This window comes from Diadema antillarum, unplaced genomic scaffold (genome assembly GCF_040938485.1).
Source record: "Diadema antillarum isolate AM-2024a unplaced genomic scaffold, OU_Dant_1.0 seq00000898_RagTag, whole genome shotgun sequence".
Lineage (NCBI taxonomy): Eukaryota > Metazoa > Echinodermata > Echinoidea > Diadematoida > Diadematidae > Diadema > Diadema antillarum.
Genome location: NW_027271759.1, coordinates 42,501 through 257,840, shown reverse-complemented (window position 1 = coordinate 257,840; position 215,340 = coordinate 42,501). Strand labels below are relative to the sequence as shown.

General features: G+C 38.5%; 5 protein-coding genes and 1 non-coding gene across 7 annotated transcripts; 4 read left to right on the top strand and 2 right to left on the bottom strand.

The window, feature by feature from the left end:
* Nucleotides 1-10,495: 10,495 nt before the first annotated feature.
* Nucleotides 10,496-154,922, bottom strand: LOC139741027 (alpha-catulin-like). Of its 2 annotated transcripts, XM_071651616.1 has the most exons (17): nt 154,639-154,922; nt 83,894-84,083; nt 63,266-63,441; nt 59,414-59,533; nt 56,479-56,568; nt 47,383-47,577; nt 46,575-46,778; nt 33,939-34,025; nt 31,199-31,357; nt 30,154-30,246; nt 29,092-29,242; nt 25,120-25,157; nt 17,859-17,909; nt 14,797-15,000; nt 13,972-14,151; nt 13,357-13,440; nt 10,496-11,225 (listed from the first exon to the last, which is right to left on the bottom strand). In XM_071651616.1, exons 1-17 carry the CDS (start codon nt 154,762-154,764, stop codon nt 11,028-11,030), a joined length of 2,346 nt encoding a protein of 781 aa, XP_071507717.1. In that variant the 5' UTR covers nt 154,765-154,922; the 3' UTR covers nt 10,496-11,027. The 2 variants fall into 2 exon arrangements, with proteins under 2 accessions (XP_071507717.1, XP_071507718.1); XM_071651617.1 differs by lacking the exon at nt 17,859-17,909.
* A 4,462-nt stretch (nt 154,923-159,384) lies between these two features.
* On the top strand, nt 159,385-176,700 carry LOC139741036 (nucleolar protein 58-like). Its single transcript, XM_071651626.1, has 14 exons — nt 159,385-159,500; nt 162,768-162,844; nt 163,674-163,726; nt 163,981-164,105; nt 164,575-164,711; nt 165,406-165,470; nt 166,057-166,191; nt 167,362-167,507; nt 168,914-169,040; nt 172,018-172,181; nt 173,111-173,245; nt 174,212-174,485; nt 175,779-175,885; nt 176,641-176,700. The coding sequence occupies exons 1-14, from the start codon at nt 159,456-159,458 to the stop codon at nt 176,698-176,700; spliced, it is 1,650 nt and encodes a 549-aa protein (XP_071507727.1). The 5' UTR covers nt 159,385-159,455.
* Nucleotides 173,912-174,002, top strand: LOC139741043 (small nucleolar RNA SNORD70). The gene has a single exon (XR_011711603.1). It is a non-coding gene; the product is annotated as a small nucleolar RNA SNORD70 (small nucleolar RNA).
* A 4,618-nt stretch (nt 176,701-181,318) lies between the features above and the next one.
* LOC139741035 (uncharacterized) lies at nt 181,319-191,085 on the bottom strand. The gene is made up of 8 exons (XM_071651625.1): nt 190,824-191,085; nt 188,104-188,235; nt 186,252-186,405; nt 185,230-185,367; nt 184,563-184,764; nt 183,324-184,223; nt 181,913-182,233; nt 181,319-181,882 (listed from the first exon to the last, which is right to left on the bottom strand). Exons 1-8 carry the CDS (start codon nt 191,083-191,085, stop codon nt 181,319-181,321), a joined length of 2,673 nt encoding a protein of 890 aa, XP_071507726.1.
* A 6,069-nt stretch (nt 191,086-197,154) lies between these two features.
* LOC139741034 (peptidoglycan-recognition protein SC2-like) lies at nt 197,155-204,226 on the top strand. The gene is made up of 7 exons (XM_071651624.1): nt 197,155-197,160; nt 198,903-198,948; nt 199,451-199,614; nt 200,904-201,039; nt 202,039-202,129; nt 203,461-203,566; nt 204,170-204,226. The coding sequence occupies exons 1-7, from the start codon at nt 197,155-197,157 to the stop codon at nt 204,224-204,226; spliced, it is 606 nt and encodes a 201-aa protein (XP_071507725.1).
* Nucleotides 204,227-207,958: 3,732 nt separating this feature from the next.
* On the top strand, nt 207,959-214,626 carry LOC139741033 (peptidoglycan-recognition protein SC2-like). The gene is made up of 7 exons (XM_071651623.1): nt 207,959-207,973; nt 208,357-208,390; nt 211,153-211,313; nt 211,654-211,789; nt 212,673-212,763; nt 213,675-213,780; nt 214,563-214,626. The coding sequence occupies exons 1-7, from the start codon at nt 207,959-207,961 to the stop codon at nt 214,611-214,613; spliced, it is 594 nt and encodes a 197-aa protein (XP_071507724.1). The 3' UTR covers nt 214,614-214,626.
* The last annotated feature ends 714 nt before the right edge of the window (nt 214,627-215,340 follow it).

The window sequence follows — 215,340 nt, the reverse complement described above, 5'->3', positions numbered from 1 at the left end:
TAAATTCATTTTGGGGGCTTCATAACAGGCTGTTTAGCCATTGCTGCCAGGGGCACTATAGTGATGATGATGCCATGATGGACATTTCTGGTTGTCAGTGTACCATTTTCTATAAAGATACATGTATGTACATGTATAGATACAGCGTACATGTCTCTCTCTGATAGAACTACAATATTAGGAGAGCTCAGGTTTTGAAAATGCATTGTGAACTAGACTAACAAATTAGTTTTCATGGGGAGAATAATGTTCATGTGATGGACATTGGTGCTTGCGTTTTAGAGTGTAGGAAGGTACATGTATGACATCAATGCATTGGCCAATCATTGAATGTCTTTTCTAGAGCGCCCTCTTGTGGTGAAAGTAATCTGCATTCCTCAGATTTATGCATAAAGTGTGATGTCCACCATCCCTGACAGCGGAGACACATTGTACACTCAGATTTTTGAAATTCCACAATTACCTCAAGAGGATGTTTCCTAGTATATTTATGCTCTGTGAACATTGTTTTTATGCTAGATGAATGGGCAGAAATAGATGGAAAATTTTGTCGCAGATTTGAATCTCAGTTTACATGTTGCCTATACATGTACAAGAATAGCCATATTTTGTCAGCAGCCTGAAAATTGATGTGCTGATATATCATTCTTATGACATTTAATTGTAATTATCTGTGTTTGTTCATCAGATGTTGTGGTCTCCAGTTCTACTGGACCATGCATTATAATGGTTGCATTTTATTGTTTGAAATTTACAGGCTGAAAGAGGTAATTTGTAAGTAAGACAGAGATTCTTTACGATGCTGCCAAAAGAATGTGATGACATTTTGTTCATCTTTGCATTCTTTCATTCAGATGGAACTCAGCTTTATCTGTATGTGTACAAGATTTGTGTGTGGTTGAACTGTGCCTCATTATCTTCATTATTCGAAATCTTTGGAACATTTACTTTTTAGATGGAAGATTTGTTTAAAGGTGATATTGTGCTAACTTCAGCTGTTTCAGGGCAATATTATGTAAAGGAAAAGTAAATATTGGTAGAACTGTATATGTATTGATGTGATTTTTTTTTTATGTGAATTTTTTTGTCAAGATATAATTTTTTTTTCCATTTTTGTTTTTGTCTTTGTTTTGTTTTTTAACTGATGGGCTGATTTAAGCCATTACAGATTCTGAATGTGAGGGGACACCAATAAAACAGAATGACATTTAGATACAGTATCTGGTGTGATAACATGCATATTAATCAAGAATTGAAATGAACCACTTGAGATGTAACAACTCGCAAACTGTAATCTGCTGGCCTAAGGAATCCGATGTATTCAGTGTACGAGATGAGACATGCCCAATATGTCAACATTACTGTCACAATGATGCAAATCAAAGAGGTACTGCTCCTTTTTGTAGCTTCTGTTATGAGAGTATTAAAAAAACAGTATGGTGTCAGCTTACAAAGTATTTTCACAATCAAAATTATGCAAGGTAAGATCCAGCAGAATCAAGAATGTATCAAAATTATCTTTTCAAGTTGATCCACAGATGAAGATGAGTTGCAAGAAATATAACAGAAAAATCATGCCTGAAATATGCTTAAGTTGGGGAAAATGGGAAAAAGTAGGTCAAATTTTTATGAATCTAATAAGACCACTGATTGTTTATAACCTTTTAAGTTCTGTGGGAATTTTGCCACAGATATTATCATCTTGTAATCATCAAATTGAACTGAACATCAAACTCAAACTCATCAAATTTTACTGCACATCTATAATATATTGGAGAGAGAATGGATGGAACCAGCTAAATGTGTACATCCAAGCAAAATCAGAAAGAGATATGGGAAATCAATGGCAATCTTTAGTGAGGAACTTGAATCTTTATGACCTTGTCTCCATCACTAACTTTAAGAAATTTGAGTCTACAATTTGAAATTTTATCTGCTTTTGCATCAAGAACTACCTTCCTTTTGTATTTGATTTGTCCCTTTCTTGCTCCTTGTGTTTTGATATAATTTCCATAATCAACATGTTTGACTTTTGTGTTTTCCACCATGGGAGTTGTTTTCTCTGAAACAACCAGCATTGATGTGCATACATCCAAAGAATATTTTTGCAGGCAATGTTTGTGCAAGTGAAAGGAGCTTACACAATCCTGTCTTTGTGTGGCAAAATCGTTTGATATATAATAAATTCGATCAGACTTTCTATGCTTGGCTAGAATGCCAGTCTTGAACCAGAAACACATCCTGTCGAGTGATTTTTTTTTTTTTTTTGTCAAAACGTTTACTTCGTTTATGATTGAGACGCATATACCGGTAGATCATTCGTGACAAAGACTTAGTATCACATGTTTCCTTTTGTCAAATAAAGACAGAAATGTGTCACGTATGGATGAATTATTCAAGTCCTTTTTTTTTTCTGGTAATACTAACAAATTTTGCGTACAATGCTTTAGTACATTACCAAATTTCTTTTGAATATGTAGATATTAGCATGAAATTGTTTATTATTTTGGCTGGCCCAATTACATCCACTATTGAATATGTAAACCATGTACTTGTGTGTAGTTTTAATGTCTTCAAGAGTTATGGATTTTTTATCTTTTACAAGATGATATATCGATATATATTTCTTCTCTTTATACAACTTGCAGAGAGCAGAGGTTTATATTTGTACTGTCATACATGGTACTGTTAATGTCATCTTATCTTGTGCTACCTGTTCATGTTTTATGGAATGGTTCTTGAGAGGAAAATATAACAGATTATGTATATTGCAAATAAATGACATTTTCTTTAACTGGTATTCTTGAAAAAAAAAGTGCTTATCAAAGAGAGTTGCAGAATAGTTACAAGTGTGTGATATTGGGTGCAAAGAAGAGGCTACTACCTGCATTATGTTTTGAAACAGGAAGGTCCCAAGGATTGGCAGGAGGAAGTGGTAGTGGTGGCAGATGCTGTTGAGATGGAGGTGGTGGTGGTGGCAGTGTTAGTAGTGGTGATCGTCGTTGACGTGGTGATGGAAGTGGTAGCACTGATGTTAGTAGTGGTTGTGTCTTTTGCTTTGCTGCTGTGGTGATGGAGGCGGTTGTAGTGGTTGTTGCTGTGGTGATGGAAGTGGTAGCACTGATGTTAGTAGTGGTTGTGTCTTTTGCTTTGCTGCTGTGGTGATGGAGGCGGTTGTAGTGGTTGTTGCTGTGGTGATGGAAGTGGTAGCACTGATGTTAGTAGTGGTTGTGTCTTTTGCTTTGCTGCTGTGGTGATGGAGGCGGTTGTAGTGGTTGTTGCTGTGGTGATGGAAGTGGTAGCACTGATGTTAGTAGTGGTTGTGTCTTTTGCTTTGCTGCTGTGGTGATGGAGGCGGTTGTAGTGGTTGTTACTGTGGTGATGGAAGTGATGACACAATTGTACAGTATGTTTGTAGTGGGTGTGTCGATGATAGTGGTGGTGTTTCTATTCCTTTATTTCTCGTGAGTAAAGACAAAAAGTATCCATAATTATGCTTATCTGTATGCATGTTTAGAAAAAAAAACTGGTCCTAATTTCAGTGATTAACTAGTGAAGAATAGTGATTATGGAACAAATTTGTCACGGAAACTATGTCATGGCAGGTGGAACAGTGACCAAAAAAACAGAATTGCAACAACAGTTCTTCTCTCATTTACATTTTTTTATTACAAAATGGTACATTGATTTGGAAAGGACACATACATGTGTGAGTTCATTTTCATTTCATTTGTCAGGCGTCAACATATCACATATCAGTATAGGTTGTTTAGATAAATCATTACATATTTTGTTATCCATCGAAAAAACAAGACATTCCAACTGAGCCATACAGAGCATCAAGAGTTCAGAACACCTTATCTTTATACACTGTATGTGACACTGAAATTGGGGAAGTGAAACACATTCACACACATAAACCTGTCTATGAGAATTTGCTTTAGTGTACAGGTCAACTTTAAACCTTTTATACACAAACACTGAAGGCGTAACACTAATGGTGGAAGGGTGTAACACCACCAGGTTTGATCGGCACTCCCATCTCCACACTGCAACAAAAAACAGTTGTCTCCCACGCACACCTCATCTCGTATATGTACCGACTTGAAAGTTTTACATTTGCGACATTACGTATTCCAATTTTGTTTCTTGTTTTTGGTATAAAAGTGCTCACATTGGGTACAACATTTCTTCGCTGATTACAAAGAGAATGAGACATTATCCAAACTGTGTAATATACACTGAACATGTGCACATGAATGTTGTCATTTCGAAACCTGTGCAAGTGTCTTACGATTCACTACTGGACTGAGAGAACAACCAACACGTACTTCTGTTAAAATTTTGAAAGCTTTCTTTGCACATTTTCCTTTAAATACAGGGTTGGCAACCAGCATCATTCCCTTCATCAGTTTCGTCACTTTTTCAAATGAGTCGTAGACCACGAAACATGTACCCGGTATCGTTCATGTACCAATTACAACCATGTACATTAAGAAAAAGCTCCTCAATGCTCTTACACAGGTCTGCACATTAACCCATTTCTTCTACTGGTCTGACCTGTCGGTTGGTCCAGTAGGTACAAAGTTTTTCCATTTTTCACTGGTGAATTCCTGAAAAAGTTACTGGTCCGACAGTGATTTTTACTGGTCAGGAACCGTCTGACCAGTGCCAGCATGCAGCCTTGTCTTTAATATATATCTTCAATTCTTGGAAATAGAGATGGTGCACACACAATGTATAAAGGACGAGGGCTATACAGCAATACAGTGGCACAAGCTTCTATGAAAATTTTACATTGAAACTCTTCTTGTTCGTATAAAACGTCTTCAGGTTTCCTCTTCACTGTCAATCACCAAAGAAAATGTACATGAAATTTGTAACTGCTAATCTTCACTCTTTGATAGCATTATAAAAATGTTATGTATAAAATAAGGAAGATTCAGAACTTCTCCATGCATAAACATTCATTTGTCAATTTTCTGAACTTCAGATGTCTTTTTGCTTATTTTCCATTGATTTTGTACCATGGCTGAGTTTGCGTCTGCACAGGTCAATATGCAATGTTATGTTTAAACTATAAAGCACATATTAAAGCCTTCATGCATTCTATGGCTTGAGTTTAACCTTTGGCATCTCTCCCCCCCCCCCCCCCCCCCCCCAATCCCCCAATCTGTGAGAATACTTCTTGCTTTTGATACAATGAAAAACACCTTCTTTGTACCAATGTTCTTGTTTTTTGGGGCTCCTCAATGCCAAATATTCCAAGAAAATTACTGTAAAACGAAGGAATGTTCGTGTGCATTTTAATTTCGTGAATTTCGCAAGCGGCAAATGCATGCGAAAGTTCTTGCCTACACAATATGTATTGGATGCCAGTGGCAAGTCGCGAAAATTTCATGCTGCGAGAAAGCCAGTCGGCTCCTATTCGCAAAATTTTCATGCCACGAATATATCGTGTTTTGTCTTTGTCTGAGGATAGGTAGCTTTTTCCTCTTTGGTCTACACCCCCCAGAATGTGGTTATGCTTCAATATTTAGCAGTTAATTATCACCAAAAAAGAAGAAAGAAAAAATCAGATACCACTTTTTGAGCAGATGAAGAGTGGATTACAATGTACAGGGGTACAATGAAGGTGGAACAGATTCATGAATTTACGTACAACAATGCTGCAAATGATGCAAAGAAGAATGCATATCGTCGCTGGGGCGAAAAGACCTCATATCTACAAAATGTCAAATGTTCAGGAGAGCCAAAAAACATGGTGGCCAAAGCACTATAGTGAATGGGATAGCCTTTCCTTTGATATGCCGTGGTGGCTTCATTTTTGGAGTAAGACAGTTGGGATTTGGACAGGATATTACTTAACCCATTATTTGACTATTAATCCAAAAAAGTCATTTTCACCGAAATTGCAGATATGAGGTCTTGTCACCCCAGCGACGATATGCCAATTCTACATTCAACTACACTGTACTACAATCACACAGTTACACCATGTAACTTCCCACACAAATCAAACGTACAACTAAAAAGTTTGTTTCTCAAAGTAGTAAACACTTATATAGCGAGATGACAGCTGCAATTTCCACTTCTGAGACATATGACGACGTAAAATGATATGACACAAATTGCAGAACGTCTTCACCACTGCGAAAATGAAGTGATGAAAAAAAAATTGAAATGATACACGGCAGAAACAAAATATTTTCATTTTATGCAAATAATAGACAGTAGCTAAATGCATTTGAGCATAAATTCTGCCCTGCCACCACCCCCCCCCCCCACACACACACACACCCTGCACAATAATGAAAGGAGAAATGCTGTGAGCATAAGTGTGCATGAAAATTTACAGTCTGTTTGGATGTATAGTAAGTAGACGTGGCTGGGGAAAGAGTGCACACTTATCCAGAACTAAGAAAGAAAATGATTATGATATCAAACCCAGACACCATGACATTTGTATGAAGCTTAATCACAACTTTTCATAAATAAATTCAAGCAAAATGTCTTCAGTTGTACATAAAATTGGTGCTATCATCTAATATTAAGTTCATTTCCATGTTTTTAACTCTTTCCCTTTTTTTCTACGGGTTGTTTGAAAAAAACAAACAAACAAACTTTTACTTGATTTGTGTTGTAAAAATCTTCAGTCAAATTTGCTAGCTTTATCATTTACACAAAATTGAAGGAAACACGAATCTCTCCATTTTGAGCTGCAAAAAAAAAAAGGAAAACCAATGAGCAGTGTAATCTAGGGATGGATTAGTTTTGTATGTGGGGTTTCCTTTTTTTTTTCCTTTTTTTTTGCCAGATGATACTCAATTTGTATTTGCCTAAAAGTTGAAATTGGGTGAAAATTAGGAAGGCTTACAAAATATAAAAGCATTGTACTATTTTATGAAATGTTAGTGTACATGTACACTGTACACTGTATGTGGACATAATTGTCAGCAGTGTCAAACAGAGGTCTTAATGGCTGAATCTTGCAAATCATGGATATACATGTAACTCTTACTGCCATGCAAAAGAATATGAAATTCAAACAATATGTACACGAAAAAGAATACAAAAATAATTCCTCTATTCAGGTGCGGTATATACTTCTCTATTGATGTAAATGTAGCATAACTGGGATTTCTAATGCATGATTCATGATATACCTAATGCCAAGATTTACTGACCCTTACAGCAAAATGCATTAACTTGCAGACTTTTTTTTTTGTATCTATCTACAGATATAAGTGTATGCAAAGTAAATATCTTTATATGTGATTAAAACTGAAATGAAAATATATTGTACAATATGCCATGCATGTAGTGTAATCTATCATATGAAAACTAATTCTAGATATTATGAGTTGGCCGTTAGCAAAAAAAAAAAAAAGACAAAAAAAGACAAAAGACTAACCGCATGAGAATACAGTTAATTGATATTGCCATGGTAACAGGAAGAAATCCTATACAATGATTGACCTTGCATTGTTTCTTCTTGGCATACCACTGTCACCTCAAGTCTTTTATGCGACAAACCTACAATTTTTCAGGGGGCAATTGGCATGTTCTTGAACAGGCAAAATTTGGCAGGAATTTCAGATCCATCTTCACTCTTAGTGCAAGGAATAATGTAAGATCTGCATTTTCCAGCTACTGACCAAAGACCTACTACATGGACTTAATATGCCTTCATGCACACAATCTATGTGGACTTCAAAATCTGGTATTAAGTGTTAATTTACCATGTACAAGCATGCAGCATTGATTACAGCGGTCATGACTCCGAGAAGTCTAGACCAAATCAACAGCAATGTGACATGCTTCCTTCTACCAATAAAACTGTTTCTCCCCTATGCAAACATGCAGTGTTTCAGATTTCATGGTTTACAGAATTTCCTCAAACCTTCAAGCAACATAGAGTTTTCTCAGTAGAATGCTTCTATGATTAACACCTCACAGAGCAAGTAGAGCTACTGTACATGCACACAGCATGCATGTAAATATCATCACTGTCTGAACTTGGTAGGTGAGATATGAACAGAAAAAAAAAAGAGAAGAAAATATTTGCGACAAAAGCAAACTTATAACCAACACTTGCAATGATTTCATACGTGAATACTTGTATCTACAGCTCTACAAAGAAAATGTGTTACACATTTCAACTGTACACCAGGCGACACGTGAGATGGCATTACTGTACACTTGCTTGAACACATCATGCCAACAATTTCACTCCCTCAATATTTTGTGGAAATTACCAGCTACTGTTTCCATTTTCCATCTTCTTTGGTTGTAGCAGAACATGCAATTCCAAAGCTTGATTTGTAGTTTTGGTATGGACAAGTACAATGTACATTTTTGATGGGAAATACATAAAACTTGTTTCAACCGTCTGATAATGCAGCACTCCGACCTGAAAAACTATCATCTCTATCTCAAATGTTACAGAATGAACAGGACCCACAATGAAAATGCAATACTATACTGAAAGAAGAAAATATTATATATTCAAATGAAAGTAAACTTAATGATTTTGTTGAAGACTGAGTGTGTGTTTCACTGGCTGCTCACATGGATATGGACACAGGAGATCATAGATTTTTTAGTTCATGTATTTTTCTTCATTTGTAGACAATCATTAGATTGCATATCTTTATCAATATTTCACACTCTGACTTTTGAATTCTTATAGTTCTAGAATAATAAACTTTAATTTGTATTATAATGTGCTTTACAAATAATATTTAAATAAACAAGAGGAAGTCTCACATCATGGAAAAGGAGATCATCAAATCATAATCATAACGTTGGACTCCAAATCTCAAAGTGTAACAAATCATGCTGGCAAAAATGAGTACGCACATTATTAACACTCCTTTGACCTTTGACCTCATGACACTGATAAAAATCTCTATAATGTGGTCATCTTGAGAAGAAAACTGTTTTAGATTTATGATACAATATAGTACTGAACTTTTATTTAACACCTCATATCATGGATATGATGTGCTGTGTTATTTTCAAGTGAATTAATGCAATATTTACTTTTTATTGAAAATAACACACAGAAAAATGATGTGATCAATCACTGTTTGTTCATAGTTTGATAAATTATGTTCCGTCACTCTACTCACACACTGTATGACCTTTGACCTTGACAATATCTTGCTTTGCAGCACACTTGGTGTCCTAGTACCTTTCTCTGCACTCAGCAGACACACACACACCAACCTATTTCATAAGCAGAGAATCACACTCTTTAGAGGGTCATTTTTATCCAATCACCATCACAAAATCATGTACACAGCACTGTTTCACTTTGGGGAGTCATTTCTTATGTCATGATAAAGAGGGGAAAAAAATGTCAGCTGAAATAACAACTTATTTAGAGAAAAACGACCTGCTTTCTGAAATGGTCTGTCTACGACACATATTTTGTACCTGAATTATGCTAAAACTAGTGATTAAATATTATACATGTACTGTAAAAGTGGAAATTTTCGCGCGTTTTGCGCCACCAGAAATCAGCTCAAAAATAAAAGCAAGCAAATATTTTTGCATGCCGCATGTTTCACTAGTAAATGTCTTGATTCCACAAAATTCATCTCATCCAGCCAAGCATGAAAAATTACTCGCATGAAAATAGCCACTTTTACAGTCTACAGTCAACCTCACCTACATTGTACATTACACACTGTTATTAAATCAAATTCTAAGGGCGCGGAGAAAATCCTTTGACTGGTGTGACTTTTGGCTGTACAATACAAGGGCTCAACATTAACAGTGGCCCAGTGGCCCAGTGGCCCAGGGCCACTAGAAATTGGGGTCAGGCCACCAATTTTCCAAAGGGTTATATGTTGATGGCCTGATGAGGCATTTCCTACAGATAGAATTTAATACAATTCTATGTTTCCTTATATTTTGAGCCATTAAATCAAATTCAGAGATTTTGGTGGCCCAAACGGGCCCCCCAGAGAAAAATGTTAGTGGAAAGCCCTGATATGCAATAAAACTAAACACATGTTGATATCTATCCAGGGTAGAATTTTTCTTCCAATTAGTCATTTGTTGTTGTTGTTGTTGTTTACTTGTTTGAGGTCAACTTGGGTGAGGTTGACTGTAAATAAAACATGGATCTTTTCCACTGTGAGGGCAAACTGCTCATCAGGTTCTTTCAAAGACTCAAGTGAACAAACATAAAGTGTTTCTAGCAAAGGGTACGCTTGTAATATATAATCTCGGGATAGGCATATCATCATAAGAGTATGATTGAATTTCAAAATAGTGGTTTAACATTCTAACCCAATGTCTGAACAAAATTTAAACAAATTATAGAGAAGTCCACCTTGAAAATTAGTTTTTGTGAAGAGAAACAGAACAGAATAGGGGGAGGAGGAGGGGTGAAGGGGAAAGGGGTTGGGGCCTTAGCTTAAAGTTTGGTTTAAACATCTATACATGGATTTAAATTATAATTCATTTAATATCAATGCTATTTCTCACATGACTTTAGAGTCAACACCACATGGATCAGCCTAACAGTAATTTCACTCAAGCCTTGTTTCATGTAGATGCTTGCAACTGTAAATTGTGATGATTCCAGTTGCTTCAGCAAAGAAAACACCAATAGCTCATTGGCTGTTCTCTAATCACAATTAATGCATATCAAAATTTGCATCAAGTCCCATGCTCCCACGTTCTTCTATTTCCATGAAAGTGTACCTTGTGATAGACAGCTAAACAGAAGACGTACAGGCAAAACTTGATGTCTCGGGATCAAACGCCAACTCTCACCAGGAGACAAGCATTAAAAATGTACAGAGATTAAAGCTGTTGCATCATGGGAGACTGAAGTAGCACTGTTCTCAAAACTGTCCTCCTTGTTGCCATCATCACCATCAATTTCCATGGCAACAGGGATGAGCATACATCGCAAACATTCAGTCATAGATATGTGGTTTATCACTTTATAAATTTCATGAGCGGTTAAAAAAAGAAGAAAAGACTTTAAAAAACAACTTCAGTCTGTGTTAGAGTCTGTCGAACGAATTCATTCTGTGGAGAGATTTCTGCGGTAGAGTGTTGCTGCGCATGACGGACCCGTCGCTAAGGAAACCACTGCTCTGGCTCATGGGCGAGTCCATGTCCGAGCTGTTGCTATGGAGATCCATCATGGGTGGCGGTCTCCTCCATCTTGCGATGGGGGAGTTGGGCGTGGTCACATTGTACTGTGAAACAAAGAAAGGCAAACAAAACATAATATACATGTACATGTAGTATGCAAAATCATGCAGCACACACACAAAACAGGACAGTGCACGTTTTTGCGTGCTCAGAAAATGCTTCCAAGTACTAAACCGTACATGCACCAAGTATCATTTCACTCCTTTCCAGATGTGCCTTTTTCTTTTAATTTTCATATTTGTTGACAAATAAAAGTAAAATAGAATATTGACAAATAAGTATGATTTGAATCTTTCCAATACCTGTTTAAATCGAACTACGAAAGATAATTCTTGTTTGTGAAAATTTGTAAATTGCCCTTTTACCAAGAATGATGCCGCAGAAACATGATAGACTTTAAAAAAGAAAAAATGTTCACTAAACTTGAACAGCAAACATTTATCTGAAGTCAGCTCTCCTTTTGAAAATATGTGACCCTCATCACAAAACCAACAAAAAGTCGCCAGACATGGATTTTTTAGTTGAGGGCAGATTCTGAAAAAGCAGACTCTAAGCTTTAAAATGATGTATAACTCATTTCAAATGGATTCTCCTAACATACCTATTGAATATTGGAAATAATGTGACACTGTACAATCTGGAAAAGTGTGAACTGAGAAAAGAGGCTATGAAGTATAGGGTCCATTCAAGAAGCCGTACTAGCTGTGTGATGAATAGGACAAAAAGCAGGATGCAAACCACTGGAGCAACGACAATAAAAGGATTATCAGATTAAGCTGAAATTGAGCATGCTCTATTAACACATTCTGCCCATGATTAATGCAAACTTTCAAAGCAGTAAGGTTATCCATTCAAAAGTTCTTCAAGTTGAAAGTGAAGAGTGTGCAAAGGATTTTCAAGAAAGGAAAAGGGGGCTCTTGAAAGACATACATGTACCTGATCTCACTACTTTACAAAAAAGGGGTTGTATAAAAACTGCTTAAAACACACTTTCCAATTCATATTGTGATCCCAAACTTAAGCATAATGTAGAAGAACAGTTCTTTCAGAAAATAGGAAAAACTCAAGATTGACTTGGTTGATCCACTTCACCTTTCTTGAGTCCTCACGTAAAAGCAAGGGATGCAATTTTTTGTTGGTTTTGTGATACATGGTCACATATACCCTGCTTAAGTCCTTAACCCACTGAGGACGAGTCCCGAGTATACTCGGGCAAGTGTCTATGGGAAATGCGTGTTGTAGCAAAATCAAACCGTCCTCAACGGGTTAAGAGCTTAATTTGTATAATAGGGGAGAGAGATTTATTTGTTGTTTGTTTTTCATTTATTTATTCCTTTCCATCATAGTTTGAGAGAGTTAAGTTCAGCTCACCTTGGATGAGAGAGTGAAGCACATGTGACCATGCATTCCAAAACAAACAAAAAGGACTAAAAATAGGTGAAATGGGTCAACCCAGCCAATCTTGAGTTTTTCATATTTTCTTAAAGAACAAGTCTTCCTCTACATTATTCTACAGTTTGGGATCATAGAACGAACAGGAAATTGTGTGTTTTTAGCAGTTTTTCTCAAACACTTTTTGGTAGAATAGTGTGATTACGCGTGTCTGTAAGTCCCCTTTTCATTTCTTAAAGACCCTGTCCATATTCTTCATTTTCAACTCTAATAACTTTAGAAAGGATGATGCTACTGCTTTGAAAGTTGGCATTAATCATCTATAGAATGTGTTACTAAATCATGCTCAATTTCAGTTTAATCTGATAATCCCTTCATTGTTGTTGCTCCACTGGTATACATCCTGGTTTGTTTTGTTGTTGTTGTTTTTTGTCCCATTCATTGCACAGTTAGCATGGCTTGGTAAAGATTAATCGCTTGAATAGACACTGTACTTAAGAGCCTCTTTTCTCAGTTCACACTTTTCCTGAGTGTGTGCTTTCTTTCCAATATTAGGATAGGTTAGGAGAGTCCATTTGAATTGAGTTATACATCATGTTAAAGCTTTAAGTCTGCTCTTTCAGAATCTGCTCTTAAATAAAAATCTATGTCTGGTTAACTTTTTGTTGGTTTTGTGATGCAGGGTCACATATAGGAACCAGTCAGTTGTGTGTATTTGTTTGTTTCTTGTCTTTGAATTGATTTTTTTTCCACCAGATTTTGTGAGAGTCAAGTTTTACTTACCTTGGATGAGAGAGAGTAGCATATAGGAACCAGTCTGACAATACAGAGAAGAAGATTTTTGGTTTCCTGAATTGTGCTGTCCACCTGCAGAAAGTGACCAAAGCATCACAACCACTGGTCAGCGGAAACCAGACACTACTCCTGCTCATCAACTATGACTGTTTTCATTCTTGCCTTCCGTTGAGATTTCCCACTCACAAGAATATGATCTGCTGTCAAATGTAATTCTCTATTTACCATGGACAACTATTCTTTACATGCAATGTAGCACTGCTGTAGGCCCTAATGGACAACAATTACTCACAGCAGGATAGTATTTACACAACAATGTATTGAAAAATTAAGTCGCACCAACACAACTGCTACATACATTTTTGGGGTGTCTTTGTTTTTGTTTTTGTTTTTTCTACCTGGACTTTGCAATAGACATGACAGAATCTTGATCAAAATAATGTTTATAAATTTTTCTTAACAGATAATGTGCCTGCTTGAGATGGTATCATGATCGTTTATGAATAAATTTGCGTACCGGTGGAGGGGGAATGATTAGGATTAAGAAAAAAAAAGTGGATATTTTCTAAAAAATGCAGAAAACTGAGGACGGGAATGATGTACCTTGTTGAAGGTGCTGGCCTTGCCGGCACAGGGAGTCTTGGTGATAAAGTTGAGCTGCTGACAGGAAGATGGAATCTGCTCCAGGTACGCCAAGAGGTCATTCCTTGGGGGACAGTCTGGGACCTGGACTGTGAACTCCTTCACAGATCGGAAGAGCTTGTTGCCCTCCTCAGCAAAGTACTGCAAGACAGAGATGGACAGAACATAGGAAAGAGGGATCATGGTAAATGGCAAGATACACAGACAGAGATGGAGGAAGAGAGAGATTGAGAAAAAAATATATATATATAACTTCTTCAAATTGGACCATCCTAACCCATTTAAAAAGTGATTGAAATATAAGAAAGAGTTTAATAGGAGGTGCTGTTTCATAGAAAAGACATAAATTAAGAGGATTTACAGATTAAGGTAACTCAGGCATGCTGTGCAGAAGTACACCCTGTATCAGTGGAAACATGTACTATTCACAGGGAAAGCAGAGTCTGTCAAAGAAAAAAATAAAGTCCAGAAAAACTACTTATGATATCTTACTTTTGGTTCTGTTTTCAGCTTCCAAATTTAAACAGTAGGTAAAAAAGATGATTCTCCCAGATAGGACAAACTTTAAAACTTTGAGTCAGTCAACCCAAAGAACATATTTTGTCCATTAAAGAGAATACAAATCTGTGAGTTGGGCGCTCATGTTAAAATAGTTTTTTTGTTCTTTTTTTTTTTTAATGCAGCAAACAATGCACAGGAATACAGTGTTGCTGAAATATCTACACAGTAACGGATATAAACTGACTTTATATTTCACAGAAAAGGTTGAAACCATACAAGTTGTACCTCTGCTTGTTTGAAGAGGTCCAGCGTGGTCTTTAGCGACCCCTCCCCTCTGGTGAACATGTACATGGCGTAGGCCATGCTGGACATGTTCTTGGTCCGCTTCACGATTTCATTGTTCTGGTCCTCCCACTTTTCCGTCTCCGCGTCGACTTCCGAGGTCAGCAGTTTGACCTCCAGACCCACCTTGGCAATCTTGGCTTGTTCCTACACAGATTCGACCAAGAATTTGAACATTAAATATCTCATACCAGGTAAACATTTTTTTTTGCCACCTGTCTTTCTGTCAGACCTCCTACCAAGTACATTCACTCATTCACTACTCCCTGCAACATGAACTAATATCTACAAATCTAAATTCAGTTCCAATTAAGTCACTTTTGATGGTGGTAACTAAAAGATGAACCTGCAATGTAGAGCACAGTTTCATGGACATTCTTGACACCTACACCTGTTAGAACTAGCACATTTGACCAATGATTTAATCCTTTTCCCAATGACTCAATTATTTTCCCAAGCTGACTACAGAGGAATTATCTAACCATTCCTGGCTATTCCAAACCGGGCAGTTGTATAATTTATCAAAACAAAGAGTTGGAAGGACATGGAATAAAAACTTTGAAGGACTCCCTCAGCTTTGTATCTTAACCACGTCTTGTCAAACTGATTTAAATGACAACATACATATACCTCCGGTAACCAAAATAAGAAAACTCCAAAAAAATTAAATAAAACCAAAAATTAAAACGTTCACTTGTGGCACATGTACAAAACACTATGACAGCAAATTGAACCAAACGTGAACAGCTGCAGATGTCTGAAAATTGGCTTTCACAGCGACAGTCGGACAAGAAAGTTTTGATGGCAAACATTCTTCATGCCAGCTTAGAAAAAGAAAGAAAAAAAATCAAAAATCCATGAAAAAGACTGAAAGAAAGATGTAAAGACAAACATACAGACAGACAGAGCAGCATGAACAGACACTTTTCAAAATAGTACATCTCTGAAATGGAAGCAACACATACTTATCTGTACAGATATAAGGTACAGTCAATCATTTTCAGAATCTGAGAATTCAAGGTTCTCTGTAATGCAATTGTTGTAGCAAGGCCTTAAAGCCCGTAACATATCACTTATCCATAATTTTTCATCAAATATTAACTCCAGTAATCAGAAAATCCCAATTGCTACACATATATGTAGACTGTTTCTCGCACCTGGGCCCCAGCACTGACATTATACACATACAATGTATGTATAGTGTCAATCAACCCTGTGATGTCTAGTAATACGCATATCATCTGAGGAAAGACATTCCCCTCCCCCCCCCCCCCCCCCCCCACCACCATGGCATGACCTTCTTCGCATATTCAACCAAGCTCATTGGCAGGCATTCCCAATTCATTCATCTTAATTCCAATCATTCCTTGGGGCTTCATTTATTACAGAACTAGGGCGATGTCTATCAATTATCCATAAATGATTTAACAACTTTAACAACTACTAATAATACTTGCATTACAGAGACCCTTTAAGTAACACTGACTGGCGTACTCATGTTACTATAATGGAGATTTGTAATATATCAATGAAGTTTTCACTTCAAATTGTTTCAAAACTGAGCATAAAACCTAAAGAAACATGGCAATGCCTGTACAAAGTCTAGGAAATCTAAGAGTCTCACAGGAAATAGGCTAATTGTAACGTTACAACTTTGAATTTTATGTCTCCAACACATCCCGTTCGGATCACATATGGATGACTGCATATTTTTGTGATGATCAGTGATTCATTTTTCACACTAGCAGGGAGAATTGTCAGTTTAGGTACAGTGTAGGTACCGGTACCCTACTAAACATCACATGTAGGGGGCTACTGTTATTCACAACTCCACTGTTTTCAGTTTCATTTGTTCATTTACCAATTGTAATGTGTGTCTCACACATCAGGCATTCTATCAAAGAAAACCACTGGCAACAACAACAACAACAACAAATGGCTCCATTAATGCACAATATGAAGCTCCATGTCAATTTAGCCCCCCTCCCCCATTTTTTTCCCATGGCTGTTGTTTTTATTCTTTGCTTGATATTGTGTTTGAACAATGGTACGGTATTCAAGGAATGATCTCAATGAATGGCGAAAAATTGTGAGGCAAAAATGCCTCACAATTCCATTCATCTAAAACATTTCCATGGTACGGCCTACTATCCGAGAAAACCTAGTCTTCTGGCAATGAATAAGCAAATGAGGCAAAGAGACTGGGCTGCAAGACTACATGGTGATGACATGCTGTGATGCATACAATGTAGCTGTAGCATGCTGTAGATAGTAGCATCATGCAGTGAATGAAGACATGCACCTGCCAGCATCACCTGACCACATGAGTCTGATCACATGATGTGGGTCAGGTGACAAAAATGATCACATAGTTTCATGGTAATCAGCAAGATGTGATCGGCAAAATATCAGTAAAAAAAAAAAAAAAAAACAGAGCCATTCCAGGTACTACATAATCATACAATGTAGTTTTTTTGTTGTTGTTGATGATTTGTTTAGTTTTTTTGTTTGCTTGTTTTTTGGTGTTTTTTCAGGACAGTCCCACATATATGAAATAGACACTCCTTTCAATATATTAAACATGACTAAATATGGAGTGACTATCATTTGGCATGATAAACCTGTGCATTATGACATATTGCATCAGGGGGGCGAAAAAAAGAGCAAAAAAATAAAGAAAGTCAACTGAGAAATATTAACTTTGTCCTTTATACAGGTAGAAATTTTACTTTTTAGTATAACCCTACAATAGAAGTAAAACCAAAAATTAAGATTTGATACTGTTAAGACTGAAGAATAGTTTGTTGCTTGACCATACATACACTGTACATGTATTCTTTATAGTGTGTACAATGCACTTTAAAAGAATGATTGTAAGATGTTGATTTGAACAGGCAAATAAACCTGGAAAGCCTCTGGCGTGTTAATAACAAAAAAAAGGAAAAAAAAAAGAAAAGAAAAGTGTGATGTGCACTCATTCACACACAGACAGACACAGATGTTACCTGGGCATCTAACTTGACCGGTTTAGCCGCCTTGGCTGTGGTACCATGTTTCTGTATGAGTGGTGGAGATTAAAATGACACGCAAAAAAACAAACACAGGCATGGTTATGGTGCAGGTTAGTGGACTGAAGGTGGATTGAAAAACCATTGTGCACATGTGAGGCAGAATGATTAATGGTTTTCGTTGGTTAAAAAATAAATAAGGGTGATCTGGTCCTGCAAACTTGCAGAGAATGAATCCGACCTGTGCATGACCTGTGCATGTAATGCTGCATTTACACCATGTTCCTGGCAGCCACAGTACATTTGTATGTCACTTTTCAGGCCACCATGGACAAAACGGGACGTGCAAACGTGACAGGCCATGATTGCCATGGATGCGGTGTCTGATTTTTAAACTGTCAAAAAATTGGCCACGGCAGTCCTGGTGCTAATGAGGAACCCTGTGTGCCGTAATAAAACAGGGTGAATGCAACAAAACGTGATGGCACGTACACATACAGTAGCATAACAAAATTTGGAGGTGGTCCTGCAGCAGGGAGCACTGGTAAATATTGATAGTCTGGCCTGACCAGATGCCGTGAGAACAGCGTCTGATAGCTACGGTATGTGTTCAACGGGGCGAGGACTGGAATGAACACGACTAAAAAAAGGAACTGGGGAAAACAGGAGAATGTCTTATTTTACCCACGGCGCACTATGTTTTGGGCAAACGGGGAACATGGTGTAAACGCAGCATATAAATGAAATCAAGTGAGATGCTAGAAATGTTATATCGGCATTACATGCTAAAAAAGTAACATGATATAGGAAGGGATAAATAGATCAAACTTGACCCATCACCACGTTACCCTGGTAACGCTGCAAGACATCAAAGATGAAAAGATCGCAAAAAAGAAGTGAAATTATTTGGCTGAGAGGTAGGATACACAATGTCTGTTTAAACCCTGAATTTGTAGCTCAACTACTTTGAATTCGGTCCCGATTTCAAAGACAAAGAAAGTTTTGAAGCACAGTTATTTTCTGTTCACTATTTTCAGCAGCATCTTTTCTTTCATAGGAAGCAATCTGGATGATTAGAAACTTTTATGAGGAGATGGTTTATGGTTGGTTTTGCTTTTGTGATCTGATAATTAATTGAGTGATTTTATGATCCATTTATGGTGACAGGTTTCAAACATGTTTGATTAATGATGGGAAGGTTTAGGCTCCCAGTGGGGAAACGGCTGGGCTGACTCAGATATATTCAAGAATCCCTGCAACGAATTGCGTACAGCTTTAGCAATGATCTGAATGTAAGTACACATACAGCCGAAAAATCTCAACAGGAATCAACCATTCCTGATGAGCATATATGCTTCAATGTACGTATTGGTATTCGCTGACGAGTAATATTCCTGGTTTTTTAATGTACCCCAGTGGGCAACGAATGAAGATCAATTCATCTGGACCATCCATGCCTCACCACGTTACCGGGTCTTTAAATAACATCACATGAAATAAATCAGATCGGTAAATACATTGTGAGTTCATAAAGAGTTACCGTGACTGCAGTTAACTCCCATATACATTGTATGATGATGTCAGAAGATAGTAAGAATTCAGAAGAGTAACAGAAACTCAGCTACAAAATGCAGTGTGTACCAAAATGACAATTAGTTGCTACAATACAGTAATCATGAGATGATGATGCATGTACAAATGACATCATACAGGCATTTGTATAAAACTATAAAAAGAAAAGAAAAATGACATAATGTACTGTATCTACACACATGCCATAAATCATGGACTGCCCAATTCCACGAGAACATGCATGACTACAGTGCAAGTTTATACTGTCATTCACTAGTTTCACCATACAACGATACATCGTAATAGATGCAAGAAAAAACACAAAAGTTTTTAATGCCCAAGTTCTTTTCCCTAGTGGCAAATTTGATAGAGCCAGTCACACTCTGAACAGAATGATCTTTGATTATCATACATAAATAGAGAACTCAAAGACTGTAACCAAGAATATGAAATTACTGATACATTTAATTCCCACTCAGAGGATGACACTAACTGATATTAAAACTAGGCAATATTTCATCTTGAAATAAGTCCAAGCAAAAAGTGATAAGATTTATGAGGTAAGTGATTGTTCTTTCTACCATTAAGGTACCATAGTACATCCTTCAAGAAAAAGGGATGCGTGAAGCTTGTAATGGATAACTACATGTACATGTAGTCATTAAAGTGTTGGATAATGCACCTACACGTGTAGACTTTTGTACAAAAAGAGTTCCAGTTTATATTAACACTAGGTACACTGTACATTTTTACACCGAAGAGCTACATGTAGAATGTCACACATCCTTCAAGAATGCAATGTGATCTTCCAATTGTAGGCATGATTCATTTACACCACAGGAAAAGTGGCATAAATTCTTTAAATCACAACTATAAACATGAAACAGTCAATATGAGAGGATATACAGTAACCTGTACAGACCAAATAAGAAATATTCATCAATGTACCAGCAATGGAACCCCTTTGGTTGTTTATTTACTGCATGATAATGATATCCTTAATGACCAAATGTGACTGATTTTAGATTTTCACCAGACATTTACAACTAAAAATTGATACATATTAACTTTGTCTTTATTACCCATCATACGTAGTGCGAAACATGAATCACACAAAAATTTTCACTTTTTCAGGGAGGCAGCAAAATTTAATTCATTGATTAATAAATTATTTCGTTCTATCAAACACAATGATAATCCAGCTAGTACATATAAAATGCAGACTCAAGTGATTTGGAATATCCAAGAATGGAGACCGCCATATATGGCCATTTCAAACAATTTTGAAATCTACAAAAGCTGCAATGAGAATTTGAATGTTCATTCTACAAGAACTTTCCTGTCATACAATGTACGCTTTGCAATAGTTTCACCGAGCTGCTTGAAGGCTTTGTAACTTTTCATATTCTACAAAGGAAATGACACAATTGTACAGTATTCACAAATGATAAAACAGTGATAGAAAGTCTGAGCAGGCCACTTTATAGAAAGTATACGATACATATACAATTTGTATGTGAATATATTATACAGAGCAGAGAGAGAAAATATTATGATTTTTTTTCGGTGGTTGAGGAAGAATAAATGGAGTGGTCCAAGGGGAAGAAAGGAAAGAGAGTTGGGGAAAGCCTTTAACTCATTGAATACCTAGCTCACTTCTTCCACAGGGCATTTAAAAGAACCCATATCTTTATAACCAGTGCATTGTACAGTATGTATACCTTCTTCGCGAGTACAAAAGAATGAAGGCTGCTCCATGATTTGCCAGAGAGTTGCTGCGCAGCAATTTGGAATATCATTATTAATTATGCCAATCTTCCACCTGCAAGTTTATCATCCCATAGGCAGAGTTACAATGATGACAGAGTCAAGAGCGAGGTCAAGAGTTGAAGAATGAAAGCCACCATAGATAACTCCAGACACTGACTCTTTCCCCAATGTCCCATATTAAATACTGCACAATAATCACATGAAGATACGTAAACTGGAGAGATACATTGTACATTGGAATGCAGGCAAAGAGAATGAATGCATACTGGAGAGATGAAGCAAACGATGTAGAGATACTGCTACACCATATACAAGAAGGGTGTTTCAAATAGAAAAATGAAAAGCTGCAGAAAAAACTTCTATACATTTATTTGAATCAAACTAATTCCCATGGTTTAATATACATGTATTTGATAAGAAATGCCAACTAGCTTCCCTGATGCTGAAAAGATTCCCCCCCCCAAAAAAAAAAAAAAAAAAAAAAATCAGATAATTCTTCATGTGGTGATGACAAAATATGTACAGCTTTCCTGACATTGGAATTATTCTTCACCTACTGAGATTTGTACAAATAATACAAGTTTCTTCCTAAAAAAAAAAATCTTTCAAGCCTCCCTGCCCTGGCAGCCTTGGTGCTGATATCAATTTAATGAGTATAGAAAGCCGGAGACGAAATCACAAGGAAAACCAGACTCTCCAGGTTTTGTTTTGTTTTGTTTTGTTTTGTTTTGTTTTTTCTCACCTAACATAGTCATGATAAGTATGTTCTATTCTTCTACTCCGATAAAGGAATGAAATGCTATCCTTCCACTTCATTATAACAAAAACTGATTAGATAACAATAATGATTATAATGCGAAGAGCTAAGGACCAAAGAAAAAAAAGCAAATTTCTTGAATAAGACACTTTGGATACAGGGGAAAATCTTTGTTTTCTTGTTTCTTAAAGTTTTCCTTATGGTAACTTTTTGACTAAAGCATGACTGTACTTGGTACAGGATGTGGATACAAGAAACAAATTAAATGCACTACAGTATGAAATTTCATACGATGGATAAATCTTGCAGCCTAGAAATGACAGCATGTAATGTGATTATATAGAATAGAATATGATGCATGACAGGTAGTGTATGTTTATGCTCTTTTGAATTTCTTTACACATCTGACAGTCTGGACAACATGATAGCAATGCATATGATATGTATCCGTTTGATAGGCGACTATGACATATTTCACAACAAGGAACATGAAACTGCATTGTTCATGAAAGGTCAAAATCAACAAATTTAGGTTTCAAGTGGAAATGCATCAAAAGGACAAATGGATTCGGTTGGAATTTTCTCCCCTCATTCCCACAGATGCAGATGGATATGTATACTGAAATTTTAGCATGTTAAAGGCTTGACCAAGTCCAGTTCATAACTTTCTCCACAAACTTATTTTCTGATGTACCCTTGTCCATCATAAATTTTATTATTCACAACAGCTAGAAATGTTTTCATTTTTGCAAGTTCACTTTCTAGACTCTTCTGTTTTAGTATTTATAGCAAGTTTGGGGGTGTCTCAACAATGTCAATTTTCCTGAAATGTGTGTGTGTGTGTGTGGGGGGGGGGGGGGGATGTGCAAAACCCCAACACAAGTGTATGACTGCAACAAAAACATCAACAAACTTTATAGTATCAAATTCCCCAGAGAACCATTATCAATACCATTAGCAAAATGGATGAAGTGAAATGTAATTTTCTTAAGGATGCCTGTTAAAAAAATGGCCACTTAACCTCAGCAAACATCAGTAACACCTTGCCCAGTCTTATGATACATTTGTGCTGTTCCAATTTCCCATATTTGTTGAGAGTGAAGGCAGATCACATGATTTACCACATGACTGATCACATGATCAACGGAGAAAAGAGAGAGTACATGATAGCAAGATGATTGTGCAGTGGTACAGCCAAACCAAAGAGTGCAGCATGGAATACTTACAATTTCAGGCTAGAAAGAGTGCAAAAAAAAATACAAAAGAATCCAATACTTCAAACTTAGAATTGGGCCAGCAAAATAAACTCATATCATAAAGCTAAAGCAAACTTATCGCCTCCTGTCATTTTTTTTTTTCAAGCAACTGTACATAATGTACTTCAGAAATCAAAAGCAGAGATACAATCTGTAAGTCAGTGATGGTATAAAGTAGAATGATATTAGCCTTCTACAGCAGTACAATTTTCTGTATCACTTCACAATGGAAGAATGACTTGGACCAGACAACCGTCAGATAATTGGCTACGTCAATGAAAGCAAAAAGTCAAAATTTACAATTTCATAGTCTTACATGTGTTATTCCTCTGTACAAGCAGAAGGCGGATATCGACCTTATTTGATATATTTTTTCTCAGTTTTAATATGGCCAAAACCTCATTGTAATAGTGGAGGGGGGCATTGCAGGTAGGGTACAATTCCAAGGTGGTGCACATGCAGTTAGCTGATTTTAGATCAGTGGGCAGGCAAGTCAGTTTTGATATTTATGTAGGGATGCCGTCAGAACAAGGGACTCACTGGCCCTTCTCAATGTTATGCTGCAGAGTATAAAACTCATGTCATCCAGGTACTGACCAACAATAATCAAATGACTTTTAGTGTTTGCATTTCATTTTCCAGTTACCATGAATTGCATCTACTACACTAAAACCTCATTAGAAAGAGGTCAAAAGCTTTGTTATTAACAAGGTGATTTTTTTTTTTTTGTCCCAAACCTTTATATTTCTTTGTTCTTGTACCCTAATATAGTGAGAAACCTGATGTATATTGTACCAAGGTAATTGCCATGGTTTGTATTTCTTGTTAAAACAAGGTTTCCCTTTTCAATAAATACATACGATGTATCTTGGAAGACCATGTTCGTTACGTACAATGAAACACTGTCGATGGGAAGGCATAATTTTGCATTTTAAACTCATCAGGTATCAAATCCTGTATGTCAAGGGATGCCCTGGTATGTGATGGATTCACAACTCAATTCCAATGCCAACTTAAAAGCACAAATCTACATCAACCAAGTACAATGTAGCATCAAATACACCTACATGTACATGGAGCTCTATCATGTATCACACAATTTGAAGCCATAAAGAATATATATCATGACTACACCATGGGAGTCTACAGTTAGACACATTCAACTCCCATCTAGGGATCTGCATCTTACAACTTACAATGTAATAGTATGATTGACCCTCATTACACCTTACTATGCAATAACTTCTCTGCACCAAACACAGATTATTTGCTTACAAAAATCACTGTAGTGTGATTGTATCTGGAACAATAGCAGGAAGTAACCTATAACCATTCTGTAGACCTGTCACTAACAAGGAACCAAAAAAAAAAAAAAAAATGCATCCTTTCTACAAAAACTGGATCAAACAGAATCCATCAGAGGTTATTAATCACGCCAGCATCCACAGCATCTCGGGATAGAAAATTAAGCTTTCTGAGCTCGTTGTCCGTGTGTATGAAGAGATGTGTATCCATCAAAAAGTGATGGGTGTTATTTCACACTGAATAAATTTAGATTTTAATTTCGTATGTGAATAAACAGGAAAGAAGATTATGTGGATATCAGCATCACAGTCAGAACCAACGTTTCAAGAGACCTTGATGCTAATTGCATAAAAAGAGGAAAACATTCTTTCCTAAACAAATGGCTGTATCAAGATTGATCTTGACAGAAAACTGCCTGCATGTCACTCAATATGGAAAACCAAACGTTAGGAAAACCATCATACAGATTAAAGAGGAGTATAAAGAGTTCACACTTAATGTGGAATTAAAACAGGGTCAATTCTAAGTGTGAAAGAGGCTCATCTACATGAAAGTGTGAAAGAGACTCAGAACAAACATTGCGATGTCCACAACTTACCCCAGGTCTTGGAAGAGAGAGATATACTTGTTTGTTGTCTAGGGAAAAGAGAACCAAGAAATAATAAAGGAAGATTGGTACAGAATGAAGATTAATAAGCGATGGAGAGTGGTGGGGTGAAGATAAGAAATCAATTAATTGTTAAAGAGTATGCACACAAATATGTATGCATGTACAATGTGTGTGCGTCGATTGTATATCAGTATATTAACATGAATTGATAGAGATAAAGGGAGGGGGGAAGAACTGTGGTAAAAGTAAAATGAGTTTGTGGGATTTTCAGGGGGAAAAAAAGATTATAGATATTGTTAAGAATGGTCATGACCTATAATGTAAACACATTATAAAGAATTTAAAGAAGAAATGTACATGTTGCCACATCATCCATCAAATTTTAGGATATTTTATGGAATATTTCTTCATCAGATCACGGAATTGACAGTTACCTGGTAATCCTTTAACCTACTGAGGATGATTCCCGAGTATACTAGGGCAGGTGTCTATGGGAAATGCGTGTTGTAGAGAAATCAGTCCGTCCTTAATGGGTTAATAGCATCGGTATGACTGACCCAGTTCTTACGTGGAGATGTGGTATTTGCGATACAAGGCATGTAGTACCAGTAACAGGCTGATGCCACGAAAATCTAATCAGGACAATACCATGTAGGCACTACACTGACTGACATTTAAAAACAGAGATCAGCAGGATATGCCTTGACATTTAATGACAGCAAAATTCTTGTTTTCAACAAATTAATGTTAATGCCATGTTAGTCTTCACATTGCAATGTATTGTACTTTCTCTTTCTTTCTGCTAAATCTCAGTCAGCATGGCATTGATTTTCATTCAGACGTATTCTGTAACTTCATTGTCTGTTCTAAAAGTCAAAGTTCATTTTGGGGAACATTTGCCATTTTGTTGAGAATGTGCATTGGAATGTACAAAGAAAGAAAGGCCTTCACAGGGAATTGCTGGTGAAGGAAAACATATTGCACGAAAGTACTGCGTGTAAACCTGTACACACACTGACTTTTGTACAATCACTAGCTTGCCACATGCTTTATCATTAAAGTGCTCAAACTCCCCCCCCCCCCCCAAAAAAAAAAAAAATAAAATAAAATAAATAAATAAATAAATAAAATAAAATAAATTAAGAAAATGAATGCTGTATCAGTGAAAAAAAAGACCTGGACATCAGCCCGTTAACGACAAGTTCATTTTGCTATAGCACATATTTCCCACAGAACCTGCCCAAGCATACTCGGCACTAGTCTTCAATGGGTTAAGATGCCCCACTCTGCCCCACCCAAACTCACTCTGCCCCACCCTTACTCACTCTGCCCCACCCTAACTCACTCTGCTCCACCCTAACTCACTCTGCCCCACCCTGACTCACTCTACCCCACCCTGACTCACTCTGCTCCACTCTAACTCACTCTGCTCCACCCTTACTCAGTCTGCCCCACCCTAAACTCATTCTGCCAACACCCAAACTTCCTCTGCCCCATCCAAACTCGCTCTGCCCCACCCTAACTTGCTCTGCCCCACCCTAACTCGCTCTGCCCCACCCTAACTCGCTCTGCCCCACCCAAACTCCCTCTGCCCCACCCTAACTCCTCTGCCCCACCTAACTCCCTCTGCCCCACCCTAACTCGCTCTGCCCCACCCTAACTCGCTCTGCCCCACCCTAACTCGCTCTGCTCACCCTAACTCCCTCTGCCCCACCCTAACTCCCTCTGCCCCACCTTAACTCCCTCTGCCCCACCCTTACTCCCTCTGCCCCACCCTAACTCGCTCTGCCCCACCCTAACTCGCTCTGCCCCACCCTAACTCCCTCTGCCCCACCCAAACTCGCCTCTGCCCCACCCTAACTCCCTCTGCCCCACCCTAACTCCCTCTGCCCCACCCTAACTCCCTCTGCCCCACCCTAACTCGCTCTGCCCTTCCCTAACTCGCTCTGCCCCACCCTAACTCGCTCTGCCCCACCCTAACTCGCTCTGCCCCACCCTAACTCGCTCTGCTCACCCTAACTCCCTCTGCCCCACCCTAACTCCCTCTGCCCCACCTTAACTCCCTCTGCCCCACCCTTACTCCCTCTGCCCCACCCTAACTCGCTCTGCCCCACCCTAACTCCCTCTGCCCCACCCTAACTCCCTCTGCCCCACCCTAACTCGCTCTGCCCCACCCTAACTCGCTCTGCCCCACTCTAACTCGCTCTGCCCCACCCAAACTCGCTCTGCCCCACCCAAACTCGCTCTGCCCCACCCTAACTCGCTCTGCCCCACCCTAACTCACTCTGCCCCACCCTAACTCACTCTGCCTCACCCTAACTCACTCTGCCCAACCCTTACTCACTCTGCCCCACCCTAACTCACTCTGCCCAACCCTAACTCACTCCGCCCCACCCTAACTCACTCCGCCCCACCCTAACTCACTCTGCCCAACCCTAACTCACTCTGCCCAACCCTAACTCACTCTGCCCCATCCTAACTCACTCTGTCCCACCCTAACTCACTCTGCCCCACCCTACAGATTGTAACTCCCCCTCCCCCACTCTAAACTCACTCTGACCCACCTGATCTCACCCTGCTCCACCCTACCTCAACCTGTCCCACCCTTACTCAACCTACTCCAACCTTACTCACCCTGCCCCCCTCTACAGTTTGTAACTCACTCTGCCCAACCCTAACTCACTCTGCCCAACCCTAACTCACTCTGCCCCATCCTAACTCATTCTGCAACACCCAAACTTCCTCTGCCCCATCCAAACTCGCTCTGCCCCACCCTAACTTGCTCTGCCCCACCCTAACTCGCTCTGCCCCACCCTAACTCGCTCTGCCCCACCCAAACTCCCTCTGCCCCACCCTAACTCCCTCTGCCCTTCCCTAACTCGCTCTGCCCCACCCTAACTCGCTCTGCCCCACCCTAACTCGCTCTGCCCCACCCTAACTCGCTCTGCTCACCCTAACTCCCTCTGCCCCACCCTAACTCCCTCTGCCCCACCTTAACTCCCTCTGCCCCACCCTTACTCCCTCTGCCCCACCCTAACTCGCTCTGCCCCACCCTAACTCGCTCTGCCCCACCCTAACTCCCTCTGCCCCACCCAAACTCGCTCTGCCCCACCCTAACTCCCTCTGCCCCACCCTAACTCCCTCTGCCCCACCCTAACTCCCTCTGCCCCACCCTAACTCGCTCTGCCCTTCCCTAACTCGCTCTGCCCCACCCTAACTCGCTCTGCCCCACCCTAACTCGCTCTGCCCCACCCTAACTCGCTCTGCTCACCCTAACTCCCTCTGCCCCACCCTAACTCCCTCTGCCCCACCTTAACTCCCTCTGCCCCACCCTTACTCCCTCTGCCCCACCCTAACTCGCTCTGCCCCACCCTAACTCCCTCTGCCCCACCCTAACTCCCTCTGCCCCACCCTAACTCGCTCTGCCCCACCCTAACTCGCTCTGCCCCACTCTAACTCGCTCTGCCCCACCCAAACTCGCTCTGCCCCACCCAAACTCGCTCTGCCCCACCCTAACTCGCTCTGCCCCACCCTAACTCACTCTGCCCCACCCTAACTCACTCTGCCTCACCCTAACTCACTCTGCCCAACCCTTACTCACTCTGCCCCACCCTAACTCACTCTGCCCAACCCTAACTCACTCCGCCCCACCCTAACTCACTCCGCCCCACCCTAACTCACTCTGCCCAACCCTAACTCACTCTGCCCAACCCTAACTCACTCTGCCCCATCCTAACTCACTCTGTCCCACCCTAACTCACTCTGCCCCACCCTACAGATTGTAACTCCCCCTCCCCCACTCTAAACTCACTCTGACCCACCTGATCTCACCCTGCTCCACCCTACCTCAACCTGTCCCACCCTTACTCAACCTACTCCAACCTTACTCACCCTGCCCCCCTCTACAGTTTGTAACTCACTCTGCCCCACCCTAACTCATTCTACCCCACCCTGACTCACTTCCTCTGCCCAGACAGCAGTCATTGACCTCCTTGACTAGCAGACTGAGGTCGTTGACCTGGCACTCCCAGGCGTCGATGAAGACGTCCAGGTTCTCCTTGGCTATCTTGCTGTTGTGGTTCATGGCCAGAGTGATGGCTGCTCCAGTCAGCTGGACATAGGATGACAAGACACAGGTTCCTTCAGCTCTACTAAACTTGAGAGGCTTACACTGACAATTGGATGAAAATCTTGTGCATTTTACTTTTATACATATGCTTATACACCAGTTATACTTTCAAATCTTACAAACAATCTTCGACACTACTTCAAGCACACTATTCTTTACCCTACCTGGCTTTAACCCATTCAGCCCTAGAAATCATATTTTTTGTGGTGTGGCACTGCATTTTTTCATCAACATTTTTGATATCAATAGCTAGTGTTTCATGTGATAAAGTAACAAATTTCTTTTCTTGTTGTTCATAACTAATTCTTGGTTTCCGTTGCCAAATTCATGACAGATTCCCAGACAGGCAACAAATACCAAAAGATTGAAGTTCCTTTTTCTCTCTCTCTTACTGGCAAAGTTTTGGAAATTTTTTGATTTGATTTTGTGCAGATTGCATGAACTTAACCAGATCCATCTGATTTTTTGCAATTATGAAATATCTAAAGCCATTCAGAGAAATTGGTTGATGACAAGATGATAATTTTGGCTGGGAGTACAATATTTTGTGCATTCAGACTTGTAAGTAGGTGTGCAAGTGGGTGTGAATTCTTGATCGAAAAGTGAATGATAACAAGAAGATAATTTCTGCAGTGAGTACAACATTTCACGAATTGGGACTTCTAAAAAACAATTTTGTAAGTGGCTGAACTCTGATCAAGAAACACTGGCAGAATAACCAAAAATACTGATTTCCAATCTCTGAGACTAGACAATAAACTTTTGTGTCCTGGAAGACAATATTTTTCAGAGTTTATGATACATGCAATTATATCCAGTCCAAACAATTTGCAAAATGAAGGAAATTGTAGAGTGGGAGAGACAGGCACCGAAGAAGGACCAGGAGAACCAACCTGTGAGTCCAGCATACTGATGTTACTCTCTGCATGGTCAGACGTGATGGTCAGCGGGGCTAGAGTGGACACGTGACCCAGTAACCTACACACCTGGAACCACGGACAAAATTTGTATGTAGTTGATTGCATATCATAATTGGTTAACAGTGAACAATGAAGTTCGACAATCACTGTAAATGCATTGTAGAAATTTTGTCAACTGTACACATGTGCTAAAAAGTAATAACAACTCCACAAATGCACATTCAGATGGTGACATTCCTGGAAAGACATTGTAAAACTGACAGCTATAAAGCTGCACAGATGAAACAGTGACCATTGTATAAATGAACATTGTACAAACTGCAACAATTGCACAAGATTGTGATAAATATGGTCTTGATTTACTTATTTGGTACAACATGTATTGTATTAATCATCAACATTGATAAATACATTGTTCTTCTACCTTTTGTCCCAAACCATTTTCACCAGTCCTGTAAAATGTGATGGTTTCAATAGCCTAAGAAGGTGCTTTATTTATAGAGAATTGTTGAGAATTGTTGAGAATGTATCCTATGCACACCCAGAATGAATACTGCTCCTGACCAGCAGCGTTACTTTTACATGAATGTGCCTAAAAATCCTAGACATTATCTGACCATTGCCCAAACACTGCAGGGGAGGTGGTCAAACTGACTTTTTTTCTGGAATTACAGCGGATCTAGGGCAATTACCCCCTGGGCAATTACCCCGCACCCTTTCCCTGGCCCTAATCCTAATCCTAATCCTAATCCTGAACCTAACCCTAACCCTATTCCAAGCTCCTAACCCTAAACCTAACCCTAACCCTAATCTTTACTCTAACCTTACCACTAACCAGTATTTGGCCGGGGGGTAATTGCCCTCTGGGGGTAATTGCCCGGATACGATTACAGCAGGTGTCTAAAATCTTTGCCCTCCTCTCTTTCTCCTCCTCCTCTTTCCTCTCTCTAACAATCATCCCTAGAAATGTTTTTTTTTTTTCCATCCCTCAGTCCGTGGGGCAGCCGGTCAGTCTTACCTCTCTGATCTGGTCAGCGTAGTCGTGGAACCGGACGGTCAGCTGCTGTACCACGTCCACCTGCCCCGAGTTGGCCGCATCCTTCAGCTTGTGTAGTGTGGTGTGGTCCTCCCCCACCTTGAAGACCTCTGAGGCGTGGTCCAGCGCCGTGTGCTGGAGCTGCACATACCATGTGATCACAACGAGATAACAAGTATTAAGTAATACAGTTCTGAGGATCCTATGATGGTGATGTCAATCATCCCACCTCTTTGTGTGCCAGATTTGCACACATGACTATTAGTAGTCGGCGTTCCATGTTCACATATTTTGCTCAAACACACAACTGCCTACAAAACAACTGATAAATCACAATGCTCCTAAGCATATTGAAAGCATTACAGACATACCTTTCTCATAAAATTCATATATTATCATAGCAAAGCTTTCTCTATAACTTTGCTGTACTGCATTTCCACCATACATGCCTCTCTTAAGAAGTTACAATGCTCTGAAAAAAAAACAAAAAAACAGAATATTTTCCAATAACCTAAAAATGCATTGTAGTTTCATAATAATGTGTCACACAGGTGGTTTGCACAGTGGCAGATAAGAAGATAAGGTTGTTTTGGCTGCCCAAATGGCTGCACAAGTTCATCTGTACTACGAATGGTGAAAAGGATGATGATTAAAGCATTCAATTTTTCTTTTCTGTCAGCGACACATTTCTGCGCCATATACACCACAAGAATGGCCATGTGAATGGCCATTTTCAAAATAAAATGAGGTTTGAATAGAAATTAAAAAACAAATAATTGGGAAAATAAGGAAGCAGAGAAAAATATCAACACAAAAGTAATTCAAGAAACATGGTACAATGCTTACTGGAGTATTCTGCACATTTTTTCTCCTTGTGTGTGTGTGTGGGGGGGGGGGGGAGGGGGAGATTGAGGTGATAATAGATTACAGCAACCTTGGCCTCATACATACTAAATATTCCGCTGAGGGGGGATAGAATCTGGGATCAGAATGGAAACAATTTACAAATCCTGTAATCATGCCAAAAAAAAAAAAAAAAAAAAAAAAATATATATATATATATATATATATATATATATATATATATATATACATATATATATATATATATATATATATATATATATATATATATCATGAAAACAGCACAGTGAGTTGAAGGGTTAAGACATACTGTATCCAACTAATCCTAACATGTTGCACTGCAAATACATAAAGTAAAGACTTTTAAAGAGGTTACAATTGAATAAATTTTCCTATAATCAATTCACAATTTCTAAACGCTCTCATGTCTGTCACAGCTCAAGTATGGTCAATAAAGAGACTCCCATCAGGCAATGAACAGGACAGAAAGACAAAGTGAAAAACATCAAAGTGTATCATGCATTTAAATAGAGATGTCCTATCAATTTAATGTTCAGGAGGGATTAGTTAGTAAAATCCAGAGATGGAAACCACCTTTCCTTTCTGGTTTCTGAAATATATTTAGAAAAAGAAGAAATTGTTATCAACCAGGCGGCCAATGCACTCATCTCACTTCAATGTGATTGCATCCTCCACCTACGTCTACAGTTTCCATAGCAACCAAGCCATAAATGCCCACTTTTGAAGGATGTACAAAAGGTGCAAGTACTGGAGTGTACTTGTGAGTGGTCGCCTCCGCCTTCGAGACTGAAAATTGTCAGAGCAACAGAATCGCCGATGGCCAATCATGAACTCTCATTGAATAACACAAGATGATTTTTCCACACACACACACACAGAAAAACAAACATATTAAGTTTTACCGTGAGAGATTATGATAGGTCTTATGCGATATTCCAGCTATATCCCAGGGGTTGTCTCAAGCGGAAAAGACGTCAGTGCGGTTTGGAATGGCCATTCACGTGGATAAAAATATCAGGCAGTGTTAAAATGGGAGGTAAAATTGAAGTATTCCGTACTAATCTACTCTCTGTGAAAAATCCATTGTTTGCTTTTCTCCACAGCACTGATTTAAAGGTTCAAACAATCTCCTGAAAGCCAACAGAGGTGTAGTTTTCCCCCCAGAGAAGTCATCATTCTACTAGGGTACAAATTGTAAACCTCTTCTAAACTTTTTGGGACAGGGGTGGGCTGTTTAAGGATATATATATATATATACAATTTTTTTTTTTTTTTTTTTTTTTTTTTGCGGGGTGGGAGTAGGTCTATCTGTGCTTGTTTTTCATCTTATTTTAATGCAGTTTTGTTTTACACCACCTTGGGTTTTCCTTAATAACACATTTGTTCTGATCTACAAAATCAGGGAAAGGGTTTAAAAAGTGACTGCAGAGAAATGATTTGAATAAACTATCTAATATTCCTTTGATGATTCAACACTAGAATGCTACACGTCCTATAATGTGTTCTTTCAATAAACCAAATTTTGAAGAAACAGCACAGATGGAAAGCACACACAGAGTCAAACATTTGGCATTTTGCAGGCAAGAAATATGCCCCACAGAGCAGGACAAATCGTTGTGCGCATGGCAGAATGTTGTTAACGTGCTTCCTTGCACATGGCAGAATGTTGTTAACCCTATACGCACTACACGGCAAAACTACACTGTGGCTGACTGGGCCTACAAGTAGCCCAGCGACAATCTGCCATGCAGACGACCAAATACATGTAATACTTTTTTTTTTAAGTGATCCATCTAAATATTTGTAGCAGAAAGCTTGAATGGTATAGCATTTTTACCTGTTTCCTGAGGTCAGATATTGACTTGATCATCTTGACGACAAGAACCTCGAGTTCATCTTCCTGCCTGTCTGACGGTCTCTTGTCCTGTGAGGAGGGGGAGGAAGTGGAGATGGTACACATGAGACAAAGCCCTTCAGATAAAACTGCCACTGCATATGACATACTTATCACTGTTTTTGAGGAATGTAATGACATTAGAGCACAAGAAGTGATATGAGTATGTCATATTGAGTGAAGTATAAACTCAACTCACTTCTCAATCTCTCCACAAGATGGTGTATCCTTTGCCAAGACTTCTTCCTAATCTTTAACATCTTGATAACGGACAAGCCACAAGCACTGTATTTCATGAATTGAGATGAACATGATGATAATGATGATGATGATGTTGATGATGATAATGATGATCCACAGCATTTGTATGTTGTCATATAATTCGCCGGGTGAGAATGATAAGGGAGTTAAGTTGCCACTACAGCCATAGTGTTCTAGGAACCTTAACGCCCTTATCATTCTCCAGCGACAATATCTGTTTTATAAACTTTCAGAGAAGCAAACTGCTCCAAGAGAGTTATGTAAGACAATTTTGCAAGGAGATAAATTATGGTATATGAAATCTATCACTACAGCAACAGAATAAGAAATAGATATTCAATCTGTCTCTCTTCAAAAAGCAAAGTGGCAATTTCAAGACAACAGTTGGGTGTGTTAGTTACAAATTTCATGAATATTGGCCCACAAAATTCACATCATTAACAAAACTACTGTGAGATATGGCACATATGGTACACAATGCACAATTTTTCATGGTGAAGTAACGATAGAAAATGAAGTGTCATTTCAGAGCTTTATAACTTGCTATATACAAGGGTATGTTTTAGTTCCATCACTTCATTCAGTGACTTGCTTGTTTACAATTTTGCATGTCATTTATTGATGGTGACTCTGAAAGGGTTAAAGGATGATGATACATCAATAAATCAACACCCATGCATCTATTCAATACTTCATCACTCAAAAATGAAAAAAGAAAAAAAAATGACAAGTGCAAATTGCAGGAAGGCAATCACCAACCCCCCCCCCCCCTTGCCCCTAGACAAGAAAGATGCTAGTTCCACTGACAGAGATGGGCCAGCTATCGACCTAATCAAACGCAAGGCTATTCCCCCACGGGGACAGATCATTCATTAACTATCGCAGGCTGCTACGCAGTGGCGTATTCTCAGCGCGACGGAAATATTGAAAATCGAGAGCTACCACTGTCAGCTGTTTTCTGCTTGGTTATGAGCAGTTTCCTCCCTGTCCCTGTAGCATTTACATTCTCATTACCAGGGTGAGTTATTTTCTTCCAGTGCTGTTAAAATGAAAAGTTTGAAATTAGAATTTTCCATTAAAACATACTCTGGTTTTATGAGATACAGTTCTAAGACAACATTTGGACTTATTGTTGGTTACATAACATACATTGTGAATTACAATTTCTAAAAAAAAAAAAGATGTTTAGGTACAACATTAAATTACACAGGTTGCTTCGTATATGGCAGAACTACACTACATACAAAAAAAATAAATAAAACAATACGGTCTATACAAGAAAGATTATGGTTCACTCTAAAGCATGATCATATTCCTTTGATTTGTCCCAGTGCAAGTTTTGATATGAAAGAAGGGAAAAGTAAAAATTGATTGCGCCAGTACTTTGATATCAACGATCTGCATCACTTCTATATAGCTTTGTGTGTAAACGTGATTTTTAAACAAACAAACATACTAACGAATAAAATGCACATATTCAATTTGAATACATACCCATCTCACTCTCTCTCTCTCAATATTTCTCTATGATCTGTATAAGTCTATATGGAAATACACACACACACAAACACACACACACACACACACACATACACACTTGTCTATACGTCTGCATCACTTCAGCTTTGTGTGTAAATGTGATTTTAAAACAGACATACTAACCGATATAATGCACCTATTCAATTTGAGCTGACATATCCCTCTCACGGCTCTCTCTCTCAATATTTCTCTATGATCTGTATATAGAAATGCACACACAAACACACACACATACACCTTTGTATGTACTATGTATGTACGTATGTACAGTACATATAGTAAACAAAACGAGATCCAGATACAAAACAGATCAAAACAAGCAAACAGACAACCTCGATTATGGGTTGATGTGTCCCTTTAACTTTCATCCACAACAAACAGACACAGCCTGCCTCCTTTAACCCATTGAAGACGGACTGATTTTGCTGTAACACGCATTTCCCATAGACCCCTGCCCGAGTACACGTGTATCTACTCTGGACCCGTCCTCGTTGGGTTAAAGTACCAGACACAAATGATGCCTGCCTGCAGCAGCTCCTCATCAGAGGAAGTTGGAAGATGGAGGTTGAATTGGGAGAGGAAATAGTGAGAAACAAGGTGCGGTGGGGAGGAAATAGACGCATGACATGAAAGGAAATGGCACAGGTGTCTGAGGCAGCACATCTTTGTGGCAGTCACCGCCTCTACAGGCAAGCCGGAGAGAGGGTAGAGGGGGGGGGGGGGGGGAGTCAGTCCCGAGTCCCTGAAAGACTATATAGTAGTCTTACAGCAAGCTGTTGGTCTGAATCTTGCTGAAAGGTCCCAAGGATGACCCACAATTATCTTGTATACTTCTTCAGTGGGTTCTACACTTTGTGGCAAAGAAATATTTCTGTGTTTATGCTATAGACTCTTGGCATGCCAGCCTACATGTGTGTATTACAGACATACAGCATTAAATGTTTGAACAAACAGCATGATAACCTTTGATTACTGATCAAGGCATATTATCAGACTTGATAGCATATCATGCTGGATAGTATTACTGCTACCCCCTCCCATTCCCCCTCCCCCTCCCCCTCCTCCCCCTCCCCCTCCCCCTCCTGACTGTTTGTTAGTCTTATGTTGGCATGAGAAAAAGAGTAACAGGTATACAGTACACTGTACATGTATACAAATTGCAAAGTAATATAAGTCCAGGTTTTCTTCTTCAATAGACTAGCTAATGCCAATAGTAAGCTCTCTCAACTGGCTGCCAGGCAGATGAAACAGACAAGTGTGATGGGAATGACTGCTTGGAAAATATTCAGGAGAACTGGAGACAAGCTGGCATGTGAATCACCATGTTCAGTTTGCCACATGGGCTGCTAACACAGCAGTGTAGTGTTTCTTAACCCATTGAGGACGGACTGGTTTTGCTACAACACCCATTTCCCACAGACACCTGCCCGAGTGTACTCGGGACTCGCCTTCAATGGGTTAAACATGGCCCGATGCTAATGTCTCCCAGCCAATGTCACAGTGGATTTTTTTTTACTTTCTCCCCCATTCGAACTCATATGTAAGCCTGCATTAAAAAACAAACAAACACACAAACATGCACGCACACAAAGGATACATTGTGCCACTGACTTTCAAATCGACCCGAAAATATGCACTTTTGATTAACTTGGCTGATTTCAGATATTTTTCTGACAGAGATCTTCTTTTCTATCCAATACTTATATGTAGAACAAATTACCTTACAATTACAACTACGTTACCATTACTTTACAATGGTAATAGAATGTTTAATATACTGATGGAAAAGAGCTATACTCAATTCAATCAGTATCATTTAGTAGATTAAATCTACGGAGAAGCGGAGCTTGCAAAGAATAGATCACTTGAAAAACAAAATGCCAAAATCATAAATCCACGTTTACCTATATGTATTAATAGTCAGAGCATTTTGCAAGAAATATTTGTATCGATATCATGTTAAGAATATCATACGACAAAAAGTCAGACTTTCTTTTTTTTTATACAATTTTGTTGTCAAAGATTCATACAAGATTGATTTTCTCTTTCTCAATCTTTTGTTTTAATAAACAAAAACAATTATACTAAACAATTTCGATTCTATCAGGTTTCCATGAAAGTCAACAATTAGGAGTAAAAGGGCTTTATATATAATTGCCTTCCAAGCTTGCAATCTTGAGGCTAAATACACTGTATTTTCTGCATATTTCTGCTACATCAAATCATCCCACCATACAGTGGTCTGCCCAAAGGCCGGCTCAATCTTCTCTCAAAGCATTTCAGTCGAATAATCTTTGCCACTCATCCGTCACGCTCTCATCAAGAACCAGAAAACTCCCAGAGGAAAAAGACTTCATTGACTCGCACCGTTTCCCGTGACAATTATCTCTCAGTGAAAATTGTTCTCCATCGGTTTGGGGCCCCGTGTGTTCAGGCTGAAGGGCATTCACAGAACTCACACCATGATTCCACTTTTGGTCAGGAAATATTTGAAAGAAATGTACTCTGAAGCAATATCTTAACATTCATCCTCTTTTCATAATGTAGAACATGTTCTAAGACACAAATGTAGATTATATAAGTGCTACAGTCAGTAAGAAGAGGCTTCAGTCGAAATCAAGTCACTACTACCCATTGGTTTTGTGAAAGAGTAATGAGAACTTAATTCAGGTATTGCAATTTTCTCCCTATGTAATGATCAAGAAAACTGCCAACACTGGTCATTCATTTTTTTTAAATCTATTTTTATCATGGGGTTGAACGTGAGTGACCAAGAATTCATCAATACTGCTACTTTTTTTTTTCATAATGAATTCCAGGACCATACTTATATCAGTTTTTTTGTTTTTGTTTTTTGGGGGGTTTTGGGGTGGTTTTTTTTTTTTATTGTTATCCCTTCATATACAAATTGTACCATTACCAGCTGTTATCATGAGATGTGGATTCCTGAGGGAAATGCACCTTAGTTTGTCCTTTAATCGATATGTGGGAATAATCTTTGGGAAGCAATGGCTTTGCCTCAGCTGTTCAGCATGCTGCCGGGAACATTTCTGCCTGAATAATGCATATCAGCAGCTGATGGGTCACGCATTCAAGGGATACATTGACAAGTCTTTCATCTTAACCGTCAAATATCTTTCACACTCCTTAACAGAAGGCATCCATCCAAGGAAGAATCCCATCAAAGACGAAATAAAACAAAAACACCAAAAACACAGAGCGCAGAGTAAGGAGAGAGAGAGAGCACGCACGATGTCGGCTCCCCTTTAAGGATGAAAGCAATGTGGAGGGAATGAGTGTGGATGCTTCATTAACCATCACCATCAGCGCCATCAATCGCCCACTGCTGCACTGGCGTGGAGAAGCAACTCTGGTCCGATTACGACAAAAATCCCCCCGACCCGCATCAACAGCACTCGAAACCGGTCCTCAATAAAGTCCTGCACTAAACTGCACCTCTCATTCAAACCCTGCTTTCAAGTGCAGCTCTCGCACGACAAAAAAGGGAGTTATCCGAGAGAAAAATCGCGGGGACCTGCGTCAACAAAACTTGAATGAGGTCCTCAGCATGTAGTGCTGGAATGCGCCACATCACCTTACCAGCATGGAGTACTGATCTGGTCCAATTACACCCGTTATCCTAAAGAAATTCCTCGGCCGCGTATCATAAGAACTTAAAAATGGGCCCTCCACCCGCTACACTAAAATGATCTTTGTTCTGCTGTTCCTTACAGAGCAAAAACGACAACAAAAGTTAAAGAAGAAAGTGTCACAAATGTAATGATGCACATAGAAACAAACTTCAGGCCAATGTTCAAACCATGACACTACAAACTAATTTCTCCAGTTTTTGACTCATTGTTAGTCAATCTTTGAAATCATCATATGTGACCCTGCACCTCAAAACAAACAAAAAGTCGCCAAACATGAATTTTTAGTTAAGACCATATTCTGAAAGAGCAGCCTTTAAGCTTTGAAATGATGTATAACTCAAATCAAATTGACTCTCCTAACCTATCTAAATATTGGAAAGAAAGCTCAAACTCAGGAAAAGCGTGAACTGAAAAAAGAGGCTCTGAAGTACAGTGTCTATTCAAGCGCTTAATCTTTACCAAACCGTGCTGGCTGTGCGATGAATGGGACAAAAAACAGGAAGTAGACCGCCAAAGTAACAACAATGAAGGGATTATCAGATTACACTGAAATTAAGCATGCCTCATTAACACGTTCTGTCCATAATTAATGCCAACTTTCAAAGCAGTAGCACTATCTTTTCAAAAGTTATTAGAGTTGAAAGTGAAGAGTGTGGACAAGGTTTTTCAGAAATGAAAAAGGGATTCTAAAGACACACCTAATCACACTATTCTACCAAAAATGTTAGAGATAAACTGCTAAAAAACACACACTTTCCTGCCCGTTTTATGATGCCAAATTTTAGCATAGTGTAAAAGAAGATCCGCTCTTTCAGAAAATATGAAAAAGTCAAGTTCGGCTAGGTTGACCCATTTCACTTATTTTCAGTCCTCACGCAAAATCAGTGTGTGCGACTTTATGTTTGTTTTGAGGTGCACGGTCACATATCTAAAGACACAGACACCCATACATACATAAATAGGAATGCACATACATGTATGTAAACTGAGATAGATAAATAGATGGGAAGATGGATAGATATACAGAAAGATAGATACATATAAAGTACATAGATAGATAGACAGATAGATAGATAGATAGATAGATAGATACCATAGATACAGCTGTAGAAGAAAGAATATGATACAGAAACTGAGATAGATAGATAGATAGATAGATATAAGAAAGAATATGATACAGAAACTGAGATAGACAGACAGATAGACAGATAGATAGATAGATAGATAGATAGATAGATGGAGATTCAGATAGAGAGATTTATAGATATTGAATTCATAGCTAAATAGACTGGAACACTTGTCTAGCAGAATCTTTCTTTCTGTGCATCCATCTATGTACTATTTCCATCTATTCATCTCTCTAACAAACGCTTTCTATTTTTCTCTCCATATTCTCTCCCACTCGCTCTCTCTGATCACAGCTTTAGATCTCTAAACACCACTCTTCGGGGAGATCAACAGCATTTCTGGGTCAACAGGAGGAAATGAGCCAAAATAATCCTCTGGATTCCACAAACAAATTTTCCCTTCTCTATTTCCCCCCCCCCTTTTTTTTTCTTTAATCAGTCGATGAATCAAGAATGTGGAAACCTCCAGAGGTAGGAAGATTGAAATTCAAAAGGGAGGCTCTTAAAAGGAGCAGGGATTCCATCCACTCACAGAGAGTGTCTGACTCCAACACTGATGCAAAATAACCCCAGCATCCTGTGGTTACCTACAGTGTATCTTAATATGGGCTTCAGGATTCCCCTAGGGGGGAGCACATGCTAAACTAGCAATTAAGTGCGGTCTCTACCAAGTCTCTAGGAAAGTTCCCCTTCCTTAGAATTTTAACAATTGATGTCATAATGCAGCTTAAAACACAAAGAATGACGAATGTGCAATTCTTCACTTCTTGTTTTATTGAAATAAATGAAACAGATATATTGATTCAAAATCATTCATTCTGAGTAAATCGCACTTAACAAAACAACAACAATTGAAAAGCTTAATAACCATGTAGAGTACTTGCATGTATGTGAACAAGGTAAAGCATTACACACATCAAATACATGTGTTACTATGTCCATTTAACACCTTTACTTCAAACTAAAAGAATTTCCTTGCGTGACAATCTGCATAAATGTTCTTTCCTCTCCTCTCCTGAGTGCATAAAATAAGGAAAAGTGGAGCTGTTTTCTTCATTTGAGGGAAACATGGACAACATTGGAGTCTAAAGTATTTAAAAGACCAGCGGATACAAAGAAGAAAAAAAAAGATTTCTACTGCTACATAAGTACTCTCTCTGTCTGAGACCGATCCTGTTGGACAGACCAAATCGGCAACACTTGCATCAATGACTAAAACTTAACCTGTTGAAGATGAGTCCCAAAGTATACTCGGGCATGTGTCTATGGGAAATGCGTGTTGTAGCAAAACCAGTCCGTCCTCAACGGGTTAAGGGAAAGTTCATCCTGATACCATGTTGCTTTGTATGAAAAACAGAAAAATCAGGGAAATACTTCAATAAATTTTTGGGAAAAGAAAAAGAAAAAGACACAAACAGAGACACACACAAAAAGTTAGGAACTGTTGAAAATTAGAGACTGATACAAATCGGCAACTCAGTGTGACATACATTACTGTAAATTTGTAGGTGTTGAGCAGCCCTCCTTTCAATTTGTACATGAAAAGTATTAGAGCTATTCTTGATTTTTCCTCTGAAAAGTTTCTTCAGACTTGTTCCTAAAAATAAAATAAAAGAAATATGTTTGTGCATGTCCTCTCAGCGGTTACGTTCTGTCATGTCCAAATATTTGAGGAAAATGGGATTTGCTGACTTGGTGTGTACAAAAGAAATGAAGAGTTGCTAAACATCTATGTCATATACAGTTACCAATTTGTTTTACATTCTATACTCAACAGGTTCTTTTTTCTTTGCACTATGTTTCTCTAAAATTTTCAATGATCTACTTTTCTCATTTTTCTGTTTTCAAGCAAAGTAACATACTATCAGGACAAAATTTCTCTTTAAGGGATATGTGTCCCAGTACACAAACTTGCATGCACTGTACAAAATTCTATGTGAGACGGCACAGAGACAGGCTAACATTCAACTTGACAACATTTGGCCGCCATTTCCGCAGAAGGCCCCCAAATCTAGGACCGCTATCTCCACTGCTGGAATTACACCCCAAGGCCCCCTTTTCATGAGCGATTTGCATCAATGCCGACACTCAACATTTGCAAAGGCATCCTGATGTCTTGATTGCGGGGTGCGGGGTGCCTTTAGCCATCATAACAGCATTTGAAATGCATCTGACATACAGCCAAAGAAAAACAGAAACACACACAAATAAACAAACAGAAATGTACCCTGGCAAAAGATGCACCTCACAGAACGTTCTCTTTTATTTCACATTTGCTAGCCTACCTTTTTTGATTTTGAGAAGTCTCAGATGTTAAGCCACAGACATTAGGATTTAATGTTTGTTTTACTTGCAATGTACCCAGAAAATTTTGGATATGTATTAAAAAACAAAGGACCACAAATGACCAAATATGATAATTGTTAAAAATTGCCATGAAACCATCTGAAGTCTTTAGTTTTGACAATAAAACAAGATACAGAGAGAGAAAAAAAATAGGTACATATAGATAGATATATAGACAGACAGATACAATGTAGATAGATATAGATAGATAGATAGATAGATAGATAGATAGATAGATAGATAGATAGACAGACAGACAGACAGACAGACAGAAAGATAGATAGATAGATAGATAGATAGATAGATAGATAAAGAGAGAGAGATGGATAGATAGAGAGGGGTGAGGGAGAGAGATAGACAGAAATAAGATAAGAACTAGAGAGATAGATAGATAGTGTAGATAGATAGATAGATAGATAGATAGACAGATAGATAGATAGATAGATAGATAGATAGGGAGGGAGAGGAGTGAGAGAGAGAGAGAGAGAGAGAAGAAAGTAAAAAGTCATGCATTCACGGCAGACTCTGTGGTACCATAGTAAAGCCAAGTTTTCAGGGCATCTTCTGACAAGAATTGTCAAAGAAAGCAGAGCTCACAGTTTAAATGTGCCATGCCATGAGAATATGACAAGCTACAACAAGCGCTCCACAGAATGAGAACCAAAGATTGTGCCTTAACCCATTGAGGACAGGCTGATTTTGCTACAAATGTACATGTATTTCAAAATGACACCTGCCCAAGTACACTCAGGACTAGTCTTCAATGGGTTAAACAAAAAGAAAATCTTGAGCATTAAGTTTGGGATGAGATCCTACATGTACATGTAGGTGTCAGTAGTCTCATATGTGTAGCTGCAGATTCCTCTACATCATAACTCTATGAACACTCCAAGAAAAAACCTACAATTGATGCAGCATGAAGCCTGTCCAATAGAGTAAGAGGTACATTGTACACAATAAAGTTGTAGCTAGAACCGAGCTTATTTTACCTCTTAAAGAACACATTTTTTCTTGGCACATTAAAGGGATGAGACAGATATGTGCACTGTAGTATACTTAAGACATCATTAAGGTATTCATCATGATGATATTTGATATGTGTATCTTAACAACAAACACAAATTAAAAAAAAAAATAGAACAAAAGTGCAAGCAAGTAGCAATAGAAACAATTGCCTTTCTGTTGAAACAACCAACGGGTGATTAAAAGATTGCCAGAAAAGGACTATGCCATCATCAATTAGAATGACTACCATCCAGACTCAGAATGAAACATATTGCCAGTAGCAACATTTGTTTTTACTAATAGACAAATAACTGAGCTCAAAATCAGTGTATTCTCAATTGAAGTTTGACAGGACCAGTGAAGAATCATTTAAGAATGCAAATGTGACAGCAGGCACTGGAGCCTGGAGTGGAGACTACTCCTGAAACGGCTAGCGAAAGCCATGTTGGTTCATTACCCGCCATTATAAGCATCAATGCTGGGGACTGGGCCATGCTCGAGTTACGGAGCATCACAAATGAGACTCCTGCTGGATACCCTAGGGGGCGTCAGAGATGTTATCCCTCCGTTCCTCGCCCAAATTTCCGCGGCGCAAGGCCACGCACGGCAAGCAGACTGCATCTTAAGGAGGTCCATCGCCTTTTTTGCGCAACACTCGAAATTTCCTGTTTAATTCATCCATTCCGCCAACTGGTGTTCCTTACATGAATGTTGACATTTTTTTTGTTGTCTGTTACGAATTGACTACAGGGTGTGACAACAAAAATGCTCATAATTATCACTTTAATTTCCCTCACAATAACAGCCATAATTTTTGTATATGTTACGCAGTGAATTTTCAAGCAATTCCACATTTGAAATGACAACGTCAAAAGAATTCAAGCAGGTAAATTATGCATCTGTTGACATACACAATAAGACATCTACTGTAGGCATATACAAAATATGTATTCTCAGCATACACATACCATGTACATTGTACGCTTACATTGCACATGGGGTGAAAACCTTTTATTTGAAACTATACCGCAATTTTCCTGTTCTTAATTTTCTTTTTTAATTTATTGGAACCACAAAGGTACTTTCAGGGTGTATCATTTGGGTTTAATCTGACCACCACATCACAAATTACCCCTTGACAAGGGAGAACAAGGCCACAGTTTGCGCTGTGTATTGTGTATACTGAAAAAACAATTTCCTGTGTACTGGAATATCTAACCCCATGCAAGAAAATGTAGCTACTCAAACTCTGAGCCATCAAGAATATAAACATGAAATGATGATAGAATATTGACAACATGCAGGCAAACATGAAAACACTAACACAGACTCCCACAAATACACACAAACACATACACAAACACACACTCACCCACACACACACATTGAATGAATAAAAAAATCCTGAACAGATTTATAAATCACTGATTTTTTCCACTCCTGTACAAATTATCAGGAATACTACGTAAGAATGACATCTCACGAAAATACTTGTTATATACTTCATCACTAACACGCAAATGTCAAGCATCTAAATTCAGGTCACTACAGCATGAGAGCATTTGGTATCTCAGGAGATAGAGACTCAATTAGATCGATTTATTAATAGATTAAATTCTAATCGATCTCATCAAAATTATAAATGCTGCTCATTGCACTGTATGACTACCAAATGGAGGTCTCAACAGGAGAGAGTCTTGCCTAAATCTGTAATACTAGGCTAAAAAAATGTCATCTCTGATCATATCAGATGTCTGACAGATATAATCTCGTGATATTTCCATGTGGATAGACGGCTGTCTACAAAAATAGGTTAAATGTGATGGGAATGCTGATATGAAGAGATGAGGAGAAAACGATCTGATGATGAAAAATATTTTGAGGGTTTGGTGGGGGGTTTTTTTTTCAATGTTAGGGGCATTCACATTGGAATAATCATGGTTATAGCTCCTTCAGTAATTCGTCATTACCATTCTCATTCATGAAATACTATGGTAATAGATACCATGGTATTTCAGGTGGAACTGTTCTAATTCACAAAATAGTGTTGGTACACAATTCTGGCAAGAATGCACACCTCTCAGAGGTAAATTCAATGCATCCAGTTACACATCTACTAGGAGAAAACAGACAGTGCGTCAGGTAATGTGAGAAATACAAAATGTACATCGCTGTACAAATAGTGATATTTTTGTGAGGGGATTCACACTCAAATGTCGCATGTGTAATTCATACAAACTTTGAATTACCACCCTAGAGACCAACGTAGTTCACGGGGTCAAGGGCAATTATCCCCTAAACAATTACGCCAGACCCTTCCCCTGACCCCAACCCTAATCCTAATCCTGAATCTTATCCTAACCCTAACCCAAACTCTAACCCTAAACCTACGGCCTTAACCCTAATTCTATTACTAACCTTATCACTAACCAGTATTTAGCAAACGGGTAATTGTCCTATGGGGAAATTGCCCTGATAGGAGCTCACAAGGTATTTGCATTCACATTACGAAATACCGGGCGAAATACTTTGGTATTTTGCCATATGTGTGAATAGCCCTACATTTGTAGCAATGCTCTGTGACATGCACAGCTGTATGTAAGCAAACAACTGACGAAGAGGGTATGAGTAGAGAAGGCTGTACTCACCATCGTCCTGCCGTGCTCTGCTAGGGCTATGAGGTTTGTCTTGGCCCGCTCGCAAAGGGTCAGGATGCGCTCTCGGTGTTCGTGGGAGGTGTAGGCGGAGTCGGTGAAGTCCTGCGTGGTGTCCGTCAAGAGGTCCATGGCGAGGCGCATCTTGGCCCTCGTGGGCTCGTCGGCCAACGTCACCTTTGATGTCTCGACGAGATCCTGCGCATTTGACGGGAAATGGGTGGAAAAAGTTGTCATTTAGAAAACAATTTCTCCATTATGGAATGCCCCATAGCATTACTCAGTCTCGATTTCCCGGATATGGGAATGAAGGAAAGTAGAGACCTTGCATTGGTACCCATCTTCCATTAATATAAAAATGGATCAGTGTATGAATAATGACTGGCAGCGGAAGGAACATTCATAATGTTCCATAATATGGGTTTCAAATGCTGCAGATGGAGATCATCATACGCCCTGACACAAAGTATAGTACATTTAACCTTCCCAAAGTAACATTTCAAAAACTGGGGCATTAACAATACATGAATTCCGAGCAACAAACATCATTATCTATTTCATCATAGTGCAAGTCAAAGTCCTTTTGCAATGTTTGCCTTCAACTTGAATTTTTTGTGGTATCCATTTTTGCAGCATCACTATGAAAAAGAATATAGGATTCATTGTCACAACCAATATCAGTCACTTGCTTTTCTTTGATGCATGCAATTTTTTTGCTCACTTTTCCAATGAGGAAACTACATTGCAATTGATCGAAGCATGCCGAGGGGTTGCCATGGGAACAGAAGAAAGCCGTACTCACGTGCAACTCTTGCATAATGCTGTGCATGTTGGGCCACGACGTGATACCATTTGGCGACGAGTGCGAGGATAACCGCTTGTTGTCGTATCTGTCGCTGATGATGTCGTCCACGCTGGCCAGGGCTTTCCTCATGTTGGTGAAGACCGAGTCTCGTGTCTTCTTCGCTGGCTCACACTCTGGATGTCTAAGGCACGTCTGGTAGAAGCATCGAAAAGAAAGGGAAAAAAAGCATTCAAGGTAAAAGTCAATTGGTCACTAAAGGCCTGGTCACACTGGCATTTAGGAAGATTTGCGTATGAATTGCGCACAAAATTGGTTTATATTCGCTAAATATCCACAACCAAAATTTTGCGCAGCTCAAAAATCCTGGCAATGGAAAAACGTGCCTCTGCAGATAATTGCAGACGTGTACGGATGTCGGCCGACTCATACAAGCATGTTTCACAAATATTGTGGATGTTCAGCGCATATAAACCAATTTTGTGCACGATTCATGTGCAAATCTTCCTAAACGCCAGTGGGACCAGGCCTTAAGTAGGTGTCAACATGATATATACCCATTTTAGAGGTCTGATGTAAACACTCATGTTTCCCTGCAGAGTGGCTCTATGGATCATTCGAGAGCACAATCATAAAGACACAAATTCCAAGCCACATGCCTTGAGACTCAAAATGGTGGTAAGAACAAAATAATGTCTATGCTGCAGCTAGAGTACACGTACATAGCAATTGCACACCTACAAACTGTATTCCATAAATCTCTCATGTGATACAATGCTGGCATTTTCATTTCTCATGCAGTTGAGGATATTACGCAAAGACACTAGGCAATAGCAGAATTCAAAACAACCAAATACATAGATGTTTAGTTTAAATAGTTTAGTTTAGTTTAGTTTAGTTTAGTTTAGTTTAGTTTAGTTTAGTTTAGTTTAGTTTAGTTTAGTTTAGTTTAGTTTAGTTTAGTTTAGTTTAGTTTAGTTTAGTTTAGTTTAGTTTAGTTTTGTAGTTTAAATGAAAGTCTGCTATCATAGGATGATATTGATGAATGGGCAGAGAGAAGAAAAGTATTGTATAAAATGGAAAGAGGTGAAGATTGGAATGAACTTCTTGACATTCTAACACTGATAAGTAAATAATATTCACAACAGAAATGTAAAGCCTTCAGTATTATACCAAGGAGGTACAAGAGAATGGCGTCACAACTGTCATATTTCCTTTGAAGTCACGTTCGATGCCGCCACTCAAAAGTATTTGAAGCATGTGGCAAACTGGATCTGCCGCGCAGATAGGAAGACAATTGACTCACGTCTCAAATGCGCGAATAGAAATTGCGCAAAAAAATGATAAAATGAAAATGAAAATTACTCGACTGGCCGTGCCCGGCCACTAATCTGATATATCTATTAATATAGAATTATATTCGAAGATTATTCCATATCAGTTTTATTTGGAGGAATTAAGTTGAAAAGTGATAAAACCGGCTTTCCAGTAGGATACAGTTTTTGACACTTTCACATGATACAGCTCTGATTTACACTTTTGCACATATTTCTTGAAGGGATTGACCTATGTTTAATGAGCTTTATCATTAAGTGAGATTTCGTTTCATTTAATAGATAAACAAGCAAGATATAGCCAACATTAAGTTAACGTTCAAAATGAATCTTCAGATTGCTCAGCAAGACGGCGGCATCAAACCCCGTCACCAAAGGCACAGATGCACCTGTGGAATTCTTTTGTACATCAATAGAAAAGTGACAACTGTTTGAATAATTACAGCCAGTTGGAACTCCATCTCTTAAACCTCCTTGATTATACTACATGATTTAATGTCATTTTTTACACTATATTCACATCTGAAGTAGATAGTAACATCAATTGATTCAAACAAAGTATGACCATTTCCTTATGACTAGGAAGGTGAATTCTTTAACCCATTGAGGACGGGCTGATTTTGCTACCAGATGAATTTCCCATAGACACTTGCCCGAGTATACTCGAGATGCGTCATCAATGGGTTAAGGGTAGCACCTCTCTCTAGCGAGAGTTCTCATCTCCAAAAAATTTGATTGAAACATTACACATTGATTTTAACCCCTGCACCCGTACATGTAGTTCACCGACTGGCACGCATGCTGGAGTGCTTTCTACGCCAATTGGCACAGATGTCTGGAAACTGATACACTGTTTCTATGATTTATTACAATTTATGGATGTTTCTTTTTTGCAACAGCCTAGTATTAAAACAAAACATTTCATTCACCTGCTCCCTCCCATTAAGTTCCACAGACCAGAAATTTGCTAAGTTGTTTCTAGGTGGGGCAAGCCTCCGGCAATCTTTGTGGTTGGTAAGGGCAACTTTTGTGAACAAAGCATGCATAAAATCTTAATACATTACGGAACCGATCTCCTGTCAATGAATAAAGATTACCACATCCCTTAAATCCCAATGGTGTCCTTGGCCTTCCTGTTGGACAGAGCCACATCTCTACAAGTGCATGGGCTTGCTACAAGTACTGTAACTTTTAACAGGTATGTCAAGTGTGGGGGATAACTGAATAGTGATGAAATGAAATGAAATGAAATGAAATGAAATGAAATGAAATTTATTCATATTCCACATGGTGGACATTATATGATAGAATATACAGGGTATAACACATAGTGGACATTATATCAAAACTATACACAGTATGTTACATGTATATACAAGATATAGTGATATTCTGAGATAGAATAACACCATATACAAATGTGGAGGGGACTACTTAGAAGCACTGCTTGTTAAATGTAGTCCCCCTACAGATTATAGACAAAATGATATCAAAGATAAGGCTGAGTGAAATATAACAAAAACACCATAATTATATACACTATTTACAAGGGCACATGAACCGTACTATGGATATACAAACAAGTCATGTATATGTTACAAAGCATAAGTTTATGTATAAAGTGTTTACAGTGTACATTATATACAGTGTACCATTAGAATAATGAATGAAACAGAAGATGACCTTCCGAGTATACTTAATGAAGTACTTCTAGAAAACATTGATTTAAATATACATACGTTTAATTACCATAAAACTGTTTATTAATACTTATCAAGAAACACATTTTTGAGCTTATACTTAAAGCTATTCAAGCTCTGAGCTTGTTTTAGTGAACGATCAAAGGAATTCCAAAGCTTAGGACCAGTAAACATAAAATTTCTGTTAGCAAAACTGGTTCTATTTTTAGGAAGATGATAATCATTCGCATACCTTGTTGAGTAATTATGTATAACATTATTTTTTCGAAACATTTCCTTAAATACAGCAGGAGTAGCGTTAATTTCTACATTGTACATAAAACAACCCAGCTGAAGACGATATAAATCAGTAATCTTAAGAATACGGTTTTCTTTAAACAAAACATCAGTGTGTGATCTATAAGCGGTATTGCATATCAAACGCATCGCTCTTTTCTGCAAGAGGAGCACCCTGTCCATTTTAGTTTGTATTGCATTTCCCCATGCCATTACGCCATAATTAAGGTAAGGAAGAATAAGAGTTGAATATAACATAAGAAGCACTGACTTGGGGAGAATCCGTTTAACGTGATTAATGATACCAATATTTCTTGAAACTATCTTACAAATATTATCAATATGACAATTCCAAGTTAGCTTATTGTCAATTGTAATACCGAGAAATTTTGTAGTCTTGACTTCTTTAATAACAGAATTATCAAATATCACTTGGTCAGGAAGTTGTTTAACAGAGTTACTGAATAACATGTAATTGGTTTTTTGTTTATTTAAAGATAATTTATTTGCTTTTATCCAATTTGTTACATGTGCAAGTTCTACATTTAAAACTTCTACTAACTTATTAGGATCACTGTGAGTATAGAATACGTTTGAATCATCAGCAAAAAGGATAAAAGAGAGAACACTCGAAGAACATCGAATATCATTTACATAAATAGAGAATAGCAGTGGACCAAGAAGGCTTCCTTGGGGAACTCCACACGTGATTGGTACCGTAGACGAATTATATCCATCAATGGTAACAAATTGCTTTCTTCCAGAAAGATAACTTTCGAACCATTCCAGAGCCTTACCTCTAATACCATAGTGCGCAAGTTTGTATAACAGAATGTCGTGATTTATAGTATCGAATGCTTTAGAAAAATCTAAGAACAAACCGATAGTATGACAGGATTTTTCGATTGAAGCTGATATGGTATTTATTAAACTTAGAATGGCATGAGTTGTGTTATGTTTTTCTCTAAAGCCAAATTGGGAGTCAGATATGATGTTGTGAGATTCAAGGAAGGTAGTTGTCCTTGAATGAACAATTTTCTCTAAGATTTTTGATAACGAAGTTAACAAAGATATTGGGCGATAGTTGCTGATACATAATTTGTCTCCTTTCTTAAATATTGGAGTCACCTTTGCGAGTTTCATTTTAGATGGTACTTGACCAGATTGTAATGAAAGGTTATATAAAAACAATAAAGGATCTGCTATACAATGTATAATGTGTTTGATAAGGACATTGCCAATGTCATCATAGCCAGGGGCTTTGTTTGCTTTGAGCTGAAGTACAATTTTGATTAATTCTTGCCTGTCAATTGGTTTGAAAAAAATTGAGTGGTCGTTTGGTGAGGAAAGAAATTCGTAAAATGATTTATCACTTGGAGTAATAGTTTGTGCTAAGTTTGAACCTATCTTTGAAAAGTATGAGTTAAAAATCTCGGCAATTTCAGACTTGTCCTCAATGATAGTATTATCAACTTGAACTTTAGAAATGGGATTTACAGCCTTCCCTCTATTCAAAACGGTATTTATTACTTTCCAAGTGTGCTTGATATCACATATGAATTGACTCAATTGGTCCGCAAAATATTGTTTTTTAGCTAATCTGAGTGTATTGGTAAGAATATTTTTGTACGAAATATATTTCATTCGAGAGGTTTCGTCACGGTTTTTGATAAAATTAACATATAAAGTACTCTTGCGATTTATTGAGCGTAAGAGTGTTTTGGAAACCCATGGTTGCTTGGGGATTCGTTTGTAATCCTGTGTACGACATTTCCTTAAGGGAATGCATGCATCTAGGCAATTATTCAAAAGATAAAGAAAGTTATCATATGCTTGGTCAATATTTTCATTTGCGTCATACACAATTGACCAGTCCACAGATTGAAGTTTTTCTTGAACGAGAGCGATATTTTCAGGGGTGAATTTACGACGAAATACATGCCTTCGAATTGTATTATGACTCCTTGGTCCAATATCAAGGTGACAAAATATCATAAAATGGTCTGATATATCGCTCACCACTATGCCAGATTTTGGAAAAGGTTTTAGGTTCGCAAAAATGTTATCAATAAGAGTAGCAGAATGACCAGTAATTCTTGTTGGTTTAGAAATAAGAGGCAGAAATGAGGCTTGTAAAATGTTATCAAGGAAGTTATCACAGGCAGCATTACTGCTTGACAAAAGATTTATATTGAAATCACCCATGATGATGCAATCCTTATTGTGGAATGCACCGTTTTGACAAATATCGTTCATAATATTCATAAAATCATCATAATTAGATTGAGGAGGTCTGTATATAACTCCAAGCAGAATGTTTTTGCCCTTACAGACAGAAATTTCAATAAATAATGATTCTATTACATCATTCATATATTTCAGTTCTTCCTTTATAGCGTAATTATATATTCGGGGAACATATATAGCTACTCCACCACCTGGTCTATTTGATCTGTTGTTAATGACAATATCATAACCAGCAAGAACATTAATTGGACCTGACGCTGGAGTTTCAGCAGACCACGTTTCAGAGAGGCCTATGATAGGCAACATGGGCAAATCAATATTATCAAGAAATAAGCGAAGCTTTTCAAAGTTTCGATTAGCACTTCTTATATTCAAATGGAAACAAAATAATTCAGCTCGTTCTAGCGTTCGTAAATATTCTCTAAGGGTAGCTTCTGTAAAGTATGGCGATTGAGCAAGTTGACACGCTTCATCGTGGCTGTTAAACTCAATGTTAAGTTCATCTAGATTGTCAGCTAAGATTCTAGTTGCAGTCCTATCAAACTTGGTGTTTCTAGCAGGTACATTTTGGTCTTTTTGAAATAAAGTAACAAAGTCATCATCTGTTAGGAGATTAAAAGGAAAAATATTGTTATCCAGCATTTAGAGGAAGGATCATAGTGGTAGACAACAAACAAAGGTAATACGTATATTTACTGTAGCTTTGACAAGTCCTCTTTCCTGTTGATGACACTGATGGCGCCTCCGTCGTTTTTCTTCACGTAGATTCGCCCGTTGTGGGTCCACAGGTATTTGTATCCGGCCAGCCTCCTTGCTCTGTTTGTTTCCTTCAGCAGCTCCCTGGTGGACGCAACAAGGTTTTCGTTGACATAGATCCTTCCGTTGCCCTTAGAGTTGCTGCGGAGCCCGAGATCTTTCGTGGTGAAGTGCTGTAGCTTTCTTCGGCCGTCGTAGATCATGTTTCGCGAGCGTCGGTTGGTGAATCTCACGATAATCGGCCGTGGCCCCCGCTGATCATCCTCTTTTCCTATTCGATGAGCAATGTCGATGTCGCCAGCGCTCACATCTTCGGTGATCTTCTGAGCGATCTTTAAGACGATCTTTTCAGGGTTTTCACCCTTTTCTTCTGGCACGCCGGCAATTTCAAGGTTGACCCGACGGTGGTACTGGTCGAGGTCTTTAATTTGGTGTGTCAGATCGTCCACTCTTTTCTCCAGCTGCTGATTTTTTTGTTTGAGCTCGTGATTTTCTCCCTCCAGTCGCTCGGTGATCTTTTTCATCTCCTCGAATTTGGCATCGAGAAAAGTGATAGAGTTCAAAATGCCCTGCTGGCCCTCCTTCACATCCGAGACCGCTTTCTCCAGTTGAGAAAATTTGCCGTTAAGAATACGTGAGAGATTTGCTACTTCATCCCTCAACGCGCTGAGATCCACTTCCTCAGCAGATTTCTTCTTCGGAGGCATCTTTTGATGATGTCACAAAAGCTCCTAACACTAAGCGCGAAATAAAGGGATGGTTGCTATGCGCGATGAGGTAGTGATGGAAGAGTACGCAGGAAGGATGCGTGGCATACGCACCAGGTAAGTTTTGTTTGAAAAGTCTCAAGCAAAATATCTTCCCAAAACAGCGAAAATGAGTGAAATAACCGTACGATACGCGAAGTAGAAGCACTTAATGCAGATGTCAATCAGATAACTAGATTCTCAGTCAAAAACGCCGTCATTTGATGTAAAAAACTCACAACAGGCAAAACTGAATCTGCATATACCGAGTGTCACTTGGGAGCTCCTCAAAAACACGTCTTCCTATGTTGAATCCTCAATCCTCAATCCAAAACAATCCTCAATCCAAAACAATCCACCTTAAACAAGCTTGGCCATTTTAACTACAAGAGTTTGGGCACATAAAAACCCGAAGTCATGAAGATGGTTAGGAATTCAGACCATGGTCAAGAATAAGCAATGAAATACACTTAGGCATACACATGTACCTTTGACATGCGTGTGTCAATGCGTGTTTGTTACTGTACACATTGTACGTCTGCTGGCGGACGCAATCTGCCAATCGTATTTACAGTGTACACAGAAGAAATTTTCATAAACCATGGTTTAGACTTAAACCACCTTGGTGAATTCAGGCCAAAGGGTCAAACTGGCAGTAAAATACTAAATCTGAGCTCATCACGACTAAAAAATAAAAAAAAATACAAGTATTGCTTCAGGCACCAATTACTAAAGAAGAGTAAGACCCCGTTTACAGTGCGAGGCTCGGCCGCGGCCGAGCCCGGCCTTTTCTTGGTGTAAACGCAAACTGGGCCAAATGCGCGGCCAATTGCGCGGCCAATTTTAGTCTGGCTTCCAAACCCTTTGCCTGTATCTTTCGCTGTTCAGGATATTAACCCCCTCAACGTCGAAAACTAGTATACAAGTAGTTTAAGGTGGTTTTGTCCTGCAAAATTCTTTCCTTCGGCAAAGGCCTTTGCCCGAACGGCGACTTCGTCGCCACGGAATTCATTTTGGCAAAGGGTATGAAAACCAGACAATACCAAATTGCATTTGTTTACAAGCAGAGCGCCATTACGACAAAATATTGAAAGGTTTGAATCAAAAGCACTGCCGAGCCCAGCAGTGTAAACGGAAAAAATTGCGGGGCTCGGCCGCGCAATTGAGGCCGGGCTCGGCCACGGCCGAGCCGCGGCCGAGCCCGGCCCCGCACTGTAAACGGGGTCTAAGAGCATTTAATGGAGCATTCATACAACGTGTACAGGAATGTACATTTGCAAGTCTCCAAATAAGTGGGTAAACATTGGTACATTATGTGTGTTTACCCATGTCAATGTGAGTGGCTTTGTAGAGCTGATTAGTCACAGGCAAAGAGTAGAACCAATACCTTAATGACTGATCAATAATGGGTCAGCCATAATACACTTAAAAATATCCGTCAAAGGTACATTGTAGCTCACTGGGTGAGTGCATTTTAGAGCGTTGCAATCATTATTTTTGTACCATTAGCATGAATTAAAATTTCACAGGAATATCGAGGTACAAACAAAACATGGAACGAGTTGTAACTCACTACATCACAAGATCACTGTAATATCACAAAGCCAAGTTGCTGTCAAATATCAGGTGTTATCATACAAGTGAATGTGTGTGTGTCTGCTCATTTACTTTACAGTACAGAATATAAATGTACATTGTACATAGGCCTACATTTTTGCCCTTGGGGTGACAAGACCTCATATCTCAAATTGCATAAATCTAAAAAACTTCCCCACTCAAGGTTTAATATCAAAAACACTGATTTGAGTTTAAAAATAGAGCATATTGAAATCCAAAATAATGTTTCTACATTTTTTTTCATGTCAACAATGATGTCATTTTGTGAAAATATTGAGAAAATTACGAAGATTTTTTGCTCTCCTAAATATTTGTGATTTTGAGACATGAGGTCTTGTCACCTCAAGGACAGTATCCACATGCAAAATATGAATGAAGTAACAGATAATAGCTGAAGATGACAGTGACCTTTGACCTCACCTTGCATGATGTCAGCAGCATGGTGGTAGATTTCTCCAGGACTGACCGGGCGGCCGCCATCTTGGATTTCGCCCTCTCGTCTTTGAGGTCCTGGTGGAGAGAATAGGTTTAAGGATGAGACCAAACAGACAACAAAAAGTCTTTTACCAACACATGGTAGCCTAACGTGGGGGCACTGTGGTATTGGGGCTAATTCAGACTCTTGATTTTGAAATGAAGGTCCTGAGTTTTGAGTCCTACCAAATGCTTACTTTCTCGGACAAGATTTTTTTTTCCTCCCTAATGTCCCTCTCAACCCATTGGCATATAGAAGTATCTACCTGGCAATGTTGCAGTAATATGGCAGGGCCCCAAAACAGAACAGTGCTAACACTGAACAGGTAACCATGGGTAAATAAGACCAATAAGACCATATATTGCCCCTGCTTATCATCAAACCATTAAAAATCATGAAAGATATGTTTTCCAGAAATAAAGATGACCAAAAGAGATGCAACATTAATTCAAGAGGTAAAGCATGAAGCATGGTAAGCCTTGCCAAACTGGAATTGCAGCATTAATTTGCTTCATGGGTATGGAACTACATGTGCTTTAATTGACTTTACATTAGCAAGAAATGATGATTTGTTTAGAACCTGAACAGCTACATGACAATAGTCCTCAAATGAATAAACCTAGGAAAGGTAGAAAGGGGTAAACACGAAGGGGGGGGGGGGGGGGGGGGGGGGGGGGGGATACAATCACAAATCAGTCAATCATGGCCTGTACACACTCGGCTAACTAATCACACAATATCGATATTGGGATCAAAATATGAGAACACTTCTCATGCACATCACCACAGTATCAAAAGGTCATGTAAAAAACAGTTTTTTTTAGTGTATGAGCACTTGCTACAATCCCCTCTCCCCCCCACCCCCCCAAAAAAGATGAGCAAATACCACAGCTTTAAAAAAAATAATAAACATAAGACACAATGCTCTGATAACCCATTACCATCTTTATTCTCAATATGTAGTTAAGACATTCATAGCTCTACAAAAAAATAAAAAATAAATAAAAAAAAGATAACCCGAGTCCGTGTGGCACTTTTAAATGTCACGCTCCCTCTCTTTCGAAATGTCAACTGCTGGTGATGATGAAACACATAATAATCAGTTGAATGCATTTCCATTAACCTGCAAAAGACATAGGATATCTGAAACATGTGGCAAGTTGCAGACAGGGGGAAAAAAATGATCCTAGACATTTGCGACACTATCACCTCCACATGTCATTGTCAATGAATTGCTTGAATTCCACCTGTTTGTTCGCTGAGCAACTTAATACTTGGTTCAAAGAAAATTGTTAAAACTTGCCTTTTCTAAAAAGTTTAAGGGATGGTTTAGTATATATGTGGAGATGGAGATTGAGCTTTTAACTTTTTGGAAGATGCTACGAAACCACTGATAAACTGTTACAGAGCATTCTAAGAGGAATTCAAAGTTTGTTTGATGAAAAATCCATTTTGAAATGGCCTACATATCCAGAAACGAAGAAAAACAAAGCGATCCTAATAAAACGTGGGTGCCACCCTTTGTCAGTATTGCTTTGTTTTGAATATCTCAGCTATCGCAAGACAAATTTTCATCAAGTATATGTTGAATCAGTCTTGGAATTACATGCTCTTTCATATTTCATGTCTCTTATTATCTTATGAAAAAAAGTTAGAAGTCTGAAGCCAGGTCTCAACCAAAACTATACAATTCCTTTGATAGTGAATGTGTTCAGTGACACGATAACATTCATAATTATGGTAACTTTAGTAACGTTTTTGTCCTCAGAGCACACCCTGTTTCTTTCGGACTAATCCTTCCCTTTAATCGGAAGACTGAGGTGATGGATTAAAGTAACACACCTGCCTGCAGTGTATTTCACATCATGGATATCATCGATCCATCTCTTGATTTTCCACCGGCTAGGCCGCCCTCGCTTGCCGTCATTCAGCGGATAGACAGGAGGGAGGGGCAGTGAGCAAAAATAATGCATACCCTCCATCCATCTCCCTCTCTCTTTCTCTCTCAGTATGAAACACCCCCTAAAGGCTCCAAAATCCTTTCACATCCACACCACTAGCCTTCACTCAAGGCTGTTAAAATTTGTATCAGCACGCCTCATACCTAATGCATGCATGTGGCACACAATACCATTGGACCCAAGCTCACTAAAAATCTCTCGCGTGCATCTGATTGTACACTAGATCCAGAGCTCAACAAATACCAATGACATCAGGATGGTCATTCTGGTTTTGAAAGCTAAATACTAATGACGCAATAAATAAGCATTATCTGCCTCAGGTGCGATAAACTATTCCTTTCAGAATTTGCCATCAAGCCGCAGTACAGTTGGACAATGACAACCATAAATATTTTTTAACCTTTTATTGCCATTCTCTCAGGCATCTTTGATTCCTATCTTACAAAGGAGTGTTTCCTAGTTTATGTAGACAATACATCTCCTATGATTAAGAGGACAATTCTATCTACAGTTGTAGGTCTACAGATATATTGTAATCAGCACAGGTTTGAAGATCATATCTTTTCCAAAATCTGAGCACGTAAAATGATGACACTTTCTCTACAAACTAGAGCTTACAAGACTTGAACTTGTCATTGAGACGAGTTAGGTGATACGCAAGAGCCAAAGGATATCAAGTGTTGATGATTGTCATCTTTTAAACATGGGATCACTAATCAAAACAGTACATTTAAAACAGCATGCTGTTATGGGGGGGATGGAATTGCACCCTTTTATACATCAATTTTGACAGTCATTTCCATGACCACATTCAACATGTGGACTTGAACTTACTAGGTGATACGCTGTACTTGCGTAGTAGATACTAACATATCGCCTTGTGATGAAACCATTGTTTCACAGCGAGTCCATCACTCACGTTTTGTCTGTCTCCTGTCTGATGAGCCAACTCCACCATCTCCTTGCCAAACTGACTGAAGCACTGGACAAACTCTGTGAAGCTCCTTGTCTTCTCGATCCGGTCCAGGCTCTCCGTCACCTGTTGGCAGGAACAGACAACTTAGATTAACCCATCAACTGCCAAGGCACTACTGACAATCAAGCATTGCCTTGAAGGAAATGAGATTTTGGGGGAAAGTTGATTGAGAGGAAGAGGGCTTTCAAGTTTGGGGTCTCTTTAACCCGTTGAAGACAAGTCCCGAGAATACTCGCCGGGCAGGTGTCTGTGGGAAGTGCATGTTACTGCAAAATCAGTCTGTCCTCAATGGGTTAGATGCATCCTTATTGTGCATGGGACAAAATGGGATTTAAACCTATTGCACTTGTTTTAAAGGAAGTATCAGATTATCAAGAACCTTGGCAATCCCATTATGAAGATTCAATTAATGACTATTTCAAATTGTCAAGGCCACTTAACTTTACACGCACTCTTATACATCATGTGGGTTTAAAATTTAGAAAAAAAAATAAAACAAATTCAAATTATATGGTTTCCCGAGAACTGTAAAAATTGCTGCAAATAATCAGATGTTATAAATACTAGCTTTTGCCTCTGTGGCTCCAAAACTACGGAACAAGCTTCCTCCTCATTTGAAATCTTCACCCACTGGTGATTTGAAACCCCACTGTCTTTGTTGAACTTGCACTGCCACTGTCTGGTAGTCTGTACATATTTTGACTCTGATGCTAACTTTTATCGTAAAAGAAGGGACTACAATTTTGCGCAGGCTAGCATAGATTACACCACCGTTGCGGGGTACGCTACCTGCCTAGCTGCCAGTGCCAGTACACGATTATCTGGCCATGTCGGGACCGGCGCTCATCCGGATAAGCGAATTGGCCGGATATGGGAGACACAATGTTAATGTATCGATAGCTGCCGTCCAAGCTGCCGTCCCAGTGCACTGGCAGCTAGGCAGGTAGCGTACCCCGCAACGGTGGTGTAATCTATGCTAGACTGCGCAAAATTGTAGTCCCTTCTTTTACGATGATAATGTGGTGTGAATTTATGTTAGTTCTGTCGGGAATATTGTAGGTAAATCGTGTGAGTTTTGTAGAAATTTTAATTGAGTTTAAAGTCACTCACTGTCTGTTTTTTCTCAATTTTTGGATGAAAAAAAAAGTCCTTCACTGCATGAACGCATCTGGATAATAGAGATTTCTGGATAAAAGGAGGCCGGATAATCGAGGTCGAACTGTCGAACAGCTACTGTCGAACAGCTATTACCATTTAGCCCCAGATATCCATTGTATAAAGGTCATCTTTTTTCAGAAAATCCCAATAAACTGAACATGGACTATATCCACCATACACATAGAATACAGCCTCGTGGAAAATCGACCTGTATTAATTTTTTGTGGGTTTTGTGATCTTTAATGCAGGGTCTATAATAACCTACCTTTCCCTCATCAAAGTAGGAAATGGGGCTTTCAAATGATCCAAGGTTTCATCATAAAATGATACGACATGACAACATTAGGGCTGACAAGCCAACAAAGCCTCCCCTGAGTCTTATCACACACATGCAGCGTGCTGATGTTCTTTAAATTTCGCCCAAAATAGCCTTGGCTATGATGGCCACCATTGACGACATACGGTAAATTGGGCCAGGGCAACATACAATCAAAACATATGCTACTGGGAGTTCCCCAGCTTGTATCAACATCGGTAAATCTGGGGCAAATTCATCAACATCATCAGAGCTGCTCTTCCCCTACCCCTCCCTTACCCCTCCCATACCCCCTCCTTGCCAATCTAACAGGCTGGAATCCAGAACATGCAAAATCCCGTTCACATCTAGTCGAAACTTGGCACAACCTCCAGAGACTACATAAGAGAGTACCTTCCTCAATTGTGAATGGAAAATTAATGTAGATGTAACGAGGGTTATGTTGTCCTACGTGTAGATTATCCAGGACTTCTTTTGGAGTATTATTCATAGCTTAGGCCATTTTACTGAAACCTTGTCCAATGCTGATACACCTTTTTGTAGTACAGCAGACAGGAAAAACTTCACAAGAGAACGAATGTCACAGAATTGGTGCAAGTGTGCTGGACAGGGGTTAATAAAATTCATGAGAGCAACTTTCGGAAGGCCTTCTTACAATGTATGTTGCAACAGGCCTCTTGATGGATGAGTATTATCTGATTCTGGCCTAACAACAAGCTTTTGAGTTTACTACATGTAGTTACCTGCCTACTACATTCCGAAACACTGAGGCCTGATTGAATGCAATATTTGTTGCTATGTAGGACACTCAGGCTTTAGACTAGCATTATGGATAACAGCCTTCCCTGTACAGAAGTGACATAATGTAAAATTCTATGATTGGGGGCAGGTTCAACGTAGGTAGGAAACTGATTTCATACTGTATCACTCAGTTTAATCACTTAGCATTACTACTAGATGTTCCTCATGTATTTCTTGTGTTGTTATCAGTATTTTTGGAATTCATATCAAACATTTAATCCTGTATTTTTAACAAAAGCAGCTGAAGACTTTAATTATGGATTCACTTTGACTTGGCATTCAACACTGAAAGGGACATCGGCAAAAGGGAAAAAGCCACACTAATAGCCAAAAAGAGCAGTATGTTGCCTGGTATGCAGTTACCATGGAAACACATGCAAAGATCAAACCAAAAGTGTGTCTTGACGTAAAATGGTACCCACGTCTCTGGCCATGTTTTGACAAAGACACCAGAGGAATATTCCTTTGCCGGTTCCTCCCAGACGGTCATTGGGGATATTGTCCATCTTCGATGACGTCCGGCAGACAGACGGTATGCAAACAGGGTTCTCGATGCAAGGTCTGCGTTATATGTCGCACCTAGAATCTGATGCAATTATGGCGCAAACACGACCGACATGTTTCCATGGATATACCGCAATGTTGTGGCTACAGAGGAAGGGGCGTATGTGCTTTGCGTCTTCCGTGCACCACATTCTTTATACGAGCGGGATGTATAATTGACATAACCTAATATTCTATTCAAATTTTCAGCATACTTCCTTCCCGCTAGTCAGTCGAGATATCCCCCAAGTTTGCTCTCAAAGTATCCCATGAAAGTAGTAAAATCATGCAACAATACCTAGTCTGTGCAGCAAGAAAACAAATTCATTAACATGGAATTTCTCATAACTGCTTGGTCGGTAAGTTTTTCATAATATCAGGTCTTGAGAAACAAAGTTCACCACTCGTATCACTTGGAGTTAAAATGAAAAGCATACTCTGATGCCAGGAACCGTAAAGCTAGCCAAATACTTATTAAGATACCAAATGTAATAATCAAATTCTATGCATTCCCCAGGAGAAGAGTAGCATTAGGTTGGCTGCCTTTCCTATAACATAGCCACAAACTCTGTAATAATCAATAAATTCAATTTTCACAACTCCCTTTTATTTTAAAACTCCCAATTTCAAAGACAACAGAGAAGCTGAATTAGCTTGACTTCAGAATGAAAGAAAAAGAAGAATATAGGCACTTCTTCATACAGGCCCCACACTTTCATTCCTGTGTGTCATCATTGATTATACTGGACTACTGATCACTGACCATCACTAAAAGTGACTTGCAGAGATTTTTTGGATCCTATCGGTCTAATCAAGGGTGTCATTCCTGGGGGCTCTCATGCTTCTCAACCGCGCATGAGCTGTCGGACGTCAACTCCAAACAAAGCTGACAAGAATAACTCTCCGCTTTCCTGCACTGCCACACGCCATTTGGTGATGAACCTCTTTAATCTTGGTTGCGGGGATTTTGTACTTGCCCTGTTCCTGGCCTGCGATATCTGCTTTATGACGATCTTGTCCGCCAGTAGAAGCACCCTGGTGATGGCTGACAGAAGACCCCGGGCCGCCCGAACCATGTTACTCTTGTCTGCCGGCGAGGTCATCTGCCCGGAAGCATCGTACGTCACATCGGTCAACTTTGCTATATTACTTCCTGAGTGGACGAAGAACAAAGATATAGACAGAAGAAATAAAGTGTAAGGGCATTGTCTAGACTACATTTATATAAGTAGTAGAGGTCACAATATCTCAACAAAAATGAAAGGTTAAGTCACTAAACATTGTGCCGTTACACCCTAAAAAGTCGTACAGCAGGAAAATGTCAAAGATTAGTACATGCTATTTGTGAAATATTGCACAAGTACAACCAAGGATTTTTCATCTTTAAAAGATTTTATATTTCTATACAAGAAAGTTTCACTTTAAATTAGTCCATTCACAATTATTTGTTCTTGATTATCATTTTCCTACAGTATATACTTTTATGCATACAGATTCTGTTTTCTGAAGTGGTCTTTTCGAAATACCACCTTGAATTAAGTATTAATATCCTCCAGAGGAATTAAAAACCATCACACGATGCCTATTTTGTCATGATTCTGTTCACGTGTTGTAACACAGGAGACAGTAATTCGGTACTGCAAAATCTTTCATGTATTTAAGAATGTACACTGTATGTCTGAACTCCCCAGTTTCATTGCTCACACTTGGAGTTTTCCCCTTAATTAAACAAACATCAACCGAGGGAGATTTCTCTTTAAACTGACATCAACTAGGACCCAATGCCAAATGACAAAGCAACCATCCCTCCCACTGGAGACCTTACACCTCCTGTGGTCCTTTGCTCATCCCATCACTGTTGCCTAGCAACTGATCTGTCTCCAGAGTCATTAGCAGGTGAGATGAGGTGGATTGGAAGGTCAGAAATAGCTTGGTAATTACTACTTTTGACGCTGCTCCTGCTCTGTCCCCCCTTGATTTCAGGATGGAGCAAATCCAAGAATTTAATCAATCACACTCAAATTAACTTCCTCTTTCTGCGAACACAAGAGGTTAGTTACTCCGTCAGCTGTGAGCGCAATCATTACAGGTCCTATTTTGGTCTGATATATACACAAACATTCCACAAAAATAAACACTCAGGGCATGTTCAACATTTTTGGGTTGTAAAGCTCAACATTAAACCGGCAAAATCAGGAGAGTAAACCTGCATTTATAGATCTTCTTCAGTAATGAATTTCATCCTGATGTGACATTTTCATGCATGATAAAGGTGACCTCAAGTACATGTATTGGTGAGGGGTTCCACTCTTTTCTCATCTTTTCTTTTATGCAGGTAACCTCTTTTTTACAAAATAATCTTCACATGTCCTCTAAACTTGCTAACTCTTACATTTTGATTTCGAGGTGTGATAGGCATAATGTTGTCATGACAACAGGATGCAAATAGAGCATTGAGGAAGATCCTTCACAATGAGAGTGATGCAAATTTCTCCCCCACTCACAAATTCTGCAGAACATTACAAACAAATTAAGCCTCTCCAAACTGTTGACACTAGAGTAACACTTTAATACTGGGAAAAAACAAACAAACAAACAAACATCTATTTGATCGCATCACAACCTGGGCAGTGCATCTGAGGAGCAATTAGACTGAGTAGCTGCCACTGTCACAGTTTCCAGTCCGTAATTTGTCACAAAGCGGGTGGGAAAATTTGGACATGATTCCAGTTTGCCACCCATCTGCTTCAGTAATCTACTCAATTAATGCAATCTATTACCATGATGGAACATCACTTGGCTCTCACCTATACATCTTAATGTCGACAAGCAGACAGCAACAATAACAACAACAAAGCATACAGCTGTATAAACACATACAGGAGTGAAATAAACAGCGGGACAAACACTAACACAATATATCAGAATGCTAAATATGTTTAATAGACATATACACAGAAATGTTTGAAAAGATACCAGGGAAATACCCCATGACTTCTTTGTTAAAGCCTGAAGCCAGGTCGATAGGAACGAAAGATAAACATGACAGAAAATGTAGATTTACAAACTAGAAAACAGCTGATCTCAGTAGCACAATTACAACAGACTGGCTTTTGTTTGTTCAATTGTTCTTGTATTACTGTATACACCATATATTTCGCGAGTCTAAATTTTCACGAATTAGGAATTCCCAACGATTTCGCGAGTGGTTAAATTCGCGATCGTGGAATCCTGTACTGAACAGAAAAATGTACATGCATACGTCACATCCACATCGGGATCAGAGTCAATATTTTCGTGTGTCTTTATTTTCGCGAATAGCACCTGACTTCCGAAATTCGCGAAAATAAAAAACCTCGCGAAATATTCGGCGTATACAGTACTTGCATTTACGTAGGCCTACAACAATCTTTAGCTCAGCTAAGGGTAGACTTGTTTGTAATCTGGGTCTTGAATCCATCATACAGCTGTCTGGCTGTCATGTTGTTTGTTTGTTTGTTTGTTTTTCTTCTTTTTTCTTGTTCCTAGAGTTGTTGTTTTTTTAAGCATTTGTCCTCTGAGAGTACCTCTCTCCCTTTAAAAACAGAAATACATCTAGAAATGCACATATAGTAGTTATGCCTATTTTTAGACATATTCTATTTCAGCACTTTCTTACAATCATGGACAAGACCCACTGTAGAATGTTTTCCATTGTACACTCTCTTTTCAAGTGCAATGAATACACAGGATCCAAAAAAAAAAATGTTAAGGAATGCCAAGTATGGAAGTTGAACATACTTGAAGCAGACAAAAATGTGATGAATGCACAGCTGTCACCTGTTTCTCAGCATCCAACATACATAAGCCTTCAAAAGTGCCACACTAAGTAACCCCTAGCATTAAAAAACGACAACAAAAAGACCCCTTTCACATTTGAGACACGGGGCCTGCCAATGCTGGATTATCCAGAACATATGGTTTGGCATATAAGTGTAAAAGCAGATACCACATTCAGATTAATAAAAATAAATAAGGGTTACTCAAGCAAGATAAACCTTATTCAGAGCACTTACCCACAAGTGCATCAATAAGAAGCCATCAACCTTTGTACCTTCAGGGCTTTTTAGATATCATATTTTCTGTATCATTCCTAACTAAATGGGTGCTAGTGAACTAAAAAAAAAATAATAAGCTGTAAAGTAATCTTATTAGTGTGAGATTCTTTTTTTCTTCTTCTTCATTAGAACTGGTGGAACACTGACAGAATCAAACATAATGATCAATCTGACACAACCAGAATTAACCTGCCCACATAAGATTCTAAAATACCTGTATATTCTTAATAGAATCCACCACACTCCTTTACAAAATGAGTTCACAAGAAGAAATTATCTTGATCAATCGACAGTTGATTTAAAGATTTGTGTACAAAATAGATTTTATCTAGTAAATGATCTAATAATGTGTATCAATTGGTGAATATAATAATGAAGAGTAAGTTTAACAGTCAGACTAGTATTCTATTACTCATGAGGTGTACTACCACCCTTCACAGAGGGACATCCCAGTAGGCTTATGCCTCATGAAGTGTTCAAGGAGTGTGCCACGAATCCCCGTTCACATTTGCAACATAAGAACATCCTAGTGGGGTAATGTCATACAGAAGCAGTCCACTGTGAGTGCAGAACAAAATGCCCTCTTCATATTTGCAACTTGAGCTGCTCTTAGCTAGCAGGATCAGACTGAAAAGGAACACACTGCTTTTCATTATGTGTGTAGGATTGGAAACCCCTTTCACATTTGAATCTTATCATTATCATACTATGAAACTTCTGTGTGGTTGATCATGAAGGTGAAAGTGACCACCTGGGCATATCATGCATAGCTATGTTGCACATCTTACGGGATCATTTAAGAATTTTTTTTTTTCTTCTTTTTCGTTGGGGAAACAAAATTAAAGAGGGTGGTGGGAATGCGGCTCATGTTAATTTTGCACAACATGTCGTGCAGGAGAGATCAGGTGGCTTTAGTGGCCACGATACCGATATCCCTGAGAGCTTAAGGGATCACAGAGAGAGCTTTGGTGTCGGATTCTTTGCTTCTCGGTCACACAACATACGTGAATGATGGCGGTTAAGACCCCTCGCAAAGAGAACATTCATGTTCCCCATCCCACCCCGAAAAACAACAAACACGCTATTTTAAAGGCCTAGTACTATTTTTGCAAATGAATTTACTCTGTATTACAATATCTATGTAAGAGAGGTGTATCAAGCTCCAATGTTCTATGGGATATGATTGGCACCTAGATAAAAAGATAAAAATGACACTGGATTTGAAAAATTACAGATTCTTCTATCAATATCTTTTCTTTCTTTTTTTCTTTCTGTATCAAAACTGTGTGTGTTTTTGTCTAATTTATTTATTTTTTCAAATGTACAGTAGTGCGCTTGTTTCGCTATAAAACTTGTATGAAGATGTACATAGCCATCAAGGCTGAACTCACTAAATTTTTACTTTCACTGACCCCATCCAGGTGCCCTTATAGTGTATAATAAAAGAGTTTGCGAGCCCATCAGCACACGCTTTATTCATATCTCACATCCGATCAATATTTTGTATTGTTCCGTGGCACATGCAGTTGACTATGGGAATGGGAAACATGTACTGTCTTGAATGCTAGTAAATACAACACTCTAAAAAATGAAATGGAAAATCCAACATTTTGAATGTTGACACTCAAAATGATGGATTAAAAGATTTCATTTTTAGAGTGTACACTTAAAGAATAAAAGATGAAATGGCAAGTTCAACATTTTGAGAGCCTAAATTTAACATTTACAAAAGGTTCGAGGAGTGAAAACATTTAAAATGTTGAATTTACCATTTCATTTTTAGAGCATTGTTATAATTACTATCATTAGTGTTGTTATTAATGAGAAAAAGTATTTTAAAGGGACTGTACAGTACTGGTTGAGGTAGGGATTCATGTTTTGAACATTCCTAAGTGAGATAATGAAAAGTTTCTTATGAAATATGAAAGAGCATGTAATTTTTAGAAGGATTCAACGTTTATTTGATGAAAATTGGTTTTCAAATGGCTGAGATATCCAAAAAAAAGTGCTAATAATAAAAGGCGACATGCCCCAACTTTATTAGTATCTCTTTGTTTCACCTTGTTTTTGGATATCTCAGCCATTTCAAAACCGATTTTCATCGAATAAACTTTTGATACCCATTAGAACCGCATGCTCTTTGACATCTCATAAAGTGGTTTCTGAATATCTCACAAAACATTAAAAGCTAAATCTTCACCTCAACCAGAACTGTACAAACCCTTTAAAACTGGTAAGGCCCCAAATATTTTGGACGAATGGTGGGGTTTCAGTCAACAGAACTTGAGGTGATGCTACTCACCCTTTCAGTACAAGTCCCATGAATGGCACTTTGATCATGCTGTGCATATCAACACGCAGTGTACCTTTAGCAAATTACATGTAAATGTGCATGTTGATTGTGAAGAAAAATTGGGCAAAAATTTGTGTTCCATACCCTTGCAATATTAAACATGATCCATGGTAGTATCATCTCTATGATAATTTTAAAAAATCCTTTTGGAATTCCCTTGTTATTTGAGATACACAAAACTTCTAGGTATAAACTCCGCTGCAACACCAGTCATACAAAAAGGCTCATAATCACATCTGTGAAATAGATTATTAAGCTGTAACTTGATTTTCTCATCTTAACATTTCCTGATCTACTTCCTGAAATAAGTTCCTTTTTTAGATGTTTGCTTGGTATATTTGATTATCCTAAATTAAGCTAGCATGATTGGATTACGTATAGTCTGGCTGCTTTCAAAGCCTGCCGCCACTTGGAAAATGACTGCGGTTAAGCAACCTCCTCGAACTGCATTTTAACTCGGGTAAGATATCGGATGATTGTAATATGAGTGTAATATGGTATACTTTGGCATCTGTTTCCTTTCCCCCTCCTCTCTCTCTCTCTCTCTCTTTCTCTAACTTAATCCCTCTATGATAATAACTAGAATATAACAATGTATTGGGATATATGATATAATATAATATACATACACATACTGTATTATGTACAATAAATATGTATATTGCCAGCAAAACTTGCACGAGAGATGTGGCTGTGATGTTGAGTTAGAATCTACAATACGTCCCCCTCGTATCCATTTTCGTAGATCTGTTTCCTTCTTTTGCATGTGCAATCTTTCTCTTATTGATACATAAGATATATCTTTCTCCTCTATTATCTTTCTTTGTATCTATCGACAGTTTGTATCTCACCACAGATAGAGTGCTTTTGACAGTTAACTGCCAGGCTGACCTACTTGCCAGAAAGGACAAAAGTGTAATTTGCAATTCCAGCAAATGTCATCAGTGCAACCAAAATAGCCGGACACAAACACTTTAATTTGCAATGAATAACTTATTTCCCTTTGTCCGGAGGTTTCATAAGAATCAGGTTACAATGGTGACCGATATACAATCTCTGATCTTACTGGTTTGTTTCTTTCTTTCTTTCTTTCTTTCTTTGTCTGTTTGTTTCTGTGTTTGTTTCTTTATTTGTTTGATGGCTCACAGGTTTGCTTATTTTGTTACATCAAATTGGTAAAGAGCTGATTGGGAAAAAATGGTATTATCTCATCTCATTGAATATAGATTTAAAAAAAAAAAAAAAAAAAAAATATATATATATATATATATATATATATATATATATATATATGTTTTTCACTTACACTGCATGTGTTTCTATCAGGAAGTCCTTTTGTACAAAGTTTTAAATAATTTGCAAAGGTCACTGCCACACTGCTTTGTCAGCCATATTCTAATTTGATCGTTGCCTCTCACAGATGTGTTTTTGCCAATTTTATCCAAGTTCAGGGTCCCGTTCTATCTTGGACAAACAGATGGACACACGATCAAGACAAGAAGATGAACAGGTTAGACGAGACAAGAAGATGGGCGGACGAACAAAGAACATTTCAACATCTCTTTGTTGCTGTGATAAGGGATGGCAATGCATAGAGAAGTTTCTGACATCCCATGATTACTGTAAACGTGAATATTTTCACGCAACTAATTTTTCGTGCCCTGCCAGGCAAGAAGAGTTTCGCATGTTTTTAATTCCGCGGAGTCAAGACATCAACTATCGGAACATATGGGCAGCAAACATATTCACGTGCTTTTATTTTCGCGCTAGCTTCTGGTTGCGCAAAATGAGCGAAAATTTCAACACCGTGAAAATTTCCAATTTTACAGTAGTTTCTTTAAAAGAAATGTACATTATGTGCTCATTGGGACATCAGATGGCACACTATCGAAGTAAACGCAACACTTCTGGCAACATCTTTAGTTGGGAAAACTAAGATATCTACCAATTATCATTGCTGATTACACTGCACTGAGACAATTCTATAAAATAAGCTTAGTTTATGGTTTCATCTTCAATTGTTTAGCATGACAAAGTGAAAAAATGAAAAAAACTTTTATTAGCTTGAGTCACAATATACCTACACACATTAGCAAGTTAGGAGCTATAAGAAGAATATACATGATTCAGTTACGGCTAACAATCTACTGAAATCAAATCACTAGCAGTGAAATGATTGTGTCATCAGTATCTGATTAGTCAAATACTTCTGTGCCTTGAGGGGGAAAAACTGAAAGCGCACTTTGCGGGGATGAAACTCAATAAAGGTAGAGAGTCCATTTTTGCCCATTCTCTTCCAAAATAGCCACAGACCTTCAAGAAAGAAAAACCTAATCTCAGGAGTCAAAATCCCTTCTAACGGCTCTCCGGTGGCCGGGCTGAAATGAGCGACAATTTGTTCAGGCTATTTACTTCTGCTGATTTGGCATCACCTGCCATCTTCACGCATGCTTCGCTGAAAGGTCGATAATTTCAGTTCACCAGGCGTCCCACCGTGGGGGGCAACTGATCAATAAATCCTCATCAGAGTGTCACCACACATGGAAGGGATGAAAGAGGAATTCAATTTCCGCCGTATTCCGGCAGCCGCCTCATCCACAAACTCTCTCTCTCTCTGGCATTTTGAGGTACTGTCTGAAACTAAAAATGTGGCAGCCAATATCCAAGTTGTGAGTAAAAAGGAAAAAAAATGAATAAGAAAGTTCTTCAGCCTACTCAAAGTCTACAGCTGTTCAATCTTCGGGGGCAGGCATGCAATAAAAGCGAAATTCTCATTCGTCAAACGCCTCCTGCAGTTTTCCTTCATTCATTCATTTATTCCATCTTCACTATACAGCCAGACAGGGCACAGCCAAGTCGGGAGAAATCACTGAGCATTTCTGAAAATGGAAAAGCAAACACCATCCGATCCATGAAATTGACATTCCTCTCAAGAATGAATACTGCACTTAGCCAAGAGTTATCCAACATCTTAGCTCTTTGACACACATACAGAAAGCATCGACTCTGTTGAAGTATTCTTTTGTGAGCAAGATGCAAGAGAAAGATGGAATGAGAGATAGGGAGAGAGAGAGAGAGATGGGGAGAGAGAGATAGAGAGAGAACAGGAAGAATAGAGAGAGAGAGGTAGGCATACAGTACTTTTAAGTGTTTGTTTGACCAGATGAAAAATTGTTTTTCCCGCAGCTCCCTTCGTGTAATTTTAGAAGAGAAAAAAAGAAAGTCACAGGTATATTTATTCTTCTTAGAGATCACCTCATAAATAAACATCAGTTTTCCTCTGATTCCTCGTGTTATTTTCGGTCGAGATCAGGATCAGGACCCAAATTTTGAAATGTTTTAGTACAGTGAAAACAAATAATGCATTATTTTGCGAGATTTGGGTCACAACTCAAATTTCACTACTTTGGGCAATTTCTTGCAAATAGATGCAACTTTGCACAGTGAGAATGGTGATGGTACAACAATTTCACAATCTTATATCCCACATGTCACACCTTGCTATTTCTACCAACCATGGTGTGCGCGGTATATTGAATTGACAGTATAACATAGTAAGCATACCATTCATGTACATGCCTAGGTTAGCTCTACTCCAATAATTGTGACCCAAATAAGTTTTGACACTTTTCAAAGTGAGAACGCTATCGAAATAAAAAAAGATGCAACCAAAATCACGACCCAAATTTCACAATTTTTGTAATGAGAAGGGCACTACTGTTACCTATCAAGAAAAAAAAAAAGCATGTCTTCAGTAATGTGCTCCAAAAAGACAAGTACCACTGGTGTCAGAAAGTAGAATTGTCATCATCAAAACGTGAAAGCTGTCATCCCAGAAGATGTGAGAGACATCCAAAGCATTTTTTTTTCCCAAAGAAAGAAAGAATGAATGAGAGAAATGAAGAACATCCCAAGAATGTCTCTCTCCCTCCTCCAGAGGGCACTTTGGTCAAAACTTTTGCAAATGCTATTTCAACACTGGAAGCCTTCCGCCCCTGGATGTCAGTGATATAGACAGAAAACAGAAAATGACACACAAGTTTGACAGCGATGTAGTTCCTTAGCTGTTGGCAGCAATGGCTAAACCCACTGAAGGCTAGTCCCGAGTATACTTGGGCATTATCCTTCATACTTTGTTATACATGAGCCATTCAGGTCTTTGGGAACAGGATAGCATCATAGGAATCAAATCTACATGTACTTTAGATATCATATTGTTTGACCATATTACGTGGCAGATAGAGACAAGAAAATATACTGCCAGGCTAGGAAACCTGTACATTGCAGATGACTCATAAAGAAAGAGAAAAATGCAAAAGAAATAATACAAACAGAGAAATAAATGGGAGGGGCTGAAACATCTCAATCTCTCAGTTTACAGCCTCATGCATCAATTAGCACGGTTTGCATACTAGATTTCTGTCAATGGCAAAAGTTAATGATCATGAATCAGCCAGCTGCACATTACATCCAGTCAGGAAAAAAAGAGATAAGAAATCAGTCTTTCAGATCATTTGATCTCTCTTCTAGCCTTATGAATAATAAGCTAATATTAATAAAAACAAAAATGATAGAAATAATAACAGCAATAAAAACAATGATGATAATAACAACAATGATACTACTACTACTAATAATAGTAATAATTAGAATCATAATATTAATAATGATGATAATAATGATAATAATAATATGATTGCTAAAAACAAGGGAGGCATATCTAATGAACCCTGGATTCCCTTTAATCAGAACTGATCTGATCAAACTCAGTTATCTCTCCCCAAAAATTAGTGATTACCCAATTGTGGTTGGTGGAGTACAGTTAATTCTGAGTATACCGACGGAGTCGAAACAGAAACAGAAACAGAATTGCTGCAGAGCAGGTAATGAACTACACTCCCTTATTATTTGAACAAAGCATCTATCAGTGGGTCTAGCTATCTCTCAGTTGTTGATGGCCAAATTCACAAAGAGGATATTAGGAATATCTGGGTTATGTCACAAACCTGATTTAGTTTGATCCATCCTACGCTGTCACTATACATTAAATTGCCAAGGAAATATATTGCATTGGAGGGCATACATTCTAATGAAGCTGCATGTACATGTATGCATGTAAACATACACCAAAATTTTATGCACACACACTTGTACACGATGTCTCAATAAAGATGTCATTAATCAATTGCTCTCACAATGTTGGGAATCCAACAAAGAGATTATACATCCTCAAAGATTTGCAGAAAAAGTGTCGGCAAAACAAAAATATACAGATTCAACTCATATTTCTGGCCATTGGAATTCACTTACAGATTCAATGTACACTTGTACTTTCAGATTCAAGCAACAACAGACCTCCTGTAACTATGTATCATATTTCAAAGTTTAGCTATAATTTTCCTGTCACTTTAGAATTGACAGGTACTATAATCTCTTCTTAAATGGCTTTTCTGTTCATGCTCATCCATTTATGAACCATTTTCCACAGTTTCAATATGATGAACCCATTTGTTTCTAAGTGCAAATACCTTAAGAAAAGTTGAGCATGGTAAAGAGTTTCAAAATATGGGCAATGTACTTTATAGAGAGCCTGCACAGAAAGATTTAAATAATTTCACATGGGATCCATGCACTAAATGTATTCATCAACTGGTACATGTTCCCTAAATGTGTTTTCCCCCAATCTAATTGATGTTTAACTTTCTCATCAATAAACCCCCATTCCAAATCTTTTCAACATTCCTACACAATTTGGAAATGATGAAATTGATCCTTTTGTCAACATGAGCACAAAACATTCACTATTTGTAAGGTTCTGGGGCAAACTAACTGGTGTGTATCAAATTCGCAGCAATAATCACTACATTTTTTTTTTTTTTACACAGGAATCTTCATTCACGATGACCCAGTTAAAATTGTTGAATAAATCACACGAAAACCACATAGGTTTTACCGTTTTACACATTTGATTGACATCAATGCATTGATGGTCTCAATTTTTAGTAGAAAAGTGCACATTTATGGGTTAAAAAAAAGCAATTTAAATCATACATTAAAGCTGACAGTGATTGAAAGATATCATAATAATCTAGAGTGGAATCAGTTAACCCATTGAGGACGAGTACCGAGTATACTCAGGCAAGTGTCTATGGGAAATGCATGTTGTAGCTCAATTAGCCCATCGGGTTAATAAATCTGCTTTGTATACAATCAAACAGACTAAGACTCAGCATTTTGGATATCTACTGTTCCTTACATCAAATATCAACTTTTGGACATGAAATACTGCTCTATGAAATGAACGAAAACATGATTATACATAATGGTTCAATACAATCCAGAAACTACTTCTAGTTTTACTCACTTTTCTTTGTTTGATCTCAGTGTATGCTTAATATTAAAATCTAGTCCTCAAACAATAGGATTTACTATTCTTAACCCATTGAGGACGGACTGATTTTGCTACGCTATACAACACGCATTTCCCATCTACCTGCCCAAGTATACTCGGGACTCGTCCTCAACTAGTTGAGGAAGAATAATTCCAGTTGATTCTTCTCAAATATACAGGTAGCTCAAATAATAGAAATATGAGGTTATAAACTGTAATTATTACATGCAGGAAGACTTCAATATAAACTCTTATCAAATGAAAGTGAGTCCTCTAAAAAGAAGAAGAAGAACAAAAAAAAAAAGAAGAGTAGCACAGCATCCAATAAGGAAAGCAATTCAAAGGCATAGGCTATGGACTGACTGAATTATGAAGTGAGTTTCCAGCTGTGACACCTGAATCATTTGGTAGGAGGTATCGGGGACTTTTGTAAAACAAAGCTAAAAAAAGAAAAAGAAAAAAGATAACCTTACGACAAGGGAGGTCAAAAGACCATTAAAAAAACAACATAATAATAATGAGGATGGCATCAGACCATAATGCCACCAGACCATGATGCCCTTCTTTGGTTGGCTAGCACAGGGAACAAAACAAATGTAGAAGAAATCACTGGTACATGAAAAACATCCTATATCCTATATCCTAAGTTGCTGCATTTTGGCCTTTTTTATCAACCCAATGAGGATAAGGGGTCTAGGGCAATTACCCCCTGGGCAATTATCCCAGACCCTTCCCCTGACCCTAACCCTAATCCTAATCCTGAACCTTATCCTAACCCTAACCCAAATTCTAACCCTTAACCTAACCCTAACCCCAATCTTTATTCTAACCTTATCACTAACCAGTATTTAGCCGGGGGGGGGGGGGGGGGGGGAGGAGGTAATTGCCCTGTTAATGCTATACCACCTATTTCCCACAGAAGCCTGACTGAGTATACCTGGGACTAGTCTTTAATGGGCTAAGACATGTTTATAGATAAAAGTACTGCTAGACAGCCAGTACATATGTACTTCGTTGCTAACATGCACTGTGCTCACCTCTAGATAACAGTGAAAGGCAGCTGAGAGATCTAGACTAATTATTCTATTCAATATTGACCAAATCAACAAATGCTGGGAGGGCTAATCATAAAGCAATTCATGAACAAAACACTCCACATCAAATGATTCCTTATTTTGTTTGAGCAAGTGTCTATTCTTTCTACGAGGGAGGGGGAAGTGAGCAATAATTCTCCATTTGAAATCCATGTGCATTGCCAGGCATCTAGATATTTCAATTTGCAGGTCATCTCCTCTCATTGAACAAATTACTGAACAAATTGAACGCTAAACAAAAGTATAGATGTATTGAATATCTGAACATTGCACAAATAATAGGCATTTACTCTAATGGACACTACACTTGGACACTGTACAGTATGTACAGTGAATAGTGTATGTGTGTGTAAGATAGAGGGGGGAGAAGTAGGGCAGGGGGACTGAGAGAGAGTCAGAAATTAGCCGTACATTAAGCACTGCAGATGAAGACAAGAGTGCACTGGTGGTGTTTTGATTACAATTGGGTTCTCTAATGTCCTAATAATGAGCTTAAAGGTGGAGAGTAGCAGCTTTTAATGCTTAAAAGCAGAATCCACTCTAATACAATGTTTTTATTTTGAGTCACAAAAAAGGAATTCAACAGCAGTGTCAACAGACATGGTCAAACCATGCAGTCCATCTTCATTCAATCCAATCATTTCACTTTTTCCGTTTTTTAAAAAAAAAATCACAGGAAATTTGTTGAATATCTCATTTTTTACGCATTAGCACTGATCATTGGAATACCAAATATTTCCTTACCCCTCATCCTGCCATTGAGTGAATGTGGAAATGGCCATAGTTGTAATGATATCCTATAACAATGGTGACCTCACACTATAATCACACCTTTTAGACCAAATAAATGGGACAGAAACAGAAAGAAATCACCGAAACATTACGTGAAAGATCATCTAAAGACGGCAATACTTCTGATTGACCATTCATAACCAGAATGTGACCCATAATCTCAAAATGTAGGATCCTGCCTAAAACTACGAAAAAGCAAACAGTTGAGGGGCTACTTATATTTTGGCCTATCATTTAAGCAACCACACATTATCACCAATCACAAGTTATGAACACCCAATTTGTTTTTACTTGCCACCATTCACACATGCTGTGCAGGACAGAGCATCGTGATGTTAAAAAAAAAAAAAACAGTTACAACCAAAGCATGACCCTGGGCATCCAAGTGTATGCAGCAAGTTTTATTCCGGAAATAAAAAAATGAATAAAGTTTCCGCGTGCCATTCACATATATCGTTCAGGGGGCAAAGTATCACAATGTTCCAAAAAATTCAAGCAGGACTGATTTTCACATCGCAATGCAAATTCACAATGATTATCCTTTTTTGTCCAAACAGTCAAATTAATGGTTTTTGCGTCGCACTGCAAAACTTGAGTTTCAAAAAAAAACTGTGTAAATGCAGCTAATGATGGAACCGACTGGTCAAAGGTACACGGCCGAGATTTGTTTGAACTCTTGAGTCGCTTCGGGTGTTTGTCAAAGATCTCTAAATACAGCCACAAATTGCCATGAGTTGTTGGGTTTGGATTGTTTTTATCTCTCTTTAGTAGACAGTTATGGGTGATTAATTGAATTATCTCTGATCTAACAGTTCCAAATAGATACACCACCTGTTCTCTGGGCAATATTCAAATTATGCTAGAAATTGAAATTCACACTTGAAGTGAGCAACACACTATGTCTTCATTTACTGGAAAAGGCTTATAAAGTGGACACTAATAGGGACAGCTGCAAGCACTTTGCATTCCATTAAATTTTCAGAACTGACAAGGAGGGAAAGGGGGAAGGGTATTGCCTTGTGACTTGTGGATGACATTTTGAGCTAAATTTGTTTTCTTATTGTACAAAATACTGCAAGTATTTACTGTAAAACAAGGAATGTTCGCGTGCATTCTAATTTCGCAAATTTCGTGAGCGCCAACATTCGCAAAATTAAAATGCACACGAAAGTTCTTGCCTACACAATATGCATTAGACACCAGTGGCAATTCGTAAAAATTTCATGCCGCGAGAAAGGCCGTCAGCTCCAATTCGCGAAATTTTCATGCCACGAATATATTGTGTTTCACAGAAACTGCTAGCCCACATTCCACAACACTCAAGAGATTGTTGAAAATGGACAAAATCACTGACAGCAGATATTGTCTCATTCTTAAAATTCATTTGCTATGTAACTTTACAATCTAATTTTCTAAGATCAAATGATGAATAGTTATCATTACAGTAAATGAATCAATTTGAGTTATATTCTAACTCAAATTGTATCATTACAAAATTAGCTTGTATTGCAATGCAATCTATTTCATCATTGACAGCAGATATTAGGGATTGTTTTCACTGGGTAATTTGAATTACCATTTTTCAGTTCTATTATGAACTTCGGTTATAATTTCATTTCAAGGAACTTTTTATTTCACACAAAAATTACAAAATACAATCCATATATCTACTAAAAGTCCACAAATATTGATATTTATTGTAAAGCACTTTGAAACATATTTGTATTAAAGGGATCGTACAGTTTTGGTTGAGACCTAATTTCAGGTTTCTAACATTTTTTGGTGAGATAATGAAAAACCTCTTATGAAATATGAAAGAGCATGTAATTCTATGAGGAATTCACTCTTTATTTGATGAAAAATGGTTTTGAAATGGCTGAGATATCCAAAAAAAGAGCGATTCTAATAAAGTGTGGGACCCACACTTTATTACGATCGCTTTGTTCTACTTTGTTTTTGGATGTTTCAGTCATTCTTAACCCGATTTTCATCAAATAAACTTTGAATTCCTGTTAAAATGGTATGCTCTGTACTATATCATAAGTGTTTTCTCGGTATCTTGCAAAAAGTTAACAGCCCAATTCTCATCTCCACCAATACTGTACCATCCCTTTAAGCGCTATATAAATATTTCATATTATTACGTATCATTATACTATGTACCAGTGATCACAAGCTCAAACATTTTATCATACTTTTCAACTTCTAATGAGACTTGATTAATAGACCAGAGATGGGAATTTTGACGAGCTCTGGATGCAAATTTCACACATATAGATAATATCGGCCAGGGGAATCTCAGTGTGGTGATAACATCATGAAAATTTCATCCGCATTGGTTCAATAGGAAACACATGACCAGCGCCACACATGGGCGCACACGACCCTCCCAAATTAGCCCAGTGAGTCTGGTAGTGCGATAGTAACCTAATCTCGGACCGCTCTCCTGATCTAATTAATCCACACCCGAGGCATGCACACCGATATGAATCCGACCCAGCGAGGGAGCTATGCCAAAGCAAGCTTCCCCTTCCACAGCGATATGTCTGTATCACAGCAATGCATTTCTATCTCCTGTTTCTCTCTCTCTCTCTCTCTCTCTGTCAAAAAAAAATGCACAAACACAGACCTTAAAAATATATATCATGTTGCAATGGAGTATAACATTACAATGCCTGGAACACCTTTAAGAAGTTAAGTCGCATAAAGATAAATATTTCCCTGCATTAGCTTTTTAAATGAGTATATTCAGCATTTGATGCAATATTTGGTACCCTGGGGTACCAAATGAAAATTCGCCATTTTGTTGAATTAATTTTTTTTTTTTCAGCGTTGTACCCTGGGTTACCAAAAAATGTGTCATTTATTTTTCAGTATCATTATGCACAAAAATGTTTTCTTATTTGTGATTATGCAACAATTAATGCATGCAACTGATAATCATTTTCTGCTCTGTTATAATCTTAACTGTTTGATATTATTGTACATATTATTGTTAGTACTGATTTTAAATTATGTTGAATTTGAATGAGATTGGACAGTAAATTTTGTTTATTATCCAAGACGTGTCAATTTGATTCATTAATATTTTTGCATTGCGTGAATGAATGATCAAGTGTGTTTTTATTAAGAGAGCATAAAACATCTCACATACAAGAAAGAAACACATTGCTCTTTGATATTGAATTTGAATCGAAGCAATGTTATTGTGGGCTACATTTCTTCACTTTCAATTATGACCTCACAAATTTGGCATGACACAATTTTCTCAAAAACTTCTTTCACAGTAACGTTTCAGTAACAGGATGAACAAGAATGTATGCTTTAACCCAGCTCTTCAATTGAAATAAATATATCAAATTATGAATAATAAAATTATGAATATCAAATATTAATATCAAATATGATCTCACATAAATCATTTGGCAAGACACAATTTTCTCAAGAGTTTCAGTAACAGCAATGCCAGGCCCACTGGTCCTTGTATCCGCTGCTAGCACGGCCATCACTGCACGCAGACGCCATGACTATGGCCGTTGCGCTGGCGTAATGCTAGCATTCGTGCTTATAATTACGTAGCGCAGTGTTCGTGTAATAATCAATTGCAGACGAAGTTCCCAGTCTACTAACAATGTTACCCCGTAAATTAATGAATACAAAATGAAATAAGAATATCATTTAAATGAAATATTTTTAATGATAACATTAGAAATCCACGTTAATATTTCATTAATCTAAGAAATAAATTCCAATTATTTAATTTGAACCTTTTTCTTTCGCATTTCATCTCTTATTATCGACCATTCGCGCACGTGTAGAAGATTATAAAGATGGCAGCCCCCATGATCAAATATTGAAGAAATACAGTTGATTTTGGGGTGAATTTTCTGGGCTTTCGGTGATTATTTTTTTTCTGAAAATAAAATTTACGGTAGATGATGTTTACAAAACGGTGTGGTGCTAGAAATTACTTCGAAAAACACCTATGGTGCTAGTTCATTGCGACGACTTTGCCGTATCCGAATTCGGAATCGGCGTATCTGGATTCGGATATGCATTATAAATAATGGGCATGAGATGGCGCTATACAACGCAGTACCCCGGGTTACAATGGTACCCTGGTGTACGGCGTGCCGAATCATTTAGAAATGCATATGATTCTTCAAACAATCAACAGCATCAATTCATGACAACATGTAGATTTCTTATATTTCAGGCATATCAAACATGAATTTTCATATATGGCTATCAGGCAATCAACCTGAATTTGAATGATCGTCTTTACACTGTGAGAAAATATCTGTTCACATTCCATGGTTGCATCTTGATGGTGGCATTTTTGTGATGTATCTCTTTCAATATCTGTGACCACCAACCTCTTTTCAAACCCTATTTCATCATTCTAGTTTGGACAAAGATGTCAAAATCTAAAATACATGTGTGTACACTGTAAATATACACATGATACAATCATAGGAAGCAATACAACATACTACACATAGTTTGAACAGAATACTTTCCTGGATGTCATTACCATCCTGTGGGTGATCTTCAGTAGATATTAAACAATCTGATTTAGGCAGAATGGCTTTACCTTGCATTTCAATGGTCTCATGTCATACCAGCTGGTCATTGCAAATTCAGTTGCTTCACTGTTTTGGATATACTGTACAGCATATAACCATCAAAATTACGATCTTGATTTTAAAGAAAGGAGATAACACTCAACTCCAACCCCCCCCCCCCCCCATGAATTTCCTAATTGTGATACACTGTATCTACACTTATTTTCCAGACTCAAAACGCTGCCCTTATAGTCTGACAGACACTCCCATGGACATAGAAAGAAAGCCAGCAACCACATTAACACAGTCTAGAACAGCATTTCTGTATGTTGGGCTGTGGCCAACTAGTGGGCCATGAAACTTTCTCAGGAGGGCTGCAACGACGACGAAAAATGAAATAAAAAAGATTTTTATTCGATCTAACTGGGCCTTGGAAAAAATTGCAAAGGCCAAAGTGGGCCTTGGGTTTAAAATCTGAGATGCTAGGGTCTGGAGGATATCTGCTTTTGGTGTTTTAATATGAGCAAGTTGGTAGAAAAGTGGGCAATTCAACATGGTTCATCTATTCCACACATGAGTATGAATGATATCATAAATTAAATTTCAGAATGTTCTAAGACTTTGAAAAGTCAGATGGGAGCTATCTATGGTACCATCATTTTAACTTTGAAGAAATCTCAAGAATATGCTGCGTGGACAAATCCCCTGAAATTAAAGTTTCCTTGACCTAAATCATACATCACTCTGACTTTCTCAGATACAAGTATGAACTCAATGAGTGCACATGGCATGCTTAACAATAGTAGGTCTCTTTCTCTGTTCTTCTCTATCTTTATATCTCAATCCATATTACATCTTTACATTTCATCAATTCATTTCAGATGATTAGCATTCTAAGACACATCTTCCATATTGCACTGACAAGGCAGATTTCCCCCAGGTCCTTATCATATCTAATAATCCACAGTCCCACCATACTTGCAAATGTGTAGGGAAACACCTGTATACGGCCAGTGTCATATCATCTTTATAATGCACATTACATAAATATTGTAATAAGCTCTGAACAAATACAGAAATTACTTTGTGGAGTCATTTGAATTTTTGTCCTTGTGGCTTCTAGGGTTAAACAGTATGCCAAAACTCTGCCATCTACCATTATGGGACTAAGGGCTGGGAAGAAGTTTTGCCATCAGGCAAATAATCTAGATAAGATGCCGCCACTCGGCTAATATCAGTGTATGAGAGAATGAAGTTCATATAAGTTGTACTTGATCTGACAGAGAATGAAAGAGGCATGGCATATTTTGGTGGAGTCAAATGTCAAGAGGTGTTTTCCCTTCCGGCTGCTGGCGACTTCTGGAGCATACGTGCATGCAAACATGTTTAAGAGTCAGCATGAAGGCCTCTTCCTGTCATTGGGAAGTGTATAAAGACCATTTCAATGGCATTGAAGATGTTCTCTCCCTGACAGTTGCTTCGCTGCCAGTATACAAAAGGGACATTCGTACTGAACATTTCATCCGTGTTACCATTTTCTCTTCCACAATTTCTGCTCTCTACTTAAATATTTGAGAATGGTTGGGTGACATTACTTTAATGTAACACACTTGGTGATACATATTCAATGGTCAAAAAAGGATTTATGCAAACTCTTTCACATGGCAAGAGAGATTCTACTTTAAATTTTCTTTTAATTCAAGCCTGTTCCAACTATTTCCAGCTTGTGAAGTGTTGAGAGTCTTATTTTGGGGATTGTATTGACAGATGGTGTAATCTGTGTTCTGATGGCAGCATACTTCATTATGTAAAAAAAAAAAAAAAAGTAACGTATGGTGACACTTCAAAGGACCTAAAGAGAAAAGATACATACCAACATTGCTTTCAATTTCAATAACAATTTTGATTTATTTTCCTATTTCTCAATGAAAAAATACATCAAATATAACAAAGTAAAAAAGAAGTAGAAGTAAAAAGCTTGCAAAAAGTGAAAAGTCATTATAAAAGGAAAAGGAATGTGTATTTTCTGCGCTTGAGGAATGGAAAGAGAAGCCCTCACACTCTTCTTGTTTTTCATTGTTTTTCAATTGTAACCCAATATAACTTGAGTAAAGGATGTCTCTCTTGCATGCTCCAAAACACACACACATCCAAACATCCACACACATGTGCATGTGCGCACATACACACACACGCACAGCTACTCCCATAAAATGGCAGAGGGGCCTCTCCAAGGCATGCTCTCGCAGGAGTGTTCTCGGGCTAAGTTAACGAGGCTCCCCTTTGGGGGGGATTTCCCTTCGCTGGTCTCACCTGCCAGCCGGGCTTCCCTGCACGCAGCCGCCATCTCATCTCTAATGTCGTTGTTGTCGGCGGCGATGGTCTCGCCCACGGCGACAAACCTCTCCACGGCAAGGTGAACAGCCTGCCCCACGCGCTCGATGGCACGACATGTCTTCTCGGAGCGGCGCGATTTCTCCTTGTGGTTCACGAGTGTGGTGATCTGAGGAGAGAACAGTGACAAGAGGTCGATAATTGATTTCCTTCTGCACCCACACTTGGGTCTTCTGTCAAATCTATCACTGCCACTACAGCAAAACGTACACACATGCACAAACATAAACACACACAAACACCACAGGATTTCTTTACCTCATTGGGTCACATTTCAACAGCAAAATCAATCACTATAATGCATTGATTTCAGTCGTATTTGTGTGAAAGTAGGGCTGTTTCGTTCTGTTTTTCAGCTCTGCCGAAAAGGGTAGGGATATCATAGGAGTCACTATCTGTGTTCTTTAAAGATCTGGATTTGACCAAACAAAATAAGAAACAAATTTCAGTGTTTACAGATATTGCATTTCATGATAATGTCAGTTTCTTTAACAACTACTTTATTTAAAAGCAGCAGAGGATTGGACCACACGAAAGATGTAGCTTTGCTAGGTATGTGTAACATACTGTATACGCCATAATAGCGAGTCTAAATTTTCGCGAATCAGGACTTCGCGACATTTTTGCGAGAGGTTAAATTCGCGATCGTGGAGTACTGAACTGAACGGAGAAATGTGCATACCAATATGTCACGTACGTGTCGATATCAGAGTAAATTTTTTCGTGTGTCTTTAATTTCGCGAATAGCAACTTGACTTGCGATATTTGCGAAAATAAAAACCTCACGAAATATTCGGCGTATACAGTACATTACATACTGGCATTTGACCTTATGGAGTGCAATATGTAGATGATCTTGGAAGTCTTGGTCCTACAAACATATGAGAAGCATCCCAAAAGCTTGTTATAAGATTTTTTTTTTGGGGGGGGGGGTGGGGGAGTCTTCACTGTGGCATGTTCTTACAGTTGCCAATGCATTGCCCAGCCATTTACAGATCTAGTTCAATTATGCAGATATGTATACATACATGTGCATATCAATATTAGCATTATATTCAGATTAAGTATGTACATTTATATTCACACATGTGTACTTAAGCATACATGTAAAGTATACTCAGCAAGTATTAGCCAGAAATACCACAGAGCCAGTACACATTAATTACAAGCATTATACATGAGTAGATGAGAATGTACAAGTCCACAAGTATATTGTTGCAGTTGTAGCTCTATGACAGATAAACTCCAAATATGGTAAGACATTGGACGTGCGTACCACACTGGTTTATTTGCCCTTTTCACTACAGATCAGTGTCCATGAGACAAGAGAAATCCTGAAAAAAAAAAATACATCTAAATTTGAACAGTTTCCTAAAGTGGCATCGATGAAAAGATGGTCAGCCCAACAAAGTAGATGGCAAATCCACGATTATTAATTCTATAACAAGGCTAGTGTACACGCCGAGGCTCAGGGTCAGCGGCATACTGCCAGCTGCGCTTCGTCCCACGCCGCATCAAAAATATTTCTTCTGCTTGCGCTGCCTCATCATCTCCATCTTGCAGTCTCCGTCAAATTTATTTTTGTGTCAGCTTCTGCATGATTCTCGCTCGGCCGGCGAGTTTCGTTGAGGTAAGAGAGTAATTGCGTCCAACCAATAATGATGAGAAAAGGTACGCTGTGGTCAAAGGATGAAGATCAGTCTAAAAATATGACATGTGAGCCACCTGCGTCATCAAAACTTTACAAAAATTATTGATATATGTCTCTCTCTCTCTCTCTCTCTCTCTCTCTCACTCTTTCTCTTTCTCTTCTTTTCCTTACATACAATATGTGTGTGTGTGTGTGTGTGTGTGTGTGTGAGTATTTGTAGGCATATACTACAGAGATATTCATATATGATGCACACATATACATGTACATCACGCATTTTGACCCACACACATCACATCAACAGATATTGTCATTATGATATTGGACTTCATTCTGTTTGTTCTAGCTATCAATATCTTTTCACCTACTTCTGAATTTGAGGAATGCACATTTCCTAATTTTTTTTTTCTGTGTCAATGGCTGCCTAATTAAAGTTGAGTGTGGTACAGTGAAAAAAAAAAAATATTAGATCAGTGACTTTATGGGGTGATGTAGTTCATAGGGCACTGAGAAGAGAAATTATAGAATCGTTTTCAAAAAGTGCCCTCCCCCATAACCTCTCGTACAGGTACTGTAAAAGTGGAAATTTTCGCGGTGTTGAAATTTTCGCGCATTTCGCGCAACCCGAAACTAGCGCGAAAATAAAAGCACGCGAATATTTTTGCTTGCCGTATGTTCCAGTAGTCGATGTCTTGATTCCGCAGAATTAAAAACACGCGAAACTCTTCTCAGCTCGCCCAGCGCGAAAAATTAGTCACGCGAAAATATCCACTTTTACAGTAGAAGACACTGAAACAAGACTGATTCCTTTAAACGACAAAGAAAGAGACTAACCTGAAAACTGAACCCGTATCAAAGAGACCGGGCAAATTGTCACACGATTGCTGCTCCTCGCATCAGAGAGAAGGATGGGGGGGGGGGGGGGGGAGGAAATGGCCCAGTTTCCCTATCGAGCTGATATTTCTATTCTCAATTCATAATTTCTTTCTCAGCCACCACCTCATGATTGAATTAGCTCTGTCTAAATGACTGCAAATGTACAATTTGGCCCGCAGCACATTTCCTTTAATTCCCACCATCTTGAATTCCAATGTTCGCTGTGTTGCTCTCAGCAACTGCGCTGCCGAAAGTCTCACACGCTGCCGCGCTGTTGATTGCAGACCACAATCGTACGCAAGAAAATTACTCACAACCTCGTCATCTTTTTTCCTTTCCCCTTGCAAGAAAATTTCTGTCCAATAAAGCTACAAAGATAAACATCTCAATCGGGTTTACCTCATATCAATTTTCAGGTCATTTTCCTCGCATTGCTGTTAACTATCTTTCTAGGTCAGCGTGATTTTCTGCCTGCATTGCTTATGATTACCATGCTGGGCAAGTATCCACCTCTCACTTGCCCGAAAGATAATTTGGGTTGCCGTGATCATGGAAGCATGCAGGTTTAATAGTAATGCTAAAAATAGAAAGACATGCACCTATGAACAAGATATTCAGAGCATGGAAGAAAGAAGAAACTTGATCTCCATATTCTTTATCTTCAGTTTAATAACAAAGCATAGATATTACTTTTTGGAAAACAATAACAAGGCAAGAAAATCCACTGCACTGCGTCCAAACAGTACCCTCACCATGACCCCAACAATTGTAATTCATACCCCCTAGCCACCACAAACACCCTCCACTTAAAGGGTTCTTCATTAGCAACTCAAAGACACGGGGCATTCATCATCCTACGGAATCAAATGTGGAGCTGTGGATGAGAGGACCTCTTCAAATGATGATGTCTCCTTTCTGCTCCTCCGTGTTTCCACGCCAACATCCATTTCTCCGTGACTCAGAATGACTCAAGCCTAATATGTAGCGCTCAGTAGCCAGATTTCAGCGTGATGATTCTCAGGACCGACGCTAACGATCTGCTGGGAATGCGTAACACCGTCAGTCGGTCAAACCCAGTTACAATTCCTTCGAGTTGCTTTGCTGCAACAAATCTTGTGCCGCACACCAATGCACATGACACACAAACATGAATTAACACACACACATACACACACACACACACACACACACACACACACACACACACACACACACACACATACAATTATTATAATAATCATTTTCATATCAATAGGAGTGCTGATAATTTTTTCTACATACAATTTCATCACAAGTCCAATACTGCATAACTACAAAGTCTGTGACATACCATGATGAAGTCAGTCATTAATTGAAGGGAAACTTCATGCATGTCATGATTCCACCACAGAATTTCATCAATGTTTTGTCAGCTTGATAGCAAAAATCAAAACAAAAATTGAGGCATCAAAACTGTTGACATCACAATGTCAAACAACTTGCTTCAGCATGCCAAGCTGCATTTGACCCCGGAACATCATTTAGGAAACTGTGACTGAATTCTTTGCTCTGATGAATTAAATGAGTTTTAACATTAGATTTCCATAATAAAATATAAAAAAAAAAAGAATCTTCGAATCATCTCTTTCTTTTGTTATACAACCTCAATGAGGTACAGTAGATGCTCTGTCATAGCAACTTCTTATAACCTCTCATTAACTGTAATTATCAAACCATGATAAATGTATCGAACCCAACTACTTCCGACACCTTTGACTACGTACATAATATATTTTTTTTTTATTGCTGTAGTTCAATTTCTTTTTTCTTGGCAATGCTTTTCTCATTTAATAAAACATGATTTCCATTTGGTTAACCAGTTACAATGTTTTGAATAGGTCATGACAGTCAAAGTCTGTACTTTTTTTTTCTAATTTTACTTATAAAAGCATGCTCCCTATCATTAATGAAATGTTGTTTTAACATCTGAAATGTTTTGCAGAAAGTGGTAGAACTCAAGGGACAATATACCTATGGTATGTTTTCATCACTTAAAGTGCCAACTTTTAACGCTCACTGTGCTCTGCTCATACGTCTGGTGCATATGTCTGGAAATTAAATGCAGTGGAATGGACATTATGTACTCCCTTTTTAGGGGGTGGGGGAATTACCTGAATGCTTAGGCCAAAAAAAAAAAAATTGTTGCATTGGCGTAACATGAGGTTTTCAAATAGGGTCGGTCAGGCGGATTTTTTTTTTTTTTTTTTTTTTTTTTTGCTACCTGCATTTTACGTGTAAAACTCGTGCTCAGCTCAGTAAACAGTTACAACTGCTGCACCGAATGTGCTGTGTTCATCTATTCTACAAATCATTTATGAGACCGATATTACTGGAATTATACCCCTTCACAGAATGTAAAGATGTTGAAATCCCTATCCTGAATGTTTTCACTTCATATTTTACTATTTTGACTTAGATAAGATAGATGCAAATTGACCCATATGTACGATCTTTTCATCGCACACGGCGATCTCTATTACAGTCCCACATATACAGATTCGTGTAAGTTCTCCACACAAGAAACCTATGGCAAAACTGTGCACAATACATTGCAGTCTGAATGCTACGTATACACTGAATAAATCTTGTTAGAGTACGCGTCCGTGTTGGAAACAGATGACGTACTGATCAAGGAAGGCTTATGCGAGGCGCTAGATCACTCCCTCGTACATCCGATATCCCCAGAGCTGTTTCCACTTCCGGGTTTGTGCGATCGCGATCGCAATCAACAAGATATTTGATATCGATAGCAAAAAAATAATAATAAAAAAACATGGGGTCGGCGGAATTTTTAGAGTCGGGCGGGTTACGCCAATGCAACAATTTTTTTTTTTTTTTTGCCTTATGGAAAGGCTTAGGGAGTTTAAGGTAGATGCCTTGTCAGGTAAGGCATTAAGAGTCACAGTACAAAGTTTAAAACCTTGTGGTGCAACATATCACAAGTCTTCTTTTTTTTTGCTGATAGACTGAAAGTTTTTATTCGGAATTGAAGATGAAGGTAAACACTTGAAGGAACATGACATACTTTTGCAGGTGATCTTTGCTTAAAAGCACTGTTAGAAATGAACACTATGGTAGGACTAAAAGGTTTCTCACTGGCAGCCAGTTTATGGGAGCATGGGCAGAGGTGGTGGAGGAAAGGGGAGGGGAGGGGAGGGGAGGGCAAATCATCACTTCCTCCTCCCCACCGGTCACACAAACACACCCTTGTTTCCAATACTCCTTCCTTCCGTCCATCCTTCACCCCACTTCGCCCATCAGGATGGATTGCAGATTGATTTGAACTGGACGTAATCAATCCGAGACCGGGGCACAGGACGTGACTGGAAGGGCGGCGGCGATACTGCGCCTGGTTTCTGCGCAGTTGCACCAAAGAAAAAAAAAATGATGGTGTGCAAATAAACGTAGTGGACAAGTTTTGCGCCCTCGTCCACAGGCAAGTTCCTGTCTACGTAACCTCTGGCGCCCCCACCCCTGTACTTACTGCCAAGTTTGACTAACAAGGCTCGTTCACACAGCCTCACGTAAGAGGAGCGATGTTTGATATTCCATTGTGCCGGGGATGATTGGTGCAGAGAGTAAACACCCTGAGAAATACCTACAGAGGGTATATCCTGGCAAACAGGTTTTGAGATACGCGTAGGCAAAGAATCCCTGAAATATTTTACCCATGAGAAAAGAACAAAAACAAAAAAGTGAAGATAATTTCAGCTACACTAAAATTAGTCCATAATAGAAGCTACATTTGTTCCACTACATCACGAATACCACTGTGGCATGTTATGTAGAACATGTAAGTAACCTCTCAGTTCTGCCACAAAGTCAGAAACGGAAAATGTTCGAGGATCTAACTGTACCACAGAAGAATGGCATTTTCTGACAAAAATATGACTCATATCTTGGAATATCAAACCATAATGCAAAATAAGTGATCTTATTGGTCAGTGCGTGGCACCCTGGTTACTGATTGGTCATGCGTAGACCGCTGGCGCTAAGCTTGAATGAACATCGCGGAGGTTGCTATAAGCAGACCTTCTATTGTCAAGAGGTGAAAACTGTCTTACCTCCCCTTGATCACGATTGCATTGCAAAGAAAACTTTGAAGGTGGTTTTCTCGAAACGCTGATTTCCTAGACCACTAGACATGCTCTCATAAAATCACCAATTATATCTCCAGAAGTGAGTACATTTATGAGTCATATTATATACAAAATTAAAGCGGAAGAGTAAGGGAATAATGTCATGTAATTTTCAGAAAGTCGTTCTCCCCTGACTTTCGGATCCTTTTGTTGTAGCGGGTCACAGTTGTCCCCATTAACCTTTGCCTGCTGAAACCTGGAGGGTGTTGTACAAAGTCAATGAAGATTTCAGAATCTTGTTGTTAGCAGATTTAATTTCAGACAGGCTATGCCGTATTTTGGGGTTCCATGACACTTGCTCCAGCAACAATTGCTCCTATGAAATATCTGGGCATCAAGCCAAACATAAATTCTACACACAAACATAACCCTAATCCTAATCCTAATCATCACATCAAACTAAACCTAAAACCACATATTGAAAATCACAGCCCTAACCCTAACCCTAAGTCCTTGGAGAAAATAAGACTGGAGCCACTGTCGCAGGAGCGAATGTCGTGTTACTGTATTTCTCATGATGTAAACACTTCTTCACAACTCATCTAATACAAACTAACCTGTACAATTCAGGAAGACCCATTGAAGCAGAACCATAGATTAAAGTTGACTAGGCAGTTTGAAGACAAAATATCATTTGGAGCTGCAGACAAAAAGGCTGAATATATCTGTCCACATACTGTTGCACACATTGTTTGAATGATGATTTGTTTCATATCTTTAAAAATTGGTACAAATTGTAGCTCTTGAAATCAAGTTGGTTTTTTTTCCAATTTTTTTTTTTGGAAAGGGAGACAGATATTTCAGCAGTTGCTGTTTGATATCTATTTCTTGGTTCATTTACCTTTAACATCATAGAAGGCCGAGACTTTGAAGCCATATTACTATGGATTGGTTTGTTTGATTTTTTTTCCCCTTTGAATTACAATAAATCAAGCCTTCTTAATGAGCAAAGCCTCGTAAAATCAAAGAGTATATTTAGAGAGTGAACCACAGGGTAAAATGTCAAATTGAGTTGAATTCTCCAAATGATGGCTGTCAAAATGGAAGGTAACTCAGATCATTAAGGAACCCATGTGGCATAGAGAAACACTCTCGCCAACTTAAATTGCCCTAAATTGCTTGTTGTAGCACTCTCAACTCGTCTGGGATGCAGAAAGCAGGTGCCTAATTGGAAGTGAAGATTGACTTCACGTGGGGGAAAAAGATACTAGAACAAAACACAATCATATCCCCAAATCCTCCAAAATCCTCCAAAATCATGTCATTACAAAATGGCCACCATTCACATTCAATGTGTGATGAAGACATTCTGTTTTCATAATCCAGGTATAATGCTTCCTTTGGGCAAACGCATGTCATTGAACTACTGTAAATCTGGAAATGTTTGTGTGCATGAACCTTTTGCAAATTTCATGAGGAGCCGAGATTCACAAAAGTAAAACATATTTGTACAAGTTTTTGTCTACACAATGCACTGAATGCCAGTGGCAATTTGTGAAAGTTTCATGCCGCGACTCTAATTCAAAAACGTTTCATGCCACGAATGTTTCCGGTTTGACAATAATGCACAAAATGCCAGTGACACAACTCCACTTTGAACTTTCATCTTGGCTAAGATGACACACATTACAACTTGGACTAATTGTGAATGGAATAAAGTTAAAGGGATCGTATAGTTTTGGTTGAGGCCTAATTTCAGGTTTCTAACATTTTTTGGTGAGATAATGAGAAACCTCTTATGAATTATGAAAGAGCATGTAATTCCATGAGGAATTCAATGTTTATTTGATGAAAATTGGTCATGAAATGGCTGAGATATCCAAAACAGAGCGATTCTAATAAAGTGTGGGATCCACCTTTTTTAACAATCGGTTTGTTTTACTATGTTTTTGGATGTGTTCCAAAACCAATTTTCATCAAATAAACTTTGAATTCCTCTTAAAATGGTATGCTCTGTACTATTTCATAAGTGTTTTCTTGGCATCTCGCAAAAAGTTAAAAGCCCAATTCTCATCTCTACCAATACTGTACCATCCCTTTAAACATCATCTACTATGGGGGTCAGAGCTCAAACTGCTCATAAAAAGTCATTTATGCAACTACATTGGGTATGTCACACACAGACGCAAACAGCATTGTGAATTAATGATGTACCTTCTTTAATATGACAATGATAAAACCATCAACTTTTGCTTCATTCAGTATCAAAAAAACATACTCAAACATCTTTACACAAATGAAGAATTCTACAACAAGCAATGACACAAAATTAAAGACAATAAAAAATGAATTTTGCAGTAAACTAGCAGGCTTCCAGTGGGTAACAGGCTTGCTCACACAAAGAAAAAAAAATGGATCACCTGTTTTGTACATTATCATTTTCACCCTGTATACCGTGGTAGCCATAAAACACAAGCAATTAATGCACATGATTTCACACATGTCACATGGTGAACTATTAACCTATAGCAGATAGAGTCTACATTTTTCTTTTTGCCACTTCATCTTGGTGAAGTCAGAATCAACTTTAGTGACTTATCAATCACACAATCAGCAGATGTTTTGAAAAAATGCATCATGAGGTATCTTTTGCAGTATCATAGTAGAGCTACATTGGGAAATTAAGGCAAACTCTTACTATTTGTTGGCCTGGGATCACATTCATTTTAGGGGAGGAAAAAAAAATCTTCTCAGTGGTAATCTCATCAAACCTCACTTCAAAGACAAGGTGTCTGACTTGTCAGCTTAGCATTATGAAAAGAAAAGTGCCAATGACCTCAGATTCAGAGCTCTCTCCAACAAGAACTTGTGCCCTCTTACTTAATTCACATTAAAGGATGTGACATTCAAACAAAACCATTTCAGCATGGTATCAACTGAAATGAATTCTGAAAATAAAGTGAAAAGCATTAGATAGCATAAAAATCAAAATGATTATCAATAGCAAAATGTTTATATTCTGTTGACAACTTATGCCGAGTGAAATACCTTTATAGCTAAGCACATTTTTTTCTGTTTCATACTCACTACATTTGAATTAAAAAAACAAAACACAAATATACTTGTATTTCATCTATCTATCAAGAAAGGAAATTCCATTCTATCACTTTTTAAAAGCACTTAACAAATGAGATAATGGTAGTTTGTTGTGTCTCAAACTTTTGAATCAGACGTGCCACAGTGACTAAATCAGTCTAGACCCATCAAAAGTCTGACTCTAATGTTAAGATATTAGACTTTGTGCACAAGCCCGTACTGTCTACTGTCTCTACTGTCTATGATAACTGCAAGCATCTTAGATTCCGGCACCCTCAAACATTTAGTAGTGCGGTTGCAAAGTGACAGCAGAATGCTGAAAGAAATTTAAATTCAAATATCCTCCCATCAAACATAGTTATGAATTCCCAAACATATTGCATCCCACAGTCTCACTATCACATGATGTGGTGGAAATTAGCTCTTGATGACGCAAGCATGATTACCCCCCAAATATGACACAGAAGGTATGCCTGTAGCAGTCTTTTTTTTTTCACATTTTGCATTTTATCATCTTTTTCTTTTTCCAAGCAGTTGTACACTGGGAGCAAATGAAGAGGCAGATGTTAGGCATAAATCACCAGACTTTATGGTTGCATTGCATGGCAGTTCAGTCTTCATTCAGGAGTACAAGCACTATCAATCATAGCTCATATATTTATGTCGTCTTTCTCACTTCCTTTCATAACAAGAGGAGCCCATTCAGAATAGAATGCTACAAGGAATGTTTATAACATAACCTTTTCCCACTCTTGGTCTTTTATTCTTGCGTTTTTCAAGAAGGTGAAAACTATGACATACAGTGGATATATTGTGTGAATGTTTACATATGAGTCAGTTAAAGTTGTTCTATAAGAATTATTCTCTTCCGACATGAAATGAAGAAAAATCATACTGCTCAAAAGTAAACATTTAGTAAAACATTGTAAAGCATAAGATTCCACGGGTGTGGCAATGCATATTTTCTAAGAGAATGCAAGAATGTTGAATGATCAAGATAAACTTTTCACATCTTTGCTTTAGTTTCTTGAAAGTGTGCTCTGTCACCCATACTGTTTATTGAGATGCTCAGTGTTCAGTTTGTGTAATTTGAAGCTTTTATCATAAATAGCATGTACATTCAAAGTTGACTATTATGCTACGCACTGTAAAACTATGGGTCAGGTCAGGTGAAGCTTTGCTACACAGTGGACCTAGGATGTCTGGTAGAATGTTTGTTTGTTTGTTTGTTTGTTTGTTTGTTTGTTTGTCTGTTTCATTTCCATCTGAGAAGATGGCTGGATAGCCCATGTTCAGCTGCTGCAATAGCTGGTCTTCTATGGGGTCCAGTTGGATGTGAGGCGGGATCACTTCGCCAGGTCAAACACCCTGCTCTTTGCAAAGAATGAATGAAGCAAGATCTTTTACGTGCTTAAGTTGTGACTCTCTCACACACAGGACCTCCATTTTATGTCCTATCTTAATAGGGACAGAGTGTTTTGCCTCTCACTAGAGGGGACGGTATGATAACACACAACAGACTGTTGTTATCTATAGTTAAAGGGATGGTATAGTTTCAGATAAGACAGGGATTCAGGTTCCCAATGTTTTTCGATCATTACTTTTTGAGATAATGAGAAACCTCTTATGAAATGTGAAAGAGCATATAACTCTAAGAGGAATTCAAAGTTTATTTGATGAAAATTGGTTTTGTAATGGCTGAGATATCCAAAACAAAGTGATCCTAATAAAAGGTGGGACCCACTATTTATTAGGATCACTTTGTTTTATTTTGGGGTTTGTTTGTTTTCTTAACATCTCAGCCATTTCAAGACTGATTTTATCAAATAAACTTAGAACTGTAGCCTCTTTTAATACTTCAGAAAGTCATTTCTAAGTATCTCACAAACAGTTAAAAGCTGAATGCTCACCTCAACCAATACTATACCATCCCTTTAAGCATTTGCAAAAGCTCACTGGCTTGTCCACATGATGGGGAAATTTACTACGGAGACAGCAGCTGAGGGGTAAGTAAACCTTTCCTTTCAGTGCCAAAGGGTTCAATGAAACATGAAATCCAAACTTAACCCATTCCATACTGAATTCTGAAATAAAACTCATAAACTTATTACACAGGCCAACAGGTTCCTGTATGGAACAGTTTAAAGCAAGATAAATTGTACCACTGAGTGTCTATATCACTCTTCAGCAGGAGGACTCTATGCACATCAATAGTATACGGTCTCATTCTATATAAATCACTTACTGGTAGTCATTGCTTGAGCTTTCATTAGGCATATCATGATGGTTTATCAATCAGCTGAACACTTTTATAAAAACAACAGCTCATTTCTTCCTATAGTTTGGCATTGTAGAATTAATGATCAGTTGCTGTATGTATCAATTCATACAACACTCAACAGTCCCTATCTTTGCTTTTATTTTGACATTGACATGAATAAGTTGTAGTGCTTACAGCAAAGTATGCTACGATGCATCTGGGGTTAAATCCACTATCCCCCATATATGCCACAGCAGAAAATATCAGATTTGATTGCTAAGCTGGGTAAGAATGATGAAAAGAGAGAAGAGAGCTTTTGTCAGTTGCAGTCCTCAGCGTATGAAAAGGGATAGTTTTACATTACTTCTTTAACATCTGCATTAGATCTCATACAGCCATTTCCATACAAGATCAAATCAACGTCCTCCTCTTTCATTATCCTTTCTGCCACACAAGTGAAATGTACCCTTTCTGTAAACCAGAACAAATCAATCAGCTGTAATTCATCAACTCAATTGAGCACTGTATGGTTTAAAGGCAGCAGGAAGGGAATCCTTCACCTCAGCTTTCCTTTTCATGTTCTTTTTGTTTTTCTTTTGGTTTGTTTAAAGCTTCTTCAATCCTTGGGGGAGAACATGAGACATACAAGTCTCCCGGCACGATGGATGAGCTGGCAGTGAATATCAAACCCACTTTGTGGCAATCTGTGATGTCAGATGCAATGTAGAGGATCGCCCGTCTCACAACGCTCAAGAGGGGCAGCATCTCCATATGGAGCACGTTGTGTGTATAAAGTGTGTGTGTGTGTATGTGTGTGTGTGCGCACATGAGTGGGAGGGCGTTGGGCCAGGGCTGTTTTACCTTTAAGTCAACAGCAGGGAAACAAAGGCGTGGGACTGCTGGGAAGCTGTTGAGAACTCAAGAGCATGGGAATGCAATGCGCTTACTTCACACTCAACAGGACGAAGCAGCAGAGAGACACATAATCCCTATTGATGGAAAACAGTTCCGGCGAAGCAGGCATTAAACAGCTCTCGAGGGCCACACTAGATACTCTTCTCCCGAGCTCTCCGTCACGACTGACAAGAATAAATGTTTGAGAGCCTGGCCATGACATCAACCTTTCAAACCAAGGCACAAAAGGTTGCTTCCCCTCAAAATGACATCAATTCACCAAATCATTTCAAATTTCTTTCCGCTTCCATTCTCAAAAGCATCATTTATAATATCAATACATTTTGATCACATCTTTTATGTTCCTTGTGTTTTTTCAATGGATATAATGCAAACCATTCTATTCCTACATCTACAATTTATCTGATATCATGGTACAGGTATATACTTTGAATGCATGTTCATATTTTAGGTGTTTTCTTTGAAAATTTTACCCTTCAATTCACATCATTTTTCTCTTGTGCTAACTGAATAAACATTTCTGAAAGAAGTATTTCTACCACAATTGTAGTATTTTCTTTCAAAGTATGGCACACCATATGGACAAAAATGTCATTCATTTCCTTTTTTAACCCATGACTGATAAAACTCCAGAAGACAGACCATTCAAAACATATTCTGACCAATTGATTGTGGCACTTCACAAGGCTGGATCATGGGAAGTAACAACTTAAAAGAAAAAAGTATCACAGACAATTGCTCTCGACTTCATGTACTCAGAGCAATTTACAAAGATACTGACATCCTAAAACCGTGCTGAGATAGAATGCCTCATCACCTACAGACTGCCACTGAATCTATTCAACAGACTGCAAACTGATCTGGACTTTGGCAATGTGCACATTAACGACTGTATGCTCTCCGCAAAGTTCAAGTCCCTTCTTAACCATTGGCACGGCAGAAACATGCTGAGTGCTCTACGCCGGACTAGGGAGAAATCTAACTGGCTACAAATAAATTCCATTAGTAGCCCCCACACAGTACCTCGACAGCAGGCCGCTGTGGCAATCATACAAATACAATTCAAACACATGAATAATTCACCGGCCACGATAAAACGAGAGGATGAGGAGGAGGGGGAGGAAAAAAAGTACAGGCAACTCGAAACAAGCGCCCATTTACCGGTCATCAGGTGTGCGGCTCGCCAAAACCCTTTCAGACGGCAAACAAAACATATTTTCTCTTTCTGACGATTGCAAAAAAGTGTGATGACCAGATCTACCTTGATGACAGATCGAAGAGGTATTTTCACATCTCACTGTTCTTTTTAAGAGATATGAGACGGTTTCAAGTGACGGACTTGTGATGCTCAGGTCTCAGGCGATGAGGAGACAATTGTGGCAAATGGAAGAAGGTGCAGATTAAATTTGCCTCCAAAATCCTGTTTTGCTCGGTAAAAGTCACGTTTGTTCGAATGACTGGAAAGAAAATTGGAAAAATCAAATCAAGCGTGCTGAAGTTTCCAGGCGGAAAGAACACGGGCATTGAACTTGCATTTCTTTTTTTTTACATTCACCTCCTCAAGGGGGAAATATAGATAACACACTAAACGATACAAAAATTCAAATTCAAAATTCAAACAGAGTTTTTTTGCTGCTCATCACGATGGAAACCCTTCAGGAGCTGACAACCTACATTCAGGAGCTGACAAGTTATTCCTTTTCTAATCTGGAAGCCACAAAGATAGCAACATTGCCATGGAAACAGAGATTACGCAAATACCATCTTGGCAATAACTTCACTACTTGACATTTCATACTGAAATATAAGTGTTCCCTACATTTTATCACCTAGTTTGCCAGCAATCACAATGATTCATCATACATTCAACTTCACTGTACATGTTGCTAAAGCATACATAATACTTTTTTTTTTGGGGGGGGGGGGGAGTCTAATCTTTGGAGAGGAGAAAAATAATGTTTAGGCCCTATGTAACAAGTGTGTTCTGGTATTAATGACCCATCTACAAAAGTAAATGTTTGACGAAATCTTCATATACACATGTATAATGGATTAATGTTTACCTGTGTTTCTGAATGGGAAGGGGAAAACAGAAATATATATGGTGCATGATCTTTATTATCTTTAATATCAAGAATTGAATCTTGTGGAAGCACTGGCTATAGATCATCACCTCGCATAGAAACTTGAAATAATTTCCACTTTTACAGTACACTACTATCTTGTGTGATCACTGAACATGTAAAACAGCCACATTGGGCAAAATCTGGGAGTCACAGAGACGCACATGTACCAAAGGAAAATTGGTCACAAGGTGACCAGTCCTTTGAGGATACTTTTAAGGAAGACATCAATTTTCTTTTCACTCAAAAAACAACCAAAGAGAATAAAAAATGCACTCTATTGCTTGTGGTGACACACTATTTGGAGGTGATATATGCCAAGGTGCAGAGGACACGCCAAACAGGAATCCTCTCGGGGGCTTCGGTGCACTTTAGTATTAGCAGTAATGGTCACCGAGCTGATAAATTACACCGCCCTCTGGTAGGTAATCACATCAAAAAGATTACAACGGGGAGAAAAAGTTGAACTCTTGGAGAAGAAATCGCCTATCTCTGTCTCCAGTCTGTCCCCGACTCTCTCACGGTGTAGCTTCCATATTTCCTGTCTTTCATCTTAGGTTTCTGCTGTCTCCCCTTCTTCACGCAAAGACATTCTTTTAATCTTTTCTTCCCCTACCTATCTATGCAGGTAATTTCATATCTATTTCCTTGTTTCTCTCTCCCTGAAAATAGCTGACTGGGTTGGAAACTGTTTGAAGATCAAAAGTGTTTCAGGTCATGGCATCAGACTTTGACAGGATTTTAGTGTCTCTGTTAGTCTGGACATATATTTGGCAAAGTTACTTTGGCATTAACTATTTGAGAACTGCTTCGCAAAAATGACTAAATCTTTAACATTTCATGACTTCATTATGTTTTATCTGATTCTGATTTTTTTTTTCTGTGCTTGCAAATGATTTATGTTTTCTGGAATCAAGTTATGTTAGGCCTAAAATTGTTTCTTTTATATCCATATTTTTCCTGGAAAGTTCTATTCAGAACTTCCGAGTTCATCAGCTGAAAAGAAAAAAAAAACAGCTAGCAAGGAAACGTGTTAATTGATGAAGAAAGCATTGACAGGGTTAAAAAACAAAGTTTGAATAAAAACAGCAGGCATGAAGACAAAAGCATGGCACCGCAACCATGTGACTTTTGTACCTGGCTCTCCGATGGATGTGTGTTTATACCAATGTGGCATGTCAGAGCCGAATGAATTATCATTACATCTATCTAAATCTCCTGTCACATTTGTTTGTACTCTTCGTAATACATATGTCTATCTGACCCTGTTCTTTCTTTCTATCTCTCTCTCTCTCTCTTTCATTTACGCACATATGCCCCACTCTCCCTCTCTCTCTCTCTCTTACACACACATACATGGACACACTCTCTCTCCTTCTGTTTCTCTCACTGGGTATATATCTCAACTCCAGTGCAACCACTTTAGTCTCCAATCCCCTCTCCCTCTCCTCCTGTTCCATTTTTCTAGCCTTCCATCTTTTGATGGGTTATATCTATCTGTCCATCTACTTGTATCTATCAATCTATCTATCTATTTGTATCTATCAATCTATCTATCTATTTGTACCTATTTTTCTTATCTATCTATCCTTGTCCTTCATTCTTGCCATCTATCACTTCAAGTATCAACGGAAGCCATCTTAAATCTCCGGTCCATTATTCCTCACATTCAATAACATTTTTCCATCAATAGATGGAAGTTACGTATGTATGTATAGATGTATAGATGTATACATGTATGTATGTATGTATGTATGTATGTATGTATGTATGTATATATGTATGTATATATGTATGTATGTATGTATGTGTATGCATGTATCTATCTAATTTTATTCATATCCATCTGATCTATCTATCTACCTATCCTTGTCCTTCATTCTTGCCATCTGTCACTTTAAGTATCAACTGAAGCAATCTTCAATCTCTGGTCCATTATCCCTCACTCTCAATAACATTTTTCCATCAATAGATGGAAGTTACGTATGTATGTACATTGTATGTATACTATGTATGCATGTATGTACATATGTATTTATGCATATCATGTATTTATCTACACTTGTATCTATTTATTTATATCTATCTGATCTATCTATCTATCCTTGTCCTTCATTCTCGGTATCTATCACTTGATGTTTCAACTCTAGCCATCTTCAGTCTGCAGTCCATTTTCCCTCACTCTCAATAATATTTTCCCATCAATAGATGGAAGTTACGTATGTATGTATGTGCGCATGCATGTATGTATGTATGTATCTATCTATCTATCTATTCATATCCATCTATCTATCTATTCTTGTCCTTCATTCTCACCACCTATCCCTCATCACATTCACTGAAGCCATTTTCAATCTCCGGTACCCCCTCTCTCTCTCTCCCTCGCCCTCCACTCCGCGCTCTCCCCAGCCTTCCGTTTATTGATGGGAGATCACACTAACGGCAAATTAAATTCATGAATAAGGCATGGCCGTCTGCCCGTCTGGCCAACACCGAGGGGTGCAGGAAAACTAGTTAAACCAACAATCTCACACCACCACACTGCATTTGATGAATCTCTCTCTGCTCTTCCAAGTATTCCATTAAAAAAAAAAAAAAAAGAAAACGAAGAACAAAAATAGATGCACGCATACGGGTATGCAGCTGTTCCCAAGATTCAGGAAGTAAAAACACGACCTGCATAAGCAATTTACCGTCTTCAAACATCACACTCCCAGCATTACCGATCATACAAATGACAATTATACCCCTCTTTTGGCAAAATTTTGCTTCAAAGTGAGGATGTAATTTACTCAATTTTCAGGCTAAATATTAACATCATCAGGAGTGGCATAAGACATGTAATCCTCTTGGTAAAAATTCTGGCGAGCATCTGATGTATATTATGCTTCATGCTTTTAAATATTTACACATGTTGTAGTGTATACACCATATATTTAGCGAGTCTAATTTTTCGCAAATCAGGACTTCCCAACAAATTCACAAGTGGTTAAATTCTCCATTGTGGAGTTACAGTACTGGACGGGGGAATGTATGTGTGCACAACACATTGGTGTCGGGATCAGAGTTAATATTTTCGCGTGTTTTTAAATTCGCGAAAAGCACCCGACTCGCGAAATTTGTGAAAATAAAAACCTCCCAAAATACTTGGCATATACAGTAATACCTTGAATATCAACATCATCTGAACTGCTGATGACAAATTTAAATGCGCAAGACAAGTACATTTGAAAACACTGGTATTCATCAGAGATTTGATCACAACATGGATTGCTGTTACTTTCCTCCAAAATATGCAAAGGCTTGTGGGATAAGTGACAATTCATGTTTCTGGGCAATTCTTCTACATCTACAGGAGACGACTGCACTGGATATATCAGGCAAAAAAGAGTTCTATAGAAATTCCACCTTAAAGTTATGAGTCATCATCAATATTAAATCCAGAAGAGGTACACATAGTAAACACTTTTCAAAAGCAAAACATGCCAAACACACACACACACACACACACACACACACACACACACACACACACACACACAAACACATACACTTCTGGGACAATAAATGAAAGCTGGAAGGTGTGTATTTTCTAGCTGCCGTGTACACAATTCGGTTAACTTTCTTTGTAAGTATAACATTAAGATAAAACTTGATAACATAAACTACAAGTGCTTCATTATAACGCAGATGGAAAGTCATTCTCACTGTGGTCCTAATCATCTTTTTAAAGAGGAATGTAAATCATAAAATAACATTCAAGTGAGAAACTCATTTAATAGGGTTCATATACCTATGATAACAATGATGATGATGATCATAAAGGTTATAATATGAGTAGGGCCTAGTGTTCATAGTAATGATGATGATAATAATAACAGTAGGAGGAGTCATAGTAATAATAATAATGAAAATTATTGATTTAACCATTAATATAATCACAATTATCAATCCTGACATAACTATTATCAACAACAATAATGGCATGGTCATACTTACCCTGGGTACAATTTTCTTTACGAATATTGTAAAAGTGGAAATATCTGTGCATTTCACACAACCAGAGACTAGTGCAAAAAGAAGAGCACACAAATATTTTTGCTTGTTATATAGTAACACTATTTAATGTTTTGATTCTATGAACTCAGAGACACACAAAATTCATATCTTACCCGGCTGTGTGCAGGAAATTACTCTCACAAAAATTTCCACTTTTACAGTACAGTGCTCTCCAAGAAGACCATGCTATTGTAATGATCATTATTATCATTGCCATTTTCGTTTGACATTTTCAGTTAAAATATCAGTTAAGTCTTCACAAAATGAATGAGGCTGGCAGAGTTCTGTAAAACGATATATCTTAAAAATCTTCATATGTCACCTTAAATCTCACCCTCTTTCTCTTCCTATGCCTCACTCTATGTCTGTTCATCTCTATCACCTGTCTCGTATGTTTTCCATCACCCCACCATGCAATGATAATACTTGTCAGGGCTGGAGTAAGATATTCTTTCCATTCCCCTTCACTTTACGATCACTCCCAAGTATGCCCCCGTGCATGCATCGCTGCTTCCCAAGCCAAATGTGCCTCTCAAACATATACACACACGCACATCTACCCCCCGCCCGAACAGCGATTCTACCTATGTAACGCCACTCCTTTACTGCCAAGTTTGATTCACAGGCTTATCAAAATTGAGTTATTCAATTTCACACCGACACTCTCTTCCTCCTCAGTCTGTTGCTTTCTCTTTTTCCTCTCGCTTTTGTCCAAAGTCAATACCCTTTCTCTGTCTGCCAGACTACTACTATCTCTTTCCCTATTGCTACTTTTTTTCTTTCTTCCTTGACATTCTTTTCTAGCCATGTTGCTCTTGATACAAGGTTGTGAAAGATTCACAGTCTATCATTGATAAACAAATTACTAGTATTCAAATTTATGAAATTCTTCCGTCGAGATGTTTTCATGATTTGTCAATCAGTTGCAATGAAATTACTAGTAATCATTTATGTGTGCAAGTGTACATACATTAATGGAGCCAAAAAAATTGGACTGACCTTTGATAAAGGTCTTTGACCGAAACATCAGTCTAATTTTTTGGCTCCTGCAGTGTTTTTATACGATTGCTTTTACTCTTGCTATCTATTTATTACACACCGACACAGAACTTTCTTATTTTGATTATACATATATATATATATATATATATATATATATATATATATATATGCACACACATACATTTCAACACACCTAATACATGATATTACCTGAAATTTATAGAGCCCATGACAACATTGTTCGCTGTGTAATTTACAACCATGACAAGAATATGACAAGGAACATACGGGAATACACAGCATACTAGCATACAGTATAGGCTATAAATCATTATGGTATACTGTAAAACATGATATATTCTCGGCATGAAACTTTCACGAATTTGAGCCGATGTCCTGTTTCGCGGCATGAAATTCTTGCGAATTCCCTCTAACTTTCGATGCGTACAGTGTAGACCCAAAACTTTCATGTGCATTTTAATTTTGCGAATCTTGGCTCTTGCAAAATTTGCGAAATCAAGATGCAAACATTCCTTGTTTTACAGTATTTAGTAAATAAGTGATATGCTTCTACTCTTTCTTTAAACATATCTCTGTCGACTGTGGTTGTCTAAAGTTCTTCAACAGATTTTTCCCCTAGTTAAGGAGCTATTGAGAAGAATGCACAATTGTTGTTTAATTACAATCACCATAATACACATGCATCACTGTAATGCAAGCCAATCATACTTTTTTCCTGTTTCTTGACCAACAGTCTAATTGTTTTATATCAATGACTTCTAGCTTTTCTCATTTGATGCCTGTGTCTAAACACTCTCTTCCTTATTTTTCTCATCCCACAAATATACATTCTCTTTCTATTCATACATGCTGTGTGTATATTATACAGACATTGCCTTTTTAGAGGTACAATACAACCTTTGACATTCACACAAATTTCACATTTTCCAAAAGACATTACATTTTCCAAAAGCATGCAGCACTGAGGGAAAATACTGTCATGTGGGCAAAATATAACTCCCAAGGGACTGTCAAGTGTTATTATACGGACAGACAAGGCAATATTTGTTAAATAATCATGGTCTATATAAATACACAGTATTTCATTCTAGCCCCCTTGGCAGCCAGTCAATAATGTTGGAATGATGTTGCCTGATGTGATGTCACTGCAGGCAATATCAAAATGTCCATACTCACTGTATTAGTCATGTGACTGCATTATGACCAATCACTGATAAATATTCATGTAGACCATTTGATATAGCTAAATACATAGCCAGTAGGGATGAATGTATTATGAGTGTGTGTGTGTGTGTGCACTCTCTTATTTTACTATAAAAATGCAGATATCCTTGCTAATTTCACATCTTCCATAGATGGTGTTCGGTACAATTGTAAATATCAGTAAATACATTTTCACCCGCAGCATATTTTGCATTCACTGACTGGCTAACCAGTTGCTATGGCGAGTGTACCTGACATTTTAAAGGCATTCAGAGATGTTACCTCTCAAGGTCAGCACTGAATATAATTTACCTGTACAATGGTATGGGAGACTTACTGTAGCTAGGTACCGGTATCAATGACATCGAGAGTACAAGCTGACCCATGAAGGGATGAATGGAATGGCTTGATGAATACCTAGTACGGATGTGAGCTCAAATAATTTCTATATTACGCTGATATTAAGTGCATTCAAGCGCACAAGTCTATGATCTATGATGTGTATGATATGAGTGTGTGTGTGTGTGTGTGTATACATATTACATAAAGGTGTATAAGGACTAGACAATGGACATCTTTTTTATTATGTTTAGCCAAAAGGGAGTTTGCTGCATAAACATGGCACACAGTTGATGTGTGCCAAGCGTCATGTGGAATTGCCATGACTGACTCAAACATGCATTGGGGATATTACAGAACACTCTTACAATTGTAGATACATTGTACATGTACACATGCATACACTTTAATGGGTGTACAGCACAGCCACACTAAGAGGGTTAATCGCAAAGTCGGCCTATTTACGCAACGCTCTGAAAGTTTTGCCATCTACCGTCATCCCGCTACCATGGGATACTGCAAATTTAGAATACGCGACCGGAGCTTGCATTTTTTGCTCAATTTTCCCCCGGATCCTTCCGAAACTCTACCCCTCTGCTATTCAGTCCGCCTCGTCCCAGGTGAGAACATGAGGCATGTAACCTGATCAGATAAAGTTGATTAATAGGACAGAAATGTAGCAATTCTCCATGAATTGGCCAGGGGGATGGGAAGGGGTAGTGAAGGGTTTAGTCTCCGATGTACAGACCCTATCCTAACATGAACAACATCAACTCAAGACTTCACCATCTTACATCAAGATTTTGTCCTCAGAAAAGCACAGAGCCTTAATTTCAATTAAAAGATTAAAATATCAAAAGATAAAATGCATAAATATCAAATTCTACATTAAAGAATAAATGAGTATATAATCATACTGGAACAACAATACTGCAATACTGTGTTTGATTTTGTTTCCTGCTGATCTTCTACAAGTTTGTTTTAGTTGAATGCATTTTTTTTAATAGAGCTTTAATAGAAATCAATATCAAGTAAAGGAAAAATTGTAGTGCTGGCTGATTTCCTATGCAGTACCAACAGAATGCCAAGCACAAAGCAGATATCAACAATAATATGATATATCAACAACAGCAGTACATCAAACACAAGTTTACAGCTAATCTCCTTCTTTTTTTCATATCTATTATTTTCTTGAAGCACATGCGAGCTTGACTCACCACCCAATTGAAAGGTAAATGACAGAATAAAGAAGGGAAAAAAGGTACCGTTGTAACAAGAATGGAGAAAGGAGTTGTGACCTAAATCCAGTGATTTCACCCACTCTCTACATCTCAAATCTCTGTCAGAGTTGTACGCAGGGAGGGTGCAGAGAGAACTAGGCCGTTTTTAATGAATTAATTGCTATTTCAGATTAGTCTCCCTGCTTCAGACCCATGACTCAACTTTGTTTTACTCTGAGCATCTGGGGCACTTGCACACACAGTTCTAACTGTAACAGAGTCAGGCCAAAGATGGCAAAATGTTCTCATGAATGTGAATGCTTGAATTGAACTCTTCTTTGACAATGTACAAATTGTATGTCATCTTCAAGACTTTCAGCCAGCTGGCACACCAGTGTGCAAGTCAGGATGGTTGGGAATGACCAGAAACTGTAAGATACAGTGTACTTGTACATGATGTAAGTATAAACTTTATAAAACTTGTAAAATCGTAAATCATCATTGGAAATCTTGGAAGGGTATTCTGCATCACCAGCCCACCTTTGAAAACAAAAACAAAAAAATAATAAATTAAGATATCAAATTAAAAATCAGCACAAATGCACAGTGGGCAGATTTTTCAGAGCACTATAACTCAGTAGCTATCAGAAAGTCTGAAAAAGAGACTACTTTTCTGCCTTGGCACACATTTACTATTGAATGCTCAAGTGATTAATTACTCCAGGCATAACACTCTGCTCATTGACTCCAAGATTCACCCTGAAGTCATGGATTTTTTGAAGGATTTACTCACTATTTGGCTTTGGAGACACTAGGGTATGGGCAACAGGCAATGACTCCTGATCTGGTCGGTCAATAAGTGTCAAGAAGAATTCATTTTTCATTAACTCAATAGCAGAGTGGAGAAAAAAAAAAGATATATAAGAGAGTATACCTGACTGCACAAACGTTTTGTATTGGCAATATTACAGGTCAGAAAAATAGTTTTCAGGAAAAAGATGACAGGGCTTCCATGTACAAAAGAGTTACACATATTACTTCCTCATGAGGTCAAAACTCTGGCTGAATATGCATATCATTGTCAAGCATCAAATGCCAAATGTGGATAAATCTTTTCAGTGGTGTAATAACGGTACATATTTCCACTGCCTTTATATCACATTTCCTCTGTATGAAAGTGCATTTATACTCTCACAGCAAAAACCTTTAAGCACATAGCACTACAGATTATTTTCATATTTCTTTTAAACCCACTAATAGTCACCACTCTACCAGACAGAGATACAATGCTTAACCCGTTGAGGACGAGTCCCGAGAATACTGTATACCCCAAATATTTCACGAGGTTTTTATTTTCGTGAATTTCGCGAGTCAGGTGCTATTCGCTGAATTAAAGACACGCGAAAATATTGACCATGATCCTGATGTGAATGTAACGTACTGAGTACGCATTTACACTTCACCGTTCGTACCAGGACTCCACGATTGGGAATTTAACCACTCGCGAAATTGTCGGGAATTCCAGACTCGCGAAAATTTAGACTCACGAAATATATGGCGTATACAGTACTCGGGCAGGGGTCTATGGAAAATGCATTTTGCAGCAAAATTAGCCCGTCCTCAACCGGTTAATAGCACTTGCATGACAATCTCAGATTCACTCTTAGCTATTCAAACACACAATCTGAAAACACACACACAGTGTACAAAATGCCAAAAATGCATGTATGGATGCATGAGTCTGTAACTAATTAGCTTAAAATACAGAGTTGACCTCATTGGTATCAATGTCTCCCTCTGCATTATCTTTACCAACCTGTACACTGCATTAAACTTTAATGATTCGTAAATTGAGGTCACTCTTGTCATACCACAAAAACAGAGAGAAGGATTCAAAATGCCAATTAATTTTCAGGAAAGATGGATGCATCTACACTGTATATAGGGGCAATTGTGCTGGGTTTGTGTGTCATGTCTGCATGTATATTTGTATTGCTGGTTGTGTTTGTTGTAATACTTAATAGACCGCTACACACACAGCTTGTAAATATGATGCTATCAAATAAAATGGGCGAGTTTTGAATGCACAGGACTTCTATTCCTCTAATTACATTTGTACCTTCCATAGTTTGCTCAGAAATGGTAATGAAAAATGTAAAGGAAGAGAGTCTAGCGGGCTCAGTGGTTAGTGTGTCTGGCTCATGTACACACAATTAGCCCCAGGGTCAAGTCCCTGGGGTGCATGCTGATGCTGGGGAATCGAGCGTGCTTTGCCTTTCTCATTCACGATAATATATTACAGCTAGTGAGGTGCAACACACTCTAAAAACACAAATTGCTACCCAGAATCCCCAAACCCATAAAAAAAGCTGCATTGGCTGATTATCATGTGGCATAAAAATCCTGAAGGGAGAATGTCTACTGACATAGTTATCTTTATTGAGCTCTTTTTTTTTTCTATATGTGGAGTTTGAAATCATAAATCAAGTGCAAGGAGTGTTTCTATCAGATTTGTACAATTGTAGCTAGCCATTTTTGGCTCTCTTTTGTTGGTTTTCTCTGTTTTCCACAAATGAGGTATACACTGTATGTACATATGTGCAGGTGTGCATGAAAACCTACAAAAACATCGGAAATAGCAGGGCTGGCAAATGCAATGTTCTATGCCATTAACTGTTCAAGGCACAACTGGTTTGGTCATTATTTCAATATTAAAAAGAAATGTAAAACTTTATCTATATATCACTCCCAAAGCAACTTATTAAAGATCAGATAGTTTTCATAAATGCGTAAGTATAAATAACTCTTTTATCCAAGCATAGTGTATGATAGAAGTACAATGTAGTAGATGGCAAAGCTCTTGACTATACACCTGATACTGGAAGAGCCTTGAGTTGGAGTCACAATCCGTAAGGAAAACTTCTCAATTAAGAGTCCACAGTGAAAGATCTCTTTACACAAATGTTGTTTAAATGTCTATGAATGCCAGATTCAATTTTGAAACACAAACATAGTGTATCTGAACACTGTTCTTTCAACTAATCCCCAGAAGCCGATAGGGATATTTAGTGAGCAAACCATTCATGCTGTGCAATTATGTTACCATCAAGAGCAATATGTTCACTGTCAGAGTCAATTAAGAGTTAAAAGGCAGCCACGCCACGAGGGTTAATATCCTGCATCATCATAGTTAACTCACTGCATGCCACCAAGAGTCTGTTTGTACACAAATGTTAATGGCATTTGGCATTTGAGGTACTGACAGGGTTAAATGAGTAGAATTTTAATAACATGCTGCTGGAGCACTTTTTCTCTGGTTCTCAATTTTTAATCTTTTTTTTTTCCTCATTTCCTGGATTGATTATTTCCTGAAAAAAAAAAAGATTAATTTTGTCTGTATTTTCTGATCTCCTTGAATGGACCCCCTATCCCATCATTTTTATCAATTTGCAATTAAAATACAAAATATCCTGCATCTTAGAAAGTACTTGCACCCAGCTTAGGTAGCATTATGCATCCTGCCAGCATTGGTCTGTGGGTACTTAGATGACGAAATGAAGAAGAGAGATATGGGTCTCCATAAATCCTAAGCAATCAAACTGTCACTTTTCATCAGTGATAAGACCATGGATACCCACCTGCTCAATGCCAACATGCAAAATTACGGCCAACGGCCAATAAGATGAATTTACATTTGAAGGTAGGGCATGCATTTCAAAACAAACACGGTACCTAGTGCAATGTCCGAGTGTGTACAAAATCATACCTTCATTCTATAGAGGGGTTGTACAAGAAAATAGTGTACATAACACAACATGATTTGGATATATAGTCAATTTCAAAGATTTAAAAAAAAAAATACTTAATGACCCATTTAAAACAAATGCCATCATTCAATAGTTACTACAATATGTACTAAAAAGGCTTGTAACAGCAAAATAAAACCTTCAAACCTTTCTGGTGAAAGCATTTTGCAGCAAATTGGCAACACTGGATGTCTTGTAGACATGGCCTGGAGAATGAACAACTTATTTCCGTTTATGAAAAAAAAAAAAAAATTACATTGGATGGCAATGAATGGGATACAAGGGAATATTGGCCCCAACGAGTGCAATATTCCCTAGTATTCCCTGAATTAAAGCCATCCAATATAATCATTATCATCTGTAGTCACTATCAAGAGAAGGGAAACTGTACAAAAGTACCAAACTTCTTCTACTAATGTTTTGAAGTTGACTCTGCACTGAAAAAAGAGCAACTCACACCTGCGTATGTAGTAACTAGCGAGATGTTTGCATGCTTGTGAAATGTAACGAAGAGTTTGTGCACCCAGGACAATAGCAAGTACTCCTGCACTCAGCAAGCACTCGCCCAACAGACGAGATAAAATATGGTATACTACACGGCCATTAAAAATGGTAACCTATGGGGAATAAATACAAAGGCCTATACATTTTGTTCGATATGCTCTTGTATTGCACAGTGAAAATCAAGCGGACAAGAATAGGCATTTTAATGCACCGCTATAATGTCTTTTACAAATAGGGTATTAACTCATTGTAGTAAATGAGCAATAGGTACACCATTCAGAAGCTGTCATTGTGGATTAATACCAAATGCAGTCTAGGAAAATTACATCTAAACAACTTACAAGAATGTAAACATCGCACTATACACATAGTTTTCTTCAAATAAGAAACTTTACATTTCTGACACAATGGAGAAAAAAAAAAAGTATTTTATATTCCTATACATACCTGCACCAGTAACACATTAGTTCGATATCTCCACAAAGCATGCCTTCCATCAAATTGAGTTAATCTCTCAGCGGTGAATTAAAACAACCTCCAGGTTGATTAGAATAGATTTTTTTCTTTGCTGCTGCTGCTCATCTGTTAGTATTGAAGCAAGGCCATGAAACAACTGTGTTTCACATTCTAACACTATCATTGGTGACCTTCTACAAAGTACATGAATCAGAAACCTCTTTTGCTCCATTTAAAAAGAAAAAACAAATCAAAACAAAAACGTGTACTGGAAACGTGGTATTCATCAAAATGTGGTATTCCAATGAATCAAAAGAAAATACACTCAGACTGCAGCTCATTCAAATGAAACCAGTATAACATCTTATTGTATATAATTTGTTCAGACTTCATGTGCAAAAGCACAAAAAAAAAAGTGATGATCGCCACAAAAATAAAAACTGATCAAATCAATATATGCATGATTATACAACGTCCAAGTAGATCCTTGTAATTTGATTGGAGGATTGTTGGTCACGTGATATTCAATAAGTACTCCATTCAGCGCGCCGTGCAATTTTGGTTCTATTTTTGCGTGCAACTTGGTTCGATTTTTTCGTTCTATTCCACGGTTCGAGAAATTGTACGGTACTGCGTGTACTGTGTGTTGCATATTGAGGATCGCATGCAGCTAGCGCAGTGTACGTGTGCGGTACATGCATGCGCGTACGTAGGCCTTCGTAGTGGTAGTGTACGTGTATGAGCGCTAGGCTGTGACCTGTATCTAAAAACGCCCTGATTGCACAAGCCAGAAAGAGAATCGCAGTGGATCCACATGTAAGTATGGCTATATTTTTCATACATATATAGACTTCTAGGCCTACTTAGACCAAAAAGATCTACTTCGACGTTGTATAAATCAAATAGTGTATGGTCTTTACTCGTGCAATGGAACGAGATTTCGCACGAGGTGAAAGATGAGGCGCTCTAGGCTTCGCCTCGTTGAATAGAGCGCCTCTATCTTTCACCTCGTGCGAAATCTCGTACCATTGCACTCGTGACCATTCACTATTTGTATACTAATATCACTGGTATCATGCATTATCATTTAACTGTCTAGAGTATTTAGCACACATGGCTTCAATATTGATAGTGCTAATCTCAAATCATGATTACATAACAGCATTGGAATCAATATCAACAATGATAATGAAGACAAATAATTGTAATCATTATCATCACAGTTGACCATAGCACCATGCAAATATTCAAGTTTGCATTCATACCACAACACAAAGCTTAGTCTACCTGACACACTATACTGCCAAGATATTGCCTTGTAAAATATGTGACAGAGTTTGTATTGATACATTTACATGTTTTATGATTTTAACATGGTTTCATATCAACGCTTTATGACAGAGTTTAATAATGATTTATGATTTATGATTTAAAAGAATATGAGAAAAATCCACCAGATGACAGATCACGCAACATCCCGAGGCAAAAAAAAAAAGGGGGGGAAAGGAAGTAAAATGAGGCTTTGCGATATGAGAGGCTCTTGCATGCTCTACCCCGGCACTATTAATTTGTGCAAGATGATAATCCACTCAATAATTTCTGAGTGCCTAGTGTTTCCACATCTCTGAATTGCCTCATCTTCCCATGGACTACGTATGCTGTGTCTTCCTTCCCTGGCCTCCCATCACAGCACAGCTATAAATATTCATTAGTGGGAGCAAAGTCAATATAATCAATACTATTTTAAGGCGAGCATGGTGTATACCGACGTCCCAAATTGGTTCAAGCACGGAGTTCTGTCCTTGTGCAGCCGTGGCCCGGGCAAACAGAGAGGCAACCTTTCCCCCACGCTATGTTAAACGCTAGCTGCAAAGGCACCCGCCACTGCAGCACGTTGTGTGTTTAAGAATTAATGCACACAGTGCGCGCATGAATGACACATGGAATATATTTCAATCATTCGCATGGCAATGATGTGCAAGAACTCCGTGTTTATAAGAGAGGGTTTTATCACTGGATTCGAACATCACGGATATGTTGTTAATATTGCTCGCACAAATGCTTAGTGACGTGTTTCTCATTTCCCCCTCTTTTTTTTTTTTTTTTTTTTTTTTTTTTGGTCTCCTCTTGGGTAAACCCATTTTGGATGCAAAATTGCTGCTAATACATCTACGGGTTAACCCAGGACAAATCTCAAACTGCGTTTGAGGGTTGCTTCAAATAGCAATTGGGAATGATATACAGCATAGCATTTGGTTTTGTATCTACATGTAACTCTAGCCATGTTAAACTGAACAAGAAAACTGCCCTGTCTATCAGAACACAAAGCTGAATGAAGGAAATGGCTTGAAATTTTGACAGATATTATGGAATACAAACAAACCAATGAAAATATGCAGACGGATGAGGAAGTAGATTTTATAAAGTGCACTCCTGTTATCATAACGGGCATGGTTATAACAAAATTGTGGATACAACCATCAAAGTAATAATGGTTGTTTGTTATGAATTAAACAAGTTTTGACATTTTCTTTCACATCCAGACTAGTAAAATATCACTGTTGGTGAATAGGTGGTGTATACAACATGCAAACCTGAGCTGCAGTTTTCTATTTTATAATGAATTGCCCTCAAAACTATCTACGCTATTAGATTCACAGAAAAAAAAAAAATTATCCATGAACCTTGACAGATACTGTTTCAGGTATAAATACATGGACATTATTATGGTAATTTTAGACATTCATTCACAAATTTAAAATCAACAACATTTAATGACTGTAAAGTATTAAAAGTAGTAAGGTGGGTTGGTAGGGAATGTCCGCTTTCCCTTGAATAGCCAGCAATGCACATAGTACCATCAGTGCATATGTACCAATACATATACATTCTACCACACTCCGTGCTTCCAATTATGAAAATGACTCTCTTAGCTTGGCACTGGCTACGGCAAGACGACGATGTAAACATCTTAGTGGCTGGGGCTTGAGCTATTGCACCCTCTAATGTACACGCATGATGCTTGGTGTCAACTCTACCGCCCCCGACTCTCTGTATGCGCTGCAATAATTTGAGGGTGGGCTTTTCCCGGGGCTGAGTGAAACATTAGTCATATTCTAAGGGATAATGCAAATGCTTCACTTACTCTGAATCCCACGATATTGATGGAATGCATATTATTTCCTTTCAAAGTCTGACTTGTTAAGATGTTGGTGGAAAAGTGAGCAAAGAAAATGGGATTCCATCGGGATTCGATGTTGGCGGCATATCCCTCTGTCAAATAGTATCTCCACACTCTTAATATTTGTCACAAGTCCTTTTAAAAATCTTCACTTTAACAGCACACTGGATTAGGTGGAGTGGTTTGTAAATTCCTGCTCTCAAGATGAAAGCAAGCATGACACCAGTAGATACATTGTAGTGCTAGAGTGTCAGTGTCCTTACACCATTCATCTTGCTTTGGTGTGCTGGCTTATATTAAGTAGTGCATGTAAGAATTGTTGTTGTTGTTTGTATGGGGAATATATACATGTAGAATTTGGTGAAATCTTCACAAGTTTGAAAGAGTTGCACTGATGATTAATTACCCTCTCTCTCTCTTTCTCTCTCTCTCTCTCTCTCTTTCTCTCTGTGCTGTTTTCTCATTGTTTTATTCATGGAAGACCACTGTCAATAAAAACATAATAATACTTTTTATAGCTCCCTGTTATTACTGATATCTATGTTCCATTATTATGCAAGATCAACTTTAGTCTATCTATATATTTTTGTTTATTATCATCATTTTTATACCTACCACATTTGTCTCCTTCAACAATTAATGAACTTTCTGTTGTAAAATGTTGTAAAATGTTGTAAAATACCAATTATTGCAGTATTTCACTGCTGAAAGCACAGACATTAGATACTTCTCCAAACAAGAAAGCAAATCAATCACTTGGAAAAAAAAATCTTAAAATGTTCATCACATAGGAGCACTGTATTAAAGAGAGTTGACAAGACCCTGGATTCACACCAGCATCTCCCCAGTTCAAATCTCATATGGTGCATATAAAAATTACAAAGTTCTACCTTATTTTGAATTGTCAATCTTGACCAAGGTACTTGATACTTGGCGATACTTGATGGCATGACAATCTATCTGGGAGAACACTAAGCACTACCCCTTGTGAGTACAGCCATTGCATTCTTGATATTGGTTGTGTAGTAAAACATAAAACAAAGCAAAAGGAAACAAAGACAAAGAAGATACATGCTAGATAGCATAAATTGTTGTTGATCATAAACCATCAAGGAGTATTTGAAGGATCCCCTGTCCATGTATAAGAGAAGCTTAGAGATAATGGCCTAAGTAATATGGAACGGAAATCCCCTTGCTATAAACAAGCACTTATTCTTACTGTTTCCTAGAGCTGGGATTTTTCACTGCAGGTGCCGGCGCACGCAATCTTCCCTTACAATGCAGAGGGGCATGAAAACATGTAAGGATGAGAGAAGCTCTTCTAGGCCCAGACATCCATTAAGGGAGCTTACTGCCTGGCCCTGATTGACAATATGGTGTTACACACTTTCTTTGACAACACCGTAAAGATAGGAGCCATATATACCTTTAACCCCTAGTGTGCTTTGAGTCGTAATTGGCACAGAGAACCTCATACACGTGTAACACTGTACACATGATCTTGAGTATATAGCAGAGAAGGGGTTAAAAGGTGTGAGCCCACTTGCAGAGAAAGTATGACTCAGCTGGGAAACCAAACATGATTACACTTTGAAAAAGTAGCCACCTCCATCCGCCGCTTCACATTAAAAGAGTAATATAAATGTAAATTTTCATACAGCATTATATAAGTCTAACATCTCAGATATAAAAGGTATTAGCATCCACATGCATAGCAACAACATCTGCTAATTTGGTATTCTTGATAATCGCAATATGAGATTATTTTGTAATATCCATTGCTACAAAATGTACCACCAAATGTATGTGCTAAGGTTCCATATCAATAGCATAGTTCAACCTGTATTTGATGCTTGTGTAACACATAGACTTTGTAACCCTAGTAATCTAGACTAGAAAAGTATGTATGTCCGTACACATAAAATGTATTGAAATCTCAGCAAAAATATTCTCAGAACTACACCTCATGGTGATCTGAGAATAAATTTCCACTTGTTAATTACATATATAGTTTCATGAAACATAAAACTATAGTTCTATGTAATATCTATGCATGAAAAAATGATAATAAGAAGGAAGGAAGATGCATTGCCAGGGATGTGCATTGTTGCTTGGAAAGTTTTTTGGTAAAAAACAAACAAACAAACATTGTCCATCAGAAGGAAATTGGGGTATGGTACCCATGTCAAGGCACTTTGACAAAATATCAGAGAATGCAAGTGCTGTTTACTTTGTGAAAACTGAAAGTAACACCAAGAGACTTAGCAACGACACGGGAAATACGTGTTTCAAATTCAAGAAATAATCAGCCGTTGTTAGTCTCTCAGTGAGACAGGTGAGTGAACTCCATCTGGGCACCAAAAAAAAAAAAAAATGAATGAAAGGAAAGAGACAAATGCTCTGCCACAAAAGATGGGCATGTAACTATAGGCAATTGTCGGAGACACCTTCTGCCCGGCAGCGAAGGGCCAAGAGGCGTCTACTCGTGGGGGAACCTTGGGGGAGATGTGCTTAGATGATGATGACATGTCCCTGCTTCAATTTGCTTCATGAGAGGAAGGACAGAATAACACTGGTGAATGCCTCTTCCCACGGGGAGCAGGACAACGCAATCAATATTTAATTTCTTGTTCCGGAGGTTGGCGGTAATCATAGCCCCTCATTTTCCAATAATGCATTGATGCTCGGGGACTAGTTCCATATCTTTGGTAGATGTATACAATATGAAGGATGGTTTCTTGAAGAATTAACCCTTTGGGATTCGCAATTTGAGCACACACAGGATTAAATACATAATCACACAATGGTTGGCATTATTGTTATGAGATCCCGGGCCTTAAACCATTGAAGACGAGTACCGAGTATATGCTCGGGCAGGTATCTATGGGAGATGCATGTTGTAGTGCACAAAATCAGCCCATCCTCAATGAGTTAATAAACTACTGGCTGTTGTCATTACATATATTTTAAAAGCCAAATGCAATATTACCTCCAAAGATATGTTGACATGTTAGTACTAACTTCCCTCGAATATTCAAGTAAGGCCAAGGTCTTTCACAGAATAAACCCTTTAATAGTGAATATTAAATGTCTTCATCTCCTCTTGTCAGTTTGCTATTCCACTGCCATTATTTAGATATCTATTGATGGACAATAACAAAATTTTTAATAGGAGGCATCAGAAATAGGCCAAGGACCAATTGACTGTGGATGAATTTGTTCTTTTTATCCCCTTTATGTGCCTGGCCACTTGGACTAACTTGCCACTAGCTTTTCATCTACATTCAGTATCATCCCTCTAGACTTCACCTCGTTGTAAAGTAAGCAAGCCCACTCAGTTGTTGCCATATGTGTCTTAGTCCAACAGGATGGGCATAGTAACACACTAGGGATTACTGTAAAACAAGGAATGTTCGCGTGCATTTTAATTTCGTGAATTTCACGAGAGCCAAGATTCGCGAAATTAACATGCACATGAAAGTTCTTGTCTACACTATACGCATTGAATGTTAGAGGCAACTCTTGAAAATTTCATGCCGCAAAAAAGGCCATCGGCTCCAATTCACGAAAAGTTCATGCCGCCAAAATATTGTGTTTTACAGTAGTATGATTGGGTAATCTCTATTCTTTGACAACACCTGTATGCACTGCATATTTCACCAGGTCATTATTTTTTTTACTTTCGCAAGTCGGTGCTTTTTAGTAGATTGAACAATGCGCAAAAAATAAATAATTATTAACTCTGATCTTGACATGAATACAACATGCGCACATACATTTCTCTCACATTACTGTACCCCACAATTGCGAATTTTATCACTCACGAAATTGTGAGTATGAAAGTTCGGAGTCTCGAAAAATGAGACTTGCTAAATATATGGTGCATACAGTAGTAGTACATTGAACTTTCCAGGCATCTGTGCCAATTGGTGAAGAAAGTCACTCCATTGTACGTGACACTTGATGAACGAAGCACAGTAAAGGTTAATAAGCATTTCATCATTGTCACATCAGAGTGTTCTATAATTGTTGATGGAGGCATTGTTTTGCCTTGATAGAGGTCTGAGAGCTTGCAATAAATTATCACATACATTTACAGGACTAAGAACAAAATAAAATTAAACTATTAAAGATAAAATCAACTCATATTTACAACTTTTCACTGAATATGAAATAGAATATTAACTGAGACAGGCATTAACACAGAGCAAAAGATATCAAGTATTCTTATAGATCTATAATTTGAATCAAAATCACATGTACAGCCACCTTCTACTCCTGTTTGGGAATAATCGTCGGCCTCACGCCAAAAGGGCCTTAACACCATAGACTTTGTACACTGTTAGGGCCCTTCTGGCATGAGGCCGACGAAATACAAATGCATCTGATGAAGGCTGCTAGGTCATTTGAGAAGACAGAAAACATCAAGAAATATGTTGATGTCTGCGTGAGAGCACCACAACATTCAGTATGTGCCCCCATTAGGCCTTTTTACATGGGAAACTCATCTAGTAGCAAAACTGTCATTCTGCAGCCCACGTCTTGATCTGCAAAACACTCGCTCAATGCAGAATTATCTGGCTTCCTGATTTGTCAAACACATGCCCACTACCTGAAGGAGATCTGCACAGTGTTGCACACATACAAACCAATAAACAGCAAGTGTGGGAATGATAAACCACACTGCTTGTATTTGGATGCTGTACCTACACTCTATAAAATGTCGTAGAAAATAGAAATAATACAAAGTAAATTATCAAATGGGACATAAATTATTAAAGGGGACATGTATACGTCACTCATAAGCATCATTTTCTTCTTTATTTCATTTCATAGAGTCATTCGACTTCTTGTCTGGGCCAGCTGACTATCCCTATCATTATATGTATTAAGTCGGAAGGAGATTCTATTAAAAGAAATGTACAGTTTCCGGTTTCAAGAAAGTGCTTTTGCTCTACCAGAAAGCGACGGAATGGATGTGGGTATCCCTCATCTGCAATGAAAATTTCTGGGAAACTCAAAGAAAGAAATTCATCTGCTGCAGCTTTTAAAGATAACTGCAATGCATTACTGTATCACAACAGTCAATTAGACAAATGCCTATTTAGATATACGGTAGAACTGTCACAACACACGTAACAGATGACTGAAGTATTGACAAGGATGTACTGTAGGAAATATTCTCTGTCATGACTGAAAAAGAAGAACTTGATGTGAGATTTCAATAGTTTCCTCAGGCTTTTAGACATTCATGAAATTCAGCAGCGATTAAGTCATTAGGTAGCTCCTCTACCTTTAAAGATTTCTTTTTTTAAACAGCTTAAAGGGGAACTCCACTCCATATTCAAAATGAATAAATAGAAAATGGTTAACATACAAAAACAGGAGAGTGAAAGTTTCATAACAATAAAAACTATAACAAGAAACTTTCGTTATGTGAAAAAGCATCCCATGTATTCATGACAGAGTATGTCCAAAACATCACATGCAAATCAGATGAGTCAATATTTCTCTCTGACAAGGCATTTTTAAAATACATCATGCACCCTGTGTGTATTTTAAAAATCATTCTGAGGATCAATGACATTTATCCATTTAAAAAAAAAATAATAATAAAAGTAATAATAATCTTGACTCTGGGATAATTTGATACCAGTAAAACAATCTTTTGTTATCTTTTTTTTTTTATTGAAAATAGGATATTGTGGAGCAAATACTTGCAAGATGATAACATGGCTGGTCTTGATAAAACTGCTATTAGAGTTAAAATTTATGAAATTCAAAGATACCATTACTTTCTCATTTCTGTTCCATTTATAGTGCATCTTTCACCATTCTGTCTGTGGATTTCACTGTATTCCTCGCATTAAACTTGAACATGGAGTAGAGTTTCACTTTAAATTTCAAATGTGTTCCCGGGTGGGGATGGGCAGCTGGTTTTGGCATCATCACCCTCTATAAGAATCCTGTCACGTTCACAACCTCCCACCCTTCTCCGCTACTCCACCACCAGACCCCTGCGCTCATCTGCACTATTGATTTAACAGGATGCAGGAATACCACCACTCCCGTATCAACGCCGGTGTCCGCTTCCAGGCATGGATGCGGGGAGGAGACACTGCCAGGCAATGTCAGTCACTGAGATGGCTGGTTGGTGTGCAGCAGGTGCCTTGGCGAAAAAAAGTGGATCAAAGATTGGGGGTAATTGGGAGACGGGGAGACCCATCCTTGTTTGCTTATGGTGGTGCAAGCCCCCACCACTCAGATGGCGGGGTAATGCCTCTGGATAGGAGCTACATTCGGAATCAAATTGTGTCTCCGTGCAGTACAGGTGTTGGGTAATGGTAACTTGATCTAAAACCTGACAACATTATATTGGGGTCACTCTTGTTCGTTGAGAAAATGAGGAAATGAGAAATAAATAGACAGACCTGATATATGGAGAGGCAGACATGTGGCACAGAGGGGTCAAGTTGAATTGGCTGATGCACTAAAAAATCACAAATCTGTTTGTTTTCAACTTTGACAACACTAGATTTCACTCCTGATTAGTTTACTGTGGATAAAGATGTCACTTTCCATAGTCAAACAGGAAATTACAGCATTATATGAAAACATCACTTTTGATGTTCCAGGAGTAGTCACTTTCATTTCTGATCTACTCAAGTGCTTAAAAATGCAAAACCTTCTGTGCTAAACACTACTGATGAATCATTTAAAGCTATTTAAGTGAAAATACTTCATCAATCCCAATCCACTCATATATCAACATTGTAGCAGGATGAAATCATAGAGGTACAACTCCATGATGAAATATTTCTTTACAGAGATACTATTTCTAGCCCCACCAGTGACATTGATAGGTTATATCAATTCAATTATAGTTAAATACACAAGTACATGTACTTGTGGATGTTTTCTTTTAAGAATGGAGCAACTCATTCAATCAACTCATTTCTATAAGTACAATTTATTACAAGATTCAATTTCACCATTTGGCATGCTTTCATGCATGAAAGTTTTTGAGATGTTAGGTCCACTCTGGGCAAGCTTTTCATAAAGCTTTTTACAAAGCCATGCATAAAATGTAAATATGTCTAATAGTCAACAGGTTTTATATCACTTTTGACAAAACATGTCCTCTTGTGAATGTGACATGTCTTGTGACCAAGGATACTCATCATGGCGTGCTGATACATCAAGAACTACACACACATACACATACCAAATAACCATCTACTTCCCAATCGTGGCACAGGTGGAAACACAAGCACTTGTCTTAATTTGTCTTTCAATCGATGGAATGATCCCATTGCTTCAATGCCTACTCCTGCAGTTTGCCACTCTGAGCCTCACTGTATTGACCCAGCAGCTGAACAGTTGGCACCATGCCCTTTTCTTTGATGTAAATTCAACTTTTTATCAGAAAAAAAAGAAAAAAATTAAATACTTTTCTCTTCCTCTCCTCCCTCCCTCCTGATTGCATTTATACCAAAACTGAACTGTTGGAGATCATGCTTTAAACTCACATTAAAGCAAACATTACTTCATACAAATTTGCTGAGCTCTACAAGTCTTACAATACTACCGACACCCTGCAATGACACTGTGATTTGAGTAGATCTTTTTTTTTTCCGGGGGTGGGGGGAGTTGATAAAGTTACAATGCTAGCTTATACTTCCCCACAAATGCAGTACTCAACCTTCAATAGTGTCACAATACATAGCTGTATCTACAATGTAGATCTACAAGCTTTACAGTACTAATGGCACTCGTGTTCCTGCAATTGCACCATGATCTGATTATTGTGGGTTTTGCTTTTGTTTTTGTTTTTTCTTTGGGGGGGAGAGGGGTGGGGTGGGAGTTGAGAAAAATAAGGCTAGAGCATCTAGATACTGAGAAATGTTTCCTTCAGTTGTCTGCAGCTCGGGGGGAGGGGGAGGGGGGAGGGGGGAGGGGGAGGGGGGAGAGGGGAGGGAATGTGGAAAGAAAAAAGTACAGAAAACTTGGCCCTCCAGACATTCAGACCTTTACAAATGAACTGCATTGATCACTGATTTGCCCCGAAAGAGGGCATTTGCGGAGTGAAAGAGTCTTGTGTTCCCAGAAAACAGCTTCATCACATCAGCACGCTCCAATCAATTGTTCCCAATAAATGCAGCGACCTTGAACGGTGTCACTATATCTTCCAATGAATTAACAGTCCCTCTGATCAGCTCACTCCATGATTGCACTCACGCAAGTTCAGTAGTCTGTTCTTGTGGTCTTTTGTAGAACATATCCTGGGAGACTTAAAGCGCAAGTACAGTTTGTGGTCCCCCTCCCCCCCAAAAAAACAAAACAAAAAAAAAACATGTAAATATGCAAAAGCATGATGTGAAATACAAAACTTCGCTTTTCTTTCTCAATAAATATACACAAGAAGACATTTCAAAAATAACTTAAGTATATGGATAAGTTGGAGACTACAAATGTACATATTAACTTTTCAACAAAAAGATAATAAACAATCATATTGTAGCAGTAAACAAAATATTTCAGCTATTTTTCTAACCAGGGAGAGGAACGAGAGATCATATACAAATAATATACAAAAGACTTTATCACATTATCAAATTGTGTTGCAAATATATAATGAATATGACACATGTATTTTGGATTCAAAATATGTGATATTTCTGAATGTCACAGTGTATGATCAGCTGTGAGTAGAATGTATTTATAAAAGTAATAAGGTTTTCCTGCAGACATGTCTGATTGGATATCATTTAATTTTATTTCACAGGCCAGGGTGACATTTTCGACAGTTTTCTACACGTCATCACACCAGAAGGTAACAAGTACTTCCAAGGCGCCATGACACAGAAAAGGAAGGCAACACTCAATTCTCCTGGCTATCAATCATCTGTCCACATTAGTCTACTTTGTGTGATCATTTTGGTCAATTTGAAAGGCCAACAATCTATTGTCTTTATTATTTTGTCTCTGAGACTGAGTAAAGTTCTTTGTGTCCGAGAAAATGAAAAATCCTTAAAATGATAAGTTATTTATTGCTTTCCCAAACACAGTTACTAACATAAATGAATAACCAATGTCTTCAGAGCATTCCTTCAAGAGTAAGAACTATTCAGATTACAACAAATACAAACTATATTTGCCAAATCATCAAAATGTAACTGTGGTCTCATATCATACTATCTTTCATATTCAAATCATTGGTATTATAAGCAGAGCTACCATGCAAAAACACACAAACAAAAATCGAATCAGACATGATATATAGTGAAGTTCAGAATACCAGTAAATAAAATATACTGTGCTAAATTTGGGTGATTTGTATGAATACAATATCAGATGGGGCATGGTATAATGACCTTGCTCATTGTCCTTGTTTGGCTTCAGTTTAGTAGGTTATGTAAATCTTAAAATAGAAGACTTTGAAACAGAAATAGAACTTGTAAATCTAAAAAAGCACTGACGATCACAAACAACCCTGTTTGCAATTACAAATATGTACCACATTCAAGCATGGGAACAAATCTGTAGTGGGTTTTATGGATGAGTTCATTTGAAAAGGCAGGTTCAAGCGACTGCGAGCATGCTAGTTCAGAAGTACTATCAGCAATCAGTGTATTTCACGTCAGCTGGATTCAAACAGCTCTAGCGATACCTATGTAAAGTATAGGAATTAAACTTCTGTTGAGGTGACACAGTGACCGACATGCACTCTCTAAGAATCTATGATTGTGTTTGTAATTAACCATCTTAAGTTTACTTTCTGTTCAGATGATTCTTCAGTACATTAATGCAGTGTACAGACATCTGCTGTGACAGTCATATGCCAGCACACACATCATTTCAATCACAAGATAAACAAAGACAAGTAGCCAGTGCGATTGAATTGTGGTGCCAGATGCCTCAAATCGTAAAAAAAACCCACACAAAATTGCACAAGTAAAAGAAAAGAGCTAACCGCTTCCATTCATCGTGATCATGAATTGCATACTAGTATTATTGTCATTTCCTTCTGAACCCAAAGCTTCCCACACTTGCCATCAAGAGTGAGATTTCCCTATTAAAGAAAACCATTCACTGGATGAATTTGAAAGGAGTCCATATTGTGAGCATAACTGTCATTTGCTTTCAAAAGGTGAGAAAACTCTGCTAGTTTCCGCGAGGTCATTCAATCAACTTTAACCAAAGCATGGAGGCATATCACACTGCATGACTAGCCAGACACAGAGATATTAAATGACACCTATTGTCAAGCCATTGTCACAGAACTGACCAACTCACAATTAAACTTATTGGGCATTGTACACTACTTATATTGTGCAATTTTCAAATGAATGAATGTACTTCCAGTGTACGTACAAAGTTTTTTGATTTTTGTTTTTGTTTTTGTGTGTGTGTCTGTGTGTCTGTGTGTGTGTGTGTGAGTGTGTTTTTACTTCCTCTACAAGAAACCTGTTCCCTTTATTATGTGCACAGTACGATCAAACTATGCAAGGTTTTTAGACAATGTCATCCCGAGCTCTCAGTGGTACAGTGTATGACTCCCAGTAGCTACAGCAAAATTAACTTCAAACTTTGACTTTGTACAGTCATTATCAGACATGAAAATTTTATTCACACTTCATTATGTGATGTCACTCATATTTTACAGCAGTGGTCTTGACAGGGGTGACTGTCCATCATTGAACAGCATAAACTCTAAAAAAGTCACAAATACCGGAAAATATGAGCTACTAAAACCAGACAAAGACAGTTCTGACGTTGTCAATGTTACTCACAAGTTAGATCGTAGATGAGATCAATAGGGTACCTGGTACTCAAAAATAGCCCTCGATACTTAGAGCGTGGAGCCTTTCGGTAGGGTGCATGGTGAGAGTGAAGCAATTTGAAACAATGCTTTTTACTTACTTAGAAAGAAGAGTGTCACATTTTCTTGAACATAAACTGTATCAAGCACATGCTCAATTTGTACATGTATGTTGCCTTTGAGATATTGTGATTGTCCAAATAGTTTGTGCATGACATCAGAGGAATTAAGCAAAGAGTTTTTAAAAACTGTTTTCAGGATTACACTCATTAAAGAATAGAATTGTGTTATTACACATCCTGGAAGACTGAAGAGGTTTACTGTCCTAACAGACAGAAAAAAAAAATCAAGAAAAATCATATGTCTTGTGCATGTACATGAACGTATGTCTAACAAAAAAGAAAATGTCAATGTTTCATCATAGTCAATTAACAACCACAGCCTCATAAAAATTTTCATGGGGAAGTTTGCTGCAGCTTTCATACAATGATAGGCTTTTTACAAGATTTTTACATTTGAGATTACATGAAAGTTACTCTTCACAGAAATTTTAAAAAAGGAAAAAGAATGATGCAGCACTAGATAGAAAACTGTGGGTTGGTGAACTATTTCCTTTTTCTGATTTGCTTTTTGTATGAAAACAGCCCGATTCATTTCTCCATTTTAATACTTCTCTTTGAATAGCTACTAGCCGCAAACAACTTTAACCTGTTGAGGACAAGTCCCGAGTATACTCGGGCAAGCGTCTATGGGAGATGCGTGTTGTAGCAAAATCAAACCATCCTCAATGGGTTAAAAAAGAAGAGAGCTCTGAAATGGTGATCATGTGGAACACGGAGCAAGAAACGTAGAGAGATAAGTGGAAAATGCATTCTTTCGCCCCCCTTAAAGGAGGATCACTAAAAAGCGATTATTTCACAGTCAAGTTGCCGCAATGCACTTTCAGTAACCTCCTCGCTCTCTTCATGTTAAAGGGCCACTTCACAATATTCCTCAGGCATTATCCACATTCTGATGGCGACGGAATACACTTAAAGACACCCCACACTCATCCTCTCCTTCGGACGTAGGTCTTCTTCTTCACCCCCCCACCCCTTTTTTTTGATTTGTTATCGGGCATTTCCATTTTCCCCACTAGTCTGTGCAAAAAACACGATGGAATATGGTTTACTATTCATATCAAGAATTTATTGTAGGAACAATTTGTACAGCAAAGTATCTCCATGCATTTAATATTGTAAAAATGTAAGGTCTAGATTCTAGTCTACTTGGTAGGTCTTGTCACAGAATACAGGTGGCTAAAATTCTGCCAATGGTTTCCATGGCAACAGAAGAAGATAGAAGATGGAATATACTGGGCAAGGATGATGCTTTATGTCAAGTTACAAGAAACAAGCTACATTTAGTGTTCTGTATTAGGTCCCATCCATCTCAAAACAAAAATCTGTCGAACAAAAATTTGAGCTCTTTGTTGCACACTACTTTTCAGTTACAAAGGCAGAGAGGTTTTAAAAAATGAAAACCTTGGAAGAAGTCTTGAATTTAGCAGAATTCGCGGTCCAATGGTGATTCGCAATATTTGCACAAATTAAACACTTGCGAAAATAACAGCTGATACAGTACTTGAATAAGAGCATTGTTTAAAGATGGGATTTATTTTTGAGAATACCATTTGCCAAATATCAGCATACCCACTGATAGCAGCTACAGATAGAAGCATAGAGGTTTCTTTCCTTTCATTTTCTTGTAATGCTCGAGGCATGTTCCAGTCACCTGAACATAAATGGGCCCACTTGATCAGGTTGTGTTTACACTGGCATCATATACCATATGTTGTGATATGACTGTCTGAATTTGCTGTCACTGCAAGCCACAGTGACCCAGTTTTTGTGTGTGCTATATGCAGAGAAGGGATATGTTGGCATTTAGCATTACATTTAACACCGCTGTCAACATCACATATTTTCATGATTTAGAAGTTAGAGAAGATTGTGTATCTACACTCTTAAAAAGAAAAGGGTAAATCAACATTTAAAAGGGGCAAGGAGTGACAGCGTTTTTTAAATGTTGTATTCACCCTTTTATCCAGCTGAATCCAATAGTTAGATGTGCTAGATACAGCATGAGAAGGGGTGAATACAACATTTTTAAAACGCTATCACTCCTCACCCCTATTAAAACACTGATTTACCCTTTTCTTTTTAAGAGTGAATGATTGCATATAAATTGCAGATGAATATTGGATGGAGTTTTTCAAGAATTGTTAATGGAAATAATCGAAGAAATCAAGATATCTCATGAGTATCCCACGATGCAAATGCCTTTGCAGGATGACAAGAAGCTATGGGTCGGAACCTCCTCCTTCGAGAAAAGCTCCCCGGGTAAGTGCAACGATATCGCCATGGAGATTCGTGCATGCTTGAAAGTGAGCCTTAAAATCCTGGAGGTAAGAACTGGCAAATTTGCAGTCTATTTAGTATGCATACTCTGGCCTATCTCAAGGGGTATCACAGGCATAGCACCTTCTGCACTCCACCCTCCCTACCGTACTTGTCTTTTTTTTCTTCTTCTTTTTCTTCTTCGTGCTCTTTACATCGGGACTCTCTCCCTCCCCCCTTTCCCCCCCCCCCCACCTCATGCTCCCCATCCCCCCCCCCACCCGCCCTTTCTCACCCTCCTTTGTTTGGACTAGTTATTCTTTCCTCTCAAGCAAGAGTTGTAGTTCTCCGTCTCTCGTTCTTCTCAACCCTTTCTTTCGCTTTCTCCCTTTTGTACCAGCAAATTACATCCACAGGTATTCATTCAGAGCACATGATCCATTGTATTTCTTCCAGATCTGTGTGATCTAATCTACAATAAAATGTATGCATCAATTTCCCCCCCCCCCCTCAAGAAAAAAAAAATACACAGCTACCAGTTCTCCATTTCCTTTCCTCCCCTTGTTGTAGTGAAAAATTACACAGCTAGCTCTCCATTTCCTGTCCACCCCTTGTTGTTTTCCTTCCTTTTCATATATGCAATACTTGTTGTTGTCTGTCTATCCATCCATTCTTGTTCTTCCCTTCTTTCTTTTCATTTCTATCTTAAAATGAACTACTGGTACTCCTACTAATATACATGTTTGATCTTATCTATGCATATGCCCACAAAACGACATATACTATTCCCCTCCATCTTCAAACTTTTGCAATCCGCCTAGCCCCTTGATTCCTCAGTTTTGTTCTTTGCTTTCATTACATGATCATTAACTTTCATTAACTTCCATGTGATACTAATTACACTTTCAAAAGAAGGGCTGCAATAAGTTTTCACAACAATGCAAATACCTGAAAATGTTTTGGGAGTTACCTATTGTTTGTTGTTTTTTAAGATTCAAATTAAAATAAATAGATAAATGAATAAAACAAAATTGATAAGATCATGTAAGTTTTTGATGAATGAAATACAAGATGCTTCTCCCATAGTGATAAACTGTCATGGGGAAAAGATCTTTATTTCTTACGTACTGATGTAAGATAGCAGAAAAGGTTTAAATGCACATAAAGTTACTGCTATTGTAACAAGCTTGTCAAATTTTGAGGAAGAGTACTTAGTAGAAATTGGAGAGGTGAATCACACATCATGTGAAGCGCTGTAACAAGCACGTCCAAAATCATACCAAAGATAGGAATTGCGAGCTTGACTACGGGCATAAAATACCAATCAAACTGACTGCAAGGGTGAAGTGCCACTCATGAGCTAAAAGTCTCTCGATTCCAAAACTACAAACCGGTAGAAAGATGACTGGTTTCGCAGGGGACCTTATATACGAGTGACGAAGCATGCCCCCGAATGTATGGCCGCAATTATAGCACTAACTCCAACCTCAGAGCTGAGCAGGCATCACGTTTACTCTGACAGTTAAAGTGTCCATAAAGTCCTTCCTGGATTCATCTCGGAATCTCCGGGTCATGCCACCCATTGTGAGAGTCATCGCATCTCGTTTCCCCCGCATCCCAGCTTTAACGATGATCACGTACCACAGTGTAACACAAGAAACCAATATGCCTCAACGAGATCATGTGTATTTAACCCTTGCACACTTCTGAAATGCCATACCTTTAAATATTCAGCATTCATGCAACAAAGCTACTCCCCCCCCCCCCCCCCCACCCCCATTCCCGCCAACGTTCGAGTCGACTTTAACAATATTAATAAAATCAAACAAAAAAGTGACAGTTTCATAAGAACAGGTGCCTTTAAAAAAAGACTTCGTTTCACATGAATTCCTGAAACAATGATACTAGTTGCAATTAAACACACAGGTTTGTTCATAAAGTCAGATGACCCAGAAACACAATGGTTTCTCACTCTTATACGGATTTCTTTATATCATACTACGAAGCATTTCATTTTGTCACTAATGAGTTACCTACGTAATCCCCTCCCACTTATAATCTTAACAGTACTTGATCATTACAACTCTACAATATTTAGTTTAACTTACAGGATATATAATTCCCACATCTATAGCACAATACAATTAAGTAAATTCAGAAAAAGATTTGTATGAAGCTATAAAGTTAAGACATCCTTTCAAATAGTATTATTTTCAGCAACAAAAGTCATGATCAATCGATTAACAGCATAAGAAATGAATAGATAAGTAAATAAATACATTTTTGTCTTACACAAGGATTTCTCTTGTACAGCAAGATATCTTTTCAAATGGTATTATATGAAATAATTAAAAACAACAATGTTGAATTAATGGAAACAAAGATAACATCACACAGAATGTCTATTTCAAATTATTTCTCACCTTTTTACACAGAAAAATTATTTACTGTACATTTAACGTCCTGATTATGCAAGCACATTGGATAACCTCAAAATATGATTTGAATAAGACCACAGAGGAACACATAAGACAGTGTTTATGACAAGTTAGAACAAAATTATGTAGTTCAATTGTTGAAGAGTCCCTACTTGAAATTTTGTGTTAAAAAAAAAGGAATTATTATTAGGATACTAGTCAAATCAAGCATGCAACTATTTCACAAAACTGCTCTCTTGCTGTCACTATTACTAAAGCCATAAAATGTATTTTGAATATTCTGTCCCCTTGCAGTAGGTACACTAAAACTTCTGGCGGCAAATATACGCACATAATCATAAATCCATCTTTTGAGCCTTTTGAGCCTTTTGACTTTATCATTTTTTCATACCAATTCATACCAAATTCTATATAGTATTATCAGTTTTCCACAATTTATTATGACAAAAAGAAAAAAACAACAACATATGGAGAAGAAAAAACTTAAAGCAACAGAGCAACTAGCAAGCTTGCAAAAAGACAAACAGACATGCCAAGACAAATCAGAATACATACATCACCAAACTTTAGTATCCCTACTGTATGTAGAAGAGGCTAAAGAACCAACAGGACCTGACGTCAGGGTAAGGTTGATGTATTTGCGGATGTAGCTCTACATAGACCATTGACAATTAATTAGGCATGACTTGAGTAGAGACTACTTAAACATGAACCCTGCGAAGGTCACTAGCGCAGTGCCATCAGTCTCCCTTGTCAATGCATGAATAGCTACAAAATATGCGATCAGGGGCATGCATTTAATGTTTATGTCTACACGGTATGAGCCTCACGCACTGCCAGCAGTCTTCCAAGACATCGTGGAAGTAGGTCATCAGCAATACAACATGGCGCATATAAAGCAGATGACGCCATCCCTCCCACCAGTAAAAATTAATTCAAATATAGTACTGTATCTTTAGTACATCGGAATTAGGACATGTAGTATGCCAAATATGGTTCTTAATGTGAAATAAAATATGGCAATTTACTTCCTGAGCATAATATTTCACGAATTGGAACCAGTAAGGCAATCCTGAGAGCTGGTCAAATTTGTAATCAAAGCAAGATACTTTCGCGACATGAAATTTTCACATAATATTGTCGCGACATGAAATTTTCACATAATATTGTCACTGACATTCAATGTATATGAGGTAGACAAGAACTTTCACGTGCATTATAATTGCATGAATCTTGGCTCTCACAAAACTGGTGAAATCAAAACCCACAAGTACCACAGAGATGGCATGAGAAATATGTAAATCATCCCTTTTCAACAAGCAAAGTCAGTAATTCCCATCTTGAAGATAATCATGGTACATTGCGTTCACATTCTCGGAGGCAATCTTTTGGGATGTTAATTTTCCAAATCATTCGAGTCATAAACTTTGTGAAAATAAAACCACCAGAAATACAGTGATGTATGCAGTAGCAGCATGAATATCTACAGTATGTATGATAAGGTTGGAAATCAAAATCACACAGATGACAAAATAACTTCCACAAAGAAAGTCATGACAATTTCTTTAATAGCTATGTACCATTTGTGGAAAAAAGTTCTAAATCACTATTTAATACATCATTCACAAAATAGAGCATAACAACTAAAACATAAAGATAATGACTTGTCATTTGGAAGAACAGCACATAAAGCTGTATCGGTTGTGGCTGCAAATTTAGCTGTGGCAGCAACGACTACAACAATACAAGTGGTATTTATCCCACTAGTATTACAGGGGTAGCAGAAAAAGTAGTCAAAGGATTGTAGTGAGGATGGAGTAGAAGCAGCAATTGCTGTAAATTTGTAATTCAAATTGTTGTTGTGACTCTTGCAGCCATTGTAAATGTAGCAGTAACCAGGGTAAAACAGTAGTGGCAGTTGTGGTGGTGGGGGTCACCATCTTCACTGTTGTCATCCTCATTATAAGTCATACTAGTTGTAATAGTAATCATGAAGTAAGGCTACAATGTATGTCAGTGTCCACATCCTGTCACAACATCCTGTTTTATCATTCAGAAATTTTGTTCATAATGTAACAAAATACTGTATTTGTGGATGCATTGTGTATCGCATGAATGAAAACATGGATATCTCTGCACGCAGAGGTCAGATACTCTACAGTTCAGCCTCAGTTTACACTTGTACATATATTGTGATCATATTTCTGCCCATAATCAGATTTTCTGTATCTTTCTGGCAGATCTATCACTTTCATCATTCTTGGAGATTCCGTACACATCATGACAGATCCAGGCCGAGTCCTGCGGCAACTTGTGTCATATTCAGAAAATGTCCCTCCATTTTCAGATTGGATCATGTATGAGCTGATGTGACCGACACATTTCCTCTCGCAGTTTCAGGTTTACAAACGGATTTCTCGTAAAACCAAACAACTCTGTAATCCAGCTCGCTTTCAAAGAATTGAGTCCACTGACGTGATAGGAACAAGTGAAACCTTGAATGCAGAGAAGTGTCTGATTAACCCTTTTCCTCCTGACAGCCTGGCATAATGCTTGCTCCTATCATTTTATTCACTGCTTTCACAGAAAGCTGATAAATCTTTACACACAGTATCTCTGAGGATTTTGAGAAAATACTAGCTGAAGCATTTGTCACATTTAACTGTCTTGGTTATGTGGTTGTGATGTTAGTTGCACAAGTGTCATCAAATGCTGTGTTCATAATATAATGGTATCAATGTCACAATTCCTACAAAAGCAGACATTTTATTTCTTGATTCTTTGTTGCTCATATTCCACACTGGAAAAAAAAGTAAAGTATTTCAAAGAAGAAGTCAAGAAATTGTAAGTTTAATCATTAAGATATAATTTGTATTAATAATGAGATGAGAAATACTACAAAAGAAATTTAATGATGTCAAATTCAGGTGCTCAAAAGATGTTCATAGATGCCCACACACCTTCTTCAAATGAATTTTGTATTTTCATTTGATTCAGCCAGTATGCCTGCTTGAATATAATGAAAAAACTAAAAAACATTGGCACCATAAAAAAATTTTGGAAACACCTCCATGATGTTCAGCAAGCAAACATACAATGCAGCTGCCACAAGCACAGAGCAGCAACAGGGTTGTCAATATAAAATGTACATGTACTGTATATTAATTAAACAAACATACTTTCTGTTCAAAGGTGTCATGGTGTTTTGTTGGTGTTTGTTTGTTAGTTTGTTTGTGTGTTTGTTTGTTTGTTTGTTTGTTTGTTTGTTTGCTTGCTTGCTGTGTGTGTGTGTGTGTTTGTTTGGGGTGATTTTGCTAGTCAAGTGATACAATTTACATACAATGTGATACTTTGCTTGCCATTACATGAATACAATGTACACATCCAGTAACAATTATGTACCTCCTTTATAGTGGAATGTCAATAAACAGTACTTCCTGATGAGGAACAGTAAGGACAGAACACACTCCAGTTCTCAATGTAAATTTTTTCTAGTTTGAAATTGTCTTACCAGTCCAGATATACAGGTATGATGCAAAATACTACAATTGTGAAATAATGGTACACATAGTATCAAACTAAACTTAAACAGCACGAAATTGTTCAATTCCATTCTGCTGTGTACAAAATATTAAACGCTGAAATGCTTTCATCTATTCCTCATTCACAATGAAGGAGTAATTTCCTCCTGTACTCTGTCACAATTTAGGACTGCTGTTTGTTTTTTTTTGTTGACAAAAATAGTATCATCGCCAAAAAGGAAATGAGGTTACATCAGTCGTAACGTACACGCTGATTGCAACATGAAAGCACTTGCATACAAAAAAAAAAGAAAAATCAGATCTGTTGGAAACATCAAACTTGTGCAATTTATGCCGACTTGCAGTGGAAATGAAAAGCCAGCCATTGTAAAGTTCAATCCATTACAGACCATACCGCCCGTGTGCTATGCCTTCCTCCTCTACTGCAACTCAAAGCAAGCATGTGAAAAACATCAATACACTGATGCATGAGGAATCAAATTTGCTATATGAGCAATATACCCCACGCACCGCCTGGGTTGGGAAAAATCCAATATTTTGCTATGTCGGTCAAACTAGTCTCAGTTCCATGCACTCAGCATGATATCTGGAACACATACACATGTTCCATGATGAGTTACTAAAGCATAGTTAATGATACAAAATACCAGTGCAATGTAAGTATAGGAGGCAGTTAATAACTAGCACATTACATTGCACTGCCCAAGACAGTGACATGTACAGTTTGTGTACAAGTGCAATTTGTAAAGTAGAGCTATATTTAAAGTAGAGCTCTAAAGGTGACTGACAAACACTAGAATTCACCTTAATTAATTCACTCAAGACTAGTCAAGTATCAAGCTATACTTTCGGATGTAATGGGCATTTTGGTATTTCACACTAATTTTTGTCATTAAGGTTCTATGAAGAGACATATTACAAAGAAATCACAATACTGTCTAAACTAACTTTTTTCTTAATATCATAACCATATTTTGTTGCATAAACAATCTCTGAAATTAAAATGAGTTTGGGAGGATTTTGATGACATCTGATGATAACATCTTACAATGTCATACCATCTGAAAGTTGGATATAATACTAGCAAGGTGTGATACTAGCTAGTAGACTATATATTTTGACTGTTAATTTTCATCTGAATATAAAATCACACGGACTGCAGCCGCATTGGCATTGGAGGGCTTCTACAAACGTACTACTAACTTGTGCCTTTCACAAGGCAACGACAGGTAATCGCAGACAACTGACAGTCTTTTGGCACATCCCTTGCAGTTGAATTACATTTATCTGCATGTCTGTGCGATCCACAATGACTCTAACCGTCTCACCAAGGTCAGGTTTTATGCCAATGAAATTAGCAAATTATGAAGACTGAAAAGTGCTGTGTTGATATCCAACCATGGAGGCTCGTACTAATACACAAAGCACAGGAAATCAAGTGTAAAATGTATTCTATTACATGTACATATTGATACTTCAGCAACAGTTACTCCTTATCAAACACATCAATTTGTTTATCTATTCAATTCATTTACACTCTCAAAAGATGAGCTCTGATATGGATCAAAAGCAAGGTTTTTGGTCAATATTCTATAATATAATTCATACAGCTACACGTGAAGAGCAAGCAAAGCAGGTAGGATGCAGTGAGATACAGAAAAAAAAAATCATACATTTGTACATAATAGGCTCTACTTGCATATCCCATCTATTACAGCCTTCTTGTACTTCAAACTACAACACTACATTTAAAAAGGAAAGCCTGCTGAGGTCATATCACATCTTGTTTGGAGACTAATGCAAAGGCTGCTCAAAGGTCAGAAGTACATGTTGTAAATGCTTGCATCAGATGTACTGGAAATACCTTACCATCAATTTCCACATTTTTTTCTCAATTTGGTTCACTCCTAATGTTCTGTATAACAAGATCTTCCACATGTAGATAGTTAATTTCATCAGTCAATCATCATAAAGGAAAATGCCCAGTTCTTCTGCTAATTCTTCAATGTCTGAGCAAATTATACTCAATGTGTATTAACTTTCAAGATTCTGTCTGGCTGTTAATCCTGGGACAATCTACACCAACTTGCCCATTGTAGAAGGAATGAAATATATAAAGCCAGCCCTCAGGATCATCAATAACTGATGCATTTCATTTGGATGTCATAAATATGACGGATGCACCAATACCGGGCTGGTTTTGCTTTGTTGGCTACACAGTGGGAGATCCTCCACCTTGAATCCTGAAGAAATCTTCACAACACATGTCATGTACAGTTGTAGCCTACATGATGTGGGCTAATCTTAAACCATTTTGTCAGAATCCTTCAGAAGGTCAGAGTCACTAGTGGAAAATAAAGTCCATATGGAGGGGATATATCATCACTCCAATAGGGCTAAAGGTCACAGACATTCTACCACCTGTCATAGTGTGTGACTACTGTTTTCCCACCACTGGTTGCATTGACTGAATGTAGAAAAAAATGTTATTTTTCAATTTGCAACTAAAACCAATTGTTCGGCTCTTAGGTATGATTAAAATCACTTAAAATATACTAATAAATTGTAGCATGATAAGTGTAACAATGGTTCAGCCAAAAGCTGCCATTCACAGAACTCAAGTCGTGGAGTCAGACACAATAGAACTTGTCTAGATATTTCACGGTTCGTTTGATATGGCTGGTCCCCCACTAGTACAGGCTGTAGCTTGAACAGGTTGCCTTTGAATGTCTGCAAATACAATGTTGTATTATCCTAGAATGGCATTTTATAATTGCTGATAACCAGAGTACTTTATGGAAATCTCGCCAAATTTGATTCTTCACACAATAACTGTCGCCAATCTAGGTTGATCATACAAGTTATTTCAATTGCTTCATTGATCATATATTCCCTTTTGCAAATGTCACAGATTTTTGCACGGTTGAAGAGTAATATGTCTCCCAACATTATGAAATCATACGGTATTGTAAATACCCCTCAGAGTTTTTTAAAAAGAAATTAAAAACTTAAGCCATGACACTTTAAAGAATATGCTCTTCTTTCGTACCAGAATAGCGGATGGAATTTCTTTGGTGGGATCTGAATAAATTCACCTATAGTTTTGTTTCCCCACATGATCTGTAAGAAGTTTCCAATTCTCTCATTCTGGTAAGGAAAGATTTGAATTATCTACCTCTACTATATACCAGAGCATGAAAGGAATCTAATTTTCAGGGTTGCAATAGGGACACTTGAACTTTAAACCCTACAATGTACCTGCACACTTATATCATCATGTGATTTCTATAATGTCATATCATCACATCCTCTTGTGCAATGCAATGGCAGTATCTGATCTGATCAATGTACAGTGATCCTACCTTCTAAATTCACTGTGTTACCACTACAATGTTGTATTTCTCATACATTGGACCTTATCTGTGGAACAGTCTCCCACTTAACATCCGTCAGGAAACTTCGTACTCTCACTTCAAGACTCTAGTGAAATCATATTTGTTTAATTGTAGTTTTTGTTAATGTTAATGTATTATCATGTGGACTTGGTTTGGATGGTTGTACACAGTATGTGTTGAAGTACGCAGGCTCTCATGCGCCGAGAGTATCATTAATGATAGATACAGCGCATTATAAATGTACTTTATTATTATTATTATTATTATTTCAACAATTGACAAACCAAGTTAAAATCATGCAAGTTGTCTTCGAAATCAGATTTCTGGGTTGATGCAGTATCCCAGCTTTGCTACACACCACCTAATATACTTACCACTTGAATAAAACTACGACCAATTGGAATCCATGTCCAGTTCAGTTATTTCTATCATACTTCTGTCTATTAAAATGTGGCATTATGTACAAGTTAAGATTTTTAATGCGTTCACTAATAAACATTCATACTTTATATACTACTTACCCTGTAATTTTCATGAGGGTTTAATTTTCGCGTATTTCACAAATCACGGCTGGACCGCGAATTCAACAACACGCGAAAATGTCGCCATAAACTAGGCTAATAGTGCACTTATGATAGCTTCAGTGTCAAATCGCGAAAACAACATCTCGCGAAAATGTCCGTGACCTCCTCATGCACGAAAATATCTGTACGCGAAAATAACAGCTTATACAGTATGTTACCTTCAATACAGATATCTTCCTGAATATCAAGAAAGCAGGCTCGAGGCCTACCAAAACAAAGCATTGCATGAATGCTGGATTCGCTTATCAAAATGCATGTGGTACGACATGTGGATTATTCTGAATAGCTCACTAGGAGGTTCTCATGGGGGAAACATCCATGCATTCCAATTACATTGTACATTCACAGACCACTTTCTGTGTAGACCTTGACTATGCATAGCAAATAAAAGTCAGAATCTTTACAGCCCAGGTTCTTTGACAAGCTTCTGTAATTTGTTTGAAATGTTTTATTGTGAAATCCACTCGATTAGGATTATTGACAAACAAGCCAGACGGATTCCTGTAATAGAAGGCGACAGCAAGAATCGGCTTCCACTGTTCTTCATTCACATTCAAGCGGAAAACGCATACCTCAAAGGAAGTTTTGTGCTTGAGAGAAAATGCTTACGATTGGCATTCTCCCAAGCATTACTAATCTAGTCAAGAAGTCCATCTAATCCCCCATATTAGCTACAGCCAATGGATCACCTGATCCTATTGAAGAAAGAGATTACCCCTCCAGGCTCTATGCCTGGGGCAAGACTGGGGACCTTGCTGCCCCTGTATGCGTGCTCCCCAACATGCTCAGCTGTGCATGGCATTCGGTAATAACGACTGGAGCAGGTTCATATGCAGTATACCATACAACAATTACCATTCTTGGGTCTGGGTCTTATCACAGTCTTATGCTTCTGAATACATTTTTTAAAACTCTTTTTCAATTCTTTTCCCACATTAATAATATTCACATCCCATGCACAACCAAACCTACTGCACTATTGTACCTTCAGTTTTACTCTAGAAGCATGTGTAGCGGTTTCCAATATCTCTGTATCTTTACTGTCTGGCTGCTGTCAATTATGCTGTCTGACAACTCAGCAGTCTGTCAACATCCACGCGAACTTTCTTTGTGCGCCGGCACACTCTCCGCCTTTGTCATCGTGCCGAGGTATGCGTATTTCACATTCCAACAGTAGTCGGATTTTCATAAACACACCCCTTGTTTTGCTGTCACGGAAACAAACTACCAATTAGTGGCGAGCTGTGCATCTTCACCAGCCAATTACCACTCTCAAAGCTCCTGTCCATGACACGTTTTCTCCGACCACGCTGTTTCATTTTCCACGCTTCCTCACTTCACGATTAGCTTTCATCCTGAGAGCACGTTCTAATCGTTGGAGTCACTCACGTCCGTATATCACGTCCGTACTTTACATTACTTCCCACGTCTTTTCACGCGGACGATACCTCGCGCTGTGGACTGTCACTTCTTACGGATTTTATACACTCAATACGGAATATTACGCTTCCTCGGATTTTACACCTCGCGATATTCGCTCCTTTTCGTATCGCGACTCGCCCTTTCTTCAGGCTCTACACTCCAACCTGGGGATATTTTCTACATAGCCGCATTCAACGCGATTCGCGTCGTTACATCGCTGCATCGGTCCTGCTAGCGTGCTGTCGGTGGTGTGCAGACTCTATCAGGGACCTCGCAGTTCTTCGACCCAGCGCTCCAGCGGTGGATTCTACCCTCGCTTGTGCTAGCCGCAGCACCCGGAGGCCACTCCACGCTGTCGCTGGATCATTTGTACATATTTATATGGGACACTGTCGTATTCGGACACCCTAAGTGCATTCGGAGTTAGTCCATATCATTTCATATCATTTCGGGAAGTGCAATACCCATTACAAGGACACTGTTCACCTCTACTGGTGCCCTGGTGCTTTCTACAGTCCATACACTACTATCATATAGTCGTCTACCATTCCTGCTGGTGGTACCTTCAGCCCTGTCGTCCTGTTTGCCATTCGGTGAGTTGTTAGGTATTACATTATAGGCCCGTACCATAATACCTACATTGGTGACCCTGACGTGATCGTATAGGGCCAACTTCACGTCTCATTCTACATTCTCACCCTTCACTTCGACGAATACAATGGCTACCACCAGCCCTCCGGCGGACGTCATAACGAACCTCACGGCGCAGGTCCTGCTGCTAACAGAGCAGCTGTTCATACTGGTAGCACGCATGGACGAACGACGGTCTCAGCGAATGTCACGCCGTTCGCAACGGAAATACCGTCCTCGTCCTCGTCAGCGGTCCAGAGGCGGCAACCGCGGCCATGGAGGCGGGCCGCGCAGTGCGCCGCGGAAGCGAACCCCTTCCCAAATCCGACACGCTGGCAGTGAGTGCTACTTCCATTGGAAGTTTGGCGACGACGCCCGGCAGTGCTGCCCACCCTGCTCGAGGCGAACAACCCCGACCACTTCCACTGCACCAGGAAAACAGCCCAGCCCCAGCCAGAGATCAGCGGCGACGAGCCCCTCTGGCAGCGACACAACTGGTCGCCGATCTCCCATTCCGGATCGACAACACCGGGCTGTCGAACACGGCACACACTCCTCGACCTTAACCGTCACCGGAGCTGAGGTCAGCGCCCCCCCTCCTTCACCCCCCAACAAGACGAAGCCCCCGCCCGCACAGCACTTACAGGCAGTGAAGCCCCCCGTCACCATTCTCGGAGAGCATTCACCCACACCCGACTTTGGCCCGCGTCGCAATCCCCGACGCAAACGGAACACCACATCCCACGCTCCCGCTCGTCCACACAACTCCACGCGTGATCCCAAGCATCTCACTCTGGAGATCAACGCCAGGAGGGAGACAGCCACGAGCGTTCCGCCCACCACACCGCGGCAGCAGCCTACGCCTGTCCCTGCCAGGAGCCCGGCGGATATACTGCCGGGCTTATATTACATTATAGGCCCGTACCATAATACGTACACGTGCAAGCTAGAGGCAATTCTCCTACTAGGGCAATCTTCCTCCAAGTCTATTTCCATACTATCCTTGTCCGAGAAGTAAAGACCCACAGAAATGAAATAAATATACAAGTTCTATTAGCAGCATTAACTTAAAAAAAAAGAAATAAAAATCAAAGAGTTGTAGTATGTATTATCAACAGAAAGGTTACAAGTTTCATTTGAGTACAGAGATGGGGGCTAGAATTTGTTTGAGTACTGTTCAAACCATTCCTTGTGTCTGCAGGACTTTTTAGGGCTTTTTACACTTGCAAATTTTTGCTTAGTCCCGTACCAACAGTGGGGCTAAGGGGGGGCCTTAGCCCCACCGTTGGTACCGGACTTTCCTTAGCCCACTTTCTGTTTACACTTGTTTTTGCCAGAGTGGGCTAGCCCCATCGATAATCCCGTACTATCTGGCCCTGCAAAATAGCAAGGTTAGCACCTCAATTGCGGTGCCAAGCAAACGAGTGTAAACAGAACAAAAAAATAATCCGGGGCTAAGCGACGAAGACGAAGTCCGACCCCCACTGACCAATCGAATCAGAAACAAGGTAATCAAGTGCTGCCAGTGCGTGCGTGTACTTGTACAGTGCACAGCATAATCATGAATATTCATGTGGTTTGGAAAGTACGGGACGAAGAAATACGAGCGTAAAAAGGTCAGTTTTCTCCTTAGCCCTGGACAATTAGAGCTTAGTACGGGATTTATTGGAGAGTGTAAAAAGCTGAAAAAAATTGGTACGGGAATAACGATAGTCCTGGGTCAGAGAAAGTATGGGGTTAAGAAACACAAGTGTAAAAAGGGCTTATGTGTCACAAGCAGACACATGGTCCACCAACACCAGGCTAAACTTGATTGTTTTGGGTATTATATTTCTGAACGGCTGTTAAAAAAAAAGAATAAAAAAAGCTGTGAATTCACTTCAGAGCAGGGAGGTGGCATACCCTTGTCAGCCAGAGGGAATTCTCCTGTCAGATACTTTGATTTGTTGACCTTCATTGTGACAGGTACCCTAAACACAAAAAGAAAAAAAAAAATCCCCTGCAATAGGCTAAAATTGGGACTTTGCAAAGGTTTGACCATGGACCCTGGGTTCATGGTATGACATTATAGTTTAACTCTTCATATGCCATGGCGGAAACCCCCTTTGTGCCACATTATTCTGAGACACTAATGGTTTCATGCTTTGAAAAAACATTATGTTTGTCAAGTCTATGTAACTTCTATAGATTTCTGTTGTTCTTGACAAGTAGTGAGTAAAGTTGTAGAGAAAATGCCAAGCTTTGCTTTGATGTATTGTTGTATGAAATATCTATGATTGTTTTTCTTTCACATGACCAGTAGCTACATTTACTGCAAAGGCATGATTTTGCACACAAAACAGTGACAGAAACTTAGAAATTACTCTCAAATCCAGCAGAGAATACCTCTTTATAATCAATCACTACATGAAATGCAAGCTTTATGTGAGAGGAACGGAAACACGAGAAACGCTTTCATTGTACCGCAGCATTTGGCGATTTAACGATGGGATTGGGCAAATTGGTGCGTTTGAGCGAAATATGCAAAGTTGGCACGCCGTCGACTGAGTCGGACGTGCGAACGTGGCACATGAAGAGTTAATACATGCACTGTAACTGATTTTTTTTTTTTCCATTCACCATGCAGACCTAGTCACGTGTATCCATGGTAGAGTCTAGAGGTAAATTAATGTTTCTTCAGTCATGACAGTCAACTTCAGAAGTGGCCTAGGATAACCCAAGTGTCACTGGACTGTTTCGGTGTACTCCGGAAGTCCTAAAGACCACCGATTTTCTTTTGTTGTATTAAATCAAAGTTCCTTTACAACAGAACAGTATAGTGTAGAAACATGATTATACAGATGATAATTTGGGGTCCTGAATTTTGATTTTGTTGTAACAAGAATTTCGTTATAACCATGTTCGTTATAATGGGACTACACTGTACCTACATTATTTGTGCCGAACAGGGCTAGCCCAGGAGCATAAGGCTGGCTTTCTTGCACCTGTTACAGGGACATTACATCAGAATTGACATCACCACCATCACTAGTAATAGAAGTAGCAGGGGGTGGAGGAGGGGAAGGAAAGAGAATACCCTTTTTGTTCATTTCGAATTTGTGTTTTGAAACAGCATTTATATTGAAGTAATTCAAGACGCAACATTGTAAAAATGCTACTTAAGGTGAAGAAAAAAAAGTGATGCACAAATCCTACCTAATACCACGGTAATTCAAATGTGAATGCACTGTTCATTGAGTTTCACACAGCTGTCACTACTGTGAAGGACCTTCGTTTCTATGGTGGAGTTATGTAGCTCCATGCCCAGGCCAGGAGAGATGAGTGTGTTCCAGCTGTGAGCTGTCTGCCTTCATGTTGACAGACCATCTGGGCTAAACTACACATGTGTAGAAGGGAGTCAGAGTAGACATTGTGGACTTTTTTAGATTGTGTGGACTCGTACGACAGCGGTCAGGCCACCCGAAAGTGCGAGCTAACTGTTCCTGGCGACTCCCATCGACGCCATAGTAAAACCATTTTAGATTTCGGTCGACGGTGAGTACGAGTTGACAGACGTAGTGACGTCATGATCGTCGTGCTAAATACAAGCTGCACACGCTGCCCGTCCTCAATCTGGGAGGACGTGAAATCCTTTGAGGACGCGTTCTCAATTCTGGCGGTGGATGTGCCAAAAAACCTGGAGCATGCACAGTATCATGAAATGACGTCATCACGGCGAAGTCCAGGTCCTGGATACAAAATCTAAAAGTCCCAGACGACGACAACAACAAATATTGGACACTCCTCAAGCAGAGCGGTCTCTTCCAACCCTTCTTCGAGCAACTTGAATCAATGAGTTTCTAAAGCTCCTTGGATTTTTCAAACTTCAAGCGAGAGTACTGAAAAGTCAATTGGAATTTAACTTTTCATTAGTAATTGTGACCCGCTACAACAAAATGATCCTAAAGTCGGGCGAGGTTGATTATTTGAAAATTGCATGATATAATCCCCTAATCTTTCTGCTTTAAATTGATATATAACACATTTTATAAAAATAATCGGCTGCGGAGATATCGATGTTTAAAAGAGAGCATGTCGAGATGTCTGGAAAATCACTGTTTCAAGAAAAGCGCCCTAAAAGTCTTCCTTTCGACGCAATCGCGATCAGGGGACACGCAAGTCAGTTTTCACCTCTGGACAATAGAAGGTAAGACCTAGCAACCCCCAAAGAGTTCATTCAAGCACATCAGCGTCGGCGGTCTCCTCACCAACCAATCAGTGACCAGGATGTGAGAAGCGGCTGAGCATAGCGCACCCCGCCCGCACGCACCAGTCGACTGGGCAGTGTGCGAGCTTCACGCTTCGGTTAGCAGCAAGCAGCAAACTGACCAATGAGATCACTCTGGTCGTTGTTAGGGGCGGAACCTATCTGTGGCGCTCAATCCAAATTTTCGAACCAGTTTCTGCTTCGTTGAAACGCCAAAAAACATGGCTCAGAAAAACACTATTTTTTGGTCTTTCCTTTGATCATTTTGCTTCAACATTTCGACAGATGATAGAAGACATGTTAGACTCCAATAATATATCAAAATTAGAAAATCGTAAGTTTTGACCAATTTTAATGCTCTGACTTCAAACTCGATTTTCACGGCTTCGACCGTGCGCGACTTTAGGACCTTTTTGTTGTAGCGGGTCACAATTTACTTAGATCAACTTTAGAAACTCTGGAGGAAGATTTGTGGTATTAATCGTATACCATCTGGAGTCAATACTTTCATTACATCCACGACAAGAAGATGAACAATAATGATTAAATTCAGAACACAATTATAACTTTGGGCAAAAATATGAAATGTCCCCTAGCTATATACTAGCCCTTGACTATTATGCAATCCAATAATTTCTTGCATAAAAGAGTGCATGTACATACATTGTAGTGTACTCTATCAACACTTTTGAAAATGACATCTACTATTTTGAATTACGTTTAAAAATTTGTGAAAACTTTTTATGTGGATAGAAAGCATGAAAGATTTGTTTGTTGAATGTGCCCATATGGCAAGGTAGAAAAGCCCTCTACTTGCTTTAATATGAAACACTGAAACAGTGCACTATCAAAAACATTGACGATATTATGATCACTGATGCAATTACCAGGTAAATTGCCATACTAACACATTGCATGGAAGAGCAAAAATAGAACGAAATTACCAGTAAAAAAATACTGAAAACTACAAACATGGAGAAGAAACAGGACCAACAGATACATGTAAGACAGGTCATGATAAATCATTTTTGTAATATCGGTACCCTAGGATTGAGCACTGATAAGATTGTCACATGTCTATGACATACATCCCTGCACACTACCTGCACAAATTTTACAAAATGTTTTCTTTCATATCTTGATGCAATAACAAGAAAAGTTGTCTTAGATTTCCTCTGCCATTTTGAGGAAACATTTTGAATAAAGGCTCATGATGAACAAAATTCAACTTAAGAGAATTCAAGTATAGACCTCGTATCCCCAACCTCAACAACTGCTAGTTTTTAGTGCAAAACATATACCCGCTTTTACTAGCATTTAATGTATCCCATTACTCAATATTCACATACAATGTAGCATGAACATATTACTATTTACATTTTAGAATGTTTAATGCATTTTAATATTCTTCCCATTGCATTCTTAGATATCATGAATACAACTGTATCTCATTAGTTTGTTTTGCTTGTTTGCTTTTTAACTCCAGCCAAAATCTGGTTCAGGACTCTGAACTACACCAGTAGATTCCACATGACCTGCACAAGCACATTCCTATCTGTATCAATTGACAAAAGCTCCCAAGTTCAATTCAGTTCCATTCAATTCAATTCATTGGGGTAGACCACAATGTTCTATTATGAAAAGTTGTAACACCTACACAATTCAGGATAACAATCAGCAAACATACTTTGCACATAAAAAAGAGACATTTACATTAATAACGAGCCCCATACAGTTGTAAGAGCAGATCAGGGAACCAAGGACTTTGAAATTTACAATTGCACTTGCAATAGAGTCAAGGAGCTACTATGTACCAATCAAATGCACATTTTCAACATTCATGTTGCATACAATGCAATGTGCAGGACATACAATGTACCCCACAAATTGCAAAGTACAACAGACCACCAAATATTGACTCTGTAGGGCATTAAAAATGACAACAGTATACAGCCTTTGTAGAACCATATGGCGTATCATATTAATGTCCTGACTGTACTGAGACTAAGCGAGTTTTCACATCATAAAAAGAAGTTCGCTGTAATCTTGCCCCTGGAGCATGTTTCAGAACATACAGTTTGTACAGTTTCTTTATTGAGAGTTATCAAGCATTCTGCCTCACAGATGAGACAAATATATTATACAATATGTAAACTCATGTATGGGAGAAACATGATTCAAGTTTGCATCAGGTTTTAAAAAAAAAAAAAGGAAATCAATATTTTGATTTACATTTAGAAACACAATTACAGACAAGTTCTTTGTGTTGAAGCGTGCAGTGTTTCTTACTCATATTAAACATTTCATATGACTACCATGAACACTCTCTGAGTGACTGGACCACCTCAAAATTTTCCATTAAACACATTCAGAATACAATATCAACAAAACACACAACTTTTACCAAAACTTGAATATCACATAATGTGTATATTCTGTGAAATATTTGTATCATATTGTACACCCAGGATTGACTAGGATGTTCTGAATATTTTCTTTTTCATCATTTTTCGTAACTTCAGCAAAAACGATCTATACAGTTGTTACAACTTATAGTGCAAGTAGGGTGCTTTCAAATACATGATATAGAGCTTTAAAGAATGTTAGATAAAGACAAACTATGTTCATAATTCCTTTACTGATTTATTTTTTGAAGACAAATCAAAATTCAACACTCTTCTTTCATTATGTAACAATGAGCAGTGAATGGGGAACAAGTTGGAACCAGCATTACAATGTGTTTACATTGTATGCAGTGTAGTCAAAGAGTAACTGCAGGCAATTAACAATAAATTTTGACACATTATGAATACAAGGCCAGTCACAGATGTTCTCATATAGCCCACACTGTATCATAGGTGCAGTGTATAATGCATGCACTGAGATGCTGATTACTTGGTGTGCATGTAAACAATAGCCTGCAATGTTTACACAATGCACCCAGGCCGAGCTCATATGGCAGGATTCCTTACCATTTGATATGCTCATCATTGGAATCATTAATCATGCTATCGAGTGAGTTAACGATCAAGATGGGGTCAGAGTCACCGAGGTGTGTTCACATATGAAAGATAATCACATCATACAGTTTACCAGAGCTCAGTATTAGCTGAACTATGTACTGTAAAACTGGTTTCTTTCGCGTACAGAAACTTTCACGGTTTCCATCGGTGCCGACTTTTTCGCGCGTGTTTAAATTCGCGGTCGGTAATGATAGCGTTGTAACAAGCGACAAGTTCAAAACATTTTCGCGTGATGTTAAATTCGCGGTTCAACCGCAAAGCGCGAAAAGCACGAAAATAAAACCACCGCGAAAGAAACCACTTTTACAGTATGCCTTTCTTTTTTTTTAATGGCTACATCAAAGACTGCATCAAATGTCAGGGGAGGGTGAATGACTATTAAAACACTGTAAATAAATTTGTGATGGCCTACATGTCGTACAAAGGAAATTTCCCGGCATACTTCAGGAACACAAGATTTAAAAATGGCTCCTAGATTAACACCATGTATGTCGAATGGAAACCCTGCCAAAAATTTCCAGCCATGCCAGCAGTGAAGATTAGAAACTAGCAACAATTCTTAAACATAATCCACAACATTTAAAAGATATTTTAGAAGTACCTGCATCTTTGCAGTTCAAAGCAAATAGTCATTTCCATACTCAAAGCTACTCCCAATGAAGCTGTGTATCTAGACAACTCATATCAAACATTGAATAGACAGTACAATCTGTACAAGCAAGTAGAGACACTGGAAATTCCTAGTTGTTGGTTTTGTGTTTTTTGTGTGTGCGGGTTTTTTTTTTTTCTATTCTATACCTATAGCTCTGGCAGGCTTTAATCAAGAAGTGAAACAAACTACTTTTTGTAAACAGGAAATGATTTGAACAGCAATGCAAAGCCTGTTAACACATTTCCAAGTAATATGAATGTTGTCTTCAATTAGTTGTATTCAGGAGCTACTCCAGGTTAAACTATTAAAATACAAACATATTTTCTCAAATTGTATGAAAAAGTTATTCCCTGCAATGCTGATGTGACTAAGATTTTACTTGACTTGCTCCTTAGAAGTCTCACTTGACCTACAGTGCATGGTCAAATAAAAAACAGATCTATTACCTACATAATTATTTCACATTTTATTAGGACTTTTCCAGATTTGTTAAAAAGACACCGAAACTATTGCTCAACTCGTGAAGCAAATTTTGTATCATATTGTCGCATCAAGTCTATAAATCAAAGCATAATATTTACCCACCCAATTTAATGGTATAGGTATTGCGATAGCAGGGTCTTGCCAACTACACTGTAGGCTGGATAACCAACCGCCTTGTTGACACTTGCCCCTGGAATGCTCACACAGTGCCTGAAAGGGTTGTTGGTCCATATTAAAAGGGATGGTACAGTATTGGTGGAGATGAAAAATGGGCTTTCACTTTTTTGCAAGATACCAAGAAAACACTTGATATGAAATAATACAGAGCATACCATTCAAAATTTATTTGATGAAAATCGAGTTTGGAATAGCTGAAACATCCAAAAACAAAGTAAAACAAAACCATCATGATAAAATGTGGGTCCCTCACTTTAATAGGATTGCTCTGTTTTGGATATATCTCAGCCCTTTCAAAATCAATTTTCATCAAATAGACATTAAAATCCTCATGGAATTACATGTACATGCTCTTTCATATCTCACAAGAGGTTTCTCACTATCTTACCAAAAAATGATAAAATTAAAAGCCTGAAGTTAAGTCTCAACCAAAACTATACCATCCCTTTAACTACCCGTTATCACCTTTCCAAATAGAATCCTAGTAGTGCATCAATGACTGGTCAAGAAGACGTTATTACAATGCATATAGCCCACCATTCATTCCAACACACTCTAAGGAAGCAGTGGTAGTTTTGTATTAAAATAATACATGTACTGCCAAAAAGACACACCCTCTAGATAATTTCACCCTCTCTACTGCTTTATAATACCACTGTCATTAGTGCCAATATTGCAGGCTACCAGGGATAGGGACAGGGCTAAACAGCAGCTGTTACTAAATTACAGATATAGTACATATGCAGTTTCCTCTCCATAAATATCTGCTGATGAATAATTTAAAACAAGTTGCGACATACATGTACTTACAGTGCAACTGACCCAAGACAAATACATCACAATATTCACAGGTACTGTCAGTAGAGAGCGAGAGATCTCATTATGCAACGTCTGATCGAGATCCCCAAGTTATCATCCTATTCTAATCAAGAAAGCCTCTGAGCAAGAGTGCAATTATTTCAATGCTAGTATTTAAAAGAAAACAAAATGTATTGCATAATGTGTAGAAGAGTATATTTTCATGTCACTGCTTACAGCACTATCACATCCTCATTGTATTATTCTAGGGAAACTTTGTTATTTCAATACCTCATGACATCAACATCAGCCAAACTAATGATGCATCTGGTGTTATTCAGTTGAATCACAAAAAAAAAAATGCTACATGTGGGTAAACAATTGACCTTTTCAAGCAATTTCAGGCACAGAATTACAGTATTGATCTTGTCTAGAATAGGTTCGACTTGAGACAGAATGATCAATAAATTTTCACTTCCTGACTAGGGGAAGCCGCATCCATTCCAGGGTGTAGTCTGGTTCAAGACCTGTCTAACTTATAGTTTTACTACACTCTTTGAAGACATTCCACTGAACATTACAGGCTCTAAAACACCTTCATCATGTCCTGCACCTTGGCTACATGAATGAATTTTGATCATTTCCAGGCTCAAAGTTTACATTAAAGTTAAAGGTAATATTATATAAATGATGGCACCATTGCTGAATTTTATAACTACATAAATTATAGTAAATGGCTAGAAACCAGACTAATCTGGGTGCCAAGTGAATGTCGACCATGCACTGTATACAGCATACAAAATATTATTTTTGGTCAAAGTTGATCACTGCATAATTGACTACAACAGCAAAATGATTACACAAGCTTTCATCGATCATCTCTTATATGAGCACAACTCAATGCTGCATCATATTTTTGCTTTTAAAAAAAGAAAAACTTATAACATTAAAACAGAGCACAGACTGTGTTATAAGTTGGCATGAAAAGTTCATAACAACACTCTGAAAAGTCAAAGGAACATTATTTGAAAGTGAATTTTACACATTTGAACACATCCCAATGGAATGAAACAGAAAGTGCTCCATGGAGGAAAGAAAAACATGCAAATCTGAAGCATATTATTCATTACTACCCAGTAAACAATACTAACTCATGACATGGCCACTGCAGTCTCTTGGTAGCCTCATGCACTGAACAATTACCAAGTTCATCAACAAAAGTACAATCTACACTGTAACTTGTAAGCTTTTGAAATGTGCATACAAAGTAAAATAAAATCACAGCATACAAAAGTAAGGAAGACAGAAATTCATAATTAAACTTGAGTGTGCACAGTAGAGTGATTTGTCTCTATGGAATATGCAGTCAATGAGGTAAAATGTATGTGGTCTGTAAAAACAGGAAGTAAGCTTTCTATTCAAATGCCATCATCCATACATAATTTGGTGAAAGGGATATATTCTTAGCTAGCAAATAATCTCTAGAGGATGACAACATTGTGTCTTTACTAGCCAAGTCTACTGTCAAATGACTTTCTATCACTACTTGATTCCCTGCATAAGTCACTGAGCTACACAGTACCATGGGTTACCTCCAGTTCAATCAATTGGAAAACATCACTTTTTGTTTTTTGTTTTTTTTTTTTGTTTCATTTCACAAGCCGGATGACTTTACAAAAATCAATATTCTAACTTCTTAAAATAAGGAACAGAATGAAGAAATGGCTGCATTTCCATTATCACATGGTGTACCTAGAGCATGCAATTATTAAAATAGGTATCACACTTTGAATTTTGCCGATCTGTCATCCATTGACTAAGCCAGCTGATTCATGTAAATACAAATTCAATAAAAAAAAATTTATACTGTGATTGCCATGGCAACCCTTAATCTTCCCTGAGGATCTTTTGACAATAATCACCAAAGAAAGAGTTAAAATATAAAGAAAATTAAACATGATTTCACTTTTCTAGCATAATGAAAGAGCACTTAAGACTAACCACTTTCAGAAAGCAGGGGGAATAATTACTGCCCATTATACAATTGTAGTATCAAGTTGATGGAATATGTGTAATTTTCATGAAAAAATGAATTTTTGTGGAATTCCCTTTATATTTTCTATATATTGTCGTCCACACATAACGTCATGAACTCTAGTAGTCTCCTCATCTAGCAGTTCCAACACTAAAACTCTAAAAACTCATATCTTTTGCATCGATTGTCCAATATTTCCTCCTGCTTTCACTGTTGTGTTCTAATGATGTTGCTGCCTTCACTCAATCCACATTTCTCTTTGGGTTTTGGTTTCCTTTAACAAGTCTTTACTACAGACTACCAGTAAGTAAAAATTGATAGTTGGGGTTCACCTTATGAGCAGGTAATGGATTGTTCACTCAGATTAATGCTTCCATTCTAATGGAAATGCAAAACAAATTACAAGAAAACAAAGTTTGACATGCTATGATAATTGATACCTCATGTGCGTGGAATTCATCGTCAAATACCGATAATGTCAATTCATTAGGCCTTCAATGTTTGTAACAACAGGAAAACAGTACTTAGGTCCTATTTCCTGAATGAAGGACCACAGGTGCACTATCAATATTTTGTGTAGCATAGTAAAAGGATAGGTATAGTACATGCTATTACTATAATTCTAATAATAATAATGATAATAATAGTTATAATAATAATAAAAATAATAGAAATAAAGTCTTAGTATAGTGGTTATTCAATATGGACAATAGAGCTGTCATAATGAACTGCAATCCTTGGTCATTATTTTCACTCAATGGACAAACTTTAGCCTGAAACAAAAACAATAAAAAAGATAATAACACACAGAATCCACACACCAAATATGACAGCAGACCATCAATTTACCAAGTTCATAATCTGCAAAATAGTCTCAATACATTGTGCATCATCATGAAACCTGAGCTTCAAAATATACCTGAAGCATGTTCATTGCTATATAAACAGGTCTAGTATGAACTATGTAAACCGAAAGTAAAACCATCACTCTAAATGTATAATGGATCAAGCAAATGACACTCCATACATGGGCAATTCAGATGTAGTGTACATGTACACATTTGACTTCCTCATCATAACTTTAATAAATCAAATGAAGTGCACACTTATCTGAAATCCTCAGTAAAGCTTAAGTCTGTTGATGAGCAATGCAGGAATATCAATTTTCCTCAATTCTTTGTTTAAAACTTATTGTAATGTTACATTAAATACTAACACCATGCAGTGGTAACAAGCAGATTGAGAAACTCCTTCAGAGTAAAAATAATGTAGAAAATCACCAACAAACTTGTCTTAGACTGTCCATCTGTAGACTCAAAGTATATGATGTCAGAAACCACCCATACAATCACAAAAATCAAATTTTGAGAGAAAATAGAAACATAATACATCAAGATTTGGGTTCTCTGCTCTTTCTCAGTTAATGCTTTGCACTTTAAAAACATAACTAATACAAAAAGTACCAAATACCTTTCATTTTAAAGGAGCATTAGTCATCAGAACCAGGGATGTCAAGTTCAAAAAAATTTTATGAGTGAGATTTTCATGACTCGGCATCGCTCGGCATCTCGGCGCGCGAATGTGCCAGCGAGCGAGGGTGTGGGAGGAGTTTTTCCCCCCTGTGGCCTCCCACGGTAGGGAGCTTTTTCAATTTTTAGCTCTTAATGGTGCGATCAGGTGCATACTTAAGTGACCATTTTTTACTTATTTTGAAAGACAAAAGGGAAATGTACCTTCAATTGCAACTATCACTTTAATCTTTTGAGCTATGCTCATTATTATAGGCCAAAGTTGCAGACTTCGCCCGATGCTTGAGAAAAATGGGTGCCATGCGTGAGATCGTGAGACGGCCCCTAAATGCTTGAGTCTCACGCAGAATGCGTGAGACTTGGTAGCTCTGCAGAACAGTTTTCAAAAATCGTCTAAACAACAAGTTCAGTTCCAGCTGATGATAATGTTCACTGCCAGCAACTGAATGAGGTCTAGAAAACCTACACTAGGTGCTGGAATTGGCTCCTTGTGTTGACGTCAGTTTTTTAGAGCAGGACTTGGTCAGAAACAGTCGGTAAAAAGAAGGGGGGAAATGCTTAACCCGGCCCAGTGACGACTATTCCCAAGTATGCTCGGGCAGGCGTTTATGGGAAATGTGAATTGTAGCAAAATCAGCCCGTCCTCAATGGATTGATTTCACTTTACACAGGCACACAAAAAAAGAAAAAAAAATGATAAATTTTATTTGTGCAAAAGGTGTTCATTCACATTTGCTGTAACCTTCCTTCATGTCTTACATTTGTTTAGTGGCCAATCTGGTGAAGAAAGAGACAATAACTCTCACTGTTTCCTGCTCACTAGCATCACTCTCAGTCAGGAATATTCAATGTTGTATTTCATCATCAGACAGAGAAGAGTTCTCACTCTGACTGTGGAACACCAAACTCTACGACAGGTACCACGGCCATCCATTTCAATCAATGACATTGACAATCGGTCCAGCTCAGCACTCAGCTCAGTGACATCACATCCGTATGGTCATGAAAAATCCCATACTGTGCAGGGATGCCAAGTTCAAAAAAAATTTATGAGTGAGATTTTCATGACTCGGCATCTCGGCGAGCGAATGTGCGCGCAAGCTAGGGTGTGGGAGGGGTCCCCCGCTGGCCTCCCACGGTAGGGAGCTTTTTCAATTTTTAGCTCTTAGCGATCAGGTGACTATTTTTTACTTATTTTGAAAGACAAAAGGAAAATGTACCTTCAATTGTAACCATCACTTTAATCCTTTGAGCTATGCTCCTTATTGTGGGCACAAATTGCAGACTTTGCTCGATGCATGAGAAAAATGGGTACCATGCGTGAGATCGGGAGACGACCCCTAAATGCTTGAGTCTCACTCAGAATGCGTGAGACTTGGTAGCTCTGACTGTGTGTCATATCAAATACTGGAGCACTGATATGTTGAATGTTTGATACTTCAGGTCAATACTGTCTGGCAAGTTCTGTAATACTTCAGACTAACTAGACCCTCGAATTCGACTAAATACACTGATGCCCAGTGATGGTTACATACATGCGGTATACTAGTGTAGAATGTATGCGCGATGTATATGCGGCCCACTCAAAATGAATGAATGCGGATACAGCGCGACGGACTGCATCAATAATTCCCCATCCCTTCTCATAAAATACAGTAAAAGGACTTGGTTTCCACTCACCTGGGTGACTAGAGGAACAAGGGTCTGCTCGATGGATTTCGTCTTGATTTCTAATCCCTTCGAGTCAAATTTGGAAGAAACATTAGCGTCGTCTGCTGTGGGCCTGGTTCCGCCTCCGGAAGCCATTTTCAATGATACACACACAACAACACACCAGCCGCTTGCTCCACTACCTAGTGTGCACTACTACACGACCTCCACCGATCAGCAGGCGCAGGCTCGGCAGTAATCCCCCACGACCGACCACTGCGTTCAGCTGTCTCTGGATTTGGGGCTTGTACACACAAGCACACACACACACACAAACAGACTCCGCGAGTAGCGGAGCGCAAGCGGGGCTGAGGTTGCGAAAGCGGCACCGTATCCACGTACGCGAGGAGAACTGTATTGCGAATGAAGCAGCCACTTCGACATACTGAGTACGTGTTATGTACAAGACGTGCGCGTACGAGTGCGAAGCAACGTAGGTGACGCTGTCCAAGAAACTTTTCGTGTTCGTTTTCTTCATAACACGCAACAACAGTTATATCAAAAAGGGAAATTTAGGATGGTATAAATCCAAGGGCGCCGGAAGCGCGGGGGGGGGGGGGGGGGGGGGGGAGCAGAGAGGGCACCCCCCCCTCTTTTTGCCCCCATGTGCCCCCCTTTAACAAACAATTAATCAATTATTATTTGAAGAAAAATGATCATAAAGGCACTTTTCTTGTCTAAAAATTGTCAATTATCTGCAAGAATCTTCAGGATTGAAGGAGGCAGAATAAAGAGAAGAAGAATTTCATAACTGACGAATGCAAAGTTTTCGCCTCTAACGGGGCACTTACACTTATAAGTAAATTTAATGTATAGATGGTAGCCTTGCCTCCTTCAACGAGCGTGCCCACTGAATCACTTTTAGTAAACCCTTCCATTTTTCATTTTCTTCTAAGCTTTCTAGGAATGTGAAAATATTTTTCATTGCTCGAACAATGCCAGTGACGTTTAAGCTATTAATGAAAACATTTCAGATTAGAACCGAGTGGTAAAGTGAAAGTGGCTCACCAATTCATGCATGCAATATTCGCAAATTGCATTAGAGAAGTATAAGCAACGGCGTAAATCCGTACGAGGAGTGGGGGGGGGGGGGGGAATTTGTCGGCGATAGTCACCATCACCACGATTACAAGCCATAACCGGACCGGCGCAGCCCTTGCCCCCCCCCCCCCCCCCCCCCCCACACACACACACATACACTTTACAGGGATCAAATGTCCCACTCTTTTCCATGCAAAGTGGGAGGGAAGGGGCACCGCGCGCAACTGCTGGCAATTACTGGTTAGCAACATCAGGAGAATGACAATAACGTCATAACGATAAATGCGAGCGAGTCGAAGCGAGCGAGCTGAAAATTTGACATTTTATACGGTCAAAAACTGCCGTTTGTAGCTATATTTTTTCGCTTTGAAAATTAAGGGGGGCGCACCGGGCACAACTGCTGGCAATTACTGGCAGCAACATCAGGAGAATGGCATGACGATTAAATGCGAGCGAGCGAAGCAAGCGAGCTTGAAAATTTTGACATTGTACAGTCCAAAAACGGCTGTTTGTAGCTATATTTTTTCGCTTTTAAAATTGAGGGGGGTGGGGATGCACCGGGCGCAACTGCTGGCAATTACTGGCAGCAACATCAGGAGAATGGCATAACGATTAAATGGGAGCGAGCGAAGCGAGCGAGGTTGAAAATTTTGACATTTTACAGTCCAAAAACTGCCATTTGTAGCTAGGCCCTATATCTTTTCGCTTTGAAAATTAAGGGGGGAGGCGCACATCAGGAGAATGACATAACGATTAAATACGAGCGAGCGGAGCGAGCGAGGTTGAAAATTTTGTACATTTTACAGTCCCAAATCTGCCGTTTGTATAACTAGCTATATTTTTTCGCTTTGAAAATTAAGGGGGGAGGCCCACCGGGCGCAACTGCTGGCAATTACTGGCAGCAACATCAGGAGAATGACATAACAATAAATGCGAGCGAGCGGAGCGAGCGAGGTTGAAAATTGTGTACATTTTACAGTCCCAAATCTGCCGTTTGTATAACTAGCTATATTTTTTCGCTTTGAAAATTAAGGGGGGGGGGAGGCCCACCGGGCGCAACTGCTGGCAATTAGCCGGCAGCAACATCAGGAGAAATGGCATGATGACAATTAAATGCAAGCGAGCGAAGCAAGCGATCTTGAAAATTTGGACATTGTACAGTCCAAAAACGGCCGTTTATAGCTATATTTTTTCGCTTAGGAAATTAAGTGGGGGCGCACAGGGCGCAAATGCTGGCAATTACTGGCAGCAACATCAGGAGAATGACATAACGATTAAATGCGAGCGAGCGGAGCGAGCGAGGTTGAAAATTTTGTACATTTTACAGTCCCAAATCTGCCGTTTGTAGCTACATTTTTTCGCTTTGAAAATAAGGGGTTGGGGCGCATCGGGCGCAACTGCTGCTGGCAATTAGCCGGCAGCAACATCAGGAGAATGGCAGGACGATTAAATGCGAGCGAGCGAAGCAAGCGAGCTTATTGGACATTGTACAGTCCCAAATGGCTGTTTGTAGCTATATTTTTCCGCTTAGGAAATTAAGGGGGTGGGGGCGCACCGGGCGCAACTGCTGGCAATTACTGGCAGCAACATCAGGAGAATGACATAACGATTAAATGCGAGTGAGCGGAGCGAGCGAGGTTGAAAATTTTGTACATTTTACAGTCCAAAAACTGCCGTTTGTAGCTACATTTTTTCACTTTGAAAATAAGGGGGGCGCACCGGGCGCAACTGCTGCTGGCAATTAGCCAGCAGCCAACATCAGGAGAATGGCATGACGAATAAATGCGAGCGAGCGAAGCAAGCGAGCTTGAAAATTTGCACATTGTACAGTCCAAAAACGGCCGTTTGTAGCTATTCTCTTAGGAAATTAAGGGGGTGGGACGCAACGGGCGCAACTGCTGGCAATTACTGGCAGCAACATCAGGAGAAAGACATAACGATTAAATGCGAGCGGAGCGAGCGAGCTTAAAAATTTTGGCATTTTACAGTCCAAAAACTGCCGTTTGTAGCTATACTTTTTTCGCTTTGGAAAGTAAGGGATGGGGGCGCACCGGGCGCAACTGCTGGCAATTACTGGCAGCAACATCAGGAGAGCGAGCTAGCTTGAAAATTTTATAGTCCTAAAACTGTCGTTTGTATAAAACGGTAGCTAAATTTTTTTCGCTTTGGAAATTAGGGGGGAGCCCGGTGCGCTCCCCCCCCCCCCCCGATCTGCCACTGGTAGTCAAGGGTGTCGGTTTATGTTCGTGATTGGGGGAGGTATGACCAGCGAGGTGGCGTCGAAGTGACCAAGCGGGGGAAGGATGTCCAAAATCTGCACTTTAGAGCATCCCCTTGTTGTTTGTGTTTGTGTGTGTGTTTGATATGCATGGAAAAGTTAGGAAATAGCCCATGCAGGTCAAGTCTTATTATTGACAATGCAAGGCATTTTAATATAGACAAGTATCAATATGTAAAGCAACACTGCAAAATCAATGATCTAGCTTTGATATAACGAAGCGTAAGGTACAAAGGTGTACATTCTACATCACATTGCGCAACATTGCAGGGACTCTTTTTTTTTTTTTTTTTTTTTTTTTTTTTTTTTTTTTTTTTTTTGCCGTTCGGATGTTTTGAGTACTTTGCGCACATCTTGCTTATATTCCGAATGCCAACCAGGAATCACGCTGAATCACTATCTTTTGTCGGCTCCGGGCTTTTTGAGCAATATTTCACAATAATATACCTTTTTAATTACTAAACCCTTTACTAAACCCTTGAATTACCTTTTTGGTAAGTCTTTTTTTTTAAACCAGCGGATGGGGGGGGGGGGGCACATGCCCCCCCCCCCCCCCCCCCGTAGTTACGCCACTGCACGCCCCTGCATGTATACGAGGGTGCATGCTTTTGCATTTTTCGAATTCAGATGAAAGTATCTCGTAAACACATTTATGATGTAATCTGGGGAAATTTCAATCCCAGAAGTGTATACTATTTTTTTTTTTTGGGGGGGGGGGGGAACCCTCCGTTAATTGAAAGTATATATAATGTTTTTGTCCTAAAGTATATTACACTTAGCTCGGATTTCTTTTCATCCAGCAGTAACGAATAAAAATGTTTTGTCTTTAAAACTATCAATTCAATTATATCTCCACCAGTATTTATTTGAAACAATTCTTTATTAAACAAAACATCTCTGGTACTCACGGAAAAAAAAAACAACAACTCTGATACTGGAAACGATACTGGCGTACGAACGTCATGCAATATGCCAAAATTGATACAATCACATTTCTGCTTCCTCCTTTTTTTCTCAAATTTCACGGGGGATGATTGTACAGGCCATCCCCCCCCCCCCCCTCCTCCTCCATTTCAGGGGGAGAACATCCCCCACACCCCCCCCCCCCCCACCCCCTCCCCCGGGATTTACGCCCATGGATCAAACAATTTAAACATGATCTAGCTCCATTTTCATAAAATAAAAGACACATGTTGCCTGACAAACCACTGTTTATCAATGGCATTAATACTATTACTAGTATAATTATATACGAAGTACACGATTGCGCATGCGCAGTTATGATTGCTGGGTGCAGAATACTAACATGTAGGCTTTCAGTACAGTATTACGAGCATACACGTAGGGCGCATTGCATGCGCTTACGAGTGCGGATCGCGCAAATAAGACCTCGTGGACACATGGCGGACACACTAGGAGCAGGGAACTACAAGTAGTTGGATGCACATCGACGCTGAATCAAATTAACATGTTGGTCCTATTTGAATCGCCAGCTGGCTATGCCATTTTCAAGGTAGAAATCGATGCAGCAGTGTATTTTCAGTTTATAGTAGTTCTAGCTGCATGTGTCTTTGCGTAATTTTTATATTAACGATAGCCAAATTGAGTACTAAAGCTAGTCATGTGCAATCATTTTGTTTAGTCCCGCATACTGTGATGTATGTCTTGCTGGTGAGCTGAGCTGAGTGACTGACAGTCATTGATTTATAATGATGGTATCCATGCACCATGGGCATGAATTTCAGTTCTGTGTTGCATATGACAATTTCACTCACGAAATACGAAATTTGACATGAGTTCAAGAGCACTTCCACAACTCCTTGTCAAATGATTTCAGAACATGCACAAAATCACCCTACGTGACAACGTCCTAACCCCGGCGCGGGGCGCTGTGGGGTCGCTGCTGCGGTTACGTCCCTATAGCTAGGCTTAGTTAAATTCAGCTTAACCTAAAAAATTTTATCTGAGAAACAGAGTCTCCAAAGTCTGAATAATTTACTCTGATGACATGATGTTACCTGGATGTTACATTTACGCTTTTTCATGTTGGAATACCTTGATCCTGTCGATTAATTATAGTAGTAGACTTCTAGTACTGCTCTGCACGCAATTGGAACATTACACAAGCATGTAAATTTATACGCTCACTGCCAGCTGCCTGCAGTATTTTTTAAGGGGTGATCATTTGATCTGAATATGGTGATCACAGCGGCTTTATCGCTCTAGTGTCACTGAGTGTAGAATTGTGTATTGTCATTATCTCCTAGGCCTATGGTAGCCCCGGAGACCGCGCCGCCAGGTGCGGTCCTGGCGGCTTCCCCGCAGTTTCGCTTATGTTAGTTCAAGTATTCTGTGCGCTTGTGCAAGTGATTGTGAATTCTGTGAACATCGGTGAGCTGCTTATAAGACATCATTTTGTGCATCACAAGCAATGAAATGCATCAAACAGTCGCCGATGATAGTCATTTAGGTTTCATCGACCCATGTAAGTATTCCTAGTAGTTTCTGTTGAAAAATTAAGGAAATATAGCGCCGCAAAGGCACCCGTTTGTTCAACATGAAGATCTTTTATGGGAGCACGGCGCAGCCGCCACACTGCGTGTGGCGGCTGTCGCAGTTAGGCCTATGGTGTCTTTGAAAAGCGAAGTAAAATTTGTTTTTCCCTTTTCTTCTATTGTAGGCCCTAATGTAAAGCAAGTTACCCAGTGTTCAACAGCCTAAATTGCGGAAGCAAAATAGCGTGCATGATTCGAATGCCTGAGCTGCGATCATCGCTCGAACACCTGTGCTCATTGTTTGACCCCATATGTCTCTGCTTCGACATTCGCGACATACCGCGCCGTGCATTCGCCCTGCTTAGCGATATGAATAGATTAGCGCGGGAGAAACTGTATACCGGTACTGTACATAGTACATCGCACCATTAGTATGAGAGCGCAGTATACTTGGGTGACCCGCACCTCGTCATAGTTAATGTTTATGCATAACTTGTATTTGAATCACATTTCATCACTAAAATTCTATGAAACCCCACTCACATGCAGGAAAAATGCTGAAGATTGCAATAGAATCACAAGTTCACTGATCGATAACTAGAAATTTGCAGCTATCGTCGTCAAACACGAACGATGCAGAATAGTTGTACGCTAAGGAAGGGGCCCGCAACTTGTCACCCGCGCTCCCATAGACAAAACACGTAAAAGACGTGTTTGGGTGACCGTGATGCTCCCATAGACATACACGTAAAAGATTACGTGCAGGTGACCATATTAATGAGACTTCTACACGTATTCCTAACATAAATTTCAGATTTTGGCGAAAAACTCTTTGGTTTTCACCATAATTTGCTTGGTTGTGGTACTGTAGTTCTGCCAAGTTTCAAGTGTACTGAACACAGTGCCAGGCATAAATTATTGTTCAGTCTGTCGTAACAATTTTATATAGGGTGACGGTATTCGGACCTCTGGCGAGGTGCGGGCACCTCACTATTCTAGTACTCCATGTACTCCACGCTAGTGCGCTGTGCGAGAGATTCAACACATACTGTACATAACACGTTGCAATGGAACCAAGGCGATACCGTGAATTCTGGCATGGGTGGCATGCATATCGCGTAAACGCTACTTCAGAAACTGCACCCATTGTGGCTGACAATGATTTCGGGAGTCCGACGATGTGGCCCACTGTTGTGCTCTGCAGAACGTGTGGAGGTACACGTGTAGTTGCATAGTTTGAATTTCGCACTTGATTTGCGCCATTTTTTATGCATGAATTTCAGGGAATCTTTATTCGTAAGAGCGGTCTATTCATGGAAACGGTCGAATCGAGGGCCACTTGCTTTAAGTCTTACCGAAACTGAGCGGTTACTGTGACCAGTCTAGATGCGAAGTGTTCTAACTGTGAATAGTTAGTAGGAACTTGGTCTTGTACAGCCGTAATCACACCTAAAATCCAACTTTAAATGCTTGAATTGCATTAATTTTCATACATACAGATGCACAATCTGAAACTGAAGTGAGCCATCTAATGTGATGCAACAAATCCTTCCAGTGACCATCAGCAAAAAACATAACAAACAAGCAGAATAAAGTAATACACAAGTGATTTGTTGATAGCAAGTTGAATGAAGTTGATTGAGAAATGCAGTTCCCAGAACGCACATGGCCACACACAGACAGACGTCAGCACATACACTGTAGACACCTACACATTCATTTCTCTGCTGCCTTCTTTCTTACCTTACCACAATCATCACACACTGATTTTTAGCTCCAAATTTTTACTGATCTACTTCCCAGCACTGTCATACAAAGCAACATAATATCAGCATGATCAGAACATCTGGATTTTCCCTTTAAAATATAATGACTAAAATTTCAACTGCTTTAAAGGGGATGGCTAGTAACTGTTCAGTGGGAATGCTGGGGGATGATTGTTTCAATTCTTGTGGGATTCATTTAAAGAGTACATTATGGATCTATTGTTGTGTGAAAATTATTTGCTTCAGAATGGTCCTATATTCAAGTAATGTGCAGTTTAATGTTTCCAGGTTAGCATGCCTGTACAGTGACAGGGCAATTAAACTGTACATTACTTGAATATGAGACCATTCTGAAGCAAATAATTTTTACGCAACAATAGATATAAATGTACTCTTAAATGAATCCCATAAGGATTGGAACAATCACTTCCCAGCATTCCCACTGATTCCCACTGATCAGTAACTAGCCATCCCCTTTAAATCACCTGTGTGTGTAACCTTGTGGCCTCCACTTTTCAGTTGCTGGATGAGAAAAAGCTTCAGCAAGTTGATGATCTGTACAAGTCATTTGCATCACCAGAGACTGCCGGCAAAGTGTAAGTTTTGAATGCAGTGGAACAAGATTCTCATATTAATACAGAGTGCAAGCATGGGGAATCTTTCTTGAGTCATCAATAATATCAAGCGACAAAGCGATACATTACCGAGTCTTGTGGATCACAGCTTGATAAGTCCATGCTAACAATATGGGAAATGTGAATATTCTGCCTCTGACTGACTTTATGTCACAATTTTCGTCTGGTTGTATGCAGAAAGACTTATTACCTTTAGTAAATACTATTTCCAGTATCAGAGTTTGTTTTTTTCATGAGTATAAACACATTGTATTTCTCTGTGAAGGTTGTGCTTTACCCAGAAAATATATGATCCAGGGAAATGCTAATATCTTCATTTCATTTTGCCACCATTTGTGACAGTAGGTAGAGAAAAGATTGCTGTCTGACATACCAATATCTTGTGAAAGTTGAGTCGGTCAACCCCAATGATGCGTTTTGGTCCATTACAGACTCCGAGAATCCTAATCTGTGACTTAATGAGGGCTTTGATCTGGCCTGTCACATTTGATGTGGTTGCATTTATTTTTTCTTAGTGTATGCATCTCCTTTTGATATATTTAAAGAGAAGAGGCTGTGTCAAAATGAAACAGTAATCATCTTTTCTTCTTTTCCTCTATATTTCTTTTCATTTGTTTATTTTTGTTGTTGTAGATTTAAATAGTATGATGTGCTATGAACCGCAACCAGTGTCTGTGATGTAAGGAATGTAATCTTACAATAGTCAGTGATCAAATCAGATGTTCAAAACATGTCATCGTGTTTGTAATTCATAATATGCTCTTCTACTGTATGTTGACTTAATTTCTAGAATCAAACTGAAGCAGTTTGAGAAGTTTCAGGACACAACAGAAGCTTTAGCAGGTGAGTTCATGAAGCTTATGGTGACTGTATCATTATTCAACAAAGTGATTAGCAAGTAACTTATGCTCTTTAAAGAGAAGATGAATATGGCTTGCTATTTTTTTCTTGCATTTCACACATACTGTATGGAAGATCATTTATTTATGAATATGCCAATAGCTTGCTTGGCTGCAAGAATATGTCTTTAGGTGTGATACTATACTGCAATGTATTGCAAGTTATTGTGTCTCGTATGTTTGTGTGTTCTCTCTCAGCTGCGACAGCTTTAGTGGAAGGGAAGCTTGGCAAGGGTTTGAAGAAAATCTTGAAGAAAGTCGTCGCCAAGGATGCACAGGCTGAGCTTGCTGTTGCAGATGCAAAGCTGGGAAACATCATCAAGGTAATGATGTAGAATTCACAAAAGGGGTTTGGTGGATCATGGTGCATACATTCCCAGCAGTGTGTGTACAACATAGAGATTGATGTCAGGAGCAGGTAGAGTATGATTGAGAAGCTTGCATGTGAAACATCGGTAATACTGCATTGTTAAGCCACAGAAAGAGAGAACAAAAAGGGAGCAGAAGTTATGGGGATTGTTTTAAGATCGAGCCACTTTATACACTGTCTTGATATACTTGCTCCATGACTGTTGGTGCACCAGAGATGATAGTTTTAATGTCACCTTTAATATGTACTCATGAAAATGGGATAAATCATTTTAGTAGATTTTATCTTCTCTTCAAAAAAAATTGTCACTCATACACAAAATCAATTCTTATTGAAATGACTGATGCTTATGTTGTCAAATGTTTTTGACCTGTTTAAGTTATCAAAAAACACTACTGTACTCTCGTAAATTTTGTTTTCAGGATAAACTCAACATGACCTGCGTTCACAACTCGTCCATCTCTGAGCTGATGCGTGGAATCAGATCCCAGTTTGACAGCCTGGTTCCCGGTTTGCCCGGTAGGGAGATGACAGCCATGACATTGGGTCTAGCACACAGGTAAATGAGTGCATGGGACTATGGATCCATGTACCAGGTATTGGTAGGGGTTATTATCTTTACATCGTGTATGAAAAGAAGTATTTTTTTTTTCTTCTTCTTCTTTTCTTTTCTTTTCTAAATTATAAACAGTTAAATTTCCTTGGTATCTTTTATAAGCCACCAAATTCCATGTAAAAGTGATATAATAGTATTAAAAAGATTAGAAATTGCATATGACTCCCAAGAGCCTGTGCCACGTTTTTAGCTGCAAACTGCAAGCTTTGGTACTGGCAAAAACAAACCAATTCTAATAAAACGTGGCTCCCTCCTTTTATTAGGATCGCTTTGTTTTGGATATCTCAGCCATTTCAAAACCAATTTTCTACAAATTAACTTTGAATTACTCTTAGAATTATATGCTCTTTCACATCTTGTAACAGGTTTCTCATAATCTCAAAAAATTATAATTAAAAAGATGTTAGAAACCTGAAACTCCATCTCAACCGAAACTATACCAACCCTTTAAATCTTTCAAAGTAAGTGATGTTGTTCAATGAAAACAATATTGATATAGTAATAAACCATAGGGGACTTTTGCTTCATTACTGCTGTAGTAAATATCCATTGTTGGAGGATTCTTGTGTATATGTGCTTATTTGCAGACACTGGACAGAAAACTTGTTTTTATATTTCAATTTTCTTTTTGTCACAGTTTGTCAAGATACAAGTTGAAGTTCAGCCCGGATAAAGTGGACACGATGATTGTTCAAGCGATTTGTAAGGAAACATTTTTGCTTGTTCTGCTCCTCTTTTGTAAAATGAGTGGGAATATGGCAGAATTTCTGGTACATACAGTGCATAATCTGATTTAAAATCATTGCTGTAATTGTATTTTGGTATTGTGTATTTGGTATTGGTATTGCTCTTCAAATGGTTTCTTTTGTGAATGCATTGCATATCAATAAATGATTGCATTTTAGTCACTGGTTGTAAAGGTACCATATAAGTTAACCTTTTCAGAACTTGTATGTATGTGGCCAAAGGTCTGTTAGGATTTTATTATTATTGTTATGGTTTTTTTTTTTTTTTTTGCTTGTATTGTCATGAGAGTGTGATTGCAATTGAATTCATTTTTTAAACTGATATTATAAGGTCTAAAATTTTTATTATTGCAGATTGCCCTTGAGGAATTTTTTTTTTTCATGTTGTGGGTAAGGTCTTTTCAATCTCACACTCATCACAGGATAGAGGAATACAGTGTACTTTGTGTGAATTCAGTATTGACTTTTAGCTTTCCATTCTTTTATATTCATGAATTGTTTTACTATGAGGTAAATTGATCTGCTTTTTCACCCAACTTCAGCTCTGTTAGATGACTTGGACAAGGAGCTAAATAATTACGTCATGCGGTGTAGGGAGTGGTATGGCTGGCATTTCCCAGAGTTGGGAAAAATCATCACTGACAATCTCGCATTTGCAAAAACAGTACTTCACATGGGTAAGTGTTGATAAGTTAGGAAATTATTGAATGTAAGGTTAACCAAGTTTTCTTGTAATTGTAATTGAATAATTATTTGTTTAGGTAATGTAGAGATGGCAGAAGGAGTGTTAAAGTTTTTATCTTTCTCTTTAATGAGTCTATTACCGAAAAGAATATTGTTTTCTAATTGAATGGTATAGTTTTTAATAAGTCCCCTTTAAAATGGAATACTGATTCCAACATTAGAAGTTTTTTTCTCTCTGTTGGCTTCTTGTTTGTTTGTGTGTATGTGTGTGTGTGTTTTACTTCCCTATTTGCTGTGAAAAAGAGGTGTTGATTTCAATGAGTGTTGCTAACCAGTAAACACAAATACAAAGTATCTCCACTTGAGACTGGAAAGAAAGGTTGTAGTACATTTTGGTGGTAAATAGGAAAAGTGGAGGACCATAGAAGAGGTTCCATGACGTTGAAAACTTGTTGCCTATTGAGGGGCTAAAACTCAACACAAGTACATGTACATCTTCTATTAAATGCAAAGCTCTAGCACATGGTGTGCATACCACATACCGGCCTGCCTGGCTGGCCTGATAAAATAGTACACAATGATGAGACTTTGGATGTAACACTTACACTCACCCACATGTATGGAGCCCCCATATGCAGACTTTGCCCTTTGGTAAGTTGACCCATGACTTGATGACATCATTGGAACTACGTCTATAGGAGGGGTGTCAAAAGGACGTGCTATCAGCTTGAAAGGAATCGTATGGTTTAGGTTCAGACCTATCTTTAGGTGTCTTAACTTTTTTTGTTGAGATGATGAAAAACCTTTTAAGAAATATGAAAGGGCATGTAATTCCAAGGGGAATTCAACATTCATTTGATGAAAATTGGTTTTGAAATGGCTGAGATATCCAAATAGAGCAATCCTATCAAAAGATGGGACCCAACTTTCATTACGGTCGCTTTGTTTTACTTTTTTTGGATGTCTCAGCAATTCCAAACCCGATTTTCATCAAACAACCTTCAAATTCCTGTTTAGAATGGTATGACCTGTACTGTTTCGTAAGTGTTTTCTTGGTGCAGTGTATCTCACACAAAGTTTAAAGCCCAAATCTCACCTCCACCAATACTCTATCATCCCTTTGATAGCAAGGATCTGTTTCCTTCTCTCTACTGTAATTGTAGGTGTGAGAACGAATGCAGCCACCACAGATTTTTCGGAGATTCTCCCTGAGGAGCTAGAGGAGCAGCTAAAGCTGGCTGCAGAAATATCGATGGGCACGGAGGTCTCGGAGGAAGACATCCTCAACATTAAGTACCTCTGTGAGCAGGTGGGTTGTGGAGCAGCCGGCTCAGCTGGCCCCAGAATTGACCATGATTTTGAACTTTTAAGACCCGAATTCACAAAGGTGGTACAATTTAAACCATGGTTTAACCGTGGACAATTTGTTATGGAGCGCCAAGTGTGGCATGGCCTATTTTGTTACGAAATCAGTCATATCGTTGACAAAATGTTGTCATTTTGCAACGAAATGATCATTTTGTTAATGAAATGACTGATTTCGTAAAGAAATAGGCGATGCCTTACTTGGCGCTCCATACAAATTGTCCATGGTTTAAACCATGGTTTTAACTGTACCACCTATGTGAATTCGGGCAATACAGTTTGTATTTTCCCATTCAGTTATTATGAAGTTGAACTGGTAAAACAAGCTAAGAATTAAACCAAGTAAATGACAGTGAAAGATTGTGGCTCCTTTTTGTGTGTTTACAGGTTATAATTAGTTGCAACTATTTGAAGAAATCAACGAGCCTGTCTCAGAAGGGAATTAAGTAATTGATCACAAACATGCACTCAATTTTAATTTTGGTGACCTATATTAAAGGAAAGTGTGTTGCAAATGATCATTACTGTTTGATAAGAAGTTGAAATTAACTAAGATACAGTGATTTTTTGTGGTCACATCAGCAACATGGTTTGCCATTTTAGACAAAACATGGATAGCTACTATTAATATTTGTGGTCATCGGATATCTATTCAGTTACTTGGTGTAAACAGTGTGAAAGACAGGAAAACATACAGAGCAGCTTTGGAGATTGTTAAATTCCCATCGGTGATGTAAACAGAGTCTGAAATGATGAATAATGATTATTATTTTCTCTATTTCGTCACTACCACTGAGATGGGAAGAAACTCTTGCTGCTCTATAGGAAGAAGAGTATAGTAGGGCACAAAAGACAGTTAGGGTTGGATAAAAGCTTCTTGGATTTCAGAAAAGGTAGGAGAAGCCCTAAACCAGATGCTCTGTTAAAAGGAAAGAATATATTCTCTCAATTTCTGAGATGAGACATGTCGCAGCTAAAGGACGAGTAGTGTTTCCACGTTAATAATGAGACAGTTTTGAAGGAGAAATACTGGAAAATTAGTATTTCATGATTTACTATACCAGTTTACTACTGCATTACCTTTGCCATTGTTCATGCAAACACTGAAGAAGTAATGATGTTGATATATTGTAGATAATTAAGTGTTCTTACTCTGTCGCATATTCATAATGGTCATTATGAATCCTTGTACAGCTGGAAGTAGCTGTAGTTGCATCTTTGCTTGTGGATACATCATGTCATTATTGCTTGTTTTGCCACAAGCATTGTTTTTACCTGTGCAATTCTACTGCAAAGGTTATGATGTATGTGGATTTTTGTTTTTCTCCATAACTTGTGGCCACACAACAGGTTGTTGAGATCACAGACTACCGGACCCAGCTGTATGACTACTTGAAGAACAGAATGCAGGCAATCGCACCCAATCTGACTACACTCGTAGGAGAGCTTGTCGGTGCCAGGCTTATATCACACGCAGGTAAGTTTGATGCTAAACCTATATACTAACATCCTGAATAATACATGTATGTCCAAAGTTGGCAATGCTGTTTAGATAGCATATTAATCATTGTAAGTATAGGAAACCAGTTAACCTGTTGGTATCACCTACCCTTACTGTGTTGATTCTTGCCCATCTGAAGGATGGGCGAAAATTTTCAGTCAACATTTTCAGTCAGATCCACAACCTGGCTTTACCAGTGTAAAATGCATTCATAATAATACATAAACTAGATATATCGCTACGGCGACTGATATGCCTCCGCCATAATGCATGGTTCTCCTAATAGGTCTATAGTACAATGTCTTGACAACGTGTGATGACAGTTTCAAACAATTGGCAAAATATTAAAATGACAGGTTTGACACAAATGTGCTGAATGTTCACTTTCCTAGAACTAGGTTCAATTGGATGAATGATTAAAATGTCAGAGTGCAGGTATTTGGGGAACTGATGACTTTTACTTGACTTTTGACCCTTTTATAAGTTTAAGCATTGAGTTATTTTTCAAGGTATTGAGAAAAAGTATAATTTCAGTATCAAATGGGAAAATAGCATTATCTAAACCTGGCCTTTGACCTTTGACCTCACAGTTCCAAAGAGAATCACTGTTAGGTTGAACATGTATAGATATGTAAGTTTCATGATGATACCTTGAGTTACTTTTGATATATGGAGGAAAAAGTGCAATTCAGCACTTTCACTTGACCTTTGACCTTTTGACCTTTGACCTTTTGGCAAGAAACTTCCCACAGAATATATATTGGGTAATACATGTATACATCAAGTTAAAAAAAAAAGAAACCTTCATTCATTGCATAAATATAAGGAAAGTAGTGATATTTTGAGGAGTTGACCTTGACCTTTGACCCCCTGACCTTTGACCCATGACCCCCAATGTCCCTAGATAATCACTGCCCATCGGTACAAGCATATATACTGAGTTCCATGAAGATACCTTGAACCATTTGTGAGATATGGAGAAAAACATGAAATTTCAAATTTTTTTTTCACAAAATAACCTGTGACCTTTGACCTTTGACCCTGTGACCCTAAAATCCACACAAAGTATTATCCCCCAAGGATATACCCTCATACCAAGTTTGATGTAAAACCACCGCACGGTTCTTGAGATATCGACAAAAACAAAACGGGACGGACGGACGGACGGACGGACGGACGGACGTACAGACGTACGGACGTATGGACGGACGGACGGACGGACGGACGACCCGAAAACGTAATGCCTCCGGCCACTTCGTTGCGGAGGCATAAAAACAATCATGCTTACCTAGCGAAACCAAACTCGCATTCGGACAAGTAAAAATGAAAATGCAGTTGCCTGCTTGAAGTATTCAGCCCTAGCCTGAATGACTATTTTGGCAAATGGTAGAAAGAATTACAGTGTACTGCCCTCCATGTAAAGTGTTCCTGGCATTGAGCCAATGGGGGAATATAAAGCCATGATTAGTGGTAGTAATACTAATAGGAGATGTCTGTTTATTCTGCCTTTCCACCATGTTGTGGTGTGTAAAGCACTTTGCAGTGAATTTTATCTTATAGACCCCAGTTATTTGGCTCAAACATGCACGTAATGTACACTCTCTCCACCCTCCAGGGAGCCTTCCAGGCAAGCTGCCAAATTATGTTAACAAATGCTACATCCAACCACATAAACATGAAGCTATCAACGTGGTACCTATTTATACCAGTGTTAACATCCGTGAGTGTTACAGGCACTCAATCGTGGCGAGTGGTTTGTGCGGCATGGAGACAAACGCAACACGCTGCCTCCCCCATTCTGTATCAAATGTAGTGACCCTCGAATGAGAATAGCGCTGGCTCAATGGGTCAGCGAACAAAACGCTAGGCTACAAGAGAGCTCCCTGTGCTAATCTTCTAACCCAAAATGGCTGTCCGAGCGAGCCACGAGAGCTTCCGAATGGACGCACACTCTCAGTGCGCATGCGCATGAAGAGAGGCCAAAAGAGCCACGCGTCTTCTGGCCTCTCTCCTCCAATCACCGCAGCTCGCAGTGACAATATTTGTGTATGATGCGTACACACACACGCGCGTCTTCTGGCCTCTCTCCTCCAATCACCGCAGCTCGCGGTGACAATGTTTGTGTATGATGCGTACACACACACGCACACACACACACACACACACACACACACACTTGTCCCAGTGGTAGCATTGTCCCACACGTTTATGGATGTAGCACCGAGTCTGGCATTGTGCAATTGCATGCACAAACTTCGGTCGTTCGGAGTTTACGTACCATTAGGGATGGCGATCGGCTGCCTTTAACATCAGTAGGACCTCAACTATCCGGCCATCGATAATCTGGATTCTCTGTCATCCGCATGCTGACTGGCTGACATTCTTTTAAATATTTTCATGTATTTTCAGTGCCAAATCTCAATCAAAACAAACATTCAACCATTATCGTGTGAATACATGATCGGGCATATTCCAATCATTGCAGCAGACTGTAGCTTTTAAGTCAGTTCGTAACATGATGTCAGTGACTTGTGTTGTGCTTGCATTGGCACTGCATGAGTGCACATCAATGGTTACAGTACAGTGGAGCGGAAGTATTCGACGAGTCACAATATCAGTGTCATTGTCGGACAGTATTAAACAAACAACAGATGAAGGGATATTTTACTTACATTTCATTTTATTTCTGTATCAACTTATAAAGTATGAAACATGACAATGCCATGGAAATAATCATAATGTCTGTAAATTTGAATTTGTAATAACATGTGTATACCCCTAACATGATATACTAGAAAGTGCTGTATTTGAGCATACAGGTATCTCTCTTGTCCAGCCAAAGTGATTATCCGGACGCCTGCGGTTCCCGACGTGTCCGGATAATAGAGGTCCTACTGTACCTGTAATGCAAAAATGAAACATTTTCTCTCCTGTTTGTGATTTTCTTCTGCAGGTTCGTTGATGAATCTGGCCAAGCACCCAGCCTCAACGGTCCAGATCCTGGGGGCAGAGAAAGCCCTGTTCAGGGCCCTGAAGACCAAGAAAGACACACCCAAGTATGGTCTCATCTACCACGCCTCTCTGGTGGGACAGACAAATACCAAGAATAAGGGAAAGGTGAGGCAACAATGTTTGCAGGTTGCAGTAATGTCACGGTCTCTGTTTTCCTCTGCCTAGTACAAAGGGATGGAAGGCAGCAAGTAACTAACAGTTTAAGCCAAATCTTTGGACTTACGAGATTTTGTATTTGCAATGTTGCACATGCCTGGCAGAAGGACATTTATGTGAATTTTGTTCAAACAGGTATTTATTGTTTCTGTGGAAATTTTGGTAAAAAAGGTGTTATACGACATGGTCAGCAACAATCCAGCAATGTAACAGAGATCCATGTTTTATTGCTTAAGAATATTAGGTACTTCAGCATTTTGTTTTGTTTTGTTGTTTGTTGTTGTTGTTGGCATTGTTGTTGTTGTTGTTGTTGTTGTTGTTGTTGTTGTTGTTGTTGTTGTTGTTGTTGTTGTTGTTGTTGTTGTTGTGATGTACATGTATATAGGATTCTTTCTGCATGCTACCCAACATAATATTCTAGGAAAGTAGTGAAAGTTTCATATGAAGGGCATTGGGAACTAATAGTCCTTCATAGATGGAGAAATGTGTGTTTACAACAACTAATTGCAATTTGGTATCATTTATATCATGGTTGAACACTGCTTTATTTGGGTCTTGCTGCTTCGATAGAATTCTTATCGGAAAAAGAACCAAAGAAAAATTGTATTAACTGTTCCCACCTTATTTAAATTGTATTAACTTTGTAACAATGATAGTAACAGAAATTGTGGTAATCATAACAGTAGTGATAATGATATATCAATAATGTAGGTAATATAATGCAGCATATCATCTATATAGTAGCACCACCAAAAAAAAAAAAATGCTTACTTCTATTCACATGTGAGAAAAACATGGAAAGAAAAAAAAGGTAAAGAAGTCTTATCCAACAAATTTTGAGCAGACTTATAATGTGATTATGAATTGTTCTGTTTCAGATGTCAAGAATGCTAGCAGCCAAGACATCGCTAGCCATCAGGTACGATGCCCTCGGGGAAGACACGAGCAGTGAGCTTGGTCTGGAGAGCAGGGCCAAGATTGAGGCAAGACTAAGAAGTCTTGAAAGAGGAGAGGCAAGTCACATTTTCTTTAGTCCCGTGCATATCTTCTTATGCTACCCATTTTACCTGAATAGTCACAACCTTAACGCCAGTGAAATGCTAGCCTTTCAATGTCTTTGGAGTGATTCTGTAAACCCTGTCTTTCTAAGCTGTTGTGCAGACAGATTTACCGTAAATATATACATGCAAGATTAGAGCTACTGATGTCCAGTAATAATGTGGTGATCCTGCATGCTGAGAAAGGAGAGGTCCTATAGAAGTTCTGAGTCATACAAAAGGTATAAGAATAATTTACTGTATCGATGGTGATTGTAGGTATTGATAATATTAAAGCCACAGATGAAAGAGAATTTGAGCAAATTGAACAAGTAAGAAGAAAATCACATCAACCTTGTGATGCGAGCTAGTACTGACATGGCATCAAGTGAGAACCTTATAAATGCCATCTTGCATTTTTTTCATATCTTGGAAAGCATATTACACTTTTTTGGCATTTGATGGATAACTTCTTGATTAGCGTGTAGATTTTTTTTTTTTTTTTTTTTGGGGGGGGGGGAGGCATTTCCACTCATTAGATATAGGTTATTTATGTCTTTTTGCTAAGGTACATTGATTATTGCTTTAATTATTGTATCAACTGTATGCACAGAGATATGTTTGTAAAAACAAGAATGAACAGTTGAAACTGTCTGTGATGTGAATTTGCTGGATTATGAAATCCATGATTATCATTAATCCAATTCGTCACTACCGCTGAGACAGTATCGTCAAGTGAGAATTAGCGTAGCTAAATCATCCCTGGAAACATTTGTAAAATGGATAATTTCTTCATTTGATGATGAACTCTCAAAAGGTATAATGAATCATTCTTCTTGTGGGCAACTAAATGCAGACTGAGGATGCTGGTTGAAAGAAAAATTGGTACCAGCTGCAGTGTGATCTTTTAATTGGAAGAAAAACCTAAATCTTTCCTCACAGGAGCGAAGGCTGTCCGGAACCGGCAAGGCGAAGGCAAAGTTCGACAAGTACCAGCACAAGAGTGAGGTGAAGACCTACGACCCAGGCATGGACTCCACGCTTCCCTCCGTGCCAAAGAAGCGGAAGATCGAAGAGGTGAATGGGGAGGACGAGGAGAACGATGAGCAGGCCGTCTTTGCATCGCCAGATGGAGAGCGGAAGAAGAAGAAAAAGAAGAAGAGGATGTCGGAAACAGAAGAAGTTGCTGTGAAAGAGGAGCCAGAGGAAGAAACAGGTTGGTGTCGTAGGCCGCGTTAGAGTGCTCAAAAGCAAGCCAAACATACCGTACTGTACCTTACCACTGCCAGATTCTGAGTGTTTGAGCGCTCTGTAGAGATTGTATGGGCTATTTTGGGACTTGAGTCAGATGGTTCACACATTTTGTAGCAACCAACACATTCACTTTGCACACTAACACCACATACAGGCGTCCCTAACAAAGAGAATAATCTGTTTGTATTATGACATCATGCATGTTATGCAGACTCTTCTCATGTCAGTAGATGCTTTGGATGGCATTCAAGCGTTCTCTGGTACAGCATGGCATGGCATGGTATGGTACGGTATGGTACATTTACGGAGTACATCGGGATGTGGTCCAATTTTGACTCTGTATGGTACAGTATCTTTAGGAGAGCGCTCAAACACCACCCTAGAGATGATATCACTTTGCAGTCAAGCGTACCCTAAAAAAAAAAAGCAGAGTGAAATTAGACAGATAATGGTAGAAATGTCACAAAAGTTATACATAAAATAAAATAAAAATACAAGGAGACCCTGTTGTAAGGAGGTCACTGGAAACCGTGGGAATTAAACACAGCATTTTGAAAAGTAGACCAGCTGTAGTATAAAGTAATGAATAATTGGGACCACCAAATTCACCTTGTTAAAAAGCAGTACCTCATAAGCAAGCTCTTCATAACAAGGTTTCCCTGTATTGGGTAATACATGTAATCACAATCAGCTGCAAAACGAGATGACAATGCCATATCTTCACAAGTCTTGACTGATGCTGAGACGGCTTCACTTAAATACAGTATCTTATGTGAGAAAGAAGGAATGGTATCCTTTTCCATTAGATAAATCCAGAATTGTTTTGACTTTGCAGCATTCGCTTGTCAGTTGGAGGAAGCTTATATTTTTTTGGTCGTGATAGCTCTTATGATATTTTCATTTAACAAATGGGAAAGTTGTCAAGCATGATAGATTGTTTGCGTTGCTGTCCAAACATACTGTATTATTGGGAACAGCAGTGTCCTGCATAATCATTGTACTGCGTTTCCTATGTGTTTTACTTTCACAAATGAAATCTTTTGCATGTGACAAGAATGCAGCCAGGTCATTATTTACAATGTTGTTGTATGACCATCTAACAGCATAATTTCATATAAAGTTAGGAAATATTGCACATGTAAAGAAACAGCCTTAAGTTGACCCCATTAGCTGGTGTGATGTAGAAATTTTCTGTAGGGTTCCAATGGCAGACACACTCATGTACACACCATGCTTTCTAAACTCTACTGAACAGTGCCAGAGGTATCTTCGGAGAAGAAGAAGAAGAAAAAGAAGAAGCAGCCCAAAGATGAGGATGTAGAGGCGGAACCAGAAGAAGAGGCAGCAGCAGAACCTGAGATGGTGAGTGCTAATGATATTTGTCTTTCTATAAAAACTGTTTACTAAGGGCCAGGTGTTTAGTTTGGACCCACAAATCCCATCCACTATCCTAGTAAGGTTGTTGCCTGAAAGTGTGTGCAGAATTTTATATTTTCTCAAAGGATACACTCTCAGCTTCATTATGTGTACAACACTGTACTGTGACTTTTGATTGATGCCATTCAGGGTGTTTTCGCTGGAATGTTTGTTGAATAGTGATTTCAAGGTTTCATGTCTTTTATTCCTGAATAATTTATAATGCGTGCATGCTGCTTACCTGAGCAATGAGGAGACAAGGCACAAGAGAAAGCCAAAAAACCATAAGGAGATGTCTCCTATTTGTTGAATTATGATGACAAAATGGAAGTGGCTTCCCACTCCAAACTTTGGTTGGCCCTGCCATAATTTGTCACTAGTAAGATTAAGTCCAGCTGAAGTGGATGATGTGAAATACCACTCTGAATCAGGAGGTGAAGCCTACTACAGACATTCCTGCCGACTCGACTACCCTAGTCTACTTTCCCTGTAACAAAGTGATTATTCGAGGATTTCATTTCCATTTCTACTTTGAGCCAAACCTGATAGGTGTGAATCAAACATAACATATTCTCTCTGCCTTTCAGTTGATTTGTGCAATTTTTTTTTTCAATGATGAGAACAAAAAAATATATATATATACATGTATGTCTTGACATTGAAGTTATTTTGCCTCTTTTCCGTCTTTCTTACACTTATAGCCCAGCTCAGAAAAGAAGAAAAAGAAAAAGAAGAAGAAGTCGCTTCCAGAAACTGATTGAGTAATCATCTTTCGAAGGGGAACAGTGAACAGTATTGTGTTATGAAATTGAACTGGGAATCATTTGTTTCCTAGTGCAAGGACTGTGTACAGTAACCATGAAGACTGACCAATACCAATCTCCATGGTAGAGGGGACAGTGCCAGGAGTTATGTCATCGAAAATCATCATTTTACGTTCTGCAGCTTCGTGAATGTTTCACAACGACGAAATTGGAATATTTGAGGAGCCGTGTATCAAAATTTAAAGTATTCTTGATCAAAAGTGTATAGTTAAATCTGCAAAATTCACTCAATATACTTCTTTGGATATTCATTTTTTTTCTCTCTCTCTAGTGAGTTGATGTATGGCCATGTTTTTTTTTTTGTTTTTTTTTTTTTTAAACAAAAGGTTTCTATACTGGGCCTTATGAACAACAAGACATTCATTTTGCTTGTGTTCTTTAGTGAGTCAAAGTATGGCCATGCTTGTTTGATTATACAAGACACTAGACACCATTTCTTTGTTCAACCTAGTTGTTTCCTTGTTTAAAAAAACATCAACTTAAGTTTTTCTGTCACTTTCAGGGATACAATGTCCATCATGTAGAAGTCTAGCTCCACGAGCTTTGCCGTGACTCATCTATGATATTTGGCAGTGGTATGCATTGGATAAAAGTTTTAATGAAGTCTAGTAGAATCATGTATTTATGCTGAATGAGTTCCTTTCCAAAGCGTCTGCAAAGTCCATAGCTAGGTAAGTACTCAAGTTTACATGAAGTTTTATGGTGTGTTATTCCTGAGAATATGTGAACATCGTTTAACTGATAATCAAATTGTATTTTTTTGTTTATTTGCCTTGAATCTTTCCCCTGCAGTTTAAGAGTTATTACCATGAAGAAGAAAAAAGTTTAACCCTACACATTTGGATTAGCATTATCAATGCACCATTCATACCGTGTACTTTCATGAGAATTTTTATAGATTGAATGATATTTGGAAGTAGAGCTGACTGGCACATTCATAAGAGAAAGGTGATTCACTAGTGCCTGGTACATCTAAATCCCAGTGTGCATGGGGCATAGATTGTAGTTGAAAGTTACTACTGTTAAAGCCCTTCTGCCTGGTGCCACATCAGAGATGTTTTACACAAGCTTGAAATCCATTCGTTAGCATTACACTGGGGTCAGAGAGAAAGCATGGCTTTGCATGACAAGTCCCAAGTATACTCGGGCAAGTTTCCATGGGAAATGCGTGTTGGAGCAAAATCAGTCCGTCCTCAACAGGTTAATGCACTGGCAAAAAAAAAGGCAGAATCATTGCAAAAGATTATACAACCGTTGTATCTCTGAATGGAATACCTGTTGATACACATTTTTTACTAGTGCCAAACACTTTTGCTGTGGGATAATTAATTTGTTCTTGAGAGTATCATTCTGTAAAGACAGATTTAAGCTGGCTTTAATTAATTTGCACCAAATTACTTGAAAGTGTATATATAAAAATTATGTAGACATGTATGAGGCATTCCTTCACATGTATGCTTTTATTTGTAAAATGTATTCTCATTAAAGTGTATTGTTGCCCCAGTATTGTACTGAAGTAAAATTTATGGAGTCCAGTATGTCAGTGCACAATTTTTTTAATGGCCAGTTCTTAACACAGTATGGTGGACTCTCATAAAATTGCCAATATAACTTTTGCTAGAGCCATTTAACTTTTTGTCTGCCCAAAAAATGAAGTTTCTTTGTATTTTGTGTTTGTAAAAATTATTTTTTGACATGATTTTGATTTAACAAAGTGATGTTACTGGTCTTGAGGAGCTTGAATGTAAATAAAGTTCTCTGTGTTGCAGAAAAGGTTTCTTCCTCATCCCTACACTGAAGCGTAGGTTAGGCCTATGCATTTATACAGTGTATACACCATAGACAGGCGAAGTGTATATTTACCCATGCTGTGTCGGTTCCTGTGCAGCTCTCTATGATATCAAAGGCATTGTGTGTACAATGTAAAGTGTGTTTTATTCTTTGCAGTCATATCCTGGCCTTTGTGGAATTATTGTAAGAGGAAAGTGTATGGTTGCGTCGTACATGGTTTTACATTTTGAAGGGATGAAATATGTTTTTAATAAAATAATCTTATGTACCAAATGTGTCTCTGTGAACTTTAGTGTGTGAAAAGTGCAGGGTGATGGATGGATGTTCTGTTGATATTAACTACTGGTACTGTATACAGTGCACTCCCGTTACAACGAACACGGTTATAACGAAAACTTTTCCGAGCACCACTGACAAAGAAAAACAAAAGAAATGTGCTCCGTTATAACGAAATGCGGATCGCTTTCGAAAATACGTAGCGGAACAAGGGATTTACAGCATCTCTGCATGGGCGAACGCGTCACATCACTGTGTGTTCACTTGGTGTGTCACGCACAGTTTCCAATGGGGACTTGCGTTATTGTAATACAATAATCTGAAATTGATTAACTATGTTTTATTGTTCACATAGCTTTCCAGTGTATGACGAGTATTCAACAAACAGAATATCATATATGCGTGGCTTCCTTGTTTTCGTTATACATGTATATTGTATTTGTTCGGTTATAACGAAATTTCGTTGTAACGAAAGAAAACTGCCGGTCCCGAGCATTTCATTATAACGGGAGTGCACTGTATACCAAGTTGATACGTAAACTAGGTAAATGCTTGCTATTCTCAGTAAATGCCCTGGAAGAGCTCTCAATTCAAGATGTAAAGACTCTGTATTAAATTGAAGCTTCTGTTTTAAATACATAGTTCCAACAAAGTGACTCCTAATGTGGTAATGTGGTTGACTGTAGGGACTTGGTAACAGATGAATTGGTGATGCATGTTTCACAAATGGCTCTCTCTTTTTTTTTGGGGGGGGGGGTGGAGTGTTAATCCTCTTGTCAGTCGTCTCCTACTGAATGCTCTTGCACTGGTTGCACAGGTATCTTATATTACACATGTACATACATGTACTACTGTACACAACTGTACAACAAAATGTATTCATTCACTTATTCATCCACTCGCTACTGCAATGTGTGTATATATGTATATTTAATTTTATATATACATGTATACATGTAGATATGACCAAATCACATTTTGGGGTAATTTTGAGGTAATTTGCAGAAGAAAAATGTATGCTTTGTCAGACGTATATTATGACAACTTGCGTTAGAAAAGTGAATTGTGGCATGAGCATGCATTTAATAATGCATCGTGCTGGTGTGCAGGGGGATGCACATACAGTGTACGTGTAAACATGGACATTTTTGGTTTGGATTATATACTTTTTATGTTACATGTATATTTCAATGTATCTGGGGCTTCAAATACCGGTATATCTGACAGTGGTTATGTATTCATGCTTTGACATAGCAATGCACCCCACTCTTTGCATGACCCACTGTATCGCCTTTTCTTCTAATTTGTACGCCCTAAGCTACTAGTACAAGACTTTATATGACTGACAGAAGTGTTTTAAAACTGAATAGGTCTATGCCTAAACAATTAATTAGAATTAATAAACGGGAGATTTACACACCTGCGACAGGTGCTCAAAGTGTACTGTCAATTTCATCCTCGGCATCCAGCTGATCATCCCTCCCCCCCCCCCCCCCCCATTCTTTCAAAGTTCTAAGAACTAAGATAAAAACCATTCACAAACGTAGATGTCCCCCATGGGTGGTTTATTGAAGTGATTTACAAAGTACGATACATGTCATGTTTAAAATCTAAAAAGTCCTTGCTAAAATATATTTTTGTTTCAATAAAATGTGTATAACTACAATATCGATTTACATAATGTCACGGAACATGTTATTGGTCAAGATGCAAGAGATGAACTTTGAAATGGAATTTCTGGGAACGAAATGAAACAGAAACGTATTCGTACATATAAATGCTCTATGCCCCTATTCCGTGATGAAACCTAATTCATAATTTGTAGCTGTATCTTAACATTCAAATCAATCTACATATTGTATCTCAAGAAATATTGCACATACAATAGATAATGGTACATTCTCATTGTCACAACAGAGATAACTGTCCACATCAAAGGGATATTAGTATGCAGAGATTGTGATTAGGAGACGGTTGTATATGAGGTAACAAAACACGGCCATCACACACTGAACAATGATTAAAGACAAACAAACAACAACAACAAAGTGTCCACGGCTCCTTCTTTGATCTACAGGGGAATGACTTATGCATGATGTCTTGCATGTTCTGGAGTCCCCTAACACTGAAATCTCACTCGATCAGCTGACACAACTGTCTACTTTCTTATTTTGATAAGCCGAAACACGTTTTCACAATTTCTCGTTCTTGTTGTGGTGTAATATCATTATGGATGATAAGATTTGATATGAGCACACAATCGCACACACAGTACACACGCACAACAATTTGTGCTCAACACACATCTAAAATAATTACGTGAACAAAGCGAGTCAAATATGATGTACTAAAATAATTTCCTTACTGTGTAAAAACTGCACGGTTCTGGAAATGACTTCCATGAGAAGGGAGAGTTTTGATACTCCTGCTAATATCTGTAACTACAGGTGACCCCGAATGACACATTATGTAACAGACGCCATGCACCTCAATTGCATCGGTTGCTAAGGTCAAAGGCCTGTAGGAGAATAGGAAAGTATTTCATCTTTCCCGGGCCGAGTACTTCGGCTACGAGTTTGACGACGTCCTCCGAACCAGCGGGAGAGCCTGGTCTCCATTTCGCCTCCGTTCCGGCTGCCGGACGCTCCTCCCTAGCTTTCGTCATGATGTCATATGCTACGACCGTCCGATCCGCTCCCAGGCGTCTTTCAAGGTACATCTTCAGAAGTTCCAGCTTTGCGCGCAAGTCTGTCGTCAGTTCCCCTTCCATCACCATACCGGCGTGCAAGAACTCCGCCACCTCAATGTCCCGCTCATCTCCGTTGGCGCCTTCGCATTTTAGGAAGTTGTCTCGTGATCTTGAAGTCGATGTCATTGCGTCCGAGAAGGGAGAGTCATCCTCAACAGAAGGAATAATGTCTGGTATCGGACCATTTGGAGGATTATCGAACGCTATGCCAAGACTCTGCCTTCTCTGCAGCTTTGTTTTCTGAACGTAATCCCGGCTGGGTCTCCGAATGGCGTTCCTCCTGGAGAAGATTCCGCGTTGAGGCTGCTCTTTGGTTTGGCGCCAGTCAGGAACTTCTGAAGGTTTGGAGACGTCACTTGCTGATCTTCTGTCTGACTCCTTGGACTTGCACGAATCTGGCTGCGTCCGTTTGTGGGGAGAGACGGCAAGGAGCTTCGTGTTGGAGACGTTCCCCTGCTGACATCCGCACCGTCCGCACCTGGTCGACGCATCGGCAGGATTCGCAGACACTTCAGGAAGCTGTAGGGTGTAGGTCCCGTGTTTCACTAGTGATCTTGGTTTGGAAGACGTCTTGGGTGTGGCGGGAAATAGACAGGTGATTGGCGCCCTCGGTGCTCCTCTCGGTTTCCCATCATTCCTTCTCCGCACTCGAGTCTTTGAAGGACAAAATAGTGCTAGAGATTAATGACAACATTAGTTTGGATGGTGCTTAAACGAGGAGAATTCAACTTGCATAGAAAGCACTCATTCCGGCCTTTTGACAAGAAACCAAAAGAAACATGTTTTTTTCTTTGAGGGATAGACACCCGTCATGAAGCAACGGAATTTTATGAATGAGAGTGGACAAAATTACATAGCTTCATGCCCGTTAACCGCTAATTGAAATCAGAAAGTATGAAAGTGTCAACAGTGCCAACAGTCTGCCAACGATCGCTCAAATGGATAAAGGAAATTCGAAATAGGGCCTATATTATGCAGGCTTCTCCGGAGGAGGTTGCCTGCTATCAATGAAGAGACGATCGATACTTTGATTTTCATCAACATATGATGACGAGATCAGAAGATACCAGGGCTCCGTTTTAAGAAGAGTTAAAATCGATTACAAAATTGATTTCTATGATAAGTTTATGGCAGCCTGTGTGTCAAGGAAATTTAAAATCGATTTTATCTTTTCATAAAACAGGGCCCAGTGCGCTGTTTTATAAAGAGTTACAATTGATTTTATAACAGATTTCAACTGTTAGTCTATGGCAGCCTGTGTGGTAAAGAAATTTAAAATCGATTTTATCTTTTAATAAAACAGGGCCCTGGTCATACATGTATTTCCAATCAGTAGCAAACTAATAAAGTCTTTACACGCTGATTGTATATTTTTTCACAACAATATTGTGACCCTCCCTTATCTTTCGTTCTGGACCCCATTTCACAGAAGATATTAGGATAACAAATCTTGCTGGAATGACAGCTTCCCATAGGAACATCCATTCAGGAAGCTGGATTCTTGTCATTACCATGACAATTGCCATTCCAGAAAGAGTTGCTATCATATCAACTTTTTTTTTAATTGAAATGAGGCACAGAAGCAGGTCATCAAGGAACTCTCGCAGTGATATTGTTACAGACAAGGGACTTTTAATCAGCACTTGATCATCGAGATCGATTCTTCAATTTTTGAAGCAAATGTCGACCTATTTTAGAAAGACAAATCATTACGTCTGCATGGCAAAGTAACGAATATCCTCACCTCTGACTGTGATCTTGATCTTGGCGACAGCATCTTTCCACCACCACGCGTTGTCGCGGAGGGCGCACTATTGAGGGCTGAGGCTCTCGTCTGGAGTACAGTGCTTGACGCAGATTCAGGGGATTTTCTAGCAGAGTAGAGTCCACTGGCCTGTGTTGTGGTTCCCGGTTTGGAGAATGACTTTCGCTTACTTACTCGATAGGTTTTCTTTTCACTCGACACCAGCCGCGTCAGAAACTTTGAATCCCTGACGCGTTCCGGTAAGGATCGGCGTCTTTTCTTATCAGGCACTGCGCGATCTGTCGACTGCTGAATCCTGGAAAGCACGTCGGACTTGGGCTCGTCAAAGACAGGTGTGCAGGAGCGTCTCTTCATGGTTTTCCTGGAGGATCTTGACCCACACTCGGAATCATACCTTCGGTGTATTCGTTGGTCATTTTTACATGACAGTGATGACGACGTCTTTTCGTGGGATGGAGCTTGTTTGACAGCAGCCATTCCGGAGGTCTGAGGTTGCTGAGATACCTTCGAGGAGCTTGCTGATCCGTTTGGCGGTAGACGCTGCAATGTGGTTATCTTTGGTGGAGGAGTGTTGTGATGCTTTGTGGAGCGATAGCAACGGTCAAAGTTCCTCACAGGATCGCTGGCTGAATGTCCGTGTACGATGCGCCGCCTCGATGAACTGTCCATTTTGCACTGGCGTGGTGTGCGTCGACGAGACATTCCTGTTGATGTTACAGTAGATGTTTGTATCTTGTTCGTCGATGGACACGGAGAGGGATCGCTAAAAAGCTTGGAAGATTTAGTTTTACCCGCAGTGACAGCAGAGTGTCTGTTGCGGGTTGGAAGTGGTGACTTGGTGTGTATCGATGACATCCTTACATCCATCTTCCTGTACATCTGTGTGTGGGAAAGAGAGTATGCTCTGTAAGTTAATCCGAAATGATCTACTTTAATTTAGTGGATGTCCAACATATCTAGCTATTTACCAAAACATCTTCAGAGCGATGACATAAAGCGACTTACAATAGCCTCATTTAACGGACGCGCTACGAATAGCCATTCAAGGTCATCCTATAAAATGCAACCCACATACTATGTACATCGGAAGATAATATGAAAGGGTTTTTCGACAGGATAGCAAGTTGCCTGGGGACATTACTTAATAGGTCAAACATTTAACCCATTATTCAGGTGATCTAGGATTCTTCCCGGTGAGTGAGGCTTATTAATTCTTACTGGTGACTTGGGACGGACGGCGGGCCTGGCAGCGTTCGTTCTGGGGGAAGGAGAGTGGTCTACAACAAGCCGACGGTCCGTGTAGGCCTTCACGTACGGTCTCATACTAGACGCAGTTAGTACGTCTTGGGCTGAAGGTCTCTCGCTGGGGTTCACCGACAGAAGGACTGCTATCAGCTCGTGCAGCAAACTCCCGTAGACTCTGAAAGGTCCGAGGTAACACGGAAAAAGATGAAGATGAGTAAATATGTGCCGTTGAATCCGTATCTACACCAGGATGATGACAGAAACAAACAGATGATCCTCTTCATTACCGAAGGTATTAGAATACGTACGTGATTGTTGTATCATGAAAACTCCCGAAATTTGGTCGATTACGTTTTCAGGAAATTCGTGTGCAAAGCTTGTTTCTAATCAAGTTACATTTGGCCGGAGATGGCATGTTGGGATTTGAAACTCTTAGCTATTGTTATATTTAGTGATCTCCGACTCCAGGAAAAGACAGTCTAATTTGAATTACCCTTCATAACTTTGATATACATGTATGACAATTTTTCTTTATCGATGTGTTTTGTTGATATGGTGGAAATTATGATGTCTTGGAGATGAGAAAAAAGTATAATAATTACTTCCGTGGAGAAGATAAAGACGTTGCAGAAACACTCACATGGGAATAGGTGTGTAGGAAGCGCGGAGAATGCGGAGAACGAGTGTAGAGAAGTCTGGTCCATCAAATGGATGACGTAACGTAGTCAGCTCATACAGAATACACCCAGCTGCCCACATGTCGCTCTTCTGGTTGTACCTGAAGTTTCGAGTTAAGGAGCTACAAAGATCTCTTTGTTTCACCTATATAAAGCTAGGAAATATGTAATCCATTATTACCGTTATCTTCTGGTTATACCCATGCTCGGATGGGAAAATGTGGAGTGTAACTATCTCCTGGTTACATAACATGCAGCTATAGAAAGGAACACGAACACAATAGTTGTACTGAAGCTGGGGTTTGAAGAGTTAAAATCTTTCTTTTGGTGGTGCCTCACAACGAAAAATTACGGAGCTAACAATCAACTCTTTTACGTATCTATAACATACTGCTTAGAGACGTGGAGCAAATGACCCATAGTTAAGTATGTGTGCACTTTAGGGCGGGTATTCAGAAGCGACTACTTTATTATTTGTTGTTGTTATTGTTGTACTTCAAGGTATAATAATATATGAAATATGGAGCACAATGCTGTCTTATGGATGCACATAAAGCTATGATTCTGGAAGCACATACCATTCTTCTTGCTGCAGGCGTATGATTAGGATTGGAAAAAATGGAGAAATGACGATTTCTTGGTAGCAGTTATATCGGAAAACAAGCGGAGTAATATAGATCGCTGAACTGAAAGCACTGTAGTCATTATCATGCATACTCTGCTATGAAGACACCGTAACCGTAACACTCTGACTCCTAATGAGTTATCAAGGTAACAAGAATGTTATGAAATGGATGGATCTTGGACGGCACTTTTGCCACGGCGCGATGTTAATCGTTTGTTAATGTTAACATTTATTCAGGAAATGCCTGTAATATAGTCATTACTGTAATTTCAAAATCATTCAAAAAACAAAACACCTTCGTAGTTATTACAGACAAGAGGTGTAATTCAGATGAATTTTTTAAGATCTCAGGAAGGATACGGTTGCCTCTGACAAATCTCTGGGGAGAGGTAGTAAGGTGTACCGATAGAGGTCAGGGCGTGGTCAAGGGTGTGGAGTAACACCTTGGCGATGCCAAAATCTCCGACTTTCACCAGGCCCTTTGTCGTCAGGAAGAGGTTTGATGGCTTGAGATCTGTTTCAGGACAAGAATGATAAAAAAGTAGTGATCATCCCAAATAAAGCGAAGGCAAGATATTCAGAGAGAGAGATTTGCACTATACAGAAAAACGCATGTGAACTGACAGGCAATAACTAAAAAAGTTGGCAAGCGTTTCGGTAAATGCACATGTTGTAAGTCTTCTCAATCGATTTCATTCTTGTCACATTCTATCTTTTGAAACCGCCTTCCATTTAGATTTTTTTCGAACTTTGTTAATTACCTCTGAACTTGACGAAATCACAGAACTTCTTCACACAATATTACATAGACTGTCATGGATAATCTGCTGAAGATAGTTAATCAGAGGGAGAGGGAAATTGAGGTATATTCACCTTATGACACGAAAATAAAGTTCGTTCCTACACAGAGAATGATCGCATCTATAGCTTTCATTTAAAATAGTGAATCACACTTTGCGCGTTAAGTGGAATAAAATAATGTAAACATTAATGATCGCATCTATAGCTTTCATTTAAAATAGTGAATCACACTTTGCGCGTTAAGTGGAATAAAATAATGTAAACATTATAGATGAATGTATAAACTAGAAATGTCGCTACGGCGACTGGTGTATGCCTCCGCCATAATGCATGGTTCTCCTAATAGATCTATAGTACAATGTCTTGACAATGTGTGATGACAGTTTCACACAATTGGCAAAATATTAAAATGACAGGTTTGCCACAAATGTGCTGAATGTTCACTTTCCTAGTACTAGGTTCAATTGGATGAATGATTAAAACGTCAGAGTGCAGGTATTTGGGGGAACTGATGATTTTTACTTGACTTTTGACCCTTTTATAAGTTTATGCATTGAGTAATTTTCAAGGTATTGAGAAAAAGTATAATTTCAGTATCAAATAGTAAAATAGTATCATCTAAACCTGGCCTTTGACCTTTGACCTCACAGTTCCAAAGAGAATCACTGTTAGGTTGAACATGCATAAATATGTAAGTTTCATGATAATACCTTGAGTTACTTTTGAGATATGGAGGAAGAAGTGCAATTTAGCACTTTCACTTGGCCTTTGACCTTTTGACCTTTGACCTTTTGGCAAGAAACTTCCCACAGAATATATATTAGGTTATACATGCATACATCAAGTTAAAAAAAAATCCTTCAGGCATTGCATAAATATTAGGAAAGTAGTGATATTTTGAGGAGTTGACCTTGACCTTTGACCCCTGACCTTTGACCCATGACCCCCAACTTCCCTAGATAATCACTGCCCATCGGTACATGCATATATACTAAGTTCCATGAAGATACCTTGAACCATTTGCGAGATATGGAGAAAAACATGAAATTTCAACCTTTTTTCACAAAATAACCTGTGACCTTTGACCTTTGACCCCGTGACCCTAAAATCCAAACAAAGTATCATCCCCCCAGGATATACCCTCATACCAAGTTTGATGCAAAACCACCTCACGGTTCTTGAGATATCGACAAAAACAAAACGGGACGGACGTACGGACGACCCGAAAACATGATGCCTCCGGCCACTTCGTTGGCGGAGGCATAAAAAAAATAGTTTGCTATATACGTCTTATTCTAAGAAGCGGAACTTCCATATGATGTACACGCCAGGTTGAATTATAACAAATATTTAAAAGAACGAGAAAGTGACAGAAAAGGCTTTACTCTATACGTTGTATAACAATCTTTACCTCTGTGGAGTATCTTTTCCGAGTGCATGTAATGAAGCGCTAGGCAGAGTTGCACGAACCAGTTGATGATCTGAGACGGGACGAATTTACCCCCGGACGATTTCACCGCCTCTATCTTTTCCGCAAGATCACCTGTGGGAACCGAACGCATTATAAAGGAGCCACAGACATTTCAAACCTAGAATGAAAATTGAATGCAACCATATACCCGTCAGATATAGCAAATGATCTCATTGAGAATGTCAGAATTTACCACGCAAAAACACCGAATATCAGACAAGACAGCTTTTAAAAAGATACAATGAGTGTTTTTAATACAACTGGCAGGATGATCACAAAAACGCCGTGTGTAATGGCTGATAATTGTGAAACAAACATTAATCTGGTGGTATTCGCAGCATCTCTGTGAATGCATGACTATAAGCATTGTCTTTTTCTGCGACCTAATTGTTTCGAGTTGTCTGCTTATAGTAAGACGGAAAGTTTTGTTGTAGAGGGCGCAAACATGCTATACATGCGTTTAGTGATTTACACCTTTGAGATTTCCAACTTCAGTATCTCCGCTGCATGAAGCAAATCAAAGGAAGCTAATCAAGAACATGCCCGTAAAGCAATATGGCATAAGAATCTTTCAAGGTACATGTACATGAAAAGAGGTAAAACGTGGGATATTCTCAAAGTTCAAACTCTTTATAGCGACCATGCAGTGACGGCCAACCTCAAGAGTATAATTTCGTGACGTAATAATGTGCGCGTTGCGTTTTCCTCATCATCAACGCGCTGCGCGTGCAGCCCTTACAAGATCTCTGACGTGATAATGAAACTTTACATTTTTGTTTACATAACGACAAACAAAAACCTTTTCAAGATCTCTGACGTAATGAAACTTTACAGCATTTTGTTTACATAACTACAATGTTCTTTCCAGTGGTTTATTCCTAGTGAATTCCTCCTTGCTGGTCATACGCATTTGATAGTGTGCTTTTTGCTTCCGATCAAAATGCCTAGATTTAGCAAGTTATCTCGTGGTCGGCGATTTTGGGCCCGATTCCGTAAGAGTCTGGCAAAATTGTTACGGAAACTGTGTTGTGTTGCCACAGGTGAGATATTTGGTTTCTTTGTTTTGTTTTGAATCTTTTCATCAAACTCTTACAACCAGTCATAAATTTTGTTATATTTCTCTTTACTTTCAATTGGTGCGTGTGTGTGTATACCTTGTCCTTCTTTCTCTCTCTCTTTCTTTTGAAGTGAACAGTCAATGTCTCCTTCGTTACAATACATGTCCTGTAGATCTTATTCTTAAGGGATTGCAAAGGTTGATAGCAAGATTAATTTCGAGAGAGAGGCATCATGCCAATACTTAGGCTAATCATCTATTCTTGATTCAATTCAGTCTAGATTTCCTGCAATTTCTAAAGTATAAGTTGTCATACATGGTGACATAAATATTTGATCAGTGCAGATGCATTATCATCCATTGCTACTTTAATTCGTACAAGACCTTCTATATAGAAGTCATAAGACGGGACATGGAAGTGGCGGAAAGCCTCTAGACTGTTCAACATTCAAAATGTAAAGAAATACCATTTATCACTTTTTGACGAAGAAAAGTTTGAAAGGGAAGCACAGGATGATAAGAACAATTACAAGGACAATAGCGAGGGAGAAGATGACGTATCGTCCGTAAGTCCCAGTGAATTTTCAAAACTCTTACGCACGTCATCAGATGACGAGGACTTCGAAGGCGATGACGACACATTCACAATAGTGTCAGATTTGACAGATCTCTTTCTCGAATCCGACGATCACGTCACTTCAGACCTTTCTCCTTCGGAAGACGAAACTTTCATCAATGTCGAGAAGGTTGAAACGAGCGACAATTACGCATTTAGCCTCGTTGATGACATCATGAACATGCTCATTACAGAGGCAGTTTTTGGATTCGGACAGTGTGCCTGAAAAATATCTTCTATTTGAATTTTTTTTTTTTTTTGTAAATGCTTCAGGTTTTAAGAAATAAATGATGTAATTTGATATCATTATGAAAAATGAAATCATTTCTGACTCTTTACTAAGTTTGTCATTATTTTCTGTGTATAAATGAATTCATGTGACTATACTTTAAAATTGTCAGTTTTGTGAGATTTATCAGGCAAGCATTGATAGAGTATTATGTACATTCACGGACACACACATACAATACGTAATCATGATATACTAAACCTCAAGATTTTTAGTCGACTGACGAGTAAATCGACATGATTTTCATTTTCGGATTAACGAGTTGACCTTCGGAATAACGCTACAAAATATTCCAGACTGAAATTACAAACCTCTGGTCTTGGTAGATGTCTATAGAGAATCTGTGTTTCGGAATAATGATCCTTCGGAATAACGAACCTTATTTACATGTAATTTTCAGATTAGCGAACGAGTGACGAGTACACACCTGGAGAGTGGCATAGCAAAATGAGGGGGGGGGGGGGATTCAAAAAGTCTTGCCATGTTTTCATCGAATAGCTGTAGCTGCCTAGGTGTAAATCACATGCATATTAGCTCATACCTCTCCCGTTTATCTGTGCACAAAACAGCATGAAAGCAATGTAATTTGGGGAGTAAAGTGAAGCAACTTTCGTTTTTTTTTTTTTTTTTTTAATCCTTGAAAGTCATCTTAATCCACTGAACATTTCATTTCAATCCGGCATGTATATAGGCCTTACCACCATCAGCGTACTCCATGACTATACCAAGCACGCCTCCAGCGCCGGCCACGAACGCCTCGCGATACCGTATGATGTTCACGTGCTTCAGCCGTCCCAAGATGGCGACCTCATTCACGGCCTGTTCGCGGTCTTTCTCCCCCATGCACGACACGTTGATCTCCTTGACGACATAGGGCCTGTTACTCTCTCTCGATCTCACCAGCCAGGCCTTACCGTAGTTGCCCGATCCAAGAACCTTGCGATAAGAATATTTTTCCATCTTGATATCTAACCTTTGGCGCTGCCCTTGGTCGTCGGTACGACCCCTCCAAGCTGCGAGAAGAGATGAAGCCGGCTAGCTGGGTGTAGTCAGATCTTTGCATTCCTGATTTGGTACCCATGACAACAAAGAATACTTGAGGCTCATTTATTGAGGCTCTCCCGACTCAGCGACAAGAACTGAACAAGAACTGAATATGCAACACAAAAGCTTGGTATGCAAGAAGAATTGAAAGACTCAGGTGACTGATCATTCGCTACGCATTAGGGCCAGGGCAATGAACTGGTCCCCGAGGCGAGTGGTGCAGCTTTCAGGAAGCACTTTTATTATGTAGTGAATTTGAGGTCATTTTTTTCCATCACAACAATACCCATTTGAAGTTGAGTTTCACACTATGTTCAAATATGATACATACAGCATTTTATACAGCATGGTACACTGCAAAATTAGACGAACAGAATGGTATAGACCGGGGGTAGGCCCAGTGGCGTATCTAGGGGGGGCAAGGGGGGCACGTGCCCCGGGCGCCACTCCTTGGGGGCGCAAAAAACGAAGAAAAAAAAACGAAAAAAAACGAAAAAAAAAACGAAGAAGAAGAAAAAAAAAACGAAGAAGAAGAAGGAGAAAGAAAAGAAGAAGAAGAAAAAAAAATCGCCCGGAAGGGGGGGAGGGAGAATGGTGGGGTGGGGGGGGGGGCAGAAAAACAAATCAAACAAGATAAAAACAAAATATGATGATGACGCGGACAAAATGACAATGTTTATTGTGTTCACACAAGAATTCCATGTTCTGTCAGCTGAAATACAAAAATTTTCGGCTCGCTCGCTGCGTTCGCTCGCCAAAATTTATATAAATAAAGAAGGTAAGAACAAAACGTGATGATGACGCGGACAAAATGACAATGTCTATTGTGTTCACACATGTCATTTTATATTTAGCAGGCAAAATGTTTCACGGAGCAGCGGCTGCAATTTCTTTCCTTCTGAAGCGATCCTCAATAGTGTATCAAAAGAAGGCGCCAACGGTTTCGAACATACGGGGGGGGGCGCAAAAAAAAATCAAGCAAGATAACAACAAAACGTAATGATGACGCGGAAATATGCAAATTTCGGCTCACTCGCTCGTACAATTTAGAGTATTTTTTTCAAGTCCACAGTTTGTTGGTATAAATCGTTATCTATATAAGGCCGTCACTAAATCTTGATTAGGATTGTAAGATTAAATAAGCAAAAAATGGCAAGAATTCAATGTTTTGTAAGCAGAAATACAAAAAATTTCGGCTCGCTCGCTGCGCTCGCTCGCCAAAATTTATCAAAAAAAGAGAAGAAGATGAGAACAAAACGTGACGATGACGCGCACAAAATGACAATGTCCATTGTGTTCACACATGTCATTTTATATTAAGCAGGAAAAATGTTACACGGAGCAGCGGCTGCAATTTCATTCGTTCTGAAGCGATCGCCGATTGGATCAAGAGAGGACGCCAACGGTTTCGAACATGGGGGGGGGGGCGCAAAAAAAAAACCAATCAAAAAAGATAAGAACAAAACGTAATGATGACGCGGAAATATACAAATTTCGGCTCACTCGCTCGTACTAATTTAGAGTACTAGTTTTATAAGTCCACAGTTTGTTGGTATAAATCGTTATCTATAAGGTCGTCACTATATCTTGATTAGAATTGTAAGATTTAATAAGCAAAAACTGACAAGAATTTCATGTTTTGTAAGCAGAAATACAAACATTTTCGGCTCGCTCGCTGCACTCGCTCGCCAAAATTTATCAAAATTCATTACATTTAGATCACCCTCAAAGAACAAAACGTGATGATGACGTGGAAATATACAAATTTCGGCTAACTCGCGCGTACTAATTTAGAGTACTTTTTAAATTCCTCATGAATGCAGTTTGTTGGTATAAATCGTTATCTATAAGGCCGTCACTATATCTTGATAGGAATTGTAAGATTTGATTAGCAAAAAATGACAAGAATTCATTGTTTTCTAAGCTGAAATAACAAAATTTTCGGCTCGCTCGCTGCGCTCGCTCGCCAAAATTTATCAAAATTCATTACATTTAAATCACCCTCAAAAGAACCCTTTTAAGTGCTTGAAAAAGCATATCATGTGGACTTTGTTTAAAGTCCCTACCGGGATGGGGTTGGGGTTGAACACTTTTTCAAAAAATTAGGGGCGCAATTTTCGCGCTTGCCCCGGGCGCCGTTTTCCCTAGATACGCCACTGGGTAGGCCTATATGTTTTATGAAAATTAGACATAAAAAAGGAAGGTATACAGGTATATGAGTGTCAAAGTTTCACATCATTTGGGAACAATGATAATTAGTAGCCGACTACCACATTATGTGTAACTAATTGTTGATGTTTTGACATAGCATGCATAAAGGTAGTTTATATCAGTTACGTAAAATTTTCCTCCAGTGATCTTCCTGATGTTTTCTACCTCACTGTCCTCAACTATCCTAACCGCCAACGTGACGCTTAGCACCCCCGACGACATGCCAGAGACTCCAACTTTCCCGTTTTCGACGGGAAATCTCCCGCCGAAAATCCATTTTTGCAAAATCTCCCGTTCTCCCGCTTGAGATTCAATTTCGCCCGCCATGGCTCTTTGTCTCCCGTTGGAAAGGATTTCTCACTTATTTTTATCGTATGTTGAAAAAATAAGCCTTAGAAAGCACCAGAGAGCATCTAGAACCCTGGGAATTTCGCACTTCGCACACATCAACTTGGAATCTCCCGTTTGCTAGGGGTTTCAGGCGGGAGAATCTCCAGATCAGAAGGTGCTTTGGGTTGGAGTCTCTGACATGCCCGCACATATTTTGCGAAAAACGAAACAATTATGTATAGGCATATTCACGGCAGAAATACTGGAACGATCTCCCCGCAGAACTCGCAGGTCGCTTATTATTATCATCCTTTAAAGGGGACCTCCGGATGATTTTCAGATTTTTACACTTGAACAACTACAAATTAGATAAACTGAATACAGAGTTTCAGAATTCATAGTGATTGGGATGAGGAATGAGAATGTTTTTAAAATTTATATCAAATTGCAATGAACAAGGATGATGACATCGCAGCCTCACCATAAGAATGTGTGAGTTAGGGCTCAAGGAAGCAGAACAAAAGAAGAAGGCATGCATAGATTTTTCACAGGTGAACTTGTTGAGCAGTGGTATTGTAATGGAATTACAATTCTAAATTTCTGAAATGTATGAGGCTCTGATGTCATCACTGTTCAGTGTAATTTGTTGAAGATTTTCAATTTATTGGTTTCTCTGCTCAGGGACCACAATATATTCCCCGAATCTATACATGGAGCTGTCGATTTATGTACTACATAATGTGAAATTATGAAAATCGTCCGGAATGCCCCTTTAAATTCAAATTAAGACAGTATTTAGTGAATAATTACATCACGCGAGTTCACTGAAATTCCTTTCTATCTTGTTCATGAATGTTATGCTGTAAGGCTTGGTTGTTGGCATGCAAATCGAACTTGAGCCTAGCTGTTTGTGCTCTCAAATTTAGCTATCCAGTGAACGTCTTCCTACTCGGAGACAATTCGGGGGGGGGGGGAGCTGACATTGTTGTGCTCACTTTATTGCAACTGGCGAGTGGATCATTCTTGAATTATTGTTGGCATGGTTGGTATATGGTTTTTTCCTTTCCTAATGCTTCCCCCGTCTCTTCTGAGGACGCAAAATAATGTGTAGTTTTCTTATTGTCCAAATCGCAGTATTACACTATACCGTGAACATTGCTGTAATAACAGCCGTTAATACACGTAGGTCTGTAGCATCCGTATTTGAGAAGAATTTGCGGTATCCGCTTTCCGCTATAGTATTCTTGTTTTTCTGCTTTGTTTTCTGCATTGAAAAGGGCTTGGGGTTTCCAAAATATATAAACCTCCCAAACCTTAATAGGTACAACGGCCCCGGATCCCCTTCCCCTTCAACGTAATGCAATAATAAAAACAAAACAAAACAAAACAAAACAAAACACGTCTGTCTTATACCGGCAGGAGCAATACACATTTTTGAATAAAGCAGACACTCATCGTTGTCAAGTTTGTGTTCATAATTGGTCGTATTGATTTAGGAATTGTCTTATCTAAGATTGTTTACGTGACGAATGAAATAATCACTGTTAGACCTACAGATCCCTTTATTTTCATATCATAAAACACAAATTTTTCCTAATTTTAAGGGGAAGTTTCACAATGTTTGAAAGAGGAACTCGTTTGAGAACACATCTCGGAACATGTTTGAGCAGAGTATAAAACAGAAATGCATTCAGAGGTGGAAGAGTAAACTTCTCTTTACGTTAAAAACAATCATAATTATGGCATGATGAAAACAAGTTATGTGATCATAATTACATTTCAACTGAAACTATCAAGTCATTTACCTGTGCATTCATTAATTTGTTTTGCCATGAGAACCTCCCTAGCTTTCCAATTACCAAGTTTGCTATTAGATCACAAGATACCTCTACATGTACATTGGACAATCTACAGAGTACAGTGTATGATAATTGTATGTTTAAATGATTCTGTCATATCATCACCGCTATTACCTGTATGAGCTTAAGAAATTGTTTTTATCACTGTTTATCGTAGATTTGGTTGTTGTTATTATCAAGCTTGTTGCAAAGATGTGCCGTCAGTAAGAAGTTGGTAAACAGCTTCACCTTTGTCGCTCCTTATTACGAAAGATGATTCATCATTGATTAAACTTCAAAGAGATTGTATACTACTAGAGTACTCACCATTAAGTGCGTACAAATAAAATCAGACAGATTTGAACAGTGGCGCGCGTGCATAGACGAGGTCAACTCGCACGAACCCGACCGGGGCACCATTCATGAAAGTTGTCAGCCGTGACAAATTGTCAGTCTCTGACAATTACCATAGTAACAGTCAGCAATCAGAACTTCTCAACCAATCAAAACCAGGGACTTTACTGAAATTGTCAGAAACTGACAGCTTTCATGAAACCGTGCCCCGAAATAGCTCCCATAATGGTGTACGTGAGGCACACCTTTGAAGCTGGGACGGGCTTGGAGAATCATTTTAATTATTTTAAAGAAGCGATTATTTTTGTCTATATGCTGCGTTATTTTCTTACAAAGATATACATTCGTAACATGTTTAATGTGTTTTGATGAAAAAAACCACAATCATGTTTTAGTCGTCACATTTTTCTTTTGTTAAAGTTTGTTGTTCTCGCCCCCCCCCAAAAAAAAATTCTATAACCAGCATAAACGGTTTCCTTTTCATACAGTTAATGATTTCACATGAATATAAAACATACTCTTCGACATGTATGCATGTTCCTGTCTGTAATATATTTTTCAAATGATGATAAAAGTTGGTTTAGATAAGAAGTAATTTAAAGTATTTCCTTCTATATTTTGGTGAAGAAAAATATTATGTTTATGTTGTTAAATCAACAGATGATAACACCAATTTGATAAATGTTGAAATCAATCATCCACCAGTTTCAAGTTGAAATGTAACCTATATAAAGTAGGATTTGAATTATCAAAAAAGTTGCAGAAATACTCACGGGTATTGACCATCGTGTATGAAATACACGTCACATAAAATGGTGCACACAAATGCACATAAATATACACGTACAAGCGCACATAGAGTATGGACATTATTCAAGGCACTCAACGTAGGAAGTAGGTCTGTGGAGAAAAGCCATATAAGATACACACTATCGAGGCGTATAAGAGGCGTCGTTTAATTTATCGCATGCGTTTGACTGCATTCGTATCTATTGTAGCCTATTACACTGTCAGCCATCAGTTGCTGTATGTTATAATGTTGCGCTGCTGGCTGCATGTGTTTGCATATGCAGGAAGGAAACTTTGGAGGATGGTTTAAAGAATTACATGATAACGGAACTATGTTTGAAAATTTCAAAATAACTAATCTCACGTAGACTAAACAATAGTACTTAAACAAGCTAAAGTACAGCTGATAAAGAAATGCAAGCCCACTGGAGAAAAATTCAATTTCTCTCACTGTCGTATACGCATGGCTGTATGTGCCACTTTTTGTTCTTCTTTAAATTCAGTTTAAAGAAAAAACAAACAAACAAGTATGGAGATAACAAGGCTCCATGAAAATACTTGGCACAAAAATTACACTTTTACTGTGTGATGAAAAAGTAAGTTTTAACGAGCAAATGAATATTGTACAATATTGTGGCAGAGTGATTTGTAGCACTACGATACGGTGCGTTGTAGAGAGGCTTTGTTTTGAACCTCTTTGCTAATGACGGCGAGTCGTTCAGTTGGTCCAGCTTTTATATGCGCGCGCGTACTCTATTAGTATCAATCTCTTTGGTCAACTTTCAGGTTTGCAACGTGCAACTGCTGTTGGGCAAATATAGTTATGATTATTCAGATACGTGTTAATAATCTATGTAACCAGGTGGGAGGGTTCGCAGCACGCGTCAAGGTTACGAAACTTGGAGTCAGATTAGCAAGTGTTAACAGTGCCGCAATTTTAATCGGTCTGAAGTCTAAATACGTGAGTAGAATTATATGCCTTGGAGATTTCATTCTACTAAAGAAAACGCTTTGAAAATGTCCCTGCTTTGGCGTTTGAGTTTGGGCCTCTTGATCCTCTCTGTCCAGGGTTGCCATGGAAACAATATTTCACAACAGGTTAGTCTCAAAGTCTGATTATAGTTGTGCAAATTCGATCAATTTAGGTCATAAAGTTGTTGCATGACATTGAGTACGCCATTTTCTGCATTCTTCTTCGAATCTCTGTACCTGTATTTTGAAATAATAAAATCGCGTGTTCCATAACTTCAGATTCAATCGTGCTTAGCTCGTGATGATTATTATTAATTCTTAAAATCATTTGAAAGCAACCAGTTGATAAGACATAAATAGTCAAAGTTTGATTGTTTTTCCACTACCTTCATTTCTCCAGATTTATTCCAAGATTTGTTATGTTAATATATAACAGTAATTTCAAGCAGAAGGATATCCAAATATTTTGTGAATTGAAGGAATGCACAAATATTAATGAGACACATCAGCAAATCTTAAGGGGAATAGAACAATCATTCAAAAGTTTTCAAGTCTTAAAGGTTTAGTGCAGCCATCGCTGGATGAGAATACTACAACATTTTTAACATCACGTATAATGAGAAACGATGTACTTGAACTTTTCTAACGAGGAACATCACACATAAGATATCAATCAGTGCCAAATTGAGGGAGTGTGAACTTTTCATAGGAATGTGAGAATTTACGGAATTCGTTCCACTTCCTTTACACCGTTGTACATGATATTCCGTAATGTCATGAACTGTACAGTGGTCTTCTCATCCAGGGATGGATGCGACAAAATTTAACATTGATCATTTTTAACCGATCGTTCAATTTTCTTTCAAACTTCGCTGATGATTTCTTCTAATACTGCTGCATTTACTCAGCTTACAGGTATACGGGATTTTATTTTCATTGAAATTGATAAACTTCATACATGCATGTGTAAATACTGCGAGATGGTTCTGTATCCGTAGAGATGATATCATATGTCATAACTGCTGGCTTTTTAAGATGACCACGAAAAGTAATGATCACTGTTCACTATTTTGTAAAGCGCTATACCCATTGTAAAATATTGTGTTTGCTTCTTTTTTTTGGCAACGATTCTTTGACAAAATGTACATGAAAAGGAATTTAAAAAGAAAATCTAAAAGTATACCCCCGTGTTCTACTTTCTCAAATTTCCTTTTTAAACCCTAATTCTTGTTTTGACAGGATGTACGAACAGCAGATGTAGATCCCGCCTTCCAAGAAATTGGAAGTAAGTCATCCATTTCAACAAAACTTAGTTACATACTGTCAACAAGTATAGTATTTGCCTGCCTTCATGATTTAATGATAGCTAATGTTGTCATTATCATCATTACCTTTGCAACAGCTATGATCAGATTATTTCAGCAATTAATTTTCTCATTCGGTCATATATATATAGCCTACATATATATATTATAATAGCCGGAAAATCCGAGAAAACGTGAGAATTGGCAATTTCTCTCACTGCGGGCGTAAATTAGAAGTCAAATTAGGGGTTTCATGACAAAGCAAGTCCTGAGTAAAGCTTCATACAAGCGGAATTGTCTATCACTGAAATGAGCTTAGTAGAATAAGCTAAGTGTGCTATCTTAACCTCTCGTCATGAAAACAATGCTTATCCTGTATAGTTATGCCTCATAAACAACGAGCTAAAGGCATGTTTCATCCTCAGGGTCAAGTTATCTTATAGATTGGGATACATTACTATACTACCCTATTGCACTGAACAGGTGTCTCGTGTCCGCGGATCGTTACCCGCTCCGAATGGGGGGCACGTTCACCCACCTCCTACACTTGGCTCAGCCTGCCCACCCCATACGCCATCGTCCACCACACCGATGGGGCTTCCTGTTACACTGAGAGTGCCTGCAAGAGTCAGGTTAAAGGCATCCAGGTACGATACTATGTGTTATGTATGTCTCTGGCGATTCCTTGTCATGCCTTTTATGCCTCTGTGGGAGTATGTCTTAGATTCATATTCTGGGCTTCGTAAACAGAAATTCCCCATTTCTAAAATTTCTTCATGTGTGCCAGGAGGTTTGTGGTTTTTAGGATGGCATTGTGCTTAAGTTTTGTAGCATTCGATGATGTTTGTTTCTTCAAATGTTAGTCGATATCTGAAAATTAATAAGCCTTTTGCTATCACGAAGGTTAGTTATTCCGGAACATAGAAATTCCTTCTTTCTTTGATTATAGACAAGCATGATAGAGGTTCGTTTAACCGAAAAGAAGATTCGTATATAACACTTAATGAATCGTCGGAATTATGAACCTTATTCCATTTGCGGATTAACGAACCCTTGCAATAACAAAACTTTTTTTTTTTTTCATTTTCGAATCAATGAAACATTGGAATAACAAACTGTATAACCTCAATATTCAGGCCATATTTCCCGAGTTCAAATTCTGCCCAGTGCCTATATCGGACAAGACAATTTTACTTGGAATTAATCAAATTACTGAGCTGCAATGGAGGATTACTCAGCACAATACAGCATTGCATTGACTTTGGTAATTTGTAAGCTGCTTTTCCCTTTATGTGTTCTGACGAGCTCTAATTATTAATTGATTAATCCTAAAACTGTGATTCTGTCCACTGATGAGGTAACCCGCACTAAAACTCTTTGAATTCAGTGTTGTTTTTATTTTTGTTTGTTTCAATAACGCACGCCTCCCTGTAAGCATCATAATCCTATTATGGGCCTATGAAACGATAACAAGTCTTTCTGATTGAACAAAAAAAGATGAGCCAATACTGCATACTCTGCTCATTATTTTGTACCAATACAAATGTCTTTTTTCAAGTCTCAGTCTTAGAGAACCCATCGTTGTTATCTTGTTGTTGTTGTTGTTGTTGCGGTTTTTGGACAACAAATCTAGCTTTAAAGTCTTAGTTTAAAGTCTTTATCCCTTGGCTTTATCTATCTTTTTTACGTTTGATAATCGATTGCTCGAAAGGACACATAAAACCATACGTCAATAATCTGTAGTTCTTGTAAAATCATGTAGGCCTAATATGTTTGAAATATCTCTTCGTTTGTCGCACATTGTTTTGTACAAACGTATACACGCACTAGCGTGCCGCAGTCCTTGCGATCGTGGACATGTTGTATCCTCATTTATTAACGATTATACAAAGTCCAGCTAATCAACTCGAATTTGTCGTGAACAACATATTTATAGAACTATCATATGGACAGCAATGGCTGGTGGGACATCGGATACAACTTTCTTATTGGTGGAGACGGGAACGTCTACGAGGGGCGTGGCTGGTACTACAAAGGGTCGCACGCCTCTTCCTATAACGGATACGCCCTGGGTAAGACTTGGTGACCTGGCATCTGCATGCTCCTCTGTCTCAGCATTATTTGTTCTGGCTGTCTGTCCGTCTGTCCGTAATCGATTTTGTGAACAGCATAACTTAAGAACCGTTTGAGGTATCAAGAATGAAAATGTATGTATGAGTGGACAAAGCTGTGCCTAATTACTTTTGGGTGCACGTGCTCAAGGTCAAATTACTATAAGTACCAGATAAAGATTCACTATAAGGAAAGTTTTGGACCATGGGATCAAGGGTCAGAGGTCAAGTGAAAATACTAAATTTCACTTTTTGGGGTTATGCCATCAAACTTTCAAACATGTAATTTCATTTTATTTTTTTTTATTTTTTATTTTTTTTTTTGGCCAATCATGAGAAACTGTCGTCTCACATTGTCAAGATATACTATAGACCTTGAGGGGGAACAATATAACTAAGGCATTCCAGTCGCCATAGCGACATTTCTATTTCTTTTTGAAATAGGAAAAACATATAAGACACAAAGCAATCCCTTCCAATGGACTTAAACGGGATTATCACCCCCTCGCAAACATTAATGTTAATACTCGTAACGTCTGAAGTAAAGTTGTTTGAAGTTAAGTCGATAGTTGACGGAGATTTAAGAAAATAGTCGAGAAGAATTACATAAGCAGAAACATTTCTAGAAAGCCTCGCAAAACTTACAAGTTCTTAAGCTTGAACGACAAAATAAAAAAAGAAAGAAAAGTGATGCGTTAGAATGATGATGAATCATATGGCAAAAGATGTGAGCGAATCTGAGCAGAGCATGAAAGATAAATATGTTTTTGACAAAGGGATTTTGAGTGATTTTACAGTATTACCATCTCAAGATATAGAGCAATGTACTTTTTTCGGCATCTCATTTCGGTGGTATCTCTTGGTGTAAATTTATTCCACTGCATTGTCATGGCTACCACTTCTATAACATGGAACTCCATTCCTTTTCTGCAAAATACAATCCTGTGCATTATTCTATAGGTATATCCATGATTGGTGATTTCGATAGTACCGCCCCCAGTAGCTTAATGATGGAAACTCTTTACCAGTTCCTGGACTGTGCAGTGAGCAAGTAAGAACTTCTGTTGCTGTTGTTGCTGTTTGCGCATTTTTGCACATTTAATGCGGATATCTATATTTTTATTTCCTACGCATGTAGCATATGACTATAAGTGTATGAAGACATTATATTACATACAGTTACATATGTATATGATATAATATTCAAACAAGATTTGTCATATAGAAATTTTATGTAAACATCAAATATTAAGGGAATGAATGAATGTTGCAATATTGTTATAATATAATACAATTCATGCACATATTGTATATTGTGTTCAATATCACATCAAATCTAATCAATAACAACTGGATGAAAGTCAAATTGACACATGTACCGCTTTGTATCATGTATATATTTTTTTATGGAAATGAATAAACTCTTGGCAATGAAACTGAAATTGATTTTTTTTGTTTCAAATTCAAATGAATTTATTAGCAATTTTCTGCATCAAATATATATTACAAAAATGAAATACAGTCATTTCTTTTTGTTTACAAGACAATGGAACATATACAGTGTGTACATCCGAATATAAAACTGAGATACGTGTAGAGATTAAAGAAAAGGGTAAGAGAACACGTCGATTGGAAACCACTCGGGATAAAGAAAATCAAATGATCTGACTGAACTATATGGCACATGTATTGGGAGTGTGAATGCAGAAGACTGTCGTCAAATAAGCGTATATCTTAAAGATACGACAGCTTTGAAAAAGAGGGAAGAAGAAAATTGGCAAAACATGCATCTTGTATACCTGTCGAAAAGAAAAGAAAAAAAAATGAATATAAAACTAGCATTCTCGTATCAAAATATTGAAATTGAAAAGCTATTTGGTATAATGTTGTATTCTTTATCAGGTATAATAGATATGTTTGTTGTTTGCCATTTTCTTCTTTGTTGTCATGTTTGAACATGTACAATTTTATATGTATGTATATTTCTATCTTTTCATTTTAGAAGCGCCGTGAGCACTGAAAGGTGGACCTGTGCGCTATACAAGTAGCCACTATTATCATTATCAGATTATTAAAAGGACTTTTGTTTTAAACGACGGCGTATGCTATGATATAATGCTTAAGTAGGTAATACACCATTGACAATAATTGCAATATTGATAACTATTTCATTATTGATACAAAATATCTTAAGAATAAATTCCCCTATATTGCGCCCTTTTTTTTTTTGAAAGAGGCACTCATTACTATAATACAGCTTCTCAGACTGAATAATAGTGTATTCAGATGATGTGCAAGAATAGAATGTGGATAGTAAATCCTTGCAATAGAGTTGCTCTATATAGTGTGTTCACCGAAATTCGTCGTCTGTGCTTGTAATAGGGAGATGCTGACTCCAGGCTATACACTGTTTGGACATCGCCAAGCAGTGTCCACTACCTGCCCGGGGAACTCTCTGTACTACATTCTAGATGACCATGATCATTACGTAAGTTTTGTAGTTGTTTCTCCTCCCTTGTTGGTGATAAAGTAATTACACCGGAGTGCCAAGATGACATTAGAGTCATGTATCACTATAGGATTATCATAGACATGTTCTCCAAATGCTTTTGAGCAGTTTTCAGCTAATTACTACTAATCTGGGAGATTTGCGAACTGTGCTGTCCAAGTTGTTTTTCGGCTGCATTTGTTCAGAAGATGAATTTATTCTTATTAGTGCAGTATCTTCACATAAAGAGGAAGTGAAGAGGGAGATACAGAGAGAGTACCAAAAGTTATGCTGTGTTCTGTAAATGTTATTGCTTTTGTATAGTCATGTTCAACTTAGCACGCCAATCCCCCACGTAGCTTACTGATCAGTGTTTGTATTATATACCAGTATTATGATTTATGATGATTACGTATTGTGTATATATGTATTATGCCATGAGTGATCACGTCATTGCAATTATACAATTTTATAAAGACAAATGCATTTCTGAGTCTGCAAATCGAATTTGCTAATGCTGGATGAATGGATCAAATTCGATGGTAGACTTAAGGAGCCTTTACTTTTCCTCCTCCTTCTCCCATCTTGCCCTGTCTATAATAGCAATACATCAGCGGCTCTGTCGACAACCCTAAGACAGCCGAGCAGTGCTCCTTGTAAGACGGAAGCATTTCCTGGTCAACGTCGATGGAAACAATGACCTGAAGTTAGAGCGTCATGATAATCAACCATGACGTTGAACACGATATACTGAAATACTCATCTTTCTTCCGAATGATCTCCTAAGTTTGATTTGAAGTCGTCCAATACTAATACCCAATCACCGTCATAAATAGTGGAAGCTGAAGTTAGTTCGCCGTGGTCCAATATTGTTGACGCAATGTCACCGCAACAGCGGTGACAGAGCCCTTTTACCAAAGCTGTCCAGCTAGTGGCTTCACAATTATGCTTTGAAATTGGCTGCCCGAAAGGAATCAAACCAAGCGATGCATTGTGGGATAAAGTCAAAGAGCCAATAACATGTTCTGCACTGTACAGCAGTTGGTGTTTAACAGTTTTGTCTTAAAAGAGTAAGAGCCTTTGATCATTAAGTGTGAAACCAGAACCCTTTCAGCCCTTCAGAAATTACATTAATAGCTGTCAGAGATCGCCAGACGTTATACATGTAGTTTTCGCTTTTCACCGTATCCAATTTCACACACACACAAAAAAAGAGAAATATATGAAGGTAATGAGACAAGGTTCAGAAATATTCGATCATAAAAGCGAACCATTCTGTCAAATTTCGTTTAGCATCATTTTTGGGGTTAGACGAGGCTTTGTGCGCATAACCAATCCACTACATTGCATAGTACACTCCCACAACAAAGCAATATCTAATGTGATGAGTTTTTAGTTACAGTGCAACTCTTCAGATCATAGTCTAAAATCAATGAAAATGTGAAACGTTGCCCATTTACGTTACTTTGATTTCGGTTTACCAGACACTCATGACATCTGTGAGTGTAGATATACGTATGACAGTGAATAACGCCACCCATGCTGCGTACTTTAATCAGTACAAATGGTCACGTGAAATTTCCATCCAGTTTGCATGCATATACAGCTATGTCGCAGGACAGATGATGTTGATAGCTGATGCACTTGCAATTTGGTGTATTCTGAGATGTAACTGTTAGCATATAAAGCGGAAGAAAGAATATTCTGTTCGCCATCACACAAAGAAAATTGATAAATTAATAAACATGCATATTTTTTCTTCCTGCGTGAGGATTTAAAGTACTGTTTCTGTGAACTTACTGTGAAGACGATGTTGTTTGGTGCTGATGTGTGATATAAAACATTCTTGAATGATGATGAAAATTAAGATCATTGATTTAATTTGGAGCCGCAAAGTAATCTTTTTAAAGAGAATTTCATGGAATTTCATCGTGAAGTCAATGGGATAGTTGACAGACTTAAAGGCAGGTAAAAATGTTTGTGCTGTGCATAAGATGTCATGAATATAATTCTGGAGAGAAAGAACAAGCATAATGTATTATGCACTTTGAAAGGAAAGCAAAAATACCCTGCGTACATTCGTCACCATCGTGTAACTGGGAGAAAGAATTGGTGCATAATTATCTTTGAAAACTGAATTCACATCGCAGTGTAAAATGATTTCAATTCTTTCGTACCATCATAGACAACTTTCAGCATATTCAAACTTTTGTGCGCTTGTTCACAACCAAGCTTGCTTTGCATCGCGATGATTGCCGGACGTTGCAAAAAACAAAAACAAACAAACAAGCAAACAAACAAACAAACAAACAAACACTGCAAGCAAACTCGATAAAAAGTTTATGAGATGTAGGGGAACATGAAAGTTGATGATGGTCCTCAGGGAGAATGTATATACCCAAATTTGAATATTAGCAAATCAGCCAAATATAACAGACAGATGAGAATATAACAGGTGCTGTAGTGAGTTGTCTCTTTGCTCAATCGTGTTATCCATTTGCAGCCGACATCCCTTGTGCTGGTTCTCAGGCTGCCTGATAACAGAGCCATAGATAATAGTTTTTCGCTGTCACGATATTTTTGCACTTTGCACAATACTGTGCCACGACAACGCGCCATCAAGGTATTTTTGCACTCAGCTCGCTACATTGCACACTGCACTATAGTTGGCCACGAGTAATGATGCGTCTGGCCCAAACAAAATAATAATCTAAAGGGAAATCGAAGTTCTCATATCAATATCTGCACTGCTGTCGATTTTTGCTCTAAAATGTACGCTTATGCGTAAGAAATACGTGAAAAAGCAATATTAACACGATTTCAGTTGAGAAACGACCGTGGTTGCTGCACTCGTATCTTTTTTATGATCGTAAACTACTAACCATAATCAACAAATCGGGCTACACTAGTACCATCGATCTTCCACTCCAAATTGAATCTCATGCAGCTTTTTTATTTTAATGAGATTTGATAAGGCACAAACGATCACCACGTATCGTTCTGTTTGTGTACAATTACGTCCCCTACTGGATGGGGAGGGTGCTTAACGAATAAAAGTTGTATGCATACAATCTAAATAATTTTACACTTTTGATCTCAAAGTGTACTCGAAAAAAACAACAACAACAACTCATTATTATGCAAAATCGCGTCACCAGACAAATTTCTTGGTTGACTTCGATGTATTGCAAGCAAGTACAAATGGTAGAAGATGAACTCTGAGTCATAATGAAAACTATTTTTCTGCTTGAATTATTGATATATAAATACTGCAGTTCAAGGTTGTTGTTGCAACATCATGCTTGTGTTTATTAAAAAAAAAAAAAGAAAGTAGACCTTATTCATGATGCGACAAATGTCAATAACAATAGAAAGAATATGTTGCAATGAGAAGCAGTGGGATGTCAATCTGGCATTTGTGCTGATATTTACGTGTGTGTGTGTGTGTGTGTGTGTGTGTGTGTGTGTGTGTGTGTTTTGCAAAGAAAGTTCGATATAGGGTTAGTCTTCCTGCTGTGCAAAAGCAAGAAGCGCTTGAATACAAAGTTACTCTAGTAGACTACGAACAGTCATTCGTAACACCAACCGAACAACAAGTAGATTTACCCTTATCGCTGATTGTAAGGATTCAAATTCACATCATCATCATGGATATAATAAACTTCCTGCAACCTGCAACCCTTCTCGCAGTCCCACAGGCGCTTAGACCATTCCCCTTAAAATATGATAACTTGTTCAATTCTCTGATATTCTGTTCCAACTTCTGGAGAGCAGATATGCCTCCCTTGGAGACAGCCGTTCGCATTAAAAAACAAGCAAGCAAACAAACAAAGCATAATTTAATGGTTTTAGTCCTGGGATTGTCACAAGATTGTCACAGAATGTATAGTCACTTATTTCATATTCCTTTAAAGGAAACATCTGCGATGATGGAAAATATGAATAGATACAAAATACTTAGTAAATAATTAATCAATTGCCCAGGGAAGAATGATACACTGACGTAACTTCGAGATAAATGTGGTAAACAAATGACTTGCGGCATGGTTTAATGTTCCATGCAACCCTGCCATGACTTCAGATCGGCTCGATGTTCTAGGTCTTGTTGGTGTGCGTCGAATTTCAAAGCTCTGCAAACATGCATTCAGCGCTCAGAATTGTTTTCTTCCTGTGTCTCGTGCATTCCATACTTGGAAGGGCCATTGAGGTATGAACAAGAGTATTACTTAATACAACATTCATATACAATTTAATTTGAAGGCGACATACATAATTATTAATCATCTTCTTCCTCCTCCTCCTCCTCCTCATCCATCATTTTGTTTGATGACGTAATAATCATTATCCCTATTTGTTACATGTCTAGCGATATTTTTTTTTCTTGCCTAGACTATGTCGCCTATCAGGGTGTGCTTATGGCTGCAATTTCTTGTTTGAGAAACATTCTTCTTTAGGTTAACTATTTCATCTTGGCAGAAGTTGATGGCTGATATGACGCCAATGTAACAAGGAAAATCATAGGAGATAATATACTTACAAATACTTCCGAGTGTTATGATGGAAATCAAATCAAATATGAAATCAACATTGCAATGTCTTTACCATTTCCAAAAGATAATCTTCATAGTCTGATGAACTTTTCTTAATAAAAAAAGAAAATGTGTATGTGGATTAAGTTTGCAAATGCGCCGAAGATATTTCTTTTGAAAAATTTTACAACAGAATAAGCGTTAATAGATTACAACTTCACGTCTCTTTCTTTTATTTTTTATTTTTTATGTTTTGTTCAGGAGACTGTACGCGAGAAAAGAGCAGACACATTCGGTAAGTATTAGCAAGTTATAGATTTATTACAGTCATTAATGTCATGTTGAAATATTGTGGCATTGCATTCAAAAGGTTCATGTTGTTAAACTATTGCTTTTTTTCGTATGACCCTTTCTCGCCCGTGAAACCTGCGTTTTGGACCGAAATCAACGCATTTGATCTTTCTGAACCAAAATAATGGAGCATACAATTCGCATGATGGCCACAGCTTAAAGTTACTGATTGCCCTGTCCGAGGGGGAAGGCTTATTCAGTTGCCTTGTGTATCTTTGTATTCCAATAGGTTTCGTCTTTGCCCACAATATCAACAATTATCATGATTATTAATTTCTGATTTTCACCTAAATCTTTTGGTAGAATTCCATCTTGCCAACCTCAAAATCTTATCTACAATAACGATAACATGTATTACTAAATTGTAGTGTAATATCTTAAGACATATAGGCATCACTGTGTCTCGGTATAGAGTATGGGCGAACAATATGCATTTTAGGTATCTTTCTCAGATACAGTAAGGGAAATGATAATAATACAGTTCTTCCCGGCCAATTTCATTGTTTTGTCATTCAATTACATATCAAAAGCATTCATTGTCGTAAAAATTGCTCAGGCATCTAAACACCGTCATTCAAAATCGTATTCTACGGTCATTATGACTGATTTGGCAACCGATTTCGCATTTGCGCAATGTAATTCATCGAGTTGAGTTGAGTTGAGTTTATTTCATTTATGCACGGAAATAAAAGCCTGCCTTCAGCTGGACAGCTGTTTTTTAGCAAGGCCGTGTTTTACATCGAATAGCAAAGCATACATACACACGGCGAAAATGAAAACATATACAATGATATACAATGAATGGCAAGCACTGAACAAGTTACAAAAGAAAATCAATGAAAAAAATACAGATATTAAAAAACAAAAAGAGAAAATCGATATACTTCTATGGACACATTAAGGAATTTCCGCTAACTTCATGATCTCTTTCGAGAAACTTTTGATGTCACTATAATTGTTCTTAAATAAAAGTTTTACATGCAGCATATGAGTGGGCATACATTTCTCCATCTGTCGCCAGCTCTTTCCGAGCATTCAAATTCGCATATGGGCAAACAAGTTCATAAAAGTATCATTCAAATCAAACCTGTATGATGTCCGTCAAAAGTACAGTACTTGTACTTGGTTTTTAAAATGAATGTTAAAATGGCCCACATGTGGATCACACACAATGATGCAATATCATAAGAAGGTAAAATGAAGGTCACAAACCAGTATGATAATCAATTATAAAGAAGATTTCAAATGACAATTATGAATACAACAATAATGATCTAAATGAAAATAAATGTGACTTGTGAGTAATGTTCGATATTGTTATACTTATCTTCTGTAATGTACAAAGTGGAGAAATAAAACTTACTAAAGATGTAAATTAGAGATAAAGAAAGCCATGTAGATGACATGACGAAATGAGGATTTTGTATTGCAGTTTACATGTTTGGCAAAAGAATAAAATATGGATGTTCAAATGAGCAAATGCTCCCCAAGATTATGAAATTTAAGATATAAAAGAAAGATCTCATCAATGATTAGCTATACATAATCACTTTTGCTTAAGTACGTGCATTACGAAATTGAATGCTCAGAATTGTAAAAATCGCTTGCTCAAAAAAAAAAATGAAAGTGTTTTAAGTGCTTGTCGAGCCCATCGCGCCAATTTGAATGCACAAACTTGGAAATCCGTGCACAAACACGAAATTGAATGCTTATATCAATATTTGAACTTGTGACCCTTTATTTGGGTGCCTTTAAAAATAAACGAGTTTGAATGCACATAATATGAAAATGAAAGGCAATTTTATTAGGGAAATTGTCAGGGAAACTTCATATCATAATAATTATGTGCATTGAATGAATGAGAAATATAGTTTTTCCAGTTCATATGGCATTATTCAACCTTTTTTCATTCATTCACATAGATTTGAAGTTCAATTTCGTCCCGAGAAATCTGGAATGTGCCAATACTAGTTTCAAGTTCGTCTTTTGTCGATCAGTTTCAAACAAAGTCTATTTAATTAAGTCATTTGTCACACATTCTCGTCGTTTATCATTCAAATTCGTCCGTCACACTCGCTGCACATATTTTTAATAGCCAGAGCAATTTCGCGTAATAGCGCATCTTCGTCAAATTTTCATCCAAAATCAAATCATATCTTATATGCTGTGATTTCTTTGCATTTAGGAGTAACATACACACACTGTACCCATCCCCCCACACGCACACAAAACAACACAGACACACATACACACTGTAATACAGCTTTGATGCCATCTCCGATGTTTTTCGCCTTCCCTCCAGATTTTCCACCTGTCCACCTTGTCTCTTGCAGTCAGAGGATGTCTTTGTTGCCCCTCTTCATCATTATCAGCTATCTCTCCATTAGCTCTTCCTTGTTGAATAGCTTGCCGATGTTAAGGGTCACTACTCTGATCCTGTATAGGCGTAGCCTCACTCGTATTCCGCAACCTTCATTGACGTGTAATATATCGATTCATTTTTCTGCATTCACTCAATAAACATGCAAATGCACTCTTTGGTTTCGTCCCCCCTTAAATTTACCACTAGCATGGACAACCTTTTGTAAACAGTGACGAAACCATAATAGGTCTAGGTAAAGTACCGTTGGTTTTAGAGGGTTTAAACACCTCCCTGGTTTACATAACATCTGTGTGTGTTTTTTTTTCTCCTGTGCAAAATTCCAGCGGGATGTCCGAACATTATTTCACGCGAGGATTGGGGCGCGCGCTCACCGGTGGCTTACTCTTGGCTGAGTACACCAACCCGCTACGCCCTCGTTCACCACACCGCTGGTTCCCAGTGCTACACCCAGACAAGCTGTGAGTCCGCTGTACGTGGAATCCAGGTAAGACATATTTGGCGCTTTTCATCCTTGGTAAACTTCATCATGACGTCAACTTGAATATGGAGTAGACTATCATACTGTGCAGTGATGCATTAATCAGCTCTTCTTTGTTACCATTTACAGGATTAGCAGCGAAAGATATCAACAAATCATTAATATCTTTATCATGATTATGATTCTTGCGTCGACTGAGTTGGCTTTATTGCAACTGTTTAACAAATTGCACTTCAATGACGTAAACAATTATTCACTGTTTTAAGTTATAACAATGATAAAAATGATCATAATGTGCTGTTACAGCAAGAGTAATTGTGCATACACTTGTACCCACTTTCTCCAGGACTACCATATGGACAGCAATGGCTGGTGGGACATCGGATACAACTTTCTGATTGGTGGAGACGGGAACGTGTACGAGGGGCGTGGCTGGGACATTAAAGGAGCGCACGCAGGCTCTTACAACTCCTACTCCATAGGTAATAAGAATAGATACCTTCATAGTTTCCTCTCCATAACCAAAAGGCGTTAGAAATTGTCAATATATGTTGATAACATCGTTTTGATATACGCATATTTCTTTTTGTATTTCATAACTTTTATTTGGACTGTCGTTACTGACCGAAAGGCCAGTTGCGTCGAAATAATTATTAATGTATGTTCACACCGCGTCTCTATCAAGAGGTGTGGAACATGGTTGTTTTGGGTTTGAGGTAGGAGGCGACGGGGCACAGACGGGATCCGGTCTAGGGGCAACAACGGGTGTGTCGGGATAGCTGGAGGGAGTGAACACTCGGTTCTTGCCAGAATCCCTTATTTGTGATTTTGTAAGCTGGGCCTTTTTAAAGATCTTATGATATTTATCTTGGGTTTTTTTTTCTAGAGCCATTTTAAAGTGTATTTCTGTGCTGACCAAGCATTTTGTATTCTAAAAGTTGACATTGACATCTTTATAGACGAGGCGTACTTCAGTGGGAGAATTTCAGAGAAAAACATTAACGCTGAATAGGATTATGTCATTCACAGCGATAACAATATGAATTAAATGATTCCGATAATCAAAGGCAGCCAGAGCTTCTGAACCAATATCACTGTCTACTACAGAGACCTGGCAAATTCTGTTGAACACTCAGGGAATCGGTTAATAAGTGGGTCATAACTTGCGGTGTGTGTGTGCGGGTGTGTGTGCTTTAGAATCATAATCTTCAAGCAATATCTCTTCTTTAAAGGTAAAAGCTCTCTTCAAATTGAATGCCACTCCCCCTGTTGTTGTTAACTCCTCCATTTCACACGTGTCCGAACATAGCATGAAAAACGGAATACTAGTAGATTTTATTTGTTTGAGGTTGTCATTTTGACAAGGTATTTCGCTGATGGGAACGTTCACGAACACTTCGCCCAGTACCACGATGATGAACACACTCTACAGCCTTTTGGACTGTTTGGAATCCAAGTAAGAATGAGACTCAGCCTACAAGCTCGTATAATTTTAATTCTTCATTTACACAGAGGGTTGTCGAGTTAGATATGTTAGGAAATGCTACAATTCAAAAAATTCACACTTTTATTATGAAGAGCCTCGATAAAAAAAGAAAAAAATTCTTTAAAAATTGAAGACTAGATAATACTTTTTTCTATACAACACAGTTCTCTATCCCAAGACATTTGAGCTATTGAGTTCTCTTGAAGAATACATATACCACCTTTCCGCGAGGTTTGAGTTGAAATATGGAGGGTTTGTATTGCAGACGGTTACCATTGAAAGGTTTGAAATCAGACTGTAGAGACTTGGTGCTTTGTAAACATATTATGATGACCACATATTATTACCAATTCCATCATTAAGCAGTGTGGCCTTTTACACCCTGTCTATACAGATACTGGAAGACAACCCCTGTCTTTAAATGAACTATTCAGTGCCAATAATGCAATGAAAATCACTGGAAACGTCCATTATTTAGATAAAAATAAAAGAAAAAGAAAGCAAACAGACAAACAAAAATTTTCCAAACTAAGATTCTGCTTGTGACCTCATCTGTCAATTATTGCGAAAGTACTCATATGATTAACAAAAAAAACAACAACAACGCCGTTTTCATGCAGTCAGTAAGCTATTTAGATCCACGTCATTCTCATAGAATGCCATTAGTCTGTGCACGTTTAGAAAAATAACCCTGGTATCTTGCGCAATCAGGGTGATGTAAATCAAATCATGATGCGTTAAGTTGAAAATGCCGACACTTCCCATATCAGACTGGCGATATGCTTTCATTGTTTTAGTTGGACCCTGTGGAATGGTTTTGTTATGTGATGTATACCAGGAACGTGCTGGAATAATTTTACTTACCCCTGTTTTCTGCGCAGCAACAAAATTCTGTCATGCTACACCCTCTACGGTCATCGCCAGGCTTCCAGCACCGAGTGCCCTGGCGAACAACTCTACGATCTGATCCAATCTCACGCACACTGGGTAGGTATATTGAACATTGATTGGAGTCTGTGAAAAAAAACAACAACAACTTGTGTGTATGCGTGAATGAAGAAGAGAGAGTGTATGGAAGGCAATTCCTGTCATTAACGAGAACTATCGGTATAGAGACCTGCTCGAGCAAGTTGAGCGAACAATGGCATTGATGGCCTTCCATATAAGAGTACGTTGGGACTTGGGCGTATGTGCGTGCATAACACTTGCAAGGAATGAAAACTAACCTCTTTAGAAAACACCTAGACAGATATCAGTGGGTATGAGGGGAAGGGGGCAAAGGAGAGGAGAGGTTTTTAGAAGAATGTACATGTGTGCTGTGAAGTGAAAAGAGTAACGTACCGGTGTGAATGTGAATGCGTTAGTATACAAATTATATGGGTCAAGTGAAAGAGAAAAAAAGAAAGTTCGAGAGAGAGAATTTACGCGTTTTGGTTGGAGTGTACATTGTGTGTGTGTGTGTGTGTGTGTGTGTGTGTGTGTGTGTGTGTGAATTGTGTTGTGTTGTGCTTGTGGTTTAAGTACAGGCTCCGATATTTAACAAAACAAAGAAAAAGAAAAACTTCCTCTTCACAAGCCCGTTAATTATTTTTATACGTATTACTGGCTTCCTTCCCATATATTTCAAGATACAAGGAATAGCAAATGTAATGATTGGGCAAAACATTTCGGATTCGTATTTGATATTTTGTATGCTGATGGAATTACAAATGTTGCAGAGTCGCAACATCATGGCCGTTTTCTTTTCTATATTTCCTCCACGTTCTCAGAGCTACCAGTCTGGATCAGTGGGCAACCCTGACACGTCAACTGAGTGTTAACCGGATTTCACCCGCCACTTACGAATCCCTCGTCATCGATGTCGATGTTCCCCGAATTCCCGACATCATTCTGTGACATCAATGATCAAGCACTTGTGTTCAGTAAATGTCTATCATCAGTACGGTCCGGAAAATCAAAAGAAAGCAAAGCACACAATACATTTAGAATCTACTTTACCTGATAGTAGCTGTTGACCGAAAGCACATAGCCCAAAAAAAAAAAAGAAAAATACTTCTGAAGTGGATGTTTCACACCATTGAGGAATTCTTAGCAGAAATTTATCAAATCCAGTATTTCAAAAATCTCTCTGAGGATTAACCTTACAAATTGGGCACATACAACTTATATTGGTGAGTTAGAACTGTTGAAATGATATGATATTTTAGCAGTTAATGAAATTATAGGAAAGTCATCAATATGTAATTTTGATTGTAATGTTTAGTTGTAGTGTGATTCAAATCACCAACATAATACCCCACTTATAAAGGCATTTACCATTGAGTGTTGGAATAGATTCTGTTAATTCTATTAATTTTTTACGTACTTCACTTCACAAATATGTAGAAAATAACAGAGACATCTTGGCCAAAGGACACTGTTTATTCGTGTCAATAGCCAGAATACTCGTATGGGTTCGTTCCTTCACAGTAACCACAATGAAATGATATATACATGTAAGTGCAGTGATGTAGGCACGGTCGTTGTAGAAATATGCACAATGCAGTT

Bases quoted from the DNA above. Each gene is read 5' to 3' on its own strand.
- LOC139741027 (XM_071651616.1), bottom strand. From the start codon at position 154,764: ATGGCTTCCGGAGGCGGAACCAGGCCCACAGCAGACGACGCTAATGTT. The intron at 63,442-83,893 runs GTGAGACCAGCG...TCGTCCACTCAG, and splicing joins CAGGGAAGCCCGGCTGGCAG to GAAGTAATATAGCAAAGTTG. The intron at 11,226-13,356 runs GTAAGTAAAACT...TTTGTTTCACAG, and splicing joins GCTACTCTCTCTCATCCAAG to TACAATGTGACCACGCCCAA.
- LOC139741036 (XM_071651626.1), top strand. From the start codon at position 159,456: ATGTTGGTCCTATTTGAATCGCCAGCTGGCTATGCCATTTTCAAG. The intron at 162,845-163,673 runs GTAAGTTTTGAA...CTTAATTTCTAG, and splicing joins CCAGAGACTGCCGGCAAAGT to AATCAAACTGAAGCAGTTTG. The intron at 167,508-168,913 runs GTGGGTTGTGGA...GCCACACAACAG, and splicing joins TTAAGTACCTCTGTGAGCAG to GTTGTTGAGATCACAGACTA.
- LOC139741035 (XM_071651625.1), bottom strand. From the start codon at position 191,085: ATGGAAAAATATTCTTATCGCAAGGTTCTTGGATCGGGCAACTACGGT. The intron at 186,406-188,103 runs GTAAAGATTGTT...GTCCTGAAACAG, and splicing joins GGAAAAGATACTCCACAGAG to ATCTCAAGCCATCAAACCTC. The intron at 181,883-181,912 runs GTTCCTGACTGG...ACCAAAGAGCAG, and splicing joins ACGTCTCCAAACCTTCAGAA to CCTCAACGCGGAATCTTCTC.
- LOC139741034 (XM_071651624.1), top strand. The intron at 202,130-203,460 runs GTAAGAACTTCT...TGCTTGTAATAG, and splicing joins CTGGACTGTGCAGTGAGCAA to GGAGATGCTGACTCCAGGCT. The intron at 203,567-204,169 runs GTAAGTTTTGTA...TGTCTATAATAG, and splicing joins TAGATGACCATGATCATTAC to CAATACATCAGCGGCTCTGT.
- LOC139741033 (XM_071651623.1), top strand. The intron at 211,790-212,672 runs GTAATAAGAATA...CATTTTGACAAG, and splicing joins TTACAACTCCTACTCCATAG to GTATTTCGCTGATGGGAACG. The intron at 213,781-214,562 runs GTAGGTATATTG...CCACGTTCTCAG, and splicing joins TCCAATCTCACGCACACTGG to AGCTACCAGTCTGGATCAGT.